The sequence below is a fragment of the Carcharhinus amblyrhynchos genome, chromosome 2, assembly GCF_965287045.1.
Source record: "Carcharhinus amblyrhynchos chromosome 2, sCarAmb.v2.hapA, whole genome shotgun sequence".
Classification (NCBI taxonomy): domain Eukaryota; kingdom Metazoa; phylum Chordata; class Chondrichthyes; order Carcharhiniformes; family Carcharhinidae; genus Carcharhinus; species Carcharhinus amblyrhynchos.
The window spans coordinates 6,157,252-6,419,448 of NC_137325.1; the positions used below are offsets into that span (position 1 = coordinate 6,157,252).

At 42.1% G+C, this 262,197-nt stretch overlaps 2 protein-coding genes and 1 pseudogene across 11 annotated transcripts; 1 reads left to right on the top strand and 2 right to left on the bottom strand.

The window, feature by feature from the left end:
* Positions 1–22,400: 22,400 nt before the first annotated feature.
* pign (phosphatidylinositol glycan anchor biosynthesis, class N) lies at positions 22,401–145,508 on the bottom strand. Of its 5 annotated transcripts, none has more exons than XM_080201576.1 (29): positions 137,187–137,268; positions 134,795–135,055; positions 132,847–132,968; positions 126,243–126,341; positions 123,863–123,969; positions 122,357–122,481; positions 113,472–113,602; positions 110,264–110,380; positions 107,083–107,123; positions 105,972–106,031; positions 99,274–99,366; positions 96,665–96,720; positions 74,221–74,299; positions 69,240–69,422; positions 68,794–68,936; positions 66,779–66,875; positions 61,481–61,573; positions 59,734–59,825; positions 57,385–57,499; positions 56,007–56,115; positions 53,641–53,743; positions 47,588–47,690; positions 44,770–44,859; positions 40,082–40,137; positions 39,674–39,749; positions 34,680–34,753; positions 34,511–34,553; positions 31,069–31,121; positions 22,401–24,342 (listed from the first exon to the last, which is right to left on the bottom strand). In XM_080201576.1, exons 2-29 carry the CDS (start codon positions 135,025–135,027, stop codon positions 24,219–24,221), a joined length of 2,817 nt encoding a protein of 938 aa, XP_080057702.1. In that variant the 5' UTR covers positions 135,028–135,055; positions 137,187–137,268; the 3' UTR covers positions 22,401–24,218. The 5 variants fall into 5 exon arrangements, with proteins under 5 accessions (XP_080057702.1, XP_080057711.1, XP_080057693.1 ...); XM_080201585.1 differs by lacking the exon at positions 137,187–137,268 and adding an exon at positions 145,436–145,508 and having other exon boundaries at positions 22,402–24,342; positions 44,770–44,856; XM_080201567.1 differs by lacking the exon at positions 137,187–137,268 and adding an exon at positions 145,436–145,508 and having other exon boundaries at positions 22,402–24,342.
* Positions 145,509–145,857: 349 nt separating this feature from the next.
* Positions 145,858–238,900, top strand: relch (RAB11 binding and LisH domain, coiled-coil and HEAT repeat containing). Of its 6 annotated transcripts, none has more exons than XM_080201636.1 (29): positions 145,858–146,285; positions 162,124–162,213; positions 175,432–175,503; positions 175,602–175,666; positions 179,819–179,932; positions 184,276–184,473; positions 185,763–185,854; positions 187,048–187,383; positions 188,769–188,844; positions 190,071–190,166; positions 203,081–203,193; positions 203,850–203,940; positions 208,520–208,591; positions 208,677–208,817; positions 208,956–209,120; positions 211,554–211,701; positions 214,084–214,240; positions 215,144–215,267; positions 216,563–216,611; positions 218,018–218,103; positions 218,203–218,309; positions 220,735–220,834; positions 222,923–223,005; positions 224,265–224,328; positions 226,206–226,344; positions 227,473–227,589; positions 231,951–232,039; positions 234,591–234,661; positions 237,648–238,900. In XM_080201636.1, exons 1-29 carry the CDS (start codon positions 145,865–145,867, stop codon positions 237,766–237,768), a joined length of 3,597 nt encoding a protein of 1,198 aa, XP_080057762.1. In that variant the 5' UTR covers positions 145,858–145,864; the 3' UTR covers positions 237,769–238,900. The 6 variants fall into 6 exon arrangements, 4 of the variants coding, with proteins under 4 accessions (XP_080057762.1, XP_080057770.1, XP_080057752.1 ...); XM_080201644.1 differs by lacking the exon at positions 222,923–223,005 and adding an exon at positions 223,727–223,809; XM_080201626.1 differs by lacking the exon at positions 237,648–238,900 and adding an exon at positions 237,422–237,641.
* A 15,448-nt stretch (positions 238,901–254,348) lies between these two features.
* On the bottom strand, positions 254,349–254,471 carry LOC145361897 (U2 spliceosomal RNA; annotated as a pseudogene).
* Between the last annotated feature and the right edge of the window lie 7,726 nt (positions 254,472–262,197).

The window sequence follows — 262,197 nt, forward strand, 5'->3', positions numbered from 1 at the left end:
CAGTATTGAATAAAAACCTGGAATTAAAAGCCTAGTGACAACCGTGAAATTACGGTCGTACAATGGTTCCTTTCAGGAAGGAAATCGGCCACACTTATCTGGATGTGGAGATGCCAGCGTTGGATTGGGGTAAACACAGCAAGAAGTCTCACAACACCAGGTTAAAGTCCAACAGGTTTATTTGGTAGCAAATGCCACTAGCTTTCAGAGCACTGCTCCTTTGTCAGGTGAGTGGGGAGTTCTGTTCACAAACCATAGAAACCCTACAGTGCAGAAAGAGGCCATTCGGCCCATCGAGTCTGCACCGACAACAATCCCACCCAGGCCCTATCCCGGTATTTACCCGCTAATCCCTCTAACCTACGCATCCCAAGACACTAAGGGGCAATTTAGCATGGCCAATCCACCTAACCTGCACATCGTTGTATGTGGGAGGAAACCAGAGCACCCAGAGGAAACCCACGCAGACACGGGGAGAACGTGCAAATTCCGCATAGACAGTGACCTGAGCCGAGAATCGAACTCAGGACCCTGGAGCTGTGAAGCAACAGTGCTAACCACTACGTTACTGTGTCACCCCAACAGGGCATATAAAGACGCAAACTCAATTTACAGAATAATGATTGGAATGCAAGTCTTTACAGCTAATCAAGTCTTAAAGGTACATTTGTCATTCAAAGAACAAAGAAAACTACAGCACAGGAACAGGCCTTTCAGCCCTCTAAGCCTGCATCAACCACGCTGCCCAACTGAACTAAAAACCGCCCCCCCATAAAAACAAATTTGCTTTCCCTGAACAGGAATTGAACCCAGTCCATGGCGATGAGAGCGCCAAATCCTAACCACTAGGCCACCAGGTAGGTTACTCACATCGCATGATGTTGAGCAATGAACTTACACTGTACAAACTTCACTGACACTTAATGAGAAAGATCCAACAGTGTTTCTGCCCAGTTCACCACCAGCTCCAATTAATTTGACCCCTATATCTGTGTAAACGCAATGCTGCACACCACCAGGACAGTCTTTTGTGGTATGTGTAAAGTGAAAAAGTGAAGTCTGCCCAATCTTGTCAGCCCAGGTCTTGTTTGTCTCCTCTGTGGGGATCTTGAATTGGATTCAATTGGATTTTGAATTTGTTTTTTGGGAGTAAGCAAGGATTAGATTTGGGTTTGCCCAGTTTACTCTGAGCTTTGGCTTTGTAAATTAAAGTATGAGTAAAAATATTTTCACAATATTTTTGGGGTTGGTTCACCGTTCTGGATTCAGGAACTGCCTCCTTCCTCATGGTGAAGATTGTGGTTCTGTGTGTCAGACTTGCCTTCAGGCAGAGAACTGAAAAAGTTCTCTCAGATGTTCTCTGCAACTCCACTCGCCACCCCCCCCCACCCCCCCACACCCCCTGCCCCAATCCACCAGCCCCCAATAGATTAACCAAGGGCCCCACACAGCCCAGACATGCTCTCTTCCACCTTTTTCTGTTGGGAAAAAGATACAAAAGTCTGTCACGTACCAACTGACTCAAGAACAGCTTCTTTCCTGCTGTCATCAGAGTTTTGAATGGACCTACCTTGCACTAAGTTGATCTTTCTCTACGCCCTAGCTATGATCATAACACTACATTCTGCACCCTCTCCTTTCCTTCTCCATGAATGGCATGCTTTGTCTGCATAGTGTGCAAGAAACAATACTTTTTACTGTATACCAATACATGTGACAATAATAAATCAAATCAAATTGATAGAGACACAACCAGTTGTAGACTCAGCAGAGAGATCAGAATTGAATTGAATTACATGTGATATAAAATATATTTAATGGTCACAATATCACCAACTGTCCCCCCACTCCCAATCCCAGCAAACAGAGCCAACCACACACTGAATGGATCCTAAATTTGATCCTAAATGGATCGCTAAATATTTTTAAGAAGCGGGTTGATGGGTTCTTGATAAAAGAGGGGATTAAGGGTTATGGGGAGAGGGCGGGAAAGTGGAACTGAGCCACGACAGATCAGCCATGATCTTATTGAATGGCGGGGCAGGCTCGAAGGGCTAGATGGCCTACTCCTGCTCCTATTTCTTATGTTCTTATTATGTTCTTAAATTTACACTTACCCTGTAGAACAGGTTATGGAGGATATTTAGTTATTGTGCTTGAATGAAATCAAAAAGTCACAGCCTTGGTCCACACCCTAACCTGTGAATCAGATTGTGGGCTCAGGTGCCACAAGAGACGCGAACACATAATCCAGGCAGACGCTGAGGGAGTGCTGCATTGTTGGAGAGATTGCTTTCTGAGGCCCTGTCTGCCCTCTGAAATGAATTCCTGAAATCCCACAGAACTGTTTTGAAAAAAAAAGGCTGGCAACATCAATAGGAGGTCAATATTTATCCCCTAATTAACTGGTCATTGCTGTTTGAGGGAGCTTGCTGTCTGCAAATTGGCTGTCGTGGTTTCTACATCAGAGCGGTGATTATACTTCAGAAGTACTTTAGTGGTTGTAAGCACTTGCCCTGAGACAATGAAAGGTGCTATATAAATGCAAGTTTTTAAAAAATTCTAACTTTACACTTCGTAAGGTGTAGTTTTTTGATAAAAATCACATTTCAATGTGCACACTCTGTACAGTTCCACTGATGTTAGCTCTAGGTTTTCTTACTGTATGAGGTCAATGTACAAACAGGACAGTTTTCAGGTCAACACAGGCAGACTCATGTTGCCACACACTGAGCTCCATTTTCCGTTGATTTTTTTTCAAATAACGGTCTCTATAAGCAAGAAGAAGGGAAGTGGGACAATTTAAACAGGAAAGTTACAAGTGCATCACTGATTATTTGCGCGGGGAAATCATTCCAGTCACTCAGCATTGTTCAGGGATTTCATCCCATCACCCATTTTAACCAGATAGAACATCTCCCAGCCAATATGGGTTGCTTTCAATAATATTGATGTTAAATTGCATAGGAATGTGTGTTACACCATCTGAAATGGAACAGTATCACTGACCATGCTGCCATTTGTGATCAGAGACACGTAAGTTACCTCCTCTTTTTAAAAGCAAAATACTGCGGATGTTGGAAAGGGAAACAGAGAAGCTCGGCAGGTCTGGCAGCATCTGTGGAAAGAAAATAGGGTTAACGTTTCAATTCCGTATGACTCTTAAGGTCTATTCATCAGTGTCATAAATAGGCTTACATTAACACCGCAATGAAGTTACTGTGAAAATCCCCTAGTCGCCACACTCCAGCGACTGTTCGGGTACACTGAGGGAGAATTTAGCATGGCCAATGCACATCTTTCAGTCTGTGGGAGGAAACCGGAGCTCCCAGAGGAAACCCACGCAGACACGGGGAGAACATGCAAACTCTGCAACAGACAGTGACCCAAGCCAGGAATTGGGTCCCTGGCGCTGTGAAGCAGCAGTGCTGACCACTGCGCCACCCTTAAGAACTCTTCTTCAGAATTAATAAAATGACAATAACTAGCATGCTTTGAACAAAAAGAGCAAAGAAAATTACAGCACGAGACAGTCCCTTCAGCCCTCAGAGCCTGCACCGACCATGTTGCCCGGCTGAACTAAAACCCCCAACCCTTCATGGCACCATATCCCTCCATTCCCATCCTATTCATGTATTTGTCAAGACGCCCCTTAAACGTTTGGTTGTTTGTGGGTTCATTCCTTACACTTGAAAGTAAATGGCGTAATATAAAATGGAGAGATTTACTAACAGAATGCCCCCTGTCCTCCCCACCCCTTCCATCAATAAGCGTTATAGAAATGTTAGTTACCTGAAATTATTGTTGAAGTAGAGAGATTTTGATTTTTTGGTTCTTTTGCATCAAGGCTGTCAAAGGATCATATTCCCAGCGGATCTTAATAATGCATTTTTAATTAAATCCAGACACAAAACCCTCAGTGCTCATTAGCACAATAAATTTGCAAATGAAATGCTGATTGAGTGTGAATGATGGAAGGAACACTTCGACCACTTTCTTCTTTCAATAAGCAAGAGTTCTTGTCATCTGTCCAAGATCTGCAGGATGATGGACTGCTACAGATGTTTTCCTTTGAAAAGGATAAATGTGGTCAGATAGTAAAATCTCAATGCAAATTTGCATTTAGGATCCACCAACAATATTCCCTCTAATTTTACTTTCTCGTGCGCAATTTGCTTATTGCATGCTGTAGTTCTCCGTAGGTCGTTGCACAGTCACGCATGTAAGCAACTTAGGGGGAACAGCAACAGAAAACGCTGGAAAATCTCAGCTGGTCTGACGGCATCTGTGGTGAGAGAATAGTGCCAACATTTCGAGTCTGGACGACCCTTCGTCGGAGCTGGGGAAGGTTAGCCGTGTACCACCAGTCTGCCGCACAGTTGTTGTTTACTCGGGCAGCTTAGAGGAAATGTTGGGCTGGATTTTACCCCAGCGGCAGAGGCAGGTTTGGAGGCAGGGGAGTGGCGGGGGTATTTCAGACAACTGCTGATCCGGACGGCTCCCCAACTCCATCCCACCTCCAGGCAGATTTCCCAGGGACTGGCTGCTGTGAGAATTGCAAATCCACTCCACAGAGGAAGACAGCCAATTAAGGCTCCATTTTGGGCCATTTTCAGAATGCCTGGCATTTTCCCAGCATTAGGATGCACCCCTGCACCACCCCCCCCCCCACCCCCCGCACCTCCTCACCCGATGCTGAGTGCAAAGGCTGGCAGCAATTTGTCTAACTCTAACCCTACCCTCCTGCTGCCAAGCCAGATAGCTGTCACTTATTGACACCACATCCCTCCATCGTCAACACGCAATGATAGCCGTATCTACAAGATGCACTCACAAGTTGCTCCTTAGACAGCATCTTCCAAACCCATGCCCGTTACCACTTAGAAGGACAAGGGCAGCAGAAACCTTGGAAAACTGGAACCTGAAAGTTCTCCTCCTAGCCACTCAGTATCCTGCCGTGGGACTATATCACCGCCATTCCTTCAATGTGGCAAGCTAGAAGTTCTGGAACTCCCTCCTTAACTGCACTGCGGGTGTACCTGCCCCTCAAGAAGGCAGCTCACCACCTCAATGGCAACTAGGTTTAAACAATAAATTCTGGCCTAGCCGGCAAGGGCCTCATCCCATCAGTGAAATAAATAAAATCTCCTCTCACTGGTCCAATTAATGAGACACAGAAATGAGAAGGACACAGCTGTAGCCAAACCCAAACCTGTGGGGGTGTTTCCCCATCATTGAGGGCTCAGGTAAGTGTGGGCTTTAAGTGATCAGCAGGCCTCTGGAACACACCTTCACTGGGTGACACCCTCACTCTGACCTTCCTCCCTCTTCTCCAGGGGCGGCCAATGATCTGGTGCTGCACCATCTCATTGAATCATAGAACCCCCTGCAGTACAGAAGGAGGCCATTTGGCCCATTGAGTCTGCACTGGTCACAATCCCTGCACTGACCCATAACCCCACTCATTTGACCTGCTAATCCCCTTGACACTTGTGTCAATGTCAGCATGGCCAATCAACCTAACCTGCAACTCTTTGGACTGCGGGAAGGAACCGGAGCACCCAGAGGAAACCCACGCAGACACGGGGAGAACGTGCAGATTCCACACAGTCAGTGACCTGAGGCCGGAACCTGAGACCCTGGCGCTGTGAGGCAGCAGTGCTAACACTTAGCACCACCGTGCCACCCAATGATCTTGCTGCCTTGGAATCTCAATGAGCTTGCTGCCTTGGAAACACATCCCCCACTTTATTACTGGATGAGGCAGCCAATTAGGAGCCCACCTCATGTTAACTTTCAATGGCAGGCACTCTGATGCAGGCACGGGTCCTGCAGAGGGCCCACAACCCAGGGGAAAATTTCGCTCATTGTCTGTGACCAAGTAACTCCATTACAATTGAGATTAGATCCCTTAAAACAATCGGAAAAAGTTAACCTGTCGTTTTGTTTCAACAGTGACACACTGGGTATAATATGTTAATTTTTGCACTGCTTTCCTCCAATTGGAATGCTTACGCATTTAAGAGGCCACTACAGTGAGCACCTGAAAGGAACAAAAGGTTATGCTGATTAGGATTAGATGAATAGCGGTCGGAGGTTTTATGTTTGCTGCTTTGATGTCGATAAAACAAATAAGAGGTTACTGTGTGTGTGTTTTGTAGAAAACAGGCAGATTTACTAAGAGCTGTTCAGTCTACAGACTGAGCAAAACCCACAAAATACCCAATGACAGCATGGAGTGATCACGAGAACGCAATCTTAAAGTGACCACGCAGCAACTCACATATACAACATCCCTCCTCCTTTACTTCCAAGATCCACAACAATAAATAACTATAGTATTTATACAGCCATCGAAATATGGCAGGAGGTGATGCATTATTACACTGTAACAATACAACCAATTGGAAAGCAGTCTGGTGGGTGTTGATTTCTCGCTGCGCATTTCAGGGATTTGGTTGTTTTTGACCTTCGAGATACTCTCCGGGTCTTCAGAGGATGTTTCTACGCTGGGAGGTGCAACAGTCACTTTTGCAGAAGGAAGATTGTCAGCAAGAGGTTCCTCAGCAATTTCAGTTTCTGATCCAAAGTCGCAGTTACTGTGTCCCATGGCGTGGGTGGCATTGCATCCTGAGGGAGTTCTGGCAGGCACAGCACTGGCATGTTGATGCATGTCGCTAACAACTGATCCACATATCGTCTCCACACTGGTTCATCTTCAGTTTGTACTGTATCGGCGATAGGGCCAGTTCGAACACAGCCTCAAGATAAAAGGGGGACGGTTTAGAACAGAGTTGAGGAGGAACTTCTTCACTCAAAGGGTGGTGAATCTCTGGAATTCTCTGCCCGTTGAAGTGGTGGAGGCTGCCTCGCTAAATATTTTTAAGACGCGGGTTGATGGGTTTTTGATAAGAGAGGGGATTAAGGGTTATGGGGAGAAAGCGGGAAAGTGGAACTGAGCAGCGACAGATCAGCCATGATCTTATTGAATGGCGGGGCAGGCTCGAAGGGCTAGATGGCCTACTTCTGCTCCTATTTCTTATGTTCTTATGTTCTTATGAACCAATAAAGTTGTAGGAACCCACTTTTCACTAGTGGTACATCTACGCACCAAAACTTGTTCTTGTTGAAACAAGCGTCTTTATAATTACCTTCTCTTTTTAAAATTCATGACTTCTGATTGAATTCCACTATCTCAGACATCTGCAGTCAGAGTAAATCAAACTTCTTTCCTTCTCCCCTATCTATTCTATGAGTGGTATGCTTTGTTAGGGCACAAGAAACAATACTGTATCCCAACACAATAATAAACCAATTAAAAAAAGGTAGTTCTCAGCTTCCTGTTCAGTAGTAGCAAAGCTGGCGGACTCTGAGTGGTCGTGTGTGTGTTCAGAGGTGATTTAATGACTCTTGGTCCTTAGAGGTTTTCAGTGAATGCTACAAGGATTGGACAAACCTTTTAGCTAATCCATTTCATTGATGGGTGATAGGATGCTGATTTTGTGTGTTATCTCTCACAACGGATTCGGCCTTTGTGTGTTATGCTGGTGAGAAGATCTTGAGATCTCGTGGCAACATTCATTTGTAGTTAGACCTGCGATAGGTTGATTTTGCTTCTGTCCTCTTGCCAAGCCTGCAAACAAATCCTCAATCAAAGGTAGCAAGCATTGATCTGCGCACAGAACTGGAACCATTGTTGTTCTGAAATCTCAGTGAATACGTATGGTCCTATTCTGCTTCAATACAGGTTTCCCAGTCACCTGTGGTGGTGGGTAAAGAGAAAATGCTGGAAAATCTCAGCAGGTCTGGCAGCGTCTGTAAGGAGAGAAAAGAGCTGACGTTCCGAGTCCAGATGACTCTTTGTCAAATCTATAAGGCAGAGAAAGTGGGAGATGTTTATACTGCAAGGGGAGGGAATGAAAGATGAGTCATAGCCACAGAAACCAGGTGAAAAGACTGCTAATGACTGTCCACAGAGAGAATAAATGGTCAAATGCAGAGAACCTAAAGTGAAGATGTTAGGGAGGTGGAAATGAATGGGACAGAGTAAGATTTAGAAAAGGAGAAGAAAAGTGGGAGAAAAGGTAAAAGAAAGGGGGATAAAGGGTAAAATGGAGGGGGGGGAAGAAAAATGAAGAAAGACAATAAAGGAGTAAAAGATAGAGAACAGTAAAATTATTGGGTGGACTAATGGTGATGTGTTCTAAGAGTCCTGTGTCTTCAAGTCTCAATAATTCAGATTCTTCCTTTGGACATACGGCGCTGGGTATTGCCTTGAGACTCTGAGGCTGACTGTTCTGTTTCCTTTCACCTGTCCTCCTTTCATGGAACTTAGTATGTCCTCAAATCACTACGATATTTCTTTGAGATGTTTTGTAGATTTGTTTTAGAGTCATAGAGGTTTCCAGCATGGAAACAGGCTCTCCAGCCCAACTTGTCCATGCCACCTTTTTTTCTAAAACCCCTAAGCTAATCCCAACTGCCCGCATTTGGCCCATATCCCTCTACACCCATTATACCCATGTAACTATCTAAATGCTTTTTAAAAGACAAAATTGTACCCGCCTCTACTACTACCTCTGGCAGCTTGTTCCAGACACTCACCATCCACTGTGTGAAAAAATTGCTCCTCTGGGCACTTCTGTATCTCTTCCCTTTCACCTTAAACCTACGCCCTCTAGTTTTAGACTCCCTTACCTTTGGGAAAAGATATTGACTATCTAACTGTGCCCCTCATTATTTTATAGATCTCTATAAGATCATCTCTCGGCCTCCTACGCTCCAGAGCAAAAAGTCCCAGTCTTAGAATCAACTAATCCATTCACGGCACTCCAGTTTAACTTTACCTTCTCTAGCCAAGAACAGCCAAAGAGATTTGGAAAACCTCCTCAGACACCATGGGGTGGCAGTTCTGTGGTTTGTCCACTCAGCTGTATGTTGACGATGATGTGACCTCTCAGAGGTACAACTTGTTCAGTATATATCCTTAAGATCACATTGGCTGTCTACAATGAAAAATGCTGTAATTTCTGTTTATAGGTGGGTTCAAGAGTTAGGGATATGACAGTGCCTGATTCCATTCTGATAGGTTGTCCATTCAACTTAGGAACTACCCAGAACCTATGTGATACACCCTGAACAGATAACACATTCAACTCCAGTTCTTCATCGGATTCATTATTTTTGTTCTTTTCATAAGAATTATTATAAGAATATTATAAATTCTTTTAATTGATTTTATTTTTTTCTGTGTTCTTCTTCTTTCTCTGGACATTCTTATCTGGGGAAGCAGTTTTTTCCCCCAAGCAAGCCCTTGCTGTGGGAACAATCTTGCCAGAATTTTTACATTGGCTGTCTTTACTCCAGCACTCAGCCTGTGAATGGCCTGTTTTTGCACAACAATGACCCACCTGTTGCTGGGTAGACTTTCTCTGGGTGGTAGCCATGTTATGGATTGTTGTGCTTGCTCTAAGCTGAGAAGCCTCCTTAGCAGCAAGCTCCATTGAGATGGCTATCTCCAAAGCTGTTTTCAGACCCAAATTCCGTGCAGTTAGCAATCTCCGCTGTATAGCCTTATTCCTCAGCCAAAAACCAAACGATCTCTGATCATATCATCCAGAGATTCACCAAATTCACAATCCAACATGAGGCACTTTAGGGTTGATACAAATTGTACTCTATTTTTTGCTTCTAGCTGATTTATAGAAACCAAATGCTCCACAATAATTAATGGTTTGGGTGAATAATGATCCTCTAATATCTTGGTTAATTCCTGGTATGTTTTGCGACTGGGTTTGTTGGACTAAACTAGATTAACAGAGTAAATTAGAAGTTTTACTGCTAATGGTGCTATGTAAAAATGGAACCACAAGGTCATCAGGAATCTTGTTTGCTCGAACATAATACTGGAATCTTTCTGCTTAAGAATTCCAGTTTGTTGCTTCTTCATCAAATGGAGCAATGGTGCCAAACTGACCCACCATTTTGCACTGACTTTGGGATCTATGCTGTAAATTTCTCACAGAGCTTCAAGCTAGATCAATGCATTTTTAAATTGAGCTGATTGTAACAGTAAAAACTAACCCCCGATTTCAGTTCAATTTATGGGCTTTTTACTTTGCACTTTACCCACTTGGTTTCTTTGCCGCTGTGCACATGGTGAGTACCCAGCCTGAACTTTCTGGATTCCCCAGTTACCTTTTGGGTAGGGACCTTTCTCTTTGCCCCAGTACCTCACCAGACATTGAATAGATTTGATCTGATTTACTATTGTCACGTGTATTAGTATACAGTGAAAAGTATTGCTTCTTGCGTACTAAACAGACAAAGCATACTCTTCATAGAGAAGGAAAGGAGAGAGTGCAGAATGTAGTGTTACCGCCATAGCTAGGGTGTAGAGAAAGATCAGCTTAATGCCAGGTGTGACCACTGACCGGCTGCTCATTTTGCCCAATCCTCAAAAACATCAAATTTCGAGTTCCCAACAGTTAATACAGTTTCGAATTTTTTCCTTTACTCCAAATCCATACTGGCCACCAGTTTTCTTTATATCCTGTTATGTTTTCTGCTTAGCTGTTGATAAAAATAATAATGAGTTGCTATGTGTACGTTTTGTTAAAAACAACAAGCAGATTTACGAAGAGCTGTTCACTCTACAAGGGTGGGCCTAGAGTGAGGTAAAACCTGTTGGGTATCTGATGGCACAGTGGGTTTGCACTGCTGCCTCACAGTGCCAAGGTCCAGGGTTCGATCCCTGGTTTGGGTCATTGTGTGTAGTTTCCACATTCTCCCCATGTCTGTGTGGGTTTCCACCGGGTGCTCTGGTTTCCTTCCACAGTCTAAAAAACGTGCAAGTTAGGTGGATTGACCATGGTAAATTCTCCTTCAGTGTACGCAAACGGGCGCCAGAGTGTGGCGACTAGGGGAATTTCACAGTAACTTCATTGCAGTGTTAATGCAAGCCTTACTTGTGATTAATAAACAATTTCTTTTAATGAAGTTTTAATGATCTCACTCTTAAAGTGGCCATGCAACAACACCACAACAACTCAAATATGTAAGCACAAATGTTGGCTGGGATAAATTGGGCGGAATGGCCAGTTTGTGTGCTGTACGAACTACGCTGTGCCGTGCAAGAGGATAGCTTGGCATTTGCAGTCTGACAGAGAAATGGAATTAAAAATGCTCTCAGACTTTCACCTTTTTGTTCTGGTTCTGTGAAAAAAAATCCCTTTGTTCAGCATAAACACGTACGCATTCTTTCGTTTAATATTGAAATTGGATAATTGGCATGGAAAAGTTGCTTAACAAATGGTGCAATTTGCTTGCAAATGATCAATTTCCCACAGAAAAAAAGAAGCAGGGCATAATATGATGGCCCTGGCTTTCACTGTAAATGTAAGACTTGTTTAATCAAAGAAGATAATTCAGCACCAAAGTGCAGGGAATAGAGAATCGAGTTTAATGCGCACATTTCTGCATACTGAATTGTAGATATGGCACGGACTGGAAGTAAATTACACTTAATGCCATTAGATTTACAAAAATTATCCAGTTAAATAGGCCCATAAACTATGGCTGAATGTGTACCAAGGACAATTGCAATATGCTAAGGAGAATAAATTAACAGTTTAACGTACCTCAATTGCAGCACAGTGAAGTGGAATTACTCATCTTAGATGCACATTTACAGCATTTTGTGTTAATCTCTCTTCTTATTAATCATTCCTTAAACACATCTTTCTTTGCAGTACAATGCTGAAGCTGAACCGTATTACCATTATTGTCCTCACTTTCCCGAACCGAATCAGGTACGACGCACACAAGATATGTTCCATCTGACATCAGCATTGTCTGCATAGACCCAACTGATCATAAATTGAGGGCTACACTTGTACTTGGAAACAGGCAGAACCTCAAACAGTCCTGGGTGCCTCACTGGCCTGCATCTGTTTAAAGTTTATTTATTATTATTGTCATTGGTAGGCTTACACTGTCGGAAAACATTCTGTCGGACAAGCACAATTCTTCAGTCAGTTAAACAAATCCCAGGGCAGATTGATAGAGGTCAACCGCTGGAATTCTACTGCCCTGCCCACCATGGGAATTGGAGCGGGTGAAGGGCAGACAATCAGAATGTCCATTAACCCCAGGCGGGATCTTCCCGTCTCGGGTCGAGTGAGGTCGTAAAATCCCACCCAACAGGTTGAAGTGCAGTGGTGTCAGAGAATCTCAAAGGCCCACATGCTATCAGAAAAGCAAATAAAAAGTCTGTTGGCTGCAGCAATTTAGGTATTCTAGTGCCACTTGGTAGTTCAGAAATGGAGCATTTCTGGAAAAAAAGAGAGATGCTATCAAAGCTTTCCACCCTGCACTCATCAGGAAAGATGCAAGAATGTTGAATTTCATAGGGAGCAACAATTTATTCTGCATGGGAAAAGGGTGCTGATTGGTTCAGGTGTTTCCATGGAGAATGCACCGAGGAATTATTGTCCCTCACACTTAAAAGGCATACTGCTGGGGGCATGATCCTATTGTCTGCAAGAGCGAGGTCTCTGGGTATGAGTACGTGTAGCCTCTAGCAAGCATAAGGGAGCCACATTCCAAGCCCGACTTAAAATCTTAAATTGGTTGTTTGTGTAATTCTTGGCACACTCAGGATTATTCAGCAACTGATGTTTAATTGTGAAAATCACATCTAATATTTGACATCATGTCTTGGGTTTCACAGGCAAGGGTTGGCTGAAATTTGTCATTCTTGGAACTGTCCTCTTGGAATCATGCAGCACAGAAACAGACCCTTTGGCCCACTATGTCTATGCCAACCATTAAATATCAATCTATACTAATCCCATTTACCAGTACTTCACCTCCTGAGGTGGGCAAGGTGACATCACTTCTCTTTTTACAGGAAGTTACGCATTGCTACTGCAGAAACTTTAACCAGTTTGGTTTTGCCGTGAATCAGCAATATACCTTCATCCTTTAAACATTAACTTGTATTCATACAGCACCTTTAACGTCGTAAAATGTCTCAAGGTATTTCATACAAGTGACAAAAAAAACTGACACTGAGATACAATAAGGAGATATTAGGATAAAGAGATACGGTAGTTTTTTTTAAAGATCAACTTAAAGGAAGAGAGGCCAACAGGTTTAGGGAGGGAATTCTAGAGTCAGCGCCCTGGGCAGCTGAAAACAGAACCACCGATGGTGGAGTGATAACCACTGGAGATGCTGAAGAAGCCAGTATTGGAGACACACAGATATCTCTCGAGGGTTGTGGAGCTGGAGGAGATTATAGAGACAGAGATGGAAGGGTGAAGGGACAGAGGGGTTTGAAGACAAGGGCGAGAATTTAAAAGCTTGACCAGATGCTTTGCGAGAGAATTATCTGGGTTGGATGGGGAGTTGGGGGGGGATCAACATTGGGCCAAATGTGGAGATTTTAGGATGGGTGATCAAACATTTTGTCATAGAGGTGGGTTCGGTTTTATGAAGGGTCCTAAAGGAAAGGAGAGTTGGGGATAATTAGCACTTGAATGCTCTCCGAGTTTGGAACTTTCTCAGTTCTGCCATGTAATCTGTCCTGAGCCACAACACTCATCCTGTCGCACAGATCCTCGTAAAGCAGCAGGTTATCAACAGTTTAATGATTTGCCACGTACAGATAGGTATCCTCTTTCCTTTGGATAGCTTGACCATTAGTTTGACAGGGATTTAAGTTACGGGTTAAAATCTGGCCGGCAACCATATCCAGGACTCTCAGAGCTAAAATATACATTCCCTCCAATGCAGAAGCTCTTTTGCATGTTATGATTCATAGTTTATGCAAATAATTTTAGCTTTTCCTGGCACAATGAGTTTTGTTCCTAGGAAGTTAATTTCTTGACCCTGATCACAATACAGAATGATTCCTTCAGTAAAACACCAGCTTACATAAAGTTCACTTGTGTCTACCTTTGTTACCATTTTAGTTCCTGTGCAAAGACTTGTGTAGCAATAAGGCCACATCCCCCTACACCAGCCCATATACCAGCACAGTTTAAGGTCCCAAACCCTTTTCTAAAGAAATTGTTTTAGCATTGGCTAAAATAAATCATGATATGAATTCATTTGGTATAATTATTCACCATTTCATCATGTCCAGGTTTTCTTTCTAGTCTTTACTCAAGGGGAAAACACATAGTTGAATATGGAATGAAGCGTAAAAGTCTTATCGCTTCTGTTTAGTTTTTAGCTAGCCAGCAGATAGCTTTGAGCTAGAACTTCAGAACCTGTAGTGCATATTGACACTGGGGAATGATTTCAGAATGCACAGCCCTTTAATAGGATGCATCGGTCACCCATGCTTTGGTTGGTTTCGGGAGTGTGGGAAACATCAGTAGGATTGAGGTCGGGTTTGAGGACTGGGAGTGCAGCCTAAACAACCAGGGTCTCAACCTTGGTCTCTTGGCAAAGCTGGTGAACAGGCAGTTGGATCTAGCAAATTGGTGCAAGCTGGAATTGTGCGGAGGGTGTGGAGAGTCTGCAGAAGGATCTAAATAGGCTGGGCGAATGGGCCAGGAAATGGCAAATGGAATTTAATGTTGGCAAGTGTGAGGTGGTCCACTTTGGTAGGAAGAATGGTAGGAAGGACTATTACTTACGTGGCGAAAAACTGCAGCAGGCGACGGTGCAGAGGGACCTCGGGGTCCTTGTGCATGAGTCGCAAAAACCCAGCTTGCAGGTGCAGCAGGTGGTCAGGAAGGCGAATGGGATGCTGGCCTTCATAGCGAGGGGGATTGAATATAAAAGTAGGGAGGTCTTGCTGCAGCTGTATAGGGCATTGGTGAGGCCGCAGCTGGAGTACTGTGTGCAGTTTTGGGCGCCGCACCTGCGCAAGGATATTTTGGCCCTGGAGGGAGTGCAGAGGAGGTTTACTAGGCTGATACCGGAGTTGAGGGGATTGAGCTATGAGGAGAGGCTGAATAAACTAGGCTTGTACTCGTTAGAGTTTAGAAGAATGAGGGGAGATCTCATTGAGACGTATAAGATGATGAATGGGATGGATAGGATAGAGGTGGAGAGACTCTTCCCGCTCAAAAAAGACAGTAGGACTAGGGGGCACAGCCTCAAGATAAAGGGGAGGCGGTTTAGAACGGAGTTGAGGAGGAACTTCTTCACTCAAAGGGTGGTGAATCTCTGGAATTCTCTGCCCGTTGAAGTGGTGGAGGCTGCCTCGCTAAATATTTTTAAGACGCGGGTTGATGGGTTTTTGATAAGAGAGGGGATTAAGGGTTATGGGGAGAGGGCGGGAAAGTGGAACTGAGCCACAACAGATCAGCCATGATCTTATTGAATGGCGGGGCAGGCTCGAAGGGCTAGATGGCCTACTCCTGCTCCTATTTCTTATGTTCTTATGTTCTTATGATTTAGTCCAAGTTGCCAGAGATCGGGGGTCATGAAGATTCAGGGTTAAAGAACCCAAGTGTTCCTAAAGATTAGTGCTGATCCCAAGGCTTGGGGTATAAGTGAATGGTGGGGTAGATGGTGTTCCAATTGAGAATTTTTTTCCCCATTAAATAGGTTAAGGAGGAGAAGGAGTCACAATTTAAAATTGTATAAGGTCACATCTAGGTTAGATCTCCGGAGCTGATTCTTTTCCTTGAGGATCGTGAACCAGTGGAAGAATCCGCTATCTCGGGTAGTGTGGCAAATTGACAAATTCCCGCCACTGACAGCTGGGTTGGACATCACAGTTACAATCAGTAGCTACTGCAGGGAATTCAGGGTGAGAGTGATCGCTTGGGCTAGCTTAAATCACTGGGGAGGAATTCGCCAGATGTCGTCCCACAGATTGGCCTGGGATTCGATCTGGCTTTTCACCCCATGAGATCACTTAGTTTCTGGGTGAGGTGAGGGATATTAAGGTATTCAAAGAAGTGTAATTATGTGCAGCAGCCAGATTGGACCAAGAGCTCTATGTTGCCAGGGGATTTAAAAGTGTTGGTGTTGATCTTAAATCTCCACCTATTCATTCTGGAGCCAAGGTTTTGTCACAATTCCCCATACACCATGTTATCATTTATTGTGGGAATTGAGTAGAGAGGTTATGCTTCAGTTATACGGGGCACTGGTGAGACCATATCTGGAGTACTCTGAACAGTATTGGTCTCCTTATTTAAGGAAGGATTTAAATGCATCAGGAGCAGTTCAGAGAAGGTTTACTAGATGAATATCTGGAATGGGTTGATTGCCCTTTGAGGAAAGGTTAGATAGGTTAGACTTGTATCCACTGGTGTTTAGAAAAGTAAGAGGAAACTTGATTGAAATATATAAGATCCTAAATTGTCTTGACAGTGAATATGGGAGGATATTTCTTCCTGCAGAACTAGAGTTCACAGCTTGAAAATAAGGGGTCGCCCACTTAAGACAGAGAGTGGGAGAATTTCTTCTCTGAGGATTCTGAGTCTCTCCTTCAAAAGGCCTTGCAAACAGATCTTTGAATATTTTTAAGGCAGAGCAGGATAGATTCTTGACTAGTAAAGGGGTGAAAGATTATTGGGGGATAGGCAGGAATGTGGAGTTGAGGTTACAATCAGATGAGCCATGATCTTCCTGAATGGCGGAGCTGGCTCGAGGGGCCTCCTCCTGCTCCCAATTCATACACTCATTCTTGAAAAAAATAAATGTTTTTCTGTATTCTTTTCTGAATTAAACAATGGAAAATGGTTTACATAGTCAATAGGATATGGGTAAGAGAAGTTAGCTTGTATCAATACAAGCAGTCAGCCAGATAATTAAAACAGGAAAACATTTCTGAGTGAATCAGCTGGAACAGAATGATTCAGTTGAGAAAGGTGAGCAACGGGAAGAGAAAATACTGGAGAAAGAGAGGAATTCATTCAGCATACAACCTTCAGAAAACTCAGATAAGAACAAAGCCTTTGCAGTAGCAATAGATTTATCTCCATTTTGTGAAAGGAACTCTACTCAGCAGAATTGGCTGAAGAAGCTTAAAATAAAACAAGGATTGTTGTATGAAGGAGAGGAGTCTGGTCACTTCGCCGCCACTTGGAGAGAACAAGGATCAGGATTCAAACCCAAGCGAGGTGCCCAAAGGCACGGGCAATGCAACACAAGGATTGTCATAGAGTTTTAAGTTTATTAGTGTTGCTGCAATGAAGTTACTGTGAAAATCCCCCAGTCACCACACTCCTGTGCCTGTTCGAGTACACCAAGGGAGAATTTAGCATAGCTAATGCACCTAACCAGCACATCTTTCAGACTGTGGGAGGAAACCGGAACACCTGGAGGAAACCCACATGTAGGGTCTGTGTATTTACCCTGCTATTCCCCCTGACAGTGAGGCGAAATTTAGCACAGCCAATCAACCTAACTGGCACATCTTTGGATGTATTATACAAAGATGCTCAGGTTAGATTGATTGGCCATTGTCATGAGGATTAGGACTGTAAATATGTGGGGTTATGGGGATAGAGCCTGGGTGGGATTGCTGTCAGTGCAGGCTCAATGGCCAAATAGCTTCCTTCTGCACTGTAGATTGTATGAATAACAAGGAATCATATTGAACTTGTCCAAGACCTTAGACCACGGAAATTTGTACAGTTTGGGATCGGAAAAACAGGAAGGAAGTAAAAGTAATGTGGAAAGTGCATAGTGTAGTTGAATTTTTATCTCATCAGGGAAGAAGGCATGACAGTTTATGAAAAGAAACTTGAGAAGTTATTTTTATTCTCCAGTGGAACTGAGAGTCTGCTCTGGGGGCTTCACAATTTGACCTCGTCAAGGCTATGAAGAGTTAGAGGGAGGTAATTAGTGATTGATGCAACAATTATTTGCAATAGTTGGTAAAATGAAAGAGCAGATAATCACAAAAAAGGACTTTGAAGGTTAGAAAAAAAAAATCTGTCTCCAGAATGGGTAGTATGTACAATTCTGTGCCACAATCTGCTGAGAAAGCAGAGCCCATAAATTCTGTTAAAGACGAACATACCCAGGGCTGACCCAGGGCTGACACCTACATGATGCCTAAAAGGTAGGAACGCTTAAGGCTTGTGTCAAATAAAAGGTTTCTGTCTGGGTCTTAAATACTTGGAAGGTCGGCCATCCCTGGTTTATACACAGTCTCGCCTGCGATGCCCACAGCCCAAGAATACATTAAAAACAATCTATTCTAAACTACTGTTTCTCTATTCCACATTTTTCTTAAAGCATTAGCCAGCGAAAAAGAAATGCAGCTGATAATGGAGAGAAAATAACAAATGCTGAGAGAGATAAAACTCTCTCTCCAGGATTAATGACGTGTATTGCACATCGGGGAGTTGTGGAGTTAAATTAGCTGTTAAATTTGTATAAACCACTGCTGTCCATTGTGCATTCCTTTTGTACAACAGATGCCTGGAAATTCATAAAACACAGAATCCCTACAGTGCAGAAGGAGGCCATTTGGCCCATTGAGTCTGTACTGACCACAATCTCACCCAGGCCCTATCCCCAGGACCTTCATTTACCCTGCTAATACCCCTGACACTAGGGTCAATTTAGCACGGCCAATCCACCTAACCCACACATCTTCTGGACTGTGGGAGGAAACCAGTGCACCCAGAGGAAACCCACGCAGACACAGGGAGAATGTGCAAACTCCACACAAACAGTGACCTGAGGCTGGAATTGAACTTGGGTCCCTAGTGCTGTGAGGCCGCAGTGCTAAACTCTGCGCCGCTGTGCTGCCCAATTTGATGAAAAATTTTGACAGTGTCTAATGTCAAAGCCATAGAACAAAAAAAATCATAGAATGGTTCCAGCACAGAGGGAGGCCATTCAGCCTGCTGTGTCCATGCTGTGCTCTCTGCAACAGCAACTCAGCTAGTCCCACTTCCTCACCTTTTCTCTTTACTCCTGCAATAGTTTTCTTCTGGTAACTATCCTTCGAAAGCCACAACTGAAACTGCATTCACCACACTTTCAGGCAGTGAGTTCCAGATCTTAAACATACATTGCGTATACATTTTTCCTCATGTTGCCTTTGGTTCTTTTGTCTATCATAGAAACATAGAAAATAGGTCATCCAGCCCTTCAAGCCAGCTCCCAGATTCAGTGATCATGGTTATCCTCTACCTCAACACCTCACTGCAACCTTCTCCCGATACCCCCGATATCATTAGAGTCCAGAAATCTATCGATTTCCTCATTAAGTAAAGTCAGTCACTTGGCCTCCATAGCCTTTTGAGGTGGAGATTTTCCCAAGATTACCATCCTCTAAGTGAACTTTTTCTCTCAGTCCTAAATGACATACCCCAAATCCAGAGACTGCAACCCCTTGCTCTAGTCTCCCCAGCCACAGGAAACAACATCTCTTCATCCAGTCTGTCCAGCCCTGTCAGAATTTTATATATTCAATTAGATCTCCTCTCATTCTTCTAAATGTCAATGATTATCGGCCTAGTTGACCCAATTTCTCCTTGTAAGACAATCCTGCCATCCCAGGGATCAGTCTGGTGAACCTTTGCTGCGCTCCCTCTTTGGCAAGTATATCCTTTATTTGGTGAAAAACCGTCTGCTTTTGCCCTAACCCATAGATGAAAACAATCGTGCACAACACAAAAGGTAACCGAACTTTTCTTGTCCTCTCACAACATTTAATACATACTCATTGAAAGTACTGAGCAGAGAACTTATACAGACAAGACCAGGTTTACAATTGCTTAAGGCTACATGCTATCGATGGTCAGTCTGTATGTCGTAACAAGAAATGTATTATAAGCTATTGAATCATTTTATGCCAGCTTGTTCCTCTGAGGCATTAACTGGCTAGAAAATATCCACATTCAGGTATTGTTTCACCTTTTTCACCAGACTGACCACATTGTTGTAATTTTCCAGTTCTGTGCTCATTATGCCATAATTTTCCATCCTAGAGATACCATATTCAATGAATTCAAATTCACAACTTGCCATTGTATGAATGAACTCACAATCTCTTTGGGTTGCTGGTCCAATGCTAGGGCCAATACCAAGATGGTAGCAATGGAAGATGGTGTAATGGTAATGTCACTTGACCAGTAATCTAGTGACCCAAGCTAATATTCTGGGGGGGGGGGGGGGAACAGAAAATGTCGGATAAGCTCAGCAGGTCTGGCAGCATCTGTGGAGAGTGAGGCAAAGTTAACACTGCATCTCTATGATCCTTCTACAGTAGAGGCTCAATTGGCATCCACTACCGAGCAGCAGTGTGTGCCATCTAAAAGATGCACTGCAGAAATTCACCAAATATCCTTAGACAGCAACTTCCAAACCCAAAGCCACTTCCATCTAGAAACAAACAAGAAGTCTCACAACACCTCATTGTGCCAACATCTTCATGCACAAGTTCGAAAAAGACCTCTTCACTGCACAGGACCTTCAACCGACGTTACAAAACAGATACATCAATAAGAACATAAGAAATAGGAGCAGGAGTAGGCCATCTAGCCCTTCGAGCCTGCCCCGCCGTTCAATAAGATCATGGCTGATCTGAAGTGGATCAGTTCCACTTTCCCACTTTCTCCCCATAACCCTTAATTCCCCTGTCTGTCAGAAACCTATCTATCCGTGTTTTAAATATATTCAGCGAGGTAGCCTCCACCACTTCAACAGGCAGCGAATTCCAGAGATTCACCACCCTTTGAGTGAAGAAGTTCCTCCTCAACTCTGATCTAAACTGCACCCCCCCCCCTTTATTTTGAGGCTGTGCCCTCTAGTCCTGCTATCCGTTCTAAGCAGGAAGAATCTCTCTACCTCTACCCTATCCATCCCCTTCATTATCTTATACGTCTCTATAAGATCCCCCCTCAGCCTTCTAAACTCCAACGTGTACAGACCCAGTCTATTCAGTCTCGCTCCATAGGTCAACCCCCTCATCTCCGGTATCAGCCTAGTAAACCTTCAGAAGTGACGTGAGACTTCTTACTATGCCCAATGCTAGCACCTCCACATCATCATCCAGAAACAAGGGCAGCTGATATATGGGAACACCACAACCTGCAAGTTCCCCTGCAAGCCGCTCACCATCCTGACTTGGAAATATATTGCTGTTCCTTCAGTCACTAGGTCAAAATCCTGGGATTCCTTCCTAATGGCATTGTGGCCAACCCATAGCATGTGGACTGCAGCGTTTCGAGAAGGCAGCTCACCACTACCTTCTCAAGGGCAACTGGGGATGGACAATAAATGCAGGCCAGCCAGCGACACCCATGTTTCAAAATGAATAGAACAAAAAATTTCAGATTTCCAGCATCTGCAGTATTTTGCTTTTATTAATACCCTGGGGGGGGGCGTGGTTTCAAATCCAAGGCAGCTAATGGAATTTAAATTCACCTAATATATCTGATGCAGACACGATGGGCAAATGGCGTCCTTCTGCACTGTAACAATTCTGAGAAGTAGTTTTACGCTGGGCACCCACTCACTTTTGAAACTGGGCCTTTACAGCCAGCAGATAGCGCAGGCTTGGATACACCAACCTAGGCTACAATTAAACCCAAATCATAAGGGTGGAAAGCACTAACTCACCTGAGCACTAAATCCCTGTTGGCACAACATAAGCACCATAAAACACACCCAAGGATAATCATTACCACATTATTTTGTCAAATCATCACTGCAAGTCTGGTTGTCAGTGAGCATATTGTAGTGAAGTGTGTGTATACACTGGAGTTATTAGAAACTGACCTTGGTAGGAAAGACTTTTTTGGTTAATTTTTGTAGTGTGTGATGCTTGTGGAAGTCTGTTGTGGATTGTAGGTCAGGCTAATAAATCGCCGTTGAGTTATATCTCGTTATGCTGACGCCCCACAACTTTCTGTGATGCGTACAGCTGTGTACTTGCTGCTGCTCAGAGCAGCTGCCCAATTTATTTTCAAAACACCACTGTTGCCTTGTAGGAAAATAGATCTAGTTGAGTTGTCACTGTATCCATAGGGAATTAGTCCTGCATCAAATGGCAATGTGCTGAATCAATTTTTAAAACCCTTTGTTTAAGAACTAGAATACCTAACAGACCAGTGGAATGTGGGAATCATTTTCACCGGGGCCAGAGAACTCGTGAGCTTTCTGTTCTAGTGTAAGTTACCCAGTGTAAGGCCACAGTGCTACATTAAAGCTTTATGATGCAACGGTCATTTAGCATAGTTATGTTTGCCGCCAAGCCAAAAAGATAAATGGCACAGTGGTTAGCACTGCTGCTTCACAATGCCAGGGACCCGGGTTCGCTTGGGTCACTGTCGGTATGGAGTTTGCACATTCTCTCCATGTCTGAGCGGATTTCCTCCGAGTGGTCTGGTTTCCTCCCACAGTCTGAAAGATGTGCTTGCTAGGTCATTGACTTGAATAGGCGCCTGAGTGTGGCGACTAAGGAAATTTCACAGTAACTTCATTTCAGTGTTAATGTAAGCCTTACTTGTGATTAATAAATAAACTTTAACTAAGCTTGCATTTAATAAAGGAGCACAAAAGCAAAATACTGCAGTTGTGGTAAATTTTCAATTAAAATGGAAAATGCTGAAAATATTCAGCGGGTCATGAGAGAAACAGTGTTGAAGTCTCAGGTCAAAGATTTTTCATCACCTTCTGACAAAACGTTAGTGATCTGAAATGCTCACCTTGTTTCTTGCTCCACAGATGCTACCAGACCAGTCAAGTATTTCAAGCATTTTATGTTTTTATTTATAAGAGCTGCAAAAATTGATGCCACTGCAAAAGGGGTTGAGCTAAAAATAGAAGATTAAACAAGTTTAAGCTCCACAACTGAAGTTTATATACTCTGAAATGACAGGTAAGTATAGCTCAAGCAATGATTTCAAGGTATAGATGGAAAGTATAGCCGCAGGAGGGTATAAATTAAAAGGAGGAAATTTAGAACAGGTATCAAGAAACATATTTACTACTTAAAGATAGATAAACAGGCAAGAAAGGTAAACATTATTAGGTCTTTTTAAAATGTAACTAGATGCTGAATAGGGAATTAATGCACTCAAAAGGATGAGATTTAACAGACCAATTTCCCATTCTTTATATTCCAGTCATCAGATGATGATGAATAAAAATACGTATTACATAAAAATCTGGGTCACAGACATTGTATAACAAATCCATAAATATTCAAGTTGTGTACAGCATATTCAAACCATGATTATTATAAACTTCAGGCATACTGGATGGAGTGAAAATTTTTATTACAGTGACAATTATGGACTTGAAATGCAACACTGAAGTGAAGGCCACATTTGGTCGTCATATTATACCAGCACAAAAATCCCAGAAGCCACATTTGCCTGTTTAATGCATGCATTTAACGGCGAGATAGTTGTGTCTTAACATGGTATCAACGTTAATACCATTTAATTAAAAGGTGACGCCAGACGTGAAAGTTGTGGTTCTATTTCTACTGCCACACCCCTGAAATTCACCTGAAACAGCATGTTTGAATAAAGAACAGCAAGTAGCACAAATTCGATTCCATTAAATTAAAATAATTGCAAAAATAAAAACCTTAATCAGGGGAAAAAAAATAACAGTAGGTACCACATAACCCCTTCAGTGCCTTTCCCAATTCAGGAATTCTTTTGCCTTTTAAAATTAGAGTTTCTTTTCCAGATTTCCATCTGGCAAATCATCCACAACCTTGCTCCCTTCACCATTTAATTACAACTTCAGCATTTGGCTCTGGCCGTTAACTTCCTCACTGCCACATGCAGCCAAAACACACGTACAAAACTGGAGGAGGTTTAATCCAGTTGAAAACGGCACACCGATGTCCTGGCGTGCTTTCCACTGGCTGTAAATAGCTCATTGTGAGAAAGTTGCTTACGCCAGGTTTTGCTTACTTCCGTCTCAAATCTTCCAAAGCCAGATTAAAGTTGGCTTGCAGTAAAGTTGCCAGGATCTAGTTATTAACCTTGTTTTCAGTGCTCACAATGTCACGTTCAAGATGACTGCACATTCATGTAATTTTGCATCTGACTGGTATTAAAAATAATATGACTACAAATCTCTGGTCACTTTCCGCTGCTAGAATAACTATCTCATGTATCCAGTTGATAATACCATCTGGTACACCAACAGGGTTAGGACAGAGGGCTTGTGTGATCAGTCTCGGACTGTGTCACTGCCTTAATCTAACCCAAAATGCAGTATCCCATTGCAAGTCCAGTTTAATCAGCCATGTTGCTCAACAATTATGTAAAATGCTGCTTAATTTTCTCTTCAAGTCCAATTCTCTGGATAGTCAGGATCTCAGCCAAGCGACTCAGGAACATGAGAAAAATGGTCATTGACATGACAATGACATAATGACTGATACTGTAATAAAAGGAAAGATCAATTAACTTATTTGTTTTTCATAAGTTGAAGAATCAACATTGTTTTTTCACTTAAGCTAGCAAATCTGTTAAATGTTTCTGTTGGCTAAATGATTTAATGTTGGCTAAATGATGTTAGGGTAACTACTTTGGATAGGATCTGCCTCTCTTGTTGAGAGGTCAAAACCCCACATACATACAGCGCATCATCACTGCCCAAATGAGACATCAACACATAAGATGTTTGTGCCCTTTATGTTAAATGGTCACCCTGCACATTCTGCTGCAAAGAAGTGTTATGGTTCAGATCAGAAACTCCAAAGTGTTTTATGGAGCCTGCTGGGGTCATAAGTTTTGCATCTTGAACTTGGCTAGGGTAAGTATGGTATCTTTCACTTCAGCAATGATTCAAATAACCCACTAGAGAGCTTTTATCAAACAAAGTTTAATTAAGAATATAGTTAATATGTATGGAAAGAAAATTAATAACCTTTATCAATTACAAACAAAAACAAAACAACCATGATAATGTATAACCCTTAACAAATATATCCAAGGTGTTCCAATAAAACCAATCCCATAAACAAAACCCTTTAAACAGGTTTGACACAACATAGACTAATGCTTGCGTGATACTGGAATCGAACCCCTTGGTTGGAGAATTGAAAACTCAGTCTTGTAAGTTCTGCTAGTCTTCTTAACACATCCAGAACAGTTTGAAGTCAGAACAGCTTCCCAGACCCCAGATAAACTCTGGTCAAGCCACCAACAGCAGATTTTCTACTCCAGGAAGGTTTTCAGTTAACCCTCAGAATTTCCAAAACCAGGGAGAGAGAGAGACACACACACATAGCTTTTCAGCTTGCTGTCCCTTCCAAAACTCAAACCTGGAGCTCCAAACTGAAAATGAAAGAGTTCCAGTCACCTGAACTGCCAACCAGTTTTCCTCCTAACGATGCAAGGTCATAAAACTAATCTCAGAGAGTACCTGGGGCCCCAAATTTAAGCTACTTAAGGAGCAACAAAAAGACATCAGGTAGGCAGCTCAGCAGCCAGGAGAAACACTGAAGCTATGACAGCTGCAAAGATCATGATTTTAAAAAAAACTTCTTTAAAGGTACACTAACATCACAAAAGGTCTCATACTTGATGAACCCACTGGGATTTTCCCTTCTTGAAACTGGAAGAAGATCTCTCTTGTCTGCCAGGCCAGAACGATTTTTACAAAAATTACTGTTTGCAAGTTCCTGCGTTGACAGCAATTTGCAGGATCTCGTCTCATAGTTTTGAGCACAAGATAAGAGTTTTGTTGTTACAATTAAACAGAGGTTGAAGGAGGTGGAATAAAAATGCCTAGCCCCACTGTCTCTCTGAAGAACGAGACTGAAGAGTACACTGCATTGCCACGGGTTCCAGCTTTCACCACTGACAATTCATTTAGGGCTGAGGGATGTGACACAGGTGCCAGGGGTACGGATAACATTGCGCTTAGTATTCACACTATTGTTTAAATGAACCGCTGCAGATCCAAAGGTAGACGCTGTGGTCACTCCAGACATGTTTTTAAAAAGCTCTCACTATACCAAGCTTCTAACTTAAATGTAAACATATAATAAAGATGCTGTGAAAATCACAGTAGACTATGAAATCAGAACCTGCTCTGGCTGTGCTGTCTCCACCTAGGCCTACTCAGTTACACAACCACGTGTATCATCAGTGCAGGAGCTGGATTTGATAATGCCCCAAAATCATATGTAATCAGGAAACCGTGACACTGATAATAACTGCCCAATACCAATCTATTAACACCCAGTTCAGTTCCTTCATAGAATCCCTACAGTACAGAATGAAATCTTTCGGTCCATCGAGTCTGTACTGACCACAATCCCACCCAGGCTCTATTCCCGTAACCCCACACATTTATCCTGCTAATCTCCCTGACACTAGGATCAATCTAGCATGGCTAATCAATCTAACCCACACACCTTTGGAATGTGGGAGAAAACCAGAACATCTGGAGGAAACCCCTGCAGACATGGGGAGAACATGCAAACTCCATACAGATACTGACCCGAGGCCAGAATTGAACCCGAGTCCCTGGCACTGTGAGGCAGCAGCGCTAACCACTGTACCGCCCTTGGCAAACATAAGTCAACATTATGACTCCTTGATGGCTGTGAACGTAAATGTAACATCTAACCCAGGAAGATTCTGGGTTCACTTGGGTCTGTGCTGTTAGCTGGACATTTTTAGGGTGATGTTGGCTGTTCTTTAAATGGCCTCTGTATTGCAGAGCTATTGAAAGGGGCCAAAAACCAGCCAGGGCTCTTACTTCTGATTGTGGTCCACGACTCTGTCCACCTGTGGACAGTCACAGGATTGGACTCAATCAAACTGAATACCTCAACTCAGATGTAAAGATTAGCCAAAGGCGGACAGTCAGCTGACAGCTTGAGAGGGGTCGGAGGAGATTTAACACAATGGCTCCAGGGATGAGGGAATTTAGATGAAATTAGGCTGGAGAAACTGGGGTTGTTCTCCTTGGAGCAAGGAAGGTTGAGGGGAGATTTAATAGGTGCACATGATTATGACAGATCAAATAAAGTAAACAAAGAAAAGCCGTTCTCACCTGTTTATCTTACAAGGACTAAGGGACACAGATTTAAGGTTTTTGACAAGAGATGTTGGGGTGTGCCGGGGGTCGGGGTTTGGAATGTATAAATCTTTTATACAAGTGGTAATTGCCTGGGACTTGCTGCCCATGAGGGTGGTGGGAGGGGAGACCATCAATGATCTCAACAGGAAATTAGACAGGCACTGGGGGGAAACAATCAAAGGAAAACAGGCCAGGCTACCATCACTGCAGAGAGATTGCAAGAAGAACTTCAGCAGAAGAGACAGGTTGAAAGCTCTCTCTATCTCCCTCTCAGAACAAATGTGTTACCTGGTTAAGGAAGCACCCTGAATAGAAGCTTGCCAACGAACCGAGAGTCGTAACAATTGCAACATCTTCTACACCTGACACATCCATGAAACCAAGAAATCCAGATCAGCCACGATGCTTACAAATCCACTCCTCAAAGAGAATCACATTGAACCGTATATTCTGATCATTTGAGTGTGTGCTTGCGCACGTGTACACAAATGTCCACAAGAGGAGAATGCTTGATGTCACATTGTTTTCTCCCCCCTCACATTTAATTATTAATAAATTTGTTCTTCCTTTAACTCAAGAAAACCTTGTTTGATTGACTTCTTATTGTTCACTGCATCATTAAATACATTTGGATTCTCCGGACGCTCCAGTTTCCTCCCACACATTCCAAAGGTGTGCGGGTTAAGTGGATTGGTATGCTAAATTACCCCTTAGTGTCAGGGGATTAGCTAGAGTGAATGTGTGGGGTTATGGGGATAGGGCCTGGGTGGGATTGTGGTTGGTGCAGGTTCAATGGGCCAAATGGCCTCCGTCCGCTTAAAAGGGATTCTATAATCCGGAAAAGGCGTATCATTGTGAAGAAAAAACTTAAGTCTTTATTGTGACCAACAAAGGAGGCTGATTAGAGGGGAGTCAATTCACTATTCCTCAGCTGGACACACTAGACCCTCTGACCAATGGAGCTGGACACAACACACACGAATGTGTACATGAAGAATGATGATCTGAGAATGCATTGTGGCTATTGCAGCAACAGCAATATTATTAATTGCCAAGGGGGAGGCAGGAATATGTTTACCCTGAAACTAGTCTGCATTACACTTCCCATATCCAGCAGTGAATTTCAACGAGATGTGAGAGGTTTACAGATCAGTTCTCACTCTACAATGGTGCATGACGTACAGGGCAAGAAAGCTGTGCCACTTAAACAGGCAAAGACTGTCAAGATTCAGATATTTTCTTAGCAATTCTCTTCACAATCATGCACAGACATGAGTGATACTAATGCATGCACACTGCAGTACTAAAAACAATTCCCGAGGCTATATTTGTAGAAGACTGTTTGCAATTCAATCATCATTCTGCAGAAGCAGTGAGACGTTTTTATTTTGACACTATGCCACGATGGGTCTCATTTGCTGGGCTTGGGGTAGGAAAAAGGAGGTAAGAACCCAGCACGTCAATTTGAGAGGTATGTGTGTGTGTGTGTATGTGTGTGTGTGTGTAGGGAGGGGAGATATGCAGATAGCAAGAGAGATATGCAGGCAACCATATTGTGCAACCATTATCCCCACACCCTCCACAACCACCCCATCCCCTCCCCAAGGACGACGATTCCTGACATTCTGGGCAAGTGATTCTGGAAGAAGTAAGAGTTGGTCAGCAACTTCCTCCTACCTGCACAATACCAAAGGTGCCCAATGTACCCTCCTAGAGGAAAATACACAATATATTTTGCACCAAAATCTACAAAAATACAATGGGAGTAAGTGTATGACCATGGACAACTTTGAACCAGAGGCTTTAGAAATGTAAACTAGATGTAAGGTATAACATGCATCTGATTGGATATTGCCCCCTTTATGCAATTGGCTAAAGTCAATATTATATTCAAATTCACCTGATAAAATTTAACAAGTTTTTTGGGCTGTGTTGGCCTTGAAGGTGTTGTTAATGTACACAGCAGTTGTTAAACATACTGACTCTTAACCCAAGTGCCAAAAAGTGACTTTCATTGGTCCTCCTGAGGTGGGGTATGATTACAATGCTGCCTGCAAAGTTATGTGCTTGTAATTACTCTCTCCCATTCTAAAACGCTCCTTACAACCTATCACTTTGGCCAATCTTTTGAGTCAGCTCTCCTAATATTTCCAGGTGTGGCACGGTATCAAATCTTGTTTGATAATGCTTCTGTGAAGCACTTTGCAATGTTTTTACTGTGTTGGAGGCACTACATAATAAAAAGCAAGCTGTTATTGCCTCAATCTTTCTAATTTCCAAAACTGGGGTCATGTTACTACTGGCAATTCTCTGGTTTCAGATTAACAGCCATGGAGAACAGCATGTGGAAGAGTGACAGTGGGTTATGGTAGACTGGGGTTAAATCAGATGCAACCGTAAAAGGAGGGAACTGGATGAGAATAGAACATGGGTGGGGGGAGGGTGCGGGGAGAGGAAAAGCAGGACTGTTGCTACCACAGGCTGTTAACTTTCCTAACTAATTAAATCCTTGTGATTGAAGTGCTGTTACTGTGCTAGCTGGGGGTATTGACACCATAGCTCCAAGGTGTAGAAAGGGCCACATCTCAACTGAAGGGTTTAATTAACTGGGAAAACCTAAAAATAGAAAATGATAGTCTCTCATTAATTCAGATGACTGAAATGTTTTGCGCAATTACTGAAGTTTGCAAACATTATGACAAAGTTTAGGCTCTAGGAGATTGCAAACTGGAGGATCAATAAGGATAAAAAGGTCATATTTAGAGTACTGAATGCATGCTTTCATTTGATGTTTACATTTTTTGATACCATATCTAGGGTATATTAGGTGTGGCCACAATGATTAAAAGCAGTAATGAGAAAGGACAACACGCCAACCGGAAGTAATGGCCGAGTGGTATTATTGCTAGACGATTAATCCAGAAACTTAGCTAATGTTCTGGGGATCCAGGTTCAAATCCCACCACGGCAGATGGTGGCATTTGAATTCAAAACAAATCTGGAATTAAGAATTGACTGATAACCATGAAACTATTGTTGATTGTGGGAAAAACCCATCTGGTTCACTAATGTCCTTTAGGGAAGGAAATCTTCTGTCCTTATCTGGTCTGGTCTGCATGTGACCCCAAAGCCACAGCAACGTGGTTGACTCTCAACTGCCCACTGAAATGGCAGCTTGGTGGCACAGTGGTTAGAACAGCTGCCTCACAGTGTCAGGGACCTGGGTTCAATTCCAGCCTTGAGCCACTGTCTGTGTGTAGTTTGCACATTCTCCCCATGTCTGCGTGGGTTTCCTCCAAGTGGTCTGGTTTCCACCCACAGTCCAAAGATGTGTGTAGGTTAGGTTGATTGGCCATGCTAAATCGCCCCCGAGTGTAATATGTGGGTTACGGGAATAGGGCCTGGGTGGATTATGGTCAGTGGAGACCCGATGGGTCGAATGGCTTTCTTCTGCTCTGTCGGGGTTCTATGAAGTGGCTTAGCAAGCCACTCAGTTCAAGGGAAAATGGGGATGGGCAATAAATGCTGGCCAGCCAGCGACGGCCACGTTGCACGAATGAATTTAAACAATATCATAGATCTTAGCTACTTTTAAAGTGTTGCGGGAAGCGTCTTAGTCTAGGCAATATTTACAGCTTTGGTATCTGAAATTTTAGAGAGGTTGGACAATTTGTTAAAACCAATTCAAATTCATAGCATATCCAAGACGAACAATGCAGTGCTTCTGACATGACTCCACTTACACAGCTGAGTTGTCAGCAATGAAAATAAGCGTGGTTGAGTTTCGTGTGGCAGCATGCTAAATTTGACAAACAACCAGCCTCTTTGACAGCTGAAACTGGCGTTTAATCCTCAGCATTGTGGGCATTTTTCTGCCAGTGTTTATATTAGTGCAGTGGAATATTGTGGTGACAAGGGGTGTGTGTACGGGAATCAAGGAAGGTGAAATTAAAGTTGCTGCTTTGAAAGATTTGATGATATGTATCTCAAAATGTGTACACAATACATCACATGTATATGATAAATAAAAATTCCAAGTAACCTTAAACCCAATACAAAAGATTGATCTACCTTGTCCCAATGTCCAGCCAGCTTCCATAGTCTTTCACCAGGAAGAAGAAATGCTGTGAAAGCAGATTAACAACAAACATTAAAATTATCACGTATTGTAAAAACTTACCAAGACTTTTTTTTTGCTAAATGAGCACAATATCCTAATCAGTTCCTGCCTTTAAAACTTCTTTACTAAAGAACGCATTAGCCTAGATTTCTGAGCCTTCGATTTCTTGAATAGATCATAGAATTCCTATAGTACAGAAGCAGGCCATTCGGATCATTGGTTCAGCACTGACTCTCCAATAGAGCATCTTACCCAGGCCCTGTCCCTGTAAACCACACATATTTACCCATTAATTCCCCTAATCTATACATTTTGGGACACTACGGGGCAATTTAGCATGGACAATCGACCTAACTTGAACATCTTTGGACTGTGGGAGGAAACTGGAGCACCCAGAGGAAACCAATGCAGACATGAGGAGGATGCGCAAACTCCAGACAGTCACCCAAGGCCAGAATTGAACCTGTGTCTCTGGCGCTGTGAGGCACCAGTGCTAATCACTGTGTGCTTGCATACATCCTCAATCAGAATACAAATCAGATGCCAGCCTGAAAGATTGCAGAATGCCAAGCAATTCTTGTGAGGTGAGTTGAGTGCACAGGTGCAATGTTCCTAAATTTCCTGAACTTTTATGACTGTCCATTGACCCCTCTGCTTCGAATAGTGGCCAAGCCCCAACTACAAGTTACAGAACTCTATACATGATCTCCTGTTTGCACGTAAGCTTTCTTCAAATTATAACCAGATTTTCAGCTGCAGCAGAAAATAAAATAATGTTTTTGGTGCTTTATTGCATTTGGGTGTCTTTCTTTGAAAGGAAAAGATCCCTACTGAGGCGAATGATTTCTTTCAATGCATTTGTTCAAAATGACATCAGTCATGGCACGGTGGCACAGTGGTTAGCACCGCTGCCTCACAGTGCCAGGGACCCAGGTTTGATTCCAGCCTTGGGTGACTGTCTATGTGGAGTTTGCACATTGTCCTAGTGTTTGCGTGAGTTTCTTGCAGGTGCTCCAGTTTCCTTCCACACTCCAAAAACTCGCAGGTTAGGTTGACTGGCCATGCTGAATTGCTCCCTAGTGTTAGGGGGATATCAGGGGGATTAGTGTGATAAATATGTGGGGTTACGGGGATAGGGTGCAGTTGGAATTGTTGTCAATGCAGACTTGATGGACTGAATGGCCTCCTTCTGCACTGTAGCTATTCTATGATTCTACACTATAATTCTAGTTCAAGTCACCTTAAAAATTAAAAACGTTTCCTGATTACAGACTTAAGATCTGCTGCGTTTGATGAGCAGAAATGCTGGTTAGATTAGTTCAAATTGTTACTTTCATGCTTAATGAAGACATTTATAATCCGAGTTTATGCTTCCCTTTGGCCCCACTTGTTCACCCTGATTTCCAATAATTTTATGTCTGGCCATGTTTTAATGAAATTTGAGTGTAACGTTACACAGAATCATAGAGTTATAAAGGTTTACAGCATGGAAACAGACCCTTTGGTCCAACTTGTCCATGCTACCCAGTTTTTACCATTAAGCTCATCCCAATTGCCTGTGTTTGGCCCATATCCCTCTATATCATTCTTACCCATGTAAAAGTACATAAGAACATAAGAAATAGGAGCAGGAGTAGGCCATCTAGCCCTTCGAGCCTGCCCCACCATTCAATAAGATCATGGCTGATCTGAAAGTGGTTCAGTTCCACTTAACCGCCTGCTCCCCATAACCCTTAATTCCCTTATCGATGAGAAATTTATCTACCCGTGACTTAAATATATTCAACAAGGTAGCCTCCACCGCTTCAATGGGCAGAGAATTCCAGAGATTCACTACCCTCTGAGAGAAGAAGTTCCTCCTCAACTCCATTCTAAACTGACTCCCCTCATTTTGAGGCTGTGTCCTCTAGTTCTTGTTTCCTTTCTAAGTGGAAAGAATCTTTCTGCCTCTACCCTATCCAGCCCCTTCATTATCTTATATGTCTCTATAAGATCACCCCTCAGCCTTCTAAACTCCAATGAGTACAGGCCCAATCTACTGAATCTGTCCTCATAAGCTAACCCCCTCATCTCCGGTATCAACCTGGTGAACCTTCGCTGTACTCCCTCCAAGGCCAATATATCCTTTCACAAATAAGGGGACCAAAATTGCACATAGTACTCTAGTTGCGGCCTCACCAGTACCTTGTACAATTGCAGCAAGACCTCCCTGCTTTTACATTCCATCCCCCTCGCGATAAAGGCCAACCTCTACTACTACCTGCCTCAACTACTACCTCTGGCAGCTCATTCCAGGCATTCACCACCATCTGAGTGAAAAACTTGCTGCTCTGTATCTTTTTTGCATCTCCCTCTCACCTTAAACCTATAAGAACATAACAAATAGGAGCAGGAGTAGGCCATCTAGCCCCTCGAGCCTGCCCCACCATTCAATAAGATCATGGCTGATCTGAAGTGGCTCAGTTCCACTTTCCCGCTTTCTCCCCATAACCCTTAATCCCCTTGCCTACCAAAAACCTATCTACCCACGTCTTAAATATATTTAGCGAGGTAGCCTCCACCACCAACGGGCAGAGAATTCCAGAGATTCACTACCCTTTGACTGAAGTAGTTCCTCCTCAACTCCGATCTAAATTGCCCCCCACTTATCTTGAGGCTGTGCCCTCTAGTCCTGCTGTCCTTTCTGAGTGGGAAGAACCTCTCCACTTCTACCCTATCCATCCCCTTCATCATATTATACGTCTCAATAAGATCCCCCCTCTATGCCCTCTAGTTTTAGACTCCCCTACCTTTGGGAAAGGGTGTTGACTATCTACCTCATCTTTGCCCCTCATTATTTAATAGACCTCTATAATATCACCCCAAAGCCCCCCACACTCCAGGGGAAGATGTCCCAGTCTATCCAGCTTCTCCTTATAAATGAAATTATCAAGTCCTAGTAGCATCCTAGTAATTTTTTTCTGCACGCTTTCTAGTTTAATAATATCTATAATACAGTAAGAAGTTTCGCAACACCAGGTTAAAGTTCAACGGGTTTATTGGGAATTACAAGCTTTTGGAGCACTGCTCCTTCCCTAGTGCACTTCGTCAAAGCTTTGACAAAGGGTCGCCCGGGCTCAAAACGTCAGCTCTTTTCTCCCCTTACAGATGCTGCCAGACCTGTCAAGGTTTTCCAACATTTTTGTTTTTGGTTTCAGGTTCCGGCATCTGCAGTTATTTGCTTTTATTTGGGTTTAACATCTTTGTAGGTTGTGCGTACATTAGAAATTCCAACCCCTTATCTCACACCAACTCAAGCAGCAGTGGAACGCTGCCCAGCAAGTTTTCATAGCGTTATGTAATGTTTTAATTTCAATTTCAAGTTTGATCATTTAAGTATCATGAGCGACTTACCAAAGCCATGATGTCTGAGATTACAAGCACAATGAGAAAGAGACTATTGGGAAAGAACACGAGAAAACATGTTAAAGATTCACTGGCAGTGCATTTCAATGACATTTCAAAAAGTACTTTGCAAAGAAATATTCTTATACAACATATGAATAATTTAACTTGGCCGTACCTGTTTGATGACAAACGAGTTGAAACTTGAATACTTTCAAATGCACACATCACAATCACAAAAGGAATTAGTATCTGCAAAAATAGTAAGGCATTACATTTGGTTCCTGCTCCATACCATAGTAAACATCTTCACACCTCCACTGTCCCGTGTCTCCTCCCTATTCCCCTGCCCCTCCTGCAGGAAAATGCTTGATTACATAAATTTAATCATAATCGTGAATGTTCTTCAAATGAAATAAAATGTGCGAATTTATTATAAAGCAGGAATTGTGGCTTTTCCAAGCGCAACATCAAGATGCTTCTTTCTGTACTATCCAACACCATAATAAGGTCACCACATTCTCTTCTTTATAAAGTGGTCTGAAGCAATACTACAGTGTTAGCAGGGAGCCCAACATAAACAGAACACTCTCCTAATTAAAGACAGAAATGACTGCATAAAGAGAGGATAAATCTTTAGTACAAACAGCATGAGGGTTTTGTTTGATAATCAACGTTGCCATTCATGAGTCATAATCAGAGTATTTTGTTTATAGCAGGTTGGGAATTAGGATCGAGACGCGAATGTAAATATTAATTTTAACTCATGCTTCTGTTTGTTTCGCCATGAATCTTCCACCTCTCACATTGGGTTCAAGTCCTACACTGGAGCCTTAGCACAAAATCTATACTGAGACGATATCCAGTGTAGCACTGAGGGAATGCTACACTGTTCGACATGTTGCTGAACCTCTCTGCCTGCCCTCTCAGGTGGAAGCAAAGAGAAAATTCCACAACACCATTCAGAGCAGCTCTCCCTGTTTTCCTGGCCAGGTACCAACACCACTAAAGCAGATTATTGGTCATAAGGACGTTGCTGTCTGTGGCAGCTTACTTTATGCAATTTGGCAGGCATGCTTCCTTGTTACAACAATGGCCGCACTTCACAAAGTACTTGATTGGTTGTAGAAGTGTTTTGGGCTGTGACAGGCACAATATAAATGCAAGTTCCTTTTTTTTAAAAACACAATCTGAAGGAAAAAAAATCTGGCATGGTGGCACAGTGGTTAGCACTGCTGCCTCAGATTCGATCCCTGGCTTGGTTCACTGTTTGTGTGGTGTCTGCACATTCTCCCTGTGTCCAGGCAGGTTTCCTCCCTCAAGTCCAAAAGACGTGCCAGTTGGGTTGATTGGCCATGCTCAATTGGCCCTTGGTGTCAGGGGGATTAGCGGACAAAATATGTGGGTTTACGGGGTAGGGCCTGGGTGGGATTGTTGTCAGTGCAGGCTCATTGGACCAAATGGCCTCTTTCTGCACTGTAGGGGTTCTATGAAAATCAAGGGAATATTCTTGACTATTGAGAAAGGAGAATGATCTTATAGAATTGATGCACAAGTTGAACCCTAGCAGCAACCACATTGTCATCCTTTGTGCTAGATGCTGCCTGACTTTTCTGCTTTTAATGCATTTTTTGAAGCTAAAATAGCTTCCACCTCAACTCCGCCTTCCAACCCTAGACAGGGAATTATTTCAGTACATAAAAAAATGCACTGATGGCACCACGGTCTGCAACCTATCCGTGGGATTTACATGAAAAATATATAGTGAGGTCTTTTGTAGGCACTAGATTTGAAAACAGATAGCAGGGGTGTAAGACCGGAATTGCACAACCTAGTCCTCTGCAAAACAAAACATAATCAACAAAAGAGTGCTCAGTGATTTGAGTTAACCAGTGAAATATTTATTTGGGAATCTTCCCGATGTAAAAAGGACAACAATTAAGTGCGGCAAAATAAAACGCTGCTCCTTTTTAGGATTCATTTTTCACATCCGGTGGAGGATTTGATCAAACCATTTTGTTTCCAAGGGAAATCACGAATCACTGGAACTGTGGCTCTCCAGAGCAATTAGTGATATGCCCTGGAGCCCTGACACAGAAACAGAACCACGCCTCGGATCTGACAGATGAAACCAGTGACAGATTTGATCAATGACTGTGTTTTGCTGGCTGTTGTCGGACACTGACTGTATAACCGGTTCCTAAGGGGGAGCTCAGCTGTTTAGCAAAACAACCGGAGCACGATTGTCAACAGCTGAAATGAGAAGCAAAAATTTATCTGAAATGGGAGTACTGGAGTGGCAAGAAATGTTACGAAAGCTCAAAATAGAATTTCCCAAATGTCCACATCGCTTCCATGAGGAACTGCGTGGCTTCCTCCTATGGATGCACTGTGTTTAAAAAAAAGTGAATTATGTTTCACAAAAGGGCCAAGTTTGTCCAGTAGCAAAGTTCTCCACGGGCAACTGGAATGGAGAAGTGTTTAACAAAAAAAGAACAATAGTAATGGCTAAATTCTGGTTAAATTAAAACATCACAGCTCAGATCAGGCAGCTTTCATTTCCTAATTTCAGCAAGTTGTCAGCTTTTAGAATCATAGAATCCTGCAGTGTAAAAGGAGGCCATTCAGCCCATCGAGTCTGCACCGACCACAATCCCACCCAAGCCCATAACCCCACATATTTACCCCGCTATCCTGACATTAAGGGGCAATTTAGCCTGGCCAATCCACCTAACCCACACACCTTTGGGCTGTGGGAGGAAACCGGAGAACCTGGAGGAAACCCATGCAGACAAGGGGAGAATGTGCAGTGACCCAAGCTGAGAATCGAACCCGGGTCCCTGGCACTGTGAGGCAGCAGTGCCAACCACCGTGCCACCGTAATAACTATTTTGAATATTAAGTGGCCATGGTTAGGAATTCCGGGAAGAATTCCCACAGAGGATCTCGTCCACAGTCTTCAATGGAGGAGCTGCAGACATTCCAGTAAACTGGGGCAAGTGTCAATTCTCATGCACTGCACATGTAAAAGAAAAAAGGGAGCCAGATGTGTTTCATAAATGGTGCAGAAATAGCTACGGATGAAGTTGAAAGAGATTCAAGAATCTTACAGAGGCCAAGTTTGAAATATTGGACCAGTGCAACAAACAACAGAGAAGAGTGGCAGACCAGCCAAGACAATAGAATACAAGTCAGGGGCAGTTATGGTCAAAGCAGGACATGCTGATATAATGTAGCCCTCATTTTAAACTCACGTGTTCAGTTGTCTAGGGACATGGGAATAGGCTTGGAAAGCAGAGTTGAGGTGGAATATCAGCTATGATCTTAATGAACAGAGCAGGCTCGAAGGGAACCAGTTCGTGGGGGTCCTGGTATCCGGTATTGTTGGAGGTCAGGAAGGAGGAAGTGTGGAGGGTGTAGTCGGAAGTCCCATACGGTTAGGACATTGAGAGGTAGTAAGTTGATTCTCATACAGGGTTGGCTGGCTTCTTGGCGTGGGGGCGGATTGGCGGGGTTATTGGTGGTGGTCCCATTGGGTGTGGGGAGGGGGGGAGGGGAGAGGAGGGGAAGTGATTTTAATTCTTCTAATTTCTTCTGAGTAACTACTGATGTGTCACAGTTGGGACTATCTGAAGTTTGCGATTGTGGATATTTTCCATTGCAGTGCAATTACTCATTAGAAATTTGAATTTCATAGGCAATCGCAGTGTAATCCTGACCTGGAAACCTCCATAGCGGTTTTTCAGTTCATTTTTTGGTTAACCTCCGGATATGACACCCAGAAACTGGGAAGCTACGAGATATAAAAGAAAATCAAGAACTTTAGTTCAAATTAATCTTCTGGGGTTTGGACACTGTTGGCAAAGCCAGCACTTATTGCCCATCCCCAATTGCACATGAGAACAACTGAGTGGAGTTGAACTGAACTGAGTGAAGTCAACCCTGTCTGGATACAAGGCCCATGTGATTCACATTGCCATGAAGATGGACTTTAAGAGGGGAAGGGGAAAGGGCTGCTACGATATCCCTGAATCTCTCAGATAAATTAGCCTACCAAAATCTGGGAGAAGGAGAACAGCTACGGGCAACAAGTGCTGTGAGTTCACCATGCAGGAAGGTGGGTGGAAACTTGCAGATGGATTGAAAAGATTGAATGTGTGAGGAGTTAAATATTAGTCTCAGTAGCATAAGAGGAAAAATTTCCAGAGGAAAAAGCCTCACTATGAACAACAGTTTTGAGATTAAAACTTCCCAGGCTCAGCGAGGAAAAGATCAGAAGTAAACCGTTATGAGATAAGAACCACCATGGAGTGGTTCCAACAGAATTGAATGTTGATGTAAAAGGACAGTATAAAGAACACCAATAAAGTGTGTTTTTGGCGCACTAAAGTATAAGTTGCCAACAAAAGTTATGTTCAGACAACACTGCTTTTAGTCATTTGTTACATTGAAAGTCTTAAACATGAAAACCTATCATGGCACCCTTTCAACTATTAAATGGAAGTTTGAATTTTTAAAAGCATCATCTCTATGGATATTGTAACTAGATGCTGTGGCGGGATTTGTCTCCCAATCATTATTACAGCCCTCCAGATGACTAATCTATATCATAATCAAGTGCTACAGCTTCCTATGGTATAAAAGAGGTAAATCCAGAATATAACTTTGTGGGAATAGGACAGGAGGAGACAGGTTCAAATGAGCAAAAAGACTGACTAGTTCACCTCCTGTGGTCCCACCCACAGAGTAAAGAGCAAACGTGGACTTCAGATGAAGCAAAGCTAATATCAGGAAGCTCTTTTCACATCTTGTTGAAAATTTGGGGAGGGATTTTCCATTTAATACCCCCCCGCCTCCAAACACGACGTGTTTTGTGGAGGTATCCTGTCATTGGCCGGCACCCCTCATCACTGGCAGGACAAGAAGATCCCACAGGTTGGAATGGCCAGAAAATCCCATGATTTCTATAGTTCTATGACAGGGCGGATGTGAAGATCACAAAACCGTTTCAGAAACGAGTGCACGCTGCAATGGTATTTCTGGTTGAATGAATGAAATGGGCTGAGTGAGCTACCTGATTTGTAATTATCTTGTTAGGGGCAAAAAAAATGTGTGACCTTTAATAATCCAGGAAACTAGACGCTTTCTGTACATTCAGCTGAATATACTGACCTTCCACATCATTAATGCTCCCATTACAAAAGGGTTGAAGACTGTCAAGAAGCAGTAGACTGACGCAGGATCAAAACTGGAACATGATAAAGGATAAAGCTACATTAGCATATGCATTTATTTGTAAACACATTATTCTGCTCCTTCAACTGCCCCCTGCAGAAAATTCTGTTTTAAATGGAACTTTTCACATTTCATACATCCACAATCATTTCTTCGTATAATCTAAAAACATGCTCTGAATTTCTAATCCTCAATGCTATAACTCGGAACTGCAGAATATATACAAAGGTGTGAATTAAGTGAATCCAATGCAAGCATCCTATGATTACAACTTCTTAAGATGTATTTTCCGTGCACTGACCATTTAAAATAGTTCACTTTGATAATACAAGATGTCCAGATTACCTGTTGATAGAAGCAATGTTTCCAGTCCCAAAGAAAGCTGTCACAATGAAGAAAATCTTATTTCCCAGATAAGGAATATCAAGACAGCAACAACATGAATCTATCTGAATAGTTCTCACTGCAGTTGAGTCATGCAGCATTTATAATTAGCGTAAATAAAAACAGAAAATGTTGGAAAAATTCAGCAGGTCTGGCAGTATCTGTGGAGAGACAAAAAATGTTGATGTTTTGAATCTGTAAGATTCTCCTTCCAAGTTAAAGTGAGGGAGAAATGTGAATGATTAGATACTGTATAAAAGGGGTTAGAGTGGGTAAAGCAGTCCAATCCTACTCAGGAGTTCTCCCACAATTCTTTTTCCGTTATATTGATGACTGTATTGGTGTCGCTTCGTGCTCTCATCTGGACATGGAAGAATTTAGCAAATTTTGCTTCTAATTTCCACCCCTCTCACCTTCATACGGTCTGTCGACAACGCTTCCCTTCTTTGATCTCTCTAGCTCCATTTCAAGGTAGACTAACCACCAACATTCTTTTTTTTTCATTCGTGGGACATGGCAGCATTTATTGCCCCTTGAGAAGGTGGTGGTGAGCTGCCTTCTTGAATTGCTGCAGTCCATATACTGTGGGTTGACCCACAATGTCGTCAGGGTGGGAATTCCAGGATTTTGGCCCAGCCATTGCGAAGGAATGGCGATATATTTCCAAGTCAGGACAAGCCCACTGACTCCCATACCTACCTCAATGACTGCTCCTCACAGCCCACTTTTTGTAAGAACTCCATCCCACTATCCACCTGTTCCGATGATGCCATCTTCAAAGACATTTCTTCGGATATATCTGCCTTTTTCGTCAACCGAGGATCCCCCCCGCCACCCCAACGGTGGTTGTTAGGGCACTCAACCAGGTCCAACCCACTTCCTGCATCTCTACCCTCATCCCTTCACTCCCAGAATCACAACAGGATTCCTCTTGTCCTGACTTTCCATTCCACCAGCCTCCACATTCAAAGGATCATCCTCCACCATTTCTGCCAACTCCAACATGATGCCCTTCACCCCCCACCATCAGCATTCCACAGGGGCCACCCCTTCCATGACACCATGGTTTACTTCTCCATCACCTCCAACTCCTCATCCAACAGCACCTTTCCTTGCAATCACAAATGGTGTAATACCTGCCTCTTTATCTCCTCCTTTCTGACTGTCCAAGACACCAAACACATTTTTCAGGTGAAGCAACATTTCACTTACATCCCCTTCAATTTGGCCCATTGTATTCGCTGCTCTCATTGCAATCTCCTCCACACCTGGGAGACTAAATTCAGACTAGGTAACCACTTTGAGGAACACTTTCACTTGGTCTACAACCTTCCTGTTGGCTGCCATTTCCACTCACCATCTTGCTCTCAAGCTCACATGTCTGCCCTCTGTCTGCTGCAATGCTCCATCAAAGCCCAACGCAAACTGGAGGAACAACACCGTACGAGGATGTTACCACTACTGGATGGCTTGAATTATAAGGAGGCTGGATAGCCTGGGACCTTTTTTTTAAGTTTATTTATTTGTGTCACAAATGGGCTTACATTAAGACTGTAATGAAGTTACTGTGAAAATCCCCTAGTCGCCACACTCCAGCGCCTGTTCAGGTATACAGAGAGAATTTAACATGGCCAATGCACTTAGCCAGCACATCTTTTGGACCGTGAGATGAAACCGGAGCACCCGAAGGAAACCCTTACAGACACGGGAAGAACGTGCAGACTCCGCACAGTGACCCAAGCTGGGAATCGAACCTGAGTCCCTGACAACGTTAGGCAGCAGTCCTACGGGCATAGATAAGGTGAAAGTCAAGGTCCATTCCCGAGGGTAGGTGAGTCCAAAACTAGAAGGCATAGGTTTAAGGTGCGAGAGGGGAGAATTAAAAGGGACCTGAGGGGTGGCTGGTGCGTATATGGAATGAGTTGCCAAACGAAGTAGCAACATTTAAAAGACATTTGGACAGATACATGGGTGGGAAAGGTTTAGAGGGATAAGGGCCAAACTCAGGCAAATGGGACTAGTTCCGTTTAGGAAACCGGGTCAGTATGAACAAATTAGGTTGAAGGGTCTGTTTCCATGCTGTATATCTCTGTGACTCTAACACCTCATCTTCTGTTTGGGTACATGAGAGCTCCTGGCCTCAACACTGAGTTCATCAACTTTAGACTGTGGCCTTTTTTCTCTACCTTGACACTATTTTTATCCAAATTTTTTTGAGTCTCGATGCAACCCCACAAGGTCACCTAGCACTTGTTCTTCAGTTTTGCTTTCACTGAGCACTGGCCTTTGTTCTCCTATTAACACATTCAGCTGTCTTACCTTTATGCCACGAAAAGCACCCTCCACAGTCCTTCACGCCGCCATTAACACTTCTTGTCACGTACCCTGGACATCTCTGCTGCAAGCTCCCCTAACTTCCACTTATCACTGACTTTCTACTTTGCTTCACCTACTCCACTCCTTCCTATACAGTATATAATCAATCACATTTCTCCCCGTCTTTAGCTTTGAAGAGTCACTCAGACTCAAAACCCTGTTTCTCTCTCCAACAACACTGCCAGACCCATTGAGTTTTTCCAGCATTTTTTGTTTTTAAATTTGGGTTTCCAGCATCTGTGGTATTTTGCTTTCACTATAATTAGCTTTAGAATTGTATCAAAAATCTAATACTGCAGATTAATCTGTAACACTTTTCAAAACTCTGGGTTAGTTTAAGTGCAACCTGGAGTTCAAATTCAGACAGTTCATGATAGTGAAGGTGGCAAGTCACCTGATTTTTATGGGGATTAAATGCAGAGCAGCTGACATGAGAATATAAGAAATCAGTAGACCACATAGCCCTTCACGCCTGCACTGTCATTCAAAGGGTGGCACCGTGGTTAGCACTGCAGCCTCACAGCGTCGGGGGGCCCGGGTTCAATTCCTGGCTTGGGTCACTGTCTGTGTGGAGTTTGCACGTTCTCCCGTGTCTACATGGGTTTCCTCAGGGTGGTCCAATTTCCTCTCACACTCTGAAAAACATGCTGGTGAGGTGCGTTGGCCATGCTAAATTCTCCCTCAGGGTGCCTGAAGAGGCGCTGGAGTGTAGTGACCAGGGAATTTTCAAAGTAACTTCACTGCAGTGTTAATGCAAGCCTATTTGCGACATTAATAAATTAACTTAAACTCAATACAGCTGCCTGTGTAACCTGAAGCTGACATTTCTAATTAATAATGTTTTTGCAACCTGTTTCTAAGAGTAATCTAAATTCTTCAACCCCCTTGCCTCTCCCCAAACAAAGCTTCTCCTCCACTCCATCTTTCTTTAAAGCATTTGCTTATCGACAAGCCATAATCAAAGTTCGAAGCACTGTAGCAGAGTCCAATATTGTCCTCAACCGGCCTCCACATTTACACCACAGACACACCATGAATATCCAGTAGGGCTGCCTGGATGGTGAGTAGGAGCAGAAACACTGGCAGATATTTTGGAGGTCAATCATAACACCTACTGCTATGGCTGAGAGCAGGTAACACAGCCCAGAGCTGGGATTTTCGTGACTTACATAGCTCGTCTACTCAATGTACTAGTTCAATAAGCCACTCAGCAGTCTTGTTCTATTTCAAATTACACAAATCTTGGCAGTAGGGTCTGAGATTCTGGGTGTGCCGTATCCCACAGGTGAATGCAAGTTCCAGCCATGCATGGAAATTAAACACGCTCCAAGGACTCCATTAAATACTCAAGGGTGGCCCACTGCTGTAGGGTGCTCACCTGCTCTATCGCAAGGACAATCAGAGTCACAGTAAAGGAGGGAGGGTGGGGTTAGCTGTCATGAGCCTTACCATTAAAGTAGAGCAGTGTGCATTAACCTTTCGCCTGCCTTTTCGTTTTCCCCAAACATTCTAATTGATTCCTTCTGGGATTGTTCACATTTATCCTGGGATCCCAAATAACACCACCAGATGAACTCTCGCCAGGCCTCAGCTGGCAAGAACAGAAAATGCAGGAAAACCTCAGCAGGTCTGATAGCGTCCATGAAGAGAGAAGACAGCCAATGCTTCGAGTCTGGATAACCCTTTGTCAGAACCATCTGAGCCAGAGTCATCCAGACTTGAAATGTTGGCTCTATTTTCTTTCCACAGATGCTGCCAGACCTGCTGAGATTTTTCAGCATTTTCTGTTTTTGTTTCCGATTCCAGCATCCGCAGTAATTTGCTTTTATCTCAGTTGGCAAGATTTTTGTTGGGATCAATGCAGGGATAATTGAAGGAATTTCTGGATCACCCCACAGATTGTCCCAGAAATGCCCGTGTGACCCTGCAAAGGGCAAGAGGGCCTACAAAACACAGGCACATGCCCATCTCCCAGCAGAATTTGAGTTGTACTTTAAATAGGAATCCGGCAGTTCAGTCTAAATTTCCAGCCCCCAGTGACAACTCAACCCTCATCACACCCCAGAAATCTACTTCATCAATGTATTCTGAACAGATAAGATTGCCTACATTTGTTTCTGGTTACCCAGATGTTTATATACACAGTTGGTCAATCTACAGGATCCCCAGCTACTTGGTTTAGAATTGTAATTTCTGACCTTTGAATGAGAATAACTGAAGACAAATATTTTGAAATACAATCACAAATCTAGAAACTAAATCCAGAAGGATACAAAGAAATAAGACCGCCTGATGTCATCCAGTCCAAGGTATCGAACGTGCGTGTTGTCAGCCTTCTGGGCAAAATTTATCATGGATAGCTGCTGGAATGGAAACAAGTTCTCAGTGCTGGAAGAAATGAGCATGACTGGAACGTCATGTCAATCACTGTATCAACATTTTACCGTGAGATATATACATAACTTAATACTTTCAATAATATAGAATAAGGAATAAAAGATTGATTGGTGTGTCCCTCATGAATAATCACAATAGTGTAAAACAAGTGTGGGAGGCCATTCAGCCCATCTAGGTTTCTCCATTTAGAATGAACAATAATTTACTTGCCTCTGGATTGAACTCTCTCTTGAATTAATCCAAAGTTTCAATCCAAATTCCCTTTACCTAGTAGAGTACTCCAAATGTTGATTAATCTTTGGGAGAATTTCTTCCTAACATTGTCCTAAATTGCCTTTCACTGCTTGTAAGCTGGATCCCTTTTGTTCTCGTACTGTACCCTGGCAGTCATTGAGTAGTTTAACTGTGACTACGTATGCTATTAAATGCCGAGTATCCTTGGAAGTTGCTTCTCATCAAACACGAGGACAGTTTCTTCAGTCTTTCCTTATAGCATAAACTTTTGACATCTCATGGTTCTGCTTTGCATAAATTCCATAGTTTGAAATATTTTCCATATTTCCTGATAACCATAGCTGGCCACGTCTGGTCAGAATACGGCACAGTTTTTAAACAGTGCTAAATCATAACTGGAATCCAGCTGATATGACACCTTAGATTAACAAACTGCTCATATTTCTGCTGCCACGGTGACTTTACGTTCAAGCTGACCTTTCAGCACTGTGCTCAGAGGGCAGACCCTCACATTCACAAGCACGAATGGGACAGCGACTCAAGAACAGCTTCTTCCCTGCTGCCATCAGACTTTTGAATGGACCTACCTTGCACTAAGTTGATCTTTCTCTACACCCTAGCAATGACTGAAACACTATATTCTGCACCCTCTCCTTTCCTTCTTACGAATGGTATGTTTTGTCTGTATAGTGCGCAAGAAAAAGTACTTTTCACTGTATATTAACATATGTGACAATAATAGATCAAATCAAATCAGAAGCGGAGACAGCGAAAGCAGAGCTCCTCCAACATGTTGCTAAGGTCTGGAAACAGTAGTCCATCAAAATAATGCAAAACATCAAGCCATGTGGTGACTACACTACAGTTGATAAAATCTGTAAAGGAGATAATAAGACATAGATTCCAAAACAATTTCAAAAGTAAACATGAAACCAATTCTAAAGTAAACTAGTATTTCTGAGCTTACTTCAGGCACATAATGACCGCTACTTTATGACCTTGCTTGGGCGAGGCTCGTAAAATCCTGCATTTTAAGCACACAATGTTTGAGGGTGATATAGGTGAGCGAATTTAGTGGTAAGATTTTTTTGTAAATTGAAGGTCTGTGATGGCTCAGTGTTCAATATTGTCATATCAGCAAGTTCAAACCACTTTTAAGAACTGACGCTGTCCAATGGCAGAAATGCGTTCGCCAATCTATGCCAGAATTTTACTCTCAGAACGGAATTCTCTGTTGGCCTCGAGCATGATTTTACGAGCCTCGCCCCAGCGAGGTCACAAAATAGCAGTCACTGTGAGCCTGAAATAAGCTCAGAAATACTAGTTTGCTTTACTTTAGAACTGGTTTCATGTTTATTTTTGAAACTGTTTTTGAATCTTTATCTTATTATCTCTTTTACCCCCTAGGTACAGATTTTATCAACTGGTGCTTCCAGCATAGACTTCACTCGACAGGACTGTGGATGAAGAATTCGAGTGCGGAGGTCAGCATGAATGAATTTTAATTAGATGAACTATTGTGAAGTGTGCCCTCACCTCCGCATCCGAATTCATAATGCAGGATCCTGCGGCAGCAAGTTCTGTGCAGGGAACACAAATGTGTTAAACCTATTATTAGAAATCACTGCCATGCTTCTGACTGTTCAAGCCCAGGGAAAATATAAGTGGACTGCAGCTTGAACTGGGTGATTGGAACGTGCGCTCTCGAGTAGATAGTGTTTATCACTGATGCTTTATTCAACACTCTCTTTCTCATTTTTAAACGTTGCGATTTTTGTCATCCTCAAAGCACCAGTTTGCCTCCCACCCCCTCACCTCTGAGATTATCAGTCCTCTCTGAAGCACTGCCAGTGCTGTTTACCAACTGCCAGAAGTTGCACAAGAGCGGCTCCCCACATTGTTTACCCATCTTCCCTGCAGGGACAGCACCTGGCCTCCATTCAGTGCCTCCCCATGGGGAGAGCAGCAGAGGTGAGGAAATCAGATCAGTGACAGTGACCTGACATGGCACAACCCTCTCCACGAGTGCTCCGTCATTTCTGACCCAGCCACGGATTGGCTCAAACAGGAAGAATGCAACAAACGCACTGAGGTATAAGCCATACCTCCCCCTCGGATTCCCCACTCCCCAGGATGGTCTTTCTACAGCACTTGGAGGTATATTTATGAGAGTGGGTGCAAGGAAGCATTTAGGAGAGCACTGTGCCCACTGAATGGAAAGAACAATGGCTAGTACAGCTAGAAATATTCATGTTGAGGTAACAGCTTTGTTTAAAGACTGTTTAGCGATAAATACCAATATGTCGATTTGTATTTTTGGAAAAACACACATAATCCGCCTCCCCCAGTGGATCTGTTTTATATAAATACACTCCTGTTTTGCAGCCACTATCATACAGTGTGACATTGGTTACAACATTTAGCAAACCACTAATTTCAAAACAACGGGTTTCTCATTACCTTTATAGCAGGAGAAATATTGTGAAACTGGGTTGTCTCTTGTTCCAGGTTAATCCAAATAAACACCAGGCAGGACAGCACAAGGGGAAAGAAAGCCTCATATCTGGTTGAAACACCAAGTTGTTAAGGACTAAACCATCAACTATAATTCTTCAATAATCTTGAATTCCAAACTGTGAAATTTGGACCAGGTTATTATTTATTCATTTGCAACAAATTAAATAAAACATTCCCCCTTTTCTTCAATGGCCAGTTAGCTCAGTGTATTTAATATCAAACAAGTACAAAAGATGAATTAACATATCTGGAACATATGACAGAGGAGCAGAATTCAGCCCTTCGAGCCTGCTCCGCCATTCAATCAGGTCATGGCTGATCTCTCCCTAGTCTCAAATCTATCTTCCCTTATCCCTCTTTTTTGTTAGAAATATATCTATCTCCTTCTTGAAACCATTCAACGATTCAGACTCCACCATGCTATGGGGCAACAAGTTCCACAAGCTCACCACCCTCTGCGAGAAGAAGCTCCTCTTCTCTCAGTTTTAACTCTACCTATACCTGTGACCTCTTGTTCTAGATTGTTCCATTAGAGGAAACATTTGGTCTACTGTTACTTGTTTAAAATTTTATACTCCTCCATCGGATCCCCTCTCAGTCTTCTAAACCCCAGTGAGTATAAGCCCAAGTTGTTTAACCTCTCCTCATACGTCAACCTTTTTATTCCCAGAAGCAATCTGGTGAACCTCCTCTGAACTGCCTCCAATGTCACCACATCCTTCCTTAAATAAGGAGACCAAAACTGGACACAATACTCCAGATGTGGTCTCACCAACACCCGAAGCAAAGCATTCAAATCAAAGGGGTGTTGTTTGTTGACTTTGTCACATGTATATATGTATCACTGGAAATCAATCACACAAACAAGAGTGCCTGATCTGGTCTGAATTAAGCTGTGACGGGGAGATGCTGGCGTTGGACTGGGGTGGGCACAGTAAGAAGTCTCACAACACCAGGTTAAAGTCCAACAGGTTTATTTGGCAGCACTGGCTTTTGGCACCTCAAGCTCCTTCTTCAGGTGAGGACCTGAAGAAGGGGCTTGAGACTCCAAAAACTAGCGCTGCCAAATAAACTTGTTGAACTGAGCTCCCCGTGTTTCTGGAAACAGTACAATTTACTAAATCCAACCTACCAGTAGCCAGGTGTTCGCTCTGAAATGGGGAAAGGAAAGCCAATTGTTGCTGCTTTCCACACAGCTTCCTGGAGATCACTGGCAGTGCCCAGAGTGGAGGGGACATTGAGTCCCGGTACCTGCCCCTTACACACATACATACACACACACACCACTCTCCTCTCCCCCCAAGCATTCCCACAGTACTGCATTGGCATGTCAACTTCGTTGCAACAACCTCGCGAGTCATAAAGCCATCCTAGTGTGTGCATCAGATCACGTCTTTCACTTCTAGGTGTTTGTACAATTTTACCTTGAAGGAATCTAAGCTATTCGTTCAGTAATCCTCTCAGGAAAGTAATATTTTCATCCTGCCTCCATCTACTATCCCATGGCACTGGTGTGAAGTGAATAGTAAGTAATTTACAGATTGCACAGGAACCCACCTAGAGTTTTTGTACATTGGGAAAGAATAGTAAGACTCTTCGAAAGTGAGTGGACATAAATATTTTCCCAAATATTACTGAATGGCTGAAACAATATTCCAAATCCTACTACTTCTAATATACAAATAAAAACAAAATACTGCGGATGCTGGAATCATTTCTCCTTCTTAATTGTAATCCCTTGCAGGAAAGCAGGCTCTCAATTTCACCTCAGAAAGTAAAGATATTCATGTAACATTTTATGTCATCGCTGAGACTTCCAAATAATATTTTGCAGACAGGGCGTTACTACAGCGCTCAGTCATTCTTACCAGGCAAATAAATACAGCAGCTACCTAGGGCACAGCATGATCCCATAACTTATCTACCAAATCTTGTTGCTCTGCCACGCTTATCTGGTCCAGGCCCACAGCAACATGGTGGACTCTTAAATTCCTCTGAAACGGTACAGCAAGCCACTCAATTTCATTAGGGATGGGCAATAAATGCTGGCCTAGCCAGCAATGCCCAGATCCTGTCAATGTATTAAATTCCCTGATTTTAATCACTTCAGCATTGACAGCCAGGCCTTCAGCTGCCTTGGCCCTAACCTCTAAAAGCCTTCCAAAATTGCTTTCACATTCTCCTCCTTTCAGACACTTCCTAAAAGCTACTTCCTTGACCCAGGATGGAATTTAATGCCCTCTTTCCAAGGCGCGTTTGGTGTCGGTGGCTGTTTAATCAGGAGGTTGGGTGGCAGGTGGGGGCCGCACTGTCTTTCCACCTCTGTCCTTATTAAGTCTGTCGCAGGAAGGCTCGGGGCGGCCTTCCTACACCACCACTATTTGAGGTTCTTAAATAGGCAATTAGTGCCCACAATTAGTGTCCATTTAAAGGACCACATTCTGTCATCACTGGTATTAACCCAGCTACAGACAGGGGCCACGCCTCGTGGGAAATCCAAAAAGCAAACACTGTCAGAATTGTGGGAGTATTTCATTGTCAGGCACTCAGCACCTGATCGAGGGACCTGGCATTGGGGTGAGGGAGGTTCCTGCTGTGAACCATCCCTCCGCCCTTGGCATTGATTCCACTCCCCTCCATTTATCATTCACCTGGGCCCCTCAGCAATCCCAGCCTGAGGTGCATGCATCACCGACTGTTCCCACTGTCTACTCAGTGGCACTCTCCAGCAATGGACAGCTGCCATCCTCTGACTGGCCTTAGCTGTCTGGGGACAGGATCTCTGCCCCAGGACCCTTGACCCAGGGAAGGCTTATCACTATCCACTCAAGTGCCTGAGCAGGTCTTTTCCAAAGGAGAAGACACGAGGCTCTCAAGCCAGCAGGCGGGAATCCCAAAGACCCACCCCAAGTTTTTGATCAATTGTCCTTAAATATCCCAATGTGACTCAGTGGCAAAAAATGTTTTATCCACATCTTCAGCACCTTGTGGCATTTTGCTACATTAAAAGGCACTATTTCAATGTAACTTAATGTTGTTGTTGAATGAATAGCCAGCTAATCTTTTTCCAAAGAGGCACATGAAACGTTCTTGCTCTTTTCTGGCCTGTGAGAACTCTCACTGCTTGTCTGCAATACGCAAGCAAGTTTCACCTGAAGTACAGCACATGCAACAATGCAGCATCCTCGCAAATTGGAGTGCCAGCTTGGTTTTTTTTTGCTCAAGTGGGGCTCAAAGCAACAATTTTTTGAGTCAGACACAAGAATTAACAAATGAGCTAAGCTGACAGACAAAAGCCTCCCTGCTTAATATTGTCTTACCTCAAAGATTGTGTCGCATTTTTCCCCTTCACCCAGTCTGCTATTTATGGTGAAAGTTGTAATGTGATTACTAGTCTGAGCCCAGAGATTTATAATCAGAGTAGAACTCATAGTTTGTGGAGTGGGATTGTCAACCAATCAAAGCAGAACTGGGCAGGTTTGATAATAATGTCTTGGTGCTGTAAGAGTGGTTTATTACCGTTAGAATAATTTACTTGCATGTTTAAAAACATAATTTAAATCAGAAATCCCCTCAGAATCAGACAGCATTTTCCTTCATGTCACTGATAAGGTTGCCATGCACTTTGGAAACTACAAACTAAATTTGGTAATAAACTTTTGAGATCGATGATCACACTGTAACTGAACACACACACAAGAGGTTTACTATCCAATCAAGCGTAAGGATGTGTAGGTCTATGTGATAACTTATGGTTGTGATGGTAACACTCAACTATGGTCTTGCCCAGCTGCCAGACAGTTTACCGCCTTATTACATTTATGATAAGATAATTACTGTATTTAAAATCTTATCATCTATAAAAAGGACTTAAAAACAGCTATTTTAATGTCACATTTTATTTGAAATCAACATATTTAAAATTGTTAGCTAAACCAAGGTCCTGAAATTTTTTTTAAAGGAACAAAACATTAATGGTCTATTTTGATAGATCTCTAAAGGGACTGTTTATTGTTGGCAGCTTGTCAAAGATCTTGTCTTTTTTTTATACAAATAGGACCCCTGTAGGATGCTCAAAACATAACCTCCATACGAGAAGGACAATCAAATAGATTTGTGCTAAACAATTTTGAAAGGGAGAGGAACAGTGCCTGAGTAAAGGGAGCCATCGACAACAGCGGCAAGAACAAGGACAGGAAAGGAAGAAGATAGAGCAGTCAGCGGTGGCTGTGAAGGGGTCCAAGGGAGAAATAAGCTGTTTTCATGGAAGGGTCGACCTTGGGGAGAGAGTGCAGTGGCAAGGTGGGGGAGAGGTTGCAGAGCACGAGTGAATCCCAGGTAAAATGAATAGTTACTTGGTCAGGCGAAGGTGGCTAAAAAGCCAGTTACACAATGGCCTTGGAACTGAAGAAACCCATGAACTTGACAAAAGGAACACAAATTTCACAATTATATACCTGAGTTCCTAACTCATTCCAATGTGTAAGAGCCATTTAATTACATTTTTACGGCAGCATAAAGGTTTATTATTAACAGACATCTTTGTTGAGGGAGGTAAAATGATAAGATCCTCAGATAGTGCCTTCAACATGGGAAAAACATTCTAATGCTCTACACAGATGTACAAGGAAGGAAAAAAAAAATCCAAGAGAGAGTTATTATGAAGTCTGGTTAAATGTTAAGCTTCTGGGGAAGGTCTCGAAGAAACATAGGGACCATGTATGACACAGAGAACTTTGGGAAAGAATTTAAGGGGTTCGGCCATGGAGTGGAGAGACAGGGAGAGGGTAGCTGTTGTCAAGCTGGAAGTAGCAATTAATTGCACTGCAGGATATGGGATGAGAACCTCAGGTTAGGGGTGAAAGAAGACTGCAAGATTACCAACAGTTCAATTCAGGTCAAGGGAGAAGTCATCTCCCCATGGTTGGGAGCCAAAGACGGCGGCTTTGGTCTTTCTAATGTTTAGATACAGGAAATTCCGGTTAATCAGAACTGAGTGTCACTGTTACACTTCTGAAAATGACTGACCTGACCTGTTCCATTAGCCATTGCAAACATACTTTGTTCCTCAAACACATAGTCTTCCAATGGGAGCGCCACTAAACAAAGGACTGCAAAGAACATTCCTGTAAATAATTAGTGGACTAAAGACTATGATCTTACAAATTAAAACTAAAATGACTGACCTTACAGGTATGATCTGTTGAAAGACTGTGTACAATGGACTACCCGTGGTTGTTAATACAAGGTGACAATGTATAAGAAGTGTCTCACTGTTGTGTAATAAAATTGCAGCTAAGGCTATATCTGATGCCTCAATGTTGCAGTAATGCAAGCTCATTAAGACTGGTATTCTCTCTCTCTCCTTGTATTAAACTCTCAACCCAGCGTAGATCCTTTCCTGCTCCAACAGCCAAAACAAATTTAACTTCCTATTCTCATAGACTCAATCCAACTCATGGGGCCAAAAAAATCCTAAGCCACAAACTCCATCATGGGTGAGGGAGAAATATAGTGTATTGAAAACTAGGCACCTCTCATGTGATCCCCAAGGCATCATGGTGGTTTTGTAAGTACCGTCTATTTCATATTATGATGTGCAACTGTTCAGTGCCCTATTTTGCTGCATTATAAAGCAGTTTATTACATAACTTGGATAACAATATGTCTTTATTGTACGCATTAAACGATGCTGGATCATTAAGATCACTGGAACCTCTTCTAAAAATGCACGTACTAACCCCGCACTATACAGTTCACAATACTTTGACTGCAATTACTTACTGTTCTATTTAAACAGACAAAGCATACAAAATACCCTTGGTTAAATGTCCATTTGTACAAGGTCAGCAGCATAGAAAACTTACAGCATTCAGAATAGACAGTATTTGATACAAATTTACCCTCCAAAAATGGACAAAGCCTTAGGACCTGGCTTTTTAACATTCTCCAAAAAAATCATTAGCAGCACTGAGATTTACAAAGAGAAAGGATACCCTGTGCTGAGCAAGAGGTAGGTGGACATCAATGAGAGATTAATGCTCAGCAGTCGTTGGAAAATAAATGTTGAGCTAAGCAAAGGCATCAGTAAGGAGGAGGCTGGAACAAAACATAGCGAGAGAAAGTCAATAGTGCTGCAGTGTCGAATATCAATGTAAAATGTGGTATCACATCACATAATGTAGCATCCTGTGCACATTCAGAGCTCATCAATTATTGCACGATGGTCATAATTTCTAGGCGATCAGGTGTTGGGACTGCGCAATGCTGATTACTCAGGTACAAAACAACATTTTTACTTAGCTTCGTAGAAAAATGGAAAATAGGAGCAGTTGTAGGCCATTCAGCCCTGTGAGCCTGCTCTGCTATTCATTATGATCATCCAACTCAGTAAACTGTTCCCACTTTCCCCCCAAATCCTTGGGTCCTTTAGCCCCAAGAGCTATATCTATCACCTTCTTGAAAATGTACAACGTTTTAGCCTCAACTGCTTTTTCTTTTTTGAGGTGGTGACTAACATGCAAGAATATTGGAGTCTATGATGTTGTTAATATGGACTTCCAGAAGGTACCTGAAAAGGTTCCACACAAGGGTTTATTAGCAAAAATTGGAGGTAATCGCCTGACCTGATGGGTAATGTTTGAGAGATAGGAAACAAACAGTTGGGATGAAGGCTGGAATTTTACCAGCATGCCTGCCCTGATTCCAGAGGCGGGTGAGACTCAGAGAATGGCATTCTCTATCGGCCTTGGGCGGGATCATACAAACCTTGAGCGGACGTGCTAGTAAAGTTCCATTCAAAGTATTTCCTCTCAATTTGGTGGACATGACAATAATTTTTCTCAGGAATCTGCAAAGGGGGCAAGGTATATTAATGAGTTGGATGAAGAATATACAGTTGCATTTCTGAGTTTGCAAATTATGCTAAGTTGGGAGGCACAGTAAGCTGTGTGGGTGGAAACAGGAATTTGCAAAGGGACGCAGGCAGACAATACGAGCAGGCAACGGAGTTCAATGTGGAGAAGTAAGACGTTATCCATTTTTAATCGAAGAAAGACAAATGAGAATATTTTATCAGTGGTGAGGAACGGGGAACTGTGAGGAACAAAGGGAATTGCAACCATGCACTACAACTGGCAACGGTACAAGGAATAATCAAACGTGCCTTTATCTTCAGCGTTGCAAATTCTAATGAGGAACTGATTGTTAGGTTGTACTTTGATCAGATCCCACTTGGAGTGCTGCACTTGGTTCTGGGCACCTGAGGAAATATTTAGGTGCCTTGGTGGGTTGTAGTCAGATTCATAATAACAATACCAGGGGTTAAACGATTAAATTCGGAGGATAGGTTACAGAAATGAATCCTTGAAGCTCAGAAATAATTGAGGTGTTGACATTAATAAAGGGATTTAATAGGGTATTTAGTGAAACTATTCCCTCTGTTGGGAGAATCCAGAACAAAGGACATAAGCCAGGCAATTTAGGAGTGAAATTAGGGAGCGCTTTTTCCACACTCAGGGTATTAAAAAAATTGAATTTCTTGTAAAGATGGTCAACTGGAGTTTTCAAGAGAGATTCTTAGATTTTTGTTAGGCAAGGGTATTAAGGATATCGATCAAGGAATACTCCATTCAGACCCTCAGGTCTGAGGGCAGTACGGTGGCACAAGTGGTTAGCACTGCTGCCTCACCAGCACCAGGGACCTGGGTTTGCTTTGGCCTTGGGTCACTGTCCGTGTGGGGTTTGCACATTCTGTCTGTGTCTGCGTGAGTTTCCTCCAGGTGCTCTGGTTTCCTCTCACAGTCTAAAGATGTGCGGGTTAGGTGGATTGGCCATGCAAACATGCCCCTTAATATCCCAAGATGTTAAGGGGACTAGCGGGGTAAATACGTGGGCTTTTGGAAATCGGGCAGTGGTGGGCCTGGGTAAGATGTTCTGACAGAGAGTCGGTGTAAGCTTGATGGGCCGAATGGCCTCCTTTTTCACTGTAGGAATTCTAAGATCTACTCTGCTGTTTCACTTGATCATAGATCATCCATATCTCAAGTACACTTACCCTCAAATCTTTGGGCTGGAGCTTCAATTGATATTTTCTGATTCAAGGGGTGAACCAGTGAACCATGGTTGTTACTTGTGTTGAATACCAACTGGGAGAAAACGTGGGCTTTTTGCTACAGTCCCACAATTTTGCTGCCTCTGATCCATTCATAGAGAATGATCACCTCAGTTCCACATTTTCAGAGAGCAGTTCCAAAGGCAAGAGAGCATTGCCACCAATCCCAAAAAGCTAAAGGGCTACATCACTGATTGCGCTACAAAGTGTTAACTTCATTCGGAAATCTTCCTTGCAGCACACACTTACCGAGAGTCGTCCAACTGATGACCTGACTGGTTAAAGGCAGCCCATGTTTAACAGCCAAACTTGAGTGTGTTGTGTTCACAATGTAGATTGACAGAACAATGCTCGCGATCTGCATGAGAGCACCAGTCTTCTGTTAGATCTCTTTTGTACCACTAAATGCCACAGTCCCAGAAAATTCTTACGATTTAAACAGCATGGTGATAGACATCCTCACTAGAATTTATCACAGTGTATTTGGCTCAGCTTTGAAATGGGGAGAGGTGTTACCTGAAAGCACTTATCCACAGCTGTGGTGCAGGTAGGTTAAAGATAAGGAAGCCCATTCACCATCAGCTAATTTGGTGCATTGCCCTGCAGCTATTTCAAGCAAACTGCCTGCTCACACAGGCTTCATACAAAAGGAACAATATCAAAACAATCTGAAGTGGATTGCATGTGTATGCTATTAAAAATTAATTGATATGCAACTGTGACCTCAAATTTTTTGAAAAACGTCTGAATTTTCATTTATTTTTGGTGATAAAATGTTGCATTCCAATTACTGACTGTTGCCTTGTGATCTGAGGAGAACATACAATCATAGAATCACAGAAGGAGGCCATTCGGCCCCTCAAGTCTGGCCACAATCCCACCCAGGCCCTATTCTCGTAACCCCACATATTTCCCCTGCCAACCCTCCTGACACTACAGTAAATTTAGCATGGCCAATCAACCTAACCCACACATCGCTGAAGTATGGAAGGAGCACCCGGAGGAAACCCATGCAGACATGGGGTGAACATGCAAACTCTACACAGTGACCTGAGGCTGGAATTTAACCCAGGTCCCTGGCGCTGTGACTTCCTTCCCATCACTAGTTTCTTCTCCCTGTCTCCCCAAACATTGCCCCTAATGGCTCCCATGGTTTTATGCTTTATCATGAAATACAGTCCATTAGGTTAAGGCTTATGTGACAAATATGCCAAAATCTTCAGTCCTCATTTGTGGCTGGGATTCCCTGGTGCCACCGAAAGTGAACAGGGTTTTGGTTGGAACGCCAAATTCCCCGTTCTCACTCGCAGCGGGGACAAGATCGGAGAATCCCGGCCATATAAAATGTTTCGCTCTAAAAAAAAATTTTGAAGAGCGAAAACAGTGTTGATAGAAGTAGAAAAAAAAGCAAGGAATTTTTAAAAAATTCATTTGACAAACTGCCAGTGAAGACTGTCACCCAGACACAGCATGAGAATTGTGTCCATTGGTCAGCTAGCATCCACAAAGCAGCAATAATAAGAAAAGATTTTTTCAAAAGCCTCAAGGTAAATATATATTGCTAAAAGTAATTCAAAGTATGGGATAAGGATTTGATTCTATATAAATATGGAGAATGTATCCAAACCTGTGCCATATATACACTTCTGTTCACTGTGGTTTCAACTGATGTTGCCTTTGCCATCTTGAAGGAACAGAGGAAGGTGAGGCTGCAGATGGCTGTCAGTAATCCAGCTCCCGTCCTGTTTCCAATAAAAGACATAAAATTAAAATATATTTCCTGTGGCCTGGAGCAGGCCATTCAGCACCTCGAGCCTGTTTAAAATCAGAGAACGATGCAGCACAGAAAGGGCCACTCATGTCTTATGATGAAGCATCCATTTAGTTGCACTCCCCTCCCATCCACTGATTTCATCTACACTTCCTGTTGTCTCAGAAAATCAGCGAGCATTATCAAGGACCTCGCGCACCCCGGTCATTCTCTCTTCCACCTTCTTCCATTGGGAAAAAGATACAAAAGTCTGAGGCCATGTACCAACTGACTCAAGAGCAGCTTCTTCCCTGCTGCTTTCGGACTTTTGAATGGACCTACCTTATATTAAGTTGATCTTTCTCTGCACCGTAGCTATGACTGTAACACCACACTCTGTACCCCCTCCTTTCCTTCTCCCCTACGTACTCTATGAACGGTGTGCTTTGTCAAGAAACAATACTTTTCAATCTATACCGATACATGTGACAATAAAAAAAATCAAATAATCAAAGGTTTTCATTTCACGTATACTGATTTGATTTATTATCTTTGCAAATTCAGGTTTATAATTTAATCAGTACACTAATCTGGAAGAAACAAAACATTTCAACACATCATGTTGAATCATGTTTTCCTGGAGCCATTTTATGAGATTAATTTGTAACAGGTGCCAGGAAATTCTTCTTCTCACTATAAGGACACACCCTGTGGAATAAAACTTGTAATATTGAGGTAAAACACTGGAGACATTTAAAGAACACTTGAGCATTCCACCATTCGAGCAGATTATGGCTGATCGGTATCTCAACTCCATTTATTCTCCTCTGTTCATTATTCCTTAGTATCCTTGTCCAATAAAAACCTATCTACCAATTTGAAAATTCCAGTTGACCCCCAAGCATCTGCAGGCTTGTAAGAGAGAGAGAGAGATCCAAATTTTCACTCTCTTTTGTGTAAAATACATTTCCTGCTGTCACAGCCAAATGGGCCAAAGCTCCAATGTTTTAGCACCAGATGTGTAGTGCGTGGCTCCCCTGCCGCAGGTTGCCCATCACTGTACTGGAGGCGGAATCTTCCTGCTCTACACAGCACCTTACACATACGAGGTATCCAAATAAATACATGGTAGTGGTTTCTTCCTCAATTATTGTCTGAAAACATAAAATCTCACATCTTGGGGGCGATTGAAATTTATTCTAAGCACCGAATTCACATAAAAAAGGAGCGACTCCCTTTTTTTTAAGCAGGATTTTCAAAATGAACCTCCCGCACCCTGAGCTCAGAGAGATTCATGTCGAAAATCCAGGGGTGGGGCCTATTCCCACCTGAGAGGCTGGCAACACAGCGCTGAGTGGGCCACTGTGCATGTGCCAATCTGTCATAGTGGAGATTGGCACACGCGCAGTAGCCCCACACTGCCACTGTCCAGCCTCGCAACTCCACATTGCCGCCCCTCTGAAACCCCCCAATCACTGATCTCCTGGGCCAGCACCGATGTCCCCCACCTGCCTCCCCCCAATTCCTGCCACAGCTAGCCCAATCGCTGTTCTCCCTCCCTTTACCACTGATCCCTATGCAGAATGGTAGCGAGTCCCCCTCCCCACTCCAACTGATCTCCCCCCACTTTGCTTGGCAGTGCCAAGGTGCCCCATGGGCATTGCCAGTTTGTCCCTTGGGCAGTGCCAGGGAGCCAGGCTGGCACTGCTAGACTAGCAATGCCCAGGGGGCAACTTTCCTCTTACCCCCAACTTCCTTGGGGGATGGGGTGGGGGGGTGTGGCCTCCTTGGCCTCTGTCTCTTCAGCATGGTCGACTGCCTTTTCCCCATTCATAGGGAGCAGAAGAAAAACCCGCTGGAATGAAGGCATTAGTGGGCCTGGAGACCTAAATCCTGGGCCCCCGAATGAAACGGAAATTGGAATTTAAATATGGAAATCAGCTCCGCGCCAATTTCTGGAGCAGAGCTGATTATGTGAAAAATCCTGGCTGCAGAGATGTGTGGAGGGCATGGCGCCCAATGAGCAGCCCGCTAAATGGCCTCCGCTGAAGTCTCCCAGCCTATTGCACTGATGGAGCAGCACAGAGGGCTGGGAGAATCGCTTCCCCTTTCCCTTATGCATCCGTCCACATTACCTGTGGATACCCCAGTACTGAATTACCCAACCAATTTCCAAGCGACATAAAACAAAGTTTTGTTTTAAATAGAAAACTTGTGCAGACTTACACGAGAGCAATATTGGGACTTCTTCCAACAACTGGCATCAGTGGAAATACAGCCAGGATAAAGCTGAAAAAAATCCAGCTCAAAGACATTACCTAATGAGAAAACAGAACGAAAAAAGCAAAAACAACATTAGCACAAACTGCACAGATGTGCCAACTAAATTTCAGCCTGTGAAACAAGACAATTTCCAGCTAATGTGAATATTAAGAGTCAGAGGACTACAACTTTGTTTCTTTTATCACCCTGATTTTAAATTCAGCTGATATTAACCAAGTTAAGAAAGCTTTATAATTTTTATCAGATGCATATGTCAGAACAATAATTGCTCTAATTGCCACAAAACAAGGTACCACAGCCCCCAACGCCGGATATATTGGTTACTTTGGCTGGACCTTCCTGGCTGTTCACATCGGCGGGATCTTCTGGTGCCATTGACAGTGCGCCCCCACTGCACATTTCCAGGCTGCGTGGAGTAAAGTCAATGGGAAATCCCATTAACAGCGGCAGACCCAGAAGATCCTACTGTCAATCCAATGGTGCACTGCGCCCCCACCGTAGAAACATAAAAACTAGAAGCAGACGTAGGCCATGTGACTCTTCGAACCTGCTCCACCATTCATTTTGATCATCGAATTCAATATCCTGGTCCACCCCCCTTCCTCCTATATCCCTTGATCCTTTAGCCGCAAGAGTGCTATCTAATTTCTTCTTGAAATCAGATGTTTTGGCCTCAACTACTTGCTGTGGCAGTGAATTCCACAGATTCACCATCCTCTGGGTGAAAAAAATTTCTCCTCACCTCAATTCTAAAAGCTTTATCCCTTATCCACAAACAGGGGAATGGCACTGTCGGGAGGTCAGAAAATCTCACCTTTTATACGTAAAGCAAATTGATTCCCTCTCCATTTATACCTGTTCCACTTGTCTCAACTTCAGTCAGACTCCAGTGGTTAAGAAGGGAAACGCACACAATACTGCTAAACCACACAGACCAGGGAATCCCAGGTTTATTACCAATCAATACTGAGTTAGCTGCTGTCTGCTGAGGGCAGATATTACGCTACTGCAATTGGCTTACATCTTCCTGGGCCATAGATGGGGAAAAGGAAACGGTCAAGATTTAGTTCTACTGTCAGGCACCCGTCGGCGGGCCGGACACTCTTGGGGGTCTAGCAGGGGTCCATGGTGGTCACCTGAACCCGATTACGTGGTGACAGGCTTGTGTATGTGTAGGCTTGCCGTTGGATCACATGGCGGAAAGGGAGGAGGGATGCAGCTCTGATGTTGGGAATTCTGCATCAAGCCTGCCTGCAAGCAATGGGGAGCTAGCGGCTTCCCAAGCTCCCGGGTAATTCAAAAAAGGCGCAAGTCTTGAAAATATTCCTTTTGTTTGCAGAAAACAGGTCCCTGTTTCTGAACATATGTCAGTTCTAGTGAGGACAAGTGAGCCATGTTATAGGCTTGATAAGTTATCTTAAATTGGTTGTTAGTGTAGCTATTAGCCCAACCAGATTTTGGTATAAATTGTTGCGATCATTTGAAATTTGGCATTCTTGTGTTTGTCCCAATGAGTGTAAGATAAAAAACTTGGACAACATGTCTCTCAGCAATATTCAATTTCTGTACTACTGAGCAAAGTGAGATTTATATCTAAGTAAAGATATAGATAGACAGTGAAATGGCTGTATCTATCAAAAAGAGCACATTTTTAGGATATAATAGAGCACATGAAATAACAGATGCACACCTTGTTTTGATGAAACTTCTTCGATAGCAGTGGCCAACTGGCAAATGACACTAGCCCAAATGTGAGGACTTGCCGGTAGAAGAAGCTCGCAATCTAAAAACAATGAACATCCCACCATAAGACATGGGTACAAATAGTATTTAAAATCAGAGAAAGTATTAAACAAAGCATGGAAATGGAAATGTGTTTTGGTATTGTTAAACCATTGCGTCGGGTAGACCCAACTATTGAATGCCATGAGCTGCATGCTGTTTTCTTAGAACAAACTATCAAGAGATGTCAGCACTGCTAAATGTTGACAGTTATTTCCACAAAACCACGCCAGAATTTGCTTTCATTATTTCTAGTTAGATGTTCTGAAGCTGCAGCGATATTCAAGATGGGCTTACATAGTTATATGACACCAAGATGATCCAGGAACTGCATTAAAGAAGGATACTTTATGGCTTACGTAATGTATTACAAAGAGGATATCAACTACAGCCAAGATATAACATCATTTATGAAAAAGTATGCGTACGAGATTAAAAGATATATAAAAGATAATTAAAAATGAGGGCTTTTCTTTTATTTACTCATGGGATATAGGCATCATTGGCTAGGCCAGTATTTATTGCCTATAACGAATTGCCCTTGAGAAGGGGAGAGTAAGATGCCTTTTTAAATTGCTGCAGATCATGTGGCAAAGGTACTCCCATAGTGCTGTTAGGAAGGGAGAGCCAGGCCTCTGATCTAATCAAATAAATAGACGTTGGCCAGAATTTTTTGACCAATGGGCAGAAGTCTCACAATCCAATCGGAGGACTGAATCTTTATGGCACATCCTGCATGGTCCATTACTCAGCTGTGCAATATATATATATATGTGTATATATAATATATACATAGAGGACCTTAAACATTGTGAAACGTCCCAAGGTGCTGCAGGGGGTATTATAAAATAAGTTCAACATTGAGTCATATGAGGGGGGTCAGGTCAGATGACCAAAAGCTTTGTCAAAGTTTGAAGAAGCGCTGTAAAGGACGCAAGATGAGGGAGAAAGGCAGAATGGTGGAAGGAAGGTATTCCAGAGTTTGGGACAGAGGCAACCGAAGACATAGCCACCAAAGGTGGCGCAATTAAAATTAAGGATCCACAGGAGGACAGAATTAGAGTGAGGACTTAGTAAGATGGAGGGTTATAGGTATGCCTAGTAGGTAGGGAGATGTTTGGTGCAACTTGTGGGCCGAAGGGCCTGTTTGTGCTGTAGTTTTTCTATGTTTCTATGTTTATGATACCTTGGGAGAGGCTGGAGGAGATGACAAAAATAGGGAGGGGAGGGGCCATAAAGAAGTTTGAACACAAAGATGAAAATTCTAACATCAGGACATTTGTTGACCAGAAGCCAGTGTAGGCCAGTGAGTACAGAGCCAACAGGGGAACTGAACTTGCTGTTAAGACAAAGGTTTTGGATCACCTCAAGTTCATGGAGAGTAGAATGTAGGAGACTAGTCAGGAATGTGTTGTAATATTCAAGTCTGCAGGTAACAAAGGCATAAATGTGAGTTTCAACAGCAGACAAGTCAAGACAGGGAGCAACCGTACAATGCTTCCTACGTGGAATAGGCAGGCTCAGTGAAAAGTGCGTTCAACCTAGCCTGTGCCTATTAAGAAAACAAACTGTCGCATATGCCTAGCTAAATTAGAAGCTAGTTGTAGGCAAGGACATTAAATATTACGGGATCAAACTACATAGATGGAGCAAAGATACAGATCAGTTATTGTCTTATTGAATTAAACAAACTCAAATTGTTGGATGGCCAACTCATTTCCCTGTAGTCATACGTTTTCCAATCAAATTAGAGGTGAACTACTGTTCCTGAGGGCGTAACTGGCCCAAAGAAAGAATCAGAAAAGAAAATCCAGAAAAAGAGGGTGACACCAGAGGACACAGAGAAACAGAAAGAATGGCCAGAGAAAGAGAAACCTACAAGTTAGTTACCAACAAATCCAAGGAGGAATTGAAGAGAAATCTCTTTCTCAGAGAGTGCTGCAATGAAGAACTCAATACTGTAAGGAGTGGGTGAGGAGACTAGCAGAGATATACTTAAGGGAAAACAACATAAACAAGCGAGGGGAAAAGGAATGAACAACTTTGCTGATGGGATGAGGTGAAAATGGGAGGAGGTTCAGCAAAGACCTGCTTCACAAAGAGCGATGGACAATGAACGCCAGTACAGATTATTTGGAGAGAAATACCCAAAATCATGGAGCTGATGGGGAAGGCCAAACTAGCGAAAAAACAAAACCAATCCTAACTGGCCTGTTTCTGATTTTGTTGGGAGGTGGGTTGGAGACCAAGTAGCTAATGCTCACTGAGGAAACCTACTCGGAACTGAAATCTTTTAAGGTGGCTGCACGACTGCATTTTGACTGGATTTTTAAAAGTAAACATCTGCAGCTGAAAGAAGATGAGAAAGGTTGGATCCATGAGATTAGTAGTTTTATGACACTGCTTGTGGGCTAAGACAGCTACTTAGACCAGATCCAACATGCTAACCTTCATGGTACTGGACCTTCACATTGTCCAATTCTCACATCTCCCCATCCGTACAAGCATTTTAAATTGACCACACATCCACTCCCCAGCTGCTTGACAGGGAGACACCTATCAAAAACATTTAAAAGACATCCTGCATTTAATGTCTATAGGACACTTGGGAAATACATTTCCTAGGTTTCACAACTCGAGTTCCTTCCCTGCTGGATTTATTCCTTCTTCCTGAGTAAATATCTAGGCCAATGTATTTAAATCCCGCATTTAAAAAAATCCTTTTCACATCAAAATCAGATACAATGAACAGTACAGAAAGTAAGTCATTTTGCTCAGTGCTGCCATTTATGCTCCATTTGACTCTCCCTCATTTAACTCCAGCCTTCAGCTTCCTCATCTAACATTATCCAAGCAATCCTCTAATCTTTTCTCCCTCATGTACTTATCCAGCTTCTCCTTAAATGCATTTACTCCATTTGCCTCAACTGCTCCCTGTGGTAGTTTTAAAATTAACTTTACATTTCCTCATTATCATCGTTACGTGTGAAAGTCTGTACCAAATTGTTGGAAATGTGACATAGAAACGTCGAAACTAGAAGCAGGAGTAGGCCATTCAACTTTTAAACCTGCTCTGCCATTCATTTTAATCAAGGCTGATCATTGAACTCAATATCCTAATACTCCCTTCCTCCCATATCCTTGGATCCCGTCAGCCCCAAGAGCTATATCTAACTTCTTCTTGAAATCAGGCAATGTTTTGGCTTCAACTACATTCTGTGGTAGTGAATTCCACACATTCACCACTCGCTGGGTGAAGAAATTTCTCCTCACGTCAGTTCTAAAAGGTTTATTTCTTATCCTCAAACTATGACCCCTAGTTCTGGACTCTCCCACCATTGGGAACATTCTTTCTGAATCTACCCTGTTTGAATTTTATAAGTTTCTATGAGATCCCTTCTCATTCTTCTGAACTCCAGTGAATATAATCCTAACTGACTTAGAGACTCTTTATATGACAGACCTGCCATCCCAGGAATCAGCCTGGTAAACTTTCGTTGTACTCCTTCTATAGCAAGGACATAAGGACACCAAAACTGCACAAAGTACTCCAAGTGTGGCCTCACCAACACCCTGTATAACTGCAGCAAAACACTCCTATCCCTACATTCAAATCCTCTCACTAGGAAGGCCAACAAACCATTTGCCTTCTTTACTGCCTGCTGTAATTATGCACTTACTTTCCTGATGCACAAGGACTCCAAGGTCTCATTGAATATCTACTTCTTTCAATTTATACCCATTCAAGTAATTATCTGTCTTTCTATTATTGCTATCAAAGTGGATAACCTCACATTTATCCACATTATGCTGCATCTGCCATGCATATGCCCACACACTCAGCCTGTGCACATCATGCTGAAGCTGCATCCTCCTCATAGCTCATCCTTCCACCCAACTTTGTATCATCTGCAAATCTGGAGATAATATACCTTCCAAATCATTAATATAGAATGTGAACAGCTGGGGTCCTAGCACAGACCCCTGCGGAACCCCACTAGTCACTGACTGCCAATCAGAAAGAGTCCCATTTATCTGCTAACCAGCTTTCTAGAGGCAGCACAGTGGTTAGCACTGCTGCTTCACAGCGCCAGGGACCTGGGTGTGATTCCCGGCTCGGGTCACTGTCTGTGTGGAGTTTGCATGTTCTCCCCGTGTCTGTGTGGGTTTCCTCCCACATTCTGAAAGAGGTGCTGGTTAGGTGTATTGACCCGAACAAGCGCTGGACTGTGGCGACTAGGGGAATCTCAAAGTGACTTAATTGCAGTGTTAATATAAGCCTTACTTGTGTATAACAAATAAACTTTACTTTCTATCCATCTGAAGACATTACCTGCAATCCCATGTGCCTTGACTTTATATAGTAGTCTGCTATTTGAGACCTTGTTGAAAGCCTTCTGAAAGTCTAAATAAATCACATGCACTGCTTATCCTTGGTCAACTCTACTGGTTACATCTTTAAAAAATTCCAATAGATTAGTCAAGCACAATTTCAGTTTTGTAACTCCATGCTGACTTTGTCTGATTATACCACTGCCTTCCAAATGCCCGGTTATGAAATCCTTGATAATAGACTGTAGCAATTTCCCTAGTACTAACGTTAGGCTCACTGGTCTATAGTTCCCTGTTTTCTCTCTACTTCCCTTTTTGAATATTGGGCTTACATTAGCTAACCTCCAATCTGTAGGAACTATTCCAGAGTCCAAAGAATTTTGGAAAATAACCACCAAATGGATCAACTATTTCCAGGGCCTCTTCCTTAAGTGCTCTGGGGTGAAGATTATCAGGACTTGGAGATTTATCCACCTTTAACCCCATCAATTTCCTCAAAACCATTTCTCTACCAATGCTGACTTCCTTCAGCTCCTCATTAAAACATGTTTCTCTCAGCACTTCCAGTACAATATTCACGTCTTCCTTTGTGAAGACTGAAGCAAAGTTCAAATTTAGTTCCTCAGCCATTTCTTTGTTCCCCATTATGAATTCTCCCATTTCTGACTGTAAGGGGCCTACATTTGTTTCTGTCAATCTTTTTCCCTTTACATACCTATAGAAACATGTTCTGCTCTGAACTCATAAATCCACTGAAGTTGGAATTACCCAAAGAGCTGGGACATGTCCATTTGTTAGAGGGGGAAAAAAAGAGTTTCATCCATAATTTGGACAGAAAACAAAGGATATGAAAAACATCATTCACAACACTTACCATAGTTTCAATGCCCAGAATAAACAGCAGTAAATAGCCCATGGATTTTGCAGGATAAGTCAAAAGTAAACTGATTACACTTTGAATAACTCTAAACCTGTTAAATAAAGCAGAAGAATAAAATATTATTTCAGACCAGTTTTACTTAGAAGCTAAATTTAATTTTCAATTCACAGATAACATTCATAAAACAATATTCTTCAAGATTAATAGATAAAAGATGGTAACATAGAATATATAGTTCCATAAATGGAATTCACACAAATAAATCAATTTTTAGCAGGTTAGGAACCAGAGCAGGAAGTAGGAGCACCTTAAGACAACACTGATGGCCTGAATTTTGAGAATATATGCAGTCGTGATATCAATGCAGAATCCTGCACAAGCCATAAAGGTAAAGGAAGGTTGTCTGCCTCGGGGATTGGATGTGTTCTACATAGCATCGCTCGGAAGCAGTGCTGTGCAAACAAATTTTTTAGACCTTATCTGCTGCCAGCAAGTAGAAATTGGGCATCACAGCAACAGTTTTTGGTATGTGGTGGAGCAAGTAAAGCAAGTATATTCTAACACATCATCATAATCAGTTAAATATTGAACTAAATTTTGAACAATCACTGAATATTTTACATCTTCCACAATCTTAAACGACTGCAGAGAAAAGGCCAGGCAGGCACAGCATCTTGCAAGTTTGTAAACTGCACACTATTATTTTATGCATCTTTTAGTCTCAGTAATTAGAGTTCATAATGAATAGTCCAGTTGCTTTTACTTTGGAACAGGGAACCTTGAGTTAATTAATTTTTGATTTGACATATTATTGTCATGCATTAACATACAGTGAAAAGTATTGTTTCTTGCACACTATACAGACAAAACATACCGTCCATACAGAAGGAAAGAAGGGAGTGCAAAACATAGTGTTACAGTCATAGCTAGAGTGTAGAGAAAGATCAACTTTACATGAGGTAGATTCATTCATACAGGAGGGAAGAATCTGTTCTTGACTTGGTGGTACATGAGCTCAGAATTTTGCATCTTTTCCTGATGGAAGAAGGGAGAAGAGAAAGAGTATCCCAGACGTATGGGGTCCTTAATTATGCTGGCTGCTTTGCCGAGGTAGCGGGAAGTGTAGACAGAGTCAATGGATGGGAGGTTGGTTTGCGTGATGGATTGGGTAACATTCACAACCTTTTGTAGTTTCTTGCGATCTTGGGCAGAGCAGGAGCCATGCCAAGCTGTGGTACAACCAGAAAGAACGCTTTCTAGGGTGCATCTGTAAAAGTTGGTGAGAGTCACAGCTGACATGCCAAATTTCTGAGAAAGTAGAGGGGTTTCTTAACTATAGTGTCAGCATGGTGGGACCAGGACAGGTTGTTGGTGACCTGGACACCTAAAAACTTGAAGTGTCTGACCATTTCTACTTTGTCACATTGATGTAGACAGGAGCATGTTCTCCACCACACTTCCTGAAGTCAATGACTATCCCTTTCATTTTGTTGACACTGAGGGAGAGATTATTGTCGTCGCACCAGTTCACCAGATTCTCTATGCCATTAGTGTACTCTACCTCCATCATTAATGCTCTATGCCCCCTTCTGGCATTGATAAAATCTTGAAACTTTCTTTATAGTCATATAACTTTGTAATAATTTAAGTTTGTTTTTTAAATACCATGCTGCAAGTATATCTGCAGGTAAACCATTGCTTCAAATACTTGCACTCCAGTTTACCTGGCTAAAAGATATTGGCACACATATTCCACATGCAAATCTTGTGTAAACGAACTTGGTTTTAAAACAGCCATGACAAAATGTGTTAAATGTCAATCCGCACAGCATCATGCACCAAGGTACCAGAGCTGCCAACCAGCAGATATACAAAACAAAATAAACACAACAATAAGCTGCGGGAAAACAAATCTGTTCGCATTCTTCATCACAATTTTCTTTTGCATCTGTTCATTGCTATGAAGCATGAAAATTTGACAACTGAAGTCTAAGTTATTTCCCACTTACTCTTTTATTACTGCATACCACACTGGGATTGGCAGCAGGCAATAAATGTAATAGGTCCACGGGCAGCTCTGAATCAGCAGAAACAGCGTTAACGCCATGCCAGCCCCAATGAATAGTGCAGGAAGGTGATCATTGGAGGGCAGCTGTGAAACACATAAAATACAACATGGATTTACAATGGGGTAGAACAATTGCCTCTGAAATTACATAAATAAGTCAGGCGAGAAAAAGAATATACCAGGGAAGCACTGGCGTGATTACTTCTAGTGATTTGAAACAGCTACAACGTTTAACTGCTCAGAGACATTTTGAAAGCCTCCACACCCTAAAAATGATTTTCCTATTTTACAGCACTCAACATGAATTTTTTTTCTTAAATCAAAGCACCCAAGGGTTACTGCAAGTCATGGTCATTTTTCATACTCCATTGAGTACTTTTCACGTACCTTGTCCAACTTGGAGATTGGCTCACTTAGTCTCGTGTGATGTTTGACAATCAACACGAAAGCATAGGATATCCATCCCACAAATCCCAGCACCACACTAATTCCCAAGAAGACTCGGTCGTAAGTGTGATAATAAGAGAGTCCTTCCAGGGCAAGGTCTATTAACGACTTGCAAAGGCTGATCTGCAACAGAAAATAATGCGCTAAGTGGAAATTATTTCACAAATAAAAATCATAGTCCTTTGCTTGGATTATCAAACTGAATATTAATCTCATGGTATATTTATTTCTGTTCCCCATTGCCAGTCCCCGTGTGATACGCAGCAATAAAAAAGTGGGAAATAATTTAGACTTAATTGTCAAATTTGTCACGCTTCATGGCAAAGAACAGATGCAAAAAGTTGTGATGAGGAATGCAAATAGTTTTTTTTCCCCAATTTATTGTTGCCTTTATTTTTTTTAATCTACAGGCTAGCAATCATAGAAACAGGAGTAGGCCATTGAGCCCACTGGGCGTGTTCCGCCATTTTATGAGATCAAGGTTGATCTGCTTTTGGTATATTGTTGCATATCACTATTGATGCTGTGCAGATTGAGATTTAATATATTATGTTACTGTTCTTTTAAACATTTTTTTTACCCTGAATTAACTTGCACAATGCATGTAAATATTTTTCTTTAAATTGTTTGGGTAAATTGGTGTATCTTTTATTAGGTAGTTTTGCAGAATGGAACCTACAGGTATGCCTTTTAGAGCTTTTTTCTTTTTTTAAAGAAGTTACATTATTAGAAAATTATACAACTATAAAAAAAACTCCAAGATTTTACCAATGCCAGCATGGGGTAAAGGACTGCCCACTATCAAATATTCGAGTTTTGTTTCACATTAATTCTACTTCTCATTTATAAACCTTTAACAGTAAGGGAACTTAGGATATGGTGACTTTAAATAAATATGCTTCATAGCATGTGGGTATCACCACATCTGGGTATCAGCTGGATCAAAATTCATTGCCCATCCTTAATAGTCCGCAGGATACTGGTGGTGAGCTGCCTTCCTGAATTGCTGCAGTCCACGTGGTGTAGGCACACTCACATTGCTGTTAGGAAGGATGTTCCAAGATTTTGACCCAGCGATAGTGAAGGAACGGCGATATAGTTCCAAGTCAGAATAGTGTGCCCCTAGAACGGGAACTTGCTGCTGGTGGTATTTAGGGCAGGAAAGTGGAGTTGGAACTTATATATAAAAGAAATCAGCTGTGGCTCAATTAGCAATACTCTGGCCCCAGAGGCAGAAGGTTAAGAGGTCAGAGACTTGAGCACAAAAACCATGTTGGCTTTTCAGAACCTTAATTCTGCCGTGTCCACAGATGCTGCCAGACCAGCTGAATAGTTTAAGAATTTTCTGTTTTTATTCCACAAAGTATCCATTTGCAGATGTCTTGCTGAAAAGTTTACTGTGTGTGTGTGTGTGTGTGCGCACGCACGTGTGTGTCAGAAGACTGCACTGCGCCAGTGTCTTAAGCAAGAATGCGTCTTTTACACTGCGGCACGTAGCACGGTGGTTAGCACTGTTGCTTCACAGCTCCAGGGACCTAGCTTCAATTCCCGGCTTGGGTCACCGTCTGTGCGGAGTTTGTACATTTTCCTCGTGTCTGCGTGGGTTTCCTCCGGGTGCTCCGGTTTCCTCCCACAGTCTAAAGATGTGTGGGTTAGGTTGATTGGCCATGCTAAAAAAATTTCCCCTTAGTGTCCTAAGATGCGTAGGTTAGAGGGATTAGCAGGTAAATATGTAGGGATATGGGGGTAGTGCCTAGGTGGGATTGTGATCGGTGTGGACTCGATGGGCCGAATGGCCTCTTTCTGTAGGATTTCTATGACTGCTGGTGATAATTGCCCCAGTCTGCTTGCTACAGGATCTCCTATCCTCTTGCCCGCACTGATTTACAAATGCAGCGGCTGAAAAGAAAATTACTGACACTGGCACCTTGTCCTTAGGGCTCGAAGGAAGATGCAAAGCTTTGCCGCAATGATGTACCTGCAGCCTTTCTAGTAACTGTCTGTTATGAAGGGATGAATCTTGCAATACGTATTATATATATTACTGAAGTTATATTCAGCGCGTTTGAGATTTCCACCACTCTGTTGTTTAAGAAATGCTTCCTCGCATCATCCCGACATGGCCAAGCTCTCATTTTAAGGTCATGCCCTCCCATTTTAGATTCTTCTACCAGAGGAATTGGCTTCTCGCTATCTACCTAGCCAAGTCCTTTTATCATCTCAAACACCTCAATAAGATCAATAATCTTCTACACTCACAGGGTTACAAGTCCAGTCCACTCAACCTGCCCTTTGAATTTAGCCCAGTATAATTCTAACTGAGCCTTCCATAAGCAATGGTTTTCAGCACATTTTGTTAACCATTTATCTTCTATGAGCATTTTGGTTCCATTTCCAAGAATGTTTTTTTTATATAAATAAACTTAATGGCAGGTTGATACATATCCATGTTTTGACCCGTGGCTGCATATTTTGCCGATGAAATTCTCATTCTCCACAGTGACCTTACCAGTGACAAGTCTTTTTTTAAATTTATTCATAAGCCATGGGTGTTGCTGGCTGGCCAGCGTTTTCTGGCCATCCCTAATTGCCCAAGGGCAGTTGAGAGTCAAACACATTGCGATTGCTCTGGAGTCACGAGTAGGCCAGACTGGGTAAGGGTGACAGATTTCCTTCCCTAAAGTACATTAGTGAACCAGATCGGGTTTTTTTGACAATCAACAATGGTCATCAATAGATTCTTAATTCCAAATGTTTTTTTTACCGAATTCAAATTCCACCCTCTGCCATGGCGGGATTTGAACTTGGGTCCCCAGATTAGCTGAGCTTCTGGATTAATATCTAGTTATAGTACCACTAGGCCATTGCCTCCTCCTAATCTGCTCTATTTTGCAATCACAGCAGATTGGTGAGGGGACAGGTAGACACGAGGGTCAACAAATGTCTCAGCTACATTATGGGATGTTTCTGGATCCCTATTGGTTTAATCGTGGGCTATTTGGAATACAAAGACCCAAAATTATAAGGGTAGGTTACATAGACTACGCTTGTTTTCCCATGAGTATTGAAGATTAGGGGTGATCTTATTGAGTTATTTCTGATGTTACAAGGATTCGGTTGGGTATTTAGACAGAAACAATTCCTCAGGTGATAGTGTCTAGAAGAGGGGGGGGTGGGGGGGCATGACCTTAAAATGAGACCTAGGCCATTTAGGGATGATCTGAGGAACACTTCTTAAACACAAAGAATAGTAGAATGCACTTCCCCAAAAAGCTGGCTGGACAAGCTTGTTTGAAAAACTTAAAACCCACTAAGATTGAAATTGTTGTTAGGTAAGGAACTAAGACACGTGAATGATGACAGTTCCAAAGATGCGCATGTTAGATGGATTGGCCATGCTAAATTGCCCCTTAGTGTCAGGGGGACTAGCTAGTTATGGGGATAGGGCCTGGGCGGTTGGTGCAGACTCGATGAGCAGAATGGGGTATGAAAGGGATGGATAGGGTAGAAGTAGGGAGATTCTTCCTGCTTAGAAAGGATAGCAGGACTAGAGGGCACAGCCTCAAGATAAGGAAGCGGGGGGGGAGTTTAGATCGGATTTAAGGAGGAACCTCTTCACTCAAAGGGTGGTGAATCTGTGGAATTCTCTGCCTGTTGAAGTGGTGGAGGCTACCTTGCTAAATATATTTAAGTCACGGGTAGCTATGTTTTTGATAGACAAGGGAATTAAGGGTTACGGGGAGAAAGCGGGTAAGTGGAACTGATCCACTTCAGATCAGCCATGATCTTATTGAATGGCAGGGCAGGCTCGAAGGGCTAGGTGGCCTACCCCTGCTCCTATTTCTTATGTCCTTATGGCCTGCTTCTGCACTGTAGGATTCTATGAATGAAGGCAAGATATGGAGCAGCTGTGAAACTTGAGAAGCTTGTGAAGGCTGATTAGCATCCTCCTATTCCTATACCCATGTGATGGAGTTAGAGTTGCTTCTGTCTCCATGATCAGTCAGATGGTTCTTTGTCCAAGTTTATTTGTTGAAGCTGCCACTCCTTTAATAATTTTGGCCCTCTGAATACACAATCTGAATACACAATTTGTGAACAGAAAACACAATCCGCAGATGGTAAATAAAGAGGGTAAATGATAGCAACATAGAAAATAGAAGCAGAAGTAGGCTGTTTGGCCCTTCAAGCCTGCTGTACCATTCATTTTGATCGTGGCTGATCATCAAACTCAACATCCTGGTCCTGCCTTACTTCCATATCCCTTGATCCTTTTAGCCCGAGGGCTCATCAATCTCTCCTTGAAATAACACAACATTTTGGCCTCAACTACATTCTGTAGTGGTGAATTCCACAGATTCACCACTCTCTGGGTGAAGAAGTTTCTCGTCACCTCAGTCCTAGAAGGTTTACCTTTATCCTCAAACTATAACCTCTAGTTCTGGACTGAAACGAATGGTTTCATCAAGGGAGTTGAAACCATGGTTCAAAGCAAACACAACTGAATGCAGTATACTTGTGAAATAAATACAAAAGTTTGTATTTGCTTTCTTAAACCATTTCACGTAGTCCCTTGGGCAGCCAGTTTCCAGAGTAGTGTGCTCTGAGCGATAAAAAGAATGTTTGGATGAAATGGAGAGATGGCAAGCTGTTCACCAGAATATAAATATTACTTTTCTCAATGATGAAATACTTAGTATTCTCTGAAGTAGAGGCACCCAAAGGTTTGGTGAACTACACTGATAGATTCTACATTGTAATTTAGATCTGGACAGAAGCTTTTTGGGCCTCCAAAAAGAGAGTAACAATGCATTTTATTTTATATTAAAACAATAAATCAAGTGTACTTCTTATTTAAAATGGTCCTAATACTGAAACAATTTCCTAACATGAATGATTATACTTTTAATGTGATACTTACCGCTTCATCGTACTGTTGCTGCTGAATATATAAGCGGGCTTTGCGAAGCATTTCCTGCCCTTTGGAAAGGGGAAGAGGTCTATTGAAAGAAAATTAACACTAGTTTAACTTCAACTTTGCACTGGCACAAACTAGCCACTGATTTAAATCCTAATGCCATGAAAAAGGTGCAAACTAGACTTTAAACTACGTTTCTGTGTTATTTAAAGAAAAGCACATCTTTGACAAGGGTGAAACTCACAAGCGAAACATGCAAAATTACCTACTTAATCTGGTTAACCGATTGAACCAGATCAGCTCAATGCTCCAAAATGGCACTAATAGATAAAATCACTGAGATTTCAAAAATCTGGCTTAATGGACTACTCCAAATCCTTTGATATTAAAAATGGACATGGTGGTACTATTATGGACGCACAACAACAGTAGGTAGTGCCATCAATGTAATGTTACATGACATACCAGTGGAGCTTCTGAGAAGATTGATGGGAAAGTTCCAATTAAATATGGGGTTAATAAAGAGCAAGAATGTAATAATGATTCACAAGATTTGTGGAATATAGAAACGTGCTGATGATATTTGAAGATCTCCGTTCATCAACTGGGAGCCCAAATGGAAGATTGTCACTTGGATGACTAGATGAACACACTACTATACAGAGATATTGTGTTTCCTGAGTCAGTGATGGAACACTAATGAGTTAAAAGAAAACAAAAAAAAACCAGCAGCATCAAACTGTAAACCTACATGGAGTTACAGCAGGCCATGGTGCAGTGAAAGTGAAAAAAAAGCTTTTCACTCAGAGAGCATCTTTCATGACCTCAGAACATCCCAAGCTCTTTACAGCCAACTTGCACATTGCAACCTTCCACAAAGAGCAATGATCAGGTAATATGCTGATTGAGGGATATTAGCCAGGACAGCAAGAACAACTCCTCTGCTCCTCAAAATAGTGCTACTGCATCTTCCATTCCCACCTGGATTTAAAGACAACACATCCAACAGTGCAGCATTCTCCAGGACTGCACTAGATTTTGTGTGCTCAAGTCTCTGGCATGGGATGTGAACCCACAATCTTCTGACCCATAGGTAAGAATGTTTCCAAGTGAACTACAGAGAACACATTTAGAAAATGGATAGCAGCATATCATGAACAGCAACACCTCATCCCACGTCCCCCACCTTCACACTGAGGATGAAAAGGTTCACGAGGACAAATGCCCTTCCCAGGTGAATAATAATTGAATCTCCAGAACACTCCCTTGTCTACAACCACTATGAAAACAAGTTGGGTCCAAGAACCCCTTTCAAGAAAAAAGCAAATTGTCCCTTCTCCTGCAGATAAATTGTCCAATGAAGAGAAAAAACACACTATAGCACTGCTGCCTCACAGCCCCAGAGATCTGGGTTCGGTTCCAGCCCTGGGTCACTGTCTGTGTACAGTCTGCATATTCTCCCCGTGTCTGCATGAGGTTTCCTCCAGCAGTCCGAAAGATGTGCTGGTTAGGTGCACTGGGCCATGCCAAATGCTCCCTCAGCGTACCCGAACAGGTGCCAAAGTGTGGTGGACTACGGGATTTTCACAGCAACTTCATTGCACTGTTAATGTAAGCCTACTTGTGACGCTAATAAATAAACTTTAAAACTTCAAAAATACCTAGTCACAGAGAAAATAAACCCATGCAAACCACCTTCTGGCTACGGAGGAAATGTTTCATCTTGTCACTGCCCTCGTTCACAGCAGGACAAATAGCAAACTCCCCATCTCACCATCAGAAAAACACCTTGATGGAACCTTCCCATGGGGAAAAGATCTACTGGAGGTAAAACATTTTGATCGACCCTGCCTCACCCTGCTGCTGAGGAGAAAATGTTTTGATGCAACCAATGACCAAAACTGCACACCGTATTCTATGTGCAGTTAAACCATCCAACTGAAGCAAGACTTTGTCACTTCTGTACTCAAATCTTCCAGTGATAAAAACTAATATACCATTGGCTTTCCTAGTTGCTTGCTACAGATGCATGTTAGCTTTTAGTGACTTACTGGCAAGGACACCCAGGTATCATTGCACGTGTACACTTTCTAATCTCTATTTCAGAAATACTCCGCACATCTGTCCCCCCCACCAAAGTGGATTTGCTTCAATTCCTCATTACTCATAATCCCTTGGATCTCTAATTCTGATGTGTGCTCAGCTGCACATTCAATGAGTGAGGCTACCACATACCAAGCAGCCTCTATGTACAGCATTCTCAGGTGTTGCTCTTCCAGTGCCTGACACTGAACCTTAAGCTGCAGTACCTTCACGCTCAGGTCTCAGCTTGTGTCACCATTGGCCTCTTATGAATCGTACGAAGGGAAGGGAACAAATCATTAAATCCATTCAATACAATTTCCTAAAGCACAAAGGATCCAATCCAACAAGGGACAAAGCAATATTTGCTTTAGTTATTAGCAATGTACCAGTAATGGAGGTCTTGGCAACAGAGTGACATTCTCCAGGGAAAACAATGACCTAGTGGTATTATTGTTGGACCATTAATCCAGAAACTTAGCTAATGTTCTGGAGACCTGGGTTCAAATCTCACCTCGGCAGATGATGAAATTTGAATTCAATAAGAAAAACATATCTGGAATTAAGAATCTATCTACTGATGACCATGAAACGATTGTCGGAAAAACTCATCTAGCTCACTAGTGCCCTTCAGGAAAGGAAATCTGCAGCCCTTACCTGGTCTGACCTACATGTGGTTCTTAACTGCCCTCTGAAATGGCCCAGCAAGCCACGCAGTTCAAGGGCAACTAGGAATGGGCAATAAACATTGGCCAGCCAATGATGCCCATGTCCCACAAATGAGTAATAAAAAAAATTATTTTGAAGGTATGCTGTGATTCAGCACTCACTGCACCGACTGAAATTGGGCAGAATTTTACAGCCATGTTATGGAAGGGCCTGGAAAATGCAGCAAGTCATTCAAAAGTCCATTGACTTTGGCGGGATCAGAAAATCCCACCAGCAGGAAGGGCTGTAAAATTCTACCCAGAATATTCTCTAGGAAAAGAACAAACTCCTGCCACATCTAGTTCTGTCTTCAGATAGCTCATACACACACAAGTCCTGGCCCAACCCAGCATAACTAACTGTATCAACACAAAAACATTAAACAAAATCATGGGATTGAAGCTGGAACATATCCATAGACCTAGGTGATTTCCATCTCAGGGAATTAAAACAAGCAGCCTGAAAAATTGGGAATGGATTAGGTATAATCTTCCCAGACTTGCTGGATTCAAGGATAATTATAGCTGCAGATTGGATGATAGCAAAAATTATACCTTTATTCGGAAAAAATGAGATAGTAAAACCTACAGGCTCTGTATTTAATACCAGTAGTTCAAAAATTGTGAAAACCTGTCACCGAGGGCACTTGGAAAATATGAGCCGTTTCAGAAGAATCAGCAAGACATGTGAAAAGTAGGTCATGTCTAAATAACACAGTAGAGCTCTTTGACAGATGTGCGTGGAGGAAGATCAATGGGTGTCAGATACATGCATTTTCAGGTGACAGTTAATAAGGTTCCACACAAGAGATTGCCAGATAAAAAAAACGTGATGCATGAAATTGGAGGCACGGACAGGGACAGAGGGGGAGGTAGGAATAAAAGGTTTTTTGAAATATCAATCATGGGATGTCGGCGTCATCAGCAAAGTCAGCATTTATTGCCCACCCCTAATTGCCCTCAACGGAGTGGTATCCCAGCTCAGTTTCTGCTTTGCTTTATTATTGTCACATGTATTAGTATACAGTGAAAAGTATTGTTCCTTGGGTGCTATACAAAGCATACCATTCATAGAGAAGGAAAGAGAGAATACAGAATGTAGTATTACAGTCATAGCTAGGATGTAGAGAAAGATCAGCTTGATGTAAGGTAAGTCCATTCAAAAGTCTGACAGCAGCAGGGAAGTAAGTGTTCTTGAGTCGGGTGGTACTCAACCTCAGACTTTGTTTCTTTTTCCCGAAGGAAGAAGGTGGAAGAGAAAATGTGCAGGATGTGTGGGGTCCTTTATTATGCTGTCTGCTTTGCCGAGACAGTGAGAAGTGTAATCAGAGTCAATAGATGGGGGAGGCTGGTTTATGTGATTGATTGAGCTACTTTCATGACTTTTTGTACTTCCTTGCGGTCTTGGGCAGAGCAGGACCATACCAAGCTGTGATACAACATGAAAGAATGCTTTCTATGGTGCATCGGAAAAGTTCTGAGGGCAGTTAGGATTCAACCACAATGCTGTGGGTCTGGAATCACAAACAGGGCACAGCAAGTAAAGATGGCAACTTTCCTTCCCCACAGGACATTAGTGCTTTCGATTACTGGTCCAGTAACATGGGTGGCACGGTGGAACAGTGATTAGCACTGCTGTCTGACAACACCAGGGACCCGGGTTCGATTCCCAGCTTGGATCACTTGCATATTCTCACCATGTACACGTGGGTTTACTCTGGGTGATCCGGTTTCCTCCCACAGTCCAAAGATGTGCCGGTTAGGTGGATTGGCCATGTTAAATTCTCCCTTAGTATCAGGGGGACTAGCTCGGGTAAATGCATGGGGTTTTGGAGATGGGGCCTGGGTGGCACTGTCCTTCTATTCCCTCAGATTGGACAAAAGTTGCTTTCCACTTTAACTCTGTTTACACTTGGCATGGATTAAGGAATAGAGAAAAGCACGTACAAGTGTGCAGGATGATGCCAAATTAGGAGTTTTAATGAACAACCGGGCAGAGTATGGATGGATTAAATGAGTGGGTGGAATGATAGTAGGCATAGCTCAATGGGACAAACCTGCAGGGGCACACTGTCAAGCTAAGAGTCGTAGATGGGAATACAAACTAAACAGGAAAGCTAGAGTGGGGGTGGCTGAACACCACAATTTACTTTGTTCTAGCACAGAAGTCATTAAAAACTAGCTTGCTGGTCTAAAAAGTATTCACAAAACGTTCAGATAAATAAGTAACTCAGCATCACTACAGTTATGTAGAACCTTGGTGAGACTTCATTTGAATCTTCTGCAGTGGCACTTGGAGGGCAGAGACAATAATTTTAATTTGGTGCGAGGGAAAAAATATGTTTCCCGACGCCAGACGGATTGGAATTTGGTTCTCCAGACAGCCACAGTGGGTTAAAGATGGATGGAGTTTCCTGTGGAGCAACGTCAGGAGCCCCGAATGCATTCATTAGCATGTCATGAATGCTCATTAAAAGGCCAATTTGTCAGAATCACGCTCTCGCCTCCAAATTAAGTTCCTTGCTAGTGACTAATTAGAATGGGAGACACAGCCAGCAGGCTGGGGTGAGACAGGATTTGTGGTGGGGGGGAATGGAGGCAGGTAAGGACCAGAGGGCAAGTCTGAAGGACTGTCCTGTTTATCAAGAAACAGTTGAAAGCACTAAATACTACAAAGGCTTTGGAGCCCTGACAATATTTCAGCAATAGTACTTGCGCTTCAGAACTTGTTGAAGCTTGAGCCAAGCGTGCTCCAGTACAGCTACAACACTGGCATCTATCCTGCAAAGTAGAAAATCGCTCAGGTAGGTCCTGACAAAAGACAGAACAGATCCAACCTGACCAATTGCTACCCCATCAGACTACTCACGATCATCAGTAAAGTAATGGAAGGAGTCATCAACAGCGCTATCAAGAAGCACTTAATCAGCAACAACCTGCACACTGATGCTCAGTTTGGGTTCTGCCAGGGTCACTCAGCTTATGATCTCATTACAGCCTTCATTCAAACATGGACCAAAAAATACTGAACTTCAGAGATGAGGCAAGAGTGACAGCCCTGGACATCAAGGCAAGCATTTGACCAAGTGTGGCATCAAGGAGCCAGAGCAAAATTGGAGTCAATGGAAATCAGATGCAAAACACTCCACTGATTAGAATCATGCCTGGCACAAAGGAAGACGGTTGTGGTTGTTGGAGTCAATCATCTCAGTTCCAAGACACCATTGCAGGAGTTTCTCAGGACAGTGTCATAGGCCTAACCAACTTCAGCTGCTTCATCAGTGGCCTTCCTTCCATTGTAAGGTCAGAAGTGGGAAAGTTCACGAATGATTGCGCAATGTTAAGCGTCATTCGTGAATCCTCAGATAGTGAAGCAGTCCACATCCAAGTGCAGCAAGACCTGGACAATATCCAGCGTTGGGCTGACAAAGGGCAAGTAATATTTGCACCACACAAGCGCTGGGGCAATGATCATCTAAAACAAGAATCTAAATATTGCACCTTCACATTCAATGGCATCAACATCCTGGTGGTTATCCTTGACTAGAATCTGAACTGCACTCTACCTTTCTCTCTTAAGTATCTCCCTTCACCCAAATACTGCACAGATCTGGACTTCCACATGAAGCCTTTGCTGAACTAAAAACTGAGAAAATGTAAGTGACACAGTATTACAAATCTAGAATTTATATCAAATGCAATTTTCTTTCTCAAGTGTTTATAAAGTGCAAGATTCTCCCCGTGGAAGGCAGGTCCAGTGATACAGAAAATTTCAGAACTGAATTACAAACTGTCCTAAGAATTTCTTTCATTGTGCGATTTTAAGATGTTTCCTGGCAGAGTATAAAGACTGGAATGTGTACATTTGAGAGTTTAATACAGTCTGTCTCTCTTGAAGAAGCACTCTATTAACACCAACAACAATAAAAAAAACTCTTGTTAATTTTAGTTTGGTCTTGAAGTCTGGCATGAAAGTAGCCATTTCTGTTAAGTTAGCAAAATTGTGCAACGGAACATGCAATATTCTTGAAACAATCTGCTATTTACCTCTAATGAGCTATACTGTGAGTTTCAAAAAATGTAAACTGTAATTTCACAGCACTGTTAAATCATATAACTGCATCCACATTACTGCCACCGAGACAGGATGTCAGCAGATTCTCTTCACGGTGCCACACTTGGTTCTCAATTCCAATCAAGTGCAGACAGCCTCTCTGGAAAGTTCAATTTACACTTCAGTGCAAGTCTGATGAGGAGCTAGTTCCATGTCACATGCTTACAAAGTAGACAAGTGCTAAAATATGGCATTTTACAGTCCTCCCTCCTCTGGATTATTAACCAGTAACTGTCTCCAGTGACAAAGAAGAAAATGCTGGAAAATCTCAGCAGGTCTGACAGCATCCATGGCGAGAGAATAGAGCCAACATTTCGAGTCTGGATGACCTTTCGCCAGAGCCCTGCTCTGACTCGATTCTCACTCTACAGATGCTGTCAGACCTGCTGAGATTTTCCAGCATTTTCTGTTTTATGTTTCAGATGCCAAGATCCACAGTGTTTTGTCTTTATCTTACTGTCTGAGGTGGCCAATTTTGGCACACAACTCCTCTGAACCATTCCAGTATTCCCCCCCTCCACGGGTCAACCATAAAAAGAGGAAACAGCTGATATCAACATTTGCAGATAGTAAAATAAGGTGCTTTCATCTTGATGAAATGCCAACAATGACAAATGTGTGGCTTTCCTGCTACTGATGGCAATCTGGAAGATAAATGTCCTAATCTCAGAACTACGACAGTAGCAGAAACTCTGATGATTATGGCTCTTGCAAACTGCTGTGAAGTTCTGGAGAGCCAACTGTTCAGAGCAGATTCAGTCAGAGAGCACTCTTACGTTGCTGTGCAAAGTAATACCATCCTGATTTGGAACTATAATCACCATTCCTGGGTCAAACTCTCGCCCTAATCGCGCTGCGGGTATATCTGGACTGCAGCAGTTCACAAAAGAGGCTCATCACCACCTTCTCAAGGGCAATTAGGAATTGGCAATAAATGCTGGCCTTGAAAGGCAATCCTCGCATCCCAAGAATGAATAAAATACAATTCAGTGGTGATGTATGCACACTGCTGCTCAGAGTCAGTTCTGTGTCGGTTCCCACACCCGCTGAGCACATCAAAATTCGCAATTGTGTTGTGACACAGAGCTCTCAGTTCTGTGACCCCAGTTTGTCGAAATAGCCAATAAAGACATTCTTGCCTTCGCTCACAGCAGCATATCAGGGTCATAGTGTCGTGGTGTCGAGAGGCTGTGCGCATCCAGAACGGACCACAGTTTGTCAAAGCAGCCTGCGGCGAACGACCGATGATTAATAAACGTGGGACAAAGTCAAATGGAAGTCATTTGAGCATAATTCTCTGAGGCTACAAGTTACAAAGCACCTCATTTCCAATAGCAAGATTAAGTACATGTAAAACAAGAAGCTACACCTGAAAATTTTAAGAATAGCTGTTAATATCTTAAAACATTTGCAACGGATCATGCACAAAACTAGTGCGGATATCTCAATAAGAAGGTTTTACACCGTACAGTGGATACAAACAAATGAAGGTAATTTTTTAAAACAGAATAAGCTCAGGTTATTCCCATTATTATGTTTACCTGTGGAGTGTGGAAAAAGAGAACTAGAATAACAACTTATATTTATATAGCACCTTTAATGTAATAAAACATCCTAGAGTGGTTCAGTGGTTAGCAATGCTGCTTCATGGTACCAGGGGCTCAGGTTCGATTCCTGGCTTGGGTCACTGTCTGTGTGGAGTCTGCATGTTCACCCCATGTCTGTGTGGGTTTCCTCTGGGTGCTCCAGATTCCTCCCACAGTCCGAAAGGCGTGCTGGTTAGGTGCACTGGCCATGCTAAATTCTCCCTCAGGCGCCAGAGTGTGGCAACTTGAGGATTTTCACAGTAATGTTATTGATTTGATTTATTATTGTCACATGTATTAGTATACAGTGCGCTGTACAGACAAAGCATACCATTCATAGAGAAGGAAAGGAGAGAGTGCGGAATGTAGTGTTACAATTATAGCTAGGGTATAGAGAAAGATCAACTTAATGTGAGGTAGGTCCATTCAAAAGTCTGATGGCAGCAGGAAAGAAGCTGTTCTTGAGTCGATTGGTATGTGAACTCAGACTTTTGTATCTTTCTCCTCGACGGGTGAAGGTGGAAGAGACAATGTGCGGGGTGCACGGGGCTGCTTTGCCGAGGCAGCGGGAACTGTAGGCAGAGCCAGTGGATGGGAGGCTGGCTTGCATGATGGATTGGGCTACATTCACGACCTTTTGTAGTTTCTTGTGATCTTGGTCAGAGCAGGAGCCCATACCAAGCTGTGATGCAACCAGAAAGTATATTTTCTATGGTGCATCTGCAAAAGTTGGTGAGAGTTGTAGCTGACATGCCAAATTTTCTTAGTCTTCTGAGAAAGTAAAGGCAGTGTTGATGGAGGCCTAGCTGTGACACTAATAAATAAGCTTAAATTAAATAAAAAAACTAAACTTAAGGTGTTTCACAGGAGTGCCCTACAAGGAGGAAAAAGGTAGAAAGGTGGTAGTGTGCAGGGAGCAATTCAAACCCTGGCAATTTGAAGGCACAGCCACCAATAGATGAATGATTAAAATTGGAGATGCTTAAGAGGCCAGAATTTGGGAAGCACAAAATCTCATCAGGATATAAGGCTGGAGGAAATGAGGGAGAAAGGGATAAGGGGTGAAGCCATGGAGTGATTCAAAAACAAGGGTGAGGTTATTCAAATCAAGATGTTGCTTTACTGGAAGCCAATGTGGGGCAGCAAAGTGTAATGCAAGTTAGGAGAGGGGCAGCAGAGGTTTGGATGACTTTACATTTTAGAATGTGATAGACCACTCTAGAGGTAACAAGAGACAAGAATGAGGGTTTCAGCGGCAGATGAGGGCAAACTGGGTGATGTTATTCAGGAAGAGATAAGCTGTCTTAGACTTTAAGCAAATGTGAAAATGATCATTCTTAAAAGTGCGATGATACTCCTTACTAGTAAATATTCCTTTGACTTTAACACCCCCACCCTAGTCTAGTATAAATCCAAATTGAGCAGGTGAATTATACACTGCTGCCCTGCTGTGATCTGGCTGGCAACAGTTTTAAATTGAAGACAGAAAGGAAACCAGCCAGCAGGGGCCCCTCAATATATGCATACAATCTATTATACAGAACAGTTTAGCAACACAGGAGGCCATTCAGTCCTTTGAGATTACACCAGCTCTTTCAAAGAACAATTCAATTTAGTCCAAAAGCAAAATACTGCTGATGCTGCAAATTGAAAAAGGTTACCCAACGTGAAACATGGGCAGGATTTTCCAGCTCCCACCCAGCCAGGATTGTCCTGCTGGGAGTCAATGGACTTACATTGGGTCCTGGAAAATTTTGGCCGTTAACTCAATTTTTTTCCCAAGGCACTGTTGGGATTTTCCTCAGCATTTCTTTCATGTTTTAATTCAAGTAGTCCCACTGATTGGTTCTTCTTCATTTTCCTTTGTCCTCAAAGAGTTATCCCATTCCCTTTGATCATCCAAAACTCTTCTGCCCTATCCTAACTCACACCAAGTCCCATCACACTGTTCTCACTGACCTACACTGGCTCCAAGCTTAGCAATGCCTCAATTTTTAAATTCCCCTCTTTGTTTTCTACTCTGCTCCGGATTACTGTGCATGCACGGCCACCGAGAATAGTCAAAACAAAGCAAGCATCTGCCTATGCTCCTATTCAGCTATTTGTTACAAACCACCTTGCTTCCAAATGGCTTCTCCTTTGGCAACATTGCCACAACAGGGAGCCCATTACCGAGGGATCATCACGGTGGGCTACAGTTCTGACACTTCCTAGTGTGCTTGTTTGGAATACCAAAGCTCTCCACCTGCAGGCTCTCATTGTATTTTGAACAAAGGAATTTGAAACAGGATTGCTCGCAATGGGTGAAAATATGAATTCACAAACAGCATTTTTTTTTGTTACGATCGCTACCAATGATCTCAACTCAGGAATCCTGTGAGTGCCAATACTGTTTATTTTTAAACATTATTATAGCATTATGAGCCACATTTCAAAATTTAAACATTGACCAAATAGCTATCAGAAAATATGGAGTTACTGTTCTGATTCTTCCAAACCATTCTGTCTCACAATAATAAAATTCACTTTGAGCTAATTCAATATTTTGCTTTTAATTCATCAAAACAGCGGACGTGCAAAGCTTTGCTGACCAGTGGTTTACTCAATACATAGACCTTTGGGCAATATACAAAATATATTTTTTAATTTTTTTAGTGAGAAGAATAAGTTGTGACATTTCCATAGAGGCAAATGATAAATATGAATACAGATGAGTTATTTAAAACAATGATGCCTTCTCTTAATAATCTATGTGTGCCTACGGCCATTACATTCTCCTTTTTCTAAGGTTTTTCAATGCTTCGGATGAGAGGGCACACACTTTGAGGAATTCCCTCAAGGCAACAGTGAAGCATATGATAACGGGGCAGTGTTGACACATTTGGCATATTAAACACTCCAGAGTTATTGAGCAAAATAACAAGGCAATGGCTAGGATTTTGTTCTCAGTAGTGAGGCAGATCACAGAATTTGGACTGGAACTTGATCGAAAATCAAGAGAGCCATTTCCGAGCAGTCCCCTCGACAGTGAATCTGGGACTTGCACCAACAGGGAAAGAAAGCGTTAATCTCCTTACTTAATCAGATGGAGGAATCGTTAATGAGCGCCGTAAAATCTGACCAGGATGTGTCAGCATAAATATTTAATTCAATATCAAATCAGGTACAGAAAGCAAAATAAAGAGAGGGAATAGAAAAGTAGGATTCAGAAGGAGAAAGGGACAGAGGAAAAAAGTAAAAAGCTTTTTGAAAAGAAAATCTCTAACAATAATTAAAAGATGAATCATCGAGACTCCACACTTGTAAAAGTTTAATTTTCAGGGCCAGAGAAATTGGTTAGCTCTAACTAAAACTAACAAGGCTATGGATCAATTGCTGGAAAATGGGGTTAGAATGGCCAGCACAGACATGATGGGCCTCTTTGCTGTAAATCTCTACAATTATTGCTTAACATGCCATTAAAAATCCACAATGCACAAAGTCCTTCATTTTTCTGGCTAGCTTTGTTGATATCTAACGCACAAATAATGCAACTTCTCAAGGACAATCAAGGATGGGCAACAAAGACTGGCCTTGCCAGTGATGCCCACCTCCCATAGAAGGATAAAAAAAACTTCATGCAAAGTCTCTTGGCGAAATACCAATACAATGGCTGGAGGAGCAGGAAAACTGAACAGCAGCTTCCTGATTTCCACGTTAAACAACGCATGTACAGTCGCCAGAAGTTACTTCCTGATTTACTCCATAACAACTGAGACTGCTACTTCTTTAGCATTAGTGCCAGCTGTGGCTCAGTTGGTAGCACACTCGCCTCTGAATCACTGGTGTTCTATGACAACTGCAGGGCTCGAACACAAGAATCAAGTGTAAGACACTCAAGCACAGTGCTGGGAGAATGCTGCATTGTCAGAGGTGCTGTTTTTTGGCTGAGATGATAAACTAAGGCTCAATTTGTTAGTTCAGGTAAATGTGAAATATTCCACAGCACTATGAAAGAGCAGGTGAGTTATGTCCATGTCCTGGCCAACATTCATCCCTGAATCAACATCAGAAGAGTAGATAATCTGGTCATTACCTAACTGTACTTTGAGGAGTTTGCGAAGCACTAGTTAACTGCTGACTTTCCCACATTACAACAGTGACTATACTTTAAAGAGTACTTGATTGTCTGCAGTTGCTCTGAGATGCTTCATGGTTGTGAAATACGCTATATAAATGCAAGTTTTTCTTTTCAGCAAAGTCTTTCCTGGTGAGAATGGCCAATTGCCAGATTCGGGTGGCAGGTCAGGTCCCAGCAGGGTGACAGCACTATATTTGCAGACTGATAATGTGCAAAACATGCACACAAGTAGCAATCCAAAATAAATACAGGATTGCACAAATCCTTTGTTATCGTGGTGACCCTGGCCCAAACCATCCACTTTATAGGAAATACAATCAGCTTCAGCAAACAGATTCACAGATAAATGTCACTAATGGGAGAATTCTAAAAGTAAACGAAGAATTTTAGACATGCACAATAAGTCAATCAGCACTGGGTTAACATTTCAGGTAGAATCATTAATGATTGAATCTACTCAAAATATTAACTTTCACCTGCTGATAAATTGGATAAAACACAACAATACTGTCACCAATCATTTACCATTCTCACAACAACTCTGAATCACGCGGAACTTTCTAAGACATTCAGAGTTAATGCTGGCATTTTGTTGACATAGTTTAAAGGTCAGTCTCAGCAATAATTAACATTTATCTAACGCTTTTACAACTTTTCCCAACGATATACGAGTGGGGTGGCACGGTGGCACAGTGGTTAGCACTGCTGCCTCACAGCGCCAGGGACCCGGGTTCAATTCCCGGCTTGACAGTGGCGTTCGGATGTTGTCACTAGATTAGTAATTTAGTGACCTAGGGTAAGATCTGGGGGCTTGGGTTCAAATCCCACCACAGCAGATGGTGAAACTTTAGGCGTAACACAATGGCACAGTGCTGCCTCACAGCACCAGGGACCCGAGTTCAATTTCCGGCTTGGGTCATTGACTGTGTGGAGTTTGCACGTTCACTCCATGTCTGCATGGGTTTCCTCCGGGTGCTCCGGTTTCCTCCCACATTCCAAAGTTGTGCAGTTTAGGTGGATTGGCTATGCTAAATTGCCCCTTAGTGTCAGGGGGACTAGCTAGGGTAAATGCATGGGTTTATGGGGATAGGGCCTGGGTGGGATTGTGGTCAGTGCAGGCTTGATGGGCCGAATGGTCTCCTTCTGCAGTGTAGGATTCTATGATTGTATGATTTACTTGGCTGTGAAATACTTAGACGATCCTGAGGTCAGGAAGGGTGCTTTATAGAGGCACATTATTTTGCTCTTTCCTAAAGTGCTTCACAGAAGCAAAACCAGAGCCCTGGTGCACGTAGAGGTTTTACTGATGATGTTGAAGAGCCCGCAAAGTCTAGAGGGGGCTTTGGAAAAATTGGGAGGGGCATAGAAATAACCTAAGATAAAAGCGAAATACTGCAGATGCAGTTTCCAAGTCAGCTCTGACAAAGGGTCATCCAAACTTGAAACACTGGCTCTATTCTCTTCCCACAGATACTGTCAGACCTGCTGAGATTTTCCAGCTGTAATAAGTTCTCGGAGGCAGAAGTCCCTTCACCAAAATCTCTTTATTTACAAGTCTGACAACAGCATACAGAGTGCTTTCAATTCGCAGTCTACACTAGGAATCCCAAAGGAACTGACACTCCCGGTTAAATACAAAGCATGAGATTCTTTGATTGGCCCATCAATTTGGCCCTTAATCAGGGACATCTTTTGATGCCAGCCAAATAAACATAACCAAATTAACTTTTAGGGCCCTCAATCAGGGAGTTCATATAAACAGGTCCACCTCAATTGCCTGATTAAAATCATTACACCAGCATTTTCTGTTTTGTTTTAGAAATAACCTAATTGGAATCACACACTTACACACAAAAATCAGAGTTTATGCCAAAGTTACAGTGACGGGGGTGAAATAAGCCCTGGGAAAACTGCTCATTTCAATAATAAAACGAGGCTCTTGCATAAAAGTGACAGAGTCATCAATGTGAGCACCAAGGGCGGAGGGCAAATCACATGGAGTGGTACTGCACTGGGGATCCACGTGGAAAATGTGCTTTAGCACTATAAGCAAACAGTGAAAGGGCAGCAGACCATGCAGAGTGGCCAAGCTTGCAGAGCAGTGGTTGGAGAGGGGCAGTAGAGTGTTGGCAGTCGACCCCTCGGGTGTCAAGGAATGAGGTGGTTATAATTTGAATAAACAATTTTGTTACTTTCACCATGTGTTGTTGACCATTCAATTATTATACTGGCAACGAGGTAAATCAGGACTACAGTCGCCTTCAAAGTTTTTAAAACAGAAATCTTTGCAGCAACAGTAAGTAAAAATAATGCACATTTTGGGAAAATTGATCCTTTTGACCCAGAGGCTGAATACTGCGTTTATTATATTGAAAGACTCCCATAATGTCATTAGCAATACATAAATAGTAGAGAGAATGTGTGAAAAGTCATTCTTCTGGCAGTATGTGGACCACAGACTTATAATCTCATTAGAAATTTAACATCCCCAGTAGCTCTGGGTAGTTTTGATTAGCTTGCAACATTGCTAAAGGATCATTATTAACCCCAGACCATCTATCAGCATGCAGTGTTTTAAGTTTAAGTCTGCTGTAGGGGACCCAAGGGAGATAATTGCAACATACATGGCAGGGCTAAGAAAATTGCAGAGGCATGTGAATTTGGACCAGCGCTAAGTATACGCTGCGAGAGAGATTAGTTTGCGGCATAAATAATAAACATACAGAAAGGGCTGCTGGCAGAGGATAAGATTTCCTTGGAGAAAGCCAGGGAAATAGCTTAGGCAACTGAGAGTGTGGAGAGAGGTGCTCTCGAGTTAAGTGAATGCATACAGGTGAGGTGCATCAGCTATGGCGCAAATCCATTACAAGTCAGAAGGGCACAGTTGAATGTGCAGAAGAGACAAGAGCAGAAATTCGCTGAGCAAGGCAGGCGGCAGAAGAGGGAAAAAAAGGGTCAACAACCCAGAAATTTTGATGAACATTATAGGTATGGGGGAGATCACCCCAGGAAAATATAAATTCTGGGATTTAATCTATCTGGCTGCAACTGAAAAAGTCACATCCAAATTACGTACCAAGCCAAACAAAATGCACCAGGCTTAAACAAAAAAAAAGACCAAGACATGGTTCAGAAGAGGAATCTAAGGTGCATCAATTGAATAATGTCAATAGGAGTAAATCCGATCCTATTGTAATAGTACCCTTGCTAAACGGGTAGCCACAAAGCACGGAAGTGTGCTTCTGTTACCATCGTAAGGGAGCAGGCATTTAAATACCTTCAAAGCAAAGTTCAACCCCTAAAGCTAAGTAGTACAACAGCTACAGCAGCTAAAAATGTTGGACCTACATCTGCGCCAGTGATTTATCAGCCCCAGTCTACTCAACTACCAATCATCGTATTTGGTGACCAGGCATTGGTAAGGATACAGAAAATCTAGTCAGGCATCCAAGCTCACGCTCTGAGATGGTGAAGCGCGGGTCCAAGCTCGCACTCTGCAGCAGTGCAGCGCAAGTCCAAGCTTCCGCAGCACCTTCTCTAGCCTCCCTGCTAAAAGCAGTTGAGCATTGGCGGTTTGACCCCCGTGGAGGAAGGTGGTTTTCATCGCCCTGCCTCGTACGAAGTTTAATTTGAATAAACAATTTTGTTACTTTCACCTGCCGAGTAGTTGTTAAGCATGGCAGTTACTACACAAACCTTTCATATTCTGATATTAACACAGACTATGAGACAGTCAGGAGGCATAGACTGCAAGCCACAATATTTCATGTTTACAGAAAGTGGGTAAAGGGAATTGCAGGCTTCCAATTAAAAAAAAATCACCCTAAGTGCTTAATAATAATTTTGTTTTCATAATGTACATAATATATAGTGGATAAAAAAAATCCAGATCTTATCTTTACAAAAGACTTTCTTCAGCAGGTCAGTCAGAAATCACTACAAAAGCAGGAAACGTTAAAACCTTGGCAACAAGAACCATATGGTCTTGACAGTGACAGCATACCCAGCCCTGCTTTCCGCAGCACCAGCTGCTTTCATGAAATCTTCATTTCACATCTTGGCCTCCAGCTCTGACAGCACAACTGCGGATTTTCTTTTCCTTGAGGTGAAATAGCAGCCACGTGACCACAGTGCTAATAGGGTTATGGTCCTGGCTCATATCTAACAAAAAACAGAGGCAACATAGCAGCTTGCCATCTGGCACTTCGATCATTGGCTTTGTCAGTGTTACCGATTCATTTAAATGTGTGCTCTCTGGTTAATGACAAGTTGCAGTCACACTTATCCCGGCTAATATTCAGGTGAAAGGCGAGAACAAATTACATTAACCTTTTCAAATGTAAATGCTGACTGCCAGCTGTGGCTCAGCAGATCGCACTCTCAACTCAGAGATAAAACTGTTGGGGGTTCAAACCCCCACTCCCGATATTTGGAGCATAAAATCTAAACTGATGCATCAATGCAACAATACTCTTGAAAAAGTCATCTCTCGATGAGACAAGTAGCCAAGGCCTTCTCTACCCTCCCTGGTAAAAGATTTCATAGCAGAGTGTGGAGTTTAATAGATAAATAGATATGTTTCTGATGAAAAACAGGATAAAGGGCAATGGGGGCCAGGCAGCAGGAGGGGCAGCACGGTGGCACAGTGGTTAGCACTGCTGCCTCACAGCGCCAGGGACCCGGGTTCGATTCCTGGCTTGGGTCACTGTCTGTGTGGAGTTTGCACATTCTCCCCATGTTTGCATGGGTTTCCTCCGGATGCTCCAGTTTCCTCCTACATTCTGAAAGATGTGCTGGTTAGAGTGCATTGACCCGAACAGATGCCAGAGTGTGGCGACTAGGGGAATTTCACAGTAACTTCATCGCAGTGTTAACATGAGCTTTACCTGTGACCAATAAATAAACTTTACAGGAAATTGGAGTTGAGACCAGGATAAAGTCAGCTATAAACATGTTAAATGGCAGAGCAGGCTTAAAAGGCTGAATTGCCTAATTTCACTCCTAATTCCTATGATATTATACATTGACACATAATACCAACAGTGACTGCATTTCAAAAGTGCTCATTGGCTGCTTTGCACTTTGGTACAGCAGGAGGACAAGAAAGGTCCAAGATAAATGCAAGACCTTTTCTTTACAAATGCCACCTGGCCATAAACAGGGACACCCAGGGCATTCTAAAGAGTGAATATTTTTTGATTTAGTAAAGAGGGAGGCAGTGGCATAGTGGTATTTTCACTGGACTAATATTCCAGAGGCCCTGGTTCGAATCCCACCATGGCAAAGGTGAAACTTGAATTGAATAAAAATCTGGAACGAAAAGTCTAATGATGTCTAACGATGACCATGAAACCACTGTCCATTGTTGTAAAACCCCATCTGCTTTAGGTAAGGAAATCTGCTATCCTGATCTAGTCTGGCCTACATGTGAGCCCAGATTAAAAAGCTGACTCATAAATGTCCCTCAAGGGCAATTAGGGATGGGTAATAAATGTTGGCTCAGTCAGCAATGCCCGCATCCAAGAATGAATTTTTAAAAACTGTCTAATTTTACTGCAATTGGGACTGCGAACCTGTGACGTTCCCTGTACACTCCTGCAAGGTTTGGGTAGGAGCACACCAGAAGGGCCAGAAATTAGGTAGGGACACAAAAACGCCTGATCTGAGCCCAAGTCAGAGTAGCCAGCCTACTGAGGATGAAGGCTCCACCAAAGAAAGGAGTCAGGCCCAGACCCAGTGGGCAACTCCTCAGAGTCAAAGATTGTGGATTCAAGTCCTGCTCCAGAGGCCTGCACAGAATCTGGGCTAACATCCCAGTTCAGCATCCATGGCGTCCATTATCCATTATCAAAGTGTCATCTTTCAGACAAGACATTAAACTCAGGCTCCCTTTCAGAAAGACATAAAAGATCGCAAAGCACCATTTTGAAGAAGAGTTAAGTCTAGTATTTTGGCTAACATTTATCTTTCAACCAACATCAAATAAAAGCAGCTTATTAGGCTCACTATCATATTATGTTTTGTGGGAGCTTGCTGTGCATCACTGGTTGCCCCATTTCTGTTTTACATCAGTGATTACACATCAACACCGGCTAGGTTCAGCACTTTGGCGCATCCAGGGATTGTAAACAATAGCTACAGGTGTATAAAAGCACTATACATTAGCACGAGGCCAGGAATGAAGAATCCCTACATCAGGAATTCAGATATCCCCATTTCTCAGAGGGGTTGGGTGTAGGATTAGTGAAGTTATATCTGGTGAGATTAGGTCAAACATGCTTGCAGAAATGGCACCTTGCTGGAATTACAGGCTGGGATTGTTGTTTGGATCACTGAACGGGGAACTGTATTACTATTTATTGAATATTACATAAATGGTGGCAATTCATTTTGTTTTTCTGAGGAATGCCTCTGCACATGCTGTGCATAACTTGGCTGCAACATTTCCTACACTGCAACAGTGACTACTCTTCAAAAGAACTTCAATAGCTGTAAAGTATGCCGGGCATTCTGAGGTCACAAACAGCACTATATTATAATAATTAAAGCATTATTAAAAATAATTAAGGACCCCACGCACTCCAGACATTCTCTCTTCCACCTTCTTTCAACGGGAAAAAGATACAAAAGTCTGAGGTCACATACCAACCAACTGAAGAACAGCTTCTTCCCTGTTGCCATCAGACTTTTGAATGGACTGAACTTACCTTAAGTTGATCTTTCTCTACACCCTAGCTATGACTGACACACCACATTCTGCACTCTCTCCTTCTCTATGAACGGTATTTTTTTCTGCATAGCGCGTAAGAAACGATAATTGAACAAACTGTCAATAATAAATCCATTTATGAAAAAGAGAATTATCAGATATGCCCTATTATTCTGCTACATCATCATTTGCATCATTAGAAATTCCTACAAAGCACAGCGGGGTGGAACTGTTGATTATACTTTGAAATTTCAAAATATCATGGTATTGAAAGGGTTGATTAACTTCCGTATTATACATTAATGTTGTAACATACACCAAAGTGGAAAACTAGTTTCAAAAACACTTGACATAGCACCCAATAAGTTGACAATTCAACAACAGCCCTGATGCTTGAAAACAAAAAGTCATATGAGTTATTAAACTTGACCAATACATGTGCATCATATTCTCTCACTCAATTTGAAGGAAACAAAAATTTATGTGCATGAAAGTCAGAGGGGGAAATCCTGATGCTGCAGGTGTCATATTGGCCATGTATTTCTACAGGTTGGAGGGTCTGTGATTATGCTGCTCTGAAAAAATTAACATTCTTGTTTTAAAAAGAGAACTAACATTTCCATTTTTAACACCCCCATCTAGGTCATCACTCATCAAATGTTACACTCCCAGATCCAAGCAGCCCCCATCTATCTTAATTTACAAAAGAACTTAAAACAAAAAATTCACAGGATGCAGGTATCACTGGCTTTGCCAGAGTTTATTGCCCATTGTTAATTATCCTAAAGAAGGTAATGGTGAGTTGCTTTTTTGAACTGCTACAGTCTGTGTGGTGTAGTTACATCCACACTGCTGTTAGGGAGGGAGTTCCAGTATTTTAACCCAGCGACAGTGAAGGATCGGTGATATATTTCTAAGTCAGGATGGTGCGTGACTTGGAGGGAAACTTCCAAGTGCTGGTGTTCCCATGTGTCTCATGCCCCTGTCCATCTATATGGTAGTGATCAAGGTGCTATCAGAGGAGCCTTGGTGAGTTCCTGCAGTACATTGTGTAAATGGTGCACACTGCTGCTGCTGTGCATAGTGGTGGAGGGAGTGAATGTTTTTTTGATGGGGTGCCCGTCAAGCAAACTGCTGTATCCTGAACGGTGTCAAGCTTCTTGAGCTACACTCATCCAGGCAAGTGAAAGGTATTACATCACACAACTCACCTATACTTCGTAGGTGATGGACAGGCTTTGGGGCGCTAAGAGGTGAAATACTCACTGCAGAATTCTTAGTCTCTGAACTGCTTTAGTTGATAGTGTTTATAAGGCCAGTCCAGTTTAGTTTCTGGTCAACACTAACTGCCAGGATGTTGATAATAGAGGATTCAGCGATGGCAATGCCAATGAACGTGGCAAATGTTACTTTCCTCTTGTTGGGAATAGTAATTGCCTGGCACTCGGTACAGTTCTGCACTGCATTCTCTATCCTCCCACTCATTCTCAGAGGAAGTCTTCTCCTCCAACCCTCTCAGTTAATTCTTCACTCTTCATCATAAATTCAATTTGATACTCTGCTCTCCCACCAACTGAGTCAATCTGGTAATTTTTATTTATTCTTCCACCAAAACCAAAAACCTCTCCTTCTCCAGACTTCTCTGCAATTTAATGTTGGCACTATCTTGCCCAAATCCACTCAGTGAATGCCTCCTTCCTCCCCACCACTCTTTCGTTTCTATCTTTTTCCATGATGTTCTCATTCATGACTTCTGTTCCTGTCCTTCTTTCATTCATTATTACTTCTTTTCCTTCTATTGCTATCTCTTTACTTTACTGTCATCTTTCCTCCCTCTTTCACTTTTACCTTCCCTCTTCTTTTGCTCCAACAATTCCCAATTTCACTCTTTTCACTGCCTCTTTCACTGCCATCCACTCTGACAATTGCTATTCAAACTTCTCTTGATACCCATCCTGTTCTCTCCCCTTGCTGTATATTTCAGCCATGCTCCCTCGCCTTTTCAGTAAGAAGATTGTGACTGATGCCTGGAGGCAGGTGGGGGTGGGATGTTCTGACACCAGACGTCAGCACACTGACATCAGCATGCAACACTGATTCTTGGCATAGGCTCAGAGTCCTTGAAAAATGATAGGATACACCACGTAAGAACATAACTAAGAGCAAGAATAGGCATTTCAGCTCTTCAAGCCTGCTCTGACATTCACTATGATCACGGCTGATCTTGTCTCAGCCTTAACTCCACTTTCCTGCCTATTGTTCACAACCCTCCAAACCCTTACAAATTAAAACTCTGTCCATCTTCTCCTTAAATTTATCTAACGTCCCGGCATCCATCATGCTCTGGGGTAGTTAATTTCATACACTCACGACTCTTTGAGAGAAGTAACTTCCCTCATCTCAGTTTTAACTCTGCTATCCCTTATCCTAAAACTATGACCTCTTGTTCTGAATTGCACCCACAAGAGGAAATACTCTTTCCATGTCTACCCTGTCAATCCCCTTTAGCATCTTATATAACTCAATCAGAATTCCTCTCATTCTTCTAAACTCCAGAGAATACAGGCCTAAACTGCCCAATCTCACTTCATAAGACAAACCCCTCATCTCTGGAATCAATCTGGTGAACCTTCGCTGAACTGCCTCCAATGTCACTACAATGTACCTGATAGAAGTTTACAAAATGTTGAGAGGAATAGATAGGGTGGACTCTCAGAGGCTATTTCCCCGGGTTGAAATGGTCGCTACGAGAGGACACAGATTTAAGGTGCGGGGAGGGAGGTTCAGAAGTGATGTTAGGGGTAAGTTTTTCACTCAGAGGGTGGTGAGTGAATGGAATCGGCTGCCGTCAGTGGTGGTGGAGGCGAACTCGCTGGGGTCTTTTAAAAGACTTCTGGATGAGTATATGGGGTTTAATGAGATTGAGGGTTATAGATAGGTCTGTAGGTTGGTAGGTGATGTGATCGGCGCAACTTGTGGGCCGAAGGGCCTGTTTGTGCTGTAGTGTTCTATGTTCTATGTTAATGTCACTCTTCAACAAAGGAGACCAAATAATTCATTTTCATCGTTCACATGATAAAAACAATAAATTAAGATTAACTCTTAAAGAAAAGAACAGAATTGACTTACTTAAATGAACTAAACAAAAAGGACAATGTCGTCTCTTTCTTGTGAATCATCTTTACCTGCAAAATAATTAAAAACTTTAACAAGTGTTCATGGATTTCCATGCCCATTGGTTTTCTGGCATTCACACATTACGAGGCTACATAATCACATTAATATTAATGATAATTCTACCGTTTATTTTTCTCACATTTCTCTACCTGTGGCAGCTCACACTGTGGAGCTTTGTTCCCAAATTTCTTTGCATGGCCAACTGTTCCACAACCGTGAAAACTCTCCTTAAAGCCAAACTCTCTCGGCATGCAATCACTCACCTTGCCCAATGATTACTCCGTGTCAATCATTCCCACCCTTAATTTTGCATAGCACCTTGAAATGTCCTATTACACTCAAGATAATACAGAACAGCAAGTTTACACGAGTGAGAGAGGCTCTCATAGAAACAGATAAAATTCTAACAGGACTGGCCAGGATAGATTCAGAAAGAATGTTCCCCTATGGTGGGAGAGTCCAGAATTAAAGATCATACTTTGAGGATAAGAGGTAAACATTTTAGGACAGAGATGAGGAGAAATTTCTTCACCCAGAGAGTGGTGAATGTGTGGAATTCACTATCACGGAAAGAAATTGAGGCCAAAGCATTATATGATTTCAAGAAAAAATTAGACATAGCTCTTGGGACCAAAAGGATCAAGGGATATAGGGGGATCAGGACATTGAATTTGATGATCAGCCATGATCAAAATGAATGATGGAGCAGACTCAAAGGGCCAAATGGCCTTGTTCTGCTTTTATTTTCTATGTTTCAGTGTTTAAACTGCAAAAAGATGTCAGGAGTAACTACTACCATGAAATTAATGTCACTGTAATAATGTGCCTTTAAGCTGTATGTTCTAAAAATGAAACAAATGCTTTGCTTTTCTCCTTCCTTGCTAATTTCTCAATTTCTTAGAATGTTATTAAATTCCACATCACACCCTTGACATATTAAACAAATTCAGAAAGACAAAACATTGTTCAAAATTAAACTTTTTGTGATAGGCTTACAGTTAGAGTCTTCTGTTCTAACTCAATCTTTCCCATGATTTTAAAAGTATGGACTATTTTACCCTCCTCCTAAATCTTTAATGTCTTGTCCAAAGAATTATCACTACATCCTCACTGAATCTCGTCTCCAATTTTACTTCAATCCTTCACCAGGTCTTTCACAATAAACTCAATAACATTTCTTGTTAAAATGAAGAGCTTAAACAAGGAGTCCAGGAATTTTCTCAGTTGCCCTAATCATTTGCCATAACATCAGTCATTTAGATCATTACAGCAGGAGACCAGACAATCCCTACGGAAGGTCAGGCGAGAATGCACATTGCCAGCGGCGCTGTTGAGAAGGAATTGCACAGCATAGGTCACTGGGTTGCCCTTAATGCTGTTGAGTGGTCATCCCTACGTTAGCTTCATCGCTTAGGCGGGACGGCACCTCACAGGATTCTCACTGCCTAGAGACAGGCTACCAAGTAGCACTGTGAAAAGATTTAACAGGGTAATACTTCAGCACTAGGCAAAAGGCAATTGACCTTAAAAAGGGGTAGAATTGCCTCATTCCAGGAAGCAGAAATGGGGACCAGCTAATGGAATGCTTAGGTTAGAGGAATTAGCAGGGTAAACATGTGGGTTTACATGGATAGATCCTGAGTGGGATTGTTGTCGGTGCTGATGCGATAGACCGAAAGGCCTCTTTCTGCAGTGTAGGGTTTCTATGATTCTTCTATGATTCTAAGGTGGTGCAAAACAAATCGGAGGAAAAAGAGGTTTCTCCAAAACTTTCTCTCCCTCCTTTGGACATGGAGGTCATTGATGTCACTACCCTGGAATCATCTATTTGGGAAGTGGCAGGAAAAAGGTAAAAAAGAGAGGCAAACCAGTGAGGAGACCAAACCTCATGCACCACCAACATTTACTTGAATGGTTAGAGGCAGTTAGCACCAGTCCCAGCAAGGCACAGGATGGAAAATCTACATCAGTCACATTTTCCTGCCACCATTTCACCCAGTAAGAAGACTCACAACATCAGATTAAAGTCCAACAGGTTTAGTTGGTAACAAAAACCACTACCAAATAAACCTGTTGGGTTTAACCTGGTGTTGTGAGACTTCTTATTGTGTTTACCCCAGTCCAACGCCAGCATCTCCACATCATGACAACCATCTTACCCACAATGGAATGGCATAGCAGACAAAATTCCAGTCAGGTAATCATGAACCTTATTTTCATTATTAAAAGTATACTGATGTGATCCCAAAGCTTGTGCAATATTTCAGCTACCATGTTGATCTAGATAAAAAGTAATGAACAACATCCTGTCCATCAATTTTGACTTGCATTTCAGCCCAATTTGATCCAGAATCAAATGAATGCCCACAAAAGTAAGTTGTATGAAAATTTAATATGCAATTTTGAATTATTTAATGGTACAATTCAGATCATGAGCATGAACAGAAATTTTCAAAAAGATTGAGAAGGTGATTAAGATACACAAAAACAGCAAACTTAGGCAAATATGTAATCATTTTTTGAAAGAAAGGTGATATATATACTAATAACAAAGCTCATACCGTAAATTGTTCCAATATTTGCATGGTATTTGTTAGCATGCATTCAGCTTTGAACTGGTCGGTGTTGTTTAAATACTCCAAAGGTAAAATGCCCTATCAGGAATAAAACATCGATGAAAAATTGGTGCATGAGACACAAAATGAATTATCCAAAATATCTGAAAGTTACATTGCATTTCTGAAAACAATTTAAGAGATAATTTTACTTGGGCTATATTCATTCTAAGTACAAAATGCCTTTATTTTCCTTAAAATACAATTTGAGTTACAGAGGCTTACAGCTTGGAAACAGGCCCCTCGGCCCAACTTGTCCATGCTGCCCTTTTTTTAAAACTCTAAGCTAGTCCCCATTGCCCACATTTGGCTCATATCCCTCTATACCCATATTACCCAGTGTAACTGTCAGAATGCTTTTTAAAAGACAAAATTGTATCCGTCTGTACTACTACCTCTGGCAGCTTGTTCCAGACACTTATCACCCTCTGTATGAAAAAATTGTCTCTCTGGATCCTTTTGGATCTCTTCCCTTTCACCCTAAACCTATGCCCTCTAGTTTTAGACTCCCCTATCTTTGGGAAAAGATATTCACTATCTAGCTGATCTATCACCCTCATTATTTTATAAACCACTATAAGATCACCCCTCAGTCTCCTACGCTCCAGAGAAAAAAGTCCCAGTCTATCCAGCCTCTCCTTACAACTCAAACCATCAAGTCCCAATTGCATCCTAGTAAATCTTTTCTGCACTCTTTCTAATTTAATAATATCCTTTCTATAATAACATGAAACAAATTATAGACAAAATAAAGAAATTAGGTACATTGTCTAAACAGGACAGCTGTCAGATTTCATACCGCATTTTATATTTTTGAATAGGATGTGGTCTTATGAATTTATAGTGTGGGTGAATTACAACTCATCGAAAGTTCTTTCTAGTAACATAAACAAACAAAGAAATGCAGTTGACATTGCTAATCCACTTTAAGTTAAATAATTTAGAAATAAACCATATAATTTTGTCCATCATGAGATAAAGATGAGCTGTCTTCTAATTTATAACAGGCTTGATGGAGCAGCTGGTCTCTTCCTACCTGTCAATTCTGCATAATCGTCAATTTCATATGAACTTAATTTGGCACATTCTTACATTATTAAATGTTACACAGCCTCCCCTCAAAAGCCTTTTTGATTCTTTGAATGGCAGCATCCTTTACATGCAGGAGGAGAAAATCAAGGTTTATAAAGTAGAAAATAAGTCATTATTGGGCTATTTATGACTTTTCTTTCTTTTCAACACAGCAAGGTCTAAAAGCTAATGATACTATTTTCCCCCCTTTGGCATCAAGCATTGATGGTATTGCCTGAACTATTTCTGTCAGTGTGTCACTTCGCTCCATGGTGAAGACAGGCCAGTTAATACCAAAGAGAGTTGGTCTAAGCAAAATATTTGTTCTGGCTAAAACTCGCACTAATGACAGCAAGGACCAGAGTCCATTCAAAAGAATGATCTGGTTTTGTAGCACTTATCAAGTAGATTGTTTTTACAAATCAACAGACGCCACAAACTTTGCTTGGACTTGCTCGTCAGTGAGGGTACTGCACATAGATGCTCCGGGTCCCAGTTGAGATCATGTTTAGAAAGGGTTTATGCCACCCCGCAAGTGATAGCCAAGACATTTTACATGACTAATAGCTGCACAGCAAGTATAACGGAATACACTTTGATTTGATTATTGTTGTCACATATGCAATGGAAAGTATCGTTTCTTATGCGCTGTATGGACAAAACATACCATTCATAGAGTATATAGAGAAGGAAAGGGTAGGGTGAGGCGAGAAATAAATGGACCTTAGTAAACTGGGCAGAACAGTCAATGGGTAAAGTACACAGACAAAAAGTAGGAGAAAACATTTGCATTTCTAATATGGCATTCAGGATCTCAGGACATTCCAAAGCATTTTGCTGCCAATGAAGAATCTTTTGAAATGCAGCCGCTGTGGTAATGTAGGAAATGCAGCAGCCGGAGAATGTTCACAACAGCAATGTAATTGGACCAGATGTTGATTGAATGATAAATATTGGTGAGAACATGGAGGATAACACCCTCCTTTGCTCTTCTTCAAAACAGTGCTATGGAATGTTTTACAGTCACCCGTGAAGGTAGAACATAAGAACATAAGAACATAAGAAATAGGAGCAGGAGTAGGCCATCTAGCCCTTCGAGCCTGCCCCGCCATTCAATAAGATCATGGCTGATCTGTCGTGGCTCAGTTCCACTTTCCCGCCCTCTCCCCATAACCCTTAATCCCTTCTCTTATCAAAAACCCATCAACCCGCTTCTTAAAAATATTTAGCGAGGCAGCCTCCACCACTTCAACGGGCAGAGAATTCCAGAGATTCACCACCCTTTGAGTGAAGAAGTTCCTCCTCAACTCCGTTCTAAACCGCCTCCCCTTTATCTTGAGGCTGTGCCCCCTAGTCCTACTGTCTTTTTTGAGCGGGAAGAGTCTCTCCACCTCTATCCTATCCATCCCATTCATCATCTTATACGTCTCAATGAGATCTCCCCTCATTCTTCTAAACTCTAACGAGTACAAGCCTAGTTTATTCAGCCTCTCCTCATAGCTCAATCCCCTCAACTCCGGTATCAGCCTAGTAAACCTCCTCTGCACTCCCTCCAGGGCCAAAATATCCTTGCGCAGGTGCGGCGCCCAAAACTGCACACAGTACTCCAGCTGCGGCCTCACCAATGCCCTATACAGCTGCAGCAAGACCTCCCTACTTTTATATTCAATCCCCCTCGCTATGAAGGCCAGCATCCCATTCGCCTTCCTGACCACCTGCTGCACCTGCAAGCTGGGTTTTTGCGATTCATGCACAAGGACCCCGAGGTCCCTCTGCACCGTCGCCTGCTGCAGTTTTTCGCCACGTAAGTAATAGTCCTTCCTACCATTCTTCCTACCAAAGTGGACCACCTCACACTTGCCAACATTAAATTCCATTTGCCATTTCCTGGCCCATTCGCCCAGCCTATCTAGATCCTTCTGCAGACTCTCCACACCCTCCGCACAATTTGCCGTTCCCCCAATCTTGGTGTCATCAGCAAATTTCGACACCCTGCACTCGGTTCCCTCCTCCAGATCATCTATATAAGACAAGGCCACATCTTAACATCTCTTTTAATAGGGTGAACATCTCTTAACATCTCTTTCAACGACTTTCTGCTCAAGTTCCAAAAGTCCTGGGACACACAATCTCTCTGATTTATTTACTGCTACCAACTGAGTCACAGCTGGAACCAAAGTATTAAATCTTGTAATCTTGTGATATGGTTTGATAATTGGTTTGGTTTGAATTTGGTGACCAGCCATGGTCAAAATGAATGGCGGAATCTGACTCGAAGGGCCATGGCCTACTCCTGCTTCTAATTTCTATGTTTCTATAACTGATTGGGAACGGTGGGAATTTGGGATAAAGGCTGTTCTCTGACTAGCAAATGTGGGGGTGTTCTCCAAAAATCTATACTCCAGTTTCTCACTTTTCTTTTTATTCATTCGCAGGACATGGGCATCACTCGCTGGCCAGCATTTATTGCCCATCCCTAGATGCCCAAGGGCAGTTGAGAGTCACCCACGTTGCTTTGGCTCTGGAGTCACATGTAGCCTAGACCAGGTAAGGGCGGCAGATTTCCTTCTCTAAAGGAAATTAGTGAACCAGATGGATTTTTCTGACAATTGGCAATGATTTCATGGTCACCAGTAGACTCTTAATTCCAGATATTTTTTATTGAATTCAAATTCCACCAAGCTGCTGTGGCAGGATTTGAACCCAGGACCCCAGAACATTAGCTGAGCTTCTGGATTAACAGTCTAGTGATAATACCACTAGGCCATTGCCTCCCCAGGTTAATGGCTTGTTTGCAGCAATGGAGATTGTATATCCAAGTTTGCAGACAACACCAAGTTCAGAAATGATACTGAAAAACCAAAGTGAGTGGGCAACAGGAGTGCAACACCAAGAGATAGCATGTCATCCACATATGATCCGAAAATGTCAAATCAAAATATTTTCCTAATGATGAGATGTGGAGGACCAAAAGTACTGGGATATTCACACGCATTAGATCATTTAAAGGTCGTACACAGATACAAAAGGTCATTTTAAAAAGACAAACAGAATGTCAGTTTTTATCTCAAGACAAAAGTGAGGAAGTTGCCTTGCCTCATTCCTTTCAGTGTGTCAAAGGTAAATATCCATTGTAAAGCTGATGAGGAAATTCTGCAAAGATTTGGGCTGGAAGGTATTATTTAGAGGTTGGATATGACACCACAGCCTTAGAACATTCAGGGTGTGGTGTCTACCTTTGTTGACTAGTTTGCAAAAAAAGCAGTTCTGCTGAAGGCAGCTGATGAGCATATCCTGATAAATGGCAAAAGTGTTAGAGAGACTTACCTAAAGATTGAGTAACCGACCGCAGGCTTACACATTTACTGTTTGGTGTCTACTTTATTGATTGGGTTGCAGAAAATTAAGTAGTTATTATGGAGCTTTGTGGAACACACATCACAGGCGTGCACCTGAGGCACTGGTATCTTTTCTCTTTGTGGGTGCTACCAAAGCATTAACTTCTCTTTTCTCTTTATAAAGACGCTGACGGACAGCTGTGTATTTTCCAGCATTTTCTGGGGGTGTTTTCTCCAGATTTCCATTACTTCTTTCTTTTTGTTTGTTCATTTTGAGATGAATGGTGGCGTGTATCATGTTAGACGTAACGAGTGGTATGCCACGGGCCTTAGGTTTTTAAAATTTATATAAAAGACTGATGTTCCCAAAGATAGATAGGAAAGTAAGTTGTTAAGAGAATATAAGGGGGTTACAAAGGGATGTAGATAGGTTAAGTAAGTGGGCAAAAATCTGGCAAATGGAACATAATGTGGGGGAAATATGAAATTATCTATTTTGGCAGGTATACTAAAATAGCAGATAGTCTAAACAGTGAGATGAAAGAGCTTGGAGATGCAAAAGGATCTTGGTGTCCCCTAGTTGCATGAGTGACAAAAGGTTAGCACACAGGTAGAACAAGTAATTAGGTAAGCAAATAAAATATTATTAGTTATTGCAAGGGAAACTGATTTTAAGAGTGGAAAGGTTATGCTTCTATTATACAGGACACTGGTGAGAGCACGTCATGAGTACTGTGCACAGTTTTGGCCTCCGTACTTAAGGAAAGATACAAATACGTTATAAGCAGTACAGAGAAGGTTTACTAGATTGATACCTGAAATGGGCAGGATGTCTTCTAAGAAAGGCTGAACAGTCTAAACTTGTATCCACTGGAGTTTAGAACAGTAAGAGGCAACTTGATGTGGACACAAAATGTTGAAGGATCTTGAGCAGTTTTGGGTCCCATATCTAAGGATGTGCTAGCCTTGGAAAGGGTCCAGCAGAGGTTCACTGATCCCTGGAATGAAGAGTTTGTCATATGAGGAATGTTTGAGGACTCTGGGTCTATACTCGTTGGAGTTTAGAAGGACAAGGAGGGATCTTATTGGAATTTACAGGATATTGCAAGGCCTGGATAGGGTGGATGTGGAGAGGATGTTTCCACTAGTGGGAAAAACTAGAACCAGAGGGCATAACCTCAGGCTAAAGGGACGATCCTTTAAAAGGGAGACAAAGATGAATTTCTTCAGCAGAGAGTGGTGAATCTGTGGAACTCTTTGTCGCAAAAGACTGTAGAGGCCAGGTCATTGAGTGTCTTTAAGGCAGAAATTGATAGGTTCTTGGTCAATAAGGGGATCAGGGGTAATGGGGAAAAGGCAGGATAATGGGGATGAGAGAAATATTAGCCATGATTGAATGGCAGAGCAGACTCGATGGGCTGAGTGGCCTAATTCTGCCCCTATAGTCATCTGATCTTGACAGAGTGTATATGCAAAGGATATTACCTGTCGTGGGAGAATCTAGAACTAGGATTCACCATAAAAAAAAGAGGGTTGCCTATAAGACAGACAAGGAGGGCTATTTTCTCTCTGAGGATCATGAGTCTTTGATACTCCTTTCTTAAAAGTAGGGTAGAAGCAGAATCTTTCAACATTTTTAAAGGCGGAGTTAGATAGATTCTTGATAAGCAAGAGGGTGAAAGTTATTGAGGGTAGGTGGGAATGTGGAGTTGAGGTTATATCAGATCAGCTAGGATCTTAATGGTGGAACAGCCATAAGTAGCCTCCTCTTGAACCTAATTTGCATGTTCTTATGATCGGAATCAAAACAAGTTCCTTTCACTGCTGGTTGCTTAACAAAGGCCCAAATCCATGAACGTCTGTTGTCTCCTGACCAATCCTCTTTGACGATCCTCTTTGACAGGGGGTGTGTCTAGGGTGAGACAGAAGACTGCAGGCGATGGGAGATTGGAACCAATCCAAAACATTAAATTTAGCGCGAGACCAAACCCATTGCTTGTAACATGACAGGATTCTGTCTCCTGAAATCGCATGTTGGAGATATTGGACACCTGAAGTTGCGCACCTCATTTTTTTGGCTCATTTCTGCCATCAGTAAGGTTCTGGGCTGCTGACAGAGCCTCGTATGAATCAGCCCTAATTATCACAGAAATACAAAAGCAAATCACACTTATTTGTGAGTCCGATTTTGTAGTGTCTACCTCTTTAAGAAATGAACACAAAATATTAGCTTACCACAGAATTTAGAGGGAAGGGAATCCCAATGAGAGCAGCCATCAGTGGAGCTATATCAGCCTATGCAAGCAAAACAGAAACAATTAGTTGTAACTTCTTGTGGTGAACAGAACTAATGAAGTAACGTAAACCCCCATAGATTTTTCAAAAATCCAACATTTAAATAATTCTGTTAAATAATTATGATTGAAGTTGATATTACCATTCAGAAGACAAATTAGATGATGAAAATTAACAGATCATTGCTGTTTCCCAACTTGCCAATCAAGAGCGTAAGCAGAGACTGGTTTGAAAATGTGTTGCTGATGCCAAATTCACCCATCATGAGCTGCTGGAATAGTATCCGTAAAACTTTCATTCCCTTCCTCAGGAAGCATTTTTCACTTCAGTGGTGCCCACCTTTGACTGGGGCCGACTACATGGGCATTTGTCATGGATCTACAACCAAACAGCCGGTGTGAAGTCCTGCACCACCAGGCAGTATGTATACTGGCAAAATGGTCAGAAGCAACACCTACACTGAGTTCAGAGCACTGGTGTGCCAATCATTCTTCACTAAGAAATTACAAATAAAACCGGTTTTAGATAGGGATTGAAAATGAGGTCCAGAAGAGGAGATAAAAGGAAAATTATAAATATTTTCAACCAGTCAAGCTGTAATGTAATTCCTAAGAAAACAATATTTTGAAATATTAACTGGATACATTAGAGATTTAGTTGGTAAACGCATCAAAAGATTTGCACTTTGAAAAAATAATTACTTGACAGATTCCAGTAAAATGAAAGTTTTTGTGAGCTAGTGTAACAGTCATCATGTTCACTTAATGGTTAAATGCTATTCACAGCTTTTCTGTACAAGGTATACAGTACTCTTTTTCATTCATAGAATTATCGAATAATAGAGGATAGGCAAAATGGTCAGGAGCAACACCATTTTGCTCTCTTGGTCCCGAGAGAGGCAGAATAGCCAGACCTTCTTCCCCTTTCTTCTGCTGAAGAGTTAATATCTTGGTACTTGGATTTTCAGAGCCTAAAAAAAATTGTATTTTTTTTCTTCTGTGGTGATATTTAAAATGTAATTTCAAACCCTGAGCAAGTTAAGCGTTTTTACCTGATTTACATCAAATCTCTTCCAGTCATTTAGTTTCCATTCTGCAAAAATAAAGCAAAAAAAAATTTTAGATGTACACCAAATTAATCTTTGATTCTTCCCCAACCCTGCAACCTCGAATGTTAAAGTTTAAAGTTTATTTATTATTGTCACAAGTAGGCTTATATTAACACTGCAATGAAGTCACTGTGAAAATCCCCTAGACGCCACACTCCGCCAACAGTTCAGGTACATTGAGGGGGAATTTAGCACTGCCAACACACCTAACCAGCACATCTTTCAGACTGTGTGAGGAAACTGGAGCACCCGGAGGAAACTTATATAGAAAATTATACAGATGATCTGGAGGAGGGGGCTGAGTGGAGGGTGACGAAATTTGCTGATGACACAAAGATGAGTGGAAAAGCAAATCGTGCGGAGGGTGTGGAAAATCTGCACAGGGATCTGGATAGGCTGAGCGAGTGGGCGAGGACCTGGCAGATGGAGTACAATGTTAGCAAGTGTGAGGTTATCCACTTTGGCAGAAATAATAGTAGGAGGGATTACTATTTAAAGGGCGAAAAGCTGCAGCATGCTACAGTGCAGAGGGACCTTGGGGTCTTTGTGCACGAGTCGCAAAAACCCAGTCTGCAGGTGCAGCAGTTGATCAAGAAGGCGAATGGAATGCTGGCTTTTATAGCGAGGGGAATAGAATGTAAAAGTAGGGAGGTCTTGCTGCAACTGTACTGGGCACTGGCGAGGCCACAGCTGGAGTACTGTGTGCAGTTTTGGTCGCAGCACTTACGCAAGGATATTTTGGCCTTGGAGGGAGTGCAGAGGGGGTTCACTAGGCTGATAACAGAGATGAGGGGGTTGGACTATGAAGAGAGACTAAATAGACTGGGTCTGTACTTGTTGGAGTTTAGAAGGATGAGGGGGGATCTTATAGAGACGTATAAGATAATGAAAGGGATGGATAGGGTAGAGGTAGAGAGATTCTTCCCACTCAGAAAGGACGGCAGGACTAGAGGGCACAGCCTCAAGATGGGGGGGGGGGGGGGGGGGGGTGTGTGTGTGTGTGTGTGTGTGTGTGTGTGTGTGTGGTGGTGGTGGTGGCGGCAGTTTAGAACGGAGTTGAGGAGGAACTTCTTCACTCAAAGGGTGTGAATCTATGTTCTATGATGGCAGAAATGAGCCAAAAAAATGAGGTGCGCAACTTCAGGTGTCCAATATCTCCAACATGCGATTTCAGGAGACAGAATCCTGTCATGTTACAAGCAATGGGTTTGGTCTCGCGCTAATTATTAGGGAATTATTAGGGATAGGATTTATAGTTATTTGGAGAGTAATGAATTGATTAGAGACAGTCAGCATGGTTTTGTAGCAGGTAGGTCGTGCCTTACTAACCTTATTGAGTTCTTTGAGAAAGTGACCAAAGAGGTGGATAGGGGTAAGGCAGTTGACGTGGTATATATGGATTTTAGTAAGGCGTTTGATAAGGTTCACCATGGTGGGCTTCTGCAGAAAATGCAGATGTATGGGATTGGGGGTAATCTAGGTACTTGGATCAGGAATTGGCTGGCAGATAGGAGACAGAGGGTGGTGGTTGATGGTGAATATTCGTCATGGAGTTCGGTTACGAGCGGTGTGCCTCAGGGATCTGTTTTGGGGCCACTGCTGTTTGTAATTTTTATTAATGATCTGGATGAGGGTATAGTTGGGTGGATTAGTAAGTTTGCTGATGACACCAAAGTCGGTGGTGTGGTAGATTGTGAGGAAGGGTGTCATAGTTTGCAGGGTGACTTAGACAGAAGTGTGAGGTAATTCATTTCGGTAGGAGTAACAGATGTGTTCAGTATAGGGCTAACGGGAGGACTTTGAATAGCGTGGAGGAGCAGAGGGATCTAGGTGTATGTGTACATAGATCCCTGAAAGTTGGGAATCAAGTAGATAAGGTAGTTAAGAAGGCATACGGTGTCTTGGCGTTTATTGGTAGGGGGATTGAATTTAGGAGTCGCAGCGTCATGTTGCAACTGTACACAACTCTGGTGCGGCCGCACTTGGAGTACTGTGTGCAGTTCTGGTCCCCACATTACAGGAAGGACGTGGAGGCTTTGGAGAGGGTGCAGAGGAGGTTTACCAGGATGTTGCCTGGTATGGAGGGGAGGTCATATGAGGAGAGACTGAGGGATTTGGGGTTGTTTTCGCTGGAAAGAAGGAGGCTAAGAGGGGATCGTATTGAAACATATAAGATGATTAGAGGTTTAGATAGGGTGGATAGTGATAGCCTTTTTCCTCGGATGGAGAATGCTAGCACGAGGGGGCATGGCTTTAAATTAAGGGGTGGTAGTTATAGGACGGATGTCAGGGGTAGGTTCTTTACCCAGAGGGTGGTGAGGGATTGGAATGCCCTGCCTGCTGCGGTTGTAAATGCGCCTAGTTTGGGGGCGTTTAAGAGATTTGTGGATACGTTTATGGACGAAAAGGGATTGGTTTAGATTAGTGGGTCAGTGTTTTTTTTTAAAAAAACTGGTCGGCGCAACATCGTGGGCCGAAGGGCCTGTTCTGCGCTGTAATGTTCGATGTTCTATGTTCTATCTCTAGAATTCTCTGCCCATTGAAGTGGTGGAGGCTACCTTGCTAAATATATTTAAGTCACGGGTAGATGGGTTTTTGACAGACAAGGGAATTAAGGGTTATGGGGAGAAAGCGGGAAAGTGGAACTGATCCACTTCAGATCAGCCATGATCTTATTGAATGGCGGGGCAGGCTCGAAGGGCTAGATGGCCTACTCCTGCTCCTATTTCTTATGTTCTTAAACCTATATAGACACAAGGAAAACATGCAAACTCTGCACAGACAGTGACCCAAGATGGGAATCGAACCCGGGTCTCTGGCGTTGTGAGGCAGCAGTGCTAACGTCTGTGCCACTGTGCTGCCCTTAGCACATTTCTAGTGAGTGAAGTTGGAAACTGCCTCAGGAACAGACTCTCCTGTAACTCCTCTCTCTGATTCCCATCTTGAGCCTGAATAACCCGATCAGAGTAGTTCCCCCTTTATTAAAATGGTGAGGAGATGAAATGGCAATGCAATCATATGTTTTTTTTAAACATAATTTAGTAAACAGTTTCTCAAAGTTTTTTTGTTACAGTTGTGAGTGGAGGTGTATGATGCTCATAAATGAGAAATTATAGGAATATACCCTGCAGAAAATTATCCTGAAACTCTTGGCCTGAGCCAGCCAGTGGTCCGTTCACTCCAGCTCCCCAGGCGACCAAGGGGGTGAGGGTTTCTGAGGGGTGGCCTGCACCATGTGAACCTGTAAAGCAAAGAAATTTAGTGATTAGACATTAAGGAAAAATGGTCCTCTGCATTTTTTGCACACAGACATATACACGGTGCATTACTTTTTCTAGGGTGTCACTTTGTTTCTCCCTACAGACTTTGCTCAGCAGCTGGGCAAGAAGGTTATTTTATGGAGAAATCTCACCGTTGAGAGTCAGGCCAATTATTGCTGCTTCCTGTTAACAGTTGCCCCCTCCCACCTCCACCTCCTCCCAGCCCACCCCCCAAACTCCCCACCCACGCTTTGGGCAGTTATTGTTCCCACCAGGGAACATGGTAGAGTCTAATAAATTGGCAAGAGTTAAATGGACGTTGGTGGGACACCCAACACCACTTTCGCTTCAAGTCACCTTACCAATGCTACTTCCTCAACCCACCCACAAATCCTAGGTTTGTACAGGTCAGGAACCTACCCTTCCACCCAATTCAGGCTGGCTGACTCTGCTTCATGGGCCATTTAGTGCAATTTATTTACCTGGTAATATGGGTTTCTTGGATATTCCTTCCTGCTAGGGAGAACACTTTGCCCATTAGTCTGTGCAGCTTTAGGGTGAGTTTGCCGATGCCTTAACTGTAGAGGGCGCACTTGCTACACCTGCAACTGCAATGCCTCCAACATCACTTTCGGCGAAGTCCAAGGCAGCTGTCTGCACCAAAGATGGCACTGACCAAACTCAGCTGGGAAAAGAAACACTACTCCCATCATCCCTACCTTGAGCATATGCCTGCCTGCCACCCTAACCTAAACCCATGGTGCCTCCCGCTCCTCTCCACAGCCCTTGCCACGCTGCCACTCTCCTAATCCCTCACCACCCTGCCCACTTGAGGGGCAATGGGGGGGGAGATGGCCAGGGCTTGGGAAAGGGATAGCTGGTGAGAGGTCAGGGAAGGGTTAGCTAGTGGGAGGTGGGTGGGTTCAAAAGGGCGGCAAGGATTGGGGAGAGGGATGGAGGGGGCTCGGGAAAGGGGCGGTAAGTGGGTCTGAGGGCGAGAATTAGGGAGGTGGCGAGAAGGTGACAAGGAGAAGAGAACAACAGATCAAAATAATGGTGTCAGCAGTGGGAAAAACCGCACATGGAATGAATGTCAAATGGACAAACACAACTGATCCTCTTTGGTGGCAGGAGTTACATTTTATCCTTTACAAAGATATCTGCCATTGCCCAGTAAGTACATTGGTGCTGCGCCAATTCACGGCAGATGCAATCTATTGGCTAAGTATTCAGAACATCAGCAGATTGATGGTCGCATAATAAGTGACAACATAAAAAGTCTAGAGTAATAACATCACACTCCCAGTGTCACGTAGAGGTGCAGCCTCATTACGTGGGTAATGAGCCGGAGCAGGTGGTTGAGATTGAGGTAGGCGAACGTGTGGCTAACAGTGACCACAAGTCTGTCTACTTTAGGATAAAAATGGAAAGGGACGAGTGCCATCCGAAGGGGAGGGTGCTGAACCGGAGGAAGGCGAGCTATAGCCGGATAAGGAGGGAGCTGAAGGACACTGATTGGGAGGGGTTGTTAGCTGGCAAGTCCACGGTTGGTAAGTGGGAGGCTTTCAAGGGCAAACTGATAATGTTGCAGGAAAGGCATGTGCCGGCAAAGAGAAAAGATGGGAAAGGCAGGATTAGAGAGCCGTGGATTACAGGGGGTATTGAAGAATTGGTCAGGAAGAAGAGAGAGGCATATGTTAGGTCGAAACAACTGGGAACGGAGAGAGCACTGGAGGAATATAGAGAGAGTAGGAGGGAGCTTAAAAGGGGAGTTAGAAGGGCAAAAAGAGGGCATGAAATGGCTTTGGCTGATAGGATTAAGGAAAATCCAAAGGCATTTTACTCTTATATTAGGGGCAAGAGAGTGGTTAGAGGGAAAATTGGTCCTCTTAGGGACAAAGGAGGGGAGCTATGCATCGAGTCTGAGGGAATGGGGGAGATCCTGAATGAATACTTTCCGTCGGTATTCACAAAGGAGAGGGGTTTGGTGTCGTGTAATGTCTTGGAGGGAGCTGTAGATCATTTGAAGGAAATATCCGTTACGAGGGAGGAAGTGCTAGGGTTTTTGGGTAGCATAAAAACGGATAAAGCTCCAGTGCCTGATGGTGTTTATCCCAGGCTGCTTAGGGAGGTGAAAGATGAAATTGCTGGGCCTCTGATGCAAATCTTTGTCTCTTCTTTGGACACAGGTGAGGTCCCAGAGGGCTGGAGGGTAGCTAATGTGGTACTGCTGTTTAAAAAGGGTAGTAGGGATAACCCTGGTAATTATAGACCAGTGAGTTTGACATCGGTGGTAGGAAAATTATTGGAAAAAATTCTTAGGAATAGGATGTATAAGCATTTGGAGCGTTGCGATCTGATTAGGGATACGCAACATGGCTTTGTTCAGGGGAGGTCTTGTCTTACAAATCTGGTAGAATTTTTTGATGAGGTGACAAAAACGGTTGACGATGGGCGAGCCGTTGATGTCCTCTATATGGACTTCAGTAAGGCGTTTGACAAAGTCCCTCACGGTAGGCTGGTAGAAAAGGTTAAGGCACATGGGATACGGGGTCAGGTAGCTAGATGGATTGAAAACTGGCTGGGCAATAGGAGACAGAGAGTAGTAGTGAAAGGGTCCTTTTCTGGCTGGAGGTCAGTCACCAGTGGTGTGCCGCAGGGCTCAGTACTGGGACCTCTTCTCTTTGTAATATATATTCCTCCCACACCCCAAAGATGTGCTCTTAGGCTGATTGGTGTACCAAATTGACCCTACACTATTCTCCCCTGAATCTGGCTACATTAGGGGTACCATTCACATAAACATGGGGCAGGGTAGGTGTAGGAAAATGCTTTGTTGAAATGGCAGTGCGGGCTCGTTGGGCCGAAGGGCCTGTTTCCCGTGCTGGGTTGTTCTTTGTTTCTTTGTTTCATCTTTGGCAAACTGACACCATCTATTACTTAATAGAAAAATAAATGTCAATGGGCTATAAACTATATACTATTATCCGGCAAGAGTCCAGAACTAGGGGTCATAGTTTAAGGTTAAGGGGTAAACCTTATGTATGTTTTTGTGTAGATCAATGGTCTTACCCCAATCTGTCATCCCATGATCAGAAGTGTAGATGAAGGCAGTCTTCTTATCATTTCTGTAGAAGTCTTCAATGACAGAAACAACTTCCTGAATACCTTTATCTACAGTTCGGATATTTTCCTTGTATTCGCTGAATAATAGACATTCAGAAGCAATTGTTAGAAAAGGGAAATTTACACGGCTTCTGTAAATTACGGTAAAAGACTTACATTTACAGAGCATCTTTCTCAACCTCAGGATGTTCCAAATTTGTTTCACTACCAATGAAATACTTGTGAAGTGTAGTCATTGTTGTAACACAGGAAACACAGCAGCCAATTTGAACACAGCACACCCCCCACAAACAGCAAATGACCAGATAATCTGTTTTTGTTGAGGGGCAAATATTGGCCAGGACACGGGGGAAAACTTCCTGGCTGTCTTCAAAATAGTGCAATGGGGTCTATTACGACCAGCCAAGAGAGAGCAGATGTGACCTTAGTTCAATATCTCAGCTGAAAGGCTCAAAACGTTGGTTTTGACTCAAAACATTGGTTCTATTCACTCTTCACAGATGTTGCCTGACCTGCTGAATTTCTCCAGCATTTTCTGGACAACTTTAAACCGCCTGACAGTCGACAACGTGATTTAACTGAGCAATCCCTCAGACAGAATATGACTTAAAATAGAAGACATACAGGCGACAGATCCTACGTATGCTTAACCTGTTTGCTTTATCTATGGTAAGAAGTCTCGCAACACCAGGTTGAAGTCCAACAGGTTTATCTGGTAGCACGAGCTTTCGGAGAACCGCCCTTTCATCAGGTGAATGGAGAGTTGGATTCACAAACAGGGCATATACAGACACAGGCTCAATTACAAGATAATGGTTGGAATGAGAGTCTTAACAGGTAAGCAAGTGTTTACAGGTACAGACAATGTGAATGGAGAGAGGTTTAACTACCTATACAAAGATTTCATTTTAACATATTTCTGTCTTTGCAATTACATTTAAATACTCGATTGTAGGGGTTAACTAACACTGCTAATCTGACTACATTTTATAATTTCGAAGGCTAAAACTTAGCCGAAAATTGACTGCATCCTTGGAGAGTACACAGCAGACAAACACATTTTTGATATCAGCAATTGTAAGACCTGCTTTTGCAGACAGAGTAAGAAGTCTCACAACACCAGGTTAATGTCCAACAGGTTTATTTGGTAGCAAAAGCCACTAGCTTTCGGAGCGCTGCTCCTTTGTCAGGTAAGTGGGAGTTCTGTTCACAAACAGGGCATATAAAGACCCAAACTCAATTTACAAAATAATGGTTGGAATGTGAGTCTTTACAGGTAATCAAGTCTTAAAAGGTACAGACAACGTGAGTGGAGACAGGGTTAAGCACAGGTTAAAGAGGTGTACTGTCTCCAGCCGGGACAGTTGGTGAGATTTTGCAAGCCCAGGCAAATCATGGGGGTTGCAGATAGTGTGACATGAACCCAAGATCCTGGTTGCGGCTGTCCTCATTTGTGCAGAACTTGGCTACCAGTCTGTTCAGCGGCTCTGCGTTGTCGTATGTCGTGAAGGCTGCCTTGGAGAATGCTTACCTGAAGATCAGAGGCCGAAAGTGTTCCCCAACAGGAACACTCTTGCCTGGTGATTGTTGAGCAGTGTTCATTCATCTGCTTGTTGTAGCGTCTGCATGGTCTCCCCAATGTACCATGCCTTGGGATATCCTTTCCTGCAGCATAGCAGGTAGGCGATGTTGGCCGAGTTCCAAGAGTATGTACCACGTACTCGGTGAATAGTATTTTCACGTGAGATGATGACATCCGTGTCAATGATCCGGCATGTCTTGCAGAGGTTGCTGTGGCAGGGTTGTGTGGTGTCGTGGTCACTGATCTGAAAGCTAGGTAGTTTGCTGCAGACAATGGTCTGTTTGCGACTGTGCAGTTGTTTGAAGGCAAGAAGTGGGGGTGTGGGGATGACCTTGGCGAGATGTTCGTCTTCATCAGTGACATGTTGAAGGCTCCGGAGAAGATGTCGTAGCTTCTCCGCTCTGGGGAAGTACTGGACGACGAAGGATACTCTGTCTGCCATTCCCATATATGTCTTCTGAGGAGGTCGGTGTAGTTTTTCGCTGCGGCACGTCAGAGCTGTCGATCGATGAGTCGAGCACCATATCCTGTTCTTATGAGGGCATCTTTCAGCATCTGGAGATGTCTGCTGTGATCCTCCTCATCTGAGCAGATCCTGTGTATACAGAGAGCTTGTCCATAGGGGATGACTTCTTTAACATGTTTAGGGTGGAAGCTGGAGAAGTGGAGATTCGTGAGGTTATCCGTGGGCTTGTGGTACAGTGAAGTGCTGAGGTGACCGTCCATGATGGAGACGCGCGTTTCCAAGAATGCAACCGATTCCGGAGAGTCATCCATGGTGAGTCTAATGGTGGGATGGGACTTGTTGATGTCATCATACAGTTGTTTCAGTGATTGTTCACCACGAAACCAAAGGAAGAAAATGTCATCAATGTATCTATTGTATAGCATCGGTTGAAGTTCCTGTGCTGTGAAGAAGTCTTGTTTGAACCTGTGCATGAAGATGTTGGCATATTGAAGTGCGAATTTGGTCCCCATGGCTGTTCCGTGTGTCTGGATGAAGAACTGGTTGTTGAAGGTGAAGAGATTGTGGTCCAGGATGAAGCAGATGAGTTGTAAAACTGCATCTGGAGACTGGCAGTTGTCGGCGTTGAGTACTGAGGCAGTTGCAGCAATGCCATCGTTGTGGGGGATGCTGGTGTAGAGTGCCGAGACATCCATTATGACGAGAAGTACTTCTGGTTCAACTGCTCCATGTGTGCTGAGTTTCTGTAGGAAGCCCGTAGTGTCACGACAAAAGCTGGGGTTCTTTGTACAATGGGTTTCAGGATGCTCTTGATGTAGCCGGAGAGATTCTCGCACAGGGTCCCATTGCCCGATACGATGGGACGGCCGGCTGTGTCTGCCTTGTGTCTCTTCAGGAGGCAGCAGAGATCTCCAACGCAGGGAGTACGTGGGATGAGAGCACGGAGGGTGCTCTGAAGGTCCGGATCAAAGGTCTTGATCAGAGTGTTGAGTTGACGGGTGTGTTCTTTGGTCGGATCTGTGGGTAACTGTCTGTAGTGTTCCTCATTGATCAGTTGTTGTCGGTACACTTCTTTGCAGTAATCCGTTCTGTTTAGTATGACTACACATCATGATCTCCACATCATGATCTCCACATCATGATCTCCACATCATGATCTCCACATCATGACTACCATCGACTACCACTGACTTTGCAGATGGTGACAGCATGTGGAAAATACTTTCGATAACGAGATAAGAATCAAAATATAGTTTGGAACTATGTGTTCAGTTTTCAAGATCCTGTCCGTTATGTACAGGGACTGGCTAAGCAGCCGGTCTCGAGATTTCTTTTCTCTGCCTCTGTTATGATTTAATTTTCTTTTAAGTTCTGTTCAATAAAAGAAATCCATTTTAAAAATCATAACAAGTGCTGTCCCTTCATCTGTTCAAAGGAATGAATGGACCCTCCAACAGGTGAATGCCACACTCCTGGAATGAAGAAACTCCTAAACTCAAGTGAATATATTATAACCTGGGTGTGCTCCTTATTGATGACAAGCACAAAGAAGGAAAATGCATTCCTTGAGTGTTAGTATGTAGAAAATCCATCAGAAAAAATATTCAGTAAAAATATTTCCAATTGATCACATGTCAGAGATAGTGAAATCTGTAAATCATGAACAATTTAGAGACAGGTGCCGGTTGTCCTTCATTGGCAAGTGCCCATTTCTGCAAAATGGTCAGTGTGCACTGTAAACATTTAATAGAATGGGAAGTTATTTACCCAGCAACCATAGTGGCAAGTAAATCATTTTGACCCCGGGAGCATGCTGTGATACAGCAGTTTCAATGCCACTATGGACGCTAGGTGATAAGAACATAAGAAATAGGAGCAGGAGTAGGCCATCTAGCCCTTCGAGCCTGCCCCGCCATTCAATAAGATCATGGCTGATCTGTCGTGGCTCAGTTCCACTTTCCCGCCCTCTCCCCATAACCCTTAATCCCCTCTCTTATCAAAAACCCATCAACCCGCTTCTTAAAAATATTTAGCGAGGCAGCCTCCACCACTTCAACGGGCAGAGAATTCCAGAGATTCACCACCCTTTGAGTGAAGAAGTTCCTCCTCAACTCCGTTCTAAACCGCGCCCCCTTTATCTTGAGGCTGTGCCCCCTAGTCCTACTGTCCTTTCTGAGCGGGAAGAGTCTCTCCACCTCTATCTTATCCATCCCATTTATCATCTTATATGTCTCAATGAGATCTCCCCTCATTCTTCTAAACTCTAACGAGTACAAGCCTAATTTATTCAGCCTCTCCTCATAGCTCAACCCCCTCAACTCCGGCATCAGCCTAGTAAACCTCCTCTGCACTCCCTCCAAGGCCAAAATATCCTTGCGTAAGTACGGCGCCCAAAACTGCACACAGTACTCCAGCTGCGGCCTCACCAATGCCCTATACAGCCGCAGCAAGACCTCCCTACTTGTATATTCAATCCCCCTCTCTTTTGTTTTCCAGAAAATCCACTCTGTCTTGCAATGACCCATGTACCCTGTGTTTTAAAATCTAAAAGCTGCTTGGTGTAGTGAGTGTGGCAGTTTGTTATTTACATGTGCCTGTGGTTTCAGAGGGTCTCTTTACCTTGATACCACGCAAGGTAATTGTGTCTCCCTGCAGGTGAATGTTTCTTGTGGAAATATTTCTTCGGGGGTGGGAAGGGGTATCAGTATGGGAGGTTTCACTGTACATAAAGCTCTGGATTCAAGTCCCACTCCAGGACTTTTGGCCAAGAGAAGTATGTGCATAATGTTGCCAAACAGGTTGATTATCAGCCTGTAAATCCTTCCAATACACTTGACGGTAGGCAGTAATGAGCAGGAGTTTTCTGTTCAACCAGGCTGCAGAAGTCACTGAGATACTTTGCCAGGCATAATCATGAACCACTCCAGTGGAAGTCCATGGGCATCAATGCCCTCTTAGGGCATGGTACCAGGTGGAGGAATACTATTAACATCTGCTGGATTAATGGGATATCAGTGAAAAAGGAAATTATACCACTGTATTTTAGCAATTAAAATATAAATGAGATAGTCACTAACAAATTCCAAAGGAAATTCAGGAGAAACTTATTTACCCAGTGAGTGGAATATGCTAGCCCAAATACTTCCTTGGCTAAGGGGAGCTGGTGGATCAATGGTATTACCACTGGGCTAGTAATCCAGAGACCCAGGTTCAAATGGCAGATTATGAAATTTGGATTCAATAAATATCTGGAATTAAAAGTCTAATGATCACCGTGAAACCATTATCACTTTTCATAAAGTGAATTCTGCTGGCACTGCATTCCCTCAGTGGGAGAGCTAACTGGAGCTTGCAACGTGCGTTAAGATTGGAAAGAATTTAAAAATAAATTTCTTAAAATCCTGTTCAACACGTTAGTCTTGCCATATGTCCCTGTATCATTTATGTTCTGAAGTGTTGTCTTATTTCAGACCAGGAAGTAGAAAGGGTAATTTGACTGCAAGTGCGTCAAAATCCTGCGTATAAATGTAATTTGCACAGCAGACATATTCCAGTTAGTTGAGAAACACTAACAATTTTGGATTTGACATACGAGTTAGAATGGCAGACTAGCTTAAACGCTAGTTCTCAACAGACTGTTCGCAGGCAGCTAATAAGCTTATGACTGATCCCATTTCAGAGGCACACAGATTTGTGACAGGATTTATCCTCATTTAGCACCCAATTGTCAACTGAAAAAACATTTTCTCACAAATAGGCAAGGGCCCAATAGCAGTCTGTCCTACTCATCCCAAGGGAGCGTTTATTAATTTCCCACGACACCATATGCCCACAAAATTAAAAATCACCACTGAAATATAATGACATAAAACCACATCCATCACCCTACATTTAAAAAGTAATCAAAGCCTAATAATGGTAATGGATGTAAACAAAAATAAGACTTGTAAAATTTTACCTTGTATTGTGTAGATTTTTAGATGCCAGAATGGAAGTTGGCAACTTACCTAAAAATTTGAATGGCTCACATATCTTAGTGCCTCTCTCTGTATTTTTTCTCTAGCGTTTTGCTGCTTGCAGGTTGCACTAGTTATATTAAGACCAATATAGTGCTATGTGCCAAGTGTTAGATCAATTGCAAGCAGCAGGAGGAAGGTGATGAAAGGAGTTTCAACAATATGTTTTTCTGTTGTGGAATTCCACATGCTGTTTTAACAGGAAGTCACTGCAAAGTAGGTTTGAGGCATCTTCACGAGCCACAATAAACTAAAGGATATAGCTCATCTTCTGCCTCTGCATGGTATGTCACACTTCAGTAATTATTTTTAGCAATACAACACAGAAAAAGGCCATTCAGTCCTAGAGGTCTGTGCCAGCATTTATACTTCACATAAGCCTCCACCCACTCCTCTTCATCCAACTGTATTAACATATCCTTCTACCCCCTTCTCCCTCATGTGCTAATCTGATTCCAAATAAACCTGTTAGACTTTAACCTGGTGATGTGAGACTTCTTACTGCGCCCAGCCCAGTCCAACGCCGACATCTCCACATCATGTGCTAATCTAGCTTATCTTCAATGAATCGATACAAATTGGCTTAACTACTCCTGGTAGCAAGTTGCACAATCTAAACACACTGCATAAAGAGAATTCTGCTGAAATTGTATTTGTACTGGGCTATCGTATAATTATGGCCCCTAGTTCTGGTTTCACTTGTAAGTGGTAATATCTTCTTTACATTTACCCTATCAAACTCTTTCATAATTCTGAAGGCCTCCAGCAGGTTACCCCTCCAGTCTTTTCTAAAGAAAACAGCCTCATTTCACAGTAGCCTTTTTGTAAACCGAGTCTATTTTCTCACATGTAAGTCCTTCAATCTCTTGCAGGAATACTTCTGGATATGCACCAGATGTTACCAGTATCACTTAAATCTGGGCTGTTAGATGCATCATGCTCTGAGGACACCAGTTCAGGGCTGGCTGTTTTTGCATTTCATTGCATCAGCCATTTCACCCAAGCAGCACCAGAGGCTTCGGATTACGCCTTGTCTAAAAAGTGGCAATCAGAGGCCGATGGAACGTAAACATCATGTAGATATTCACACTCAGTAATCATAGCTTTGTTTAGCCGTTCATTCCAGATATCATTCTGGACTTCTCATTAAGGAAAAATCAGTAAATGCTGGAAAAACTCAACAGGTCTGGTACAGCCATAAAGAAAGAAACGTCTCAAGTCCAACATGAATTTTCTTTGGTCGTCCCTAAGGCGGGATAATTATTTCTTTCAACTAGCACTTACATTGCTTGCAAATTCTATCCTTCATACCACAAGCCCCAGCATGCCATCAACATCTGATCTCTGGAGAACTTATTTTTAAGGACAGTATAGAGACGGTGGATGGGACATGAAAGCTTTTGACAAGGTACCAAATGCGGAGCTTTTGGCCAAGATTAAAGGGCATGAAATTAGGAGGAAGGTTTCAGAAAGTCCAGTCAAAAGTGAGGAAAATTTAAGGGCAGTTTCTCAGAAAGCTTGCAAATGGACTGCGGTCTCTACAGGGCTTGCTTCTGAGACATCTGTTCCCTGTACACATCAATGATTTGCAGACAGGGCTTGAAGTAATGATGGATGGTGGCCAAATCCGCCACTGATACTAAAACAGGAAGCATGGAAAATCATTTGAAAGATCATAGGAAATTGCAATGGGCTAGCAATGGTGAAGTGATGAAAATAGTCATAAAAAGGGACATGTCAATGCCTTCTATAAACATTATCCCCATTAGTCTTTACAAACTTTTAGTCAGAAATCCATCAATCCCTATCTTAAACATCTCTATCTTCACAATGACTGAGTTTCCACAGCCTCTGGGTAGAGAATTCCAAAAAAGCACAACTCACACTTGGAACTTTTGCGCATATGGACGTTAAAACACCAGCGTGGACTGTTCTTATGTAAATATTTGTCATTCCACATGACCTTCCGTACCTGTGAGTTAGATTTTAATAACTTAATCTCTAAACGTTTAACCTTTTGTGTATTAAACTGTAATTACAACCCTCGTTCTTGCATCCAAACTTATTAACAATCATCTTATGTGAGACTGTATTTGTCATAATTTCACTCATTTGTTTTATCCATGTTCCTTTCGAAAACTTTTTCCTCCTATCTTGATCATATATATCCACTAGTATCAAGTACAAACATCTATAATGCTCTCAAATCTCAGCTACTTGCACGTGGAATGGATGATGTCGCCTTACTCCAATAAATTTCCCTTTTATGTTGCTATGCATGTCTAATTTATCTAGTAATCATATTAAATTAATTGCATTGAATGCCCATTGGGATGCTGACAGGAAATTGGAGTTGAGGCAATGAGATAAGCCATGGTCTTACCTTATGGTGGGGTTGGCCATTCGACTCCTCAAGCCTAGTCCTAATTCTGGTGTTCTTGTGTACCTTCTGAAAATCTGTGTCTACTGCACTCTGTGGACCTACTTTATACATCTACTCATTGACTATTAAAAATGATCTTTTAGGTTGACTGGATATACCTTTCACTACACCAACTGAACTTTCCAAATACTCACTTATAATGGATTCTACCAATTTTCCCCCTGCTGATTCTTGAACTCAATGGCGCTCGGTCCGCGTCTCAGTTTTTGAATAATGATTTAACATTTATTGCCTTTCAACCAAGGTTGAAAGCGAGCTCTGGAAGACAAAAAGGCAGGACCCAAAGTGTAGGAAAATGTTGGAGAAGGGTTAAGAGGGAATTACCTTGACATCGGCCTGTGAGCATGTCCATTGGTGTCCAACCCAAGCAAATGCAGGAAATAAACAACCTGATCTGCCCACATTTTATTTGAGAGGGTTTCATTACTTTTGGCAAATTCAAAAAAGTCCTGTGGAGGAAGAAGATGATGTTGGGACACTGGGAAACAAGAGGTTGTGCAGTCAAGTACAGTGATACCCCTTCCACTGTGGTCCCATCTGTCTCTGCCCCAACTTCAAAACAGTAAGCCTCTCTGCACCAATTTATCCCATTCCCACAGTACGGACGATTGACAATTATCATCAAATCAGAGGTGATTTTGTACAGTAGGTCTGTGCTACCCAAGAATTAGAATGAAGAGCACACAAACTCATTTCACGTCAGATCCTCGCAGTGAATAAACAGAAGAGATTTTCATTCCAGACAAGCTTTCAACTCAGGTTTCAGAAGCAAAAGATAAGTGCCTCACCCACTGTGCCAATCACTCTCACAAAACCCCAGTCTCTCACAGCCAGAGGCACTTCTTATAATGAATGCATCACCATTCTCTAAAGTTATGCCAGCAATATTTTTAATCAGTATTCTCTCTGCCATCCATGTTTCAGAAACATCAGATTTTAAATAGCTGCCGAAAAATATAAATGCACTTAGAGCCCCAAGAATTACTTACATTTATATGGCAGCTTTAATGTCAAGGAGAAATTAGATATAGTTCTTGAAGCTAAAGGGTTCAAGGGAATAACAGGGGGAGGGGGGAAAATCAGGATATTGATTTTGATGATCAGCCATGAACAAAATGAATGGCGGGGCAGGTTTGAAGGGCCAAGTGGCCTACTCCTGCTTCTATTTTCTATGTTTCTAAAACATCCTCTGGCATTTCACAGGAGGACCATCAAATATTATTTGATACCAAACCACATGGGATGGGACATCTGAAGGATGATGATCAAATGCTTGTTAAAAGACTTACACTTTAAAGGAGGAGAAGGAGACTGACATAGAGCGAGACAGAGAGGGAGAGACAGAGAGGGAGAGACAGAGAGCGAGAGACAGAGAGGGAGAGACAGAGAGCGAGAGACAGAGAGCGAGAGACAGAGAGCGAGAGACAGAGAGGGAGAGACAGAGAGGGAGAGACAGAGAGGGAGAGACAGAGAGGGAGAGACAGAGAGGGAGAGACAGAGAGGGAGAGACAGAGAGGGAGAGACAGAGACACACGGAGAGAGAGAGGGAGAGACAGAGACACACAGAGAGAGAGATGGAGAGACAGAGACACAGAGAGAGAGAGATGGAGAGAGAGAGACACAGACAGAGAGAGACACACACACACAAAGAGAGATAGAGAAACAAGAGACAAGAGAAAAAGAGAGAGAAAGAGAGAGAGAGAGAGCCCAAGCCGCTTGTGGAGAGAATTCCAGAGCTGAGGGCCTTGGAAACATCTCCTGGAAAAAAAGTCAGCATTTCCCATTTAGTGTCATTTAGCCTCCCATCAAGAATAAACATTTTCCAGGTACCTTTACTTCACTGAATACCCAAGTATCCAGCTTTGATGCATCCTGAGCAGCAAAATCCTCCATCTCAGCTGGGTACATGTGTGTATAAACATGGTCACCGCTGGCACCTGCGTCATATGAGAATTTTGACAACTTAAGACAAAACGACTTTAATAGTAAAAAGAATAGATTATTTCTGCATTGGAGTGTGTGCACCCAGATCAAACAATTGATCGTTACATTTAATAGAGCCAAGGACTCAGTTAACAAGAAACCTGACTCATACTTCACTTCTAACAGTAAAACAAACCTTGACAAATGCATTACTGGCTGCAATTGGCTTGTCTGAGTAAAACAATACACACAGGAAATCATCGAAATCCACTTTCCACATTTCCATTGCTTATTTATTACATTTAATGGTGCAGCAAATTTGTAGAAAATAATCTTCCTCCCCCACCAAATCCCCCCCAGCTGAAGTTGAGGGAAAAAGATCTCAGGAATTACACATTGTTTTCTATTGTAAAAATCTGCTCAAGAGATACAGACCCATCAAATCTATGTTTTCACAGGGTGTTGAATAGTGCCATAGTGGCCGTAACTTCCTTGGAGTGGCAATCAGCATTGGTTTGCCCATCTTATCCAACCTTCCAACTCAGGCTGGGCAAAATCCAGGCAGCACGGCAGTCTCCGAGCCGAATTGAGGGAGAACATGCCCCCTTTTTTACAGCACTAGCTGCTGTCAATCAGATCAGCTTAAAGATACTATTAAAATTGACTCCAGGGAGAAGCCCTAAAGTGAGTTAGGATTTTGGAGTGGGGGTGGGGGGGGATGGAGGAGGAGGAGAGAGAAAGAGAGGAGGAGGAGGAATCAGAAGTTGGGGGATGGGTAAGTGTTGGGCAATTGCCAACAAACCCTTTACGTGTGAAGGTCCAAGAGGGATTCCCCAGTGCATCTATGGAACAATGCCCCAATCTGACTCTATGGAGCTCGTAAGTTATCTTAAGAAAGGGGAGCAGCACTAGGCTATGACTGTGGCCTTAACTCCATCTGTCCCCCATAACAATCACTCCTTCATTAATCAGAAATCTGTCCGAATCAACCTTGAATCTGTTCAATGACACAGCCTCCACAGCGGTCTGGGGAAAAGAATTCCAAAGACTAATCACCCTTTAAGAGAATAAATTTCTTCTCCTCTCTATCTTAAAAGGGAGACCCCAGAATTTTAAACTGTGCCCCCTAGTTCTAGGTTCCGCGCAAGAGGAAACATCCTGACATCTATCCTGTTTCAATAAGATCACCTCCCATTCTTTAGCTCTCAATAAGCTGTAGTCTAAATTAGAACATTTTTAGAAAAACAATCTTGAGGGTAGGTGGTCAAAGATGGCAAATCCCACATAAATGGTATTTTCAAACTGTACAAGTAATTCTGGATCTTGTGTATCCTCTTTAAGTCTCTTGAATTTTACAACCATTCATTTTTTTTAAAAAGCAGAATTTAATGGCATATTGAAGTGAATACTTTGCAGTAGGAGATGGAACCCTTTTTTGTGTTTTTTTCCATGTTATCTAAGTATATTTTTAATAAAAGAATACTCTTCACCTTCTGTCAATCAAATAGACCAATTACAGCATGAGAATCAATGCTAGTTTGTTGGCGGAAAGTGCTAGGATTGCAGCTCTATTTATAAATCACAAAAGAGCAGATAACAAGATGGAATGTTCCCCGGGTCAGGCTTTTCACTCTCCGTAAACCTGAGCTCAATGATCTACATGGTGAGACTAGATCTAAGGGGCACACTTTAAAAATAAGAGGTCTTCCTTTTAAGGCAATTCAGGAATTTTTTGCCAAAACAAAATGGTGAATTCTCTTCCCCAGAGAACAATGGAGGTTGAGTCATCTAATATATTCAAGGCTGAGTTTAATAGATTTTTGAGAGACAAGGGGTTATGAGACAGGGTGACAGAAAAGTGGAGACAAGATCACAATCACATCAGCCGTGATTTTATCTAATGGCAAAGTAGGCTCAAAGGCCTATTCCTGCTCCAAGTCCCATGTTCCGAATGCAGCAACACTTCACTTTTAAAATTCCCGTTTGTTTTCAAATCCCTCCATGGTTTTGTCTCCCCCCACATCTGTAACTTCCTCCGGTCCAGAAACTATCCAGGATATCTGTGCTCCAGGATTCCGGCCTCCTACACATCCTCTATTTCATTCCTCCTTCACTGATTGTCATGCTTGGGCCCTAAGCTCTGCAATTTCTTCCCTAAACCCCTTCACCCCTCTCACTCCTTTAAGATTTAAGACCAACCCCTCTGAAAAAGCTTTGAACAAAGGAATTTTCTAAGAAGTATTCTTTTCACTGTTTACGTTGCAGCAGTAAGTCGCGTGCGCCTTACCTTTGGCAAACATTGGTAAAATATCAGGACTTCCCCAGCACCAGGTGTATTTGCTCTCATTAAGAACAGAATCAAATTCCACTGGATTTTCTTTCCAACCTGCAGAAAAGTGAAATATTAAAAGCAAGAAACTGCATTGAATTAATTACTAAATTAGACAAATTTCTGAAATTCTGTCAACTTCTGACATCACTACTGTTGTTCTTCAGAGTAGTGTCCTAGGCCCGAGCATCTTCAGGATGTTTCATCACTGACCTTCCTTCCGACATAAGGTCAGATGTGGAGGTGGTCGCCGACCATCGCACAGTGTCAAGTACCATTGGTGACTTCTCAGATACTCAAGCAGTCCATTCCCACACTCAAGACTTGGACATCATTTGGGCTAAGTGTCAGGAAATAATCACTTCCGACAAGCAAAAACACAATCATACCCCTTAGATGTCGAACGGCATTAGCCCTGCTGAATCCCCCACCATCAATATCTTGGGGGGGGAGTGTCAACCAGAAACTTAACTTGGCCAACTATATAGATGCAGTACCTACAAGAACAGATCAGAGGCTGGGTATTTTATGGCTTATAACTCATCTCCTGACTCCCCAGAGCCTGTTCATCATCTTGAAGGTAGAAGTCAGGAATGTGATGGGATACTTTTCACTTGCCTGGATAGGTGCAATTCCAACAACACCCAAGAAACACAGTATCATCCACGACAAAGCAGCATGCTTGATGACATCATTTAAAAATCCAATCTCTCTGCCATTGTGCGGAGGCAGCAGGGTGTACCATTTACAAGATGCACAGCAGCTACTGAGCAAGGGTCCTTTGACATCACCTTCCAAACTCTCGACCTCTGCCAGCAGGGTGGTCACGGGAGCCAGAGGCATTGGAACATCATCGCTTGCGTGTTCCAGAATTTTTATCGCTTGTTCTCAACTGTTGTTGCAACAGGAGCCTGTAACTCCCTCCCTATCATTGTGGGGGTGTATCCATACCACATGGACCTAGCAGTTCACACCACCTTCTCAAGGGAAACCAGAGATGGGCCCATATCACTTGATTGTTGTGTCCTGTGAGTTACAAGGAAGCTTAGCCACCGATGGTGCATAGCAGGCAATGTCTATGCATGATTTTCTGACCTTTGCTGTGTTATTGATGTATCCTGTTGGTGGGTGAGGAACTTGCTCACAGGATGGGTTTGGAAAACTACCCTCTGCAGTTCCAGCACAAGTTGGGCTAAAGTACTGTGATTCATTTAGGCATGTGAACCTGGTTCTCAGTATTTGCAAATTTAAGAATACAGTATTGTTTGTCAAGATATTTAGAGTTAATGCACATGATGTCACTTAAGATCAGATGTCCCACTAAAGATGAAGCTGTAATTATAAGATAAAAGCAAATTACTGCAGATGCTGGAACCTGAAATAAAAACAAAAAATGCTGGAAAATCTCAGCAGGTCTGACAGCATGTGTGGAGAGAGAATAGAGCCAACGTTTCAAGTTTGGAAGACCCTTCATCAGACTGAGATAAATCTGTGAAACTTGGGGGCACATTGGCACAGTGGTTAGCACTGCTGCCTCACAGTGCCAGGGACCAGGGTTCGATTCCCAGCTTGGGTCACTGTCTCTGTGGAGTCTGCACGTTCTCCCCATGTCTGCATGGGTTTCCTCCTTATGCTCTAGTTTCCTTCCACAGACCGAAAGACATGCTTGGTGCATTTGCCATGCTAAATTCTCCCTCAGTGTACCTGAACAGGCGCTGGAGTGTGGCGACTAGGGGATTTTCACAGTAACTTCTTTGCAGTGTTAATGTAAGCCTGCTTGTGACCAATAAATAAACTTTACTTTTTTACTGTGCTGTATAAATAGGCAGCTGTTGAGAACCTTTACAAAAGTAAGTAATTCATGAGGTTGTTAGCTTTTAATAGTCTCTAATAGGAACTAATTTCATTTATTTGATGCTTAAACCGTGATTTCTTTTCTTAAGTTGTTCTTGGAATGCAAGCATCTCTGGCAAGACCAGCATTTGTATATTTAAGTTCTAAACCTTAATCATTGGCTCAATTGTTTCCTTACTGATCCAGCAAAATTGCCTTGAATTTAGGAATTCAAGAGGTTCAGACCAATTGTACAGAGGATTGAAGTGAAGCTTAAAAAGTGGGTGTGCAAATTACGGTTGCAAGGTTGGAGGGCTTGTGGAGCAGGCAACACATCTCATTTCATAAACACCAAAGGTTTTAAATGGACAAAAGGTGGTTGTAACCAAATAAGGATAAAATATCCAGTTAATGCTGGTGGGAACTGGTGGACCCAAGGGTCCTTCCCAGAGACCATGTCTGCAGTAAGTGCAGGTTGCTGGAGGAGCTCCAGCTCAAGGTGGATGAGCTGGCCTCTGAGCTACAGACACTGAGGCTCATCAGGGGGAGAGAGGGTGCCATTGTCAATGGGGTGCAAGTGACATCCACCCCCTCTAGACTGTCTAAATCTAAGGGTCAGGAACAAAAGGGGGCTGCTGGGAGGAGGAAGGGGGGTGAGGAGCGGAGGCCTCAGCCTCTTAATCTGCATAACAGGTTTGAGGTTCTTGCTTCCAGTCTGGAAGAGGACGAGGCAGGTGAGGTTGGTGAGCAAACTGCACACGGTACAGTGATGCAGCAGGACATAGGCAAAGAGAAGGGGAAAAGGAACGTAGTAGTGATTGGGGATAGTGGGGTGAAGGGTATTGACACTGTCCTTTGTCACAATGACAAAGTGCACAGAAGGGTGTGTTGTCTGCCTGGTGCTCGGGTACGGGATGTCGCAGCTGGGCTGCAGAGGAACCTGGAGTGGGAGGGTGAGAACCCGGTTGTGGTGGTACATGTGGGTGCCGGCGACGTAGGCAAAGTGCGGACTGAGGATCTGGGGAGGGAGTATGAGAAGCTGGGAATGGAATTAAAAAGTAGAACCGACAAGGTGGTCTTCTCTGGGCTACTGCCTGAACCGAGTGCAGACGGGCGTAGGGTTGACAGGATAAAGGAAGTGAATGGGTGGCTCAGAGATTGGTGTGGGAGGAATGGGATCGAATTTATGGGGCATTGGCACCAGTATTGGGGTAGGTGGGACTTGTTCGGGCGGGATGGGGTTGGTCTGAATCGTGCTGGGACCAGAGTGCTGGCGAATCGAGTAAAGAGGACTGTAGACAGGGCTTTAAACTAATTAGGGGGGGGGGAGGGTGCGAGGGTAGGTGATGATAGGAGGTCTACAGTTAAGGATAGGGTACAGGTAAGGGAAGAGGCTGAGGATGTCCCAAGTGGTGGCGTTACGGCAAATAGGGTCCAGAAGAAGGCTGGGATGAAAGCGCTTTATCTGAATGCACGAAGCATTCGGAATAAAGTGGATGAGCTGGTGGCGCAGATCGACACAAATGGATACGATCTGGTGGCCATTACAGAGACGTGGCTGCAAGGTGACAGGGACTGGGAGATGAATGTACAGGGCTATCAAGTGTTTAGGAAGGATAGGCAGGAGGAAAGAGGGGGTGGCGTAGCTCTGCTGATTAAGGACAGCATCAAGGTGGTAGCAAGGGATGATATCGGAGCCAAAGAGCAGAAAGTGGAATCGTTGTGGGTGGAGATTAGGAACAGCAAAGGGAGGAAGACACTGGTGGGTGTCGTCTATAGGCCCCCGAATAATGATCTGGAGGTGGGGCGGGCTGTTAACGCGCAAATAAGTGCGGCGTGCAGGAATGGGACGGCAGTAGTTATGGGGGATTTCAATCTGCATATTGATTGGTCGACCCATGTTGGACGAGGTGGGCTCGAGGAGGAGTTCTTGGAATGCTGCCGGGATAGTTTCCTGGAACAGTGTGTGTTGGAGCCGACGAGGGAGCGAGCTATCTTGGATCTGGTGCTATGTAATGAGGCGGGTAGAATTAGGGACCTTGCGGTGAAGGATCCTCTTGGAGAGAGTGATCATTGTATGGTGGAGTTTCTGTTGCAGATGGAGGAGGAGAAAGTGGGTTCCCGGACACGCGTCCTTTGTTTGAATAGAGGGGAGTATGGTAGGATGAGAGAAGAATTGGCGAATGTGGACTGGGGGAGCGCGTTGGAAGGTAGGTCTGCTGAGGAGCAGTGGAGGATCTTTAAGGAGATCTTTCTTGGTGCTCAGCAGAAATTTATTCCGATGGTTAAAAAGGACAGTAGGAAGAGAGGTAATAAGCCGTGGATAACGAAGGAGGTGAAGGAAAGTGTTAAATCAAAAGCGGAGGAATTTAGAGTAGCTAAGAGCAGTGGGCGAGAAGAGGATTGGGAAAGGTTTAAATGTCAACAAAGATTGACAAAAAAGTTGATACAGGAGGGTAGAAGAAGCAATGAAGCTGGGCTAGCGCTTAATATAAAAAAGGATAGCAAGAGTATTTATAAATATATAAAAAGGAAGAGGCTGGCTAGGGTGGTCCTTTAGAGGATGAGAAAGGGGACCTAGTGGTAGGGGATGGGGATATGGCTAAGGTCTTGAATAACTTTTTTGTTTCTGTCTTCACGGAGGAGGACGTGAATAATTTGCCGGGTGTTAGCGATGGAAAGGTGGTAGGACTGGAGGGTCTTAATGACATTACTGTTACTAGAGAGGTAGTGCGCGACAGACTGGAGGGGCTGATTGTGGACAAGTCCCCAGGACCGGATGGAATGCATCCGAGGGTTCTGAAAGAAATGGCGGAGGTTATAGTGGATGCCTTGGTGGTTATTTCCAGACGTCGCTGGATTCCGGGGAAGTGCCGGAAGATTGGAAAACGGCTAATGTTACGCCGTTGTTTAAGAAGGGTGCCAGGCAAAAGGCGGGGAATTATAGGCCGGTTAGTTTAACGTCTGTGGTAGGTAAAATGTTAGAATCCGTCATTAAGGAGGAAATTGCGAGGCATCTTGAAGGGAATTGCTTGATAGGGCAGACGCAACACGGTTTCATTAAAGGGAAGTCGTGTCTGACAAATTTACTGGAGTTCTATGAGGATGTGTCTAGGGCGGTGGATAGAGGAGAGCCGGTGGATGTGGTCTTTCTGGATTTTCAGAAGGCGTTTGATAAGGTACCTCACAAGAGGTTACTGCAGAAGGTCAGAGGACATGGAGTTGGGGGTAGGGTGTTAGCGTGGATAGAGGATTGGTTGTCAAATAGGAGGCAGAGAGTGGAGGTCAATGGGTGCTATTCGGATTGGCGGTTGGTGACTAGTGGGGTGCCCCAGGGGTCGGTGCTGGGGCCTCAGCTATTTACCATTTATATAGATGATCTGGAGGAGGGAACCGAGTGTAGGGTGTCGAAATTTGCTGATGACACCAAGATTGGGGGAAAGGCAAATTGTGCGGAGGGTGTGGAGAGTCTGCAGAAGGATCTAGATAGGCTGGGCGAATGGGCCAGGAAATGGCAAATGGAATTTAATGTTGGCAAGTGTGAGGTGGTCCACTTTGGTAGGAAGAATGGTAGGAAGGACTATTACTTACGTGGCGAAAAACTACAGCAGGCGACGGTGCAGAGGGACCTCGGGGTCCTTGTGCATGAGTCGCAAAAACCCAGCCTGCAGGTGCAGCAGGTGGTCAGGAAGGCGAATGGGATGCTGGCCTTCATAGCGAGGGGGATTGAATATAAAAGTAGGGAGGTCTTGCTGCAGCTGTATAGGGCATTGGTGAGGCCGCAGCTGGAGTACTGTGTGCAGTTTTGGGCGCCGCACCTGCGCAAGGATATTTTGGCCTTGGAGGGAGTGCAGAGGAGGTTTACTAGGCTGATACCGGAGTTGAGGGGGTTGAGCTATGAGGAGAGGCTGAATAAACTAGGCTTGTACTCGTTAGAGTTTAGAAGAATGAGGGGAGATCTCATTGAGACGTATAAGATGATGAATGGGATGGATAGGATAGAGGTGGAGAGACTCTTCCCGCTCAAAAAAGACAGGACTAGGGGGCACAGCCTCAAGATAAAGGGGGGGCGGTTTAGAACGGAGTTGAGGAGGAACTTCTTCACTCAAAGGGTGGTGAATATCTGGAATTCTCTGCCCGTTGAAGTGGTGGAGGCTGCCTCGCTAAATATTTTTAAGATGCGGGTTGATGGGTTTTTGATAAGAGAGGGGATTAAGGGTTATGGGGAGAGGGTGGGAAAGTGGAACTGAGCCACGACAGATCAGCCATGATCTTATTGAATGGCGGGGCAGGCTCGAAGGGCCAGATGGCCTACTCCTGCTCCTATTTCTTATGTTCTTATGTTCTTAATATTTTTACAAAACAATTCAAGGATTTCTCAAATAAACTTTACAGAATATAGCATCCTTAAACCTACAGGATCACAATGAGACATGGGCAATTTAGTCACCATAATAATGGGCAACAAATACTAAATTGCACAGTCAGTTGCAGAATAAACTATAATTTATGAACCCATGGAATAATTCCCATATTATTAATAGATCCAAATGGTAATCATTCCATGGTGGAAGAGGGTTAAATCTTTGTATTTACAGTTTGCATTCATTAATTTTTTTTTTATAATACATATTTTGGTGTTTAACTAGATCACTTTGGAGACTTGTGGAGAAGGTAACAATTATAATCTGCAAGTCAAATACAAATATACAAATGAAGTACTGCATACCTTTAGCAACAGCACTGACGTCTTCATAAAACCCTGCAATCAGAGCCACATGACCAGGTCTGGATTCAGTGGGAACACGTGTGTGGGACACACCCCAACTTCCACTGTGCTCCACCACATTCCTGCATGCACACAAACAACTTACAAAATCAGGCATTCCAAATATGCAGGACATGGGTTTGGTTTGATACTTTTAATATTTGTTTTAAAAAGTGCCATGCGATTAATATTATAAAAAGTAACTAAGAAAAATCTGTTGTATTTAATGTTCCTGGAGTCAAGTGAATATAACAATGAGAAGCATACCAAACTGTTGATTAACACTTCTATTATCTCCCTCATCTTCCCCTACCTATCTGGCAAGGCCAGGTTGGCCATTGCCATTTACAATCCCATTCCATATGGTGCACATCCCAAAACACAGGAAAAATCACCAAATCCCTCCTCCAGGTGCCTGATCTAACTGCCAAAATGAGTTTAGAAGATCAAGGCAAATTAATTTTTCAAATTTCACCACCAGACTGGCCACTTGCCTTATTTGTTCTCAGTGAGGCCTTGGTGCTTAGAAACCAAACTAAATATCACATTTGCCCACAAAGCAACAGCCTCTTTGAGCGTAAGTTTCAATTAGTGGATAACCCTGCCAGATGTAACAAATTTAACTTACTATCTTCACAGGCAACAGAAAAATGAGAGTTTCTCACTGCCGATCTGTGCTACATACTTGAACTAATTGCACTATTCAGTCCCCAATTTTGACAAAGTGCCTCATTTCAGAATGTGGAGCTGCAGCAATAAAACTGGAATTTATTGGATAACCTGTAATATGCTTTCTCACACTCATGTTGATGCCATATCATGTCTACACTGTTGATTGTTTCTTCCTGCAGCTTGTGGTTCAATCCATCTAAACAAAAATGTATTTATGAATCTACAAAAAGATAAACTCAACTGAGTTTTCTTCTTTTAAAAAATGTGTTTTCTTCTTTTAAAAAAGAGTCAGATTCATCCGTTTTTCTGAAATATGGATTCCACACCAACCGCATCCGATCGGACATTATTCATGTGGAAATCTTAGCAAAAGCAGCATGAGGATATTTGACTGAAAATATTATTACAGTTGGGCCCACCAGTGTACACCTTTAACAGATCAGGAGACAGCACCTTGTTTCTTGACAAATAGACTCCTCAGGCAAACTGAATCTTGTGGGCCCAAAATCAAAGGAAGTGGATAAAATATTAAGAACTTTTATATCACTGTACAACAAACTTAAATAAAACATAAGAGACACAAATAGTTAAAACTGTATGTGCATGGAAAGATGCATGCCAGGAATAATGTAAAATTAGAAATAAAGTATTTGATCCAAGGTAATTCTGGAACATTCTTACACAAAAACAGGTCATTCAGCATTGAACATAGAACATTACAGCGCAGTACAGGCCCTTCGGCCCTCGATGTTGCGCCGACCAGTGGAACCAATCTAATGACCCTCTATCCTAAACTATTCCAATGTTATCCATATGCCTATCCACTGACCGTTTGAACGCCCTTAAAGTTGGCATGTCCACAACTGCTGCAGGCAGGGCATTCCATTGGGTTAATACTGGTGCGTATTCTCCACACAAAACTTTCCTCTTAACTCTCTTTAGTTCCGTGTGTCAGCATAGCCTGCCATTTCTTTCAACACATGTAACTATCCAGCTTCACCTCAAATGCATGTTTAATATTTACCTCAATTGTTCCTTGTGGCAACGGGTTCCACTTTCATACCACACTCTGGGTATAAAAAGTTTCTCTTGAATTCCTACTGGATTTACTGGCGACTATTTTATATTTATTCTTCCCCAAAAGAGGAAACATTTGCTCAATGTCCACCCCACAAAAACCTTCCATAATCCCAATGACATTTTCTTTCTCAAAACTGCCTCACATGGCTGCTCATACCGGAGGAATGGCGCACGTGTTTGTCCCTTCTCATCCAGCTCAAAAAAGGTGTCTGCTCGCAATCCATCAGCAACAAAGAGGACAAGGCGCTGAGCTGGTGGTGGCAGTGCAGATCGATGAGGACTCATTCCATGTACCAGGGGAGAGGTGAAATAGATGTCGAAAATGGAGGCAAAGAAGACAAGGTGCACAAGCAAGCCGATCAGGAAGAACGTCAGCATGTTTGCAGACATAAACACGATCACTTAATTCCAAGAAAGACTGAAAATCAAACAGAAACATGGAAATATTTTAGTAATCCACTTGGAGTGGATGTACTTCTGACAGAACTGAATCCTCCCACTAGTATCCTCAAATTAGCATTGTTCTACAATAATTCCATCTTAAATTGTCCATTTTAACTTGCACAGGTAATCACAAATCTCTTCATTCTTATGAGCCTTCATGATGTGAGAGTTCTTCACAGCTTAACAATTTTGGGGAAAAATGCTTGCCATAAGAAATATCTAACGGAAAAAGAAGTTTTTAGTATTAATGTTCAAAATACAGTTAACTATAGGTTACTGGGTCTCAAATTTGTCATTCATTTTTAAAGTTTCAGAAAAACCATATCTCCACCCATTTCTGATGTTTAAAGTCTAAAAGAAAGCAAATATTTAACAAAACATTAAACAAATACTATTACTTCCTCTATCTTCCCTCTCTTGAAAATATTTAACCAACCAAGGTTCCACAGGCACCCATAGCTGTGATTTTCATGTGTCACGTGTAATCCTAGACAATGGTTCAACACAATCCATGTCTGCAACAAGTTCTAGCTTTGAACAGGATTCAAATTGAAATTTTCCATAAACTGGTTTTCCCCAGCCCAAGGTTGCAGAGTCAATTTTAGGACTAACAGAATTGCTGTCCCTGTTGAAGTCAACTAACTCAAAACAAATTCAATGTGGGACTCTCATAGGTGTAGATTATTTGAGCAGAGCAAAAGATTGCAGTTACTCATCGAACCAGGAATGAAATATGTTGGAAGGCACCCTTGATTTCTTCAAAATACTGCCAACCAAAATGGACATTTCAAGGAAGGCTCCAAAAGTAACAGAACAAGAATTTCAATCCCCTCCTTTGTCAGTTTGCAATGACAATTTATTTACAGAGATATGCACTATAAATGTGCATCTCCTAACACAACAATAGCATCAGTCTGTTCCTATATATATAATAATTTGGGCAAATGAGTAAACGTGTTCTTATTTATAGATTTTGCCCTGCATACAGCAGTTCAAACAAAATAAGGCTGTCCTGGGATTTGAACCTAATATCACCTGTTTACTAGGTAGGTATAATTTGGAGGTAAGAGTAAGGTTCTTTACGCAGAGAGTTGTGGGGGTCTGGAATGCGCTACCGAGTAGGGTGGTGGAGGCAGGAACGTTGGACTCGTTTAAGATGCAGTTAGATAGGCACATGAGTGAAACGAGAATGGAGGGATATGGTAGGGGCTATTAAATAGGGTTAAACCTCGGGAGACACCGGAAGGGCAGGCTGTATGATTAATATTTTTTGTCTTTATTCCACAGGTGGAGGTCCACCTCGTGTCAAGCGAGGGGCATGCACACGGCGGGTCGTGCGTGGGCTGCTCTTGGAAGTCCAGGAGTGGCCTAGTACTTCGTGTCAGTGTGTGTGCTTGATCCTGGACCGATAGACGGGCTCCACAACAGCTCAGTGACTAGCACTGCTAGCTGTGCAGATACATGGATTTGGGCCTGTGTCTGTGGGAGTTTGCGCATTCTCCCTGTGGTTGCGTGGGTTTCCTCCGGGCGCTCCGGTTTCCTCCCACACCCCAAAGATGTGCTCTTAGGCTAATCGGTTTCCACCAAATTGACACTATTTCTTCCCTGAATCTGACTGAGTAGGGTCCCATTCGTAGACATGCAGGGTAGAATAGGTGTAGGGCGATGCGGCGGCGCGGGCTCGTTGGGCCGAAGGGCCTGTTTCCCGTGCTGGGTTGTTCTTTGTTCTTTGTTAGGTGCTTTAACCTACTAAGCCACAGGCTCAACAAAGCTGTTTCTATTTATCGAAGCACAACTGAACCCCGCCTGTTAATGTGAATCACCTGGGCAAAAATAAATGCAAATAACACTAATCTCTAGAATTCTCTCCCTAAACTTTCCGCCTTTCTACCTCATTTTCCTCTTTTAAATCAATTCTTAAAACCTACCTTGTTTAACAAGCTTTTCTGGTAATCTGCCCCAAAATCTCCTTCTATGGTTCATGTCAACATTTTGTTTTATAATGCCTGAGCGAATTGCCTTTCAATGCCTGATTATGTGAAAGTTGCTTTATAAAGACAAGTTGTTGTTGGCAGCCTAAAATAGTTTGCATTTATCTATTTTACCTTTCACAGCCACAGGGCATCCCAAAGGGCTTCAAAACAGATGAATTACTTTTTGAAGTTCAGTCACTATTTCAATGTCGGAAAAGTAAAATGTACTGATGATTTAAAAGCAACACTTCAATATAAAGTCATGTTGGAATTTATTCAATGGAGAAGTGGATGAAACTTCTGAAAGGCATCACTGGTGTGCTTTCAATTTGAAAGTCTGTCAATGGTAAGCTGGTACATACCCACTAATCTTGGCTGCAGAAAGTATCTAGACAGCACAAAAATAGACAAAATGTTGCTAGTATTTAGATTAAGAACTGACACTTAGACAGACAACAAACATCAGTATAGTACATCTGCACATTAATGGATCTCTGACTTTGCTAGTCACAGTTCGTCAGGATGTACAGAACAACGAAGGATGAGGAAGTCTGGGAATTTAGTAACAGTGACAATGGAGATTTTGAGGTTCAGCATTTCTGAGATAGATGAAATTTTGTGGTTTGGTGTTGTGAAAATGCTAGCATAGCTACATAATTAAATCTTTGGATAAACAGGTTTAAGGTGCTGGGGAGCAGGTACAGAGGAGATGTTAGGGGTAAGTTTTTCAGTCAGAGGGTGGTGAGTCAGTGGAATCAGCTGCCGTTGGTGGTGGTAGAGGCGAACTCGCTGGGGTCTTTTAAAAGACTTCTGGATGAGTACATGGGATTTAATGGGATTGGGAGTTATAGGTAGTTCTACGGCCTGGTAGGTATGGATATGATCGGCGCAACTTGTGGGCTGAAGAGCCTGTTTGTGCTGTAGTGTTCTATGTTCTAACAAAACCAACTGCAGTTCACCTTATAAAGAAAAAGGACAAATAAAGTTTTTAAAGTTTATTTATTAGTGTCACAAGTAGGCTTACATTAACAATGCAATGAAGTTACTGTGAAAATCCATACTCTGGCACCTGTTCGGGTACACCGAGGGAGAATTTAGTATGGTCAATGCACCTAACCAGCATATCTTTCAGACCATGGGAGGAAACCAGAGCACCCAGAGGAAACCCACACAGGCACTAAGAGAACATGCAGACTCCGCACAGACAGTAACCCAAGCCGGGAATCGAACCCAGGTCCCTGGTGCTGTGAGCCATCAGTGTTAACTACTGTGAAAATGTAATTACAACACACATTGGCATTTATGCTCCACAACGGTCTCCTCCCACCCTAACATCTATTCTTTGCTCCATTCTGCTTACCTCACTTCCAATTCACTGAATCAATGCTATTCACTTCACCTACTTGCTGTAGCAACAAGTTTCATGTCGTCACCAGTCTGTTTAAAAACATTTCTTCTGAATCCCTTTGGCAGAATACGAAGAGGCTATTTAGCCCCTTGAGCCTGTTCCACCAGTTCAATGAGATCCTGGCTAATCTGCACCTTGCCTCCAAATGCCCAGCTTTGCCTCATATCCCTTAATAGCTTTGGTTAACAATCTCCAAATTAAAATGAATAATTAATCTTGCATCAGTTGCCATTTGCAGAAGAGAGTAAGCATGTACTACCCTTTGTATGAAGAAGTGTTTCTTAATTTCATTCCCGAAAACGTCTGGCTCTAATTTTCAGATTCTGCCCCTTTGCTGGTCTGCCAACCAGCAAAAATACTTTATTTTCTCTACTCTAATGGTTCCCCTTAATATACCAAAAACTTTCATTGAAACTTCCCTGAACCTGCTAAGTTCCAGGAAGTAAAACACTATTCTGAGTAACCTCTCAAGCTCATTAGTGATCAATTCATCCTGACAAATGAAAACATCTAGCCCAAATCTACCCAAGCAAAAGCCATCATAAAGTTAGAGACCACTTGTCACATCATCTCTCAATCTTCTCTTTCCTGGAGAAAAGAGCTCCAACCTGTTGTTCAGTCGTTCTTGATGGTTGTACTAAAAAGAGTTTTCAGACTTTACACAACTGGCTCACTAATACCCTGTCAAGCAGGAAATCTGCCATCTTTACTCTTTTTATGTTAATTAATTCATGGGATTGAGGGGTTGGGGGGGACTTCTGTGGCTAGCTCAGCATTTATTGCCCATTCCTAATTGCCCTTGAGAAGGTGGAAAAAAGCTGTCTTCACTGAATGGTTTCTTGAACTGCTGCAGTCCATATGGTCTAGGGAAGGGAAGTCTAGGATTTTGACCCAGGCCCACGTGTGACTTCAGACCCACAGCAATGTGGTTGACTCCCAACTGCCCTCTGAAATGGCTTAGCAAGCCACTCAGTTCAAGGGTAATTAAGAATGGGCATCAAATTCTGGTCTTGCCAGCCACACCTACATCCAAAGAAGAACAAAGATTTGAAAGCTGTTTTGAATTGCCTGAAGCAGGGATGATACTTAGGCAAGCTTTCTCTTGCAGTTTCTATTAGGAATTAACTTCATAGAGTAAGAATTACACTGAAAATACTCAGGTTGCACCAACTTTCTTTCAACAGAAACCTAGTAAATCTCTCTACCAAAACACTTTCAAATAATTTTGAAAATAAAGCCCAATATTATCATAGTGAGCAGAGGCTTGCTTTGGAATAAGAACATTGATAATGCAAAATATTTAATATATTTTCTGTAATTAACAGCTGTTCCTAATTTCTCAGAAACAAAAGAAAGTCCCGATTGTTCAATGCTCCATCTCGCTTAATCTAAGTTTAATCATTCTATTCTGAAAAATGTGATTCTCAATTTTTTTGAAAATTCGTTAATGGGATGTGGGCATCACTGGCTGGGCCAGCATTTATTGCCCATCCCTAATAGCCCTCAAGAAGGAGCCACCTTCTCAAAGCCCCGCAGGCCATGCTGTACAGGTACACCCACAGTGCTACTAGAGTGGAAAGTTCCACGATTTTGACCCAGTGACAGTGAAGGAACAGCAGTACATTTCCAGATCAGAATGCTGAGTGACTTGGAACAGGAGATTACTGTTTCCATGCATCTGTTGCCCATGACCTTCTAGGTGATAGAAATTGCAAGTTTTGAAGATGCTGTCAAAGGAAACTTGGTGAGTTGCTGCACTGCATCTTGTACTGCTGCCATTGTGCATCAGTCATGGAGGGTGAATATGGTGGATGAGGTGCTAATCAAGTAGGCTGCTGTGGCCTGCATGGTGTTGAGTTTCTTAAGTGTTATTGGAGCAGTATTCATCCAGGCAAGTGGAGACTTTTCTATCACACTCCTGACTTGTGCCTTGTAGATGGTGGAGACACTTTGGGGAGTCAGGAAGCAAGTTACACATCACAGGATTTCCAGCCTTTGACCTGCTGTAGTAGCCACAGTATTTATATGACGTGTCCGGTTCAATTTCTGGTCAAATGTACTCCCTACGATTTTGATGGGGGTGGGGGGGAGGGAGGAGGAGGAGGGGGGTGGGGGAAGGTGGAGAGAGAGATCTTTGGAATAGGGCTGGTATAGATGTTATTCCAACAGGTATATATTCACTATGAAAGACATCTTTATGAGCAACAATGGTAGGCAATGTTTGAGATTTAGCAGCTACATTTATCTGTAAATATGCTTGTGAGAAATTAATCTCACTGAATTTCTGCCCACCTGATAACCCAACAAACAAATCTTCAATTAAAGGAAGCAGATATTGATTAACACACAACACTAGATATATGGCTGTTTTTAAATCACCACAAATACTCACTCATTATGACAGCTCTAATACACCAGTGGTAACAAGTTGTACTAATTCTTCTTCAACCTTGGGACGAATTGCATTTGGCACCACTCATGCTTTGAGATTTTTTTGGTTGACTATTAGGCTTTATCTTCACTTGAAATTCCTTCATTGAGCCCAGTGTCTTTTCGAATACACTCTTGTATTTATCCAGAAGGTATTGTAGGTGTGTTTTCACATTGACTAGTCTGTTGACAGCACTCCAGTTAAGCTTTATCATCTCCAACCATGATCTCCCAAACAGAACTGGAAAACTATCACTGACCACATGCAGAGGTAACTGTTGTTTGTCTAGTCACTGTTACGTTGACTATGATGTAAACTTTTATTGATATATTTTCCATACATGTCTTTAAAATCACATCAGCTGGTTGCAAAGGAAGATGCTTCAGCTTTTGTTGGTTAAATAATCTCAGAAATTGAAGATACAGCAGCATCTGTATTAACCTCCATCCTAATACGTTGTTCATTTAACTATGAAATCACCCAGAATCTATGTGATCCACCCTGAATGGATAAATTGGAGATCTTGATCAGGTCTCTGGACACTCTCTTCCTCAGTCATAATTCTTTTCATAAATTATTTTTGTAGAACACAACTTGTTGTTCTTCGAGTACCCAGATTATTCTTCTGAATAGTCTTCTCAAGGGAAGCTAGTCTGGCCCAATAAGCTTTTGCAATGTGACCCATTTTGCCACACTTCTTTCATTGACTGTCCTTGATCCAGTAGTCAGTCACTGAATGGCCCATTTTGGCACATCTATGACATGTTTGTTGCTGATTTGACTTCTTTTGGACAGTTCCCAATTTGTAGATTTTCATTCCTGCATCAAATTCTGAAGCCTCTTTATCAGCCAGTTACAGCGACACTGATTTCTACTACTGTCTTTAAAATCAAAGCATGTTCAGCAAGCAATCTTCTTTGGATAGCCTCATTTTGGAGACCACAAACTAAACGACCTTGAAGAGAATCTTTTAACTTCTCACCAAACTCACAATGTTGTGCCAGCCTCTTTAAGGTTGCCACAAATTGAGCAATTCTTTCACCTTCTACTTGACTCCTTCAGCGGAACCTGAATCATTCCACAATGATCATTAGCTTGGGAGAGTAATGCTCTTCAAGGACCTCTATCAAGTCATCCTAAGTTTTGATTCCTGCCATTTCTGGATGAGCTAAGTCCCAGAGCATATACTTTTTATTGTACTGAGTAAAACTGGTATGAGCAACTTGTTTCCAATGTTAGTTGCTTGTACAAAGTACTGAAAATGCTCTGCATAGGAACTCCATGATTCAAAATGCCCATGGATCCTAGTTGATGTACCATTGCCCTCGCAGGCACCAACAACTCGAGACTGCTCAGTATATATTTTTTTCTGTCTTCCCAGTACTCCTTTTAATATGGAGAACGGTGACGTGAAGGGTTTTTTTTACCCCCAAATGGCCCCAGCCATACATCTCTCATTTCAAGTATGTCAGATACTGACTGGAATCTCACCCTTCTCTGACTGAAAAAAAAAACCTTTTAAAACCACAGAGATTTTTATTCTTACTTGGCCTCTCTTTACTGGCCATGTAAACTTCAACCCTGTTGTTGCTTCTCCTCAGCTTTCTAATATTGCAGATGTGGGAACCCATGATTTTTTCTTCTACTTAAGATCTTTTTTGGATATTCTTCATGAAACAAAATCCCATCCTTATCACCAATTTTCTTTTTATAATGTCCAAACTATGTCAGGGGTCGTGAGTTTTAAAAAAAAGAAAATAACATGGTTTGCATACGTGGATTCGAAGTAACACAACAGATTTATTGAAGAGCTGTTCATTGTGCTGAACAAAGTACAAATTGAAAGTAAAACAGCAGCCTGTAGCAATACAATGATGACATCACCATCAAATCACGTTGCCAGTTCTTAAAGCAATCTGCAAGTAAAAGAATCCTCTGGGACTTTTACAGTTTTTTTGTGAGATTGCTGCTCTTTTTCACATGCCCTCATTTTCTCTTCAGTTATTCTCCATGCCTCAATATAGCTAGAGGGCTTGGAGACTACTCTCACCAGTGTCTTCTTCCCCATGTTATTTCCTCCCTCCACCCATATGGATTTCACATCTTACGATTGAAGATCATTTTTTGTTATCATACTTATTCCATCTCATATTAACAAAGCTACCCCACACCCTTTCCATCCTGCCCATACGTACCCCTGAATATTTAGTTCCCAGTTTTAGTCTCCTTGTAACTGCGTCTCTGTAATGGCTGTAAGATCATAACCATTAACCTCAATTTGTGCTGTTAATTCATTTATTTTGTGCTGAATATTACATGAATTCAAGTAAAGAGCTATTAATTTTGCCTTTTTACTACTTCCCTCTTTGACTGTATCTGCTGCTTTTTTAATGTTTTTACACTCTGTCCCTTCCTGTCACACTCTGGACATCAGAATCTAAATAGCTGTCTTGCTATGCTGCCATATACTTCTGATGTGCAAGCCTACGCATTTCCTCTCTATTTAGTTTAAAGCCCTCTATATATCCCAAGTTATGCAGTTTGCAAGAACATTTGTCCCAGCACACTTCAGATGTAGGTACATCCCCTACTTTCCCCAGTTCTGATGCCAATGCCCCACAGACCAAAACCCATACCAGTCTTTGAGCCATATATTCAAGTCGCTAAATTTATGTACCCAATTTGCACACAGCTCAGATAATAATCCAGAGTTTTTAATCTTGGAAGTGCTGTTGTTTAACTTAGCACCCAGCTGTTGAAATTGTCCATGCAGAACTTATTTTGGCCTATCATTAAAAAGTCCCAAACCCTGGCCCTGGGTAGGCAGCACAGTCATCTGGATTGTCACTCTTTGTTAAAGAGAACAATGCCAATCTCCCTCATCATACTGTCCCCCACTATCACTAACTCATGTATTCCCTCCACTTGAATGGCTGCCTGTATCACAATGCCATGGTCAGTCACCTCGTCACTCTGCAACTCCCATTTTCATTCAAACAAGCTGAGAGAACTCCAAACCTGGTTGGACAATTGCAGAGTCTAACACTCCTGCACTCTGGGGCCACTTTCCTGCCTCAGCTACAGTCACATCCTCTGTCCCCGACTACTTTGCAAATCAGAAGATTCTATTCTAAAGGGTGTGACCGCCTCCTGAAACAAAGCATTCATGTAACTCATTCTCTCTCCCTGATGCGTGGCAGTGTCTGGAGCTCAGACTCTAGCTCAATGACTCTGAGCCAAAACTTCTCAAGCCGCAGTCATTTACTACAGATATATTTACCCTGGATAACACCAGTATCCATGAGGTCTCACAAGTGGCAGCCTTGACACATCACCTGTCCTGCAATTCTTATAACTAATTAATTACTACATTCAAATATTTATTCTCTTTTGGATATTTATTAATCTGATTACAAACTCCAGTACTATTTTAAACTTCCTCTTTGCACCAAACTTCCACATTCTGTCCAAAGTTCCACTCGGTGCTGATTACAGAGAGTGTCTGAATTTCTATGAACAAAAGGGACAAGCTGAGCCCAGGTACAGTGGAAACAGTCCAAGCCAGTTTCCTTCATGAATTAACTCTTTCATCTGCTGCCAGTAGATAACTTTTCTCCTCCTAGTTAGGCCTCTGGATGAGAATTGCAAGTTAAAGACTATTTGCAGTTAAATGTGAACGCAAATATAAAGAACACTAGATTATTCAAAAAAAATTAAAATTTCACTCTCCTCACAAAACCTCTGCACTGCGTCCAAAGCTGCACTATTAAATCTGCTTCCATTGTCCTTTCAGACAGTGAATACCAGATCACAACTTGCTGCATCAAAAAAGTGTTTCCTCATGTCACCACTGGTTTTTTTGTCAATCACCTTAAATCTACATGCCCTGGTTATACTGTCAATCTGAGTTTATTTATTTGTGTTACAAGTAGGCTTACATTAAAGCATGGATTTTGTTTCTTTGATTGGGTATTTTTAAAGTTTATTTATTCAGTGTTACAAGTAGTCTTACATTTACACAGTAACTTCATTGCAGTGTTAATCCCCAAGTTGCCTCATTTCACCACCTGTTTGGATACATTGAGGGAGAATTTAGCATGGCCAATGCACCTAACCAGCAAGTTTTTCAGACTGAGGGGAAACCAGAACACCCGGAGGAAACCCACACAGAAACAAGGAGAACATGCAAACTCCACACAGCGACCCAAGCCAGAATCGAACCCCAGTCTCTGGCACTGTGAGGTAAAATTGCTAATCACCGTGCACGATGCCAGCTAGCTGCTGGGAAAAGTTTACCTCTTTATTTACTCAATTCAAGGGATTTTGCACACTCCTATTAAATCCCTATTTGGTCTCCATACACAAGACATCCCTTCCAAAAAGGAAAGGGTGTGGGCCAGGAAAATACCTGATCAGAAACACTGGGGCTAAACTAGAGACAAACTGACACCCTCAGTGAAGTAATTTCAAAGTTAGAGACAGAAATGCACACTCGGTTGTTTAAAAAACAAACCAGGTTTATTTCTGAATGGGGAAACTAACCTGCCTGGGTGTAAGTGTCAATAATCCAGGAGAGAGCCATGGCCAGGTGCTAAAGATCACATAGACCCCTCACTGCGCCTGCGCAATAACTCCCGTCACCTTTGACCTCCCCCTTTCGGCGTCGACCTATTCAACGGCTTTAACAGATGGGATCAATTTTAAAAAACGTTTCTGTTAATAAAAAGAAAAGCTACCCCCTGCATTTCTGGAAAAAAATAAGGCTTTAGAAATGTTGTGGAAGGAGGTAAAGCGTCATGGGTGGTTGCCAGAGTGACAGCTGCGTTGAATGATGGTTGGTTAAAGTGGCTGTCTGTCAGATGACGTTGATCGGATTCCTGTCCAATGAGCATCTAGTGGGCGGGGAGATCAGGGGGCGGGGTTTATGTGGACACATCTCGCGAGATTACAACCAGGAAGACGAGAAGCAAGATGGCGGCGTCTAGTGTTAATCCGTTCCTCAGCGACTCTGATGAAGAGTCTGAGCGGAGATCGCGGAAAGGCAAAGATGTCGGGGCTCCGGGTTCAGCGCCGCCTCCCGCCACGCACGTCCCCTCGCTGCCCCTGTCGCCTCAGCAGGAGGCGGGTTACGGTTACATCGGCGGCGGGCTGAGGGAGGTGGCGGCCGCCGCCTCGCCGCTGGGGGCAGAGCCGCCTCGCGTCTCCTTGGATACCATGGCGGCCCAGCTGCTGCGGGACCAGTACATCCTCACTGCCCTGGAGTTCCACACCGAGCTGCAGGAGGCCGGCCGGGAGCTGCCCCGGCTCCGCGATTACTTCTCCAACCCTGGCAACTTTGAGAGGCACACCTCCACTCCCCCCAAGGACCTGGCTCCTGCCCCCGGGCAACTCAGTGAGTGGCACAGGCGGCTCCCGAACGGGAGCTGGGCGACAGGGAGAGGGGAAAAGGGAGAAATGAATGCAGAGTGTTATTAATCCTGAGGTAGTTGAAGGGACGTGGGGTGGGGGGCGGTGGCAGGGATTGAAAAGCAAGATGGGATTGCAGTGTAAGGTGTGGAGTTCCAGAACAATTTGCTTTTGAAGGGACCAGAGATTAGCATCTTAAAGGGGTTAAAATGATCCCTTTGGGGAGAAAAGCATCCAAATTTTTTTGTGGAGGGGACCAAGAAAAAAGGGTAGATGCACCTGAGAAGGTCAGACTAAAGGAAGGTGGTGACCTGCAAAAAATAATAACAATTGTTGTATGGTCTGTTGAATGTAAAATTAGAATTTCCGTTTATGGTATCACTTCCTTTTTCAAATTGGGTATACAGCCTCTGATAAATGTATTAGCAGGTGTAGTGTGATTTATGTTTTGCTAAGTGTTTGTGTATGACTTGGCTTTATGCCTAGTATGTATCAAAATTTTCTGTTTGTGACATTCTGAATAGCACTCGTATATATGAGTACTACCTATCTTGCTACATAATTATAAGGTTTGGATGAAGGCAGTTGGTTTGGCTGTTTGGTGGACAGCATTTAACTCTTAAACAAATTTACTGACGTTAGATGGTGTCCTATCAGCTGTTGCAACAGAAATGATAGATTGTGGCTTATATCTATGCTATGTTCATGTTGCATATGTTTTAGAAAGCCCATTTTTACACTTATCTACATTTTAATCCACATGCTGTTGACAGCAGTTCTACCTCAAAATTATCACACTGCTTGTCTGACATACAGAACTGGATGTTAAATAGTGGGAAGACCGAAGTCATTGTTTTCAATGTCCAATTGAATCTCCATTCATTAGCTGAGTTCCTGCTTCTGTGACAACTGTGAGGTTTAACCAGACTGGCATGTTTTATCCTGGGATGAACCTCCAACAATATACCTGTGCCATCACCAAGACTGCCTGTTTTCATCTGCAATATCACCTGATTCTGTCCCTGCCTCAGCTTATCATTACTGAAAACTTCATCCATTCTTTATTACCTCCATACTTGACTATTCTAGTATATTCCAGGCCACCTCCCACGTTCTACCCTCCATAAACTGTTGCCCATCTGCTAACTCTCACCATGTAATGTTCACCCATCCCCCTTGTACTCACTGGCTTCCAGTAAAGAGACATCACCTTTTAAAATTCACATCCTTGTTTTCAGATCCCTCTGTTTCACTATCTCTTTAATACTTAACCACATGAATGTCTGAGTGAACTGACTTCCTCTAATTTAGGCTTTTTGAGCATCCCCAACTTTAATCGCTTTACTATTGGTAACTTTGCCTTCAGCTACCTGGGCATGAGGTTCTGCAATTCTCTCCCTAAACCCCTCTCCTCACATTTGACTTATTTAACCAAGCTTTTGGTCATCTGCTTTAATATTTCTGTGGTTGTGTAAGTTTGACTCTAGCACTCCTGTGAAGCACCTTTTGAGAGATGTTATTATATGAAAAGTGCTTTATAAATACAGGTTGTTGCTGTAACAGCTAATGATTACTGACACTTAATTTCTTGTGTTGCTAATTTTTCTTTGTAATAACATACTATGTTGTCAGATTTGATAGAACATATTGTATGGTATGGGGATGTGTGAAAATTGCCTGGTTGAGATTGTAATAAAATTAGTGTTGTATAATTTCTCAATTATTGTCAAAGCTCTTGCTTTTGGGTACAGATGAGGCAATGCATTAAACTGGACCTGTACATTTTCTTGAATACTTATACTCAACGAGTTTCCACATCAATTTTTAAGTCGGAATTTTATTGGCTATAATTAAAATTAAAAAAATTGAGGACCTCTGCTTGCTGTGCTAGTGTCCACTAATAGGAGAGGATTTTGGAGATATTTGGCTAAGGCAAAGTAGCAAAATATTTATTTCAGAACCAAAATCTGTCCTCAGCTCAAAGTAGTAACATAACTGAAAATTAGAAAAATCATGTTTAATGACACTGTCCTATTTCATTCCAATACCTTGAGTTTAAAAAAAGTGCTAATTTAATTTCACTGCTCTAATTCTCAGCTTTTTATATAAAAAAAATTATCCAACCTGACGAATCTTGACTGAACATTTCCTGAGTCTCACGATAAGTTCATTGTTTAAAATCTATCTGCTCTAAATGGCTGTTTTGTATTCCCACTTCATGTTTCCTGCCTCCCATTCAGCAATGTAACTGCGGCTGTAAGAGCCACTAATCAATCATCCTTAATACATAGGAAATGCTATTATGATAAACATGTACATAAAATGACTAAGATTTCAGCCTCAACTCAGCAGTAGCATTCACGTTCGAGTCAGGAAATCCTGAGTTCAAGCCCCCTCACATGAGAAGCTTGACTGCATCATCTAGTTGACACTGTAGTTCAACACTGAGGGAGTTCTGCACTGAATGATGATGCTGCCTTTCAGGTGCAGTGTTAAAATGAAATCCTGTCTGTCCCAGAGTGGGTGTAAGTGATCCCATGATGATCTTTGATAAAGAATGGAGGATTTCACCTATCTTCTTCATTCATTTATGGGACATGGGTGTCGCTGGCTGGCCAGCATTTATTGCTTATCTTTAGTAGCCCTTGTTCAGAGGGCAGTTGAGTCATCCACATTGCCTGTTATCCTAGATAATATTTATCTTCATCAACACTACAGAAAACATTGTTTAATGGCAGGTAGTGTGCAAATTACCTTGCACATTTGTCAATATTACAAAATTGGCTGCACTTTGCTTCATAGGCTTTTGATATCAGTGTGAAAAATGCTCTAAATGCAAATCTTTCTTTGTTACTTACACTAAGAGGTAAGGTTAACATGATATTAATCCAATATTGTGCAAAGGGTGTGGAGAGTCGACAGAAGGATCTAGATAGGCTGGGCGAATGGGCCAGGAAATGGCAAATGGAATTTAATGTTGGCAAGTGCGAGGTGGTCCACTTTGGTAGGAAGGATTATTACTTACGTGGCGAAAAACTGCAGCAGGCGACGGTGCAGAGGGACCTTGGGGTCCTTGTGCATGAGTCGCAAGAACCCAGCTTGCAGGTGCAGCAGGTGGTCAGGAAGGCGAATGGGATGCTGGCCTTCATAGCGAGGGGGATTGAATATAAAAGTAGGGAGGTCTTGCTGCGGCTGTATAGGGCATTGGTGAGGCCGCAGCTGGAGTACTGTGTGCAGTTTTGGGCGCCGTACTTGCGCAAGGATATTTTGGCCTTGGAGGGAGTGCAGAGGAGGTTTACTAGGCTGATGCCGGAGTTGAGAGGGTTGAGCTATGAGGAGAGGCTGAATAAACTAGGCTTGTACTCGTTAGAGTTTAGAAGAATGAGGGGAGATCTCATTGAGACGTATAAGATGATGAATGGGATGGATAGGATAGAGGTGGAGAGACTCTTCCCGCTCAGAAAGGACAGTAGGACTAGGGGGCACGGCCTCAAGATAAAGGGGGCGCGGTTTAGAACGGAGTTGAGGAGGAACTTCTTCACTCAAAGGGTGGTGAATCTCTGGAATTCTCTGCCCGTTGAAGTGGTGGAGGCTACCTTGCTAAATATTTTTAAGACGCGGGTTGATGGGTTTTTGATAAGAGAGGGGATTAAGGGTTATGGGGAGAGGGCGGGAATGTGGAACTGAGCCACGACAGATCAGCCATGATCTTATTGAATGGCGGGGCAGGCTCGAAGGGCCAGATGGCCTACTCCTGCTCCTATTTCTTATGTTCTTATGTTCTCACAGATTCTCTAAATCTGTAGGGTGTGAATGCATCATAATTCCTTTGCAGTAAAAATAAAGTCACTTGCACACCTTTGGACACTCAGGTAATTTAGCATGGCCAAAACACCTGATCTGCACATCTTTGCACTGTGGGAAGAAACCCACACAGACATGAGGAAAAGGTCAAACTCCACACAGGCACTGACCAAGGCTGGAATTGAACCCAGGTCCCTGGTGCTGGGCTGCAGTAGTGTTAACCATTGTGCTACCATGGGACTTTCTTCAGATTGCTATGTTGCTACGTTGCAATTATCAATGTGTTTTAAAAGAACTGTTATGCGAATAGAGAGAGAATGAACAACGATTTGTCGAAAGCACCTCCAAATATGTCATCCTGCTAGAACAATTAAATAGCTGTTCCAAATGGAGATCTGTTTATTGGTGCAAGTCTGTAACATACTCCTGCAGATCTGCCTTCCCATGAATAGAAAAGGCCTGCTTAGTTAATGAGCTGATCTCAGCACTGATGTGACTGAGGATCAGCACTATGGCCTGGTCGCCTAACCTGGTGCTCAAACGCAAGTTGAAGATTAAACCAACAGTCACTAAAGTTGCTTGAGCAGGTGATGTGATTTAAAATCATGAAAAATTACTTGCATACCTGTAAAAGAATAAAAAAAGTTGCTAGATTACCTGTAAAACAGCAGGACTTATGTTTGCTGAATTAAAACTGTTAGCTTGGGGGTATGTGATGAGTGTTAGAATAGCTGTGTAGTAGCTCTGGCACTACTCAGCCCATAATCCTTCCATTTATCAAATTTACACAGCTTGTACTTGCCTATCCTGGAAGTGAGAACTCCATGTTGTGCCCCTGGAAGATTTCTGGTTAAATGTTGGTGGCAAAATGCTGTGAAATAGTCAGAAAATTGTTGACAAAACAGTCCAAAGCAACTGAGATAGAGCCAATTCATCAACATGGCGACTTAGTGAATGAGCAGGCTCTCAATCTGGTGCACTCGGCAAAATATCAGCGCTCATAGTATAGAACTGCAGAATACTGGCAGAAGGCTTGAACAAGCTGAGGAGACAATTGTTACTGTTGAAAATGCAACTTGCTTGAGGCCCGTTTACAATCTCTGGAAAAGCAGCTGTGCGGTATGTCAGAATTCCTTAACAATCTGGAGAACTGAGAATGGAGGAAAACTGTGCCAGAAGGAGCTGAGGGTAAGCTCCCAGTTGAGAGCTGGGACCACGTTTTCTTTGTTTAGAAATAAAAGCTACATGCATGAAGTTAGAAAGGGCACATTGTATCCTATCTTTGAGGCCTTAGGAAAATCAACAACTCTGCCCTATGCATTTTCATAACGACAAGGATCACCAAAGAGTATTGGAGGCTGCAAGACGTTAAAGAGCAAAGGCCTCTTCCAGGATATCTCATCACTGTTACAACAAAGGTGAAAAGATCTTGAATGAAGTTAGAGCACTAAAAGCCATTGCAGTACCCTATTGTATGCCAAGGATTCACCTCGCAGCAACAGTAACTAAAACTTGAAAAGGCCTGAAGGGTAGAATCCTACCTAGCAACGGGAATAACCATTTCCAAGGGCAGGCAAGCCTCTAAGAGTGATCAGCGTTCTAAAGGCTTGAGCGCATCTAAAGATGATCAGGAGTGGAAGCACATTACTTAGATGACTGCTATAGAATAAGAACATAAGATCTAGGAGCAGGAGTAAACCATCTGGCCCCTCGAGCCTGCTCCGCCATGCAGTAAGATCGTAGCTGATCTTTTCATGGACTCAGCTCCACTTGCTCGCTCGCCATAATGATACATATCCCAAACAGAAACAGGTTATCTAAATGGTTGATGGCTATAGCAATGCTAAGCTCCACAAAAATACAGAATTCAATGTATGTAAACAGTTGACTCTCGAGTTTGCAATAGCAAAAGAGGAAACAGTATAACTGTTGCCTCCCTCAGCAGATAGGACAGTTCACACCTCAGCCAGGAGGTTAGGAATTATTTCACAGCCAAGGGGTCCTGTCACATCTTTTAATTCTCAGATGTTGCATCTGTGTTAAAGTCAAAACATTGCAGAAACTTTTTGTAAGAGCTGTTTACATGTATTCACTGGACCAGAAGATGTTTCACAGACTTGATTATCAGCTCTATATTGTGTGGTAACTAAGTCAAATCCAGTTTATAGTTATTTGATTTGAATGTCCTTTAGGAAAAGGAAGTCCAGGAATCGTAGATATATTTTGGAACATGGGGTAATTTCTTCAGAAACTGCGCACGTTTAGTGATTCATGTTCTTAAGTGTCTTAGGGTACTGTAGTCCATCTTTCTTTTAAGTTCTTTATTATGCGATAACTGGACTAGTTCCTCACTGGGGTTTTCCATGCCTCACTATTCAAATAAAACTATATACCACCATGAGCCAGTATTTCATGTTAGGACACCCTCACAAGTAACATTTGCATGCTTTATGGCATATATTCTACAAAACCATTGGTGCGAGTCAGCAACTTGATAAAGACATCTGACAATCTGGCTAAAACCATGGCTTTTGTGGAAGGTAATAATATGGACAAGCAGATTCATTTGGAGATGCTAGACTGTCATACTACATTCTGCACCCTCTTCTTTCCTTCTCCCCTATGTACTCTAAGAACGGTATGCTTTTGTTTCTTGCATGCTATACAGACAATATTTTTCATTATATACCAATGCATGTGACAAATCAAATGCAGTTCACTGTAAAATTCAGACTCTATCCCTTGTCATTATAACTCCTTCCTGATTTTATGTTGATATTTATCATTCTAATAGGGTGATCCAGTAATTGAGCACGCTAGGGTCTTTATCCTTAAGACTGGAAGGAGCTTCCATTGTCCTTAATGGAAAACATTCCTCAGCGTGCTCCTTTTAGTTAAGGAATGTGCTGCACGGATTTTCAACACTAGCGCTGTGTAAAAAATCTCCTTTTCGTCCATTCGCTTATAATGGTGGTATGTGTATTTTGGCTACACTTGCTCTGGTCATGATAAATAAGTGCGTTCTGCACTCGCACTTTTTGTGAAATACCTTGTCTCTTTTGTTGAGAGAGACTCTTGGTATAATTATGGAAGGTTTTTATGAAAGCCCTACAGGGCCTCGCATTTGGCAAGGAAAGCTCAACAAATGGTTGTTTTTCATCCTGGAGTTGAGTAGCTAATGGGTTCCTGCAAGGTTATAGACCAGCCTCACATTCTAGGAAAAGACTTTATAATGTGTGCTTCTGGTACAGTTGAAAACGGGGAAGTATGTTTTGATGCACGTTCAAACAGGATGAGAAAATCTTTGGGCAAGTAAGCCACTTTCTTTGTATTAATGTCCTATACTCTCTTTGGCTGAATAAGCAATGGCAGTAGCTGTTTGGAAACTTTGCTCCTGCAATGTATGGGAGATGAAAAGAAAAAGGAGGAAGTTGACAGAGTCTTGTTTCAGGAAGCTCATCTTGATGACAAGGAGCACCTGAAATTTAAGCGGGACTAGTTAGTGCAGGTGCTTTTTACCTCATTTTCGACTGATGGATTATGGTTTTAGTTAAAAAGAATGTGCCTTTTAGACTGCAGAACTGTGAGAAGGATGGGGGGGAAGAAATGTGATTGTTAATGGGCTAATGCATGGGAAAGCATTTTGATAATCAATTATTCAAGGCCCCCAAAATCTCTTGCCTGATTTTGTTATTAAAGTCTTTATGGATTTTGCTGAATTATCAACAAATTCCTTCAGAGAGGGGACTTCAGCTGTTTACCGTAATCTTTTGATGGATAAACTCCCACTCAACAGGCAAAGGCATTGCATTAGTACGTGAGGAAGTGGGGATTTGGACCATAGAATCCCTACAGTGCAGAAGGAAGCTATTCTGCCCATCGAGCATGCACTGACAACAACCTCACCGGCCTTATCCTTGAAAACCTCTATTTACCCTGCTAGTTCCCCTCATACTCTAAGGGGCAATTTAGCATGATGAATCAACCTAACCCGCACATCTTTGGACTGTGGGAGGAAACCGGAGCACCCGGAGGAAACTCACACAGACACAGGGAAAACATGCAGATTCCACACAGACAGTGACCCAAACTGACAATTGAACCCAGGTTCCTGGCGCTGGGGCAACAGTGCTAACCACTGTGCCGCCCCTTGTTTGGTAACACTGCATCCTAAAGATAAAGAATTCGCCACCACCTCCGCTCCCCATCAATGTATTGTGAGAATTGATTATTTTTTTCATACCAAAAACAACGTTGCACTCAGTGGTCTCTTACTCCAAATGTAGTATCGTGCTCTCTAATCACATCCAACATTCCTGGAATTTTTATTCACTATGATTCGTCCTCAGTCTAGATCTTGGAGATTTAATGCATCTCTGCTCAAAGGTCATAACTTTATCTCTAAGGCTGAATTTGATCTCTACTCAGTCAATTCTCTTTTTCAAGTATACCCCACGAACCTGCAAGGGGTTTCATTTCATAAATGGCCAATATATAGGATAAAATGCTGGAGCAACAGCACCAAATTCAAGTAGAATTGTCCAAAATGGAGAGGGAGTAATGTAAGAATCTTAGCCACTTGATGCTGAAAGAAATTAATGCAATCCGAACAGCACTGTAGTTGTGCTGACTCAACATGCTGAGGGGAGTATGCATTTTGCCAAACACACAAATTGAGTCTGCAAATAAACTGAGTGGATATTTGGCTCTCCTTACTTGGGAGAAGGTGGACTCTTAGGCTATTTCGCTTGTGCTGGATTCCAAGGGTGATAGGATGATTAAGATGAATAAGGCATTTAAAAGCTTCTGCATCAACTTGTATAAAAGCGATCAGTCTGGAGATGCGCTTAAACATATGGAGCATCTTATTGCTTCCTTTAAACTCCCAACAATTTCTGAAGACTGGAGGTCGAACAGCAATGCCACCATTTGTAAGGGAGAAGTGATTTTTGCTTTGAGCAAAGTTGAGTCTTGGAAGGGTTTTGGGAATGAATTTTACAAGAAATTTAAAGACTTGCGAATAGATCCTCTGATCCTCACTATATATAACCATTCATTCTAAGCAATTCTGCTGCCTCAGTCTTTGTCCTCTCCTTATTTTTCCCCCCATTCTATTACTTGGCCGCTTTTTTTTGCGCATGTGGAAGCGCCAGGTATACTGCACCAACTGCATTGCTTTCCTTCTGCCTTTTTCTGTACTTATATATGGCGGAATGATCAAGCTGTACTGTACTAGTTTTGAGTGTGTTGCATTATTTGTAAAATGGAAAAACTTTAAAATTTTTAAACTGTTAATTTGATTTTGCTTATTGTAGGGCATATGGTGGCATAGTGGTTATGCCTCTCAGCATCAGGTCCCCTGTTCAATTCTGGTCTCGGGTCACGGTCTGCATGTAGTTTGCATGTTCTCCCCATGTCTGCATGAGTTTCCTCTAGGCGCTCTGGTTTCCTTCCAGAGTCCAAGGATGTGCAAGTTAGGTTGATTCGCCATGGCAAATTAATCCTAGTGTCTGGGGGATTAGCAGGATAAATATGTGGGGTTACAGGGATAGGGTCTGGGTGGGACTGTGGTCAATACAGTTGCGATGGGCCAAATGGCTGCCTCCTGTACTGTAAGGATTCTATGGATTAAATATAAATCGAGGCCATTCCATTCATGCTTTTCCCCTTCAATAGTTGTTTGTTTTGAAATTCCATGAAATGTATTTGAACTAATTGGATATTATTTAGACTCACTCGCCTGATGAAGGGGGAACGCTGCGAAAGCTTGTGCGACCAAATAAACCTGTTGGACTTTAACCTCATGATGTGAGGCTATTTACTGGATATGATTTAGATACGTTAATTGTATTTTTGTAAACAAATTGTACTTTTCTCGGTCCCCTTCCAGGCAGCCATCAAGAAATGAGGATAGAATCAAATCTCCAGATTTCAGCTCAAGATGATTGTTACTTTATTGGAATTTGCTATTCAGATACATTGTATAGATGCAGCTACCAACTCCAAAATGTCAAACCAAACCTGTTTGTTTTTGTTATTGAAGTATTAACTATTTTTCCTATTGCAATATTTCCCTTTGAAATTTCTCCTTTTAAACCTTCATCTGAAGGCACTGATGCACGTTTAATTGTTATTCAGTCAACCAAGGCAACACATCTGTGGCATCATGTATAGTTAATTAAGTTGAATCCTGATTCTGAACTGGAGCAATTGGTGAGGGGAAGTGTTACAGATGAATCAAACCTTGTCCTTCCTTCTAGTTGCTGAGTTGTGAAGAGGAGCAAGTACTCTGGGTTGTTGCATTAAATCTCAACTGCTTCTTCAATAGAAGGAAGGGACAATGTGATTGGCTTTTAATGGCCCTTGTTCCATTTGAGATCAGCAGTTACTACATCCTCAGTATTACTCATCCCAAGAGCTATGGTTAAATGTTTTGATTTAAGTTTCACCTTTTGAGAATTGAGATTCTCATGATTGTGCTGGGATCTTGTGATCCTTCACCTTGGAAGGACTATCAGTCCTGATCAGGCCCTTCAACTGTTTGCAATAATCTGAGTACTTGCTATACTCTACCATCCCATGCTCGCAAAACTGAGAACATAGTGTTTAACAGCAGATGTGATTCTGTGATTGGGCACCACTCGCCGAACAGTCCGGAGTGTACTAATAACCAATTTAACATAATCAGTCGGGCCTGTATTGTAGTGCACTTGCTATGTTCATGTGCATGTAAGCAAAAGGGATGTGTCCAGGCATCGTACCTTTTTGAATTAAACAAAGCATGGGGGAGCAACAGACCCCTTTTGTGTTCACCATGGTAACAACTCAACCAATTAGAACTGACTTGCCAACCAATCAGTATCCTTTGCTCGGGCAGTTTAAATTGTTGTTTCCTTTGAAATTTGGTATTGTGATAAGTACAAGATGAAAACTTTGACAGCATGTCTCCTTTTTTCCCAGCAACACTCGAACGACAAATTGTATGTAAATTTACTTAATGGCATTCATTACTCTAGCCCAGAGACCTTTGTCAAAAAATTCCAAAATTTGAGAAATTATCAATTGTGGTTACATTTTCAGATCCAAATATTGGAAAAATCATTGTCTGGATTTATATTATTTTGATCCCAATTTACAGTAACCTTTTCCATAATATGTATACACATTAATTATGCATAAAAGTTGCCATAATGTTCTTGTTCAGTATAAATGACAAACCGGCAGCTAGGCCTAAGAGTCATATCATTGAGTCTGAGCTATTTGGTAATACCATCTTTTAGGTTACATAAATGTGAAACTGAGGTCTACAAACGGAGTTTTCTGTTTATTTAAATGGTATATGGGAATTGAAATGACTTTTTCTCTTGATGGGGGGGAAAAGCTATAGCATTCAGCAATCTCAGATGAGCTCACTGTTACAACTTTCATATTTGAGCCAGAACCGAGTCTCCATTTCAAAATAAACAACTGTAAACTTCTTACAACATCAAAGCATTTAAGGTACAAGGGGACTAACTTTTACCTTGCTTACACTGGCTTCATTTGGCAAGGTAGAGTTTCCCTTTGGGAGGCATGATTTCAGTGGAGTGATTCCCATTTCACTTGAAATCTCTCTTCTTTGCATGTGCCTTCTGTAGTGTTATTTCAATTTTCTTGCATAGGCGGATAATGTTGCTTTGGCAACACAATGGTTGCTGGGAAACTAATGGAAGATGCTCTCCAGTTGCTTCCAACTACAGTGCCTCAAAATTTGACAGATATTGCACCTGATTCTTGAATTATCATGCTTACATAATAGAATTTAAATACCATTGAGCGGCGAAATGCAAGTCCACCGTGGCGATTCTCTGCGGTGTCCTTCTGGTTAGGTGCATTGACCTGAACAGGTGCTGGGCTCTGGCGACTGGGGGAATTTCACAGTAACTTCATTGCAGTGTTAATGTAAGCCTTACTTGTGACTAAAATAAACTTTAATTCTTAACTTTCATCAGGACCATACCACCATGTGAATAATAGCATAGAGACTCTGCACATGTGATATGATGGGTATAGACAGAGTGAAGGCTTTTTCCACTGAGGTTAGGGGAGGAAAAAAAACTAGAGGACATGAGTTGAGGGTGAAGGGGGAAAAGTTTTTTTAAAGGGAATATTAGGGGGGGCTTCTTCACACAGTGGTGGGAGTGTGGAATGAGCTGCCAGATGAAGTGGTAAATGTAGGCTCAGTTTTAACTTTTAGGAAAAACTTGGATGAGAGAGGTGTGAGGGGATATGGTCCAGGTGCAGATCAGTGGGACTAGGCAGAAAAATGACACTACCAAGAGGGGCCGAAAGGCCTGTTTCTATGCTGTAATGTTCTATGGTTCTTTGGGAGTCAAAAAATGGTGAAGCAATCACCCCAGATGAATACCATGCACCACCTTCAGGTTAGCTAATGAGTGACATTGGAAAAAGTTGGAAGTAGATCTCCAAATTGGTGAGGAAATGTAGAGAAACCTCAGACGTGAAGGACAGGTTAAACATGTCATTCCCACGTGATTATATTACTTCAGATCAGCTTTCGTATAATTGCATTTGTTTTACATGCAACATCAATGTTTAATGACTAGAAGCAATGTCCAGCTTAGCTAAGTATAAATGTCAACTCATCAATATCGTTTTTCTTGGTGCATTACTGCTACTTTCAGTGCAAAGGTGAAAACTAGTTTTTAGGATCTGCTGTGACTAGCATTTTTTGTTTTTTCCTTCCTCGTCAAGTTGAAAACATGTTGGTGTTGGGGAATGGGATCCGTGATTTAATGTAATATAACCTCTTGCTGTGTGAAGTTCCTTTTTCCCATTTGAGCAACATGTCGTATCTCAGTCCCAGTCTCTCAAGACTGCCCCTACTTTTACCAATAAAGTACTTATTCATTTTATCCACCAAATATCTGATTTGATTTTGATTTGATTCATTATTGTCGCATGTATTGGCATACAGTGAAAAGTATTGTTTCTTGTGCACTATCCAGACAAAGCATACCATTCATAGAGAAGGAAAGGACAGCGCGCAGAATGTAGTGTTACAGTCATAGCTAAGGTATAGAGAAAGATCAACTTAATGTAAAGTAAGTCTGATGGCAGCAGGGAAGAAGCTGTTCTTGAGTCATATGGTTAGCATTGCTGCCTCACAGCACCAGAGGCCCAGGTTCAATTCTCAACTTGACAGTGGCGTACAGATGTTGTCGCTAGATTAGAATTTAGTGACCTAGGGTAAGATCTGGGGACTTGCGTTCAAATCCCACCACAGCAGATGGTGAAAGTTTAGGTGCGGCACAATGGCTGGCACTGCCGCCTCATAGCACCATGGGCCTGGGTTCAATTCCTAGCTTGGGGACACTGTTTGTGTGGAGTTTGCATGTTCACCCCATGCCTGCATGGCTTTTCTCCGGGTGCTCTGGTTTCCTCTCACAGTCCAAAGAACATAAGAACATAAGAAATAGGAGCAGGAGTAGGCCATCCAGCCCTTCGAGCCTGCCCCGCCATTCAATAAGATCATGGCTGATCTGTCGCTGCTCAGTTCCACTTTCCCGCCCTCTCCCCATAACCCTTAATCCCCTCTCCTATCAAAAACCCATCAACCCGCGTCTTAAAAATATTTAGCGAGGCAGCCTCCACCACTTCAACGGGCAGAGAATTCCAGAGATTCACCACCCTTTGAGTGAAGAAGTTCCTCCTCAACTCCGTTCTAAACCGCCCCCCTTTTATCTTGAGGCTGTGCCCCCTAGTCCTACTGTCTTTTTTGAGCGGGAAGAGTCTTTCCACCTCTATCCTATCCATCCCATTCATCATCTTATACGTCTCAATGAGATCTCCCCTCATTCTTCTAAACTCTAACGAGTACAAGCCCAGTTTATTCAGCCTCTCCTCATAGCTCAACCCCCTCAACTCCGGTATCAGCCTAGTAAACCTCCTCTGCACTCCCTCCAAGGCCAAAATATCTTTGCGCAGGTGCGGCGCCCAAAACTGCACAGTACTCCAGCTGCGGCCTCACCAATGCCCTATACAGCCGCAGCAAGACCTCCCTACTTTTATATTCAATCCCCCTCGCTATGAAGGCCAGCATCCCATTCGCCTTCCTGACCACCTGCTGCACCTGCAAGCTGGGTTTTTGCGACTCATGCACAAGGACCCCGAGGTCCCTCTGCACCGTCGCCTGCTGCAGTTTTTCGCCCCGTAAGTAATAGTCCTTCCTACCATTCTTCCTACCAAAGTGGACCACCCCACACTTGCCAACATTAAATTCCATTTGCCATTTCCTGGCCCATTCGCCCAGCCTATCTAGATCCTTCTGCAGACTCTCCACACCCTCCGCACAATTTGCCGTTCCCCCAATCTTGGTGTCATCAGCAAATTTCGACACTCTACACTCGGTTCCCTCCTCCAGATCATCTATATAAATGGTAAAAAGCTGATGTGTGGGTTAGGTTGATTGGCCATGCTAAAATTGCCCCTTAGTGTCCTAAGATACGTAGATTAAACGGGTTCGCGAGTAAGTATGTAGGAAAATGGGGGTAGGGCCTGGGTGGAATTGTGGTCACTGCAGATTCAATGTGTCAAATGGCCCCTCTCTGCACTGTAGGGTTTCTGTGATTCTACGGTACCATTTCCTGAAGTGTGGTGCCCAGAGCTGACTGCAACATTCCCAAGTAGCGTCTAACCTGAGATCAATAAACTGCCACTTTTGTACCTTCTTGAGGTGAAGACCTTTTTGATTTTTTAATAACTTGTGTGCTGGGGCACTTGCGTGGATATCCAGCCAACAGGTTATTCAGCCCAGCTAGTCTGTGTTGGTGTTTGTAGCCAACACCCAGTATCCTCCCATTCTGCCTCCTCATCTCAGCTTTTCTGCATACCTTTCTATTCCCCTTTCATCTCTGTATTTAACAATTTTTTTTCCTTTTTTTTTTACACATTTACCTCAACCACTTCCTATGGTGATGTATTCCACATTGAACCAAACTCTGAAGAAATTTCTCCTCACTTCATCATTGAACTTGTTACTATCTTGTTTATCTATGGTCGTTCGCTTTCTTCTCTTCCACAATTAGAAACATTCTCTCCACATCTACTCTGCCTGACAGCCATAATTTTAAAGAGCTGTTTCAGGTGCTAAATTTTCCTTTTCAGTATCTGTTCAGTCATTCCTGGTACCTCTCTATCTACTGCTTTTGTCCTTGTAAGTCTTCTCCATTATTAACATTCCTTTGTTCCTACGTAGTTCTCACTTAAAAAAAAAATTTGGATTTGTTCCTGTTAGATTTTAAGTCGATCATGCAGCCCCTCATTGCACCTCCTGCTATTGCTATTCTAGTTGTCTTGATAAAAAGGCTTGTATTTCATTAGCTTTTTTGTTGACTGTTTATACCTGACTGCAGTTTACTGATCTGTGTGCATGATGTGCATCATGTTCCTAGCCGTTCATTTTATTTTATAAATACCCTGATTTATCCTTTGGTTCAATTGAACATTTACCTGATTTGAATATCACTTGCAGCAGTTTTACCCCATTCTGTCACCTTGGCTTGTCTGGAAGGGCATGAGAAAATGGCTGCTATTTTACAAATTGGACTGGTGTCTCATTTTCTGAATAATGTGTAATTGCTCATTGCTACCTCAGGATAACATATGATGGCATAATTGAGACGTCAGTAATAGGCTTTACCTCAATTTGAGATGGTTCAAATTCTTGGCATTGTGTCGTAAATGCAATCGAATCTCTGGCTTCCTGATAACTGTTCTGAGTATATAAAGTGCACAGACTTTTAAAACTTGCAAACAGTTACTAAGTGAATGGTTTGTGCATCTTCCAGTGTATAATTGCAGCCTGCAGTGTAAGTTGCTGCTTGTGCTTTCCAGTAATAGACCAATAACATAGTATAGCAGCAGTTTTAAAACAGATTCCAAGGTCACAAATGGAATTGGAAGATTGTTTTTTTGTTTTAATAAATGATGTGAATGTAAATTTTTTTTTGTTTTGCTAGATCGAGCTGGCAGCATCAGCACCCTAGACTCTTTGGATTTTGCTCGATATTCTGATGATGGAAATCGGGAGACCGACGAACGGGTGGCAGGTAAGCATCCTCTTGCATGTCTTGGTGTAAATATAGGCAATGTACTCTGAAAGCGTGCCTCAGATTCTTGGTAAATGTGATAAACTTGTAATTAAATCCTGTTTAGGCTGGACAAATCTTATTTTTGCGCGCCTTGTCCTGATGTCTGGTGAAGGAATTTCTATGCAAATTGGATCGAATGTACCTTCCCACCCCCTACAATTTTACCAACCTCTTTTGATGCTATAAAGAGGGTTGCTATTCACGAAGTTCACAATGCAGGCTTCTCTTTCAGAGCTAACTTAGCACTGCAACTAGTTTAATCACAAAGTAAGCCATCTGAGATGCTAGCTTGACTAGCACAGTTTTGAATTTCCATTGCAACTAAAATTTGCCATAAGATGGGCCTTTAACCTTAACCAATAACGTTTGGTCTGAAGGAGGAGAAATAACTGACGGGTCCTTTCAATTTCCCAACTTTTTCTCTGGTTGAGCCCTGGACACATTTGGGTGTGTGGATAGAGAAAGGCAAGGAAATCTGAAAAGATAAAAATTTGCTGCAAAAGCCTGCACCTTATTAAAACCTATTTGTTTCTGTAGGACATTTTAGTAAAGGTTTACTCTAAATGAAATGTAAATTTTATACTCTATATAGTGGCTGCCAAATAATCTCATTACAGAGAGAATAAACAGTAGCAATTATAATACTGGTAAGAAGAAACGCTTGACAAAGTTTAATATCAGAATTGTATTCAGCATTGTGCAAATACGCCTCATCTTTTCAAACTGAAATGCAGCTTGTTCAACTAATAAATGATGACATTGCAATTCAGCATTCAAATGAAGTCCAGTCCCATTTTCACATGCAGGAATAATTGGAAAAGCTGGTGACATATTGAGTAATAATATTCCTGCACTGCCTGCAGTGAAGAGAATTTATTGTAGTGTCTAGCTCTTTGTACGATTTAGCAGGGTTGCTAAATTGTGCAATTTATGCATCGAAATAACTAGTCAAACTTGGAGTTAAGTGCTGCTCTGCTCCTTTGAGGTTCCTTTTAAGGTGTCTAATACTGTAGCATTAATGGCAACACGACTGGAGATGAGCAAATGTGGTATTGATTTTTCAGAACATCATGGCTGATCAAATGCTTTATTTGCCGCATAACTTAATGAGGACTTGTCTAGTCAAAGATTGTGTTTTCTATCGAGTAATGTCTTCTATATTGACTATAAGCAAAGAATGGGACATTCTATTTCTTTTCATTTGTCTTTCTAGCTTACAAATTGATACTGGATTTCCTGCTAGTGTCCCCTTACTGTTAAAAAGGCAAACACCTTCTCCCTGTTTTGGAGTCATGTTACTCACCATGACACTCTTGTGCTTCCTCAGTCAGCTCCCACTCCAGTGCAAAACATTGGCTCCCTTTGGAAATAAAACATTTCCTGGTCTGTTTGCATAATGAACCATTGTGGTGTCCAATAGAAATTTGGATGATGAGATTTCATCATGGGAAAATAGCTAGAAAAACTGATATTTTCAAACAGAGTAGAAACATCTTCGCCTTGAAGTTAAAGGAAAAGGCTACCTTCGACAGGCCACAATCTTTCCTTTTTCACCTTCTTGTTGCCCCATCCCAGCTCCAGTTTCTGTTTTGTATATTTGCTTACACTGATGATATTGTTCAAGAAAGAAAACATAATAAACCTTTGAGTGGATTTACCTTGATGTACTTGGTGTGCAACAGATGTAGAAATGAATTACCAGCTGACAGTGTATGCATCACATTGCTGGTGTTGACGATCAATGGATCCAATTAACATTGATGTCTCCAGCTGCAGCCCTCCTCAATAAGTCCCTCCTTGATAAGTTGCTAAATGAAGTGTCATTGGTGACTCTGGACAGTTGATAGTTGTTATAATCCATTTTATTATTTCCCAACTAAAGTTAAAGGCCAACATTTTGCATCAAGTTACATGAAGCTCAATAATCTTTGAATGATATCACATTGTTCATTTCAGTAGAAGGATGAAATAATTCATGTTAGGAATTTCATTGTTGTTTGACTTCATTATTTAAATTAGAACTCAACTGTAACCTGTATGAGCTTACAAAATTGGTAAGTGAAACCGAAGATATTGTCAAAGCTCCAAGTGTGTATTGCAATTGGGCTACAACTGGATAGAATTTTCACAAGTCTTTAATTGGAAATATTGCATCTCCAAGTTGAAATAAGAAAGTTCAGATTGACGTTGTTCTCCAGGATAAATTAAGTAAACGTCTTGATTTTTGTTTATGGTGTGTGACAACTAAACTAAGATCCTGAGTTGCTGAGACGTGCAGCTGGCTGCAATCCTGCAGGAATTTCCCAGATCCATCAAGCCGAGGACTTTACCTTTTAACCCAATTTTAGGACTGCAGACGTTTAGTGAATCCAGACAACTTTACTTTGGATTGCAGCCAACCACCTGAAATCTAGTGCCTCTGGAGACCAGCAGTGCAAGTATGGGTCATGTGTGTAAGTCAGCTTGCTTGCAGTAGCTCCAAGAGAGCCTCGATGCTGCAATGTTGGCAAGAAAGCCGCTCAACAACAGGTGGCTTTGGAAATCAAGTGAGGCAAGCCACTATCAAACGGGCAAGAGGGAGGTGTTGACTAGTGCTAACATCAGCTTCAGAACAGTCTTGCCAGCTGGACTGATGTGAACACCGGAAGATGGAATTTGCTGCATAATTTCCAGGAAATTGTGTACCAATAAAAGTTTTTGAGATATTTTTGTTTTTTTCTTTAACCCTGTTTGTTATTTATCGAAGATTATTGGGGCAAGGGGCGTTACTGCAAATTACGAATGAAAGGCCACTGATTTCGAACTGACCTGTAATTGAAAATATGGATCTTGAGATCACAAATGTATCACAGCCATGCTGGAAAGGCACTTGTAGTTCCAAGGCATGTTTATATTTATATATAACTACCAGCACGTGTGAGAACAGCGCTATGGAGGTGCTTTCATTTTGTAAATATTTTTCCAAGAGATTGAACCATATGTGAGCAAATTTTTTTTAAACTTCCTTACTCCTATTGAGTTTTGAACAATCCTGTTTCCTACTGCAAATATATTTCAAGTGTTGCATGTTGTAAAATACTTGTACTGAGCAGCCATTAAAGTGAGCACCCCAGTATAGGTATATTGTAGATAAATTGGAAAATTGTGTAAATTATAAACATAATTTATAATTATTTATAAACATACAAAACATGACATTTGAAACAAACTTGGTAATTCATTTTCAAAGTGAAATAATAAACAGGTGAACTATTATTGTGAATCTAAACCTATCCATAACAAAGATGCATGTTTATAGCTCAACAAAAGCAATTCTTTGAAATAATTCTGGCTGAAATAAAAAACACAATAAATGCAGTGTAACCTAAGTGACGTACTTTATTCTAAAGTCTCTAAAACGCTTGGCAATAAGCATTGGGCTTTACGAATTGTAGTAAACTTCTAAAAACATACAACAGAGTAAGATATATTTTACAGGTGATTAGCTGAAAGCAGGCTGGTATTTCAATATTTAAACCAGCATCATATCTATAAAGATGTTATACCTGTGTGTTTTACCTACATCAGCATTCATCAGTGCTGGGTTGCTGTAACCTGATCTCTATACGATCCCTTTCTGTTTCACCAATATTATGTTTCTATTTGCTTGTAGTTTATTGATGCCAAATCCTGCTGTTTATAACATGCTCCCGCATCTGTGAAATTCTGTAGTTTCTTTCCATTTCCATCCGTTTGAATTAGTTGTTCTGCACTGTTGATCTGCGTTATTGGAAAAGTAGTCAAATTTTGAATGTAACTGAATCTCTGGTTTAGCACTGTAGTTTGATTAAAATCATGTATTCCTGGAATAAGCTCCATGCTTAATAGTTCTTGACTTCTTCACTAGAAGCAATTGATAGTTGTTGACCAACAGTATTCTCTTGTTCCAGCACAAGATCCACACTAAACAAGGAGCAGCTGCTCCTCCCATTGTTTCCACACTGCAGTGCAGTTGAGCTGAGGTTTGGGTGAGGAATAGCACAGCATGCAGTTTCCCAAATATACAGCATTGCCATAACTGATGCATTTCAATCTCTATGATTCGGTCTGATTTTTCGATTGCACCCTAAACTTGTGGAAAACCAGCTACAAATTTGCAAATTGAATGAGTTTCTTGAAAGAGCATTGGTTGCTGTTCAATTAATGCGCGTGTAAATTTTAGATGTGCTAAGTAATTAAAACTAATTATTGGCAGCACGGTGGCACAGTGGTTAGCACTTGTGCCTCACAGCGCCAGGGACCCAGGTTCAATTCCTGGCTTGGGTCACTGTCTGTATGGAGTTTGTGTGTTCTCCCTGTGTCTGCAGGGGTTTCCCTCGGGTGCTCCGGTTTCCTTCCATACTCCAAAGATGCGTGGGTTAGGTTGATTGGCCATGCTTAATTGCCCTTTAGTGTCAGGGCTAGCTAGGGTAAATGTATGGGATTATAGAGAGAGGGCCTGCGTGGGATTGTGATCAGAGCAGACTTGATCAGCCAAATAACCACCTGCACTGTTGGGATTCTATGATAACTGCTGAAGTTACTGAAGGAGTACTGCATGGTTGGAGGTGCCCAATCTGGCCTCGGGTGAATATATAAAAATAAAAGCCCCCAGCACTATTTGGAAAAAGAGCAGGAATGTTATCCTGGTGTCCTGGACAATATTTATTCCTCCATCAACAGCAGCAAAACAGATTATCTGATCATTATCACATTGCTGTTGTCAGAGCTTGCTGTTTGTAAATTGGCCTCTGCCTTTCCTATGTTACAATAGTGACTACACTTCAAATGTATTTAACTGGTTATAAAACACTTTGAGATGTCCTTTGGTCCTGAAGGGTGTGATATAAATGCAAGTTATCCTTTTCTTATGGCAAATGCCATGAATATGAATTTTGGATGCAGTGCACTTTGAGTGTAAATGTACAATTTTCTCTACCTTTCTCTTGATCAAATGGCTGACTTTGCATTCATCTTAAATAAACACCTTAATACGTTTTCAAAGAAGTCTGCTTTAATGCTAATTAGTAATTAAAATTGGCTAATCGAATCTTTGACTAACTTTTTGCATTGCTAGGATTAATTAATTTTCCCCTTCCTCTCCTCCATTCCACAGCCCCAACCTGCTACAAACTTGCAGAAATAACATGAATTGCTGTAGTTCATTTCCAAATGTTTATAAATCTGTAATTAATTAAGGAAATCCACTTCCTGGGGATAGTCATATTTAGGCCTCCTGTTCAATATTGTAATAAATGCTGGCAAAGAAATACCAGTGAATGATTTTGTGACGATTTAAGAGACTCCAGTACCAGACCACTTAGGTTGGTATATCTCCATGGCTTTGTAGAAAGGAAAACTTTACAAGAGATTCTGAAACCTCAAAATATTCTCAGTATGAAAAGTCACTTTTAATTTCATTAGGGTGATTTTCATTAAATTGGAATTTTCCATAAGTTGCAAGACTATCAAATTCTAAATGGAAGTGTCTTTCATTTTAGGTATTGGGTCTAATCTGACACCTTAGTGCTTGGTGTGGTCCATAATCAGCAAAAATATCTTGACAAATTGGTTGAAACTAGTTTACATTTTTGGGGTGTAAATCACATTGTCTTGGACCTAACATGTTAACAAAGAACAGTACAGCACAGGAACAGTCTTTTCGGCCCACCAAGTCAATGTCAACATAGATACCTCTTAAATCTAATATTTTCTCCCCTCTATCTGGTCCATATCCCTCTATTCCCTGCCTATTCATGCATCTATCCAGATGCCTTTTGAATGTTATTACAGAATCTGGTTCTACCACTTCCTCTGGCAGCGTGTCTCAAGCATTCACCCCTCTTTGGAAAAACTTGCCCCTTACATTTCTCAAATTTTCCCCCTTGCTTTCAACTTATGCCTCTGAGTAGTTGACTCTTTGACCTTGGAGGGAAAAGATTCTTGACTGTCCACTCTGAAGCTTTTCCCCCCCTCTCATCTTTTGCCCCAGTGAAAACAATCCCAGTTTGTTCAACCTTTCTTCATAGTCCGTATACTCCAAAGCAGGCAACATCCTGCACCTAACCAGCATGTCTTTCAGACCGTAGGAGGAAACCCGAGCACCTGGAGGGAACCCATGCAGATATGGGCAGAATGTGGAGACCGCACAGACAGTGACCCAAGCCAGGAATTGAACCTAGGTCCCTGCTCTGTGAGGCAGCAGTGCAAACCATGCTGCCCACCATCCTGGTAGAAGATATCTCCTCCGTAAATGACTGTTCATCCGCACAGTGCTCTTCCAAGATGTTTTCCCCTCACCACCTTCCCACCATTTCCCCTTTAATCCCAATCTAATCAACCCCCTCCAAATTTCCTCTTCTGCACTCTTTCCAATGCATCAACATTCTCCCGGTAGCGTCCTGACAAGAATTGTACACAATACTTCAAATGCAACGTAACCAAAGTCTTATACAGCTGCAACATGATTTTCCAATTCCTGTACTCAGCACATCAACTAATGAAGGCCAGCATGTCATATGCCTTCCTGACTACTTTGTCCATCTGAGTTGCCACCTTCAGGGAACTGTGGGTCTGCATGCCTAGATCCCTCTGTCTGCTGATATTCCCAAGGGCTGTACCATGTACTGTATACTTTCCTTCTGGAGTAGACATTCCAAAATGCATCATCTCACATTTGTCCAAGTTAAATTCCATCTGTCGTCTTTCAGCCCAGGTCTCCAGCCAATTTATATTCTGCCGTATCCTCTAACAATCCTCCTCACTATCCACTGCTTCACAATTTTGTATCATCTGCAAACTTACTAATCAGAACACCTACATTTTCCTCCACATCATTTTTATATGTATATTATAAACAACAGAGGCCAGAGCACTAATCCTTGTGGAACATCGCTTGTCGTAGACCTTCAGTTAAAGAAGTACCCTTCCACTGCTACTCTCTGCTTTCTATACCCAAGTCAGTTTTGTATCCATTTTACCAACTCACCTTGGATCCCATATAATTTCACCTTCTATATCAGCCTGCCATGAGGAATCTTATCGAAGCTTTACTAAAGTACAAGTGTACAACATCCACTGCCCTGCCCTGGTTAATTTTTCTTGTCATTTCCTCAAAGAACTTGATCAAGTTTGTGAGACATGACCTCCCCTTCACACAGCCATACTGCCTATCACTAATAAGCCTATTCTTGTCCAGATGTGAGTACATCCTGTCCCCAAGAAGCTTATCCAATAATTTCCCTACCACCGATGTAAGGCTCACAGGCCTGTAATTTCCCAGATGGTCTCTTCTGCTCCTCATAAACCAAGGAACAACATTAGATACTCTCCAGTCCTCTGGTACCTTGCCTGTGGTTAAAGAGGATACAAAGATTTTTACCAAGGCCTCAGCAATTTCTTCCCTCGCCTCTCTTCATATTATAGGATAGACCCTATCTGACCCTGGGGACTTGTCCAGCTTAGTGTTTTTCAAAACCTCCAATACCATCTCCCTTTTTATCTCAACATATCCTAGAATGTCAACATTTTCCTTTCTACGTTCTTGATTCACCATATCCTTCTCCTTTGTGAATACTGATACAAAGTACTAGTAAATTTGTACCTACCTTATCTGGCTCCACACATTCTCTTCACTGTCCTTGACTGGAGCTACCCTCTTCCTCCTAAAATACACATAAAATGCCTCAGGATTCTCCTTAATCCTCCCTGTCAAGGACATTTCATGGTCCCTTCTTGCCCTCCTTAATCCCTGTTTAATTCCTGCATGATTACATCACACCGGTCCTCATTATAATAGGCATTCTTGGTGGCCATCTGAAATCAGTATTTGATCAAATTAAACACGTAAAGAATGTTCAAACTAGTGTATAATGTGTGAAAATTTAGCTGGGCATGTACTGTGCAAGTTCTAATTAGTGATTCCGTTCCTAAACCGTGTTCCTTAAAGTTTATTTATTAATGTTATAAGTAGTCTTACAACAACACTGCAATGAAGTTACTGTGAAAATCCTTAAGTCACCACATTCTGGCACCTGTTTGGGTACACTGAGCGAGAATTTAGCGTAGCCAATGCACCTAACCAGCATGTCTATCAGACCGTGGGAGGAAACCAGAGCACCCTGGAGGGAACCTATACAGATATGGGCAGAACGTGGAGACCGCACAGACAGTGACCCAAGCCAGGAATTGAACCTGGGTCCCTGCTCTGTGAGGCAGCAGTGCTAACCACGCTGCCCACCGTCCTGGTAGAAGATATCTCCTCCGTAACATGACTGTTCATCCCCACAGTGCTCTTCCAAGACGTTTTCCCCTCACCTCCTTCCCACTACTTCCCCTTTAATCCCAATAAGAAGAAGAACATAAGAAATAGGAGCAAGAGTAGACCAATCTAGCCCTTCGAGCCTACCCCGCCATTTAACAAGACCATGGCTGATCTGACGTGGCTCAGTTCCACTTTCCCGCTTTCTCCCCATAACCCTTAATCCCCTTGCCTACCGAAAACCTATCTACCCGCATCTTAAATATATTTAGCGAGGTAGTCTCCACCACTTCAACGGGCAGAGAATTCCAGAGATTCACCACCCTTTGAGTGAAGAAGTTCCTCCTCAACTCTGTCCTAAACTGCACCCCCCCCCCCCACCACCACCACCACCACCTTATCTTGAGGCTGTGCCCTCTAGTCCTGCTGTCCTTTCTGAGCGAGAAGAACCTCTCCACCTGTACCCTATCCATCCCTTTCATCATCTTATACGTCTCAATCCTTCTAAACTCTAACGAGTACAAGCCCAGTCTATTCAGCTTCTCCTCATAGCTCAACTCCAGTATCAGCCTAGTGAACCTCCTCTGCACTCCCTCCAAGGCCAAAATACCCTTGCGCAAGTGCGGCGACCAAAACTGCACACAATCTAATCAACCCCCTCCAAATTTCCCTAATAAATGAAATTGGCATCAATATTCCAAAATCAACTAGGATCTTTGTTTATTCAGTGTGATTAGATTAATATTTACACCTGACAGAAGAACTGACATATTTACATGTGTGAGTGAGATGTCTGAAAATGCTGTTGATGTTGAGGCCAAGATCCTGCTAATATTGAGTTCAAACAGCAGCATTCCTTGCACAGAATAACATGGCAGAGCTGATCCCTGTTGTGCAGCTCATTCAATGTTCTTGGCATTGAAATCGATGGGACGAAAATCAAGTGAGTTATTAAGCAAATAACGACTTGCATCTATATAGCACATTTAACATAGCAAATTGTCCCAAGACTCACCAGAGGAGTGTCATCGAACAACATTTGACAAGGAATTGGAAATGTGATATTAGACCAGATGACCACTTGGTCAATCGCACAGACTTTAAAGAACAGCTTAAAGGAGGAAAGAGAGGTTTTAAGGAGGAGATTTTAGGGGCTGAAAGATAATAGTGGAGTGATTAAAATCAGGGATACCCAAACCTTGAGATCGTTGGCCGCACAACAGCGTTGAAAGTTGCCCACATCGTCTTTCATTGTGTAAATTTTATCTGTTGTTTACAGCAGTTCTGGTCCTCCAATGTGTCCAGTGCAGAATGTAGGACTGGTGCTGCTGTTATTTAATTTTTTAACGGAAGTCATCATTCATGTAAGTATTTCCAAGGAAAATGGTCATAAATTCCTTTTCCCAGAGTGGGTGGCGTGCCCAGTTAGTGTTAGCATCGCTGCAGAAACAGAATGCTGGTTTCGTTTTGATGGGCTGGAGAGAATGGCAGGGCAGGAAGGCAAGAGATGGTCGATTACAAAGTGATGTCCAGGATAGATGCATCTTTCAGAAAAGGAGGTTTAAACTTTCAAATCTCTGACCGCCATTTGCACTCCATATGGTGTAGTACCTGCAGATCAACAATGCATTAGAATACTGTCTAACCCATGCTTCATAACTGTATATTAGCTCTTGATCTGTGCATATGTAATTTTGTGAGAAACGTGGTAGGCTACATCAGCGCACTTCAAGACCTAATTAGATAGCTTTGATTTTTGTCCAAACTGTAACTTTACCATGATTTGTTGACCGTTTGAAACTGTGTGAATTTTTTCCATACTTTTTTTTACTTTGGACGGTGTTTTTAATTTTTTGGCTTTAAATAAGATGTCAGTGAAACGTAACAGTTGCATTTCACATGAATTTAATATCAACAGAGACTTAAAAATACTGCTTGATTCCTCTTTCAGAAGAGTTGGGGAAGCATCTTAGTACTTTGCAGTGGGGAATTAACAGGTGATGTAAAATGGAAGTTTCTGGCAGAATAGTTATAATTATATTTGGGTTTTAAACAGGGAGGAAAAAGTAGCCATTTCTCGCTCTTTTTATGTTCTTGTCACTGAGTTGTATTTAGGCAACTGTTGTGTAACAGGAGATATCAAAACAATCTATACCTATTAACTTTGGCACTTCATAGTGTGCAATTTTAATGATGGTCCCCTGTATATTGAGTATATGGAAGTACTGGTGCTGATGTTGTAATAGACATCTTGGCCTGGAGTTTCCATCCAATTGTGTTTTTAATCAATTCCCTCTTATTTTGTATCACCCAAATGAAGAATTTTAACTGCAAATCTGGTTTTCACAATCTTTTTGTGTTAGTTTAAAAGGCAGTTATGAGGAAGCTGACCCTGCCCACGAAACTGGTCACCCCAGGATGAATTGATCTGCGTTGGGAGTTTGACTGATTGCACTCATTTGTGGGCCCTTGAGGGAATACAAAACTTAAATTGTTAATGTTGGGTCAAGAACTGTATAAATTATGTTTCGAATGAATTGTTTCTTTAAATTTACTGAGAAACTTGCCAACGTACCCCAATCTAATCAGAAAATTGGTTCATATATTGTTTTGTAAACTATTTCGGTAATTTAAAATTGCGTTGCTCACAAGTGGTAGATTGACAAGGATTTAAACTGTATATGTTTCCTGAACCCTCAGCTGCATTTATCAACTTTTACCAATTTAACATTTGTATCAGCAAATAATTCAAAACGAAAAGAAAAATTAAATGCTGTCCATTTGTACCCAGGTCAGGACAGACTTTGCATCCAGCAATATATAAATGAGCAGAAACATGGGTGGAGAGGAGGTGGGGGTTGTAGGTTGGGCCCAAAGTGGTAATTTTACCTCCTGGAGGTGTCATTATAAGCTGCTTCTACAAAAAGTGTGTTTTGTAAACTAAGCATAGCATCATTCTTTTTTCCTTGAACTTCCTCAAGCGTTTTGACACAGCCCATTAGACTAAAGATTTCCCCGAACTTTGCCACCCACTACATCCCAGTGATGCAATTAGATGTTTCACCTTGCTCTATATTTATGACTGGAAGCAAATGCCTCGGTATAACCAGTGGCGTTGGGTTTTCAAACTGGTGCAATCACTCCCACCATTTGGAAGTCATTTTATTAAAAGCCACAGAAGATTTATCTCACATGATGACACATTTAAAAGTTTTTTTTCTCTTCAGCATGGCAGTTATTTGTGTTAAACCATAAACAATTTAAAGTTTTAAGTATACAGTTAGAAATCTATAAAAAGAACAAGAATTGACTTCCAGTACAGTTCTTCCATTCATTGTTTCCCCTAAAGCTGGAAATTGCAAGGTGAATCTTGCCCATCGCAGCTGGAGATACAAGTGCGTGTCTTTCTGACAGCACAGAGGATATAATAAAACCATATTTAGTGACAAAACCAAACTTGAGCTTCTGCAGCAATTCCAACTTGCAATCTTATACTCCTGGATGATGATGTGTCACAAACTGAAGTATGATCATACATTGCTCAACTGTATATCTCTACTTCAGTCATAAGAAGATTATACTGAGCAACCTGTTGTTAGAACAAGCTTTTTGAAAGATAGTGTGATCTTCTCAACAATAGAATAGAAGGTAACTGCTACCAAGACATTATATTGACAAGGGCAATTAGGTTGCGAGCAATATCTTTACGTATTGACTGGTATGTAGTGGATTTGCAGCCAACTACCATCGGTTAAATGTGTAACTAACAGTGGAATTAGACTTAAAGAGAAGCTAACTGGGGTTTCAGTTGTAAACATCAGCTCAAAGGGCTGAATGGCCTACTCTCGTTTCTGGTTTCCGTGTTTCTATGTAACCTCTGCTTTCTGTTTTCGAAAAATGAAGCAAGCCCATTTAACTAAAACAAATTCTTACCAAATTAGCTAAATATGGACACAAATTTAAAAATGCACATTTAGAATGGTGCCACAGTATGTCCACATAATAGTCACGCCAACCTGTCTTAAACTGTCATTTCACCAGTGTCTTACATCCAGTGATCCAGCTGAAAACTGGTGCTGGTGAAATTACCCATCAAATCCAAAATTGTTCCTGCTCACTTTTTACATGTTAGAGAGGTGTCAGAGAGCTGCTGAGCTTCCTGATCACCATTTTGCATTGTATCACATAATATTTGAACCAATACCTATCTTATACAGAACCAGTTGAGTGCAAGAAAGAATGGGACCGTTGTCATTAGTGGGGCACTAAATTTCAGTCCATGCGCACAATGATGCTGACTATAAAACGGGGACCAGTGTCATGTTCTGCAAATTGAAGAGTTTTATTTTGAAATTCTATTATGTTGTGTTGTGTACATTTACCTTTTAGTGTCAATGTGTAGTTTATTTCAGAAGATCGTGGAGCTGTGTTTAAATTTGCAATTGCCGCTGATGATTTTACATTTGCTGGAATTATCTCTGGTGCGTTTTAATTAACTTGTCAATTTGGATTTTTTGCTCAATGTTTCTGAACATATTTGACGATATCTGCTTGAAATTTTGAAAACCGTTATAACGATGAAATGGTGGAAGCAATAGCTACTATAGGGATATAAATATAGCTACTTTTCTTAGTGGTGAAAATTTAACTGTTCATTTGGAAACTTTTTTTTAACAAATTGAAGATTTGGATCAATTGCATTATGTGTGAAAGTATGGAAAAAATCTCACCAAACTATTCTTATGCAAACTCTGCTGCATGTATTCACAAGATTCCATAAATTGCATGCGTTCTGTTTTCAAAACTGTTTTTTCTTTTATTTTCACACCCATCCTTGTTTTTATTTTTCCTTTTTCTTGGTTGGATTCCTCTGTGTGTTTAATACAATCCCTGTCCAGTCCTGGAATTTGAACTACGGAAAGCCAAGGAGACCATTCAGTCCCTTCGTGCCAACCTGACACAAGCTGCAGGTGGTGTACATTATACTTTCTTCTCTTTCTACTTTCATAATGCATAAACAAGACTGGAACATTTTAACATTCGTGTAAATCTATTTTTGCTTTTTCAGCCTTCACAGAAAGTGATGTTCCTTTACAGGAACGGAAAAATTATAAATCCAGCCCTGAAATTCAGGTAAGATTTCATGGGAAAGAATTTGTCTACACTCCCATAAGATTAATTGTTTGCATCTGAAAACGTATATTTTTGGACATGTGCTTTGTCTATTCTATGTTAAGTTGCTCAACCTTCTTGCTCCCCTGCAGAGGTAAGTCGTTTTTTCCTTTGATATCAGCACTTTCTGTTATGTTTGACTTTATCATCTCACTGCCAGGGCAATTAAATAAGAATCGCTTTCTCATGCTGGTTCCAATGCAACAGAAAGAAGCAATAGCATACCAGCTTGCATGAGTTGATGCATCACAAAATCCAACAATTTCTGCACATGCAAAATCTAATGAGTTCACTTCCTACATCCCTGCTCTCCCCCCTCCGTACCCCAAAGAAAAATCAGCAAGTATGAGAAATGCCCCCATTGGACTCCTACAATCCACCACACAGACCAGCCTCCCACCTATTGACTCTGTCTACGCTTCTCACTGCCTCGGCAAAGCAGCCAACATAATTAAGGACCCACGCACCATGCACATTCTCTCTTCCACCTTTTTCCTTCGGGGGGAAAAAGATACAAAAGTCTGAGGTCACATACCAACCAACTTGAGAACAGCTTCTTCCCTGCTGCTGTCAGACTTTTGAATGCACCTACCTTGCATTAAGTTGATCTTTCTCTACCCACTGGCTGTGACTATAATACTACATTCTGCACTCTCTTGTTTCCTTCCCTATAAACTACGTTTTGTCGGTATAGCAAAATACTTCTCACTGTATGCTAATACATGTGACAATAATAAATCAAATCAAAAACTTAAGTCTGAACCCCTACACATTTCCCTGCTGTGGTCTGTTAATTCTCAAAGTCCTAACACGACAGTTCTACTCTCACAGCTCTGAGTTGCACGTGGTATCATCATTCCGTGAAATTATTGTTTCCTTGCTGCTCCAAAGCATGTGCATCATCAAGATTTACCCCAATCCTCAAGTTTCTGTATTAGAAATAGTTCATCCCTGTTAAACTAATTGGAATGCATAATCTGGAATTGGGGTGCATAGAGATAATTTGGTTGCTGGAATTCTCTTGTGCCTCTTGCGCATTATTTAAACACTTCCTAATCTCCAAAATATGCATTCAAATTGTTAAATTTAGGCACTCAAATTATAATGGCATCTTCTATGTGACTGATCTCATTGTTTTTGTTCCTTTTATTTTTCATTTGACGTGAGTACACAGCATTTCAATGTAATAATTTTAGATTCAAGCTTGGAAGGCATTGATACCATGCATGAAAAATGTAACGGTATTCAAAATTGAAGGGTTTAATAAATGAAGAGAAACTTGTTGTATTGGCAGAATGATCGGTAAGCAAAGGAAGCGGTTTTGGTAAAAAGAACTGGGAGGTGGGGTGGGTTGGGTAGGGGTGGCCTGTTCTCTGAACTTCAGTTGTCTTGAGACATTCTTTTTGCCTCAGTTCCTAAATTTTCGGATTCTTTGGGAAGGCTGTCTCTTTGCACTCCCCTTGTCCTATCTAGCATCTCCTGATTGCAGTGCACTGCCCGAAAGGGAGGTGGAGGTAAATTGAGTAACTTTCAGTTTGATTAGATAATTGAAAAGGAAATATTTGCTGGTTGTTTGGGAAAAGGAGGGGGTTGAGACTAATTGGGTTGCTCTTTCAAAGAACCAACATGATGGGTCAAATGCCTTCCTTCTGTATTTTAGATTATGACATAATTCTTTGAGTTCCAAGTATATTGAAGTTATTAACACAACCATGATAATGGCACCCTGCATTACCCAATGATAAACTGAGTCTTGGCTTTTGTTACGATCACTGGATGGTGAGATCCCAGAGTAAAACCCTGGCTCAAAAGACGGTAACCTTGACTTTTGCTTAGAAAACATGCAGGATCAGAGACACAGGACAGCTAATGAGTTTTGCCAACAAGAAAAAGAATATTAAACATGAAAGGTTGGATTATGATACAATACTCCCTTACTTCCCTATTGTCCTCCGCCCCCCCCCCCCGCCACCCCACCCCACCCCCACCTTTTAACCAATACATACAGTTTTAACACCGATTATAAAATATACCTTAAACTACAATGGTCTCAGTTACACAAAGTCCCTTCACTCTCCGAACTGAATCCCAGTGAATGCCTGTGGATTCCTCCCCATAATCTCCGGTAATTGTCACATGAAGGTTTTCAAATTCCACTCCCAGGAAACACTTTAAAGTCTTCTTTCACAACACTGCTTCCTATCAGTGGTTTGCATTCTGAAATCCATGTTTTCCAAATGATTTTTAAACAAAGCTTCCACTCCACTTGTGTCCAGGACTTTTAACTCTCCCTTTAGGATTTCTTGGTCTTAACTGTTCATAATTGCTTTAACACTCAATTCCCAGACTCTCTTAAAATGGCATCAAACTTTTACCTCTGCTTTCCCACTTTAGCTCTGGTTGCTACAGCGGTCTTTTTCACTTGTAACATTTTGCTTAGAATCACAGAATCCTACAGTGCAGAAAGAGGCCATTCAGCCCATCGAGTCTACATCAACTACAATCCTATTCTCACAACCCCATGTATTTACCTAGCTAGTCCCCCGGCACTAAGGAGCAATTTAGCATGGCTGATGCACCTAACCTGCACATCTTTGGACTGTGGAAGGAAACCGGAGCATCCAGAAGAAACTCGCGTACGGTGGTTAGCACTGCTATATCGCAGTGCCGGGGACCCGGGTTCGGTTCCTGACTTGGGTCACTATCTATGTGCAGAACGCATGTTCTCCCTATGTCTGCTTTGAATTCTCCAAACAATACCTTGGTCTCTGTTCTCTTAACTTCAGTCGTTTTAAGACATTCTTTTTGCCCCAATTCCTGAGTTACCTGGACAGTTTTCGGTTCTTTGGGAAATCTGCCTCTTTGCAGCTCCCTTATCCTATCTAGCATCTCTTGGCAGAGTTGAGAGATGTTCGCTCTCTGTGTTCTTCAACTGCAACGTACCAGGTTAAAACTAAAGTTAAAAAAAACTTTCTACTTTAAAAGGGCCTCCAGTTGCTAAGCAGCATCTACTGCTTCTGCTTTTTATTTACTCTTCATGCCATAACCCCTTCACAGCATAGTAGGAGGCCTAGTGGTATTATCGCTAGATTATTAATCCAGAAATTTAGCTATTGTTCTGGAGACCCGGGTTCAAATCCCACTACAGCAGATTGTGGAATTTGAATTTAATAATCTGGAATTAAGAATCCACTGGTGCCCATGAAACCATTGTTGGATGTTGAAAATACCCATCTGGTTCACTAATGTCCTTTAGGGAAGGAAATCTGCAGTCCTTATCTGGTCAGGCCTACTCGAGCCGCAGCCTCTGAACAAGGGCAACTAGGGATGGGCGATAAATGCTGGCCAGCCAGCGATGCCCATGTCCCATAAATGAATTTTAAAAAAAGGAACTGAAAACATTCCCCACACATCCAAGCACCTTTGCCCAGCATAAATCTAACCATAGGTTTCACCCTTTCATGGAAAAATTAAATTAAATTAAACCCACTTAAAGCTATACCTATTCCTAATGCTTACCAATACAAAGATAGATCTCTTTAATTTTTTTCCCTAACACTTGGTAAAATCTTGGTTTTTCAGTTATTTGCAATTTCTGCTACTGAAAAAAGATGAAATGGAATTGATTAAGTATATTAATGAAATATTTTTATCAAAATATTAAATGCAATAGTTAAAGAAGCAAAGGCTATGGGTATCCTTTTGTAAAATAGATCAAGGGCATTATTAGTTTCACTCTGCTTTTTTGGGGGAAAATTAGGAGCCTTAATCTTCAAAGTTCTTTGAATGTGATTCAAAATTGCCTTTGGTAGTTTGCATGATTACTGTATTGCTGGTTTTGTATCTTTTATTTTAAAAGGTTCTTTCTCTGTGTTGAGGTTTACTGGATTTTGGATGTTTCTCAAATTTGATTGTAAGGTATTCTGTTTTTAATGACTAAAGGAGGGTAAAGTTTATCCCTTATCATCTGGCCTCAAAATTCATAATATCTGAATTGTTTCACTTCTAAGACCTCCTCTCTTGTGGGAAAGGTTTGATATTTCTCTTTCATGGAATGTTCTCGGATCCACTGCCTTATTATGAGCTCAAATTCTCGTTCTTTTTATTTCACAGGAAGCTGTTAAACCCCTTGAGAAAAGAGCATTAAATTTCCTAGTGAATGAATATTTATTGAAGATTAATTACAAACTCACCTCAATTACGTTTTCAGATGAAAATGATGATCAGGTAATAATGTTTAAAGTGTATGTTGATGCGCAGCCCAGCATAAATTAGCATTTGGAAATTTTTTTTTCTGTGATGTAGGCAGCACGTCTTTGTGAATTGGCTATGGTTATTACCTTTAAATGGCATGTCTTAATGGCAAGGTTGGTAAAGTTACCAGTACATTTATGACTGTTTGATCTTATAAATATTTGTTGACTGCGTACAGTTTTACCGAGAGGGATTCAAAACTCTGTTATCTTCAGACGCACTGGTGGAGAGGGCAAGGATTAATTGGGCCAAAGAACATGTGACTCAACCTCCATGTTAAAATCAGCCTAAAGCTTTGATATGTTATTTATACATAACTAGTGAAATTTGCAGTAATTTTGCATGCAATGAACTAAGAATTAGTTAGGACAAGGGCATTTCTCTGCAACATAGGTTGAAGAACAGAAGTACAAAAATAATGTCCTATGGTTTCACCACTGGTGGGAGAGTATACTGTCAGCATGATGTAAGTACTTTACATTGTAAATATGGAAACGGTAACTTGTAATGAAAAAGTTACCTTTATATCACCAAATTACAATGGGAAATAAGGATTTGCTGATGCGAATTGTGATTCATTTTCCTGCTATCTTTGCTGATCGTGATTTTTAATAGTGTTGTAGTTACCAAGCTAAAATCACCAATGACGTGATACCTATTTCACATACTGCCTCGATGAAGGGTACAGTAGCGTTGTTGATATCACATTGGATTCTTGGAAAGCATGAGTTCAAATCATATTGTGGCGGTTTGACCATTTCAATCCTTGGATGTTGTCCCCAGATCATGAATTTATGGTCAGAGATGGGCAGGGAAAGTCCTGCTAATGACCATCTGCTAGCCTCCCACAGCTGACAAACCACTGCACTGCTTGATGAATACCTTCCTGGGTGGGTGACTTCATCTGAGTCAGCTGGTCTAACTGGGCTTGTGACAATTAGTAACAGAACCAACTGGACGGTATTTATTACGAATCTGTCAATTGCAGATGGGTCTGTCTATGGGCCAGCATTTATTGCCCATCTCTAATTGCCCTTGAGAAGGTGGTGGTGACCTACTGCTGTCCATATGACACAGTTACATCCTCAGTACCGTTAGGGAAGAAGGTGCAGGACTTTGATCCAGCAACAGTGAAGAAATGAGGATATGTTGCCAAGTCAGGGTAATGAGTGGCTTAGAAGGATATTTCCAGGTGGTGGTACTGCCCTTGTCTTTTTCCATGATATTGGTTGTGGGTTTGGAAGGTGGTGTTAAGGAGTTTTAATGAGTTCCTGCAGTGCATCTTGTAGATGGTACACGCTGCTGTAGTGGAGGGATTGAATGTTTGTGGATGGGGTGCCAATCAAGTGGATGGTGTCAAGCTTAAGTGTTGTGGAGTTGCACTCATCCAGACAAGTGGAGAGTAAAGTTTATTTACTAGTGTCCCAAGTAGGCTGACATTAACATTAGTATTGTTGGTATAGCGAGGGGGATTGAATATAAAAGTAGGGAGGTCTTGCTGCAGCTGTATAGGGCATTGGTGAGGCCGCAGCTGGAGTACTGTGTGCAGTTTTGGGCGCCGCACCTGCGCAAAGATATTTTGGCCTTGGAGGGAGTGCAGAGGAGGTTTACTAGGCTGATACCGGAGTTGAGGGGGTTGAGCTATGAGGAGAGGCTGAATAAACTAGGCTTGTACTCGTTGGAGTTTAGAAGAATGAGGGGAGAAGTCATTGAGACGTATAAGATGATGAATGGGATGGATAGGATAGAGGTGGAGAGACTCTTCCCGCTCAAAAAAGACAGTAGGACTAGGGGGCACAGCCTCAAGATAAAGGGGGGGGGCGGTTTAGAACGGAGTTGAGGAGGAACTTCTTCACTCAAAGGGTGGTGAATCTCTGGAATTCTCTGCCCGTTGAAGTGGTGGAGGCTGCCTCACTAAATATTTTTAAGACGCGGGTTGATGGGTTTTTGATAAGAGAGGGGATTAAGGGTTATGGGGAGAGGGCGGGAAGGTGGAACTGAGCCACGACAGATCAGCCATGACCTTATTGAATGGCGGGGCAGGCTCGAAGGGCTAGATGGCCTACTCCTGCTCCTATTTCTTATGTTCTTATATTGTCAGACTCATAGTCTTTGCAGTATCCAGTGCCTTCAGCCGCTGCTTTATATCATGCAGGGTGAATTGAATAGGCTGAACACTGGCATGTGTGATGCTAGGGACTTCAGTGAGATACCAGGTTTGGGTCTCAACAATGAGAAGATGTACCACAGCCTTCTCAAGGGGAACTTGGGATGGTACATATGTACTGGCTTTGTCAGTGATGTTCACATTCAAGAATAAATGTTTTTTAAAAAATATTTTCAATTTAAGGATACATGCGTATTTCTCAAGTTACAAATATTACTCAATTTCATTCTGAATCTTGCATGGCAATTTTGAATATGGATAATGTGTGATGGTAACGTGATCATTCTTCATCCAGCATTTTGAGTTTGAAGTGATTCCTTTGGAGCATAAAGCTTGAATTTTCATGAAAGATTGTACTTCTTTTATAGGCAATTTTAGTTGTGTAGACTTAATCCTGTTCTAATTCATAAAATGGTTTCTTAAAACTGGTTGCTGAGCAGAGGCATTCTCAGCCACAGTACTTAGAAATGAGCTTCTTAATTTTTAACTGTGTCTGAAATCTAACATTTGTATAAATTTAGCACATTCTGAAATAAGCTGCTTTACTATATTACATTGATGGGTTTTTTTCTCAGCTGGTAGTTTTGTGTATATTGACATGAGCCTACAATAAATGGGGACCCATGTATCTGTATGATTGTGTACTTAAGTTTAACAATTGCTGCATAATGTAACTAAAACTGTTGGATCTGGTCAGATCATAAAATCCCTATAGTGCAGAAGGCAGCCATTTGGCCCATCAAGCCTGCACCAACAACAGTCCCACCCAGACCCTATCCCTGTAACCCTTTGTTAGTACCCCTAACACCAAGGGGCAATTTTACATGGCCAGTCAACCTAACTCGCACATCTTAGGACTGAGGGGGGGAAACCAGAGCACTTGGAGGAAACCTCTGCAAACTCTACTCAGACAGCGACCAGAGCGTGGAGTCTAGGGGTTTTTATAGTAACTTCGTTGCAGTGTTAATGTAAGCCTACTTGTGACACGAATAAATAAACTTTAACTTTAAACCCCAGCCGAAATTGAACCTGAGTCTCTGGCTAACCACTGTGCCGCATTCACCTAACACCCTCTAACCACTGTGGGAAAAAATAATACGTGTGTACATATATGCATATACAGGGTGAATAATGCAAAGAACCATTAAGATGCTGAGAATGTAATACCAGCACACAAGATAGTATCAGCACTTATAGTCGAAGTACTCTCTGTAATGAACATAATTGTTGCACTGCTTAGTCCAAACAGAAATTCTAGATTGTTATTTCTTTTATTTACTTATTAGTCACAAATAAGGCTTATGTTAACATTGCAATGAAGTTACTGTGAAGTTCCCCTAGTTGCCACACTATGGAGCCTGTTCAGGTCAATGCACCTAACCTACACATCTTTGGACTGTGGGAGGAAATCAGAGCACCCGGAGGAAACCCACGCAGACACGGGGAGAACGTGCAGACTCCACACAGACAATGACCTAAGCCGGGAATCAAACCTGGGTCTCTGGCGCTGTGAGGCAGCAGTGCTAACCACTGCGTCACCGTGCCGCCCACTATTCTCTATAGACATTCACATTCAAGTCCTGTACTTGAAATCCATGGAATATCTACAATGCAGAAGGAGGCCATCTGGCCCAGCAAGTCCACACCAACTCTCCGAAACAGCTTCTTACTCTGTGCATTTACCATGGGCAATCCACCTAACCTGCCCTGTTTTGGATTTTCCCACAAAGTTTTGGTTTTGGGTCAGTGGCATTATCCAAAGGCATCTGAAGTTATCTCATTTTAGTTATTGCTGATCAAAAGTGCAATGATGCAAACTGGAATGTTGATGAGCAGATATTCCCATATTGTGTATCTTGCAAACCTGTTAATGCTTTGTTTACATGTAGTTTAATTAGCACCGAGAACAAAACTGCAATCAAACTTGTCTGCTCCAGTGGATCATTTATCTCCAGCCATCCATTTTGAAATTGGGTAAAGCAAAATGGTATCCATTTTCTCTAGTTATTACAGAATCATGAAATTAGATAACAAAATCTTCCTATTTTGCCACAAAGCACTTGTATTGCTCTTGATGTTTGATCTATAATTATGAAAAATGTGACTTCTAATGGAGAATATTCAGTCGAAATTTCTTTCAATCTTTTAGGATTTTGAATTGTGGGATGATGTTGGGTTGAACATTCCAAAACCTCCAGACCTGCTGCAAATGTATCGGGAATATGGAAGCCATGCAACCTCATCGAAAGAAACGAAGGATGTAGCTGTTGAAGTGGAGCCAAATGAATTGGACATTGTACCAAAGGTTGAAGAATTAGCTACTTTGCAGCAACCGCAGTTAGAAGAGGTAAGAAGATCAACTGAGCAGTACGGTGTCCACAATAGGAAACCAGTTCAGCTTTTGAGAATGCTTGGATTGCATGAACTAGCACAGTCTGATCACTGCGTTATAGGATGTGATTGTACTGGAAGGAGTACAGAGGGGGTTCACCAGGATGCTATTGGGTTTGGAACATTTATGAAGAAATGTTGGGTAGGCTTGAGTTGTCTTTGGAGCAGAGAAGACTGAGGGGTGACGTGATTGAGGTGTCCAAGATTGAGAAGCAAGGCAGAGTGGATCAGAAGCAGCTGTTCCCCTTAAGTGAAGGGTCAGTCACGAGGGGACATAGGTTCAAGATGCGGAGCAAGAGGTTTGGGGGGGATGTGAGAAAAACCATTTTTACCCTAAGGGTGGTGATAGTTTGGAATGCGCTGCCTGGGAAGGTGGTAGTGGAGGGTTGCCTCACATCCTTTAAAAAGTTTCTGGATGAACACCTGGCACGTCATAACATTCAGGGCTATGGGCCAAGTGCTAGCAGACAGGATTAGGTGGCAGTTCAGATGTTTCTAATTTGTCAATGTGGATTCGATGGGCCGAAGGGGCACTTCTATGCTGTATGGCTCTGTGACTCCAAACTCAGGTGCCTATGTTGTTGGCCTAGCTTAAAAATACAGTTTAAAATGGTAACAGGTGACAAAATAAATGGATTGTTCATCTTTTTGTGGCAAAGTTTATAAAATAGTTTTAATGTTTTCTTTGTGCAATTATTTTGTGAATATGTAATAAAAACCATCTCGCATTCTAAAAATGAGAAAATGTTGCCCCAGGCCTGGTGTAGTGTGGAATCATATGAAACAATAAGGTGCAGTGCTGTATACTGAGTTTTATACATTTTATTTATAATATATTTTATTTATTATACTATACATTATTATAATATTTTATATATATACATAATTTTTTTCCTATATACCTATTTTTAGCTAAGGTAGATGTTCAGATAGCACTTTATATTCTACAGATAATCCCTGTTCAATCAAAATACAAAATATGCAGCCCAAAACAGAACAATGTTTATTGTAGTGCGGCCATATCATCTACTCTCAGTATGAGATGAAGCTTTTTAAAGTGGCCCTGAAGGTGCTCCTCCCCCAGTGAGATTATATCCTATTTGAATGCTTGGATTAAACTTGAATCAGATAATGCATAAGGTTAGGCTTAAAGTAGGTAGTCTAATATTACAGGCTCTCATTGCAGAGATGTGAGCAACTTATTTATTCCTGCATGTTAATTATGTACTATGTTCTTGTTTCCAGCAAGCAAAAATAGTGCAAGAGCTCCAAGATCAACTCATTGTGTTAAACAATGAGAAGACATCCCTTGCAACACAAATCAGACAGCTTAAGAGGTATGCGATATTGTGGAGGTGCAAAATCAGCATTTTCATAGAGAATCATAGAATCCCTACAGGGCAGAAGGAGGCCATTCGGCCCACCTACACCAACCACAACCCCACCCATGCCATATTCTTGTGACCCTACATATTTACCTTCCCCTGACACTAAGGGGCAATTTAGCATGGCCAATTCACCTAATCTGCGTATCTTTGGACCGTGGGAAGAAACCTGAACACACGGAGAAAACTCACGCCGACACGGGAAGAACCTGCAAACTCCACACAGTGCAACCAAAGCCAGGAATTGCACCTGGGTCCCTGGCACTGTGAGACAGACCACTATTTGCTTTGATAAGGGATCATCTGGACTCAAAACGTCAGCTCTTATTGCTCCTTACAGATGCTGTCAGACCTGCTGAGACTTTGCAGCATTTTCTCTTTTGTTAACTACTGTGTTTGCCCATCATTGGCCAATTTAGCTGAAGTTTATCTTTTGCTGTTCCCTCCTTCTGCCCCAAACTTGTTAAAATCCAATTCTTATGTAGGAATTTATACACAGGAGGGCTTTTAATCACTCATTATGTTGATTCTTTTTCTGTGTCTTCAGCCTGCAAATTGTAATTGAGATGGATTCTAAATGGCTTCTTCAACTTTAATTGAATAAAATGATTCTGACTTTGTGCTACTCATTTTAAACTTCTACACAATTTGAGTTTCCCCACTGAAGCTGCTGTCTAACTGTATCCAAACTTGCATCTCCATCCATCAATCACAGTTGGCAAAGTGAATCAAGCTGTCAGTCATCAACCTAATGGGTCAATCTTTCCCGTCTCACCCACCACGGGAATCGGAGCAGGCGGGATAGGGCCGTGCAAAGGTCTGCTGACCTCGGGTGGAATTTTCCGGTCTTAGGGCATGTCAGCTGGAAAATCCCACCCCACGTGTTTAAAGCGAGAAGAACGAAAGCCTCTGCTTGTGAGAGGATTCAGGCGTATGCTTCTGTATGGAACCCAGCACAGTTATCACTAATGTAATGCATTATGTCAGTTTTCATTGTAAAATGCTTATTGGACATGCCAATTTTTTTTGCTGTATACTATATGATCGCAATCAGGCTTGGCCATGCTTGTGAAACCAAGTGCTTTTCTAGGTAGAAAGCCAAAAGTGTTGTACTAAAGATGCAATTCCTCCTTTTATTCTTCCAGTGAAATAGAAGCCCTCAAGCAACAGAACTTTTCTGCTGTGGTTACCACCACTGATAGTGCGAGGCTTCCTCCGGTCATGACTGAACAAGTGCCTCAGAGTAAAGCAGTGGATAGCGGGGAGTATCTGGACATCCGGAACTTTGGAAACAATAGCTGTAATGAAGAGATCATCATCGCCACTTCTTGCCCAATAGACACTAACACAGATTCTACTAGCCCTGCTGTCCCTTCTGTTACAGTAGCAACACTAACTCCACATCATAAGAAAGAAACTGAAGCGGCAACAGTTCGTTCGCAGTCAGCTCGTGAGCCAGTACAGTTCGATAAGCCAAATAGGTATTCTAAGTCACTGTTCTAAGTGTTTACAGACTAGCAAACAGTTGATGTACTGTGTATTTCTTTTATTTGGTCTATGTTAGGCTACTTGCATGTATGCCAAACTTTTACCTCCCAATTTTGAAAGCAGTCAAGTTTGACTGGCCTGTCGATGTGTTCTCCAGGCTTAATCACCAGGCATCCTTTTGGATTAATATTCACAAGAGTTCTTACAAGATAATCATTGAAACACATCAGTAAAAATTTGACATTTTTGTTAAAGCTATTATCATCCATTCTGCACTTTGTACAATCACAGATTAGCGCTTGTAACGTGTATTTGTCAAGGTTAGGGCAAGTAATTGCAGAAAGACTTGCTACCCAGATGATGTAATATAGCAAAAAATGTGGAAGTGCTGACTTTTGAATAGATCTGAATAATAAGAAATTGCCTGCAATCATCAATTAATACTTTTGTGGATAAGTCATAGGGCTGCCAAGTCTTGGTTGGTTCGCTATTTATTTCTTAAGCCTCCTTTCTCTTGAATAGGAGGTGGAAATGATGGTGGGCAGAAGGAGGAATGTAAGAGTGCTGCATTTTTGGAGCGCAGTAAGAAGTCTCTCAACACCAGGTTAAAGTCCAATAGGTTTATTTGGAATCTCAAGCTTTTGGAGCGCTGCTCCTTCCTCAGGTGAATCCACTTTCACCTGATGAAGGAACTGCGCTCCGAAAGCTATTGATCAAATAAATCTGTTGAACTTTAACCTGGTGTTGTGAGACTTCTTACTGTGCCCACCCCAGTCCAACGTCGGCATCTCCACATCATGGCATTGTTGAGGCACTGTCTTTGAATAAAACATCTGCTATTGAAGGATGATGGACATAGGTCAAACTTTGTCCTTTAATCAGCACGTAAAACATTAACTGGTCATTTATTTCACTGCTGATATGAAATGTTCCAAATTTGACACACTTCTGCTTTCTAAGGAGCAGTTAGCGCTTACATTAATTGCTCATTTCTATGATCCATTCCAAGAATGGATGGAAAAGTCAGTGAATTGCACCTTTTTGGGTGACCTGAGTTTTTAGTAGGTTTCTCACACTGGTGCAATGTTTTCTTTCACCTAGCAGAATAAAGACAGTTTGAAAATAGATTTTGTTGATGATAGTACTTGGCTTTACCCAAGCACTCTGCTCCAAGATAATGACCACTCTTAAAAGATGGCACTGATTACAAGCTTTAACACTCTCACGATGAACAAACCAAGATGCAGGGCAACAAAGAATGGCCAGCTATTAAGCTGTTTACAATAGGCCTATATAAGCTCAATGAAGAGTGTTGCAATGGATTTGGAACTTTTGCGACACACTAACATCTTGCTTAATGCATCTGTTCTTTTCACAGGACGTTATCGCCTGCATTTCATCAAGCTTTGCTGTCTTTTTGTCGTATGGCAACTGATAGCCGTTTGGGAGCAGAGGTAAGCTCGTGATTCAACGTTTGTACCATTTAATGCAAACCTGATATGTTATCCTCAACCATCTCCAGAATCTGACACTCCTGTGTTGAATATTGATGTACAGTCAACATGTGAACTTTAACATGTACAGCACACTGTTTGTGAGACTGTTCTATGCTATTTAGTTCCTGCTGACCGTGTCTCTGTAAAGTTAAAGCTATATTAAAATGGCCACTGGATGTCTCTGGTGATTTTTCTTCCATTGATGATTAATAAATCAGGACATTTAATTTGAGCCTGGAGGTATCCAATTTGCAGAGTAGAGTCTTGCAATTGATGTGGTTGCAAGAAAGGATGCATTGTCTCTTTGGAGGGTAACAATTTCAAGCCAATGTAGAGAGTGTGTGCTTGCATGCAAGGTGTACTTTACAACCAGGTGGTTGTGTTTCCTTTTTAAAACAAATTCATTGGCAGAGGAAACCCTAGAAGCAGAAGAGAGTTCAAATTTCTGGCTCTGTTTTATTAAGCATGTGTTACTCTGCAGTAGGAAATTTGATTTAACACACTGCAGATTTGATTGTTTGGAAAATAAGTTCTCTTGGAAATTCACTCTAAAGGTAGCCTATCTTCTTGCTTCCCAATTATGCAATCCGCACCTACAACACTGCTAGCAAACCAACAAGTGCGCATAATCTTGGCTACGATATGCCTCCAGTCAGCAAGAGGTCATTTCTAATCAATCTATTTTGCATATTGTATTTGCCAAATTGGAATCTGGCTTTTTTTGTGCTTCTCTTTTGTTCACGGTTGTGAATCCAGTGGGTAGAAGTTGAGAACTCTACCATTGGGTCTCAAGTTATATAGAAATCAAAAAGGTGCAGGTTGAAGAATGAATTAACATGTTAATAATTGTGGAAAAGTCTACTTGCAAAACTGAGGGGGTAATGGGCCACAACTAGCTAACTAATGAATGGATGTTTAACTTCCACTTTAGTCGTGGGTAGATATTCCTAAAAATCCATAGATACTTCATTGGAAACGCAATTTCATAGACACTGGAGAGTGTGAACTGAAGGTGGTCAAATGTTGAAATCATGATGGTGATATCATCATTTTAAGTTTTGTTTTATGATAATGGCCATCTGTTTTGATTTTGAACTCCTTTTCACCAATTTGAAATGAAAGCACAATTTTAAACAATAGGGCCTGGAAATAGTTGCATACAAGTTTATTTTCTGTTTTTCTAGGTTTCTCGAATTGCAGATAGTGAACAGTGTGTGATGCTGATGTTGGGGCGATGTCTACCACACATTGTACCGAATGTGCTACTCGCAAAACGAGAAGTAAGAGAAATTTTTTTTGTCACCAATGCAGTTCCAAAAATTGTAGAATTCTCTTATTTTATGACTCAATTTTACTATTTCAGCCTTTTTTTGAGCTTGCGTTCTCTTTTGTTTTCTGATGCAAGTCTGTATTAGTTGTTTTGAATCATATTCTTACTCTTGTGCTTGCATCTCTGATCCTAGAAAATGGTTGTACATCTCTGTCAGGTGAGTTAAGAAGACCTAAAGGTATCCTAAAGGCTTTCTCCATTGTTGCTGCTACCTTTTTTTTTGCTTCAGTTTCTGTACGTTAAAAGTTTCAGGCTAACTACTTTAATTCTATTAATATTCTAATGTTTGCAATTACTAGTGTAAAGTCATCTTTCTTGCCTTTTAGTGAGTAGGTTTCTTTTTACTATTAAATCTCTAACCTCTAGTGAGAGGCTCACCCCATTTACCATCTAAATTATACTGTGGAAAACTAATGCAGATGGTGTCAACCTTGCGTTCAAATTTGTAACATGGATTTTGAATAGATAATTTGGAAGTTTTTTTTCACAAATGGTTAACAGCATTGGGAGGAAATCAGCAAGGGTTTTGGATAATCATGTTTTATTTGGATACCAGTGTGTCACTGTTAAACAGCAAAGGTTTAACTTTAATTTATTTCATCATGGCCTTCCCTGCTCCTTTCTCCATTCAGTCTCACTATCTGTATAGCCTTGCCACCAACTCCATCCCCCTCTCTGGAACAATTAACAGGACCATGAACAATCACCATGCCGTCTTCAACAACAAACTGTTTTTCCCACTGCTCCCTTGCCCCAATCGTAAGCATGTGGTTTGTCTAACTTCTATCAAGGAGAGACAGACGAGTTCAGATGAATGAAGGAGGATCTCATAGAGATTTATAAAATTCTGTCAAGATTAGGCAGGGTAGATGCAGGGAAGATATTCCCAGTGGCGGGAGAGTCCAGAAAAGGGGCCACAGTCTGAGGATTTGGGGTAGACCCATTTAAGACAGAGGTGAGGAGACATTTCTTCACCCAAAGAGTGGTGAGTCTGTGGAATTCATTACCGCAGGAAGTAGTTGATGCCAAAACATGGAATGTATTCAAGAAGTGGCTAGATATAGCACTTGGGGCAAATGGGATCGAAGATTGAGGAGAAAGCAGGAGGATTAGGCTATTGAGTTGGACGATCAGCCATGAATGTGATGAATGGAGGAGCAAGTTCAAATGGCCTCCTCCTGCTCCGATCTTCTATGTTTCTATAACATCAATGCATTGAATAGAACGTATAACATCTCCTGCCTTCTTTGCTGGAATCTTTATTCAATAGGCTCCTTGGGTTTGCTCGAGGTGAGGGTAAAGGGAATTCCTTATAGGGAATAATTTGACAATGGGAATGAAAGAATTCAAAATGAGGATGTGGTGCAGTTACATCAAATAATCTCAGTAAAGGTATGGTCATTTTTGTGTTAATTTGTGGGACCTGGGCGTCGCTGGCTGGCATTTATTGCCCAACCCTACTTACCTGGGGGCAGTTGAGTCAACCACATTGCTGTGGCTGTGGAGTCGCATGTAGGTCAGACCGAGTAAGGTTGGCAGATTTCCTTCCCTAAAGGTGGATTTTTCTGACAATTGACAATGGTTTCATGGTCACCAGTAGATTCTTGATTCCGGATTTTTTTTTATATTGAATTCATATTTCACATCTGCTGCAGTTGGATTCAAACCTGGGTTCCCAGAACATTAGCTGAAGTTTCTGGATTAATAGTCTAGCCATTGCCTCCCCTGATGATGATAAAAGGAAGGGGAGATGGGGGAGGGAAAGTAAAGACTTACACTTCTGTTGCACTTTTAATACTCTTTGCACTATTAATACCAGCCATGATTGAATGGTGGAGCAGACTCAGTGGGCTGTGTGGCCTAATTTTGCTCCTGTGCCTTATGGTCTTAATAGCCACAGGACATGCCCAAGTACTTTACAGTCAATTAAATATTTGTTGCCAATTTGCACATAGCAAACTCCCACAAACAGCGATGTGATGACGCACTGGTGATGATCAAAGTATAAAAGGCATTGGACCCAGGGGGCATGCATTGTATATTGCTGAGGATGTTCAGCAGATAAATTGCAGTGGATCTGACTACACTATTTCCATACTCTTGGATATGGAAGTTACACCACAGGATTGGATAGTAGTGTATGTAGCATAAAGGTATAAAGCAAATGTCAGTTTACTTAACGGCTAATATTTGAGACTGAACTGGATGGTGAAATTGATACTTGCATTGAAAGAAATGAGTGAATTAAGATCTGCTCACACGAATTGTCATGTCCTTTTAGTAAATAGTGGAGTGTACTGTTGAAGGATAGGCAAGGAGATGCATCTCTACATAAGCATTTTCCAAAGTTACTTGATATTTTGCCACACGAGAGGTCTGTTGATGAAGTATTTTCAGCAAGGGATTGTCGCAGCCCAGGGAGGAAGTTGGTTGAAAGAGAAAGCAAATTACTGATTAATGGATTTTTTTTTAGGTCCTGAGGGATTTTAACAGTCATGCCCTGCAGCAGTCAGTTACCTCTGTTTGATGCATGCAAATAATCTGTGACTACAGGGCCACAGATGGAGTTTGCAGACAGCATGGAAGTAGAGATTGGGGTTAATTGAAAAGGACTTTAAACCTGACCCTGTGTGCCCCATTCTGAGCCCACACACAATGTTTAATGTGGAGAAATGAGAATTGATGCATTTGAGGGTTGGAAAAGAATGCAAAGATGGATTATACTCCAAATGGCAAGCCTTTGAGCAGAAAGATGTTGCATGGAAAGGAATAGTTGAAATTTTACAGTCTGCACAAGCGCGTTTGCCCTGCCCCGTGGTCGCATTGTAGATTTATTGGCATCGACTCGTGCCATGAATTGCATGCATCAAACAAATTCCTCCACAGTTAGACCAATATCCTGCTGCTGCCAAAGTGTTCAAGTACTGCGTGGATGCTGCAATCTATTCACAATCACTGTTGCTCATAATAATTACATGACATCCTTATTGTGTCTTGCTTGCAAATTGACAAAAGGAATGACCGCATCTTGTTAGCTGCACCATTGAAAAGAACCCCATTAAATACTAAAAATCCACCAGGCATCTACCACTGGGCATGCACCAGTACTGATTGCTGAAGGAGAACTGGCATTGTATAGAGCATTTGGAGACACTGTGGCAAATGCCTTGGTTTAATTCTCACAGCACATACAATGATAGAGCAAGTACCATGTATAGTGCTTTCATCTGCAACTCATGTAGTGTACTACCCCTTTTGAAATATCTTGAAATCTGCCTGACGCTATTTTCATACCTAATTCTAGTCAAGTTCATGTGGCTGTCTCAGTCTTTTGCAATGTGCTGGGTTGCTTGGCGTCACATCAGATACAATTTCCAAATAATTTGCGTATAATCAGACCTTTGCTGGCTCTGAATTAGGGCCTTAACTTTGACCTTCATAAGTTAACACATGCAGTGATAAATAGCCCAAAGCACTGCATGGAGCCCTCACCATTTATAGTGCTGTGACATTTTCATGTCATGTCCTTTATCATCTGGTTCCCCAGAAACATTCAGCTGGGGCTCTGCACCTGAGATGAATGAAAACAACAATTGTTATTGAGCTCAGATTGAAAACAGAAAATGCTGGAAACACTCTTGACTGTGGGGCGAAAAACAAGATCAGCCTTTCTTGGTGATGGCCTTTCATCCGAACTGGAAGAAATTAGAGATGTGGGATGGTGGTGCAAGGTGAAGGAGGTGCCGTCAGGACAAGTAGAAGAATAAAAGATGGAACTCGAGGAATGTAAATAGAAAAAAGTTGTAGTTGCATTGGAGGGTATCCTGGCAGGGATGTTGAGGGTGATTGAGGAGTGGAGCAGGAGATGTTGGAATGCTGGAAGTGAAGATGTTTTCCCTGGTGACATCATGCTGGAAGTAGAGGATGATTCGTTGAATGTGGAAACTGGCAAGGTAGAAGGTGGGAACAAGGATGGTTATTCATCTCGGGAACTTGATTGTTCCTTTGATGTTTACCACTAGAGGGCATCAAGACTAATAGTTTTGCCTGAGGTTTGCGTATGTTTCCTCCACTGCCACTAAGTCCAATTAATAGAGCAACGTTTCCATTGCTACATGATGTCTGACTGAAAAGTGATGTGATCACCAGCCAGTGCTGTATGGATTATTCAGCACACGTTCCTAGCTGGTGTTATTTATAAAAAATGTAGCGATTTTTTTTTTCCACTGGGGAAGCAAGGTATCTGCGATTGCAGAACATTGAAACATTAAGAATTGAGCAACGTGAACAATCTGATGGTACAGGCTGTCAGACACATGTTGGCCGAAGGAGTATGTTGGCTTAATATTGAGTCGGGGAGGGTGGAAGGATGGTGAAGGTGATGCTGTGTGTGTGTGTGTTTGTGTGGGGGGGGTCCTTGATTTCTCCTCACTAGAGTGATTGGATTGAGACTGGGATTGCTGGATAGCTGCTGAAAAACAGTCTTCTGAAATATTGTGCTGCTTCTGCACTTAAAGCACTTGAGAGTCCAATGGGAATCGCATGTGTTCTGCAGCATTTTGCATGGTTGCTGTTGTATTTTAAAGTGACTTTTACTTCTGTTTGCCATGCCTTGGCTTTGGTTTGCCTATGCAGTGGCTAAGTGCACCTTTCCTTTGAAGATTATTGCAGCTGACTTTCAAGAGGAAAAGAAAGATCTTCCACATTGGTTTTTCGTGAACGAGCCCCTAATTTTGTATTATTCTGAACACAGTGTTTCAGTTAATGGTCCTGGGAAAGGAATGGATATTTGATGATAATTGAGTGTTGCATTTTAATCTGTCACTTAATGGTGGACTTGACCTCTTGTTTTCATTTATCACAACATTGTGTTTGCAGCACTGTCTCCAGATGCAGTGCCCTCCGCCCTCCCTCCTCCACTGGGGGCAATTTAACTTGCCCACAATAATAATCCTGTCCTTCCATTCCCTCGATCTCCAGTTGCTCTCTTTATCCCTGCATCAGCTGCAGTGATGAGGACTGCAGACAGTTTAAGTGAATCGCACAAACAATTTTTATGAAGTTTCAGATTACCTCCACTAGTACATCCCACAGTCTGATTTCCTTCACTCGTTGTCACTGAGCATTGTTCCAATAGTTTCAATTTACTGTCAAGCAGGACTCTCAGATCTCTTAATGTTTCCAAGTTCTTCCTTTTCTCTCTGTTTATTCTCTTCCCATATCTTTTGTCCCTGCATCCAGAACTTGTATTATTCTACATTGAATTTCATATTCCACCAGTCTACTCATAAGACCATAAGATATAGGAGTAGAAATAGGCCATTCAGCCAATCAAGTCTGCTCCACCATTCGATCATGTCTGATATGATTCTCATCCCCATTCTCCTGCCTTTTCTCTCTGACCTTTGATCAAGGGTCGAACTATCTCTGCTTAAAGACACTCGATGACCTTGTCTGCACAGTCCTCTGTGGCAATGAGTTCCACAGATTCACCACGCTCTGGCTGAAGAAATTCCTCCTCCTTATCTCCGTTTTAAAGGAGCATCGCTTCACTCTGAGATTGTGCCCTTGAGTTTCTAGCCTCTCCCACTAGTAGAAACATCCTCTCCAATCCACTCTATCCAGGCCTCTTAACATTCTGTAAGTACCCAATCCCCAAGTATATTCAAATCCCTCCAATAACTTATGCTTCCTGGTTTTGATCAAATTAGCTGAAAGACGTAGAACTACTTCTCCAATGAAGACCAGTCGTGTTTCAACATGACTGATGTGCCTATGATATTGGCATTTCAATCATTCAGTTTCTGCACGAAGAACATCCCTCTGCAGAATAAGTATTGGATCGATTTGAAATGAGTGAAATTTAGGTAACACAAAATGAAGGCTAGGAAAAGACAATTAATCTTGTGGTTATTCTCAGGAGTTTTAATGAGTTTGCAATCACTTGCAATCACTCAAGATTCACCGTGATAGCTTGTCTTGAGCTCTTTTGTTGGATTGCTGCCTTATAATCTCATTGCATTTTGTTTCTCAGTAATGGCTCTGGAGGTTTTAGTCAGTTGAAACCAAAATTAATAGAATGAGCACATGAGCTTGAACTGTACCCTGGGAATTTAGCTTCAGTGATCTCCAAAATTACAAACCAGAAATGCACAGCATCAAAGTCGAGATCTGGAGGGAAAGGAGAGGTTAATGTTTTAGACTGGAGTAGAATGAAATGTTCTGGACAGGCCAGTTTGGACAGTGAAGCAGTAAATGGGATATGGAGTCAATTGGTTGTGCCCGGAAGGAGGGAATGAGGGAGAAACAGGAGCTGACTGGAAGGGAATGTCAAGCCGAATGCTGGAGCTGAAGCCAGGGGTGGAGGGAGAGGTTACTGATTGCACACAAGTCTGATGTTGGACCAGACCAAAAAAGAGATATATTAGGGCAGCCGTTTTAAAAGATGGCCAATTTCCCCAACACATTTTGGGATGAGTGGGGAAGTTGCAAAGTTTTCCAAACCATTCAAATCATGAAGTGTATTATAGAGTTGTCATGGCCCTCAGAGTGCTAGATGGAGATGATAATTGATGGGTCAATAGATAGTCAAAAAGGGACCTGAAATGAACATTGCTAATCACATGTACAGATTAACTATTTTAAAATGTATTTGTAGCAACCTATTACTTTTGTAAGGTTTAGGATTTTGAATATAAAACCCTTTTCGTTAAAACAAACTCTAAGGTCTGAATTTTACTTCCTAACACTAGGATCCTGAAGTTGTGCTTGACCGACAAGGTATGAATAACTAGTATATATGAATCAAATAGAATTTATTAAGCAAGAGTTTACAAATACTTAACAAGAAGCAGTGAAGGCAATTAAAAGTTCCTCATCTCTCAAGATCCCAGGAAATCTTGGTGTTATCACCACAGCCAATGTCCCTCTTCTTTTGTCTTTTATCTTTGCACTGAGTTTGAACTGTCTGGAAGAGTCATACTCCAGAAGCCATGGTAACACTATGCCAGCGAGAATTCTGATTTCTCAGCTTTTATCCCCAGTCTCCCATTCCTCCTTCCTATTTTGGTGATGGTCCAAATTCAATCCGCCTTGCAATAGGATGCAATTCATCTCATGTAACTCCACCCTGGCGACAACCCTTGTTTTAAAGGTCATAAACTCTGCAAGTTTATATTCCATCACAAACAATTGCACATTTCCGTCCAGCTATGTAGAAGCCATAAGTTAAAGTTGACAAGAGAATGTGACATTATCTTAATCCAAATCCTATAGAGAGTTATTAAAATCAACAGTTAAGACCACATCCCCTCTCTCTATCAGAGAAAAAAGGTTTCCCTCTGGTACATATCACTTAAAGCAATATATGGTTTGCTTAAACATAGTGCTCATAATGTTTTAGCTATTCCTTCAAACTGGTTTAAAACTGAATTGTGTTTTGGCCATTAAGACAGCTTCAACTCGAGCTCTATAAGAACATAAGAAATAGGAGCAGGAGTAGGCCATCTAGCCCTTCGAGCCTGCCCCGCCATTCAATAAGATCATGGCTGATCTTTCGTGGCTCAGTTCCACTTTCCCGCCCTCTCCCCATAACCTTTAATCCCCTCGCTTATCAAAAACCCATCAACCCGCGTCTTAAAAATATTTAGCGAGGCAGCCTCCACCACTTCAACGGGCAGAGAATTCCAGAGATTCACCACCCTTTGAGTGAAGAAGTTCCTCCTCAACTCCATTCTAAACCGCCCCCCCCCCCTTTATCTTGAGGCTGTGCTCCCTAGTCCTACTGTCCTTTCTGAGTGGGAAGAGTCTCTCCACCTCTATCCTATCCATCCCATTCATCATCTTATATGTCTCAATGAGATCTCCCCTCATTCTTCTAAACTCTAATGAGTACAAGCCTAGTTTATTCAGACTCTCTTCATAGCTCAACCCCCTCAACTCCAGCATCAGCCTAGTAAACCTCCTCTGCACTCCCTCCAAGGCCCTCTATCACAAAGCAAAACATTTTGTTTCTTCACAGACAACTGGTTTCCTGTGTCCCAGCTATCTTGGCTTAACTGTTGAACAGAAATTCCATTTAACCATTTTAAAATTGGCTCAATTAAAAGTTCATAAACTTTAGTTGATCCTTATCAAAACCCATAGAAATATTATACTAATGAACAAACTCTTAGGTTTTTGTGTTTTAGACTTCCGGTTGTTTAAGAGACCACCCATTTCTTGGATGGTACGATGGCATCTTCTCCATGACCGTGTAGCTTCTGGTCATCAGTACTTGAGTGGGACATCACCAACATGACCCTGTTGAGCCAGATGGCCTATTTCGGTGCTGTGTCCATTTTGCAATGTGGCAATGTCTTTTGAGTGAAGCTCATTTGTGGTCTTGAACAATGAAAAGTCTTTGAGATTAGTTATTCTTCTATCTTGTCAGTCACCAAGCTCGATGACAATTCTGAAATTGTCCTCAACTTTGTGCTTTTAAGTAAATACCAGTAGCTGCTTGGAAAGATAGCGTCATAATTAATAATTTGCAGGTAAAACTTGAGATTAATTGATGTTGCTTTGTACTTTGGTGAAGTTGCAGTTTATAATTACATGATTCAAGGAAGTGAAAGAAAGAAAGTGCAACATTTGACCTTGTTCTCTCAAAGTTACCGATGAGACCCTGTAACTCCCCTCCCAAAGAGATAACAAATGTCTGATTGTGAGGCACAATGTCAGCCAAAAGCCCCGGTCTATGTGACAGTTATGGAAACTGAACTAAATTAAGGGAACGTGTAGTAGCAGAGATGGTTAAGTGCCCTCTCTGTTATGGTTGGATGAAGCAAATGTGTTTAACCAACCTTTTGTTTAAGTGTGTATATAGACACCTGTGGCTTTGTGACAGATTGATGGATTGGTATCTGTCTTTAATGGAAAGGCTGATCAAATTTGATGAACCAGTTGAATCATTGCCAAGCCTATTGTGATGAAGCTACGGTGCACTTTAGAAACCAGTTGAGTCGAGGGTGAATTGAATTTTTTTTAATACAAATTAGCAAGCAATTCATCAGCCAAACCTGAAACCACATTTGCACATCTTGCTATTTTACGAGTAGGATTGGGAGGTTGTACCTAATTCATTTTAACTTGCATATCCTCATGGTTATTGCTGTGATTCAAGATTTGCTATGGTAGGCTGTTTGACCTGATGTTCATGTCTTGAGTTTGAACAGATGTAGACCAGCACAAAATCAAATTGAAAAAGCTATTGGAATGTTAGCCTTTATCTTGGGTGCTCAGTCGCTATGGGAATTGAACCCACGCTATTGGCATCACCCTCCACGAACCAGCTGCCCAGCCAACTGAGCTAAACCAACTCCCAGTTGAGTTACATAAAGCTCTGGTAAGACCATATTTGCAGCAGTTCAGTAAGTTCTTACATGAGGAAAGGGTATGTTGGCCATGGTGCACAAATTTGCTGGAATGATATCTGGACCACGTTAATTGAATCATGAGCTCGGGTTGTGTTGTTTAGACTTGTATTCATACCCTTGCTTTTTTAAAGATTAAGGGGTGATCTAATTGAAGTTTTGAAGGTGATCTGAAAATTTGTTAACCATTTTGCTAGGTGGGAGAGTCCAGAACAAGGGGTGAAAACTTTAAATTGGGCCACTTGGGAGTGATGTCGGGAAGCAATTCCTCAACAAAACAAAGTGGAAATCTGGAATTTGTTCTCTTTTTCTTCTCCCACCCTCTCGCACACTGCCACAAGAAGCTATTCAGGGGTGGGGGTACAGTTGGAAAATTTCAGAACTAAAATTGGTACGTTTGCTCAGATAGAGTTAAATTATAAACCAGAGCTGACCTTGAATGGTAGAACAGGCTCAACTGGCAGAATGGCCTCCTGTTCCAATTCCATGTCAATGTTCCTTCCACTATTGGACAACCAGGAATTCGTGAAAGGAATTGAAGTTGTGAAAAGATGGAATAAGTAAGATTTTATCTGATGCAGTCTAGCATCCAGAGAAATGTTGGCTTGTGTGCTTCCATACACACGAGCTGATTTCTAGCGGGCTATTTTGACTGCCTGCTAGAATACTGCCCAGTATTTTGTAGTCATTTTTGTAACCCCCACTGGCCATATGTCATCAGGTGGATTTATAACAAAGCTATGTGCATTTTGTGATCATCTGCATCCAACAATCCTTTATTTTTGTACAACCAGCATTATTTATACATCTTAAACTTTATATTTTTAAGCATTAAGCCATGAAGCTACTAAAACTGAACTTTAATTACCAGCAAATGCCCTCCATTCTTAACACCTTTTATATCCTTTGCATATTTCCCACATCCCTCCCCTTTCTGCTTGGTGGCATACTCTGCCTGTCATGCCCAAACTCTTTCCTCAGCCTCTCCAGTTTGTTACCATCCCTCACCAAAGCAAAGAAGTCTTACTACGATTATACAAGACACTGGTGAGGCCACACCAGGGGTACTGTGTGAAGGTTTGGTTCCTTGTCTTTGGAGCCTTTCATAGAGGGAGTGCAACATCGATTCATTAGACTACTTTCTGCATGAGCGAATCATCCTATAAGGAGAGATTATGCAGCCTGTGCCTTTATACCCCAAAGGAGAATGAGAGGTGATCTAATTGAAACATACAGAATTTTTAAGAGGCTTTTCAAGTTTTATACTGAGAAAATATTGCCCCAGCTGGGGAACCTAGAACCTAGGGTCACAGCCTCCAAATAAGATCCTGATGAAATGTTCCATTTCTCTCCGCGTATGCTGCCTAATCTTCTCAGCATTTTCTGTAACTCCAAATGAGAAAGGGGCTATTTCAGACTGAAACGAGAAGAAATGTCATAACTCGAAGGGTTATGAATCTGTTTTTGTCACTTTATTTATTAGTATCATTTTGTTAATGATTCATTACTACACTAACACTGCAAATGAAGTTACTGTGAAAATCCCCTAGTCACCGCACTCTGGTGCCTGGTTGGGTACACTGAGGGAGAATTTAACATGGTCAATGCCTCTAATCAGCACGTCTTTCGGACTGTTAGAGGAAATAGGAGCACCCAGAGGAAACCTACGCAGACACAGGGAGAATGTGTAGACTCCACACAGACAGTGACCCAAACTGGGAATCGAACCCGGGTCCCTGGCGCTGTGAGGCAGCAGTGCTAACCGCTGTGCCACCGTGCTCTGGGATCTGTGGATACTCAGTATCCAACATATTGGAGACAAGGATTAATAGAGCTGTTATTACTGGGGTAGTTAAGGGATATGGGGATAGTGCAGGAAAGTGGAGTTAGAGTAATTGTCAGATGGCAAAACAAGCTGCCTGGGATGAAACATTTATGAAGAGGTTGAACCAGGCTTGGCTTATTTTTGTTGGAGCAGAGAAGGCTGAGGTGTACAAGATTATGATTGGTACGGACAGAGTTCTGTTCCCTTTAGTTGAAGAGTCAGTCATGAGGGGATGTAGATTCAAGGTGAGGGCTGGAAGTTTAGGGGGGGATGTGAGGAAAAAGCTTTTTCCCCAGAGGGTGGTGGCATTCTGGAATGCACTGCCTGGGAGGGTGGTAGAAGCGAGTTGCCTCACATCCTTTCAGAAGTACCTGGACGAGCAGTTGGCACATCATAACATTCAGGGCTATGGGCCAATTGCTGGTAAATGGGATTTGATGGGAGGCCGAGTGTTACTCGCATGTTGGTGCAGACTTGATGGGCCAAAGGGGCTCTTCTGTATGATTCTATGATTCTAAGCTCAAAGGACAAATGGCTTACTCCAACTCCTACTAAAGAATATACCACATACAAAAGGACATGTTGCTTGTGGTATTTGGAGATCAGAAAGGACACTGGGGAAGTTTAAGGGAGCACCAACTTAATTCTGGCAATAGGATGGAGAAAGGCAAGAAAAATTACCGTGATGGGGAAAAAGAACCACCTTGCAGCCAGGCTGTACTGCCTTTTCTTCAGGGGTGACAGAGTGATCCTGCAAAAGCTTTCCCAGACATTCTGCACAGTATTTGACCGGGATGGACTTGGGCCATTTTAGAAAATTGAATTGTCAATTCAAAGGAAGCATTTAGCACAAAGGAGAAAACTGAACTTTTGAAGCAATGTGGAAGGTTCACCAAAATATTCAGTAACAGAAATCCAAGGGGGTGTAACGTAGAAATTGAGAAAAATTCTCCAAGTAATGAGTTGCTTGGAGGTGAATGATTGGTTCCTTAACTTGGGAAAGTACTCTGCAAGAGAAAAAGAGAACAAACCTGCATTTCTGTAGTGCCTTTCAGTATTTTAGGATAGCCCCAATTTATTTTAGTCTCTGACGTACTGTAACAGTTATAATAGAAACACAGAATCCCTACAGTGCAGAAAGACGCCATCCGATCCATTGCGTCTCCACCAACTCTCCAAACAAACATCCCACCCAGGCCCTCTCCTCCACCCTATCCCCATAACCCTGCACATTTACCACAGCCAATCCATCTAACTTGCGCACCTTTGGACTATAGAAGAAAGTGAACTGAAAAGAGTAGCTCACAGTTGCAATATTGGAGGATTTACACAAGTTCTGACCAGTAAACAGGAAGATTAGCCACTCGTATCCAGTAACTCCCTAACCAGCACAGTAAAAAAGACCAGAAGAGTGAAACCAGCAGTTGAGCTAGGTAGAAGTCAGTAAGTCATGTTTCAAGATTAAAAGACTGTGGGCAGTTTGCAGATTATGAATGACACTTGGGCCGATATCCTTCTGGATGAAGAAATATCAAGTAGTATTTTGTAAACAAAAGTTATACCTTGCTGGATGCAAATGCCACATTGCATATTACTTATCTGATTTTTTTCTCTTCCCTGATTTAGGAGTTAATTCCTTTAATCTTATGTACAGCTTGCCTCCATCCGGAACCTAAGGAAAGGGATCAGCTTCTACACATTCTGTTCAATCTAATTAAACGTCCAGATGATGAACAAAGGTAAGAACTATGGCTATGTATGTGAGCAGTGAACTGGCTAATAAATGGAAAGGAACCATATGGGAGGTAGATCTCACAGGATTGTGGAAATTAAGTTGAAATTTGAGCTATGGCCAAATATTTAATTCTCTTTGTTCTGCAAGATTAAGGATGCTCACTTCAAATAAAGCACCATGAGGTTGCTTGAACTTGTGAAGCTATAGTTAAAAGCAGTTAAAAACTGCAGATGCTGGTATGAAAAATTGTGGAAATTAAGTTATGGCAACCAACTCTCAAGAAATGGAAAACACTCATTAATAAACAAGGCTTTCAGTGAGGCTAGCGTTTGTGTACTCAGGATAAGCGACTAATCTAAACCTTGTGTTAGTTTCATAAACATTGTGTTCACAGCCTTAGCTGTGGATGAAAATAAGACCCTTTCAATAACAAAATTCCAAAGAGCAAGATACAGTGAACTATAACTGCTACATTTTCTGTATGAATTAACAGAACACCATAGTGAAATTCACTGTGTCTATTCCCTTTGCTAGCAGTAATAAAAGCTTAAAAGATTTGAGTACTCACCGTGCGTTGTCCGGTTAATCCTCAACAGGACGTAACAGCAAAGACTCCACATAGCAATATGGTTCAGTGTTCATTTCTCTTTTTGGTTCTAGACAGATGATCCTAACTGGCTGTGTGGCATTCGCTCGGCATGTTGGACCAACCCGTGTTGAAGCTGAACTTTTACCACAGTGCTGGGAACAGGTAAATTCAAAACCTAATTTGGGATTTTAAAATAATCAGGTTCGGTAATTATCTTTTCGTTCACTACTTTTGCAACTCCAGTACTAATATAATAGAAGATGCTTTGAGAAGGTTGTAATTTTTGTCAAAGAATCTAATTTTTGATCTTGTACCCAAACGTGATGTATGCTAAAAGCAAAACCTTGTGGGTGCTGGTATTAAAACAAAAACAGCAAGTGCTAGAGAATCTCAGCAGGTCCAACAGCCTCTATGGAGAGAGAATATAAATCAGGCACACTAAGATGCACAAGTTGTCACTGTCCTGAGTGACAGTACCTGAGCTGCTATGTTGAATCAAGCAACTGAGTGTTGGTTCTGTGAAGTGTTTTTGTTAATGTTGCACTTCTCTGAAGAAATTTGCACCATGCTGATCTTGGTCCCACCATTAGTTCACTTCCTGCCATTAACAACAGCCAATCTTCTGTCTTAGAATTTCAGATACTTTTGGTTCTCTTGAGAAATCTCTAAGTTTGGTGCAAGGTTCTGCTTGAATTTATTCATTTTGCTTTTTTAAAGTAATTCAGAAGGTTGTATCCAGTGGAATTGACAGGATCTTAGGTTATTGTGGGCCTGCATTTATGTTGGTTTCATTTGATAGAACAGCTGTAGGCCATTCAGCTCAGTCTGCTTTGCCATTCAATACAATCATGGTTTATTGAATACTTCAATCCCTTTTACCTACACTATTCTAATAACACTTTACGTTATTGTTAATCAGAAATCTGTCATGCCTTTCAGTTCAATTTCAAGGTCTGTGCAAAATGTCATGGATGATTCTTTCACCAACGCACCCGATGCATTGTCTTCTGTTCTTAAAGACTTCTTGAACAGTGAAGCCTAATTCAGATTTAACAGCAACTCTGTGGTTTCTTTACTCATTGTAAAGATATCCTGTTGGTGGAGATGTGGAAACTAGATTCCTCCAGAGTGAAGCATCAATGAACCAGTTAAAAACTTTCCATTAGATGTCAGTTTATAATTGGATTGTTTCAACTATTCATTAATATAGGAGGGAGCAGGAACAAATTCTTCCTGCATTAACATTCAATTGCTAAATAGGCCAGCGGAGTGGAACCTTTTAAGTGACTGCTGTTATCTCAATTATCGTAATAGTTTAGAGGCTCTGGGACCACAGGGAGTTGTGTCTCAGCCACCTGCAGCTTCACCCATTCGTTTTATGTAACAGAGGATTTCAAAGGCTACATTTGTATTCTAAGGTTGAAAATTTTGTGGTGCACATTCTCCTAGGAGCTTCAAAAAGCTCTAACGGACATGGCAACAAGTGCAGGAATGAGCCCCCAGCAGACAAAGTAGGCACCCTGACCAGCAAGAAATGCAATGTTTGTTCCTATCTGAACCCTGGCACAATTTAGTTAGAATTTAAAAATTCCATGCAGCACATCCATGGAGTTTGGAAAGAAAGTAATCTGTCAGACCTTTTGAGAACACTCATCCTTGCCAGGAGGACTGATGAATTTCTTCACATTGATAAATATACCTTAGCTTGTGTGCTACACAACAAGAGAAGTTATCAAGTTGCACATGCTCTTTGTGGTTGAGTTTGTTTCTTTGGTCCGGGGCGTAATAGAGAAGTTTCACCACTACTTCGCGTTCCTTGACACAACTTCTACATAACTGGGAACCAAAGATCTTTCTTTCTGGCTGCAGTCGGTTTCCAATGAGAGCAAGATTCTGAAAACATATTACTAAAGAGATTACCAGATTGTGGTGGAATAAGTCATCACATCAAGATGGTACTCCCAGGAGAAACACAGTCCATATCCTAAGATTCTGGAGTGTGGCCTTTTGTGTATCTTCACTCCCTTCACCTGTGATTGGTAGCCGCGTCTTTAGCTGCTTAAACTCTTTGCTCCAAAATTTCCTTGTTAAATCTCTGCATCTCCCTCTCCTACTTCAGGAGTCCACTTAAGAACTATCTTTTTAATGAAACCTTTTGGCATCCTCCCAATATTTCCTCTGGCTTAGCACCATTTGTCTAATTCTGCTTTTGTGGTGCATCTTGGGATTTTTTCATATTAATAGCACTGCGAAAGGCAAGCCACTGTAACGGAGCCTGTAACTAACCAAGAAAATAACCCAAGTCCTCAAGGCGGTGAGAAACAGATAATAACTGTGGCCTTGTCTGCATTGGCACAGAGTTGTTAAATTAGCTACAAGAAACCTGAAGGCAAATACGACTAATTTGCATGTTTAGTTTAAAGAAAGCTACGTTCTAATCTGAAAAGGGAACGATAGAAGGTAGTGTTTCGAGGAGAAGTATTGAGCGGAACATTGTTGCTGATAGTGTCAGAGAGCTTTGTGTAGATACTGTCTACAATTTTATAAATGATTTGTAGATGGGAGGTTCCACTCCATTTTCACATCCCTCCCTGTTTGGAGGATTGCTTGATGTGGGTATGCCGGCGTTGGACTGGCGTAAACACAGTAAAAAGTCTGACAACACCAGGTTTTAGTCCAACCTATTTATTTGATAATATTCTTAACATTTGTGCTTTAGGGGAAGTCCCTTGTTCTCCCCAGTCATGCCCCCTGCATTTGAAGCAAGTAGGGGAAACTCCTCTACCTCACCAGCATATTGGTGACATATGTTGCATCAATATGAGCTTGAGAAAAATTATTTCCAAATGAGCATAACCTTTTGTTGAGTTTAATCATTTTGATATTCGTGACATCCTGAGTGACTTGCATTTGTACCAAAACATTATCCAAACTCTAGACACAGTAAAATGCTCCACACTTCACAAAGATTAGGTTGGGGTGACGTTTCATTTTTACTGCTATCACAAAACTGTACTGCATTTTGAACTGATTGCTCCTCCCAGTGCTGCAGTGAAGGGTTTGGCAGCAGAGAATGCAGCATATTGGTTCCCAGTCAGGATTCTGAGCATAATTTAACTTGATTGGGAGAGGTGTGAAGCAGCGGAATAGGCGCTGGCCCCAACTAATCCCTCTCACTGAAAACACAATCAATCTATGAAGTATGTTGATGAACACTTGGCACAGGATGTGACCCTGGTTTCTGTGTGAAAAGTTTATCACTGATTCCCTTAATTGCAATAATGTACAAGTGAGTTCCTTCCTTTGAATAATCAGCAAAGCATAATGTACATGATAATTTAGAAATAAAAGCAGAAAATCTTGCTGAATTCATTTTATTAAAAGGGGTGAAGTGGGGAAATGCAGTTGATTTCTTTCATTTTTTTCATGGACGTTGCATAAGCTTTTAATTCGTGAAATGTAGGCAATGCTGATGTAGACAATATTTATTGCCCCTTTCTTACTGCTGTCGCCCACCACCTTGAACTATTGTAGTCCACATGGTGTAGCAACTCCCTCAGATCTGTTCAGGTGTTCCAGGATTTTGCCCCATTGACAACGAAGGAATGGTTATGTATTTCCAAGTCAGGATGGGAGGTGATGGTGTTCCCATCTACCTGCTGCCCTTGTTCATTTAGGTGGTACAGATCATGGGCTTGGTAAGTGCTTTTGAAACCTTGGTAGTTTACTGCATTACATCTTGTAACTGGTGCACATTGCAGCCGTGGTGAGCCAGTGGAGGGAGCAAATGTTTAAGAATGCCAGTCAAAAAGACTGATTTGTCAAGAACTTGCATTGAGAACGTCACAGTTGATGTGCTTCTGAGAAAGTCAACAAAGGTATTATCGTGAATCCTTAAAGTTATCAGTATCACCAGGGAACCTCTGAGCTAACCTTCCTTTAAGTTTTCAGTTTCAGAATAACTTTCATGATAGCAGTTTGCCTTTCATGGACACAGGATTGTTGGCGACGGGATTTTTTAATTTGTTGTCATGCTGTCTTCCCAATGACCTGCCCAGGTCTTCATCCAGACAAAGCTGGGTTCAAATCTCAGCAGAAGGCCAACTTTGAACCCAGATATCTCATCTAAGGTCAACATTTGAAAACAATACGCCAACAGATTACCAGAAAGGCAAAGATAAATATTGTATTTAGTTCATCCTCCTTCCTCTGCATGGGACTGATTAGTAAACATTCATTTTTACATTGAATTATCTTCATTTAGGAAAGGCACTGACAGTGGTATTGTCACCAGACAAGTAATCCAGAGACCCAGAACAAGATCTGGGGACCTGGGTTCAAATCCCATCACAACAAATAGTGAAATTTGAATTCAACAGAAATCAAGAATTAAAATTCTAAAGATTACCATGAAACCATTGTTGATTGTCATAAAAACCCATCTGGTTCACAAGTGTCCTTTAGAGAAGGAAATCTGCTGTCTGGTCTGGATACCTGCTCTGGTCTTCATGTGACTCCAGAGCCATAGCAAAGCGGTTGACTCTCAAACGCCCTCTGAAATGGAGGGCAGTTAGTGCCGGGTAATAAATGCTGGCCCAGCCAGTGATTCTCATGTCCCATCAAATGAATTTTTAAAAATCCTGTTTCCTAATACGTCTTTTTGATTAATTTGACTGCAATGAATAATGTCACCAAAAGAAAAAGGGGGGTTCATGTTCTGGTGTTCTCTCGTCTGCTCCAGATCAATCACAAGTATCCTGAACGAAGATTGCTGGTGGCTGAAGCCTGTGGAGCACTTGCACCCTACTTGCCTGTAAGCAACAATTAACCCTTTCTTTTTAAAAACAAGTAAACAAATCCAGTGATTATTGAACTAAATTGACGATTCTTAATTCCAGAAAGAGATTCGCAGTTCACTGGTGCTTTCAATGCTGCAGCAGATGTTAACAGAAGATAAGGCAGATCTTGTGCGAGAGGCAGTCATTAAAAGCCTTGGTATTATTATGGCATACATAGATGATCCTGATAAATATCTGCAGGTATAGTATTCTGCCAAAGTAGCTGTGGTTATACATTGTTTTTGATTCAGATCAAATATCTTTATGGAAGTTCCCACTCTTTTTGTTCCTTTTTTTTGTTCCTCTATTTAAGTAGACTCTTCTCCCCCCCCACCACAGGGTTTTGAACTGCAGATGTCTGCCTTAAATGACCCCTCCGAGAGGGTAATTAATGCTACACATCAAGTTTTCTTGCCAGCTTTTGCAGCATGGACCACAGAACTGGGTAAACTCCAGTCTCATCTCATTCCGACTCTGCTAAGCAACATTGAAAAAATACTCAGGGTAAGTGTAAATCATGATTTTTTTTTTAGACTTGCTCTAAGTCCTGTTAACCCATCACCTCTAAGCTTACTTACTTTGATTCCTGGTCTGACAATGCTTCAATTTTAAAATTCTGATCCCTGTCTTTCAATGCCCTTGCTCTTCCCATCTTTAATCTTTTCAAGCCCTTTAACCACGTGAGAACTCAACGTTCCTTCATTTCTGGCCCCTTGAGCATTCCAAATTTAATGGTCTCACCATTGGTGGCCACCTTCAGCTATCTCAGCCCTAAGGTCTGGAATTTTCTCTTAGTATCTTTGTCTCTTTCCTCCTCGTAGACCTTCCTCAAAAATGAACACTTTGACTAAACCCTCGCCATGTGTCCAGATACCTTGTGGGGCTTGGTTTCAATTCTTGTTTGGTAACACTTTCCTGAATGGCCTTGAGACATTACAGATGCTAGATAAGCTCAACTTGTTGATTTGTGCAGATTAGAGCTAATCTGTGCGGGCTCTGAATACCCTTAGAAAGTTATGAAAGTTAAAATGAGGTTGTGGGGTGGGAAAACTAAGAACCCAAAATGCTGTGCTTCCCATGACTGGTTTTTCAGTTTTAAAATGCTTCTTCAATTGGAAACCACTTCTGGTAGATTAAACTGGTAAGTTGCATTTTGTACATTTTGTCTTATCCTAAATGTAATCAAGCTGATTAGTTTTGGGTGGATTTGAGTTGTATATCACCTCATTACTCTGTAATGCACACTGAGTCAATGATCTTGCAGAGCGTGTTGTTCTTCTCAGCCTTGGCAAACGGGACCTCGGTTCCTGGTCAGTGATTAAGTCACCTGAGGTACTCAGAAGCATTATGGAGAAAACTAGGAATTTAATCTTTGACGGACCACTGAGATTGAATTCATTGATGTTTACAACACAGAAGGAGGCCATTTGGCCCATCGTGTCCACACCTGTCAACAAAGAGCTAATTACACTAATCCAATTTTCTGACACTTGGCCCATAGCCCCAGAGTTTATGGTAGTGCAAGTGAATATCTTAATGTTATGAGAGTTTGACTCAACCACCCTTTCAGGCACTGAGTCCCAGATTCCAACCACCCTCTGGGTGATAATTTTTCTCCTCAACTCCTTTCTTAGCCTTCTACCTCTTACTTTAAATCTATGCCCCTTGGTTATTGGTCCCTCTATTAATGAAAAAAGTGCCTTCCTATCTTACAATCTTACACATCTCTATTAGGTCCAATCTCAACATTTGCTGCTCCAAGGAGGACACCCCTATTCAATCTTTCCTCATAGCCCAGACCCTCTGTCCCTGGTAAACTTCTTCAGCACCCTCTCCAGTGCAATCACATCCTTCCTATCATATGGTAACTACAGATTATACAGTTTTTCTGAATGCGGTTTATTGTTGAGTAAGTTTGTATTGATCCATAATCCAGAGCCTCTGCTCTGAAGGAAACCCAACTTTAAACTATTCAAGCTGCGTTTTGAAGACCGAGCTATCCATTTGCCATGGTAATGGCTGGCCATTGCAGCATAACAGATAAGATCAGTTGAATTGAAAGGCTGTTTAGACTTGGATTTGGCTCAGAATTGCCTTGTTTATCAGGAGATCCAATTTGTAGCCCACTAATCACCTGCACTTTCCCCACCTCCCTTATACAGAGGCCTGTATCAATGCTGTCAAAATGGATAACCCTGAATGGTTTAGCATTAATAGATGGTGACAACCCCATCACCACCCCAATCAGACATATATGGTCAGCCAAGCTAAGGCCCATGTAGCTTATTAAAATCCAACGGTATTAATGTTGGTAACTTTTTTTTTGTTGCAAGTATTAGAACCATCAGTTTTCTAAAATTTATAAAAAAGGGTAGTATGTGCCTACTGGAGAGGGTGGGAAAGCAGGAATTGGGTGTTCATCTTTAAATGTTTGATCATCGTTCTTTGGGTTGGGCTTGATGGTCTTTGCCTGCCTGTGTCAATTTTGGATGTTCTGACCACAGCAGCTTTACATCAGCTGTATAGAACGTCACACTTTTTGACCTGTATATACTGTTCAAGGGCAAATGCTAATGTGCTCAAATATAGAAAAATGAATCTAATTCATCCCCTAATCCCATTGGATTTACAGCATGTAAAAATTTATGTTCCACATGGAAATAACTGGGAAGATAAATTTGCAAACCTAGATGTTTAATCTTTAGTTTGGATTGGTTTAATTAATTTAAATTTGTTCAGCAAGTCCTTCAATCTTCAAAATAATCATGAGCACTTTCCTTTAGAATTTATTTTGATATTTGGTATTAATAGTTAACTTTGTGTAGTCAATGTATTGCAAATGTGTTTTTTTTAAATCTAAAAAAAGGTTATCGATTGTCGCTCATCTGAGACCTGCATTGTTCCTAAATCTGAACTATTTTGTGTATTTTCATCCAGGAAGGAGAGCATGGACTTGATGAGCATAAACTGCACCTACATCTTTCAGCCATGCAATCGTTGATTCCACCTCTCTTTGCCTTGGTACTGAAAAACGCGCCTTTCGCAAGCAAAGCAAAGCTTCAAGGGGAGGTGCCACAGATAGAGGGTAATGTACTGTACAGTGATCTGCTAATGAATAGTGTTTATAAGATAAAAATCTCCAAATGCAGTTTTGCTCAGGCTACACCAGTTAGTTGCATTTAAGAATTATCGAAGAAGATTGAGGCTGATTTGAGGACTTGTAGGAGTCTTAACATGGGGGAGGGGCAATTTCCGCTTCCAGCAACACAATCAAGATTATTTAGGAAGATAACCACATGAAGGTTGGTACTTTATCATGTGTAAGAATTCCCTTCATCATTCAATTCAGTGTGATGCTTTGATGACAGTATAGAAAGTGACCTTTTCATTGCTAATCTGACTTTGCATCAGATAAATCGTCTGTTGTAACTTGGGCCAGACCACAGGAAAACCTGGGGTAAAAATGGCCAGGAATAGTGCTTACTCTGATTTCAAGATCTTGACTAAGTTATGAAGGACAAGCAGGAGAACTCCCATTTTGTTTCTATTGTAACTAAACTTTTGAACAATTTATCTTCTTTCAAACCATTGGGTGTCTACCATGATCATTTGCATCATACTCTACGTTTTGATTGCCAAGTCTTTTGGTTTCAAAACAATGAAATAGATCAAACATACATAATCAAACCTACGTATTGCTAATGTATCATATTCTTCCTTAAAGTTTCTAATTAAATGTTTAAAGCTAGGTAGGTATGTGTGTGGACAGATTAAATATTTATAGGCAAAATGAAAGTTAATGTAGTGAAGTATGAAGTGATTCATTTTGGTGGGAAGAACATGGAGGGACAACATAAATTAGAGATATACAAATCTGAAAGGGGGTACAGGAGCAGAGAGACCCGAGTGTTTTGATTACAAATTATTGAAGTGGCAGGGCAGGTTGAAAGAATGGTCCATAAAGTATGTGGCATATAAATAGAGACATAGAGTACAAGAACAAGGGAACTACAAAATACTGCGCAGAAGGTGGGCATATGGCCCATCAAGCATACAACAACAACAATCCCATTCAGGCCCTATTCTTGTACCCTCACGTATTTACCCTGCTAATCCCCCTGACACTAAGGAGCAATTTAGCATGGTCAACCTACCTAACCCATATCTTTGGACTGTGGGAGGACACTGGAGCACCCGGAGGAAATCCATGCAGACATAGTGAGAATGTGCAGACTCCACACAGGCGGTCACCCAAGGCCGGAACTGAACCCGGATCACTGGTGCTGTAAGATAAGCCAACCACTGTGCCACCCATAAGCACATGTATATAATGCTACTTCAAGCCCAACTGGAATATTATCCAGTTGTGGGCACCATGCTGTAGGGAGGATGTAAAGGCCATTTGGTGAAGGTGCAGAAAAGATTCTCGCAAATGGGTGAAGAGTTTTAGTTACAATTATAGGTTGGAAAAATTGAGACCATTATCCTCTTAGAGAGGAGATTTGTTCGAGGTATATAAAATCACGAGGAATCCATTGGCGGAAGGATCAAGAACCAGAGGACACTGATCTAAGGTAGTTGGCAAAGAAGCAATGGTGACTTGAAGAAAAACATCTTTATGCAGAAAGTGGCTAGAATCTGGAATGCACTGCCCGAGTAGAGGCAGGTTCAACTGAGCTACCCCAGATTAAAGGAGAATTGGTTCAGCTTCTTAATATATTACTTTGTGGGATGCGGCTGTCGCTGGCTAGGCCAGCATTTATTGCCATCCCTAATTGCTTCTGAGAAGGTGGTGGTAGCTGCCTTCTTGAACCACTGCCAACTGTGTGGTGTGTGGGTACGCGTCATGCTGTTCCTGAAAAATAAAAATTTGTCTTGACTATAGGCAGGAGGGGATGGTGGAGGGGGGGGGGAAGGCGGAGCAGTTGGTGGGGGGAATGGCATTGGGTGAATTGCTCCTGCAGAGGGTCAGCACAGATACCAGGTCGAACGGTTACAGCACAGAAAGTGGTCATCCTATAATTATATTCTAGGTGGTATGTCATTTATGGAGAACAACCAACAAAGAGCATAAGTTGAATCATGAAGTTATAAGTAATTGTAGATGCTTTGGAATTTTACTTAATTATCAGAGATCACTGAAATGTATTTGAGCAGAACATTTCTCAAAGAATTTATTTGTTAGGGCAGAGTCCTGCTGGGGTAGATTGCTCATGGCCTGCGGGTGGGATAGACTTTACATTAGTGCTGAGCTGTAATGACAACTTTGCCACTGCACCCACTTGAGATCAGCAATGGGACTAAATCAGGAACATGCCTGGTCGGTCTTAGTTAAACTCAGTCAACGTACCCCAGATTAGAGAGATTTAATACATCTATGGAATTTGAGAGAAAAAAATTTAAGCAGCAAATGCTTCTCCAGCCATTTACAAGACTGTCTCAATCATAAATTCATTTTATTTTTTAGTAACCAGATTCCCTCGACCAGCTTCTCCTCTTCAAGATGTGGCGACAATCATTGGAAGCAGAGAACAGTTATCGGTGCTATTGCAACTTTATGATAATCAGCTAGAACATGAAGGCACAACAGGCTGGGAGAACCTTCTGTGGGTCGTCAACCAATTGTGAGTTGGTGGTGTGTCTCTCATCTTTCTTTCGGCAATGTCCTTTTAAAAACTCCCTGCAGTAATTGCATAGAAACCTTATGTTATGGCCATGACCAGGCCCCCAGCAGGGACATCACGCCATGTTCCCTCAACTCATTGTCACCCTCAGCCCACAATCTGGCATGTCATCCTCCTCCAGGCATCTCTGTGATGTTTTGGAGTACACAGCAAACCACAACCATCAGGGACAGACATGAGGGAATATAATGTAATGCACCTCCAGATCTGACCAGGCATTGTCATTGACTCTTGAGGAGGTGCTTCACCTTGGTCCTGCTGGCGTGGCTCTGATTGTACCTCCTTTCTGTGTCAGGTCTGGCAGCTTTTGGACTGTTTTGATGCAGTGAGATGGGTAACTAATTAGCTCAGTTGCCCTTTATACTAATATTTTAATAACACGGGTAGGTTCCTGACTTTTTGACCCACCCATATGCCGTCTTGATAAATAGCGTAATGGCATCATAAATGACACCTCATGTCATCATGCTCCGTAATACACTTCAAAGGAGGAAGACTCCCGATCCCAGAGCGTTTTATTGTTTCAAAGACAAATCAAACATGGTGCACATTTCAACACGGACCAGTGTTAAATGTTTATCTTGGACAATATGAAGAACTGCTTGTTTTTCAAATTTCATGTCTCAAGAGAAGCTCATCCAATACTTTGGTCCTTGGATGTTGGCTTATGATTTTACAGACTAAGCTTATTGGCAGTGAAAGTTTTATGAGTTTATTGTATTTGTTGGACGTGTTCAGAATTGGTTGGTCCCGAGTAATTCCGTTCCTCATCTTGAGGTGCAGAGGGTCCAGCCACAGAATGGACCAGGAGTTCTGAGTTACTTTTCTTTCATTTCGTTACAGATTACCGCACTTAATAGAAACTGTTGGTAAAATTAATGTTACCTCCACGTCCTGTGTCCATGATTTCTCTCGGTATTTCTGGAGGTTGTGTCGGACGTTTGGTAAAATTTTCACCAACACAAAGGTGGGTTAATTTAAACTCCCTTCTTTTTATTCATTCGTGGGACTTGGGCATCGCTGGCTGGCCAGCATTTATTGTCCATCCCTAGTTGCCCGAAGGCATTTGAGAGTCAACCATATTGCTGTTGGCTCTGAAGCCACATGTAGGCCAGACCAGGTAAGGACAGCAGATTTCCTTCCCTAAAGGACATTGCTGAACCGGATGGGTTTTTCCAACAATCATCAATGGTTTCATGGTCATCAGTAGACTTTTAATTCCAGATATTTTTATTGAATTCAAATTCTACCATCTGCTGTGGCGGGATTCGAACCCAGGTGTCCAGAGCATTAGCTGAGTTTCTGGATTAATAATTTAGCAATGAGACCACTAGGCCGTTGCCTCCCCATTAAACTCCTTGTCAGTCTTTATACAGTTGGCCCAATCACTCTATAAATGACCATGAATACAATGCAGTAGTTTGTTTTATTTTTCAAAGTCCCTGCTCAAGGATTCTCCCCACTTATTTCATCTCTTGAGGGCAAGTTGTGCGTCTGTGCTCCTTGCTCTACAGTAATTAACAAGATTAGCTGCAGGATAATTATCGTGTACACTGCACCATGATGAGAGCCATTGAATCTGATGAAATATTTGATCATTTCTGCACTGTAATGTTAGAACCCGTTGCCAACCAGAAGTTTCTAACGGCTCGAGGATTATTGAGTTTAAACCTGCTTCTTTCAGGGCTGCGCTCATGGTCTAAACCCAATTAGTCTCCCACTTATATCTGTATCTGTTAGACTTGTAGAGAATCACATCAAATTGTCCTCTGTACCAAAACCATTATTTTCTCCAGAAAAAGATGCAGCTCTGGAAATCTGGCTTTTAGGCCTCATACTGAATTTCAATTACGTCCCATTGAAAATTCTAAAATCAGAATTTGAATCACATCAGATAACTGAATTTGTATAGCAACAACTAAAAGGACAGAACATGAGGCAGCTGCTCCTGTACAAATGAGAGTTTGACAGCTGGTAACAATATAGATTTAATGATTGTTCACTCTTTTTACAATATCAACTTTGATCATGCATAATAGAACTGAGCTGCTTCTTGGATCTGTTCAGTTTTTTTTTTAAAAGAAAGCCTAAAAATGTAATCTTTGATTATTGAGCTTGCTAAGATAGCTTGTATTTTATTGGTTTAATTTGCTGTTCCTGTGTTTCGAATGCAGCTGACATAATAGCTATGTACTTGTGTCTGTGACTATAGATTGTCTTTGCCTTTGCTCTAATCTAACGTGATGTACTATATGCCCTTAGGTAAAGCCACAGTTCCAAGAAATACTAAGGCTATCAGAAGAAGCTGTGGGTAAGCTGCACCCACACACTGTTAAACTTTCCAGTGCTTGAATATTAATTGAAAGCCTCATTTTACAGTTGGACAAGAGGAGAATATAAAAACAACATTAGTTAAGATTTGCTTTAAAAATATATATTTTTGTTTTCAGTGTGCATATCCAGATAAGTTTTAATGAATGTGGGTGGCATGGTGGCACAGTGGTTAGCACTGCTGTTTCACAGTGCCAAGGACCCGGGTTTGATTCCCGGCTTGGATCACTGTCTGTGCAGAGTCTGCATGTTCTCCCCATGTCTGCAGTGGGTTTCCTCCGGGTGCTGCAGTTTCCTCCCACAGTCTGGCAGACTTGCTGGTTAGGTGCATTGACCCAAACAGGCACCGGCAACTAGGGGAATTTCACAGTAAATTCATTGCAGTATTAATCTAAGCTTTACTTGTGACTAACAAATTAACTTTGAAGTGGAATTTTTTAAATAAATCATTGCAACTTATGCTAATAGTAATTGGTATTCCCAAGAATTTAGTAAACTTAATTAAGTTTCAGAAACCTATTTGTTTTACTCTAAATGTTTTCACTCTTATCCCGAGGCAGTAGTTTTGAAATCTACTCTTTTGTTAAGTTTTCCAATTGGCATTGTAAAATAGATTTGTTGTATTCGGTGAACCATACTGCTGCAGGGCCAAAGCTTTAATTTAATTATCCCATCTAAACTATCACATCAAATCTGGAAGTTTGTGCTGCGTACATAGGATTGTACTGAAGAAGATTATGTTGATTGAAGTTGTTATCTATTCTGTTTTATGCTGGCTTTATTATAATTTTGATTGAGTCATTCTGAAGGCTAACTCCATTTTAAGTATCCAAGTATTCTTTTGCCTCTTAATGTGCCAAAAACTAGTACACTTAATCATTTGACAGCCTTTGCAAAGGGGATTAAGTGCAACTGCGTGGGATGTGAGCGCTATTGGCTGGGCCAACATTCATTGCCCACCCTAATTGCCCTTGAAGATGATTGTGAGCTGCATTCTTGTTTAATTTGATTTATTATTGTCACATGTAATGATAAACAGTGAAAATTATTGTTTCTTGCTCAGTATACAGACATTCATATAAAAGGAAAGGAGAGTGTGCAGAATGTAGTGTTACAGTCATAGCTAGGGTGTAGAGAAAGGATTAACTTAGTGCAGGGTAGGTCCATTTAAAAGTCTGATGGCAGGAGGGAGGAAGCTGTTCTTGAGTCAGTTAGTACATGGTCTCAGACTTCTGTATCTTTTTCCCGACGGAAGAAGGTGGAAGAGAATATGTCCAGGATGAGCGGGGTCCTTAACTGTGCTGGCTGCTTTTCTGATGCAACGGGAATGGATGAGAGGCTGGTTTGAGTGATGATGTGCATTGACATTCTTTTCTTTTTGAAAAGATATATCTGCTACAGCTGGCAATGGGGTGCTAACAAAGGCAACAGTTCCCATTTATGCAACAGGAGTACTCACTTGTTACAATCAGGTATGGGAAGTTGGGATTTGTAACTCCAGGCTCATCAACCTCTCATTTTTAGTTAAAGTTAATCTTTTCAAATGCTGACCAAGTTCAACACTTCTGCAGGAAGAAGACCGGAAACTCTTGGTGGGATTTTTGGAAGATGTAATGACCACGCTTTCATTATCTCATGCACCTCTTGATAGTCTGAAAGCTTCATTTGTAGAACTAGGGTAAGGTATTGTTAAGCTATTCTACTTTTTTTCTCAAGACTCGATATACCCTAAATGTTTGTTGCTCATCCCTATTCGCTCTTGAATTGAGTAGCTTGCTAGACCATTTCTGATGGTGAATAAAGATCAACCACATTACCGTCTGGATTCACATATAGGCCAGACTGGGTAGGAATGTCAGATTTCTTTCTCTACAGGGATGGGTGGGTTTTTATGACAATCAATGATGGTTTCTGGCTCACCATTACAGAAGTTAGCTATGAATTCCAGATGTTATTTAATTGAATTTAAATTCCAGTAGTTGCCATGGTTGGATTTCAACCCATGGCCCCAAAACAATAGCTCTGGATTACCCATCCAGTGACATGGCCACTATACCATTCTCTTCTCCTACCCCTCCCCCCGGCCCCCCACATCCCCCACTTCAGCTTCTGTTGTAGCTACAACTGAACAGTTTATCATCTTCAAGCACACACACGATCATAGAATCCTTACAGTGCAGAAAGAGGTCATTTGGCCCAACAAGTGAATATCCATTTTTCCTACGCAAGGAATCCATGATAACTACAAGTTCTCTTTACTTTTCAATCTTCTCCTATGTCTAAGCTAACCTCCCTGATTAATTTACTGTGATCTTATTCACCTCTGCATTTTATGGCCAGTGAATGATATCGTAGTGCCGTTCCTTCGGTCACTAATGGTACCTAGCTACCCTCCGTTATTTCCTGACTTAAGTTCCTGCCTTTTCTAAAGCTGTAAACCTCTCCTTGGGCTTAATAATCTACAAAACTAGTTTTATTATTTGTAAACATCTCCAACAAGCACACCTCAGCCTCCATTATACTTCTTATTCAGCCACTTTCCCTTCCAAACTCCTCTCGCCACACTCACTTGATTTAATTTCTCAAGGGAGGCATTTATTTCTTCTGTTTTCTCCATCCCCAGCTTCCCGTGTTTTTAATCTTCCTCCTCCCAGGACGACGTTCACTGAGGTGTTCCGATAACATGTTTCTTTATAAATACTATCAAATGCTATCCTTAACATTGGGCAGCACGATGCCACAGAACTGTTACCTCCTTTGCTCAGCCTCCCAGCATTGAATTTGTGATATTTATTACATGTGGTCAGGAAATTTGAATCATCTTCATGGTTGGGCTGTGACAGCACAGTGTGAAATGAGAACAGTCCACAAATTAAATCAATTTACAAAATGTGCACATTAACGATAGACAAATTAAAAGCTTACGTCTTAGCCCTGGTTTATAGATGTAGAACTTTAGTTGCATATATATTTATAATGATATCTATCAATCAGTTGTTATTTTGTCTGTGTGGGTTAGATTAACAGTAGATGTTAAGGAGTAGAAAGATGGCACAGTGGTTAGCACTGCTGCCTCACAGCGCCAGGGACCTGGGTTTGATTCCCAGCTTGGGTCAATGTCTGTGTGGAGTTTGCACGTTCTGTACGTGTCTGCTTGGGTTTCCTCCGGGTGCTCAGGTTTCCTTCCACAGTCCAAAGATGTGCAGGTTAGGTGGATTGGCCATGCTAAATTGCCCCTTAGTGTCAGGGGGACTAGCTAGGGTAAGTGCGTGGGGTTGTGGTGTTAGAGCCTGGGTGAGATTGTGGTTGGTTCAGATTCACTGGGCCAAATGACCTCCTGCGCTGTAGGATTCTATGACTGCATCATTTCGGTGATTGAATTTTCATCCTCATAGATTTGCCTTCCAGTCTAGTTTCTAGCAGTTTTCCCCTTACCTTTGAATTGTTATCAGTGCTTATTTTACCCTGTATCTGCTGCTGCTGCTTGGATTCTCTAACTTCAAAAGCTCCACGCCATTTTATTGGAGAGTTTCTGCAGTGCTGCAGGTTCCTTTCCAATGCAGTAAAATCCATCACCTGTTTTAATTTTCCATTAGTTGCCTTCAGCCATTAGTCGTTTTTGTCGCCTTCAAAGCTCATCTGCCTCAATATATTTCAACTTGTGTTTGTTTCCTAAGATGACGGCTATGCCAGTGGCCAGATGTAGGAGGCTGGCAGTTTTATTTTATTTGTCTCAATGCTGAATTGGTTTGTGGCAGCCAAAATTATTTAATTCCTCTGTCCGAGCTGGTTAATAGCGTTCTAGTTCGAGATTACAATTGACATTTCCTATTCCCTTCTTAACGATCAATAAATGCTGCAATTCAATCACTGCAGTGGTGGAATTTCATTAGTTATAATCTTACAGGACTGGTTACCCAACTGCTTCTGTTTAAAATGCACCCAGCTGAAACATGTACATGGGGGTGGGAAGAGAGATCTTTCATAGTTGAGATTTTTATCAGAATGACCACCTGCACGCCCCCCCCCTCCAAAAAGAGAAAAAGCACTAACATTTGACAATGTTTTAAGTTTGAACTTTTCATTTCTGCTTATCTTGTTAGTGCGAACCCAGCATACCACGAACTACTGTTAACAGTACTGTGGTATGGAGTTGTACACACTTCAGCACTTGTCAGGTGCACTGCTGCTAGAATGTTTGAGGTGAGCTGTTCCATGAAATAATTTTGTTTGCAATTAAATTTATTTTTTTAAAATGCTATTGAGATTCTATGCAAGAGAGATATCAATGGGGCATCACTTGATCCTCTGGTTTAAGAATATAACTTGCAAAACTTTACAGTAAAATGTTATCATAATGGAACATCTAATATTGAGGTTGTGTGATTGCGTAGTTATCACTGTTATTAGTTACTGTGCTTTAGTCATTCAAGCAATATTTTTAGATTCTTCCATGCTTTAAAATATAAGCTTTGTCTGCTAGGGTTGAGAGATCCTTTTTGTGCTTCTGTACCCTACCAAAGCTGCCAGGCCTGATTCATCACAGTTGTTTAGCTCTTCAAACAATGGTTAGCACTGCTGCCTAACAGCGCTGGGGACCTGGGTTTGATTCCCAGCACGAGTCACTGTGCTGAGTTTACATGTTCTCGCCTCATCTGCATGGGTGCCCTGGTTTCCTCCCACAGTCCAAAAGACGTGCTGGTTAGGTTCGTTGGCCAGGCTTAATTCTCCCTCAGTGTACCCGAACAGACAATAGAGAATGGCGATTAGGGATTTTCAGAGTAATTTCGCTGCAGTGTTAATGTAAACCTACTTGTGACACTAAATAAACTTTAAAATAATATAGTTCTCAGCTATTGGTGCATTTTTTTTAGGATTGCATTTTGAGCTAGAACATCAATTTCAAATTTGGGGGATTAAAAAATCCCACATTTTCTTCAGGGTGGGTGGTTTGGGGGTGTTTCTTTAGACAGAAAGTGTGAATTGAAGCACTGAAGAATTTGCTTGCTAATTGGTGACCAAGTAGAAAATAATATTCCAGTTATTGTATTAAAAACTGTCGGCTTAGTTGCCCAAGTAGGAAGTGATACAGAGCTTACATCACAAGCTGATAGGCTTTTAATTGAAAGGAACAATCATGTGACTTGCAAAGTGCTTATGTCTTAATAAGAATACAAAACTGCAGGCAAATTGACCTTTATTGAAATGCATAAATTCTGAGAAGGATTTGTCAGGCTAGACATTGAGAGTCTGTTTGCTGTTGATGAACAACCCAGGGAAGCAGTGGTCATGTCTCAGGGTAGACGGACACCATTTAGGGCTAAGCTGAGAAGGTTTTGAATTTATAGACCACTGCAGATGCTCAGTCAATGAGCATATTCAAAACAGATTGCTGCACTGCTTCCATATCCCTCTGTACTCAAAAAACTAGCAATGTGGCACTGGGGAAGATCGCCATGATATTGAATGACAAAGCAAACTATAAGAGCTGGATGGCCTACTCCTATAATCTTATAAAATAAACTAATTTTAAATGTAGTCTACCATTTTTTGCGAAAAAGTATGCTTTTTAAACTACATGATGAAGTGTATTTACTATCATGTGGGTTAGCAAGGCATGAAATCCAGAATGGTAAAGCCACATTTTATAACCTTGATCTGTTCTTGAATGGCCAACTCCAGGCATGTACCCAGGAAAAAGAGACTTTGGGACACAACTAGATTTACTTAGTGTGTATAGTCAGTAGCCTGGTTGGTCAAAACGATCTAGTCGCTATGAACAGCTTAGAAAAATAAATTTTTGAAACCAGCTTTCATGTGTGAGGAATAAAGTTGAGACAGTTGTAAGCTTTTCTGAACTTGCACTTACCCTTCACCCGCCGGGGTTTGGGAGTGCACAGTAGGACTGGAACTGAGGTAAATTGGATTACTTTTATGGGTAGCAAAATAAATGTAAACAAAATAATTTATCTAATATTATGGATAAGTCAGTTGAGTTAGTCATTGGGGGTTTTAATCTCTTCCCTGGTTATTTATTTTTAATTTAAATAATGGAAACCTGTGTGATCAGCTGGTCAGCTTTGGTTCGTGCTGCTATCTCATAGAAATTTTGAGCTGTTGTAGTGTTTCAAACCCTGCAAATGTTGAGCTGTTCTGTAGAAATTGTTGCTTCTCTAATTTTTGTTTGCTCTTTTGTTCCTCTCTCTCTTCGATGTGCCATGCTACTTCCCATGATACTCTGCTCACTCTTTCTACGTATCACATGTGACATCCCTTGTCCTGCCCAATCAGCTGTTGGTGAAGGGGGTGAATGAAACTCTGGTAGCTCAGAGAAATGTCCCTGCTCTTATCACTCTCTCCAGTGACCCTGAAATGTAAGTTTCTTCCTAGCCGGTTCAAGCGCATCGCTTTTTATTACCTTGCTGAGAAATCACCCTTTGATTTGTTCACTTTTACTGCATTGAAGCACATGTAAACAGCTGTGCTTGCTTTGTGATCTGGTTCCTAGCCTGTGAAAATGCAATATTTTAACTTTTGTGGACAAGGGAAGATTGGGGCAGGTAAAAACCTGGATCTATCTTCGAATTTAGAGCATCGTCACCGTGAAAATTCACTTTACATTTTATGCAAATGAGCAGTGCTTTGCAGAATTTTAGTTGTGCAAGAGCAAGTCAAGTAGCTGTGTTAACTTCTCCTGTTCACTGGCACAGTGGCATCCAGAATTCAGTGTGTTAATCCCATTCTGGTGTCACAGGAATTAAAGTTGATGAATTTATGGCCTACATTATTCATGTTTTATTATTCTGGCTGCCCAGCACAAACCATCCCAACCAAATATCAAATTAGATGGGTGATTTTTTTTTCAGGGCAAAAGGGATGCGTGGCTTTTGTTTAACCTACTAATTTCTCACAGGTTGATGTAAACTAGCTGTTGAGCATGTGCCGTATGCCTTATTATTTTGTGTGTGCGTGTGATTGAATACTCCCTTGAATGGGCTGAAAGTCTGAGCGCTCATCCTTTTAACTAATCAATTTTTTTTCATCAATGTGTTTTTTTTGTTTTATTTTTTGTTACATTTTTTTGACTGGTTACAGCTGATCGTGCGAGGCATGAATGAAGCCTTAATTGACAAGCGGGTTGCTCCGGCTCTTGTTACCTTATCCAGTGACCTTGAATTGTGAGTTGTTCAGACTGAGACCATAGACTTAAAAAAAAAGAGCAAAAGAGAAAAAAAAATACATAATCATCTGTTTCGACACTGATTTCTGTTTTGATAGTATCACAGTATTCTCTCCAGACTTGATAGCTGACCAGCTGATAATTCTGTTTATAACAACCTCTTGCTTAAAACTTGTTAAAATAGGTCTCTTTTGCACGTTGTGTTCAAAGGCATCACATCATATTTGACCTGTTGTCTCTCAAAACGTAATTGTGTGACATACTCTGCAGTCACCAGCTCAGTCATCTATACAGCTCTGATGAGAAAACTGTATTTTTAGATCTTGCATCCACTGACTATCACATTGTAACAACCTAACAAAACTTACACACTAATTTTATATTATGTATGTATATATAAAATTGGTACTTCACAGATGTACAAGATGCTAACCATTTTCTTTCACTTTCTAGCTCCGTAAGAATAGCTACAATACCTGCATTTGGCACCATTATGGAAACAGTAACCCAGAGAGAGGTACAGTGTGAGCTACTTAGCCATAAGCTGATCTGAATATCTAAGCCAGCTGTATTATATCTCGTCATTAATTAACACAGTGGGTCAGGCAGATTGTAGCTATGATATAGTACAGATGCAGTGCATGTTATCTGATGCAATATAGACTGAAGAAACTGGGTTTTGCTCAAGGTTCTGAGTATTTATTAATGTGTATGCGATTTATTACACTTGGCAGACAAGCTGATCATTCTAAACAAGCCACTGCAGATGAAAACAGAAAACACTAGAAATAATCAGGAGGTATGACAGCCTCCATTGGTATAGAAACAGTTAATGTTTCAGCTGAGTGCAGTTTCATCTGATCGATAATAAGTTAGAGATGTTACAGTCATTAAGCATGCAGAGAGGCAGGGAAAGAACAAAAAGGGGGAAGGTTTGTCATAGAAAGGAAGGATGAAAATTACATGTTCTTGCTTAATGTCTGTTGCATCTCTAACTTTTTCCACTTCTGGATAAGGTTATTGATCTGAAATGTTAACCATTCTGTCCACAGATCCTGTTGAACATTTCCACCATTGTCTAGTTTTAAACTGATAATCCAGTCTGCCCAAAAAGAGCAGTATAGCTTGTACATGTAGTAAACTGGAGATAGAAAGATGCATTACAAAACTGCAAATGGTGGAAATTTAAAGACAGAAATGCTAGGAGTGCGTATCTTCAAAAAAGAGAAAATAATGTTTTGGGTAGAAATGCATTTATTAGAATTGCATGAAAGCAGATGAGTCGCTTTACAAATCTGAGCCAAACTGAAGGGAGAAGAACAGGCCATAGAATCATAGAATTCTATAGTGCATAAGGAGACCATTCAGCCCATCAAGTCTTCATCAGCTCTCTGATAGAGCTTCTTACCCAAGCCTTATCCCTGTAACCCCACATATTTATCCCACTAATCCCCCTACACACATTGAGACACGAAGGGACAATTTAGCATAACCAATCCACCTAACCAAATCTGTGGACTGTGGGAGGAAACCAGACGTTGCTGGTTAAGCGTGCTCAGTGTTAGTAAAGGAACTTCTTAACAAGTGATTTATGTTATGTTATTTTTTCTGGGTACTTCCAGACATGCTGTTTATTTCCCTTATTGTTCTGTTTTGGATACAAGTTGATGTGCTTTGTTCAGTAATTGAATCATAGGATCCCTTCTGTAGAAGCAGGCCATTTGGCCCATCGGGTTTGCACTGACTCTGTGGTGAAGCACCTCACCAGACCCAATCCCTGTAACCCCACATGTTTACAGCCGTCCCCCCACCAACCTATACATCTTGTGACACTAAGGGGCAGTTTTGCATGGCCAATCAACCTAACATAAGAAATAGGAGCAGGAGTAGGCCATCTAGTCCTTCGAGCCTGCCCCGCCATTCAATAAGATCATGGCTGATCTGAAGTGGATCAGTTCCACTTTCCCGCTTTCTCCCCATAAACCCTTAATTCCCCTGTCTGTCAAAAACCCATCTACCTGTGACTTATTATCTTGGATAGGGTAGAGGTAGAGAGATTTTTCCCGCTTAGAAAGGATAGCAGGACTAGAGGCACAGCCTCAAGATGGTGGGGAGGGGGTGCAGTTTAGATCGGAGTTGAGGAGGAACTTCTTCACTCAAAGGGTGGTGAATCTCTGGAATTCTCTGCCCGTTGAAGTGGTGGAGGCTACCTCGCTAAATATATTTAACCTAAGCTACGTATCTTTGGAAGATTGTACAGACGTAATGGAGCCCATTGTTTGACACTGTCTTTCAAATTCTATATTTAACATCTAGCTAATGACTAAAGTTTGATTTTAGTAGGAACCCAGGCATTAAAATGCTAACTTTTTGCCCCACAATTTGATTTACCAGCTGTTGGAAAGAGTCAAGATGCAATTGGCTTCGTTTCTTGAAGATCCACAGTACCATGATCAACACTCTCTGCACATGGAAATTATCAAGACTTTTGGAAGAGTAGGACCAAATGCTGAACCAAAATTTAGGGATGAGTGTATGTATCTTTTTTTATGCTATACATCGTCTCTTTTTCCTCACAGTTTTAATTGCATATTAAACTTTTGAGATTTTTGCACCAGAAGTTAATGTATAGAATGACCTCTTATTTGGAATTATCTTGGAGAATGCATGGTTTTGTCAACTTTCGAGACAAAGTGTAAGCTTCTGTGTGCAGACTGCCCTCCATCTCTGTAATTTAAGGAACTTTGAATGAGCTGTATCAGGCAAAAAGGGAAAAAAAATACATCTTACTTCCCTGAAATTCAAGATGCCTGCCTCTGCCAAATTGCCTTTAATGTCGTTGTAATTTGATACATAGCTGAATGTGAACCAAATTCAATCACTTATTCTTGGAGTAGCCAGTGATAATTGAACACTTTTGCTTTTCAAGATAAATTATTTAGCTAAGAACAGGGTGTTTGATCTTCCTTGGAACTGTTCACATTTTTTGCTGTTGACAACACAGATCGCCTGCCAAACTTCAAACAAATTAAGGCAGCAATAGCTCCGAGGAGCCCACCAGCATTCCCATGTGACAAGGTTCTCACGCCAGCACACTATTGGTGTGTCCTGGCTCCACAGTGTGATTTCTGTTGCTGGATCTGTGGTTTAATTGAATCAGAAGCCCTCACTTGATAGAAGTAAATCACTGAGACCCTACCTTCAATCAAGAATGCTGTGATGAATGTAGAATACCAAAAGAGGAGGAGAAAGGAAAAGACAAATGAGAAGAGGGTGAAAAGGGAGAGATAATGTAAATGGTTTGTCTGTGCTCCACTGAAGGATGCAGCTTTGCTGCATTTGAACAGCAAGCGGTTGTCCTGTTTCCATTGCCTGCCTCCATTCACAGTATTTCTTGTGTGAGGTACCCAGTCTTGAAGTGGAGGCCAAAGGTGCTTTCCCATAAATTAGAACAAGGAAGAGCAGGATGCCCATATTGGGTGCCTAAACGGCTCATTTAGACTGGGGTTAGTGCAGTTTTACTGGGGATGTTTCTCGATGTAGACATATCTAACAAATGTTAAAAAATGGTGAGGGAAGTCCCATATAGATTCGGGAAAAAAGGACAGTTTCACCTTCCATTTAAAAATCGCTTTGTTTGTTTTTCCCCCGTTTTCCACAGTTGTTCTCCCCAATCTACACAAGTTGGCCATCTCAAACAACCAACAAGCTGTTGACACAAAAAGACTGGACATTGCCATTCAGCTTTTTGAAGCCTACAGTGCTCTGTCCTGTTGCTGTATCCTTTCAGTAGCATAGCCAGTGTTTACTCGAATCACATGCCAGTGAATTGGAAAAAGAATCGCTATGACATGCCATTCAGAAAAATGTGAAACTTTCTGTTTAAATTGTCTTGTATTTGATTGCTATTTAGATTTTAATCCTATCGCAGGTTAATGCATTGTATGAACAAAGATTATGCCTCAGCTTCATTATCTCAGCAGCCTTAATGCTTTTGCTTTTAACTTTTTTCACCGAACAATGATAATGGATTTTTTTTAAAAAAGCTTTATTTCAAACTTTTCCAGTGACCCAGGAGAAATGCATAAAAATGCCACATCATAATTTCAAAAGCGAGGCTATTTCTAGCTGTGCTGATAATTTTCAAATGCCGAATCATTAGGATTTTGCTTTGGACTTGAGCCTCGTGCAGGCAGACATGTAAAGTTTCTCAGATACAAGCCAGCACTATATTAAATGTCTCAACGTCGTGTTAAGAGTTGCATCATATAACAAGCTGTAATAGTGATTGTAACTCGGCTTGTTTTGGTCCCCTCTTTTGGCAATTGAATCAGGGTCCATAAAAATAATGAAAGGACTAGATTGTGTCCATAGTCTCAAATTACTTTGGTCAGATTGTGGAGGAGATCGTTCTCACTTCAACAACAGTTCAACTCGGTTAAATGTGGAAGGCAGAAGAGGTTAAATGACAAAAGGGTTGGTGGTGCAAGCCCAGAAGGAATGGTCTAAAGAGCCTGTGCCTCAAGTTGGTGTGGGTGGCAGGATCATGAACCGCTGCTGTCCAAAAAGAACAAGAGGATATCATTGTACTGTGTCCAGAAAGTTGCTAAGTGCCTTACAGAACAGCTCCTCCTCTTCTGACTTTTCCTCTAGATCCAGTGAGAAATTGTTCTTGGCTAGAACAATTGGGACAGCACGGTGGCACAGTGGTTAGCGTGCTGCCTTGCAGTGCCAGGGTTCCAGGTTTGATTCCCAGCTTGAGTCACTGTCTGTGTGGAATTTGCACAACTCCCCGTGCCTGCATGGTTTCCCCTGGGTGCTCCGGCTTCCTCGCAAGTCCAAAGATGTGCGGGTTAGGTGGACTGGCCATGCTAAGTTGTCCCTTGGTGTCAAGGGGACTAATATTAGGGTTACAGGGCTAGGGCCTGGGTGGGATTGTGGTCGATGCAAACTCGATGGGCCAAGTGGCCTCTTTCTGTACTATAGGATTCTGTGTGTACCTCTTCAGAGTATTAGATATGGCTGGCTCTATGCAACTTGTATGACTTGGAAGAAAACACCATTTCCTCATGATCTATAGTTTGTCACAGAACTGTAAGTGTTCTAAACCCTAATATGACATTCTCAAGAGGGGCCACCCAATTCGATGGAATTTCTCCCAAAGTCTTATCAAGCTGGTTTGAAATCTATTTATATCAAAATCCTTGGGGGCCAGGAATGTAATTGCCCTTCCTGAAGACATTCTTTTGTAAGTTGCCTCAATTTCATTCCTTGCTAGATTACAACATTGGAATTCGTCCTTTTGCTACATGCTTGTAAGTGATAATAAATTACAGAAATGGTGTTAAAGGCTGAAGAATATTTACCGTTAGAACAGAAGATCTCCATAATGAACTTTATTTAGCGACAAATGGCGGGAATCCACATCACCAAACGTTATTCTATCTCTCTCCAGGTACCATATCCAATGAGAGTGTTGGCAACCATGAGCCTCTGTTAACCTGGCTCTGGAGATATGGATCATCTTTGTTGGTAGTACATGCATCCAGTTTATGAGGCTCTTTAGAAAGATTGTTCTTTGTCTATCTCAATCTCTTTTATCATCAATCTTTCCCATTTCAGTAAATAAGAGTTCTTTGGGTCTCATTGTACCAGCACCTCATCACTGGTATTGGAACTTGTCTGAGAAATCTTTATTATTCACCTCAAAAACCACAGCCTTCGTTCTTCTCTACAATCTGTCATAAATCGTCCAACACTCTTCCATATGTCAAAATTGGTGTGATGTAGCATTCCATGATTCTTAGCTTTATTTTTGTATCTCATTTTGAGTTGATTTTTTTTCTCTTTTTTGGAATGCATCTTTAGCCATTCCAGTCCTTCATCTTAGTTCTTGGCTGCACTTTTGTTCATGTACGTTTTTCAATCTTCCTTGCGATCTTGCTTTCTGGTATGACTTTCCTTTTGGACTGTTAGACATCTTGTTTTCTTACAATTCCTGCTTTCTTGTCTCTCTCTCTAACTACTTAATTCAAAATCTTTCCTCTTCAAGAGTCCACAATAAGAACAAGATCATTAGTGCATCTTGTATGATGAAACAAACATCTCCGTGAAAGCAAAATGCTGGGAGTGCACCATCGGTCTGGCAGCTTCTGCGGAGAGAGGAGGTTAACCCATCAGGTCGATTAATTTCCGTCCAAATTCCATTGATGGATGGAATGCGGAACGCTGAAAGCCCATTCCATTCAGCCTGCAGTCTCTCTTTATTTGTTAATGTTGATCTGTTTTGGGCTTGAATTGTGGAGTAGTCATGTCAATTAATCTGCGCTTACTTTCAGTTTACAGCAGCTGGGTCTTGCCTTGCTAAGAAACTGCTTAGGTTCCAAAGACGATCGCATCAAATCCATGTTGTACACTTTTATAAACTAAGGAAGCAAAATGAAACAAAAGTCTTTCTCATTCCTTCTACGTACTTGAACCTTCCTTTCTTTTCCATCAAGAATACAAAAGAATGCCCGTGATCAATTTGACAATTCAGTTCCTTAGTTCTGCGATATTTGACGTTGCAGCTTTGGAAAAATTAATTTGCGTTTAGTCTTGAGGAGAGGCTTGTATGCAAGATTGGATGTTGTAGTAGTTACATGGTAAGTGGAAGCAGTGACATGCTGTGGGTGATGGATCCATCGCAAGATATGTCGACAATAAGATGCATTTCAGGAATATTGACTCAAAAATGGATTTTTCTTTTTGTGGCATCCGATGTTTACGTAAAACTAAAAATCTGAATCTCTTTGTCTCAAAGTAATCTCTGAACAATGATCCATGAGGCTGTGGATTATTTTACATTTCTTCCACAAAGCTGCTTCAATGTTTTTTTTTGTGGCTTTATAAATTTTGAAATCCATCGGGCACAGATCAATTACTTGGGGCTTATTCTTCACCACCATTAACTTCAAGGAACTTGATATGTTTTAAATGTGAATGTAAGATGACAAGTGTTTGGCTCGAACCATGGTTCCCCGATAAACCCATTGTATTTATCCCAACTTTATAATCCAATGTGGATCTCGGCCTCACAATCATTTCTGAAGTTTAGGTAAAAAACAAATTACTGTGGATACTGGAATCTGAAACGAAAAGAGAAAATGCTGGAAAATCTCAGCAAGTCTGGCAGTATCTAAAAGGAGAGAAAAGCAATGTTCCAACAAAGCTCAGTGCAAACTGGAGGAAAAGCGTATCATCTTCCAGCTCAGCATTTTACAGCCTCCTGGTCTCAACATCGAATTCAACAACTTCAGATGATTCTCTTGACCCCTTTATTTTCATTATTTTTTTTTTTACTGTTCTCTACCTTTTATTTCTTTGTCTGTCTTCATTTTTCTTCCTGCCCCCATTCTTTCTCCCTACTTTATCCCCCTTTCCTAACCTTTTCTCCCCCTTTCCTTTTCCTTCCCCTTCCCCCTTTTTCAAAATTTTAACACTTTTCCAACCACCCCCCACCACACACACACCCATCATTTGTCACAGTTTACCTTCTGATTTCAGCTTCTCTGCCGTTTGGCCATTCACATCCTTTATTCTCTCTATGGGCTGCCATTAGCAGCCTTTCCCCTGGTTTCTATGGCTATGACTTATCTTTCATTCCCTCACCCCACCGTGTAAATGTCTCCCACTTTCTCTGCCTTTTAGCTTTGAGTCGTCTGGACTCAAAACGTTAGCTCTTTTCTCTCCATACAGATGCTGCCAGACCTGATGAGATCTTCCAGCGTTTTCTCTCTGAAGTTTAGTTTGTGGTTTGTTAATGTGCTGCCTTGTTTTCTGCACCAGGTGCCTTGTTCAATGAGCAATAAAGTCACGATGCAAAATCTCACAAATATTACCCGGGGAATATAAGTGAGTGATTGGTAGCTGTGCAATGATTTTACCAAGTTCAGTTTTGTCATCTCAGACATCAGAAAAAAATCATTTTTTGTGATTTAATTCTTACCTAGCTACTATTTTTGAAATGACTGTGCTGCGTACTTAAGAATCTTGATCTGCTCATGATTTGAAACTTCAAACTATTTGATTGCAGGCTTTAGTCAGTCTGTTTTTAAAATGAAAATGGATGGCAATAATCCTTAACAGTCGTGTCTGCAGTTATTTCAGAAGAACTGATGGTATGCCATTTTCTCCCTGGCCTGAAGTGCTTGCGAATGGATATGGAACATCTCTCACCAGAGCATGAGGTTTGTACCTAGAAATTAAGTGCTCCAGTTTTCTCTGTACGTAACTAAAATGTACTCAGTTGTTTGAATCATTTGCAGAACCAGTTTATTGTTTCAGCACAAACAACCGTCACCTTCCTGCCCAAACCAAAAGTAAAAGTGAAAGATTTGCTGGTAAATTGGGAGTTTTTTCCATTTCAGTATCTGGTCAGCATTGGACGCTCTTGTGTTAAAGGCAATGTGAGCCAGATGTAGAGTAAAAACCCCTCCACTCTGTGTTTACACACACTCCCATCAATCATACTTCAGATCTCAAACTGCCAAATGCAAATTTCTACATCACGCTTGAGGGGACGAGGGAGCATAAAGATATTTCATTGCCATGCTTACATTTGGCTCTGGTTTATTCTTGGGTTGGGACTTGTCTATGAAGATGTTACTTGACTCTCTGCAAATTAACCATGACTTTTCCAACCCCAAATTGAATTTAGAAGAGAAAAAAACGGTCTCTTATTCTTCACGGTCAAACAGGACAGACTGGCCTCCAGTTCTTGTCTTGGCTTTATTCTGTCATTAATGACACAGGGAGGCTATGAAGCCCATTCAGTTCCATGCTGGCTCCTCACAGAGCAATCCACTCAGCCTCCACCCCATTTGGTCACCAGAACTCTGTTTGTTTATTTCATTCAGATGCAATCCAATTTCCTTCTGAAATCATTTGATGATTTCTGGATCCATCACCTTTGTGGGCAACGAGTCCTAGGTCGTTATCACTCCCGTTCCTAACTCGTATGTTTGCACAACTGGCCATTCTACCCCTTGAGCCCACTCTGCCATTTGATAAGACAATTTTTCTTAGTTCATTTTACGGGATGCGGGCTTCGCTTGCTGGGCCAGCATTTATTGCCCATTCCTGAGGGCATTTGAGAGTCAATCACATTGCTGTGAATCTGGAGCCACATGTAGGCCAGACCAGGTAAGGATGGCAGATTTCCTTCCCTAAAGGATATCAGTGAACCAGATGGGTTTTTACAACAATTGATCAGGAATGTTTTCATGGTCATCATTTGACTTTTAATTTCAATTTTTTACTGAATTCTAATTTCATCATCTGCTGTGGCAGGATTCAAACCCGGGTCCCCAGAGCGTTACTCTGTGGTCTCTGGATCACTAGTTTAATGACAATACCACTATGCCGCTGCTTTCTGTGAATCTGCTTATGGCTTCAACTCTACTTTCCTGCCTCTCCATCTGCTCACCCAACACATGCAAGATCCTGCAAGACACTCTGTGTATGTTTCAATAACATCGCCTCTCATTTTTCTAAATTACACTAAGTCCCAACCTCAGGCGGATTTACATTTAGTGGGGTCCCGTGCTCACCTTCATTTTTTTGTGTCCCTCCCCACTGACCCTTACCCCACAGAATGCAAAGGTGGTAGTTGACTTTTTGCTGAGCTTCATCCTTTTGTCTTGCCTTCAATTTTTTGCATTTTTGATTGCTGGATTGGCAGTGTCACTTCATGTTGCAAAAGAAACTAATCTTGATTTTAATGAAGTTCCTGAAAGAGCAGGCATGTGCACAATCAATCCCGTGTTAACTCAGACGCTGCAAAAATTACATTTATCTTTTAACTATGTTGTTTGAAATCCAGAATCTGATCTTCCCTCACTCACTCACTCACTCATCTCCTGCCCATTCCCCCTCTCAAACTTGCCCCCTCTCCCTCCAAAATACAAACTCCTTCCCCGCAAGTTGGCAATCCTGGGTAACCTACTCCCCTCACCCAAATGTATCTTAGCGTTATGAAGTATCCCCTTCAATGTCAGTTGCTGTACTAACCTACCCCTTAACCTAATTTCCCAATTCATTTTGGCCAATTCTGTTTTGGTAGTCTTGTGATCACTTTTATTTAAGCTCTAAATCCTCTCATTAGACCAATGCATGCTCCCGCAAATTAGTTGCAAAATTCAGTCATGTTATGTATGATCTCGGCTACCTAAAGGCTTCTTTACGTGAGGTCAGTCATTAATCCTGTCTGATTGTATACGCCAGGTCAAATATACCTTGCTCTTTGGTGCTGCTCTAAGAAGTTGCACATTCTTCAAAGCAATGTGGTTCCTTCCATCATTCCCCTTGTGCCAAGAATCATTCAGAGAATCTTCAAATCAGCATTCCTGGTAGCTCATGAACAAATCCACGGTGATGCCCGACAGACCAGGACCTTGCATTACTGATGGGCAAACCAGCTTGGAGTCTCTGGTGCTGAGCTGGCTATTGAAGAGAGTAGTGTGAATTTTCTAGTTTTCAGCAGTGGATCATGTGTTAGTACCAAAAATAAATAGCAATAAATGGAACTTGTCTTTCACTGTCAAAAGATGGCTTGATTCTGTGCTATGAACTCAGCAGGACATGATTCACACTTGCAAACTGCTGCTTTGGTTGTAAAGTATTTTTGGGACATCCTATGATCATGAAAGGTGCTACACAAATGCAAGCTTTTTTTCTCTCAAAGATTGTCGATGTGCGTTAAAATAATACTGAGGTGCTCCTCACTGTGCATAATTTCAGGTCATTCTCAACTCCATGATTAAGGAATGTGAACTGAAGGTGGAAAACAGAAGTGTCCAAGAGCCCCAGAGGTAACTACTCAATATTGTAGCTACTATTTGTGCTGCGTTGGTGAAACCGTTTGAAGGGTTGGAAAAAGCTTAGCATCAATGTTCATCACACAGGTGCAACGTGAGATGGTTTAGTGCTTTGAGAGTCAAACTCCCAACAGGGTGGAGAAGAATATATTCCATAGAATGGTTAGATGAACAGAAGGAGGCCATTCAGTCAATTGTGTCCGTGCTGGCTCTCAGCAAGAGTCACTCACTTAGTCCTGCTCTGCCTTTTGTCTGTCATTCTGTCAATTGTTTCCTTTTCAGATAATCCAATTCTCTACTGAATGGCATGATCACATGCTTCATTACGGGTGTTGCAAATCTAGTTAAAAGTTACATTTCATTCAATCCTGTAGATTTCAACTAAGCATTTGTTGTTTTAGCTGTGAGTTTACTGGAATCTTGTCATTAGCTCCAAGAGGGAAAGGGGGAGAACAAGTACCATGCAAGCATCATTCACTCTCGCATTTTGCTAGTTGGGCTGTGAAGTATGATGTGCAACTTGGAAACATCACTTTCTGTCTTAAGCAAGGCAACAACTCATTCCAAAACTATGAATCACAGAATTGTTATGGTGCAGAAGGAGGCCATTTGGCCCATCGCATCTGCACCAGCTCTCCAAATTATGACTTGGTGCCATTCCCCTGCCTTTGCCCTGTAGCCCTGCACATTACTTCTATTCAAATAATCATCTAATGCTCTTTTGAATGCCTCAGAGAACTTCCAAACAGTGCATTCCAGACCTGAACCACTCGTTGTGAGGTAATGTTTTCCATGCATTACATTTGTTTCTTTTTGCGAATCACTTTAAATCTGTGCCCCCCCCCCCCCCCCCCCCCCACCCCGATTCGTGATTGTTTTATGAATGGCAACATCATTCTCATCATGCATTCTGTCCTTCTCTGTCAAATCTCCTCTTGGCCCCACCTTCTCTCCAAGAAGAACAGTCCCAATCTCTCCAGCCTATCCTCCCAGCTGAAGTTTCTCATCCCTGGAACCATTCTTGTAAACCTCTCCTGCACACTCTCCAATGTGTGAGCAATGCATCAGTCACTTGGTTATGTATCTGTGCAGTACATAGGCAATGATGTTGCTGCTGTTGACTGAGCAATGTGGGATGGGCTGGACCTGGAAACAGTCAATGACTTTGACCATTGATGATGTCATCCTCATTGTGGGGATAGATTCCAGACAAAAGTGAAACCTTCCTCGTGCAGCACAACGTGTCCAGACTGTTATCACAAAGCTTCCATTTACCCTTTGGGAGAATCCAGTCATCTATACATGGAGCCTGTATGTCATTGAAAGAATACAGTCAATACCTGCAACATGAGGAAACATTTCACACAAGCTAAAAATCAGCTATATTAAGTGTTATCTTTAAACTTATTTATTTTTCTCTTTATTCTGTGGGTGATAATGGCCGGGGTGAATTTGTTGGCCATCCGTAGTTGCTGAGAGATGCAGGTGATGAACCAGCTCATTGAACTGCTGAAACCCTCAGACTGATGCTTCCACAGTGGTGCTCGAACCAGAACTTTGATCTAGGAACAATGAAGGGAAGGTCATGTTGCCCAAGTTGGGAGGGAGCTTCCGAAATCTGTAACGTCACTAAGACCAGTAACCGGATATGATGCTCATGGTCAAATCTGATTCAAAGGTATTTCCCATCAAATTCAAAATAAAAAGACCTATTTGAAAATATTATGCAATTAGGCAGATAAAATCAGGGCAACTATCTCTCTCTTTCCTTCCCCCACCAGAGTCACTGCTTTGTGTGTACATGAGTCACCAGTTTCTCATTTCCTCCTCAATAGCACCCCTGCATCACATGTCCAAAAAACCTCCACAATCTGTAACATTTCCTGGAGGGTAGGAAGTTGCATCATTTCAGTTTTGCCTTTGTAGCAATGCTGTACCTGTCCAATTCAGATACTTCCACCAGTTTCTTAATCAAAGTTTTACCCACGTGCCTTTATTTATGAGGAAAACAAAGTACGGACACATATAATGCAACAAACTTTATTAAATATAGTTAACACTCAAATTACCCACTATTACAAGAAACTCAAAATTTGCCTATACTACCCATAGAGATGGCTTGGCAGGCTGTAGATCCAATCTGGGAGTCCCTGTGATTTGTCTTTGCGAAAGTGATTCTCGCTGGCTGTTGCTTGCTTGTTTCTTTTCTTCTCTGGTCTTGATCCAGTCTCTGTTATCTCCCATCTCTAGTCTTCACTCCCAAGATGTCCAGAATCCCTATTTTATCCCTCTGTGGCCTTGCACTTATTTCACTTGCCTTTAGCCTTCTGCCAATGGGTCCCGGAAGGCCCCATATAGGCCAGTAGTCTAGTTGATGACCTGTTGATGGTGCCTCGGGATCTGGCTCCCATCTAGGCTGTGGACAATAGGTCGATGCATGTCAAATAGGAGCAATGATCACTTCATGGGTTTTTGATAGGATGGATCCTGGCAGCCTGTCTGAGTTCTGTATATTCAAACTTTGGCCAGTCTGGTTTTCTGCAGGCTAATTGCTTGGACTGACTGTAGTTTAAAGTGCCCAATTCTTTCATTTCACATGTCCAATTTTATTTTTGGCTCAGCACCACAGTAATCATTTGTTCTGGAAAGAATGAAAAATATCTTAAAATGCAGAATAAGGAGTGGTAATCCCATATTTGGTGAGTTTGGGGCCTGTTGTTACTAATCTCGTCGGTGTTGGTCATTTTGTTTCAGTCATTTGCAATTTTATAGTGAGTGGCAAACAATCAAATTGTTGCAAACAAGAATTTGGATGAAAAAAAATCACACCCTTGAGAGAAGTAACCAGTGCAAATCCCGAACTGATGGAAGGTTATTTGAATCATATTGTTGCATGTGACTGGTTAATCAGTTTTCAGCTGTCACATTCAACACGAAATAAAACCTCAAGTTTCTTTTTGTTCTGTTTGTGTCACGGAAGCTCGATGTCTATTGCTGCAAGTCTGGTCAGTGAAGACACAAAGACGAGGTTCTTGAACAAAATGGGTCAGCTATCCACTTCAGGGGCGATGTTGGCGAATGTGTTCCAGAGGAAGAAGTGAATTGAAGGAAGACTGTACATTTACACTAAACTGTGACCCCTTGTGGGTCAAAATCTTGTACTTGAAGTAAATTTTCTGCCTTTTTAAAAAAATTTTGTTCTGGTAATTATTTTATTCTAACTTCCAAAGATATTTGCACTTAATATTTTTGTGTGTATATTGCTGTTCCTTGTGAGATGGGTGTAAAGATGATAGTGTCGGTGTCCATGTATTTTGTTGTCTTCTTTCGCTGTATCCAGTATTTTCTCCTTTATGGGCAATTTTTCTTTTCTCCTTTATTCTGCAATGAGACTTTGAACAGTAAATACTTGTATTATACACTGAAGCACTATATCTGTAACCTCTTGGATATAATGTAAATTCCACATCTGTGTCAAAATAATGAAGTGAAACCATTTGTGTATTTAATTATGGGGGATCCGTTCGGACTGCTTTTGTTGACTGGATTCTTGACTGATGATGAAAAAAAAAGTCACCAGCATATTCCTGTGCCTTCCGACCAGAAGAAAGCGAGACTACAGCATAATACATGACCTTGGAGACTGCCGTGGGGAAGCTGTTTCTGTCACATTAGTGTTTCTTTTGAAATTTAGGACTATTTTCTGTTACATTGCAGTAAGAATGATCTTTTTTTCCTTTGCAATAAGCAGTTGAATAGTTCGGTTGTGTTGACGAAGAAACCACAATTTTCTCAACTTAACTACACTTGTAAAATCAAGAATGTGAATTAGTGCATCTGTTTTGTGATGTTTATATAAAAAGACATTGCAGAATGCCTGTGAATATTGAGTTTCTGCATTGCTTTTAATTCAGCTCAGTTTTAACTGTGACCAAGGGATGTCGGTTACATTGAACTGAAAGAGTGAACCAAACGCAAACTGCATGAGTGTACTGTTTACCTACAGTGCAATACATTTTTCCATGTAAAGTTCAGAAATTATTATATTTCACTAGCTGGAAGTTTGTGTAATCTTAATATAAATCTATAATGTTTATGTTTGCGCTGGTTATGAAAGATTTCATGCAAAAACACAAGTAGATTAGACATTAAATAATGTAATTTTAAATAGTTTCTGTGAACGGTGAATTGAAACAATAAAAGTATTTCTGTGCCACGGTACCTTTATATTAATCACGTAGCATTTTTATCTGTTCAGTGTCAAAGGTTTAATCAATCCACTTGATTAAATGCAGTATAAAACTGTTTATTTTCATCATAATTTGCTAGAGTAGTGGGGAACATTTACCCATGGGCCAGGCCCTCTAACATTTCCCCAGCTGTATTGCTGGAAATCTACAAACTAGACCTAGCGGTCTGCTTTCCTGCAGCCTGATCAGATAATGCAGAACAACATTAGAATGGCACCAAAAGAGAAAACGCTTGAAAATCTCAGCAGGTCTGGCAGCACCTGTAAGGAGAGAAAAGAGCTGACGTTTCAAGTCCAGATGACCCCTCGTTAAAGCTTTGACAAAGGGTCATCTGGACTCTCAACGTCAACCCTTTTCTTTCCTTACAGATGCTGCCAGATCGGCTGAGATTTTCCAGCATTTTCTTTCTGGTTTCAGATTCCAGTATCTGCAGTAATTTGCTTTTATCCAGCATTTGAATGGTATCCACCCACCCCAACTAGAGAACTTTTTATTGAACAATGGTGATTTCAAAATCTAGTTAACATGTAGGGAAAGAAAATTCGCAACAACTTATCAATTACAAACAAAACAGCCATGCTAATGTATAACCCTTAACAAATGTAGCTAAAATGTTCCAGTCAAACAAAACTTCCCATAGATTTTAAAAAATTGTTGCCATAGATAACACAGCAAAGACTAATACTCATTGATACTGGAACCGAGGCCTTTGGATAAAAGCTGCAGTTCTCTTGACGTGCACACAGGCTTGGAGTCATAACAGTTTTCCAGAACACCAGGGAGGGACTCTGGTCAATCCACCAACAGCAGATTCTCTATGCCAGGAAGGCAAGAAGCCTTGCTTTCAGCTAACCAGCAGAATTCCCAAAGCCAAGAGGAGAGAAAAACACTTCCATTCAGCTTGCTGTCCCTGGGAAATGGAATCTTAAATTCATTAGGAAGGAAGTACGACCTACCTTCAAACAATGCAGGGTCATAAAAGATCCTAGAGTAAAAATAAACCCCATTTAAGTAGGAATAAAAGAACTTCTACAAACAACGTGGCAACACTAAGATCAGCAGCAAGCGTGTTTAAAATTCTTAAAGGTACACTAATGTTACAGGTTAATTGGATGGGGTTACAGGAATTGAGCATGGGTGGAATTGTTGGCATAGGCTTGATGGGCCAAATGGCTTCCTGCATTGTAGCTACTATAATTTCAGTTCACTATATGGCTCATATCTGCATGGCTCGATTAAATCAAAATATGAAAGGACTGGGTACAGTCACCACCGTAAACATTAAAGCAGTATTCGAATGAGTGTAATGCTGAGATGCTCCAGCAACCTGTAGTCAAGGAGGAATGCCCCTTGTGGCTGGAGCTTTAATTCACAGGCTGATGGTTATGATTGTGTCTAAGGCCAGTTCTTACTGCTCCAGTGCAGCAGCACCAGACCAACTATCATCAGCTGTTCCAACAATGAACTCGCCTTCAGTATAGGCTCAGTTGTAGCCAATTACTGGTGATAAGTTTTGTTTCATTTGTAATTCCAATGTGTCAGCCTGCAACATCCACAATTAAGTTGTCTACTGGTGAATAGTAATCATTGCCAGCCAGTTAGTTACCATCTGCAACAAGGAAAAGTCCAATCACTTTCCAATCCACCATCATTGAGATAGTTGTCATTGGCCAGAAGTTGATCATCTGAACCAGTCTTATCAGCAGTGTAGCAGCTTGATAGCTTCAGACAATTGGCAAATTTTTTATCCACTCATGGGACATGGGTGTTGCTGACTGGCCAGCATTTATTGCCCTAGTTGCCCTTGGAGGGCAGTTGAGAGTCAACCACACTGTTGTGCCCCTGGAGTGACATGTAGGCCAGACCAGGTAAGAGTGGCAGATTTCTTTCCCTGAAGGACAGTAGTGAACCAGATGGGTTTTTACAACAGTGGTTTCATGTTCATCAGTAGATTCTTAATTCCTGGTGTTTTTTTAATTGAAGTCAAACTCCACCATCTGCCATGATGGGATTTGAACCTGGGTCCCCAGAACATTGCTGAGTTTCTGGATTAAGAGTTGCGTGTTAATACTGCTAGGCCATCGCTTCCCATATCACCTGATCACCCATAATCTGCAATGGCTCAATGCAGGACTGCGATTGAATACTCTCCATTTGTCTAGATGACCAACACAAACACCATCCTGATTCAGTGGTAGCCCCGCCACCACCAGAATATGGTGTGGTTCTACCTAAGGGGTACATCACAGCAACTCACGCAGTCAACTTCCAGCATAAACCACCCAAGCTACAACACTGAGAAGGGCAAGAGCAGCAATGTTGTGGGAACCTCACCTGGACATGGAAATCTATCACCGTTCATTCATTGCCAGATCAGGGTGTTGAAATTCCTTCCCTAGCATCATTGCGAGATGACCAGGACTGCACCAGCTTGAGAAGTGCACTACCAACGACTTGGGATGGACAATCAATGTGCCCTGATATCAATGGATTGAGAGGGCATTTTAAGCCTTAAGTCTTAAAATAAGCTGATTTTATTTCAATAACTATCAACTTTATATTGCCCTATCTTCTTGTTTCCTGGGTGCTCTGCGCACCTGTAGGCTGAGACCACTATCTAACCTAGGTAGTTGGCACAAACCCCTCTAGGAATGTATTAGTGCTATATTATGAAAGATTCCAACCACCACCACCTCCCCCCACCTCTCTGCTATACTGCACAAAACTCTGTCTATATATTAATTGATAGCCATAGCTCTTTCTGCCTGAAGTGGTGAAGCTTTGGCATTATTCTTGGAATTAGCTTGGAATTAACTAGACTCATACTGGCTTGCTGACTATTGGGCAATTTCCTTGTGAAGTTGTTCACAATTGAATTGTAATAAACGATGTTTAACAATGTTCTGCTTTTCAGGTGCAAAAACCACGAAACCTAATTGCTATAACAAGATGTACATATTATTAACTCCTAGATTTTAGATGTGACAGTTTTACTGGTTTTATTACTCCTAGATTTTAGATGTGACAGTTTTACTGGTTTTATTACCTTTGTCTCTTTAATGTAGCTGTCCTTATAAGTGGACCGTATTCTCTATGATGGTATAATTATCTGTCTTCTGTTATTGGCAGGTGCATTCCAGAGGGATATCAGTTCTCACTCAATTTAATTCCACATTGCTAATTTCTGTGAAACAGCTAATAGCAGAGACTCTAAGATTCCAGACTCTCATAACTAATATGATGCATAGTGACATATAGATGCTTAAAGTACATTCTAACCAGAACACGGAATCAGAGAAAACCTACAATGCAGAAAGAGGCCATTTGGCCCATCGAGTCTGCACCGACCACAATCCCACCCAGGCTCTACTCCCATATCCCTACATATTTACCCACTAATCCTTCCAATTTACGCATCTCAAGACACTAAGGGGCAATTTTAACATGGCCAATCAACCTAACTCACACGTCTTTGGACTGTGGGAGGAAACTTGTACACCCGGAGGAAACCCACATAGGCATGAGAAGAATGTGCAAACTCCATACAGACAGTGACCCAAGCCAGGAATCAAAACCAGGTCCCTGGAGCTGTGAAGCAATCGTGCGAACTACTGTGCTACTGTGCCGCCCATGTGAAACATCAAATGAGCAATTTTGTCTTGGGTTAATCATTACTTCCAATATAATTTATTTCAAGTATTTAAACATATGCATAAACATATTAATTAAGGATGGGCCATTCAGTCTTTCAAGCCTGCTCCATCATTCAATAAGATCATGGCTGATATGAATATGGCCCCAACTCCTTTCCGGTTTGGCCTCAAACCTTTTTGACTCTCTTGTTGGTCAATATCTAACTCGGCCGTAAAAATATTCAGTGACACAGTTTCCACTACTGTCAGGGGAAGAGAATTAGAACATAAGAACATAAGAAATAGGAGCAGGAGTAGCCATCTGGCCCTTCGAGCCTGCCCCGCCATTCAATAAGATCATGGCTGATCTGTCGTGGCTCAGTTCCACTTTCCCGCCCTCTCCCCATAACCCTTAATCCCCTCTCTTATCAAAAACCCATCAACCCGCTTCTTAAAAATATTTAGCGAGGCAGCCTCCACCACTTCAACGGGCAGAGAATTCCAGAGATTCACCACCCTTTGAGTGAAGAAGTTCCTCCTCAACTCCGTTCTGAACTGCCCCCCCTTTATCTTGAGGCTGTGCCCCCTAGTCCTACTGTCTTTTTTGAGCGGGAAGAGTCTTTCCACCTCTATCCTATCCATCCCATTCATCATCTTATACGTCTCAATGAGATCTCCCCTCATTCTTCTAAACTCTAACGAGTACAAGCCTAGTTTATTCAGCCTCTCCTCATAGCTCAACCCCCTCAACTCCGGTATCAGCCTAGTAAACCTCCTCTGCACTCCCTCCAAGGCCAAAATATCCTTGCGCAGGTGCGGCGCCCAAAACTGCACACAGTACTCCAGCTGCGGCCTCACCAATGCCCTATACAGCTGCAGCAAGACCTCCCTACTTTTATATTCAATCCCCCTCGCTATGAAGGCCAGCATCCCATTCGCCTTCCTGACCACCTGCTGCACCTGCAGGCTGGGTTTTTGCGACTCATGCACAAGGACCCCGAGGTCCCTCTGCACCGTCGCCTGCAGCAGTTTTTCGCCACGTAAGTAATAGTCCTTCCTACCATTCTTCCTACCAAAGTGGACCACCTCACACTTGCCAACATTAAATTCCATTTGCCATTTCCTGGCCCATTCGCCCAGCCTATCTAGATCCTTCTGCAGACTCTCCACACCCTCCGCACAATTTGCCTTTCCCCCAATCTTCCCACAGAACCTCCAAGAAAGAAATTCTGCTCACCTCTGTCTTAAATGGGAGGGTGGCACAGAGGTCAAGGCAGGTCAGAGGCTGGGAAATCTCAGACACATGACTCATGTCCTGAATCCCCAACGCCTATCCACTATTAAGGCACAAATCAGGAGTGTGATGGAATTCTCTCCACTTGGTTGAGTGTAGTTCCAACAACACTTGAGAAGCTCAACACCATCCAGGACAAAGCAACTCATTTGATTGGCACTTTGTTGAGATTAATTCACAATCTTGATTTTCATGTGACAATTTGAATTTGCAGCGAAAAGTTTTGTTTCTTGTGAGCTATGCAGACAAAACATACTGCCCATAGAGTACAAAGGGGAGAAGGAAAAGATAGGATGCAGAATATGGTGTTGCAGTTACTGATAGGGTGAGGAGAAAGATCCGCTTAATATGTGATAGCTCCATTCAAAAGCCTGATGGCAGCAGGGAAGAAGTTATTTTTGAGTCAGTTAAGAACATAAGAAATAGGAGCAGGAGTAGGCCAACTAGCCCTTCGAGCCTGCCCCGCCATTCAATAAGATCATGGCTGATCTGTCGTGTCTCAGTTCCACATTCCCGCCCTCTCCCCATAACCCTTAATCCCCTCTCTTATCAAAAACCCATCAACCCGCGTCTTAAAAATATTTAGCGAGGCAGCCTCCACCACTTCAACGGGCAGAGAATTCCAGAGATTCACCACCCTTTGAGTGAAGAAGTTCCTCCTCAACTCCGTTCTAAACCGCCCCCCTTTTATCTTGAGGCTGTGCCCCCTAGTCCTACTGTCTTTTTTGAGCGGGAAGAGTCTTTCCACCTCTATCCTATCCATCCCATTCATCATCTTATACGTCTCAATGAGGTCTCCCCTCATTCTTCTAAACTCTAACAAGTACAAGCCTAATCTATTCAGCCTCTACGTGTTTTCAGATTTTTGTATTCTTTTCCCAATGAAAGAAGCTGGAAGAGAGAATTTCTGGGGTGCATGATGTCCTTGATTATGCTGGCTGCTTTTCTGAGGCAGTGGGAAGTATAGTGTCAATGGGTGGCAGGCTGATTTGTGTGATAGACTGGACTATGTTCACAACTCCTTGTAGTTTCTTGCATTCTCGGTCAGAGCAGGAGCCATATCAAACTGTGATACATCAGGAAAGGATGCTTTCTATGGTGCATCTGTAAAAGTTGGTAGAGATATCAAATTTCCTTAGCCTCCTGAGAAAATAGGGTAAATTTAGGATGAGCCTACAGACAAAAATGATGTGGACTTCCAATAAAGTATGTAATATCTGTTCAAACATAGCACTCTTGTTGCATTTGTAAGGCATACATAGAAATCAACAAACTATTATTATTTGGTTCTAGGGAGGAGGAAGATTGTTTACGATATCACATTAGTTTTTCTTAAAGTGTTCCTTTATATTCTGATTTGGATCTTGTCACAAATAAAACTTTGGTTCAGATTTTTTAAGAAAATAAGACAGCGATGTCATCGAAACAAAGGTCTGTAGCTCAAAATTGGGTGTCTCAATAGGGTTGCTAACTCTGGCTAGACATATTTCAGGAAATATCATCACAGAACCTCCTATCTTTTTTTTTACCATTCCATGGTGTCGCTGGGAAGGGGTGGCACGATGGCACAGTGGTTAGCTCTACTGCCTCACGGTGCCAGGGACCCAGGTTCAATTCTGGCCTCGGGTGTCTGTCTGTATGGAGTTTGCATGTTCTTTCTGTGTCTGTGTGGGTTTCCTTCCGAGTGCTCTTGTTTCCACCCACAGACCAAAGATGTGCAGGTTAGGTGGATTAGCCATGCTAAATTGCCTCTTAGTGTCTCAAGATGTGTAGGTTAGGGGGATTAGTGGGGTAAATACTTGGGTTAAGGGGAACAGGTCTGGTTGGGATTGTCCCTTAGTGTCAGGGGGATTATGTGGGGTTAATAGGATAGGGCCTGGGTAGGGTTGTTGTCAGTGCAGACTCGATGGATCAAATAACCTCCTTCTGCACTGTAGGGATTTTATGATCAGTATTTTTTGCCGCCTCCAATTGCCCTTGTACTGAATGATTTGCTCGGAGGGCACGTGAGAGTCAACCGCATTGTTGTGTCTGGAGTCAAATGTCAGCCAGACCAGGTAAGGATGGTAGATTTCCTTCCCTAAAGGGTATTAGTGAACCAGATGGGCTTTTAACAAAAAATGATGATAGCTTCATGGTCGCTATTATCAAAACTAACTCTCAATTCCAGATTTTTATGATAAAAGAAAATTACTGCAGATACTGGAATCTGAAACAAAAACAGAAAATGCTGGAAAATCTCAGCAGGTCTGGCAACACTTGTGGAGGGAGAATAGAGCCAATGTTTCATGTCCGGATGACCCATTGTCAGAGCTAAAGACAAGGAAAATAGGAGGAGATTTATACTGTAAGGGTGAGGGGGACTGTAATTGTTAGGGGTGGCAGAGACAAAAAGACAGAGGGAACGTGAATGGTGATGATAAAGGCCAGGAATGGTGCTAATAGCATCCCTCAAGGGATCGGAATTTGTAAATGGCAGAATGTCAAAGGACAATCTGGCTGAGGAATGTTGGGAAACGGGGGGGGGAAACAAGATGGAAAGCGAGATGGTAGAAGTAGACAAATGGAATGATGGAAGAAATAATAAAGATAAAAATAGATTAATGAGATGAAAATAAGAAACGAAAGAAAATAAATGGAGGTGGAGGGGGAAGTTCAAACTCTGAAGTTGTTGAACTCAGTCAGAAGGCCGTAAAGTGCCCAATCGGAAGATGGGTGAACTGACTTGGAATTGCCACCCCTGCCATGATGGGATTCGAACCCAGGACACCAGGTTACTAGTCCAATTATATTACCACCGTCACCACCATCTCTGTTTGCAGGAGAACTATTCTGAGTGGGGAAAAAAAAAACCTGCTCATCTTGTCAAGGCAAACTCCCAGCTGACAAAAAAATACAGCCGGTCAGTTTTTCTGAAACATCAGCAGAACAAAGAACAAAGAACAGTAGAGAACAGGAACAGGCCCTTTGGCTCACCAAGCCTGAGCCAATCATGGTGTCTGCCTAAACTAAAACCGCATGTATTTAAGAATCTGCGTACGGACTCCATATGATCCAGCAATGCTCTGAAAGCTTTGTTAGAATTCTTGTATTGCTGTCCATGGGATCTTACTGTGGACAAATAGGCTGCTACATTTCCTATGTTTCCACAGTGACTACACTTCGAAAGAATGTTTTTTGGCTGAAAACTGCTTTGGGATCTCCAGTGGTGGTGTACGACACTGCACAAATGCAAGTCTTTCTTTATTATTGTCCCACAAGGGACATTCATCCAAACATTTCATACTAGTATTTATGCTTATCCTCTGCTTTTCAATTCTATCCCTCAGAAATGAACCCTATGTTCATTCAAATCCTGGTCCTTCATAACCCACCTAATAGAAATTATAGAATCCCATTATAGTACAGAAGGAGGCCATTCAGCCCATCAAGTCTGCACTGACAACAAATCCACCCTGTCCCTGAAACTCCACATATTTACCCTGCTAATCCCCCTGAAACTAGGGGCAATTTAACATGGCCAGTCAACCTAATCTGCACTTCCTTTGGACTGTGGGAGGAAACCTGAGCACCTGGAGGAACCCCACGCAGACACAGGGAGAACGTGCAAACTCCAACCAGACAGTGATCAACCCAGGAATCAAACCCAGGTCCCTGGTGCTGTGAGGCAGCAGTGCTAAACACTGTACCACCCCATCAGTATAAGAACATAAGAACATAAGAAATAGGAGCAGGAGTAGGCCATCTAGCCCTTCGAGCCTGCCCCGCCATTCAATAAGATCATGGCTGATCTGTCGTGGCTCAGTTCCACTTTCCCGCCCTCTCCCCATAACCCTTAATCCCCTCTCTTATCAAAAACCCATCAACCCGCGTCTTAAAAATATCTAGCGAGGCAGCCTCCACCACTTCAACGGGCAGAGAATTCCAGAGATTCACCACCCTTTGAGTGAAGAAGTTCCTCCTCAACTCCGTTCTAAACCGCCCCCCCTTTATCTTGAGGCTGTGCCCCGTAGTCCTACTATCCTTTGAGCGGGAAGAGTCTCTCCACCTCTATCCTATCCATCCCATTCATCATCTTATACGTCTCAATGAGATCTCCCCTCATTCTTCTAAACTCTAACAAGTACAAGCCTAGTTTATTCAGCCTCTCCTCATAGCTCAACCCCCTCAACTCCGGCATCAGCCTAGTAAACCTCCTCTGCACTCCCTCCAAGGCCAAAATATCCTTGCGTAAGTGCAGCGCTGAACACAGTTTAGATCCTTTTTTATTTTGAATAACTCTTACTGCATCTTCATATGCCTAAAGCAAACAGTTTCAGTTTCTCAAGTCTTTTGGGTAATAGAAGCCAGCCTCCCATCCATTGACTCTGTCTACACTTCCCGTTGCCTCGGCAAAGCAGCCAGCATAATTAAGGACCCCCACGCACCCCAGACATTCTCTCTTCCACCTTCTTCCTTCGGGAAAAAGATACAAAAGTCTGAAGTCATGTACCAACCGGCTCAAGAACAGCTTCCTTGCTGTCATCAGACTTTTGAATGGACCTACCTTGCATTAAGTTGATCTTTCTCTGCACCCTAGCTATAACTGTAACACTACATTCTGCACTCTCTCCTTCTCTATGAACGGTATGTTTTGTCTGTATAGCGTGCAAGAAACGATACTTTTCACTGTTTGTTAATATGTGTGGCAATAATAAATCAAATCAAATTATCCTGCTAATGCCCCTGAAACTAGGGGCAACTTAATATGGCCATTCAACCTAACCCACATATCTTTTGGGCTGCAGGAGGAAACTACAGCACGTGGAGGGAACCCACACAGACAGGGGGAGAACGTGTAAATTCCACACAGACAGTGACCCAAGCCAAGAATCAAACCCAGATCCCTGGCGCTGTGAGGCAGCTGCGCTAACCACAGTGCCACTGTGTCGCCCCATCAGTGTGAACACAGTTTAGATCCTTCACTATTTTGAATAACTCTTGCTGCATCTCCATATTCCTGGAGCAAACAGTCTCTGTTTCTCGAGTCTGTTTGGATAACAGAAGTGTTTTAAAACGCGAACCATTTCCAAAGCCTTTCTATCATTGAAAGGGATGTGGGAGTGGGGCAGTTTTTATGTTTTTGTGTGTTAATGCGAATCAGAGATTATGGGGTCAAACAGTATTATACATCTCTCTTGATATTCATTTCAATTGACTTCAAAATGGGAAGACTTGTGTAGTGAGAAGTGATCGACTATGATCCATTTCACACAATCACCGTGAACCACAAAGAACCCACAATGTGAAGGGACCAAAACAGGACACAGTGCATTTCCAATGAAAGACTGAGAATACAGCAGGATGCACAGCCTTCAGTTTCCGTATCACAGAAGAATTTACCAGCCACCCATCCATTGACTCTGTCTACACTTCCCATTGCCTCGGCAAAGAGTCAGCATAATCAAGGACCCCACGCACCCCAAGCATTTTCTCTTCCGTCTCCTTTCATCAGAAAAACAATACAAAAGTCTGAGGTCACGTACCAACTGACTCAAGAACAGCTTCTTCCCTGCTGCTGTCAGACTTTTGAATGGACTTATCTTGCATTAAGTTGATCTTTCTCTACACCCTCGCTATGACTGTAACACTACATTCTGCACTCTTGCCTTTCTTTCTCTATGAACAGTATGTTTTGTCTGTATAGCGCGCAAGAAACAATACTTTTCGCTGTATGTTAGTACATGCGACAATAATAAATCAAATCAAACTTTAGCAAATCAATTACCACCGTAGGTTTGTGGGCAGCACAGTGGCACAGTGATTAGCACTGCTGCCTCATAGTGCCAAGGACCCAGGTTCGATTCCCAGCTTGGATCACTGTCTCTATGGAGTTTGCGCATTCTCCCCATGTCTGCGTGGGTTTCCTCCGGGTGCTCCGGTTTCCTCCCATAGTCTGAAGATGTGCAAGTTAGGTGGATTGCCCATGCTAAATTGTCCATTAGTGTCAGGGAGATTAGCAGGGTAAATATATGGGGTTGCAGGGATAGGGCCTGGGTGGGATTGTTGTTGGTGCAGGCTCGATGGACCGAATGGCCTCCTTCTGCACTCTCGGGATTCTATGATTCTATCCTCCAAATGCAGTGACAAGAAAGCAGGTCCAACAGCAGCGTTCTTCCCTGAGGCACCTTGTCCAACCTCGAGGCACTAATCACTCAAACCAGCTCCACTGGGTGGAACATGTTATTTGTTGACACCAAACTCCCGAAAGTGACTGTTCCACTCAGAACTCAGTCAAGGAAAGAGACTCCCCGGAGGACAGTGGAAACGCTTTCAGGATGTCCTTCTGGAGAAGTCAAAACTCCCCACTGACTCCTGGGAGATCATGGGCGGAATTTTACTGTCCCGCCTGCCACGGGAATCAGAGCGAGTGAGGGGTGGATCATGGAAATGTCCATCGACCTCAGATGGGATTTTGGAGAAGGTTTATTCGGGAAGGCACCAAACACATCAAGAGACCTCATTGGCAACATGCATGTCCTCCATGTCCAGTGTTTGTCTTCTGAGGGGGTCAGAGCAGTTTTTCACTGTGGCACATCAGAACAGTTGATTGATGAGTCAAGCGCCATATCCTGTACTTATGAGGGCGTCTTTCAGCATCTGGAGGTGTCTGTCGCGATCCTCCTCATGAGTAAATCCTGTGTATATGGAGGGCTTGTCCGTAGGGGATGGCTTCTTTAGTGTATTTAGAGTGGAAGCTGGAGAAGTGGAGAATCGTGAGTTATCTGTGGGCTTGCGGTACAGTGAGGTGCTGAGGTGACCGTCCTTGATGGAGATGTGTGTGTCCAAGAATGCAACCGATTCTGGGGAATAGTCCATGGTGAGTTTGATGGTTGGATGGAACTTGTAGATGTCATCATATAATTGTTTCAGTGATTGTTCACCATGAGGCCAAAGGAAGAAAATGTCATCGATGTATCTAGTGTACAGCATCGGTTGAAGCTTCTGTGTGGTGAAGAGGTTTTGTTCGAACCTGTGCATGAAGATGTTGGCATATTGAGGTGTGAATTTGGTCCCCATGGCTGTTCCGTGTGTCTGGATGAAGAGCTGATTGTTGAAGGTGAAGACATTGTGCTTCAGGATGAAGCGGATGAGATGTAAAATTGTATCTGGAGATTGGCAGTTGCCGGTGTTGAGTATTGAGGCAGTTGCAGCAATGTTATCATCATGGGGGATGTTGGTGTAGAACGCCGAGACATCCATTGTGACGAGGATTGCCCCTGGTTCAACTGCTCCATGAGGCACCACCACCAATGGTGGAACAAATAAATTAGAGGAAGCAGAATAAGCCAGAGTTAGAGGAGCACTGGGCTTTCCAAGGGTTGCAGGAGGAGGTTACAGCAATAGGGAGGGAGAGACCATGGAGCACTTCGATAGGAATTTTAAAAGTGAGATTTTGCGGGATCGGGAGCGAGTATCTGCCAGCAAGCGCAGGGGGTGGTGGGTGAATGGGACAATGCGAGTCAATATATGGGCAGCAGAGGTTTAGAACAGCTCAAGATTCTGGAGGGTGGAAGACGGGGGAAGAGGGATAGGAGAGCGTTAGAATAGCCGTGTCTAATAGGCCTGGAAACTGGTTCTTGTGGTGTTCTGCCTGACAGTCCTGATCTTGCTGGTGTGATTTGATTGTCAGCTACATGGTGCTACGCTCATGGTTAATTGGATTTTTTCACAAGGCGTATCTGCTTTTAATGCTGCTGTGAATAATGTCGCAGATATTACCGAATGGACGACGAGTGAGGCTGGGAACTTGAAGTCGCCTCGGCCTTTGCAAATAATGAGTAGAAAAATCCCCCTTTCCAGGTAGTCTCATCGTGCAAAGTCTCTTTGTTCTCAAACTCTCCAAAGTCTCTGTTGTTTATTTATTCCAATCAGCAGGGGACATGTCAATGTTAATAAAAAAAATAAGATTGAGCCATGCTGTCAAACTCAGTAAAGAAATTCACTGGGATCACCAAACCGTTAGGAGTGACAGTTAAGCAGTATTATGCAAATCTTTCCCTGAAGACACTAAATAAGATTCTAATCGCAGCTTCCAACCGATGAGGGCTGTATTTGCAGAAGTCAGCCTGTGAGATGGCATCTTGCCTGATGAGAAACACCACCAACCATATTCAAACGCAGGGGTCAGGGAACAATCCGTACTTGTTTCTGTCTCCATAATCACCTTCCAGTTTCACTTTTCACAACAGTGCCGCGTGTTGCAACAGTCGCTACATCACCAACACACTCTCCCCTCGTTCACTTTCTCCTATTTCGAGGAACGTTTAAACTGTAGAATTCCCTTCCCTGCAAACCGGATGGGATAGCAGTGAAAATGGGAGGGACTCAAGCTGGAACGATGTGCTCCTCCCCACCTCACTTCCCCTTCTCAACCCAAACCCAACACAGCAAGTAGTCTCACAACACCAGGTTAAAGTCCAACAGGTTTATTTGGAGTCACGAGCTTTCGGAGCGCCGCTCCTTCATCAGGTGAGTGGAGGTAGGTTCACAAACACGGCATATTATAGACAAAGACACAATCGCAAGATAATGGTTGGAATGTGAGACTTTACAGGTAATCAAATCTTTACAGGTACAGACAGTGCGAGCGGAGAGAGGGGTAATCACAGGTTAAAGAGGTGTGAATTGTCTCAAGCCAGGACAGTTAGTAGGATTTTGCAAGCCCAGGCTAAATGGGTCACACATAGTATGACTTGAAGCCAAGATCCTGGCTGAAGCCATTCTCATGCGTGTGGAACTTGTAAACTCAGCAAGACAGCTGAAGGCAGCCTCTCCTGGTCCACCGCTAAATAGAAACCGAGATCGCTCCAGACTGTTCCACAATTCAATCAGATTGGGGCTGATCCGTATCCTGTATCTGCCATTTTTACTCCATGTCCCTTCTCACCATTGCTTTGCAAAAGTCTTATCAATTTCAGATTTAGAATTATGAATCGAGCAGGTACACTATTCCTTGTGGGGTAGAGTTCACTCACCCTATTGCCTGTTGAATGAAGAAGTGCTCCCTAACTTCTCTCCTGAATGGCGTGCCTCCGATTTTAAGGTTATGTCCTCATGTTCCCCTCTCCCATGAGCAGTAAGGTTTCTGTTTGTGGAGCTGCAGGGTAACTAAGGCACAGTAGGAGGCCATTTGGCTTTTTGAATCCATCATTGCTCTTTGTAGCACAATCCAGCTAGTCCCATTCGCCCACTCTCTCCTTGGAGCCCCACGAATTTATTTCCCTTGAGTGTCCATTCAAATTTCTTTTGGCATGATTGGTCACAAAGGCAGCTAGTTCCAGGTTAATACCAACTTTAGCAGATGCACCATAGAAAGCATTCTTTCTGGTTGTATCACAGCTTGGTATGGGCTCCTGCTCTGTCCAAGACTGCAAGAAACTACAAAAGGTTGTGAATGTAGCCCAATCCATTACGCAAACCAGCCTCCCATCCATTGACTCTGTCTACACTTCACGCTGCCTCGGCAAAGCGGCCAGCATAATTCAGGATCCTTACGCATCCCGGACATTCTCTCTTCCACCTTCTTCCTTCAGGAAAAAGATACAAAAGTCTGAGGTCACAGACCAACCAACTCATGAACAGCTTCTTCCCTGCTGCCATCAGACTTTTGAATGGACCTAACTCACAGTAAATTGATCTTTTTCTACACCGTGACTATGACAATAACACTATATTATGCACTCTCTTGTCTCCTTCTCTATGAACAATATGCTTTGTCTGTATAGCATGCAAGAGACAATATTTTCACTGTATACTAATACATCTGACAATAATAAATCAAAGCAAATCAAGTACTACTCACTGCATAAAAAAATTCTCCCTCACATCCACCCTATGTATCACTTTCCTTAAATTCCCCTTATCCCTATTCCAATGGGAACAGATTTTCTTTGTTTCTTAATCTGGGTAAGTCAGGCCGAATGGCCTCTTCCTGTGGAATGGACCCTTTAGAAATAAGACAGTAAAGGTGTGTTGGCTGAAACACTACTGATTGGATCAGGATGAAGCTTCCTTCATTTTGATTAACGCCATTTAAGTCCAGAAATAATCACAGTGAAATTCCATTGGGGTCAGACTGATTTCTTGCTGTAAACCCGCGAGATGAGCAATTGGATATAGCTCGTACCTGCAGGTTCCTCCAGCCTCCCACTGCAATGAACGTCTGCAGAATTTCCTGCTGGAATCTCCACTGGGTTCAAACTCGCATGTCAGAGGAAGACACAAATGCTCAAAGTGAAGTTGATGTCTCCATTCCGGTATTTGTGTTGTTGCTGGTACCCGTACAGATTTTTTTAAAATCCAATTAAGTCCAGTTCAGAGTCTCAGCAATTTGAGACATTCCTGATCCAAGCTGACAGGACGGGGCTCTCACCTCCTGTCTTGGGCTTGATCTACATGATCCACTCTGATTGGAGTGGGCATAGCTCCTCCTCCAAGGCTTGATCTCATTTGTATCTTAGCCAAAAGGCTAAGGTGCCGCTTTTAAAAAACTGCTTCAAATGAAGCTGAAACATAACCTAATGACTTCAACCAAGCACAGCATGTCGATACTACACTTGATCTTAGCCAAAAGGCCAAGAAGTAATAGCGACTCGGACGCCCTCATTTCCTTACTCACCATCTTTCATGTGTTTCTCACCAGGCGCGTCACAACAGTCACCCTGTCTAATGCAGTGAAATGCAACAGGGGGCATGGTGTGCGTGCCCTGCCCCTGCCCCTGTTATACAGACTGCTGTAAAAAGGGATGGAAATCTTGCATTGCCTTGTCCCAAACACAAGCCGTGACTGGCCCCTGCATTTCTGTGAAAACAAACGCAGCAAAGTTGTGATGACACGGTCTTGCCAATCTGTAATATCTGCTGGAGCAGCACATCCTGTGCGATTGTTGTTCTGATTTGACCTATTTATCAGCCACAGTTTATCAGACTGTGTGTTATGGTGCACGTCGCAAGTGAGTGGGCATTCGGCAGATGGAATAATGAGAAAAGGTGAGGTTGCCCACTTTGGGAAGAATGGAAAGGCAGAATATTATATAAATGGAGACAGTCTGCAGAGGACTGCACGACAGAGGGATCTGGGTGTCCTTGTACATGAATCCAAATGGTCCATGCACTTACACTAACTAATTAGAAAGGCAAATAGAATGTTAGTTTTTACAGCAAGGCAAATAGAACAGAATACCTACAGTGCAGAAGGAGGCCATTTGGCCCATCGAGTCTGCACCGACTCTCCAACAAAGCATTCTACCCAGGCTTTGGAGTTTGAAAATCGGGAAGTCTTCCTACAACTCCACAGGCATTGGTAAGATCACACCTGGAGTTCTGAGTGAGGTTTTGGTCCCCTTTGAGGAGGGCAGCATAATGGTTAGCACTGCTGCCTTACAACGCCAGATATCCCGGTTCGATTCCAGCCTTGGGTCACTGTCTGTGTGGAATTTGCATGTTCTCCCTGTGTCTGCGTGGGTTTCCTCCGGTTTCCTCCCACACTCTAAAGATGTGTGGATAGGGGGAATTAGTGGGATAAGTGCATGGAGTTACAGGAATGGGGCAGAGGGGTGGACCTGGGTGAGGTGCTCTGTCCAAGAGTCCATGCAAACTCAATGGATTGAATGACCTCCTTCCACAGTGTAGGAATTCTATGGTTTTTTTAGGGATATACTTGCTTTGAAGGCAGTTCAGAAAAGTTTCACTCGGCTGATGCTGCGATGAAGGGGATTGTCTCATGAGGAAAGTTTGAGTAGGTTGGTTGTATTGGAATTTTGGAGAATGAGAACTGATCTTTTTGAAACACGTGGTATTCTGAGTGGGCGTTGACAGGGTAGGTGCTGAGAGGATATCCCCCCTCATGGAGTTATCTAGAACTGGGGGACTGACTCAAAACAAGGGATCTTATATTTCAGATGGAGATGTGGAAGGAGATGAAGAAGAGTTAATTTTCCTACATGGTCATTATCTTCGGAGTTAGAACATAGAACATTATAGCGCAGAACAGGCCCTTCGGCCCACGATGTTGCGCCGACCAGTTAAAAAACAATGACCCACTAACCTAAACCAATCCCTTTTCGTCCATAAACCTATCCACAGATCTCTTAAACGCCCCCAAACTAGGCGCATTTACAACCTCAGCAGGCAGGGCATTCCAATCCCTCACCACCCTCTGGGTAAAGAACCTACCCCTGACATCCGCCCTATAACTACCCCCCCTTAATTTAAAGCCATGCCCCCTCGTGCTAGCTTTCTCCATCCGAGTTCTTCTCCCCAGAAAGCAGTGGCGTTCGGGTCATTGAGTTTCTCCAAGATTGAGTTAGACAGATTCTCGATTGGGAGGCAAGAATTATTGGAGGCAGACAAAAAAGTGGAGTTAAGGCCACCATCCAATCAGCTGTGATTTTACTGAATGGTGGAGTGGGTTCAAGGGGCCAAATAGTCTATTCCTGCTTCTGTTTCCAATCTTGCTCTCAGTTAAGATTATCCACTGTGACAGAAATTGTAGTCCTTCAGAGAAATTTGTGGTTCCAAAACGAAGGGTTAGTGTTCTTTCAACTCTGTCATTAGATTGGAGGATTTGTCAGCACATTTAGAAAAACGAGATGTCATCATATGTTAACAGATAATATTAATGATGTAGAAATTGAGAATAAAGGCAAAATACTGCAGATGTGGGAAATCTGAAACAAAAACAGAAAATGCCGGATAAACTCAGCAGGTCTGGCAGCGTCTGTGGAGATAGAAACAGAGTTAACTTTCCAAGTCCAAATGACTCTTCCTAAGAGCTAAAGGGGGGTAGAAATGTAATTATATAGATGGAGAGGGGGCTGGAGAAGGTGGAGTGGAATAGGAGATCAGGGATATGTCGGAGCTAACGTTTTAACAAAGATGTCCAGGACACAAGACAAAGGGAGTGTTAATGGTAGCAATAAGGGGGCGCTGATCGCAGCAGAAAGGTAAGATAGCAGAATGTGTGTTAGTAGGAGAATAAAGGCCAGTGAAAACAAAGCTAAAGAGCAGATGACAGATGGCCCAGTGGTGGTGGGGCTGGTGTTTCCATGGGAACAAACAAAGAAAACAATAAAGACATTACAGCCTTCTGGACTCAACATTGAGTTCAACAACTTTAATCTGTGAACTTTCTCTTCCATCTTGACTCCTGGTTTTCCTTTTTGAAGGAGCAGCGCTCCGAAATCATGATTCCAGATAAACCCGATGGATTTTAACCTGGTGTTCTCAGACTCCTTACTGTGCCCACCCCAGTCCAACACCGGCACCCCCACATCATTCCTTTTTTCTGTTTCTTTATTTTCTTTGTTTTCTGAGGTTGGCAGTGATGAAGCCATGGAGAGATTTAATAGAAAGGATAAGAATTACAAAATTGAGATGTTGCTTAGGCAGGAGCCTAAGGCTACCAACCATGGCGGGTAATAGGTGAACAGGACTTGTTGTGGGTTAAGACACTGGCAGCAGAATTGTGGATGACCTCAAGTTTATGTTGCACATTGTGCTCCAGTGTATCTCTGAACTTGATTACTTATTCCCTTTATTCCAAGATCTTTGATCGGCAATAAACATTAAAACGTCTCTCAATGTCTTCTATTTAGTTCCTGAATCTGAGCTATTATGTTACTCATGCATGTCACCATATTAGGAAGACTAAAAAAGACAGCTTAATCTCAGCCTTGCTAATTAATAAACTAGGTGCAAAATATATGCAAAAGTTTTTGGGGGTGATTCAATCTGTATTGTTTTCTAAGTACTTTTACCTGTAGTAACCTGCTGTGTCTTCCCACTTACTTTTGACATCTTAATTTAATTTGATTTTGTTGCATTTAGCATCTACTCATAAGTACAGGGCAACAAGTGGGGAATTACATTTAATTTAATGGTACAATGAACTCTTTTGTGAAATGCTAACCCACATACACCACATATAATGGCAAAGGGTTCAATCGCGCCTATGGCACGTGTGATTCTACATTCATAAGAACATAAGAACATAAGAAATAGGAGCAGGAGTAGGCCATCCAGCCCTTCGAGCCTGCCCCGCCATTCAATAAGATCATGGCTGATCTGTCGCTGCTCAGTTCCACTTTCCCGCCCTCTCCCCATAACCCTTAATCCCCTCTCCTATCAAAAACCCATCAACCCGCGTCTTAAAAATATTTAGCACTAGAGAGAAACATAAACAATACTAGTCTTTACATCCACAGGACTTGAGTACAAGAATGTAGAAGTCACGATGCAGCTTTACAAAGTCCTGGTTAGACCACACTTAGAGTACTGTGATTTTAAGTTGTTTGATTTATTATTGTCACATGTATTAGCATACAGTGAAAAGTATTGTTTCTTGCATGCTGTACAGACAAAGCATACCATTCATAGAGAAGGAAACAAGAGAGCGCAGAATGTAGTGTTACAGTCATAGCTAGGGTGTCGAGAAAGATCAACTTAACTCGAGATAATTCCATTCAAAAGTCTGACAGCAGCAGGGAAGAAGCTGTTCTTGAGTCAGTTGGTATGTGACCTCAGACTTTTGTATCTGTTTCCTGATGGAAGAGGGTGGAAGAGAGAATGTCCAGAGTATGCGGGGTCCTTAATTATGCTGGCTGCTTTGCCGAGGCAGCAGGAAGTGTGGACAGAGTCAATGGATGGGAGGCTGGTTTGTGTGATGCATTGAGCTACATTCATGACCTTTTGTAGTTCCTTGTGGTCTTGGGCAGAGCAGGAGCCCAGACCAAGATGTGATACAACCAGAAAGAATACTTTGTGGTGCATCTGTAAAAGTTTGGTGAGAACCGCAGCTGACATGCCAAACTTCAGTTCTGGGCACCACAACTCAGGAAGAAGAGGGAAGGGAGTTCAAATTTACCAGAATGTAACTGTGATTTCAAAGAATGAATGAAGAAATTTCATGAGCTGGGATTGTGTTTTCTGGAATTTAATGCAATGAGACGTGATTTGATCAATGTTTTCAAGATCCGAGAAGCTGAATAGTGAGAAGCTATTTTTGCTGATTGGGGAATCTGAAACTAGGAAACAGCATCTAAAAATTAGAGCTGGGCCTCCAGGCTTGAAATTAGGAAACAATTGTACATGTAGACAGTGGAAAAACTTTCTTCTATAAACAGCATTGATGTGACGTCAATTCATTTTAACTCTGAGAACGATAAATTGTTATTTAGAGATATTAAAGGATATGGGGCAAAGGCAGGTTTCTGGAGTTATGTCTCTGATTAGCCATGATCTGATTGAATCTCAGACTAGGGGCTGGATTCCCAAACATCAATCACCTAACTAAAACTGGTTTGATATATGAATCATGATGTGGAGATGCCGGTGTTGGACTGGGGTAAATACAGTAAGAAGTCTGACAACACCAGGTTTAAGTCCAACCAATTTATTTGATAGTAAACTCCCAAGCTTTCAGGGTTTGCCCTTTTGTCAGGCGAATGGAGAGTTCTGGCCTCAAACAGAACATATAACAGCACAGACAGCTAAGCATTCTTCAAGGCGGCCTTCACGACACACGACAGCTGAGAGTCGCTGAGCAGAGACTGAGAGCCAAGTTCAGCACACACGAGGATGGCCTCAACCAGGATCTTGGATTCATGTCGCACTATCTGTAACCCCCATGACTTGCCTGGATTTGCAAAACCTCACTTACTGTCCTGTCTGGAGACAATACACATCTCTTTAACCTATGCTTAATGCTCTTTCTACTCATATTGTCGGCAACTTTAAGACTTAAATAGCAGGTTAGTTGTAAAGACTCGCATTCTAATCAGTAATCTGTAAACTGTCTGTGCTGTTATATGCTCTGTCAGAGGCCAGAACTCTCCATTCACCTGATGAAGGGGCTAACCCCGAAATCTTGTGAGTTTACTATCAAATAAACCTGTTGGACTTAAACCTGGTGTTGTCAGACTTCTTACTTGATATATGAATGCAGTCTGAGGCTGTAATAAATAGATAAATAAATAGACACATTTTTCAAAAGAAATAAGGAAATAATTCCCACCATTGGGCGGGTAAAAGACCTGCCAGTCGCAAAACAGCTTCAGAAAAGTAGGAAATCGGGTGGACTGCGTAATTATAGAAACCCCACAGTGTAGAAGGAGACCATTCGGCCCATCAAGTCTGCACTGACAACAATCTCACCCCAGGTCCTAGTCCCATAACTCCACACATTTACCCAACTAATCCCTCGAGTCTACACATCCCGGGACACGAAGGGGCAATTTAGCATGGTCAATCCATCTAAACCACACACCTTTGGACTGTGGGAGGAAACCCACGCAGACACTGGGAGAATGTGCAAACTCCACACAGACAGTGACCCAAGCTGGAAATTGAACCCGGGCCCCAAAGCTGTGAGGCAGCAGAACTAACCACCGTGCTACCGTGTCTCCCCAAATGAGTGGCTGAACCATTGCAATCGGGTTCTGACTGAGGCTGAAATATATCCTACTGTTCTTATTTATTTCACATAAATAACTTGATTTTGCCCCATGGGCTCAGATTAATAAAACACGCCAAATGTTAATCATTAGACGTGTTTTGATAAGTAAGGTCATGTCTTCAAGATATATCTTAAATATGTTCTAGTCATAGATACACAACCCAACACAATGATAGAATATTCTGAGAAAGTCTAACAAATATCAACCAGGATGATGCCTGAATTGAAAGATTATACTCATCAGGAAAGATTGAACAGGTGGGGTTTCTTACACCTAGAGAAACTAATATCGATCTTCAAGATGATGTAATGGTTTGATGGTGCAGATGTAGAGAAATTTTCTTCTAGTTCTGAAGAAGAGTCATACATTCTTGAAAAGTGAACCCAGTTTCGCTCTCCACAGGTGCTGTTTGCTCAGCCTGCTATGTATGTTGGGGGTATGCTCCTTTAAGAGAACAGGTCAGGTGACCAGGGACCCTCTGCACAGTGGGCAGCACGGTGGCAAAGTGGCGAGCACCGCTGCCTCACAACATCAGGGTCCCGGATTCAATTCCGACCTCGGGTCACTGTCTGTGTGGAGTTTGCACTTTCTCTCTGTGTCTGCGTGGGTTTCCTCCGGGTGCTCCGGTTTCCTCCCACAGTCCAAAGATGTGCAGGTTAGGTTGATTGGCTGTGCTAAATTGACCCAAGTGTCAGGGGGATAAGTAGGGTAAATGTGTGGGGTTACGGAAATAGGGCATGGGTGGGATTATGGTCGAAACAGACTCGATGGGCTGAATGCCCTCCTTTTGCACTATAGGGATTCTATAAATCGAGCTTGCCTGGTCAGTCTTGTGCTGACTGTGCTAGGATTAAGATGTCTTAATAAATTGTTCCAATTAGTTGACTACCGCTGAGCTCATGGTTTATTATCAATCTCGATAGCAGGCTGCATTATAACACATTCTGCTGAGATTTTCCAGCACTCTCTGTTTTTATTTCAGAATTCCAGCATCCAAAGTATTTTATTAAAGATGTTCCCACTTGTGGGGAGACCAAAACCATGGATCATAAATAAAAAGACAGTCACTGATAAATCCAGTGAGGAACTCAGAATATACGCTTTTGCCCAGAGAGTGGTGAGAATGTGGAACTTGCTACCAGTGGCTGGTGTGCTGGTGTATTATGGGGAAGTTGGACAAACAGCACGAGGGAGGAAGTCTCAAAAGGATAAATGAACAGAATGAGATGAAATGGAAATGGGAGGAGGTTACTCTGACATATACACACTGGCATGGGGCTGTTGGAGACAATGGCCTCTGTGCTGTGAATATAATTGTTGTTACAATAATTATGTTGTTTCAGGCCTTTCGATTCAACCTCATAGAACCATACAGTGCAGAAGGAGGCCACTCAGCCCATTGAGTCTGCACCAACTACCATCCCACTCCTGGGTGGGACCCCTATCCCCACGTATTTACCCCAGCTAGTCCCTCTGACACTAAGAGGCAATTTAGTGTGGCCAATCCATTTAACCAGCATATCTTTGGACTGTGGGAGGAAACCAGAGCAGCTGGAGGAAACCCACGCAGACACGGGGAGAAGCTGCCAACTCCACACAGACAGTGACCCAAGTCGGGAACAGGTCCCTGGCGCTGTGAGGCAGCGGTGTTAACCACCGTGCCACCTGTGGTTCAGGTAGAGATTTAATGCTTCTCCATTTCTCACTGGCTGTGTTTGGAAGGGAATGCACAATCCAGCACACAGATTGAAAATGAAGCTATTGTGTATAAACCAGCACAAGTCAGTCCTTCCAAACACAATGGAGCAACACGGTTAACACTTGACTAACACCTCATCCATAACCTCTCGGATAACAG

Bases quoted from the DNA above. Each gene is read 5' to 3' on its own strand.
- pign (XM_080201576.1), bottom strand. From the start codon at position 135,027: ATGTCTGCAAACATGCTGACGTTCTTCCTGATCGGCTTGCTTGTGCAC. The intron at 59,826-61,480 runs GTGTGCATCTGT...TTTTCTCATTAG, and splicing joins AGAAGTTTCATCAAAACAAG to GTAATGTCTTTGAGCTGGAT. The intron at 39,750-40,081 runs GTAATCTGGACA...ATCATGTTCCAG, and splicing joins AACATTGCTTCTATCAACAG to TTTTGATCCTGCGTCAGTCT.
- relch (XM_080201626.1), top strand. From the start codon at position 145,865: ATGGCGGCGTCTAGTGTTAATCCGTTCCTCAGCGACTCTGATGAAGAG. The intron at 208,592-208,676 runs GTAAGCAACAAT...TCTTAATTCCAG, and splicing joins CACTTGCACCCTACTTGCCT to AAAGAGATTCGCAGTTCACT. The intron at 214,241-215,143 runs GTGAGTTGGTGG...ATTTCGTTACAG, and splicing joins CTGTGGGTCGTCAACCAATT to ATTACCGCACTTAATAGAAA.